This window comes from Triturus cristatus, chromosome 1_1, assembly GCF_964204655.1.
Source record: "Triturus cristatus chromosome 1_1, aTriCri1.1, whole genome shotgun sequence".
Taxonomy (NCBI): domain Eukaryota; kingdom Metazoa; phylum Chordata; class Amphibia; order Caudata; family Salamandridae; genus Triturus; species Triturus cristatus.
Window position 1 is genome coordinate 54,394,813 of NC_140579.1, and position 243,793 is coordinate 54,638,605.

Here is a 243,793-nt window from a genome sequence, read left to right on the forward strand (position 1 = left end):
CTCTGGCTCTAGAGCAGCTCTGCTGACCTGGTTCTCTGGCTCTAGAGCAGCTCTGCTGACCTGGTTCTCTGGCTCTAGAGCAGCTCTGCTGGCCTGGTTCTCTAGCTCTAAAGCAGCTCTGCTGAACTGGTTCTCTCCCTCTAAAGAGCTCTGCTGACCTGGTTCTTTGGCTCTAAAGCAGTTCTGCTGACCTGGTTCTCTGCCTCTAGAGCAGGTCTGCTGGCCTGGTTTCTCTGGCTCTAAAGTAGCTCTGCTGACCTGGTTTCTCTGGCTCTAGAGCAGCTCTGCTGACCTGGTTTCTCTGGCTCTACAGCAGGTCTGCTGACCTGGTCATCTGGCTCTAGAGCAGCTCTGCTGACCTAGTTCTTAAGCTACAGAGCAGCTCTGCTGATCTGGTTCTATGGCTCTAAAGCAGCTCTGCCGACCTGGTTCTCTGGCTCTAAAGCAGCTCTGCTGATCTGGTTCTCTGGCTCTAAAGCAGCTCTGCTTTCTGGTTCTCTGGCTCGGATGACCTGGTTCTCTCCCTCTGGAGCAGCTCTACTGACCTGGTTTCTCTGGCTCTACAGAGGCTCTGCTGACCTGGTTCTCTGGCTCTAGAGCAGCTCTGCTGACCTGGTTCTATGGCTCTAAAGCAGCTCTGCTGACCTGGTTCTATGGCTCTAAAGCAGCTCTGCTGACCTGGTTCTCTGGCTCTAAAGCAGCTCTGCTGACCTAGTTCTCTGGCTCTAAAGCAGCTCTGCTGGCCTAGTTCTCTGGCTCTAAAGCAGCTCTGCTGACCTTGTTCTCTCCCTCTAAAGCAGCTCTGTTGCCCTGGTTTCTCTGGCTCTACAGCAGCTCTGCTGACCTGGTTCTCTGGCTCTAGAGCAGCTCTGCTGACCTGGTTCTCTGGCTCTAGAGCAGCTCTGCTGACCTGGTCCCTTGGCTCTAAAGCAGCTCTGCTGACTGGTCCCTTGGCTCTAAAGCAGACCTGCTGACCTGGTTCTCTCCCTCTAAAGCAGCTCTGCTGACCTGGTTCTCTCCCTCTAAAGCAGCTATGCTGACCTGGTTCTCTTGCTCTAAAGCAGCTCTACTGACCTGGTTTCTCTGGCTCTACAGCAGCTCTGCTGACCTGGTTCTCTGGCTCTAAAGCAGCTCTGCTGACCTGGTTCTCTGGCTCTAGAGCAGCTCTGCTGACCTGGTTCTCTGGCTCTAGAGCAGCTCTGCTGACCTGGTTCTCTGGCTCTAGAGCAGCTCTGCTGGCCTGGTTCTCTGGCTCTAAAGCAGCTCTGCTGAACTGGTTCTCTCCCTCTAAAGAGCTCTGCTGACCTGGTTCTTTGGCTCTAAAGCAGTTCTGCTGACCTGGTTCTCTGCCTCTAGAGCAGATCTGCTGGCCTGGTTTCTCTGGCTCTAAAGCAGCTCTGCTGACCTGGTTCTCTCGCTCTAAAGCAGCTCTGCTGACCTGGTTTCTCTGGCTCTAGAGCAGCTCTGCTGACCTGGTTTCTCTGGCTCTACTGCAGCTCTGCTGACCTGGTTCTCGGCCTCTAGAGCAGCTCTGCTGACCTGGTTCTCTGGCTCTAAAGCAGCTCTGCTGACCTGGTTCTAAGGCTCTAAAGCACCTCTGCTGACCTGGTTCTCTCCCTCTAAAGAGCTCTGCTGACCTGGTTCTCTCCCTCTAAAGCAGCTCTGCTGACCTGTTTCTCTCCCTCTAAAGCAGCTCTGCTGACCTGGTTCTCTCCCTCTAAAGAGCTCTGCTGACCTGGTTCTTTGGCTCTAAAGCAGTTCTGCTGACCTGGTTCTCTCGCTCTAAAGCAGCTCTACTGACCTGGTTTTCTCGCTCCAAAGCAGCTCTGCTGACCTGGTTCTCTCGCTCTAAAGCAGCTCTGCTGACCTGGTTTCTCTGGCTCTAGAGCAGCTCTGCTGACCTGGTTTCTCTGGCTCTACAGCAGCTCTGCTGACCTGGTTCTCGGCCTCTAGAGCAGCTTTGCTGACCCGGTTCTCTGGCTCTAAAGCAGCTCTGCTGACGTGGTTCTATGGCTCTAGAGCAACTCTGCTGATCTGGTTCTATGGCTCTAAAGCAGCTCTGCTGACCTGGTTCTATGGCTCTAGAGCAGCTCTGCTGACCTGGTTCTCTGGCTCTAAAGCAGTTCTGCTGACCTGGTTTTCTCCCTCTAAAGCAGCTCTGCTCACCTGGTTTCTCTGGCTCTACAGCATCTCTGCTGACCTGGTTCTCGGCCTCTAGAGCAGCTCTGCTGACCTGGGTCTCTGGCTCTAGAGCAGCTTTGCTGACCTGGGTCTCTGGCTCTTGAGCAGCTCTGCTGACCTGCTTCTTAGGCTCTAGAGCAGCTCTGCTGACCTGCTTCTCAGGCTCTACAACGGCTCTGCTGACCTGACCTAATCACATTTTTTTTTAATAGAGTGTAGGCCGAGCTCAGTGCTGTTCATTTTGAGCATCCCCCACCGGGTTACTTGTAGTCAGCAGGCATTTGCTTTTGTCTGCTGGCTGAAAAAGGGCAGCAGCTGTGCTTCCGTGAACAGTCTAAATTCTTCTGGAATGTCTTAATTGACCCCAGCCAAAATAGTCCACAGCTCCCTTTACCGAGCTTGATGCAGTAAGTTTGACTTTTCCGTTAGTGAGTGCTGGTACAAGTCTGATAGCTCTTCTCCAGGAATGACCAGCGTTGGGTGTGCAAGGTGACCAGGGAACACAGTTCCCTCTACTTGGGAGTAAGCAGAGTGTAGTCATACTCGCCGCACTGCCAGTAGAAATCCACAAGCATGGAGGTGCCCCCTCGCATATCCAGAATATATAACATCACTCCAATTAGCATTTGTGTCCATCGGATGTGTTTTTTCCTCTGAAACAGAAGGAATACAGTGTTGGTTTCCGTACAATCAGTGGTTGCCCTTTCCCTTCTAATAAAGTGAATCCTCTCACCTCGGCGTTTCATATTTTCTTAAATGGGGTGGTCATACTTTCATTTGACACTCCCCCATTCGACCTATTACCCTTTCTATCCTGGAGCTGGATAGCCCTGGATAGGAATTCCATGCAGGGAGACCATTTGTTCTTTAGGAAGACCATCCCGCTTACACTAAGAGCCACTCTTGGTCCACAGATGTGCGCTGGAGCAGATGGGTTTGTTGACAGAGTTGGGGTTTTTTGTCACTCCCCAAAAAACTTTTCTCCAGGAAATCTCAAGGCCAGGTGGTATCGTCCCTTATTTGGCCCTTTCTACGCACCCAGTCTAGCACAGTTTGGGTATCAATGGGTTCAGTTAGGGTGTATAGCGGTGTTGGGTTGGGATTATATTGGGTTATGTTTACCACTACACTGTGTGGTTCTACTTTGTTGGGTTGGACCTTGTCCCTTATCCTACATAGGTAGAGGTGTACAATGCATTTTGCTCTATCAGGGCGACTTCTTGGGACAGGTAAAGTGTCTGCGCCTACTGCATGTGGGATTAAAAGACATAACAAGATCTGGCTGATGCCTAGGAGCAGACTGTGGTCATGTGCTGGTACCATGTATTATGGAAAGGGGCACTGGGTGATGTTGGAGTTGGTCGGTGTAATTCTAAGTAACATGTGAGATCCCCACACTGATGCTGTAGTTCCTCTTTAGTAAACTCCTTTGACTCGCCAGTTCCTCAGTAGTACTCAACTGGGGGACTACCTATAGAAAGCAGATTGTACACAACCAAAGATAGATAGCTTTTGCTGCAACACTGCAGTTCTAGGGGTGGGTCCCCTGGGAGCCATCTGTGGTACTCAGATGGCGGAGTTCCTTCTGACCAGTTCGTAGTTTGTCAGTTCTAGGGTGATAATTCCATGGAAGGACTCGACAGCACGCTGGAACGGCTCACTTGTTCCCTCCTCCTCCAGGGCCGTGGGTGTTGAACAGACCCTCGCTGAGGGCCTGTGTATTCTTCCATTTGCACAAGTTCAACATTGTTCTTTTCTCCTTGGGTCCTGGAGGTTGATGAAAAGTCGGCATTGGTGCACTGCGATGTCTCTTACCAACTACCGGTTGTGAATAAGAACTTTGTTGTCTGTTAATTCAATTCAGTTATACACTCCGTAAAAGTTCTGGGGAACCTGTATTTTACCACAGGGGGCATCAATATACTATCTAGTAAGGTATCAGAAGGTGACCCCTATTGGATGGGTCTTTTAGGTGTTAGGGGAGTTAGGGTGGTTTATATAACATTAATTGGACAGATCTTAGTTTTATAAGCGATGAGCCCACCTTCCAATCCATTAGGGTGTTTTCAGACCTTTTTCTGACATTTTGGCTCTGGGTGGTCAAGTCAGTGTTCCGTATGCTGTGAAGTGGTACCAAGAGCTCAGCGAGGGACGGGACTGTGGCTTTAGCAGGTTTTTATGGCGTCACAATTTTTTTCCCTTCCAAAAACACGTTGTGCAGGTACAAGATCACAGTTGTCGTGCTGCCCCCCTCCTGAGACCACCCTCTTGCTCGCTACATGTGCACAAACATGTGGGAAGCGGGGTGTGTTGTTGTTTGGTGTTGCTGCTGCTTGCAACATGCCACAGAAACATGTTTTTATGTTTGTGCATCTGTCGTGGTGCAATACGCGGCCTTTCCTTGTGGCGTCAGTGACCTGGCTTTAGCTGCTCTCGGCCATTCCTTTTTTTCTGAAATCTTCCTTTTGGGCAATTTTGTTTTGGGTGTTCCCTTGGGGCGCATAGTTCATGGTTTCCCTTGCCTCGTGGGGAGAGGGCCAGCAGCTGTGAACCCCTTTCCTCCGTACCGCTCGTCTTTGGCTTGACTAGGCCAATCCTACCCCATATTTCGGGCTAGGCAGACTCCTCTAAACATGGACCATGCTGCCAGATGGCCGACCCTCAGTGGCGTATCTTATCCCCTATACCGCACCCAGGATCAGAAGTCAGGGCCTGCTGTTTCGCCTTGATCGTGCCTACAATGTTGGAACAATGCGAATAGCATACGCTTTGAATAGAGGTGAGCCTGGAGGGAGTGCACCTGGTGCCCTGTTTTCCATCTGGAGCAGGGATAGACTTTGGAAGCCCACTTTCCTTGCACACCCTTCTCCCTCAGACCACACTCCACCTTCTAATAGTGCCTCCGGAGTGCCCGATGACCCTAGCTTTTGGCTGGGGCCGCTTGAACTTCTTAGATTAGATAGTTGTCACTACCTTATGAAATTGGTACCCATCTTGTCGATCACCGGAAGGATGAACGGTCGAGCGGACCCCAACTGGAGTCTCAAACTAGTCATCACGCGGAGGCCTCTTATCTGATTGACTTGTGTGTGGTTGTGGGTCTCAACATACTTCTGGCATGGTAACAAGAATACGCCCCATTTGACTTTAGCTGCGGGACCTGGGTGTCTATTTTTTCTGGGTGTCTATTTTTTTTAAGCAGTTTTCTAGATGCTGTGGTCAGTGAACTCCGCCTTGGGGAGGGGCATTAAACCAAATCCTGTCACGTAGGGTTTTGAGGTGGCTAGCCATAATTTTCTAACATCTGCTGCTCTTGGTATGCCATTAGCCAGTATGCCCCCAACCAGATGGTCTAACATACAGTAATAATAGCACTTTGGGGAGAACCCCGAGACCTGCGTACCACCCTTAGCTTTAAAAGTATAATTGAGGACTTTTTGTTCCCCACTTGCTCCCCCACCCTGTGTGTAGAATTTGTAGTTTTTTTTATTTTATATGTGACCCACCGGCCCCAGCTGCCCTCATTTAAAGAAAGTGCGGACGCACTTCTCAACATTTGGCGTTTGTGTAAATACGGCTGGGCGCTCTTATTTTTAACTTTACAAATTCACCTCACTTGTGCCAGCCACACTGTTTCAGGGCAGCGATGCGTGCGCTTCATATTACACTGAAAACATTGTGAAACAAGGGAATATGTGCTGGTATATTTTAATAGGGATCAAACCCCAAGTCCACAGAACCAACAGTTGTTAGGGGGACCCACACTCCTATCAATTATTCCAGTCACTTCTGACACTGTAGCTTGAGGACTGTTTTATAAAGACATACACAATGTGTCTCACCGGGGTCCAGGGAGCTTCAAACTGACATTTTGACTTTTCCTAAACTTTTTTTTGCTTTCCTCTCGGCCTACAGAAACATATCAAACCCGTACCTGATAGACAAAGAGCGTTACTGCTCAAAATATACATCTCCTCCTCAAGCGATCACAAATTCAAAATACCTTCCGTTTTAAAATACACACTTTCATATCAAAAGTTAAAATGCCTTATTTTTCATTTGAATAAGAAATCATACAACCCAATTTCATACTATATATATCCACTCAACTTAAAACCACCATAATTACATTCAATAAGGATCAAAAAAATTAGTGGACTTATCTGTGTCTGAGCAGCAACAAAAGAGGAAGATGGCTGACTGTTCTGGCAATATATGCATGTTCTGCGTTCTAGAGCTTTGTATGTTCTAAATTCTTTTTTTTTTTTTTTTTTTTTTTTTGAAACCGTTTATTGCAATCTCAAATATATACAGGTATGGGCCTACAACCTTCCGGCCGGCCGCTAAAGTGACAGAAGCAAATGACATACATACAATGAGGCACTTGGCTTTGCAGAGACGATAAAGCAGGAGGTATCAACAACGTGGGCCACATGACTCTGAGCCCACAATACGGTTTCGTTTTATACAACACAACAACATAAAACCACACCCGCAAGGCAACCCGCGATCGAAAATGACGACACGTGCTCCTCAAGTGGGGGACCCCAACCATCCAAAGAAATCCAAAGAGGGGAAGGGAAACAGATCCGGGACTGGGAGAACAATGTGCCCGGGGCTGAGGGAGGGGGTCAACTAGGGGGATGGAGCTGGTGAAGCGGGAGGCAACAACGGCGGCTCGCAAATACCCCTGCGGTAGGCGTTCCAGGGGCCCCATATCTTCACCCATGCCCCAGGCTTACCCCGCGCCACATACACCACCTTTTCTCGGAACATGCACCAATCCATGTGTTCTTTCCAGGCCGACACCGCCGGGGGCCTCTGGGATCCCCACAGTTGAGCAATGTCACGTTTAGCTATCATATATCCCAGAGTCACCCATCGCGTCTGCGGAACCGAGTAATCGGTCGGTTCCCACACATTCAGCAAGCATCTCCTCGCTTCAGGCAACAGCGCGACATGCGTAACCGCTCGCAGGACCTCATGCACACCACGCCAGAATCGCTCCACCCTCGGACATTCCCACAGAATGTGCAAAAAAGTCGCCAAAGCACCACACCCACGCTTACACAATCCATCCTCGGCATAGCCCATACGCAGAAGCCTTGGCCCCGTCATATACACCCGGTGGAGTATCTTAAGCTGGACGAAGCGAAGGCGAGCCGGGATGGCCACCTCCTTCGGAGAGGCCACCGCGGAAATCCAGTCCTCGTCGTCCAACTCCAGCCCATCGGCAACCCAAGCCTCGCGGAGGCCAGTCAGTAAGCCCGAGCGGTCATTTATCAATTTCTTGTAAATGAGGGAGATCGTGCTGTCCGGAACGTGGCCATCTAGCACTCTATCCTCCAGGGGGGAGGACTCCGGGATGGAGGCCACGTCTGGGAAGACGGAACCCAGTGCGTGACGGACCTGCAGGTAGCGAAAGTATTCACTGCCCTGCAGCTGAAACTCCGCCTGCAGCGTCTCAAATGTTTTGAATCCTCCCCTCGTCCAGAGATCTCCCACTGTACTGATGCCTATCATGTCCCACCTCTCGAAGCCCTTCGAGGTCCACAAAGAGCCCAGCCTCTCCGACGCATACAACGGTGACGCCCGGGTCAAACGGTCCTTCCATCCCATAGCTGCATTAGCCGCGTGCCATACTCGCACCATGACACGCGTGGGTCCCGTCAAGCGGGAATCGGGCACGCTAGTGTAGAGCGCTCGATTGTAGTCGCCACCGGGCAGGAGCATTTTGTCCATTTCAAATGCCGGGTTTAGGGCGGGCCCATAGAAGCCGTGATTAATTGCAGCTAACTGGGAGGCCCAGTAATACCGCTTAATATCCGGGAGGGCAATCCCTCCGTATGTTCTAAATTCTTATGTTTATTGCTGCTGTGTTTGAGGAGCAATAAAGGCGATATGCATAATATTAGCCTCCGTGCCTTAAATAAAATCATGATTTTCTACCCATTAAAACTGTGGAAAATCTGCATTTTGACAGCAGTAAGACAAACTGCGTGTCAGCAGGTCACATGCACAGGCATTGGCTACTGTCCTCCGTGGGGAGTGGGGGAAGGCTGGTTTACTCCATGCGTAAGGGGGTGGGGGGCTGGTTTACTCCGTGCGTAGGGGGGTGGGGAGCTGGTTTGTTCCACACGTGGGGGAGGGGACTGTGTTGTGTCTCCATGGGGGAACCCCTGGGCCTCATGGACTCCAGGCAGGCACGCGCACACTCTTCAATTACTTTATTAAATCTTTCCACCATCCCATTGGCCTCTGGGTGATAAAGAACACTTGGTGAGGAGTCTGAAGAAATTTTCAAACAACCCCTAACAGTCAACAAATGTTTGATAGAGTTTATTTCCCGATAGTTGAGGGTGTCTTTGGCACTCTGGCCAATTTCCCATATAGATTTCTCAGTGGCTCCAAATACAAGTTCAAAAGCGTAGGAGCAAATCTTATACCCCTATGCACACCACAAGTGACTGGGGTTGGGTTGGAAGGTTTGTGCCCATCCTGACCAGATGTTTGCAGTTGGTGAGGAAAGAGGTCAACTAACTGACAACCGCTCCACCGTAGCATATGTGGGTCTCCAGACACTGGCAAAGCAAACATTGGTCAGTGGAATCCATGGGGAAAATACATTGAGATGAAAAAGGTGACAGACACTGTCCAATATTCTGAGTTGTGGCATCGTGGATTGTAAAGGTTGAAGCTTCTGTGCTGCATCCCTTGCAAAAACAGATTGTAGGTGATAGTTGGTATTATGTGATGTTAGTTGATCTTCCACATCTTTTTAGGTCTTGCCTACGCAGCACGCATGCGCCGCATAGGAGGGCCTTTAGCCGTCGCTCTGCTCATTTTCAAGCACACACTGGTGCTTGTGGCGGCATCCACCTTCTGGGAGGGAGCAAGCAGGGGCGTGCCACAAGCAGGAGTGCAGTGCTTGAAAAAGAGCAGATTGCATGCACGCACCACTCCCGGGCTCACCTCCTGCTCCCCCTCTCTCTCACGCGCAATCCTTGTTTTGTCATCTTGCAGATAACTGATCTCCCTGATTTCCCGATTTAACTTTATTACTGACAGCACTATTTAATCAATTTCCTTTGGGGAAATTAAAAGTGAAAGCCCTTAATTTTCTAACAGTAAAAATATTTGGAATACATTTCATTTGTATGTGTCTTATTAAATAGCATCTGATATTTCACTCATACTGTGGAAGTTTTGTTGAAGCAAATGTCCTGTATCACCATTCTGTATGAATCCTAACGGCAAATGTGCTAGCTATTTGAACACCATGTCCACCACCACCACCACGTCCACCAACACCACCACGTCCACCACCACCACATCCACCACCATTATGTCCACCACCATCATGTCCACCACCATCATGTCCACCACCACCACGTCTGACACGTCTACCACCACCACATCTTCTACCACCACCACGTCCACCACCACCACGTCCATGTCCACCACCACCACGTCCATGTCCACCATCCCCATGTCCATGCCCACCACCACCACATCCATGTCCACCACCATGTTCACCACCACCACCACGTCCACCACTACCACGTCCATGTCCATCACCACCACCCTGTTCACCACCACCACCACCATGTCCACCACCACCACGTCCACCACCACCACGTCCACCACCACGTCCACAACCACATCCACCACCACCACGTCCACCACCACGTCTACCACCACCACCACATCCTCCACCACCACAACCACTTCCACCACCACCACATCCACTCCTACCATGTCCACCACCACCACATCCTCCACCACCAACACCACATCCACCACCACCACCACATCCACCACCACCATGTCCACCACCACCACCACCAGGTCCACCACCACCAGGTCCACCACGCCAAGTCCGCCACTGCCACATCTGCCACTACCACGTCCACCACCACCATGTCCACCATGTCCACTAACACATCCACCATGTCCACAACCACATCCACCACCACCATGTCCATCACCATGTCCTCCACCACCACCAGCATGTCCACCACATCCACCACCACATCCACCACCACATCCACCACCACCACATCCACCACCAACACGTCTCCCACCACCACATCCACCACCACCACCACCATGTCCACCACCACCACATCCATGATCACCACGTCCACCACCATCATGTCCACCACCACCACATCCACAACCACCACCATGTCCACGACCATGTCCACCGCCACGTCCACCACCACCACATCCACCATCAGCACCACCATGTCCACCAGCACGTCCATGTCCACAACCACCACCACGTCCACCATCACCACGTCCACCACCATGTCCACCACCACCACATCCACCACCATGTCCACAACCACCACCACACATCCACATCCACCACCACCACCACGTCCACCACCACCATTTCCACAGCCACATCCACCACCACATCCACCACCACCACATCCACCACCATGTCCACCACGTCCACCACCATGTCCTCCACCAACACGTCAACCACCACCACATCCACCACCAGCACATCCACCACCACCACCGCCATGTCCACCACCACATCCTCCACTACGTCCACCACCAACACCACATCCTCCACCACCAACACCACATCCACCACCACCACCACATCCACCACCACCATGTCCACCACCACCACCACCAGGTCCACCACCACCAGGTCCACCACCGCCAAGTCCGCCACTGCCACATCTGCCACTACCACGTCCACCACCACCATGTCCACCATGTCCACTAACACATCCACCATGTCCACAACCACATCCACCACCACCATGTCCATCACAGGGTCCTCCACCACCACCAGCATGTCCACCACATCCACCACCACGTCCACCACCACATCCACCACCACCACATCCACCACCAACACGTCTCCCACCACCACATCCACCACCACCACCACCATGTCCACCACCACCACATCCATGATCACCACGTCCACCACCATCATGTCCACCACCACCACATCCACAACCACCACCATGTCCACGACCATGTCCACCGCCACGTCCACCACCACCACATCCACCATCAGCACCACCATGTCCACCAGCACGTCCATGTCCACAACCACCACCACGTCCACCATCACCACGTCCACCACCATGTCCACCACCACCACATCCACCACCATGTCCACAACCACCACCACACATCCACAACCACCACCACATCCACAACCACAACCACCACCACATCCACAACCACCACCACCATGTCCACCACCATCATGACCACCACCATGTCCACCACCACGTCCACCACCACCATGTCCACAACCACATCCAGCACCACCAGGTCCACCACCACCAGGTCCACCACCACACCCACCACCATGTCCACCACTCCCACAATGTCCTCCACCACCACATCCATTACCACCACCACCACGTCCACCACCACCACGTACACCACCACCACCATGTCCACCACCATGTCCACCACCACCATGTCCACAGCCACATCCACCACCACCATGCCCACCACCATGTCCACCACGAACACCATGTCCTCCACCACCACATCTATCACCACCACGTCCTCCACCACCACCATGTCCTCCAACACATCCACAGCCACCACGTCCACCACGAACACCATGTCCACCACCACCACCACATCCACCACATCCACCATCACATCCCCCACCATGTCCACCACCACCACATCCACCACCACCACGTCCACCACCACCACATCCACCACGTCCACCACCTCCACATCCACCACCACCACATCCATCACAACGTCCACCACCACCATGTCCACCACCACCATGTCCACCACCACTACCACGTCCACCACGTCCACAACCACCACCACGTCCACCACCACCATGTCCACCACCACCACGTCCTCCACCACCACCATGTCCACCACCATGTCCACCACCACGTCCACCACCACCATTTCCACAGCCACATCCACCACCACATCCACCACCACGTCCACCACCACATCCACCAGTACCATGTCTGCCACTACCATGTCCACCACCACCATGTCCGCCACTACCACATCCACCACCACCACATCCACCACCACATTCACCACCACCACATCCACCACCAGCACATCCACCACCACCACATCCGACACCACATCGTCCACCAACACCACAACCATGTCCACCACCACATTCACAACCACCACCATGTCCACCACCACCACGTCCACCACCACATCCATTACCATATCCACCACCAACACGTCTCCCACCACCACATCCACCACCACCACCACCACGTCCTCCACCACCACCACATCCTCCACCCCCACCACGACATCCACCACGTCGTCCACCACCACATCCACCACCATGTTCACCACCATGTCCACCACCACCATGTCCACCACCACCATGTCCACCACCACCAGGTCCACCACCACCAGTTCGGCCACTACCACATCTGCCACTACCACGTCCACCACCACCACGTCCACCACCACCTCCACTACCATGTTCAACACTAGCACGTCCACCACCACAACGTCTACCAACACCACATCCTCCACCACCACATCCACCACCACCACATCCACCACCACCACAATGTCCAGCACATCCACCACCACCACGTCCACCACCACCACAATGTCCAGCACCACAACGTCCACCAACACAACATCCACCACCACAACATCCACCACATCCACCACCACCACGTCCACCACCACATCTACCACCACCACCTCCTCCTCAAGCGATCACAAATTCAAAATACCTTCCGTTTTAAAATACACACTTTCATATCAGAAGTTAAAATGCCTTATTTTTCATTTGAATAAGAAATCATACAACCCAATTTCATACTATATATATCCACTCAACTTAAAACCACCATAATTACATTCAATAAGGATCAAAAAAATTAGTGGACTTATCTGTGTCTGAGCAGCAACAAAAGAGGAAGATGGCTGACTGTTCTGGCAATATATGCATGTTCTGCGTTCTAGTGCTTTGTATTGTTCTAAATTCTTATGTTTGTTGCTGCTGTGTTTGAGGAGCAATAAAGGCGATATGCATAATATTAGCCTCCGTGCCTTAAATAAAATCATGATTTTCTACCCATTAAAACTGTGGAAAATCTGCATTTTGACAGCAGTAAGACAAACTGCGTGTCAGCAGGTCACATGCACAGGCATTGGCTACTGTCCTCCGTGGGGAGTGGGGGGAGGCTGGTTTACTCCATGCGTAAGGGGGTGGGGGGCTGGTTTACTCCGTGCGTAGGGGGGTGGGGAGCTGGTTTGTTCTACACGTGGGGGAGGGGACTGTGTTGTGTCTCCATGGGGGAACCCCTGGGCCTCATGGAGTCCAGGCAGGCACGTGCACACTCTTTAATTACTTTATTAAATCTTTCCACCATCCCATTGGCCTCTGGGTGATAAAGAGCACTTGGTGAGGAGTCTGAAGAAATTTTCAAACAACCCCTAACAGTCAACAAATGTTTGATAGAGTTTATTTCCCGATAGTTGAGGGTGTCTTTGGCACTCTGGCCATTTTCCCATATAGATTTCTCAGTGGCTCCAAATACAAGTTCAAAAGCGTAGGAGCAAATCTTATACCCCTATGCACACCACAAGTGACTGGGGTTGGGTTGGAAGGTTTGTTCCCATCCTGACCAGATGTTTGCAGTTGGTGAGGAAAGAGGTCAACTAACTGACAACCGCTCCACCGTAGCATATGTGGGTCTCCAGACACTGGCAAAGCAAACATTGGTCAGTGGAATCCATGGGGAAAATACATTGAGATGAAAAAGGTGACAGACACTGTCCAATATTCTGAGTAGTGGCATCGTGGATTGTAAAGGTTGAAGCTTCTGTGCTGCATCCCTTGCAAAAACAGATTGTAGGTGATAGTTGGTATTATGTGATGTTAGTTGATCTTCCACATCTTTTTAGGTCTTGCCTACGCAGCACGCATGCGCCGCATAGGAGGGCCTTTAGCCGTCGCTCTGCTCATTTTCAAGCACACACTGGTGCTTGTGGCGGCATCCACCTTGCGGGAGGGAGCAAGCAGGGGCGTGCCACAAGCAGGAGTGCAGTGCTTGAAAAAGAGCAGATTGCACGCACGCACCACTCCCGGGCTCACCTCCTGCTCCCCCTCTCTCTCACGCGCAATCCTTGTTTTGTCATCTTGCAGATAACTGATCTCCCTGATTTCCCGATTTAACTTTATTACTGACAGCACTATTTAATCAATTTCCTTTGGGGAAATTAAAAGTGAAAGCCCTTAATTTTCAAACAGTAAAAATATTTGGAATACATTTCATTTGTATGTGTCTTATTAAATAGCATCTGATATTTCACTCATACTGTGGAAGTTTTGTTGAAGCAAATGTCCTGTATCACCATTCTGTATGAATCCTAACGGCAAATGTGCTAGCTATTTGAACACCATGTCCACCACACCACCACGTCCACCAACACCACCACGTCCACCACCACCACATCCACCATCATTATGTCCACCACCATCATGTCCACCATCATCATGTCCACCACCACCACGTCTGAAACGTCTACCACCACCACATCTTCTACCACCACCACGTCCACCACCACCACGTCCATGTCCACCACCACCACGTCCATGTCCACCATCCCCATGTCCATGTCCACCACCACCACATCCATGTCCACCACCATGTTCACCACCACCACCACGTCCACCACTACCACGTCCATGTCCATCACCACCACCCTGTTCACCACCACCATGTCCACCACCACCATGTCCACCATCACGTCCACAACCACATCCACCCCCACCACATCCACTCCTACCATGTCCACCACCACCACATCCTCCACCACCATGTCCACAACCACCACCACCACCACCATGTCCACCATCACATCCACCACGTCCACCACCAAGTTCACCATCATCACATCCACCACATCCACCACCACCACGTCCTCCACCACCACCACCATGTCCACCACCACCACATCCACAACCACCACCACGTCCACCACCACCATGTCCACCACCACCACCACCACGTCCACCACCACATCCACCACCACGTCCACAACCACGACCATGTCCACCACCACGTCCACCACCACCACGTCCTCCACCATCACCACGTCCACCACCACCACATCCACAACCACCATCACGTCCACCACAATGTCTACCATGTCCACCACCACCAAGTCAACCACCACCACGTCCACAACTATGTCCACCACCATCCTGTCCACCACCACCACGTCCACAACCACAACCACGTCCACCACCATGTCGACACCCACCACCACCACATCCACCACCATGTCCGCAGCCACCACCACCACGTCCACACCCACATCCACCATGTCCAAAACCACATCCACCACCACCAAGTCCACCAATACCACCACGTCCACCACCACCACATAAACCACCACGCCCATCACCACATCCACCACCACCACCATTTCCTCCACCACCACCATGTCCTCCACTACCACATCCACCACCACCACCAGCACGTCCTCCACCACCACCACCACGTCCTCCACCACCACCACATCGTCCACCACCACATCCACCACCATGTCCACCACCATGTCCACCACGTCCACCATCACCACATCCACCAGCACCACCACGTCCACCACCACCACCACCACCATTTCCACAGCCACATCCACCACCACCACATCCACCACCATGTCCACCACGTCCACCACCATGTCCTCCACCAACACGTCAACCACCACCACATCCACCACCAGCACATCCACCACCACCACCGCCACGTCCACCACCACATCCTCCACTACGTCCACCACCACCACATCCTCCACCACCAACACCACATCCACCACCACCACCACATCCACCACCACCATGTCCACCACCACCACCACCAGGTCCACCACCACCAGGTCCACCACCGCCAAGTCCGCCACTGCCACATATGCCACTACCACGTCCACCACCACCATGTCCACCACATCCACTAACACATCCACCATGTCCACAACCACATCCACCAACACCATGTCCACCACCATGTCCTCCACCACCACCAGCATGTCCACCACATCCACCACCACGTCCACCACCACATCCACCACCACCACATCCACCACCAACACGTCTCCCACCACCACATCCACCACCACCACCACCATGTCCACCACCACCACATCCATTATCACCACGTCCACCACCATCATGTCCACCACCACCACATCCACAACCACCACCATGTCCACGACCATGTCCACCGCCACGTCCACCACCACCACATCCACCATCAGCACCACCATGTCCACCAGCACGTCCATGTCCACAACCACCACCACGTCCACCATCACCACGTCCACCACCATGTCCACCACCACCACATCCACCACCATGTCCACAACCACCACCACACATCCACAACCACCACCACATCCACAACCACCACCACCATGTCCACCACCATCATGACCACCACCATGTCCACCACCACGTCCACCACCACCATGTCCACAACCACATCCACCACCACCAGGTCCACCACCACCAGGTCCACCACCACTCCCACCACCATGTCCACCACGCCCACCATGTCCTCCACCACCACATCCATTACCACCACCACCACGTCCACCACCACCACGTACACCACCACCACCATGTCCACCACCATGTCCACCACCACCATGTCCACAGCCACATCCACCACCACCATGCCCACCACCATGTCCACCACGAACACCATGTCCTCCACCACCACATCTATCACCACCACGTCCTCCACCACCACCATGTCCTCCAACACATCCACAGCCACCACGTCCACCACGAACACCATGTCCACCACCACCACCACATCCACCACATCCACCATCACATCCCCCACCATGTCCACCACCACCACATCCACCACCACCACGTCCACCACCACCACATCCACCACGTCCACCACCTCCACATCCACCACAACCACGTCCATCACAAAGTCCACCACCACCATGTCCACCACCACCATGTCCACCACCACTACCATGTCCACCACCACCACGTCCACAACCACCACCACATCCACCACCACCACGTCCACCACCACCACCTCCTCCACCACCACCATGTCCACCACCATGTCCACCACCATGTCCACCACCACCATTTCCACAGCCACATCTACCACCACATCCACCACCACGTCCACCACCACATCCACCAGTACCATGTCTGCCACTACCATGTCCACCACCACCATGTCCGCCACTACCACATCCACCACCACCTCATCCACCATCACATTCACCACCACCACATCCACCACCAGCACATCCACCACCACCACATCCAACACCACATCATCCACCAACACCACAACCATGTCCACCACCACATTCACAACCACCACCACGTCCACCACCACCACGTACACCACCACCACCATGTCCACCACCATATCCACCACCACAATGTCCACAGCCACATCCACCACCACCATGCCCACCACCATGTCTACCACGAACACCATGTCCTCCACCACCACATCTATCACCACCACGTCCTCCATCACCACCATGTCCTCCAACACATCCACAGCCACCACGTCCACCACGAACACCATGTCCACCACCACCACCAAATCCACCACATCCACCATCACATCCCCCACCATGTCCACCACCACCACATCCACCACCACCACGTCCACCACCACCACATCCACCACGTCCACTACCTCCACATCCACCACCACCACGTCCATCACAACGTCCACCACCACCATGTCCACCACCACCATGTCCACCACCACTACCACGTCCACCACCACCACGTCCACAACCACCACCACGTCCACCACCACCACGTCCACCACCACCACATCCTCCACCACCACCATGTCCACCACCATGTCCACCACCACGTCCACCACCACCATTTCCACAGCCACATCCACCACCACATCCACCACCACGTCCACCACCACATCCACCAGTACCATGTCTGCCACTACCATGTCCACCACCACCATGTCCGCCACTACCACATCCACCACCACCACATCCACCACCACATTCACCACCACCACATCCACCACCAGCACATCCACCACCACCACATCCGACACCACATCGTCCACCAACACCACAACCATGTCCACCACCACATTCACAACCACCACCATGTCCACCACCACCACGTCCACAGCCACATCCACCACCACGTCCACAACCACATCCACCACCACGTCCTCCACCACCACCAGCACGTCCACCACCACAATGTCCACCACATCCACCACCACGTCCACCACCACATCCATTACCATATCCACCACCAACACGTCTCCCACCACCACATCCACCACCACCACCACCACGTCCTCCACCACCACCACATCCTCCACCCCCACCACGATGTCCACCACGTCGTCCACCACCACATCCACCACCATGTTCACCACCATGTCCACCACCACCATGTCCATCACCACCATGTCCACCACCACCAGGTCCACCACCACCAGTTCGGCCACTACCACATCTGCCACTACCACGTCCACCACCACCACGTCCACCACCACCTCCACTACCATGTTCAACACTAGCACGTCCACCACCACCACGTCCACCAACACCACGTCCTCCACCACCACATCCACCACCACCACATCCACCACCACCACAATGTCCAGCACATCCACCACCACCACGTCCACCACCACCACAAAGTCCAGCACCACAACGTCCACCAACACAACATCCACCACCACAACATCCACCACATCCACCACCACCACGTCCACCACCACGTCTACCACCACCACCTCCACCACCACCTCCACTACCATGTCCGCCACTACCACATCCACAACCACGTCCACCAAGTCCACCAACACCACGTCCACCAACACCACGTCCACCAACTCCATGTCCACCACCATGTCCACCACCACCATATCCAACACCACCACCACGTCCACCACATCCACCACCACCACGTCCACCACCACCACGTCCTCCACCACCTCATCCACCACCACCACGTCCACAACCACGTCCACAACCACCACGTCCACCACCACCACGTCCACCACCACCTCCACTACCATGTTCGCCACTAGCACATCCACCACCACCACATCCACCACCACCACATCCACCACCACATCCACCACCACATCCACCACCACCACGTCCTCCACCACCACCACATCCACCACCACCATGTCCATGTCCACAGCCACATCCCCCACCACGTCCACAACCACATCCTCCACAACCACATCCACCACAACCACGTCTACCACCAACAGGTCCACCACCACCACGTCGTCCACCACCATGTCCACCACCACGACCATGTCCACCACCATGTCCACCACCACCACATCCACCACCAACACGTCCTCCACCACCACGTCCCCCACCACCATGTCCACCACTACCACGTCCACCATCACCACGTCCACCACCACATCCACAACCACCACCACGTCCTCCACTACCATGTCTGCTACTACCATGTCCACCACCACCACGTCCACCACCACCACGTCCACCACCACCACGTCCACCACCACCACGTCCACCACCACCACGTCCATCACCACCACGTCCATCACAACCACGTCCTCCACCACTATGTCCTCTACCACCACGTCCACCACCACCACGTCCTCCACCTCCACTACCACCACCTCCACTACCATGTCCGCCACTACCATGTCCGCCACTACCACATCCGCCACCACCACATCCACCACCATGTCCACCACCACCACGTCCACCACCACCATGTCCACCAACACCACGTCCACCAACACCACGTCCACCTCCACATCCAACACCACCACCACGTCCACCACCACATCCACCATGTCCACAGCCACAACCACCACATCCACAACCACATCCACCACCACCACTTCCTCCGCCACCTCATCCACCACCACCACGTCCACCACCATGTACACCACCACCACGTCCAACACCATGTCCACAGCAACATCGACCACCACGTCCACAACCACATCCACCATGTCCACCAACACCACCATGTCCACAACCACCACCACATCCACCACCACCATGTCCACCACCACCACGTCCACCACCACCTCCACTACCATGTCCGCCACTAGCACATCCACCACCACCATGTCCACCACCACCACGTCCTCCACCACCACGTCCTCCATCACCACGTCTTCCACCACCACCACGTCCTCCACCAGCACGTCCACCACCACGTCCACCACCACCACAATGTCCAGCACATGCACCACCACGTCCACCACCAGCACGTCCTCCACCACCAGCACGTCCTCCACCACCACCACGTCCTCCACCACCACCACAGCCACCACCACAGCCACCACCACCACCACCTCCACTGTCTCATCCACCACCATGTCCACAGCCACATTCACCACCACATCCACCACCACCACATCCTCCACCACCACCACGTCCTCCACCACCACAGCCACATCCACCACCACATCCACCACCACCAGCACATCCACCACCATGACCACCACCACCACATCCACCACAACCACGTCCACCACCACCACGTCCACCACTACCACCATGTCCACCACCACAACGTCCACCACATCCACCACCATGTCCACCACCAGTACCACATCCACCAGCACCACATCCACCACCACGTCTGCCGCCACTACCACATCCGCCACCACTGCCATGTCCGCCGCCAATACCACGTCCACCATGTCTATCACCACCACGTCCACCACCACCACGTCCACCACGTCGGCCATCACCACCTCCATGTCCACCACCACCACAACCATGTCTATCACCACCACGTCCACCACCACCACATCCACCACCATGTCTACCACCCCGTCCACCACCACATCCACCACCACCACGTCCACCACCACATCCACCATGCCCACAGCCATATCCAGCACCATGTCCACATCCACCACCACCAAGTCCTCCACCACCACGTCGTCCACCACATCGTCCACCACATCCACCACCACTTCCAACACCACCACCACAACGTCCACCACCACCACATCCTCCATCTCCACCACATCCTCCACCACCACATCCACCACCACATCCACCACCACCACGTCCACCACCACGTCATCCACCATCATGTCCACCATGACCATGTCCACCACGTCCAAGTCATCCACGATCACCACGTCCACCACCACATCCACCACCACCACCAGCACGTCGTCCACCACCACATCGACCACCACCATCATGTCCACCATCACCAGTTCCACCACCACGTCCTCCACCACCACATCCTCCACCACCACTTCCACCCCCACGTCCACAACCACCACCACCACTACCACCACCACTACCACTACTTCCACCACCACCACGTCCACCATCACGTACACCACTATGTCCACTACCACATCCACCACCACACCCATCACCATCACCATGTCCACCACACCACGTCCACCATGTCCACAGCCACATCCACCAAGTCCACAGCCACCACCACCACCACATCCACAACAACATCCACCACCACACATCCACCACATCCACCACCACCACGTCTACCACCGCCATGTCCACCACCACCACCATGTCCACCACCACCACCTCCACGTCCACCACCACCACGTCCACCACCACCACCATGTCCACCACCACCACATCCACCATGTCCACAGCCACATCCACCACCACGTCCACAAACACATCCACCACCACCAAGTCCACCACCACGTCCACCACCACCTTGTCCACCACTACCACGCCCACCACCACCACGTCTACCACCACCATGTCCACCACCACCTCATCCACCACGTCCACCACCACGTCCACCACCATGTCCACAGCAACATTGACCACCACATCCACAACCGCATCCACCACCAACACGTCCATCACCACCACGTCCAACACCACCACGTCGTCCACCACGACCATGTCCTCCACCACCACGTCCACCACCACCACCACCACGTCCACCACCACCACGTCCACAACCACCACTTCCACCACCACCACGTCCACCACCACCATGTCCACCACCACCACGTCCACCACCACCTCCACTACCATGTTCGCCACTAGCACGTCCACCACCACCACGTCCACCACCACATCCACCACCATATCCTCTACCACCACGTCCTCCACCACAATGTCCACCACCACGTCCATCACCACCATGTCCTCCACCACCACGTCCACCACCACCAGCACGTCCACCACGCCCACCACCACCACATCCACCACATTTCTTCCGATTGGATTAGTTAACTAAAACCACTGTATCATTAAATCAGAAGATGAAAGTGTAAGAGGATCCTTTCGGTCAGGGGTGAAGCAAACAGCCATCGTAGTCCGTGCCCGTGCCTTCTTCCTGCATCACCATCACACTTTCATCTTCTGATTTAATGATACGGTGGTTTTAGTTAACCAATCCAATCGGAAGAAATATACCGTACTTTGAGGATTATTGTGTTCTACAATTCAGCTCTTCAATAAGAATTCCACTTTTTAGTTGAGGATTTACGCGGTATTATTTTCCTGGATGATCTTTATATCCAGTGACTTCCATTATACCTCAAAACCAACTTTCCGAGGTGTAAGCCCTGATGAAGTCACATCACACTACCACAATTTACGTCTTCAACCACTATCGACTGCACGTTGTAAGTGGGTACTTTTCAGTTTAGAATTAACACATTAAATTAGAAAATACAGTTTTCAGAGTGCATTGATCTGCCCGCTATAAAGCGAAAACTGCCTACCGATGTTTCTACCCATTTATTTAGTCATCTTATAAACGTATGAACATGACCTTGGATTTCGAGTCGGAGCACCGAACTGATCATTCGAAGTGAATTCTTGAAAGAGGTGGAAATCTATGTAACGAAAGATTTAAAGTAATCATACTTGCCAACATTTCAGAAGAGCCAAGTGGGAGATTTAAAAGAAAAAAAATCGGGAGAATGGGGCCTTGAATCGGGTTACTGTCATGTAGGGGCTTTGGAAGCGTGCTGCTGCAGGATCGGACATTTGAAACGCAACTGCACGTTTTTAGGTCTCGCCTGAGCCAGAGCTTTAGCACTGCTCTGGCGAGAGCTTTAGTAAATGGGGGATTTAGAAGTGCAAACTAGTGCTTTTCAGGCCTCCAAATACAGTGCAGGTGCGTCGGGCGCGCGCACCATTTGGCAGCCTGCCTGATCACTTTCGCGGGCGCTTTGATGTTCTCAGTGTGCCGCGCGGCCACTGAGAACATCAAAGCGCCCGCGAAAGTGATCACAATTTGCCACCCCCTCCCTTATCCCACTTCCTGCTTGTTATATTTACCATTCGTCATCACGAAGCCGTCATCATTCGTCTCACAAAATGTTGAAGTGTTTAGAGGCAATTAGTTTGTCCTTTCGGGTGTACAAGAAAAAGTATTAACTCGTATTGACCCAATACGAAGCTCTTGACTCCTCCCCTAAAGCTCCCCTAAATGTGCCATGATGACATTTGCATTCCACTGGCAATGGTTAAGGGTTTTATGTGTGCTGGATGTATACTTTCCCATATATTACTTTGCAGTAAAGCCCGCATGAGAGAAACATCCTGTCACACAGTGACATTGAGGGAACGAATCTCATGTTAGGCAGCGCCTTTACAGCGGTGGCGAACCCCTGGACCGAAGGAAACGGAGCCTAAACTGCTGCTTCCTTCGCATCGCCATCCTTGCATACAGGTGTGAGTGCTATACATTTGAGCATCAAAGATTATAAAATGTGGTTTATTCCTCATATTTATAGCTTACTCTAGTGTTTAGGATGTTCTCCCACTGACGTTCACTTCACACCTCACTTGACCCGCATACACCTCGTCTTGGCCTAGAAACCTGTCTTGTCATTGCCCTGAAGTCGGCCGTCTGTGACCTCGTCCGTGCCCCGGTGGCAGGTCATGTGACACGGCAGGGAGCGTGTGCGCGTAACAAGCTCAGTCACTTGCTGTAAGAGATCCTCCCTCTGCCAGTACAGGGCAGCGAGCCCCGGGCGGACAACTCCCAGCGTGACACAGCAGGCGTTGGGCCCTGCGCACGGTTTCATGCTGTTCAACCAGTCCCCCCGTTCCCCCGTCTCCCAGGAGCACTTACTGGCTTTTCAGTTCGCACAAGAGGGTTTGGCGAACCTTGTTCTCAGATGTATACTCTGTTTCACGCTTTCTGAGGCGCACAGCATGCTGCTTGTTCTGCAAGAGCCGAGCGCGCCTTCTGGTCTCAGGGCTTGGCAGCAAAGCAAACAAGCATTGGCATAGCCAATAGGTCTCGCCTTTGGGATCTTATAAGTGTTTAGCCATGCAATTAGTTGATGTTGTTGCACCAAGGATATTGTGCTGCATAGTAAATACTTATAAGGTCCCAAAAGCGAGACCTATTGGCTATGCCAATGCTTGTTTTCTTACCTTTCAGAAGCATGGAGCGCAATGGCAGGCAGAGAGAGGGTGATGCAAGTGTTGTGCACTGGCCTGCAGGTTGCTGGCACTCCATACACTCCATCCCTCTGTGTGGCAGCCAGGTCTGAGACCGCTTCCACACAGCCGCCCCCAGCACTTCACAGGTCTTCAAAAGACCATTCGCTTGTTAATGAGGCTTTGTTGGTTTATCACACCTTCCAGAGCCCCTGCATCGACACTCAGACTATTGCTAGAAGAATTTTACTCAATACCAAGCCCTGTCAGCTGAAACCCCGAGGAATCGTGTTTCTGCTTGCTTGCGGGAATCGGGAGGTGGGAGACTAGCCTTGAAATCGGTAGTCTCCCGCCTGAATCGGGAGGGTTGGCATGTCTGAGTAATGGGGACAAACGGATGAGCGCATGAGAAGTCCTATGTAACGAAGAGAGAATGGTAACCTACAATAAAAGAACCCTTCTGGAAGCAGAACTCTCTGATTGTAGTGTAATGCGGGCACTGCATGCAGGAGAGAGGTAAAAATGTTTCTTGGGAGAAACATCAGCTACGAAATGGGAGAAGCATCTCCACCCTCAACTGCCCTCCTCACCCAGTCTGGCAGCTACGGCCGCCGCCATTACGATGTGAAAATCCGCACAGTTCTAGCCCGTCGCAAAGTTGAAATAGAAACAGGACAAAGAAGGGACATTACTACAAATGTATGACCAAGGCAAAATGGCCGCCGGACATCGTGGTAACGAACGCCGTACAGGAGGGTGGAGTTAATGTGAATACAGAGATGAATGCGCAGTGCAGAATAAAAAACAAGCATTTGCAATGCAATAGGTCTCGCATTTACGCGAGGTTAACTATTGGCATTGTAAATGACAATGCCATTTATTTATGTTTACAAAAAAAGGCATTTTCATTTACAATGCCAATAGCTTAAACTTGCGTAAATGCGAGACCGATTGCATTGCAAATGCTTGTTTTCCAACTAATGGGTTTTGTAGAGTCGTTCACGCCACTTAAATTCCTCATTGCTTACGAATTAAAATACTTGAATCATGGATAAACATAAGATTGCAACTAACAATGTAGTCCCGTGGTGTTAAATGTTTTTCGATTTCGGGATTTATATATGGCGCTGTTTTTTTACAGAGATTTGTGAGCTGAAATGTATTTTTTACATTTGTTGAGCATCTGTCTGTCATGAAGTGGGTGCGCATTTCTTACAGACATTGTATGGCATGGAGCAATCTGGAGCTTAACTAAACCTACTAAATTGGAAAAGGTTTTTTTAAAATCATCATCCAAATCATTTTCATGGTCAAATATTAGCATATCGGGCAATTCAGGTAGTTATATGAGAACACACATTTCTTATTGATTAAATATGTCTTGCATTTGGAGTGTCTCCCTTTCCTTTGCGTTCTTACATCAGTAATGCTGTCTCGAAGGCAGACCAATTGGTGAAAACGTGACGCTCAATTTCCATTACATGTACACACTTTATTACCGAAGGAAGGTCAAGCTTGGCTTATCCCCATAGCATACATTCAACTGGAGGGCGGCACTGTAAAATAATTTGATGGATGTATATGTTACTGTATTATTAGCAATGAGCAAAATGAAATTTCACACGTGACCTCACATATACAGACTGATTTGAATATGAATGTCTTTGAATCAAGTTTGTTATGATGTGTAGAGGTGCGTTTTCTAATGTATATTAATCAGACCACATTTCTGTGCAAAATGCCATTATGACCAAGATGGAAGTCACTCTGTCCCTTACCTTGTGTTTCACCCTTCTCCCCACTCCCCCCGCCCCCCACGAGCATTCTCTCCCGGCAAGCTCCATGGCACACAGTGTATTGGGATATTTTAATTGTTATTCTTGTTCTGGTCACAGTGATTTTCCCCAGTTCGGATGTAATTTGCAACATGTTGCCTACTTTACCATTTTTCACTGAGAGCTATTCCTTCACATAACGTGCCATTGTCAATGTAACTTGTCCTGCTCGAACATCTCTCAATGATATTAGCATAGATGGTGTTGAATAATTGTTCATATGGTGGGTTCATGTTTAGGTGTTAAGGTAATATGATGTTTATTTTCTTGTCCTCACACCACCATGATTCTGAAAAAAAGTTCTCATTTTCTATGCAAAGATTGTGTATAAAAAATCCTCAGTTTTGGTGGTGAACCAAAGACATTACTAATCTAGTAGGGAGCTGAAGAAACGAAGAAACGCCACTGGATAATAACTGTAGATAAGTTTATTCCATAAGTATAAAGGCTCTTGATGTGCCCAGTGCTACTCCCAGTACAACTGCTCTCCGCTTACATTCTAGAATCACCATATGTAACCGGCACATGCAGTTGCTGGGAAATCACAATATTTAAAAGATACAATTCATTTAGATAGATATAACATATCTCCCTTCTATCAATACAGAAAAAATAACAATGCACATACCCTCTGCAATAATAATAACATTGACAATTCACATATGCACTTCCTAACTAATCACAAATATAAACCTTGAGAAATTTGGGTTTGACAATAGTGCGAGAAGATTGACGAGTCATAGTAGCATTTGGTACAATTCTGCTTGATATATCCTTATCACACTTAGAATCACCTTCTTTCTTGCAAATGGATTTAGAAGATTGACATCTTAACCACTCATTTTCCTCAGTGGAATTACATATGGAAACCTTCCTAGTATTCCACCAATTGCCATCCGCCAGTTTTACACAATTTCCTTTGACATGTACAATCTCCTTGGGACAAGACCACTTAGATGTGCCTTTTTTAGATCTGTCACCTATATAAACTCTAACCCACATTCCTGTCCTAAACAATCGAGGAACCTTGTGAATTTGAGAATTGTGTCTATGACCATAAGAATCTTGATGTTTCTTAACACGCACTCTGATATCATCATGATTTACCACACTCTTGCGCGCTCTCTTCATCCACGCTGGTACAGCTACTGTGCAAGGTATTCTACCTTTGAGAATGCTAAAAGGAGTCTCTTTGGTGACAGAATGGGGAGTGGTCCTATAACTCCATAACATGTTTCTCACCTGTTGTTTATAATTTAAACCACTTTTACTAGCCAATTGTATACTTTCCACCAGTACTCTATTAAACCTTTCCACAAGACCATTTCCCCTAGGATGATACAACGGAGTTCTGGTATGTTTAATTCCCCATGTATTCAAACATTTTTTAAATTCAGCTGAAATGAATTGCGAACCATTGTCTGAGATAATTTCAGCTGGACAACCTTCCCTTCTGAAAATATCCTCGCAAAATGCAATTATTATACTGGATTTTACCTCTTTTACAAACGTTACTTCAGGCCACTTTGAAAAATAGTCTATCATGACAATAGCGAACCTGTCACTGGTACCAAGAGTTTCAAATGGACCGCATATGTCAATGGCTAGTTTTTCCCACGGTGATTCAGGTAAAGGTATAGGATCAATTGTAGACTCTTGGGTAGTATGTGATTTGTCACTCAAGGCACAGGCAACACAATCACGTACAAATCTTTCTATTTGAGTATCCATACCTGGCCACCAGAAATCTTCCCTGATACGTCTTTTCAAAGCAGACATGCCACAGTGACCTTCGTGCATGAGACTTAACAGTCTACATCTTATACTTTGTGGAACCACAAGACGACAACCTCTCCTCACCAAATTCTTTACAATGGTAAATTCAGACCATATGAGTTTGAAAGGCTCTAAGCATTCCGGATGCAACTTCCACCCTTGAATGTCAGTAAGAGCTTCCAAGAGATTCTTAAGAGTGATATCATCCTTGGCCGCAGATATCCATTCCTCTTCAAATATTGCACTACACACATCATTAATGTCAGCTATCATCCACTCATCGTCCTCACTCACACTAATGTTCTCAATCGGCAATCTAGACAGGCAATCTGCATTTACATTTTTTACCCCAGGAACATATTTAACATCAAAAGAGTATTCTTGAAGTCGATAAAGCCACTTGGCAATTCTGGGAGTCGCTTTAGCTGATCCTCTTGTAGAGAAAAGACTCACTAGTGGTTTATGGTCAGTTCTCAACGTGAATATAATGCCCCACACATATATGTGAAAATATTGGACACCCCACCAGCAAGCAAGAGCTTCTTTTTCGACTGTTGAATAAGTATGTTCTGCACCCTTTAAAGTACGTGAAGCAAATGCTACCACTCTTTCTTTTCCTTCGTGTACTTGAATAAGGACAGCGCCCATACCATGATTGCTAGCATCTGTGGATATGATAGTCATGTCATTAGGATTAAATGGTTTTAAACAAACCGCTTTAGCAATGGTCTTCTTAATGCTCTCAAATGTTGTTTGGCACTCATTCGACCAATTAAATTTTGTTCCCTTCTTCATCAGGTTTCTTAGGATTTGAATTTTGTCAGAAAAATGACTAACAAATTTAGAGTAGTACTCCTAAAAAGGACCTTAACTGATCTTTGTCTGTAGGAGATGGTGCCTTTTCTATGGCATCTATTAAGCTCATTTTAGGCTTAATCCCTTCTTTTGTTAAGGTGTGCCCCAAATATTCCACTTCAGGCATACAAAATTTGCATTTCTCAAGACCTATCGTAAGCCCCACATTGTTCAGTTTGCTCAAAACTGATTCTAGTATGACATCATGTTGAGCACCATCACTGCCCCAAACCAATACATCATCTTGAAATACTAATGTGTTCTTAAGCCCCGCTAAAATCTTTTGCATTACCCTTTGAAAGACTGCAGATGCCGAAGCAAGACCAAAAGGCATCCGTATAAACTGAAATGCACCTTTAGGCGTAATGAAGGAAGTGAGATGCCTGCTTCCTTCATCTAACAGTATTTGGTGGTATGCACTTGATAAGTCTAATGTGGTGAAATGCGTACCACCCTCGATGCTGGCCAACATTTCATTTATTTTAGGGAGCGGATGACGATCAACCCATATGCCCTCGTTCAAGTCCCTCAAATCAATGCACATTCTGATCTTGCCATTAGGTTTCTTGGCCAAAACTACCGGACTCAACCATTCCGATGCCTCTATCGGTTCGATTATGCCATCCTTACATAATCTTTGTAATTCATCTTTCAATTTCTGTCTCAAAACCATTGGCACGTTCCTCACTTTGTGTACTTTGGGTACAGCACTGTCTTTTAAGATGATCCGATGTTTAAATTTTTTAAGACATCCTAAAGATTCTTTAAATAGATCCGGAAACTTGGTAACCCATTTGTTGTTGGAAGAAATAATGTTCAATACTTGATCGGGATGATTAGGATTTAGAATGATACCTAACGCTCGTTTTTCTTTCCATCCCAAAAGAGATTTTCCTTTTTCCACAATGTATAATTTGGGTAATGTTTTCTCGTTTTTGAAACTGATCTCAGTTGACACATAACCAATGACAGGAAGTTTATTACCACAATAACCCTCTGGTATGACATCAGTGGGTATCAAATCTTTTGAATGGAAACCTATTTTTTCCCAAATAGATTTATCAATTATGGAAAAAGGAGAACATGAATCCGCCCACATATGTACCTCTGACTCATTAATTTTCACTATACACTTGGGAGGACGATAAGAGTCCTTGGATCCTTCGCAATTGCAGACTTGTGAAGAATCAATCATTAACAATTCTATATCGTCATTTCCACTCTCACTTGAGACTTCATCTTCTTTCACAAAATTAATAACTTTCTTGTTCATTTGAAAATTAGGTCCTTTGCACAGTCTAGAATAATGCCCAATTTTCTTGCATCTATAACATCTGCTCCTAATGGCTGGGCAATGTGTGGCATCAGTGGTGTGCTTGGGGCTACCACATCTAAAACAGTATTTTGACTTGGATCTGATTTGATCTAACTTTCTCTCATCAAGCTTTGTCTGAACTTGTTTATTGTAATGTTTGTTAGGATTGTTGATACTGTGGATGGATTCATCTTGTACATCTTTGCTCGTTGAACTTTCATTTAATTCTTTCACATACTTAGATGTGTTCTCCATTCTCTTTGCAGTAGAAATTGACTTCTCTAATGAAGGATTCTTCATACCAAGCACTTTTTCTTGAATCTTGAGATTCTATAATCTATTGATCATTTGATCCCAAATGAGTTCCTCTCTCAGATCTTTAAAATTGCAATTTACAGCAAGTTTACATAAGTTGGACACATATTGTTCAATGGATTCTGTTTGCTTTTGAGCTCGGGAAAAGAATTTGTGTCGCTCTACTACTATGCTGATTTTCCTTCCAAAATTTTCTTCCAGGGCTTTCAGCGCTATTTCGTAGACATCAATATCATTATTATCACCACTGTCACCAGTTTGGTCTGCTGTCGCATTAATTTCATCCATTTCGGGTAATGTCTTTAACACATTCCTTCCTTCTTGGCCAAGTGAGTGTTTTAGAATGGACAATTTCCTTTTTGACACGTATACATCCCCCCCTATGGCCTCTAAGTACGTTTCAAAAGCTTCCTTCCACTCCTCCCATGGGATGTCTGGTTGTCCTGGCTTTTGTAAAAATGGTGAAGCAGCATTAATTGTTGATTGAGAAGACATTGTGAAATTATAAAGTTTCAAATTCAGATGAAATACTGTTAGGTCCACAGGGGCGTGTATATACAGCTGGTTTGTTTTTATTAGTTGCAGAATGGATGAGAAAAAAAAATAACAAAACTGTATAAAATGATGTTTAGTAGCCTTTTTTTTTTTTTAGTGTATGGACACTAATATCGATGTCACTACGAACAATTTCTTGTTAAAATAAGCCGAAACTGCATTTTACAGTCATCGCGCTGTGTAATCGCATCCCAATCCAAGATGGATGCCTGCGCGCTGTAGCACGTCACCCGCACGATGTGCGTGCCTCGTAGTAGCGCTAACAGTCCGTGAATGCATTACAGAAGCTTGAGCAGACGTCGCGTGCCACCTCCCTCTAGCGCGAGGATTCCAGTTCACGGTAAGGCTTTTTATGCCAAATATAACGTAAAAAAAAAATCACAGACCTTGAGGTGCCCACACCGAAGATCGGCAAAACTCGGAAATGTGAATTTTTGAATTCAAGAGCCTTACGTTCCTTTCTTCTTTAACATCGTGGATGTAGAACGTGGGTAAAAGTTCAGTATTTATGGGAAAATGTCCCACGGCGCTTTCCAATAAGATCCCAAGATCGTCGCCACTGAAGAAACGAAGAAACGCCACTGGATAATAACTGTAGATACGTTTATTCCATAAGTATAAAGGCTCTTGATGTGCCCAGTGCTGCTCCCAGTACAACTGCTCTCCACTTACATTCTAGAATCACCATATGTAACCGGCACATGCAGTTGCTGGGAAATCACAATATTTAAAAGATACAATTCATTTAGATAGATATAACAGGAGCCTGCCCAATTCTTTCCTGATTTTGCTGCCCATCGAGACTTATAATAATTTATGATTTTTGCATACTCTTTATAACTCTGCATTTGCGGCCTAGTTATACTAACTTAAAAACATGTACGTAAGCACTATTTTCTAATTAATAAAAACACTTTATTAGGCGCATTCTAATGTTGTGCATGATAGCTATATATATATACACACACACACACACACACACACACACGTCTGTAGTCTTTTCTGTTAAATTTGTTCTAGTAGTCCATTTCCAGATCGACCTCCTTTTAGTTAGGCCTTATTAAGTCTCTTCTCTGGATGTCTTTTCTATCATATAGAACCTCATCCCATGCCCAGGCTATTCCTAGCTTGCTCACTCCTTTTTAGGTCGAGCTAGGTAGCACATGCGCTGTCTCTTCGAGACGTGCTGTAATGACTCAGTGGGCTTCAAGTGAGGTTATTTTCTTACAATTGGCTGCTTGCATTGTCACTCGTAAATTCAGCAGTCTGATTTGTTAAAGGCATCCATTGTCATTTTACTGTTGCTACTCCCAGAGAGCAGCGAGTAATTACAATCTCACTACACAAGTGAGGTTTATAGCTCTGTTTTTAGACCTTCTTTTTTTGTTCTTTCGTTCAACAACATATTGAAACGATACTTTGTGTTGGCTGACATTGAAACTGTAGTTTTTTGGTTCAACATTCATTTATTTTTTATTGTAATGTTTAGTTTCCGCCGGTAAAACTATTTTAACGTTCTTCGTCTGTTTTCCTGTAATGTTTTGTTTTCGGTCCGCATTTTCAGTAATGTTTTGTTGCTAGTATTTTTTTTCTAATGTTTTGATTCCGTTCATGCCATTTACAGGAGATGTCTACAGAGAGGATGTGGCATAATGGAAACATCTATGTACTTTGGTGCTGGGGAGCAAGGTTTGAGTGTTAACGTAACATCCAGTAATTGTGGTACGAGACGAGACATGAAACTGTTTGTTGCATTTATTGTAAGGACATGATTTATAGCCTTCAACATTTAAAATGTCACTGTTGCAGTTGCAAAATTGACTTAATGTTATTACTATTAGCTGTGGGCAATATGGCCTCCTATATTTAAAAAAAGCCTTGTGTAATCTCACGAGTGGTCCTATACAGCGCTTACATACCTTTGCGTTGTGTTTTCGCTACATAAAAATAATCTGGTCTCACAGCCTGGTACTGCCAACTAAACAACTGAAGAATAAGCTTCACTTTTTTCCGTCACCTGATTAGACTGCAAATGTGGCAAAATCGCATACTTCTCTTCTGCTGAACAGTAAAAAAAAAAAAAAGTATAACTGCTGCTTCAATTAAACGCACCAATATTATGTGCTGCATTTTCTTACACTGGATTGTATTAATTATTTATCATTTATTAACTCTAAGTGTCTCAACCAATGTGCGCCTAATAACAAAAAAGCCTCTCTCTCACAATCGATTGCACCATTCACTACGGGGCCATGCTGGTATTTTAAACAAGCATTTACAATGCAATAGATCTCGCATTTACGCAAGTTTGAGCTATTGACATTGCAAATGACGATGCCTTTTATTTTTGTTTTCGTTTTTTAAACATAAATAAAAGGCATTGTCATTTACAATGCCAATAGCTTAAACTCGCATAAATGAGAGACCTATTGCATTGCAAATGTTTGTATTACGATACTTCAGTTGTATATAATGTTTTCTAGGTCATATATAAAGTGACAAATGGTTATAACACTTTTTTAATTATTACTTATAACTTTTAAACATGCTGCGCAACATTCACAATGCTCTGCAACACATATTAATAACGTTAACAAAGCCAATAGCTCTCTCTGAACACGAGACCTATTGGCTGTGCCAGTGCTTGTTTATTATTATTTCCAGTGCACGGAGTGTCGTTTGTTTTATTTATTGGTTCTTCCATTTATATGCCGCTACTCCAGCTGGTGGTGTCAAATGTCACAAGTCAAAATACAGTGAGAGCTCCCACACAGCCTGCCCTGTGTGTGTATATTTAGTCGCCCAAGATGGCATGTGTTTGATCAGACACTGCCCCAGTGGCTAGTGTGAGGCGGCTTGTGGTCTACTTTCCCGCGTAGATTTGACACATATTATTTACCCCTGAAAGGCCCCGTTTCGTGTGCCGCTGTGGGAGAGGAAGGCCTGTTTGACAGCACAAAGGAAATCCACCTTGGGTGAGTGTTTTGTGCACGTGTGTGAGTTTGTGTCAAACTGTGCATGCGTGTTTGCATCTGTGCGTGTTTCTGCGCGTGGCTGTGCATGTGCCTCTGTGTTTGCGCTAAGGGTATATACATGTTTTTGGGTGTATGCGTGCATGTGTGTTTGTGTGCTGAGCGTATGTGTGTATGCCTGGCTGTGCTTGTGCCTGTGTCTTCATGTGCTTGGTTGTCATCAGCTCCTTCTTATGCACCTTTTCCTGTAACCTCTCTACGTTATTGATGTTCGAGACAGGGGGTCAGCTAATAACCTCATGCAAAAACATAGAACTACGAAGATAACCCGGGGGTGTGGCTGTGACGTCATGGGATTCTAACCACCGAGTTGAAAACGGGATCTTGACCACCCGCAGCGCCACTCTTTGATGCAGTGCGAGTTCAGCTGCTTGCAGAATCCGTGCATTTAAAGAGGCTGCTGAGCGGTGCTGTACGAGGGCCACCGTCCTTTCCCGAGGGCCAAGCAGAGAGGGGATTCTGGCTCTGGAACAAAGGCTTGGTGCATCGAAGCCGCCTCCTCAGGGATAGGAAGCGCTAGATACAAATACAATTTCTTGCAAGCGCCTACTTAGATAAGATGTCTTCTAGCAGCTCTCTGGAGCAATATTCAAATGGGAAGGGGTTTTGGCATTATTAACTAAGCATATTTACTTGGGGGGTGTGGCGTAACAGTCAGAGCTGCTGACTTCGGCACGGCGTCTGCTCAACATCCTGCTCAATATCCAGTGTCACACACACTCACTACAGACACTTGAATATTCACTGTGAGCAGGCACTCACAACGGGATCTTTGATGGTCTTTGTGTGATTTCACATTCATTAAGTATTTACAGATGCTCAGCTTGTCAATAGACACTCACTGCATGCCCTTGTATGTTGAGTGTGAACAAACACTCGTATGTGCTCCTAGATGATCTGCGTGAACACAGTCACTACACACTCGTGGGTGTGCAGGGTGTGAGTTCACGTTCCGGCTCAGAAGGCTCTCGGGTGATAGTGTGACCTCATGCTAGTGGAAACACAGATTTTTAATGTATGAGCGCACACTCTGAGGACAATGGGATATTAATGCGTGTGAACACACTCTTTACAACAGTAAATATATTAGTGTTTGTGCATCCAGCAATGACTCCGGGGGGATGTATGTATGCAGTGCTCACCCACAGAGGATTTCGGGATGTTTTGTGTAAGAGCATGCACACATGACCGCCAAAGAGAAGTTCAGTTGTGAAAACCATGATTCAGGGCAATGGGAGGATGCACACATGAAGGGCATTGGGCCGCTGACTGTGTTAGTACACACTCTCTGTGGTACCAGGAAGCGTGGAGACTCCGCAGTCGGGCTGTAGGGACTGGAATTGGAGTCCAAGCTGTAGCCGTCGCTACACCCGCAGTCCGCTTCCCCGAGCGGGGGGCGTGGCCCTCCGCAGCACACGCTCAGCTGCAACATGGCGCTCCTCTTCGCTCCTCCAAGAAGGCAGCTGCTGTTCAACATGGCGGCGTCGGTTTGTGGCGGTGTGGTGGCGGGTGTCGACCGCGGGCACTGAGCAGATCGCCATGATGCATGACGTATTTGCTTGTGCTTTTCCCTGCCGAGCCACTTGGACGGCCTCGCCTGTTAATGGGTTGCTTGTCTTTATGGGGCCATGTGTTTGGCCCCATAAAGATAAGAAACCTTTTACGACGAACGCAAAGCAGGCCAGGCCGTCCAAATGGGACGGCTCAGAGAGCCAAGCAAATACGTCACCAACACCTCTTTTCCAATGGCTGGCCACCGTTTAGCATAAATGGTGACGCCAGCCAATGGAAAAGAGGGGCGTGGCTTAATGCCCCTTACAGAAATACCCACATCTCATTAAATCTCGCCAGCGAGACTGCGCATGCGCGCAGCCTACGCAGGCGAGACCTAAAAAGACAACCGCTTGCTCACCTATGTAATGCTTTCAAACCACCCGCCTGGGGCACCATAACGTACGCATAATGTCAATTCTGCTCTATTTCATTACAATAACCCTGCACAAAAATGCAATAGGTCTCGCCTGGTGTACAGTTACAGCAATTGGGGTTGCTAATCTACTTGGAAAATTTCCAAATTTCCAATGGAAATAGACCCTGTCCTTTTACAAGCGTTGCTTGTGCTCAGTTAGCTAAAGTAAGAATTAATCTGCCTCTCTTTACTGTGTTGTATCTGCTTGCGGCCAGGTCAGACTTTTACTTTGGTATAGGACTGCAATCAGCGAGCGTGCTTCTTCCTGAAGAAGATAAAATGAGTACCACTTAGTTGGAAACAATAAGTACCTGTTAATAAAAAGAAAACAATTCTTCAAGGCACTTTACCTTTAAACATGTTAACCTAAAGCACATGTGCCACGATTGCTAAAAAGTAAAGAAATAGATTTAGTTGCAATTTCTTTACTTTTGCAGCAATCACGGCAACCACGTTTTAGCTTAACATGTTCAAAGGTAAAGTGTGGGTGCCGTGATAAATACTTACAAAACGCAGTTGAACATTTGTTCCTAGTCTCCAATTTAAACACGTTTACAAACTATTCAAAGTTTTCACACGTTTACAGACTTCTTAGCGCACCATTATCTTTTCTTCTGAAAAGAAGGTGCCAACGCATTTCAAACATATTCTAGTGAAGAGGTACCAAATGCTACATCCACACTGAAAAAGATCTTAACTACAAGGGCCTGTTTCCGTTTAGTACAGTATTGCTGTTTCCTTTCACAGTACATTGTGAAACCATTGACAACTGCTGTGCCACTCCAGACTTACTGGCACTGTGCTTTCAATACAAGGTGCTTGCTTTAGGCAGACATCGCAGATTTTTAAAACAAAATCAGCACTGTGCTTGAACGCAAAACGTGAAAATTAAAAATGCACTAACTCTAAAACTATTTATTCGTGTTACACCTTTAGACAAATATCACCTGCACGATAACATTTTTACTATATACAGTAATACTATCTGTCATATTTACTTAAAGGCCATGGTTTCTTATTTCCACCATTCAAACCCTTACAAGCATAGCCACGGCCTCACGTTCACACAGACATTTATATATGGAGATGTCTACCAATACACACTCGAGAAGATGTGGCATAACAGAAACATCTATGTACTTTGGTGCTGGGGAGCAAGGTTTGAGTCTTGACGTTAATGTAACATCCAGTAATTGTGGTACGAGACGAGACACTCTTTGTCGCATTTATTGTAACGGCATGATTTATAGCCGTCAACATTTAAAATGTCACTGTTGCGGTTGCAAAATTGACTTAATGCTATCACTATTAGCTGTAGGCAATATAGCCTTACGGCAGCATCGACACACTTTTCAGCTTCATGGCAGTTGGGGGATTTTAAATAAAAAGTACACTTTATTTTTTCATTAACTGTTTTTTACACATATACATTAACATTTACAACACCGAAGCTCTAAACCTAACAATTGCGGAACCTAATGCATTTCCAATGCTTGTTTTGTTAGGTGCTTTGTAAACAATGCCTTTTAAGTTCAGATTGTCAGCATAAACCTTTTTTCAATATGGTTCTTTGCACATACTGCATTTTTAATGCATGTTCTGCATACTCTGCCTTTTCAGTCAGGTTTCTGCACACACTGTCGTAGTGCCTTTACAGCCACTTATATTCATATTTTGACATTTTGTGTCAAGTGCGTCACACATAACCATTTACTTCATGTATCGGTCAGTGGGATTTAACCAGTTAGGACTGTAGAAGAGATTCTGCCATGCTATGCACAACAGGCAAGGCAGGAGCCAGGACAAAGTGAAGTACTGACCTGGACTTACAAGAGGGAAGTCTATGCATTACTGAGTTTTACGTCAGGTTTTTTGCACATTGCCTTTCGAGTCTGAGTTTTAGTGCATACCACGTCCCAGTTTCTTTGCACTGTACGTGTTCAACAAACCGGATAGCCGTGCTTAAGGGTTAATAATTGGCTCTACGCCTATGCAAAAAGCATGGACATTCTTAACTAAAACAGCTTACAATATATGTCATCATTAGCCAGCCTTTCAAGAGAAACCTGTTCATCGACTGGATAAATGCCTCAACCTCAAATACCCATCAACATTGACAAGCCCCTGAAGCATGATCTGCATTCTACTTTAACTGTGTAATTCTCACAGGGCAAGTTAAGGTAGAAAGCATAAGAGAGGATACGGAAGCTATATGTAAAATGAATCCACGCTGCATGACGTTTCACATACATAGTGAAAAGCTCAAGCAGACAGACAATTGTAGGTCGGTTCTATGAATTTGCAGAACATTGCTCCACCCTATGAAATCAAGTCAGGGAATCGTGGAATTGGAAACGGAGCTTCATTCTATCCAAAGAGTAAGGAAGGGAATATATCAAATATATTACAGATCCCAATCACAAATAAGAAAAGAAAATTAACAAATGGAAAGAGAAGAAAGAACCGGCATTCCCCCAGATATTCTGTTTACATCAATAATCCGAGACGGACTGCTTTTGGAACCTTCCGACTGCTTTTCCATACTGCCCAGTCACGACACACCTTTTCATCTCCCCAACATCCTTCTCTCATGCTATCATTCATTCCTTGCCTGAGCTCATTCCTAAATGAGCATCATCACCTGTACACGTGGCGGAGCTTCACCTTAGTCAACTATTTCCTCAATTTCCAACATAACAGCTTGAGATCACTATATCTTCAATTGTATCCCTTTTTTCCCTCAAACATACTTTCAAGCTCTGCCTCCATATTCCAAATCCTTACTACATCCAGTCAACCAAACTCGACGCTACACAGTACAGCGCTGCTCCTACGGCACACATTCACATTATTCTGTTTCCAAACAAAAGTCCTGCCCCTTTCGTTTTTTTTGTAAGGTCAGGGTAAGCTCAATTACACATTCAGAGCAAACCATCTGCCCAACAAAAACCTACAGGACTTGGGAAGCCCTTATTACCATTCTACACCACTGCCGCTCCCCATATATTCTTAAGACACCCCATCCACAAAGTTGCAATAATGTTGGCTCAGCATAGTACATCTTGTGTTGCTAGAAATAGGTGTTTCAAGCTATATATATTGTCCAAACAAGTATTTTACAGGAGCGAGATAAGGGATGGCACTACGGAAAGGTACAAAAAGTTATTTCTTGCAAATTGCTTAGTGCAAGGGCTATTTTTTCACTTGCATTAAGGAATTTGTATTAAAATACGTTTTGCACCGTTCTAGGGTAAATTTCCCTATGTTGCTTCTTTGAAATATTTGCTTGGAAAATTAAATGCCTGGCTCACCCGGGAGGGGCAACTGCAGGTAAAGAATACTGCGTACTGTGATTCCAATTACCACTATTGCACAGTGATGTATATAAATACATACACTCACACAAATACGTTAATTTACTGTTAACTCATCTAGTCAAACTATATATTACAGGTACACATTATACTTCTGAAACAGTAACCAATGAAATATTAAGGCAGTCCAATGTTGACAGTGTCAGGAAAGTGTGCTGTTCATTGCATGAATCCGACATGTGTTTTGCCCCTTTCTTATCAAGGTTTCAAATATTGAAATCCGGCGCTCCAATTAGTTTAAAGTATTGCACGGTGCAAATTAACCAAAATGGATAAAAAAATGATAGAGAGATATTGATGGTCATTAAACCAGTTTTAGCAAATACACTTTGGTGAGAAGACATAAATGAAACATCCTGTGCAATAAAAAAGTAATACCAAGTGCACGTAAGTGAAGCCACTCAATACATTGCAACTTCGTGACAAAAAGGATATAAAAAACAAATAGAAAATAATACTGCGGGAATGGGGTACCATGTGTCAAGACCGAGGAAAAGGACCAAGGAAAGGTGAGGTATCATGAAGACAATAAGGAAAGGGGTACCGCGGATACCTAACGATGTGTGACGAAGTGTGGGCCTCACAGCAAAACCATACGTTTCCTGCACACAGCGTTCACCTCTGAAAAGCACCAAGGCGGCACAGTGGAAGATGGGTTGTACACATCTCAGTGGCTCTAGATCTACAGATGCAGATGGGTGAAGGTTCTTCTGCACAGGGAAGACCCTGTGGATGAGTACTCATACACCCAAGTTTCAGGTGAACATGGTCGTCTTAGTGTTCTGTACAAAGAACAAACGTCTTTTCATGGTGTTGTGTAGTAACTTGCATATCTCTATAAGATGAGATAGAATTGGAATAGAGCTGTGTCATAAGAATGTGGGGAGAAACGGTGTGCAGAGAATGTTATGATGCATTCTCCAGCTGGGCTTGACAGAGACCTGCATGCATTTGTACCAAGCTTCAGAATAAACCTACAATTAAAGTTCCTGCATTAAGTGTGATTACTACACTTAATTTGGCGACGAGGATGGGATGGTACTAAAGATGTTTGCATAAAGGTTGGACAAAGTGTCAGGGTTAAAAGTGGAAAGAAAGTGGGTAAGTTACAAGCTAGTTTCTCTGATCCAAGGATTGTCACTAAAGTAATGCGTAACACGGTTGAACTGGATGATGGTAGTGTACATCACATGAGTCGTATTTCCATTTCATATGATTCTATTGTTAGAAGGAAGACGAGTTTTATGGAAGAAAAAAAATGAGTTTTAGTGGATGGATATTGTTCCTTCTGTTGAAAAGGGAGGAGATGTGACTAAGAAGCCTAATTTGTCTGAGTCTGGTTTCCTCTCTGGAGTTCAGGATCCCAGTTGTCATTTGTTGGATAGTCCACTGGTCATACCAAATGCTGACGGCAGAGTGAGTTGTGGTGTTCTTCAGGAGAAGTGTAGTAATGGAGGTGAGCTGGGGATGGATCCTGATGGGAGTGAATCTGATAATCCTGTGATTGCTGGGGAATCTGGTTTGAGTGAATCTGATAATCCTGTGATTGCTGGGGATGGATCCTGATGGGAGTGAATCTGATAATCCTGTGATTACTGGGGAATCTGGTTTGAGTGAATCTGATAATCCTGTGATTACTGGGGAATCTGGTTTGAGTGAATCTGATAATCCTGTGATTGCTGGGGAATCTGGTTTGAGTGAATCTGATAATCCTGTGATTGCTGGGGAATCTGGTTTGAGTGAATCTGATAATCCTGTGATTACTGGGGAATCTGGTTTGAGTGAATCTGATAATCCTGTGATTACTGGGGAATCTGGTTTGAGTGAATCTGATAATCCTGTGATTGCTGGGGAATCTGGTTTACAGAATGGAATCGTGACCAAGGAGAACAGTGTGCAAAACAAATCCAACAAATTCGGAAGACGTATAATAACTCCAAAAAGATTTGAGGAATATGTTGGCTTTTGAAGTTGTTTTAATTTTTATTTTTAGAGTCGTTTGTATTAAGGAGGGAGATGTGTAGTAACTTGCATATCTCTTTAAGATGAGATAGAATTGGAATAGAGCTGTGTCATAAGAATGTGGGGAGATACGGTGTGCAGAGAATGTTATGATGCATTCTCCAGCTGGGCTTGACAAGAGACCTGCATGCATTTGTACCAAGCTTCAGAATAAACCTATAATTAAAGTTCCTGCATTAAGTGAGATTACTACATGTAGGCTTAGTAAAATGACTTTACTCTTATACGTCAGACTCCCTTTGACACACATACTTGAAAAGGGGACGGATTCTCCTTGCTAGACTAGTGAAGGGAATCATTTTATTTTACGCAAATGCTGGCTGCTTTTATCAAAATGTGGGAGGCTCACAGACTGCGCCACCACCCTTCAACATAGATAATTGCTCTGGAGTAGATCAAGGGTTTCATAGTTGGCATTTTCTAATCACACGTGCCATCCAGTCATTATGGAGAAGGAAAACAGGAGTATGAGTGAGTTAGCTTCCATGGCCGCTTTCCTTGCGAGCAGTTTTCAAGAGAGGAAACAATCCTGGAACTTTTAACCCCTACGAAATGGGAGAAGCACCTCCACCCTCAACTGCCCTCCTCACCCAGTCTTGCAGCTACGGCCGCCGCCATTACGATGTGAAAATCCGCACAGTTCTAGCCCGTCCCAAAGTTGAAATAGAAACAGTACAAAGAAGGGACATTACTACAAATGTATGACCAATGCAAAATGGCCGCCGGCCATCGTGGTAACGAACGCCGTACAGGAGGGTGGAATTAATGTGAATACAGAGATGAATGCGCAGTGAAGAATAAAAAAAAACACAAATTAACAAATCAGTGGAAATTTTGCAAGACTGAATAAATATAGCATAGACCTAATTATGCACGAATCGAAGCATTTACTTATACAAATTCAGTTTTTATATTTTAAATATGTAAATATTTTACATTTTAGTTGCATACTTTAGAATATTTTCCGGTTCTATGGGCAATTAAGAAAAGTTGTTTTCGTTGCTGTTGAGCTTTAAGGAGAACAGCGCCTTAAATATGGCCACTTATTTTCATTCGCAACCCTAAGGCTTCTGAATTGGTTCTAAAACTTCCTTGCAAATAGCCAGAGCTTTAAATTGGCAGGTACTCTCCGGTACTCAGTTGTTAAGGCTAGTCCCTCTCATTGTTTTTTACAATTATACATATAACTTCTTTTACCATAAGGTGAATAACTAAGCTAACAAAAAAGGGCCACTGCCCATTCTGCAGAACCAGGCAAACAAAGATGTGGGATCTCAGCCATGCTGCATAACCAGGCTAAGAAAAAGCAGGGCCCTGGTCGAAGGTGCATAACATACAATATACCAGTGCTTAGCTGCATAGAACAAATTTAATTCATGCTACATACTCCAGATGTGGATCACTAATCTGTGCCAGACACACATTTATAAGGGGTCACTGGTCCGTGCTTCATACTCTAGCTTCACCCACAGAACTAGCCTATGTTACACAGTAACGTTTAGGGGGGCAAAAGACCAATAAATAGTGCCACTTTTTTGGTTTGCGTTCAGTGAAGGGGCTAGTGGAGTTACAGAAGGACAGCATCACAATACAAAGGTTTACTTTTTGCTTTTATACACACTTTTTCCAATATAAAAATAATTATTTGGGCCACCGCCCTGACTTGCCTCTCCTCTCGTGCCATTTAAAGGTAAGGTAATTTTTTTCCTTTCGCTTTATAAACATAATTAACCGTGCGCTGCCACAGCAAATGTCAGTTTTAACTCTGCAACAGCTGAAATGCATGTTTTAATGGTTGCACTGATTAGGTTTACCTATGTGTGCTTGTAAACGGCATGGTCTCTGGACAAGGCCTCTCCCAGAAGCCAGGGTGGGCGTGGCATGCTGTGTGGCATGCTGTGTGGCGTATCAATCATACCCATCCGTTGCAGCTTGCTGACTGCTGTGGAGGGAAGAAAGGGCTCGGAAAGAAGGAGGCTGTGTCTGCGCTACTGCTGCATTACTTTATTACACACGGATTGGCAAATGCCGTCCAAACAAGAAGCATGGCATCGTCAAGAGGGCAGAAAGCAACAAAAATTAACCTAAGCAATGATGGGGAAAAGATGACTGCTGCAGGGGCTGTGTGCGCTCGTATGGTGGGGGGAGGGCTTTGTAATGCAAAGCAGAAGGGGAATCAAAACGGGCAGAAGCAGCGACTGGGAAAAGTATCGATAAAGATTCATACAAAAGTTCTTACACAAAGGCTATAAGGAAGGCTAGCCTAGTACACTGGTGCTCCTGAGTTTTCAAAGGAAGTGAGGCATTGGCTGTGGGAACAAGACAGGAGGCGGCAAAGAAGTTCAACGCTGGAATAAACCAATTGTAGGCAGGAATAAAGCGGTTGTATTGATTACAGAAGGTCTTGCTTGCAGCAACGCTTGCGCGCTGCCAAAGCTCAACCTAAAAATTCATATTTATTAACCATACGAAATAAAAACAAACACTTTAGAAAAACATATACAAATGATTTACATTACGTAGAAATATATTGCAGGATTTTTCAAAACCATCACAGATAACCATTGTGTCGATTTTGCTGGGGTTTGTCACAGCAGTTAAGTAGATGAAGTAAGCAAAAGGGGAGATGAATGGTAAGGGTATGTGAAGCACAGAAAGGAAGAAAGGGAGAAGAGGCGAGGCTGAAGAAGACTGGTTGTATTAAATAGGACTACAGGCAGAAGAGTCAGAGCTGAGCAGAAGGGGAGAGAAGCGTTGAAGGGGGGGGGGGAGAAGGGAGGCTGAAGAGGAGTGAAGGAGAGGCTAAGAAAGAAGAATGCTGGCAAGAAACAACTGAGTGGAAGTGAAAGAGCAAGGGGAATGAGGAAGACGTACCCGGTGAAGAGGAATAAGGTACAAGAGGCAAAATGAAGGACATTGTAGGGTTAGGAAGGACTAACTTGTGAAGTTAAGTAAAAACTTACCTTTTTATTTTTAAAGAGTTTCATATAGCGCAAACTCGACCCGAAGATTTCAGGTATCAGAGCGCTTTACATGAGCACCAGTTTCGTTACAGATGGACACATTCATTTTTGTTAGGCGCAAGTAGATTAAGAGATTTGCCCAGAATCACAGGATGTTGAACGTCGTTGCCGAGACTCTAACCCAGTTCTCAAACTTCGAGGTCGACCGCTCTAGCCGTAAGGCTACATCCTCTCACCTCTTGTTAGGAGTACTGAGAGATATTCATGCCCCCTAACACACATTACCACTGATGCACCGGAAGTGCTTGGCCTCAGGGATCTCTCATATTAAGGGTCAGTATGGCGGCTGCCCCTCCCAGGCCTCCTTTTCCTGCCTCAATGTACTCTGTGGCATCCACCGTACAGGTGTCAGGGAAGTGTTTTCCATTTCTCCATCTATCCAGATGTATCTGAACAATTTATCTTTTACAGCCATTCGGAGGGACGCAGGGGGTTGGACCCTGGGTAGTGCTCCTGTTCTGTCCTAACTATATGGGCTATTCCATTGTTATTTCCCTGGGTGGCTGGTGTGGTGATTAGGGTGCAATTGGAGTTTCACTATCTTGCCTAATCTAAACAGCTTTGTGGTCAATGCGATCTCTACTTACCCCACTATTGTACTATATTACCGCGCAATAATACTAGAAGTTTCAGTATCTTAGAATAGTTGCTTATCTTTTGCACACCGATGTCATACCTAGTTCACTTGCGCCTTTAATTACTGTCAATGTACTAGAAATCGCACTTCTGTCCAGAGCCTGTTCTTGCCCTTTGCACTCTGAACCGTTTATACACAACCCTGCTCCACCCTTATATTTGGATCGACCTACCCACTCACTTGTTGAACCTGCTACTTGAGGAACACTTGTCCTTCCCGTTTAAATCACATCCTCTAGGTCAAATCTATGTTCATTTATATACCTAGCAGGCTGTCTACATTTATTCAATTATTTGCTTTTAATGCCTAACTCGTGGTAATGCACAAGATCCTTAAAACTACTTATCTTCCAGGTTCTAGGAGATTCCTCTGTCAGTCGCTTGTCGTTTTCTTTTAACCTCTGAGGTTTATTTCGACCAATGTTGCCTTGTGCAATTGTTGCTTTACTCTATCTTCATACATACTTCAGTGTTTTTTTACTTGTACTCTTCTTGTGACCCAGTCCTTTATACCACGCACAAGTCATACTTGTATAATCAATGGTGCTTCACACAAATCGCCATTTTCTTTCTACGTACGTATTTACTTCTTGATGTCTGTATGCCTGCTCTAGTTTTGGCACTCCAGGCTACATTTGAGGTTCTACTCTGCTTATATATCATTCAAACTGCTAAACGGTATCTGCTATGTCACGTTTACTAGTAAAGGCACAAGTGCCTCATTGTTATTCATTTGCTTTGCAATCCTCTGGAATTCTAAGATTTTGCACACTCACCAATCTTATGCACCACTGCTCATCCTAGACACCACAGTACTGAAATCCTGTTTCTCAAACACAGTATTGTAAATAATATCTCCAGTGAACACAGGGTTGACTTCTGCTTGGTGTTTTCCGATTAACCATAGTTTTAGACCTGGCATCATTGGCATGAGTCTCTCCTCCATTTTTGTTTCTGTTTGCCTCCTCTGTTTACGATGTTTTTGCTGGAATATTGCTTTGGGCACTGTGCCACTGCTGATCAGTGCCACAGTGCAAGTGCTCCCTATGTTAAATTGTTACATTGATTGGTGTTACCATGATTGGCTAGGTTGACTTACTGTTCAGAGTAGACCCTAGTCTAGTGCACTGCGTGTGCCAAGGGCATGTAAGTTAACTGCTGCTGGTGGGCTTGCAGCACTGGTTGTGCCACCCACAGAAGCAGCTTGTAAAATGTGTCTCAGGCCTGCCATCGCAGAGCCTGTGTGCAGTCCCTGACAGCCATGTCGACTTGGCAAGGAAACCTACTTGCCAGTCTCTCAAACCTTCACTTTGCCACATTTCAGACACCTCTATTGTAGGCCCTAGGGCTGGGTGCATTGTTGGTAAAAGGTAGGTCATGCCCTGATGTGTGTGGCATGACCTAATAGTGAATTACAGCCATTTTCGTTTTTCACTATTGAAGGGCTACCTGCCCCCCATAGGCCAGAATGGGCAGACGGATTATTAACTCCATTATAATCTATCTGACTCAGGGAGCATGGTAGCAGGTCGAGTTTAGTATCCCTGAACTCAGAATTTAATAACACACCCTTTAGGATGGATGGTTTTTAAATTCTGTGTTTGAAAATAGCCCTTTTAGAAAGTGGCTATTTTCTTGTCCAACTATCCACCGGTCTCTGCTGGTTTGGTGTGTGTGTCAGGGGCTGGGTGGCTCCAGAGGTCTGAATGAGTCAGTGTGGGGTGAATGGGGCGTTTACACATAGAGTGAGGGAAGAGTAGCCTGCCCTGCCTGACACAATACTGGCTCCGCCTCCTGCTGGGCGACTGATAGCCCTGCTCCTGCCAGTGACAATACTGGCTCCGCCTCCTGCTGGGCGGCTGAGGACTCTGCCCTGCTCAGTGAATAGGCCCGGTGCCTCTGCCTGGCAACACCCACAACAAACCTCGGATGGGGGGGAATTTCCCTGCTTGGACAAAGGGAACAAAGCAGAAAAGGGGTATAAGAGAAGGACCCCTGAACCAAGAACTCAGATCACTTCTGACAAGGAAACCTCTACCAAGGACAAGAAGCCTGCTGATCTAAGGACTTGCCTCCCCCTCCTGCCAGTGTGCTGTTTGCTGGGGGGAACCTGAAGCTGCTTCTTTATTTTTGCCAAGGAACAAGGAGAGAGGAACTTGGTGTGTACTCTCAAAAGCTTGCTAGAAAATCTCCAAGGGCTGGAAGAGTGCCAGCCTCCTGTTGAAGTCACGGGGCCAAAGGACTTCACCCTCTACTGAAATTGCTGGTTGCTGGAAAGTGTCATTTCCAGTGCACAGGGGAAATCTGCAGTCTCGACGCCACCGACGCCGCCGAATCCAGCTCGACATCGTGAGTAACGGCTCCAGTGTTCCGAGTCTTCGACGCCGGCCGCCGGGCCCGATCGACGCCAGTAGCGACGCCAGGAGTAGTGAGTATCGGCTCCAGCTCCAAGTGACCCCGTCTTGACGCCGGTATCGACGCCAGTGAGTAGTGAGTTCGGCTCCAGCTCCAAGCGACCCCGTCTCGACGCCGCTGCTGATCGCATCGACTCGACGCCCTTCTCGACGCCGTGCCAAGCGACCCCGTCTCGACGCCGCTGCTGATCTCATCGACTCGACACCCTTCTCGACGCCATGAGCGCTGCTCCGGCCCGATACCTCTCGATGCCGCTGCGGATCGACCCGAATCCGAGACACGATCGACGCCGACCTCGACGCCGACATCTCGACGCCGTGGATCATCGTTTTCTTCATTTCCAAAGGTACTGTGTTTGTGGGTTCTGTTGCAACTCCAGGCTCGACGTAGCGCTCCTCGCGGTCGACGGCGAACCTTGGGAATATCGTAAACTCGACGTTGTGTGACTCCTGTGGGGGTCACATTGTTGCCAAGAACTGTGTTTTCAGAAGAATACTTACTTTTGTTGCTAAAGAACTATTTCCTAAGAAGAACCTTTACTTGAACTATTGTTTTTCCTTCCAAAGAGTATTTATTAAGATTGTGGTATATTTTTGTCGTTATATGGTCTTGTGCTAAGCCTTATATAAAAATACTATTTTTTATAATAACTCCTGTGTTGTGTCCATTCGTAGTGTATTCACTTTATTACTGTATGTGGTCATAAATGCTTAACACAATGCCTCTGAGATAAGCCTGTCTGCTCTGCCAAGCTACCAAAGGGGGCGAGCTGGGGTTATCTGAGTGTGTAACCCTTGCCCTGACTAGGGAGCGCAAACTCGACCCAAGATTTCAGGTATCAGAGCACTTTACATGAGCACCAGTTTCGTTACAGATGAACCCATTCATTTTTGTTAGGCGCAAGGAGATTAAGAGATTTGCCCAGAATCACAGGATGTTGAACGTCGTTGCCGAGACTCTAACCCAGTTCTCAAACTTCGAGGTCGACCGCTCTAGCCGTAAGGCTACATCCTCTCACGTCTTGTTAGGAGTACTGAGAGTTATTCATGCCCCCTAACACACATGCCACTGGTGCACCGGAAGTGCTTGGCCTCAGGGATCTCTCATATTAAGGGTCAGTATGGCGGCTGCCCCTCCCAGGCCTCCTTTTCCTGCCTCAATGTGCTCTGTGGCACCCACCGTACAGGTGTCAGGGAAGTGTTTTCCATTTCTCCATCTATCCAGATGTATCTGAACAATTTATCTTTTACAGCCATTCGGAGGGACGCAGGGGGTTGGACCCTGGGTAGTGCTCCTGTTCTGTCCTAACTATATGGGCTATTCCATTGTTATTTCCCTAGGTGGCTGGTATGGTGATTAGGGTGCGATTGCAGTTTCACTATCTTGCCTAATCTATTCTAAGCAGCTTTGTGCTCAATGCGATCTCTACTTACCCCACTATTGTACTATATTACCGCGCAATAATACTCGAAGTTTCAGTATCTTAGAATAGTTGCTTATCTTTTGCACACCGATGTCATACCTATGTCACTTGCGCCTTTAATTACTGTCAATGTACTAGAAATCGCACTTCTGTCCAGAGCCTGTTTTTGCCCTTTGCACTCTGAACCGTTTATACACAACCCTGCTCCACCCTTATATTTGGATCGACCTACCCACTCACTTGTTGAACCTGCTACTTGAGGTCCTTCCCGTTTAAATCACATCCTCTAGGTCAAATCTATGTTCATTTATATACCTAGCAGGCTGTCTACATTTATTCAATTATTTGCTTTTAATGCCTAACTCGTGGTAATGCACAAGATCCTTAAAACTACTTATCTTCCAGGTTCTAGGAGATTCCTCTGTCAGTCGCTTGTCGTTTTCTTTTAACCTCTGAGGTTTATTTCGACCAATGTTGCCTTGTGCAATTGTTGCTTTACTCTATCTTCATACATACTTCAGTGTTTTTTTACTTGTACTCTTCTTGTGACCCAGTCCTTTATACCACGCACAAGTCATACTTGTATAATCAATGGTGCTTCACACAAATCGCCATTTTCTTTCTACGTACGTATTTACTTCTTGATGTCTGTATGCCTGCTCTAGTTTTGGCACTCCAGGCTACATTTTAGGTTCTACTCTGCTTATATATCATTCAAACTGCTAAACGGTATCTGCTATGTCACGTTTACTAGTAAAGGCACAAGTGCCTCATTGTTATTCATTTGCTTTGCAATCCTCTGGAATTCTAAGATTTTGCACACTCACCAATCTTATGCACCACTGCTCATCCTAGACACCACAGTACTGAAATCCTGTTTCTCAAACACAGTATTGTAAATAATATCTCCAGTGAACACAGGGTTGACTTCTGCTTGGTGTTTTCCGATTAACCATAGTTTTAGACCTGGCATCATTGGCATGAGTCTCTCCTCCATTTTTGTTTCTGTTTGCCTCCTCTGTTTACGATGTTTTTGCTGGAATATTGCTTTGGGCACTGTGCCACTGCTGATCAGTGCCACAGTGCAAGTGCTCCCTATGTTAAATTGTTACATTGATTGGTGTTACCATGATTGGCTAGGTTGACTTACTGTTCAGAGTAGACCCTAGTCTAGTGCACTGCGTGTGCCAAGGGCATGTAAGTTAACTGCTGCTGGTGGGCTTGCAGCACTGGTTGTGCCACCCACAGAAGCAGCTTGTAAAATGTGTCTCAGGCCTGCCATCGCAGAGCCTGTGTGCAGTCCCTGACTGCCATGTCGACTTGGCAAGGAAACCTACTTGCCAGTCTCTCAAACCTTCACTTTGCCACATTTCAGACACCTCTATTGTAGGCCCTAGGGCTGGGTGCATTGTTGGTAAAAGGTAGGTCATGCCCTGATGTGTGTGGCATGACCTAATAGTGAATTACAGCCATTTTCGTTTTTCACTATTGAAGGGCTACCTGCCCCCCATAGGCCAGAATGGGCAGACGGATTATTAACTCCATTATAATCTATCTGACTCAGGGAGCATGGTAGCAGGTCGAGTTTAGTATCCCTGAACTCAGAATTTAATAACACACCCTTTAGGATGGATGGTTTTTAAATTCTGTGTTTGAAAATAGCCCTTTTAGAAAGTGGCTATTTTCTTGTCCAACTATCCACCGGTCTCTGCTGGTTTGGTGTGTGTGTCAGGGGCTGGGTGGCTCCAGAGGTCTGAATGAGTCAGTGTGGGGTGAATGGGGCGTTTACACATAGAGTGAGGGAAGAGTAGCCTGCCCTGCCTGACACAATACTGGCTCCGCCTCCTGCTGGGCGACTGATAGCCCTGCTCCTGCCAGTGACAATACTGGCTCCGCCTCCTGCTGGGCGGCTGAGGACTCTGCCCTGCTCAGTGAATAGGCCCGGTGCCTCTGCCTGGCAACACCCACAACAAACCTCGGATGGGGGGAATTTCCCTGCTTGGACAAAGGGAACAAAGCAGAAAAGGGGTATAAGAGAAGGACCCCTGAACCAAGAACTCAGATCACTTCTGACAAGGAAACCTCTACCAAGGACAAGAAGCCTGCTGATCTAAGGACTTGCCTCCCCCTCCTGCCAGTGTGCTGTTTGCTGGGGGGAACCTGAAGCTGCTTCTTTATTTTTGCCAAGGAACAAGGAGAGAGGAACTTGGTGTGTACTCTCAAAAGCTTGCTAGAAAATCTCCAAGGGCTGGAAGAGTGCCAGCCTCCTGTTGAAGTCACAGGGCCAAAGGACTTCACCCTCTACTGAAATTGCTGGTTGCTGGAAAGTGTCATTTCCAGTGCACAGGGGAAATCTGCAGTCTCGACGCCACCGACGCCGCCGAATCCAGCTCGACATCGTGAGTAACGGCTCCAGTGTTCCGAGTCTTCGACGCCGGCCGCCGGGCCCGATCGACGCCAGTAGCGACGCCAGGAGTAGTGAGTATCGGCTCCAGCTCCAAGTGACCCCGTCTTGACGCCGGTATCGACGCCAGTGAGTAGTGAGTTCGGCTCCAGCTCCAAGCGACCCCGTCTCGACGCCGCTGCTGATCGCATCGACTCGACGCCCTTCTCGACGCCGTGCCAAGCGACCCCGTCTCGACGCCGCTGCTGATCTCATCGACTCGACACCCTTCTCGACGCCATGAGCGCTGCTCCGGCCCGATACCTCTCGATGCCGCTGCGGATCGACCCGAATCCGAGACACGATCGACGCCGACCTCGACGCCGACATCTCGACGCCGTGGATCATCGTTTTCTTCATTTCCAAAGGTACTGTGTTTGTGGGTTCTGTTGCAACTCCAGGCTCGACGTAGCGCTCCTCGCGGTCGACGGCGAACCTTGGGAATATCGTAAACTCGACGTTGTGTGACTCCTGTGGGGGTCACATTGTTGCCAAGAACTGTGTTTTCAGAAGAATACTTACTTTTGTTGCTAAAGAACTATTTCCTAAGAAGAACCTTTACTTGAACTATTGTTTTTCCTTCCAAAGAGTATTTATTAAGATTGTGGTATATTTTTGTCGTTATATGGTCTTGTGCTAAGCCTTATATAAAAATACTATTTTTTATAATAACTCCTGTGTTGTGTCCATTCGTAGTGTATTCACTTTATTACTGTATGTGGTCATAAATGCTTAACACAATGCCTCTGAGATAAGCCTGTCTGCTCTGCCAAGCTACCAAAGGGGGCGAGCTGGGGTTATCTGAGTGTGTAACCCTTGCCCTGACTAGGGAGCGCAAACTCGACCCAAGATTTCAGGTATCAGAGCACTTTACATGAGCACCAGTTTCGTTACAGATGAACCCATTCATTTTTGTTAGGCGCAAGGAGATTAAGAGATTTGCCCAGAATCACAGGATGTTGAACGTCGTTGCCGAGACTCTAACCCAGTTCTCAAACTTCGAGGTCGACCGCTCTAGCCGTAAGGCTACATCCTCTCACGTCTTGTTAGGAGTACTGAGAGTTATTCATGCCCCCTAACACACATGCCACTGGTGCACCGGAAGTGCTTGGCCTCAGGGATCTCTCATATTAAGGGTCAGTATGGCGGCTGCCCCTCCCAGGCCTCCTTTTCCTGCCTCAATGTGCTCTGTGGCACCCACCGTACAGGTGTCAGGGAAGTGTTTTCCATTTCTCCATCTATCCAGATGTATCTGAACAATTTATCTTTTACAGCCATTCGGAGGGACGCAGGGGGTTGGACCCTGGGTAGTGCTCCTGTTCTGTCCTAACTATATGGGCTATTCCATTGTTATTTCCCTAGGTGGCTGGTATGGTGATTAGGGTGCGATTGCAGTTTCACTATCTTGCCTAATCTATTCTAAGCAGCTTTGTGCTCAATGCGATCTCTACTTACCCCACTATTGTACTATATTACCGCGCAATAATACTCGAAGTTTCAGTATCTTAGAATAGTTGCTTATCTTTTGCACACCGATGTCATACCTATGTCACTTGCGCCTTTAATTACTGTCAATGTACTAGAAATCGCACTTCTGTCCAGAGCCTGTTTTTGCCCTTTGCACTCTGAACCGTTTATACACAACCCTGCTCCACCCTTATATTTGGATCGACCTACCCACTCACTTGTTGAACCTGCTACTTGAGGTCCTTCCCGTTTAAATCACATCCTCTAGGTCAAATCTATGTTCATTTATATACCTAGCAGGCTGTCTACATTTATTCAATTATTTGCTTTTAATGCCTAACTCGTGGTAATGCACAAGATCCTTAAAACTACTTATCTTCCAGGTTCTAGGAGATTCCTCTGTCAGTCGCTTGTCGTTTTCTTTTAACCTCTGAGGTTTATTTCGACCAATGTTGCCTTGTGCAATTGTTGCTTTACTCTATCTTCATACATACTTCAGTGTTTTTTTACTTGTACTCTTCTTGTGACCCAGTCCTTTATACCACGCACAAGTCATACTTGTATAATCAATGGTGCTTCACACAAATCGCCATTTTCTTTCTACGTACGTATTTACTTCTTGATGTCTGTATGCCTGCTCTAGTTTTGGCACTCCAGGCTACATTTTAGGTTCTACTCTGCTTATATATCATCCAAACTGCTAAACGGTATCTGCTATGTCACGTTTACTAGTAAAGGCACAAGTGCCTCATTGTTATTCATTTGCTTTGCAATCCTCTGGAATTCTAAGATTTTGCACACTCACCAATCTTATGCACCACTGCTCATCCTAGACACCACGGTACTGAAATCCAGTTTCTCAAACACAGTATTGTAAATAATATCTCCAGTGAACACAGGGTTGACTTCTGCTTGGTGTTTTCCGATTAACCATAGGCACAGTGCTCTGAAACACTGTTGAGTGAAGTTTGAGCTTTATAAAACAAAAGGCAACCTTGTAGAGTCGATATAGATGTAGATCAATATTGTGCGGGCCGTGTATAATCGAGGCACCCTGTAAAATGATCACCACATGGGATTTAAAGCTGTTGTGTTTAAAGGACCATATCCATGGAGGTCATTCACCAAAATGACAGGAGTGGCAGAAGTGGCATCATGCAGCTGATGGCGTCACACGGTTTGCCACATCAGCAGCTTCCTATACGTTGCAGAGAGAGAACGTGAAAGACAATGTAGTAAAACTGCAGAAAGCAGCTCTCATGTCCCTTCTCACTTTCTATTCCTGCCACTGACCCCTGAGACCAGTGATAGCAAAAATGCTGTCACGGGTAGCAAAGGCGTGCTACCCTCAGCCACCCTCCTATTGACATTCATAAGGTTACCTTACGCACACGAAGCTACCTCTAAGAGTGTAGATATCACCACCTCTACAAGCAGGGCAGACCTGCCTCCCGAAGATGCAATGATGAAAGTCAGCACACCCATGCACTGGATCCAGTGTCATGAACTCTGCCGGGTGGCAGTGGCGCTGGAAGCCAGTGTTCCTTGAGCACACTTCGCAAGTAAAAACTTAGCGCTCCAGGAAAGAACGCAGAAAACATCCGGATCCTACTGAGAATTCGCTTTTGAGCGGTCTTCAAGTTCACAAGCTCAGTGGGCCCCCATCCAAGATGTCTGGCATTAAGTTGGTGTGGCAGCTTTTGATGCAGCAGCCCCCAGTTTCCAGTAACTCAGCAATCTAAGTAACATTGGCAAGGGGTAGAGAGACGCTGGACCTGTTTGCTTGGAGAGCCAGCAGTGCGTTTGCTCTTTAATGCAGTGCACACACATATTTTAGCTGTGCAAAATAAATATTATCCTTTGCGTACAATTCTCAATTTATCATTGCCGTCTCCCAGTTGCCCAAACGAAAGAATCACACAAAACAGTGCACCATTGTTCAGCTTTCTAACCTCGTGGAACTCTGTGCCCAGGGGGAAAATATTGGGAATAGTTACACAATCATAGTAAACACGGTCTAAAGTTAGTGCCACTGAGGCACCAGAAGATGCCATGGTAGGGTATAGAATCATTTTTACTCTCTTATAACGTTCATGAATGGCAATGATTCTGACAATGCACAGGAATACACAGGTAGACAGTTTTTTCCCTAAAGTTTTTTTATGATATATAATACTCAGTGGCTGAGCAGTGAGGCGGACACACACATTCACTGCCACCCATTCACTTACAAGAGCACACGAACCCACAGTCCTCCATCTACACGCAATCACTCAAACACATCCATTCTCAAGTGCACAAACATACACCCACCATTCACAAGCAAAAATACGTGCACATACCCCTTCACAGCTTGCACTCACGCACAGATAGGCATTTATTTATACATAAACACATACATGCAAAATTCAACAAGCACTGGCAGACAATAGGTCTCGCCTTTGGGACCTTATAAGTGTTTAGCCATGCAACAGTTGATGTTGTTGCACCAAGGATATTGTGCTGCATAACTAAATACTTATAAGATCCCAAAAGTGAGACCTATTGGCTATGCCAATGCTTGTTTTTTTAGTCGTGTGCTACAAAAAGAAAACATCCAGCACGCTCTCCTCTTACATGGGTACTCAGCAGGACTGTCACAAATTCTCTCACTTTGAAGTCAGAAAACAAAAAATAAACACTGAGCTCCTTGGAAGAGAGAGACAGACATCTGACCTCTGTCTTTGAATGCACAACAGCATGTGTGACAAGATAAGAACAAGATTTTAAGACCTGTTTACAGAAAGCAAACCTGTGGAAGAATACAGTAAACAAGATTTGGGCAACAGGCGGGGCAAACTCAAGCTGGACAGACTAATGCAAATAAAGCCAGCAAATAGGAAGACAGAAAATGTGAGTTACAAACCACAAAGCCAATGGTAAGCAACAGGCAAATGCATTTCTAGGCCATTTTTCTGGATCTCTGAGATTTCTTTAGCAAACCAGACAGCTGTGCTCTCTGGTAGGCTTCAACTTAAAAGGGAGCTTAAATAAGTAGATTAAATAAAAATAAAAAAAATAGAAAGGAAGACTATGAAACATGGTAGAAATAACAAAATTGTGATGAAAAGATGGTGAAACAAAAGAAATTGAGAGGGAAGAGTCTCAATAAGTATAAGATGAAAAGAGAATAAAGGTTCGAGAGAGGTACAAATGTGACAGCTGACAAACCAACTGTTGGAAAAAAGCAGGCTTGGGAGGGCAAACGTTGAGTTAAGAACGTTGTAAGGAGCCATTGATGTTCATGCATTTTCTGAAGTTCTGTGTCTAATAATCAAAATAATACCAGTCTTCATTGACAATGCATTATGAGGGGGAATTAACGTAGTTTCTGGCTACAGTAGTTAATACAAGCTTTAGTAACGTACTATATCTGCCAACAATTCTACCATCGACCCTGGGCACTTGTTAAAAAGAAAGCGATAGCATGTCTAACGATTTGATATTGCACAAAATAAGTCTGAAGACTTTGCATGGAAGCCAAAGTACACCATCAGATTTCGGTGCAGAAATAAACTCCCGTTTTCTGACAAGAGTGCAAGATAATACTAACGTGCATGCTACAGTGTATTGTCCGGTAAAAATGAAAGCAACACAAATCCTGACCTTAGAACTGCTGTTGATGCCTCGTTAAGCATGGGATTATGTACAACGCTCAAAGGTTAAAGGGCATATTAGATAGATCACTACTGAGCTATATATCACCGTCACCAATCTGTACACATTAAAAGCAGATTATTTTTTACCCGAGCACATGGTTGCAACAGCGAGCATGATTCTTGCATACAATCTTCAGAGACAATTGACCAAGTCCAATTCTAGCAAAAAATACACAATAGCAATCCCTCAATAAAAGGCAGATAAATGCGCTCCACATGTCATCACTATAGATCCCATAAATATTTCTCAAGACAGCCAGATAGTTATCCTTAAAAAATATAGCTGCATACTACGGGTGGGGCAGAGATTATAAATGAGCAGGAGGGTACAGGTTACAGTCAGCCTGGTGCTTGACGTCACAGAGGGCAAGCAAGGGCTCGTGAAAGCCAAGATGAAAGCATTTCATTGCAAAAAGGACAGATGAGCACTGGTCACGACACTCCGATAGCGACATGGAATACCACACTTCAGACAAGTGACAGACCTTAGGCTCAACTAAATACTGGGTAAGAGTACGCAGAACATACAGTTAGGTAAAATAACCCCCAATTATAAATGCCATCCAGTGGAGGACAGGTGGTGGCAGCGAGTAGGCTCGGCCACGCATGCGTTGTCCGAAAGACTTGGTCTCACCGAAGGCTTCGAAACAGGGACTCAGGCCGAAAGCCACAAGTCTGGCTGAGATCAGAAACAAGGCAGGGCGAGTCGAGTACATGAGCTTCAGGGCCAGGTCCCCAGTCTACCGGTCCCGAACACAAGCCCGCATTATTACCCGAGGACCCTGGTCACTCACCTCTGGGGTGATGCTTTTGCCCGTTAGGGTCTTCAAGAAGATCTGCATGCGGCGGCTCCACCTCCTCCCAACCTAATTGTGCTTATTTCCAAAGGCATGCTCAGAGTCAGGCCACAATTAAACGAGGAAGAAGACGGCTGCAGAATTTAATAATATTTTAAAAGCGATGCAATTCCAGAACCAAAAATAACCACTACCGCCTCAATTGTTACGGATGCCTGCCATTTCTGAGTACAATCCGATCCCACTATTTCGCTGACCACGTTTTTACCTTAAAGCAATTCGAAAACAGGGGCTGAATGCTCATCTTCGAGTTGTTAGATGCTGAATAATGCGTCTCAGAATGGCAAAGAAGAGCAATAATTCTCCTTTTTTCGTGTATATCTTCGATTTTATGGCAAGGCCCGGAGGCCAATATTATGCATGGTTCCTTTATTACTACTCAAACAGCAGCAACATCACATGGAATTAGAATACAAATAAACACTCTAGAACACTGAACATGCTTATATCCCCAGAACAGGCAGCCATCTTCCTCTTTTGTTGCTGCTCCAACAACAAGATAAGTACATTTACATGAACTGTATCATGAAAGATTATAGAGGTTGTATGTTAATTAGGAAGTAATATTAATTTAAATTTAAATTTTAAAAAGCATAAATAGTTGTGAGCAAAGCTTAGAGAGGGCTATTTATTAAAAAACGGTGTGTTTTGATCTAGGGACATCTGGGATAATTTAGCGTGAATGGATGGTTGAAAAGAGAGTTACAGGAGGTATTTATTCTGTAAATGAGGATGTTTAAACGCGGAGAAGCGGAGAGCAGTCTTCGCGCAAAGAGATTTACCGGTATTTAGAGGCAGAGGTCGTTAGGTGTGCGAGAGCAGTAGGGCAGCACACGAGGAGAGATGAGGGGCGTGTTGCTTTGTGCGCGTCAGCGCGTGCTGATTTACAGCGCCCGAGCGGATTGAATGTTACGCTCGAGCGCGTTTGTTATTTGTTGAAAATAAGATTAGAGAAATGGATTAGATGAGTCGCCGTACAAGCGCAACGTACGGCGGCCATTTTGTAAGCTTGGGAGAGTGCACATTAGTTAATATAGGAAAACGGACGTCCATATTTAGGGAAGTCGGTGAAGTAAGGAGATGTCAGTCAGAGTTTGATCGTTTTTTCACACACGAAAGGTCGAGTTTTGGTCAGGGAGGTTTGGCATTGAGTTGAGAGGTGTTGTTTTTTTGGGAAGTACTGAGTGAGGTAAGATTTGGAGGTTGTTTAGGAAAAAAAAATAGGAGAATATTTTTTTGATTGGAGAAAGATTATTTGGAGAATATAAATTTAAAATGGAGAATATAGAAGGAAATTTGGAAGACGATGAAATCCTATATGGAAAAAATGTTTGATGGTTTAACAGCATCAATTGATAGGAAAATAGAGGATACTTTTGAGAAAAGCTTAAGAAAAAGAGACAATAGGCAGAAAAGTGGTGAGGAGGAGAATTATTGTACGACTGAAGATGTTGATGTGGTGGCAGGAAAGTCTGGTGTAGGTGGAAAAAGGAAGGAGAAAAGAAAGAATGTGGAGAAAGGTAAAAAATGAATGGGTGATGAACGTAAGGTTCAGAAAGAAAAGGCTATAAAGGCCAAAATTAGCGCTATGAAGGCGCAAAAGAGGAAGCACAGTGCAGTATCCTGTGACTCCAGTTCATCCTCAGGTGATGTGGAACTGACATGTAGTTCTAGCCTGGAGGATTCAGATGTTGAAGAGATCCCTATAAAGAAAAGGAAATATGATGATAAGGAGATAAAAATGGAAATAGGGGATTTTGTAGATCCTCAAGGAGAGGATATGTTTGATCCGCTATTGATTCAGCACCCATTATCACCACAGTGGACTCCGGCTGATCATGTAGCCAAATATATAAGATTTTGGATTAGAAGAGAAATACCTAAAGAGGTAAGAACGAGGCTACGTTCGGAGTGTCCAAGGCCTAGTTTCAATAGTAAGGTGGCATACACACCTGAATTAGATCAGAAGATGATGGCTTTTATAAATAAAGGTGGTAGGGATCCAAGAAGAGGTCTTGACAAAGGTTTAAAGGGTTGTCAGGACAGGCTATTGGACGTCTTGGGCCCACTGACTAAAGTCTTTGATATGTGTGAGGAAGCTCATAGCAGTAATACTGGTGTGGATGTAATTGAGATGCGCCAGCGGCTGCAAAGGGCAATTTGTTTACTCTGAAATGCGAATGCAGCTTTGTGCATAGAAAGAAGAAAGAGTATTCTTTTTAAAATTGACCCAAAGCTTGCAGAATTGGCTGGCAAGGAGTTGGGTGAAGGAAGCGAAGGCCTACTTTTCGGAGATGACTTCGTTAAGGACATGGCCAGATATGTAGGCACATTCAATAGCTTACAAAAGGTTCAAAAAGACATTAGGAAGGTTTTTGGATCGGCCGGGCGAACGCGGGGTCGGTTTCCCGGCCGAGGACAAGGCTTCACCAGAAGCAATTTTGGAAGAGGTTCAAGACCCTATGGAGCAAGTTTTGGAGGAGGATATGTGTTCTCGAGATCAGATCAGGGAAGTTTCTTTCCACAAACGCAAAGAGGAAGAGCAAGGGGCTCGCGTGCTGAGAGGAGGCCTAGAGGAGTTTCAGGTAAGACCTCTAGCAGACCAGTCCGTTACTCGAATAAAATTGGGCGGCAGACTAGCCTAATTTGTTTCACGTTGGGAGGAAACTACTCAAGATCCTTGGGTGTTGGAAACTATAGCTGGTTACAGGATAGATTTTGTCAGTACACCAGTTCAGGAGAGAGTACCGAAAATCTTAAGATTCACAAGAGAGATGGAATTGCTTGTGACAGAGGAGGTGTTAGCATTGGAGGAGAAAGTGGCAATAGAGCCAGCAAGAGAAGTTCAAGGCTGTTTCATAAGCAATTTGTTTTTGGTAGAGAAATAAGAAAAAAGGTATGAGACCGGTAATAAATTTGAAGGAGCTAAACGATTGGGTTGGTTACAATCATTTCAAGATGGAAGGGATACACATGTTGAGAGACTTGTTGAGGAAAGGAGATTGGATGACGAGGTTAGATTTAAAGGATGCTTATCTAACAATTCCGATGTGTCAGGAGCAAAGAGACCTTTTGCAATTCAGGTGGAAAGGGAGAAGATGGACATTCAAGAGTCTTCTGTTCGAGCTAACATCGGCTCCATGGTGCTTTACCAAGGTGATGAGACCTGTTGTAGCCTGGTTGAGATCAGGAGGGATTCGTCTGATTGTGTATCTGGACGATATTCTGATTATGGCAGAGGAGAGGATTCTGGTGAAGGAACAAACAGAATTCGCTGTGAAAGTCATAGAGGACCTGGGTTTTGTAGTGAACAAGGAGAAGTCTTGTGTGGTTCCACAATAGGAAATGAAATTTTTAGGTTTTCAGATACTGACATTGGAATGTGTATTGACGTTGCCGATGGAGAAGGTAAGGAGAATCAGGAAGGAAGTGAGGAGAGTCAGGAATGCGGAGTGGATAACTCTGAGACAATTGGCTCGTTTGCTGGGTCTTCTGTCATCATCGATTCAGGCAATTTTCCCAACACCTCTTCATGATCGTGCTTTACAGAGATTGAAGGCATATCATTTAAGGAAGGATGCGAGATATTCACAGAAAGTGAGAATGAATCAGGAAACTCAGGAAGAGTTGGATTGGTGGATGATGAGTTTGGATGCTTGGAACGGAAGGGCAATTTTTGGAGAAATGCCAGAAATAGAGATAAAGTCGGATGCGAGCATGCACGGATGGGGTGCAAGGTGTGGAATGATTGCAACGGGGGGACAATGGTCAAAGAAAGAGGGAAAGATGCACATAAATTGTTTGGAACTCCTGGCGGGATCCTTTGCGATAAAGAGTTTTGTGAAGGATCGAGTGAAGTGTTGTGTACTTTTGAAAATGGACAATTTGTCAGCAGTTCGGTATGTGAACAAGATGGGAGGTGCTCGGTCAAGAGGGTTGGCGGAGCTAGCCAAGGAGTTTTGGGAGTTTTGCTTGGAAAGGGAGATAAAGGTTCAAGCTCAGTATATACCAGGGCTGAACAACGTAGAAGCGGATTGGTATTCAAGATACCTGAGGGATGTAAGCAATTGGAGATTGAAGAGAGAGGTTTTTCTGAGTTTGGAGAGGTTGTGGGGTCCGTTGAATGTGGATCTTTTTGCAGACAGGTTGAATGCTCAGTTGAAAGATTTCTACAGTTGGAGTCCGGATCCAGAGGCGAAAGGGGTAGATCAGTGGCGGATGGTGACATTTGAAAGTGGTGAGCGTAAAATTATTGTCATACTACACCGTAGTGAGCGAGCGTAGCGAGCGAGCCCGAACAAACTAAGGAGGGCTTTAGAAAAAAGAGTGGCCAAATGGTGCATTTTCAAGCAAATTTGAGAAAGCAGGAAGGTTAATAAAGCAATTGTGAAAGTGCAGTTATTACATTAATAAAGAGATGTCATATAACATAGGTAGCTTATTCAGTATAGGCAGCTGCTTATTTAGTATAACCACAGATCTTCATAACAGACTTTGAGATACAATGCATTTCTGAGTACCTCACAGATGTTTTTTATTTAACAAACAACTAAACATCTAAACATCATGTGCATTTTGTGATCTGCATCAGGTACATGTTCTTTGCAGCAGGCACATTAACCTTCTGCACTACCTTTCCATGATTCAAAACTTCCACAGGCAAAACTCTGATCTCTCTCTAGGAAAAACATTAACCATCAGCGTTATCATGACATTTTTATTGTTTCTGTGAATAAAATCAATCTAGCCACTTTGCAAACACTCTGACTTGCTTTATTTCGTTTTTTTTTTTCATAGTTTGAACCTTTTATTCCCAAAGCGCACTGTGAAAACAAAAATGTTGACCTCCCCCTTACTACTACAAGGAGACTGAGGCCTGTTGCTATATAACAGCGTCGTAGACACAGCTCTCTTTCATAAATGAGCTCTTTAAACTAATCACAACCAAAATAAAATCAAATCAACCTCTTACTTCCCACTGACACCACCCTGTTAAGTAACGTTCATACCGGGTTAACTATATCTTCCGATTGGAATACTTCTGAAGTGCCACATATAACCCCAGCTAATGACCTCTTTGAGAAGCTTAGAGTCCAAATTCAAGCTTCAAAAGGTCCAAAGGTTCTGAAATGCACTTCCATACATTTAGACATTTTCCTCCCTAATTAATATCCCATCGCCCCAGTCTGCGAGTCAGAGTGCTGTGAGCGCAACCGTGGCAGAGCTGCCGCTGATTGGTGTAACACTGTACAGCAAAGCACAGACTGCTGGCAATTCCTGTATACATCAATAGTGCGCAGTATAGTGCAGTGCAGCAAAGCAAGTAAAACACCACAAGGTATAGTGTAGCAAAGCACAGCACAGTCCAGCAAGCCTCAGAACTGTGGAGCAAACATAAGTGCACAACGTTACCGCTCCATACAGTACAGAAAACTATAGCATACAACAGTGCAATACAGTGCAACATAGCACACGACAAAAGCACAAATCCGGACATCCAATTCAATACGGGAAACCCCTTGGCACTCGATTAGAGCAGTGAACATCAAAGCAGAATATAACATAACACAACAATACACAGCACATTAAAGTACAGCACTGTACACAATGCAATGCAAAACAGCAGCGCTTAATAGAGCACATCCTTATTGAACCCTTCCACAATATGTAAATGTGTTTAGGCCTAATGCCCCGTATGTTCATGATTGGTGGCATTGGTGTTGCTTTCTCTATATATGTGAATGTATGGGAACTATGTCTCATGTGCATAGATTATGTGTCTGTGCTGCAGCATATGTATTGGCTATCCCGTTGGTTTTCAGGACTGGCTTGACAGTGCAGCTGTCTGAAAGACCTATTGTTACCAATTCTTTAAAATGCTCAGTGAGTGTACTTTGCCTCTATTCGTAGGAGTGTTACTCTTTCATGTCGTTCTGTTGGCTGTTGTGTGTATCACTCAGACTCCTGTGGACTACCTAACAATGTAATGCGTGACAGATTAATTTACATCTGTACATGAAACTTAATCATCACATAATACATTATTTGCGTTGTATACAGAAAATAGTTATTTTTCTTTTGTTTTTTTCCGCTGTATCATGTTTTTCAAGTTTTGGTCAGGATTCCTCGGTATGTTTTTCCTGTCTGTTTTTCCCTTTGTTCGCCTGTAGCGTTCAAGTTACCTGTGCTTGCATTTTATTTTCCTATTGTTTTCTCAGTATCAATGTTTACATTGCTTTCTCCGTCTGCCTCCTCTGCATTGGTCGTCTCTATCTATGTTTTCAGGTAACAAAGCTGTGCCAAAGGCGATAGGATTAGCTTTAAAGAGCATTGTATCCATATTTTGCACATTAAATTCAGAGCTATTAGCTTTGTCAGTGCTCGATTAATTTATCGTTACCTTCTGCATTAAAGAGAAGTAAACTCAAAATGAATACCCCTTTTTAATAAGAACTACCAGGTACCCCCTTCTAAACCTTCTGACATGTTCAGAAGAAGCAATATATTTTTCACAACTCCGAAGCTTCCCTTGGTAGATGACAGCGAAAGTGTGTATGGTTGCTTTTTTACATTAGGTGAGGGGAATGAAATATCAAATAAAGCCTGCGTGGTACGGGGCAAATGCCAGTCTCCACAGTTCAGCTGATTTCGTTCAAATTGTACACAATTTGCACAAATTACATTTGAGAAAAATTAATTGGTGCTTTTTGCTAAATCAATCGTTTTTTTATCCATATTGCCATTTTCCTGACATGATAATCTGACTTTAAAAACAAGATGATAAATGTGGTAACAATGAGCGCTAATATGAATTCTAACAACTCTTTATAGATATGGATTCTCCTACGGTGAACGTGCTTTTGAAGTTCCGCCCTCGTCTTGATATTTGTACGAGTATTAACTGCAAACAATGCCTGGTTGAAAGAGGCAGGGGCGACAGTGCAAACTATAGCTCGGCACTTTGTCTGAATCGCATTTCTGAGCCGGCTGGCAGGAGCCTCGTGTCATGTAGTGTCTTCCGCTTATGAAAGCCATGGCAGATGAACAATATGTGACGCAGAGTGTGTGTTCAGCTAGTGTTGCATCTGGACAAACAGCACTGAAACAGTTTCACAGTGTGAAAGATGATGCCTGCAAGTATAACATTTTATTGTAGGAGGGAGCTTACCTTTAAGCCAGCTTGAATGCTTTAGCAGAGCTCTTTAATTCGGCCCAGGAATGTGGTAATTCGGTTTCAAGTGCCCTCTAAGTGCCCCTACCTCCGTGCCCTTCACGAGAGCTGTGTTGGGCAGGGTGCAGTGTCTTTGATGAAAGCACTGCCTGGTTATTCGCACCGGGGCTTCTAAACTCCCAAGTGTGTGATTTGGGGACTAAAAGAGGCCTTAATCACCAATTTATGTGTACAGCGGACCGACGTCACAGGTGGTTTGGCGAGAGAAAAGTTAGAATACCGTTACTTTGGGGGCTGAGCTTGGCAGGGCCTCCCTCCAAGAGCCTGGGTTTCGGGTCAGGAATGTGAAAACTCTTGACTCCCCAGACTTCGCACGCCGTGTGACCTTGTCCTGTCGTCCTGAGCGAAGTATGGAATTACGTCAGGTGCCAGCAAAAATCCAGGTGGCATACGCACATACCCTCCCAAACTACACCAAACATGTGCACTGGGGCAGAAAACTACAAGCAAACCACTGGGAGGATGGGAGGGGGTTGTCATTTTAACAACTAGGCTGGAATAAAAGCGAATCTATTAGCATTTCAAGACTGGTTTTTTTTTTTAATATGTTCCGGTTGCTTGGCTACACTTACGCTGTTGGTATTCTGCTCTGATTTAAAAGTATGCCTCGTGCTGAATATGTATAGTAGGTATGAAAATGTATCAAGGGGGCACATTTGACTGAAGTCATTGTAGGAATAAGGTGACCTAGTGCTCTGAACCTGGACTGTAATATTGAGTGTATGCATGCTGACATGCTGAAGGGTACTGTGCCCCAGGCTTACTTGTTTACCAAGATATTTGAAGTTTCTCATAGAAATCCGTATGCTTTAAAATGTTCCTAATGTACACCCCCTTAGGTCCTGAAAGCGACTTTATACTTTTTTCATTTCAAGAAAATATGAACCATACGAGCATATTCTGTAGTCTGTGACAAAAAGCAGTGGCGTAGTATGAGTCCCAGGGGCCCTAATGGAGGCACAGTAAATGGGCCCTTCTATGCCACCATCGGGTAGGAGAGACCGCAGCAATCAGCGAGAAGTGGGACCTTCAAACCCCTGGGCCCCGGTGCCACTGCACCTGATTTACCAATAAGAGCTGCGCCCTTGACTTGCGTGTGTTTCCATCACAATGTCACACAAATCATGATCAATATTCGTTGTCCTTGAAGTACAGGAAGCGAGCGCCGGAAATCGGATTGGCCAGCTCAGAATATGCACATTGAGGTACACCTACTTCGAGCCGAGGCTGCCTTTGTGAACCGAAGCTTGGCCACCCCTGACCTTTTTGTTTTTTACTACACTTTTGCACCCCGCAGCTCAACTCGGCAAAACCTGGACCTTGCACACTTGCATGTGTTTACTGGTTGTACTGCAGGCGCCACGTGCCAGCCTGCTTCAGGATGTTAAAGTTGAAAGTGTCACACGGGAAGGACGCGTGATTACGGAAAGAGGGTCGCATAAGCATAATATTAATACACACACAGTTGCTAAAGTCCAAGTTAGTTCATAGTATCGGATTGTACTCTAGTGTTTTTAATAACCTACCCAATAACCAGAAAGTACAAATCAAGGATGCATTCCTCCAGGGGTGAACCAGCCCTCATAAACCATGGCACCAGCCCCACACACCCTCAACAAGTGAAGATCATCCGTCCAAGGCTCAGTTGCGGCCGGCATGACTCGGGGGTACGCGCGGGGAGGGGGGGGGAGTATTTAATGAAATAAAATAAAAACAAACTTACCAGGATAAGGCATCTCCTCCGCCGGTCCCGCGTCGCATCACGTCTCCGAGTCCTCTCCTGACAAGTGGCAAATCAGAAAACTGGATGCGACTGGGGGCGGCTACTCGGCGATATCCTGCCATTTGACAGGGCATGGGGCAACTCTACGTCACCGCCCGAGCAGGATCGTATCTACAGACTCCTGCACTACACTAGGCATGCGCAGCATACCTAATGTAATGTCAGTGGAGTGGGGCGGGGTGCAGAAATAAAAAGCGCTCTGCCCGCAGATGCGCAGAAGGAGTCCACTTCTGGACTTCTGCTGCTCTGCCTGCGTGTGTGCGCTGTACGTTCATTGTTGAATGACTCATGCGCAATTGAGGCTTTGAAGCAGCTGCCAGCACAGGCCAGAAATGTAAACAGACGAATTGCGTCTGCCGTCTGCTTACATTTCTTGCTCCTGTGAGCAGTTTTTCTTGTTGATTTGCCAACTGGGGCGCTGCCCCGATGCCCCTATGGACCAGCCGCCACTGGGGTAGATGCATTTCTACAGATATGGAAGGAGGGAAGGAATTATGCGTTTCCTCCGTTTTCAATGATCCAGAGAGTCCTGAACAAGGTCAGGAGGGAGCAAGCGGAGTTAATACTGATAACCCCCTTTTGGAGAGCTCAGGTGTGGTTTCCGGACATAATGAATCTTCTGTTGGAGGATCCAGTAGTCTTGCCAAATATAAGGGAAATTCTACAAGATGTTCAAGGGAACGTTCACGAAATGGTGGTGTCAGGGCAGTTGCGGTTAATAGCTTGGTTGATTTCAGGAGAGTGTGGCAGATGCATGGATTATCAAAGAGAGCGGAGGATATTGTGTCTAAATCCTGGTCAAGAGATACTTCAAGGTCATATGGTTCAGCATGGAGAAAATGGAATGATTGGTGTATTAAGAGGGGTTTGGATCCCATATCGGCACCTGTGGTAGAGGTTGCAGATTATTTGTCAGAGCAATTTGAAGAGGGTTTGGCGTATAGTACAGTAAATTCAAGTAGGTCGGCGATTTCGGCAGGTCATGCTTTGGTTGATGGAGTTCCTGTTGGTCAGCATGCTTTGATTAAAAGATTAGTTAAAAGTGTGCGTATTGTGCATCCACCAAGGGTAAAGTAGTCATCACTTTGGGATGTTTCAGTGGTATTAAAGGAGTTGGAAAGTTGGGGAGCAAATTCTGGTTTAGATCTGAAACTTTTATCATGGAAATTAGCTATGCTTTTATGTCTAGTTTCTTGTAGGAGGGTTTCTGATGTAGGAGCATTGAAGGTGAATTCAAGGTTTTTTCAGCCAGGAGGGGTTTGTTTTGAAATTAGGAAAAGAACAAATACTATGTCTAAGACAATTTTTATCCTCTTTTTGAGGGGGATAGAATGTTGTGTGTGGTAAGTTGTTTAAAGGAGTATGAAAAAAGAACCTTGGGTTTGAGATCAGGAAATTGTACACAATTACTAATTTCATATGTAAGACCATATAAGGCTGTTTCAACACCCACTTTAGCAAGGTGGATAAGGGGAGTAATGATTAAGGCCGGTGTGGATATTAGTGTTTTTGGAGCTCATTCGGTTAGAGGAGCTATGGCAAGTAAGGCCTTCATGAGAGGGTTTAGTTTGAATGATATTATGAGATCGGCTGATTGGTCTAATGATAATACTTTTAGAAAGTTTTACTTTAAGCCTGTGGAAAATGTGTTGGATTCGGTTTTATAAGAACTTTGAACATGCAGATTATTGGCCTCCGGGCCTTGCCATAAAATGCAGATTTTCCACAGTTTTAATGTATAGAAAATCATGATTTTATTAAAGGCACGGAGGCTAATATTATCCCTCCGCTGTGCCCTCCCATGATTGTTAATAAATTTGTTTGTTTTATAGGTTGACAAAGAAGAAGAGATTTGGCATTGAGGACGGAAGAATTTGGAAAAAGAAGGAGTATGTTTATAAAGGACTTGGTTTTTCGCAGCTACAAAGAGGAAGATGGCTGCCTGTTCGGGGATATAAGCATGTTCAGTGTTCTAGAGTGTTTATTCGTATTCTAATTCCATGTGATGTTGCTGCTGTTTGAGTAGTAATAAAGCAACTATGCATAATATTAGCCTCCGTGCCTTTAATAAAATCATGATTTTCTATACATTAAAACTGTGGAAAATCTGCATTTAACTCGAACTAGAGCAACCCTTCCCGTGCCCCATTTCAATTGGCGTCCTATGCGCCTCCTCGTCTCGAACTGTAAGTACATGGTGCCAGGTCTACATCTGGTGCTATCTGATTGTGGTTTTACTGGCACTACCTCTACTCTGCACTTTGGGTGTTAACGCGTCTCTTCTAATTCACATTGTGTAGTCGTGATGGGTGCCAATATGTCATCCTTGTCATCGGTTACCGCTCTCCAGGATTCTCCGAGTCATGGACAGCTCCACAGCGTGTGTATCAGGTCCGCGTCTATGGTATAGCATCATGGGCGGTTGAAAACTTTATTAATTTAAGCCGGGGTAAGATATGCTTTTTGTGTTATGTAGTATTGTATTAATTGACAGCGTATGTTCCATGGTACACTAATAGGACCTTCTAATACAGTGGTCCACTCAGCATCTGTGAAGGGACGGCAAAGATCCCTCTAGCTCTGCCGCGAGGATGATAGTGCTGCTGCTGTTTGGCGCCTGAGGGATGCGGCAAACTATTTTGTGAGGTGGCGGCCTTGCCCTATGACATGCAGGTATTGTATCGTTAAGTGTATTGGGGGTTCCTGGGTACAGTTTCGCGCCTCGTGTTATGTATAGGCACCGGCGGTAGCAATGGTATGCTGTGTGGAGCAGCAGCGGGGTTGGCGCCTTCTCCTTGTTGCACGGGTGAAACAGAGTGAGGAGGGCTCGAAAGGACCAGAGCGGGAAGATGGCTGCTGTGTCAGGCAGTGAGAGCCACCTGGCCACCCATTGCAGTTGCGCAGCAAGATAATACTCTTCTAGATTGGGTAGTGCCAGTCCTCCTTGATTTGTCGATAGGTAGAGTTTCCGAAGAGCCACTCAGTGACGGGAGCCTCGTGTGCCCACATGGGAGTATTTCAAACAGTTATGAAAAAACATAAGTATTTGACATTATGACTTTTGAACCTGGCCCTGTGGCCATAAACCTTTCAAATTCATCTCGTTCTCTGTTTGCGGGCAATTGATGATGAGGGTGCATCACTGTCATACAGCTTCTGGAGTCCATAACTTTGCCATAAGAGTGCGGTCTTCATTGGATTCAGCAAAAATAAAGAAAATAAAAAATATTAGTTCTTGCTGAATGCATCCACAAGTGATGATATATATATATCACTTTCACCACCGTATCCTTGGACTTCCCTTTCGCAGGAAAGAACGGCGAGCAAACCCAAATTCAGTGCTCAGTCAGTGTCTTTATTAAAAGCCTTCAATCCACCATGACCACCATGACGCGTTACGGCCTACCACGGCCTTGATCACATGACGCGCTATCGGAGTCTCATTACCAGTGCTTAGTGCCTGCACACGTGCTTTCTACTTCCTAATGGACAGAGAAGAAATTCGTATCTTGACCATTTGTATGAATGCAAATCAGCAATACAATAATAGATCAAATCGTAAAATCATCTCATCACAATAAATATTTAAAAGAAACAATTCTATGTAAAATATATAAAAATGTTAAAATATTCAATTAGAAAATGACACATGACATTAAAATGGAGGTTCTTACCTATGATCTGATAATATCTGTATAATACAGCGTGGGTCCCCACCTGCCTATTCCCATGTACTTCATATATATATAGGTATATATTTTTTAACAGCCTTTATATTGGTTTATTCCGAGTAGGCAGTATCTTTTTGTGGGCCCACATCATCCTGGAGAAGAGTGAAAGGAACCGCCAATCTCTCATCACGGTGTTCTGCTTATCCCCCTGGGCACAGACTGCCGCCATTACCCCAGCGGTGCCCCAGGACCCATGGAGGCCAAGAAGTGACCATGAACCTCCCAATGCCGTGTTATGCTCCACTAACCCATCAGCCCTCTAGCGCTCTTTGCACTTGTTTTTCTCCTCATGGTCATTGTCTTCCAAATGGATGCAAGAATTCCCATAGGTTAATGTAGGCTAGAGTCCATCCCCACTATTCAAACAATCCGCAATTACTGGATCTGGGTGTTCTTTTCCGCGTGTGAGCACTGCCTGCTGGATGTCCCGGCTCCTCTCTTATTCCTGGTGGTGGCTGTTGGAGGGATAAGGGCTTTTTCTCCCCCCTTCCTTTTGCTTTTTCCTCTCTCTGGCCCACTGGCCTCCTCCCCAGTTCCCAGATCATCGCAAAACCCCTCAACGTTGGCTGCGTCCACAGTGTGGATCGTGTCAGTATCTATTGCTCCTGTCTGCTCCAGAGATTCAGGTTCATAGGGGCATATTATCAAGGGCAATATCGCCATATTTGCGGCCCTTTTTGCCGAAAAAGCAGCGATATTTTAATCGCGCAATTAACAAGCCTGCGCTAACAGGTGTTAGCGCAGGATTACAGGCGTTAGCTGTTGTTTCTTTTCCACTTTACATGTCAGCGATATATATCGCTAATGACATGCAAAGTAGGCGTTCCTGACTAACACGTCATGGAAACACTCGCAGACACAACTTCGCTCTATTATCAACGCGGCCCCAGAACCATGAAGCGATTAAAAAAGCTGTGCTAACCGCGGTTATCGCCGGTACTTAATGTCTGCAAAAATCCTGACTTGCCTATCTGTATCATGGGAGGTGGATTGTACGGCTAAGTCCACATCTCCCTATCAATAAGGATTCCCCTATCGCTGCAGGTTTATCGCTGGATTCCCAGCGATAATCCTGCATTTCGCCTCTATCCCCGGATTTTTAATCGCCTTGGAGAAATGCTTTGATAATAATGCGATATCTCAGCGGTTAATTCCAGCGATAGTCGGCGTTGGCCAAAATCGCGCAAAGCGGGAAATGCAATATTTATCGCGTTTCCTTGATAATATGCCCCATAGTGTCTCTACCTTCCTTGATGCTGTCCATTCTTGTCTCTTCTCTGCGCTCGGAGCAACCACAAAAGGAAGTGTTCATGTGAGGGAGGATTCCAGATGGCTGACTACCCAGCAGGCTGTGGGGCTTTTCCATCTGTGCCTGACCCTTGTGTTCCCATATTTTACTGATGCTGTCTTGCATCTTAAGGTAGAACCTTCTTCTTAAATCGAAATCCTAGTTGTTAAAAGCCGATGCTTCGCTGTGGCACATCACTTATCTGGCAGGTTCTGGTACTGCAAAGGTTGTTGGATTTGATTCCATAAGGTTGTGTTTGTCAAGACCACAGACTTGTAAAGTTAAATGCTGCAGAGGCAACTAGGCAACCTCTTGGTCACTTCTGAGATACAGAAATAGAGTAAATAGAAAGATTCAAAAGGCAAATGTATCGTGTTCATACAAAAAAAACCATTTAACACCAAAAAGGTGGTTAAAAAACACAATGGATAACGAGCTCTGGCAAACCAATAGTTCTCACCTTTTGGGTCCAATTGGATTTGCCAATGGTTTTATCATTCCTAATGCTGTGCCGCATGACGAAATAATAAAACAAAAACAAAAAATCCTTTTGACACTGCCTGCTGCATCATTCTATATGCACATGCACCACGCATGAATGCACGCCCACAAAATGGCGCATTAAATAAAACATTCGTTATTTCTTTTCTGAAAGCAGGTGGTGGGAAACAAGATGGGTGGTCTCTGGTGGAGGCTAGGTTTTTAAAGTGGGTGGAGGAAACAACACAAGGTGGAAGCAAGATGGAGACACGTGTGTGGGACCAAAGCGACGTGGATGAGGGGTGGAAGCAAAGCGATGTCGTGAGTGGGGGGGGCGGAGAGATGGGTGAACTGATTCCTTAGGTGAAGGGGGAAGATAGAGAGATAAGCATCAAGCTGGCTTTGGTGGGTCTTGTTCTCCAGGAAGGATGCTGAACCAAACCACTGACTCTGATGCTGACATGCTCACGAGGTTGGTAGTCGAGCAATCATCAGCCAATGACGCAGAGGATGGTGGGGGTAAGTACTGCGAGTAGAGCACAGTTGAAAAGATGTCTTCAGTTCTTCTTGAATGCTCAGGGGGCAGTTTCATTTCATCATCATGACCAGACCTCTGAAACAAACAGAGAAGGTTGGAGGTTGAAAGCCAGGCTTCCATGATGAAGGTAAAATCACGTGATCTATGACCCACAATACACCACAGGAAGTGACTTCACCTAACCTTTTACTCAATGGCATCGTCCTTCACAATGGGTTAATATGAAGGGGGTCTTGTTCTATATTTTGAATAAACAATGTAGAAAACTGGTCTCCGATTAGCAGTATAAACATTGACGGATGTATTGTGAGCATATGATTGTTGTATACATTGTGGTTTGTGGGTGCAATGTATATATCTAGGCAAAATACAGCAGAAAATAGCTAACTGCAAACATTTGAATCTAAAGGATGGTTACTACAGATCAGAAAAAGTCCTGATCTAATGCAAGATTTTGAAGATGAGGAGGACAGGTAGAGTTTGGCGGGCAGAAGATTCCAGAAAGCAGGAACCGAGCCGGTAAATCGGAATGAGACGATGGATGGGGGTGGGACCTGCTTCAATATTTCAACCTCACCGCAGACCAGGTTTGTTAGACCTGTCAGCCCTTTGGGTGGTCCCTCCTCATCATTATTTATTTTGTCCCACTTCTGCCTCAAACCCTGTTATAAGTTTTCCTTTTTGGGAACCACCAGACTTGTTAGTGTTGATGCAGGGTCAGGGAGCCATTTTCCCTACCCCTGGAACTTCTGTCTGAGGGCCTGAGACACAAAATGGTGGCCACCCATTGTCACCTGTGACATAACCAGAACTCACTGGAGGTTTCTAGAACCTTCTGGAACATTCTAGAATCCTGGGATAGTGGGAGGCAGTTTTAGAATGTTGGGAGGCCATCTTAGAGAGGCAGTTGGCATCTGACTGGAGAGGAGAGAGGACACAGAGATAGAAGGAGGTCGGAGTAAGGCAGCAGGGGTGGAAACCAGTGCTTGGAGTAGGGTCCAGAAACCCACCCTTGATGCTAGTCCCTACTGACCAAGCCCAGCCTAAAGCCCTGTGTGGGACCAAGACCAGAAGAACCATCTTAAGGACCTGAACATTTGGAACAGGCCTTAAAGAGGAAAAAACAGCAAGCTCCTGACCTGTTCAGCGGTGTCCTCCTGGAGTCCTGACGTCGAGAAGCCTGGAGACCTGGGGCCTGAGGTAGAGAAGCGGCGCTGATAGAAAGCAGACGTCGTACCCGGAGCCGACAGAGGTCGAGAGAGAGCGCCGGCGGAGGTCGTGGAGAGGCACCGGAGGTCGAGTAGGAAGTCACCTGAGGTCGTGGTGAGGGCGCCGACGGAGGTCGTGGAGAGGCACCGGAGGTCGAGGTGAGGCGTCGACGGGGGAGTGAAGTCCGCCCTCCGGAGTCGTCGGAAACTGAGGTGAAGCGCGCTGGAGGTCGGGAGTGGAGATCGCACTCCGGAGACACCCGGAAGCGGGGAGACCGTGTCCCTGCAACGCCGGAAGGCGACATCGAGCCGAGGCCGCCCAGCGACATCGATCCGGAGCCGCCTCACAGCGTCGACACGGCGCCAAGCGGAGCCGATAGTGGCGACATCGAACCGAGGCCGCCCAGCGACATCGATCCGGAGCTGCCTCACGGCGTCGACACGGCGCCGAGCAGAGCCGATAGTCGTGGAAGGGACAGTAAGTGGTAGAGGGGGCGTCTAAGGCCCCGTGGAGCCCTAAAAGACCATTCTAGGGGCTAGAGGGGTGTTAGAACCAGCCTGGGAGTGCCAGGGGTGAACTGAGACTGGTGCAGTGACATCTGTGAGGGGCTGTGTAGTTTGGAGGGCCAGATCATTAGGTTTTCCTCATTCTGTCTCAGCTTAAGCCCCAGCCTTGACCAATCTAGGTGGGACACCCCCATGCCACCCAAATGACCACAAGCTGGGTATGGGCAAAGTAAGACCAAGTGACCTCATGAAAGTGATCTGATCTGTAATTGTCATTGATTGCTTTACCTTAATTATTGAAGGTGCTTTATTTATTGTCTTCCACTAATTTATTCTTGCACTGTATTTATTGTCTGACTGTATTTATTTGCCATCTATATTTATTGCACCTCTATTTATTCTTTGCTTAATGATGACCTGAACCTATTTGTTGAAATTCCGAAGTAGCATTGTTTATTTGACCTGCTCTTTTGAAGGAAAATCCTATAGTATTGTATTTATGATGTGAAGCCTGCAACTAAGAGAAAATAAGATAAAGACATATATATTTTCTTCTTTCTTCCATAATTTTTACGGTGTAGAGTCGTTTTTGGAACGGATGAACGCATGGTTATTGTGAGGGTGTGACGTACGCTTAACACGGTGCCTGACCCCCAACCGCTCGAGCCAAGCTACCATTGTGCTGGGAACCTGGTGACCGCTAACCCGGTTGCCCGGTTTCCAACAAGGTTCAATCCGGCTCAGCAGCAGATGCCAGTTCCAATGATGCGATGTCCAGACCTCCCCTCAAGCGGCAGAGATAGCAGTGAAGCTCCAGGGCGCTTCTGTCGACACTGCAGCAGGCTGAGCACAGTGACAAGACTCGAGGTCACCATGAGGAAGAGGTGAGTCAAAGCAAGATGGACGGAGAGAAGAATTGGTCTGATACGAGTCTGCCAGTATGCTATACGGGAGGCAGAGAGGTGCGTGTGTGTGTGTGTGTGCGCGCGCTCGTGTGTGTGTGCGCGCATGTGCATGTGTGTGCACGCATGTGCATGTGTGTGCACATGCGCGCGTGTGTTTGTGTGTGTGTGATGTTTGTGTGTGTGCGCGTGTGTGTGCATGTGTGTGTGGTCGTGTGTGTGGTGTGTGCGTGCATGTGCTCATGCATGGGCATGTGTGCGTGTGTGTGTGTGTCACAAATACTTTACACATTGCTTCTCTTGATAAGCCTGACTGCTCTGCACCACACTACCAGAGGGTGAGCACAGGTCATCTCAGTGGTGTGTCTAGTTTACCCTTACTCGAGTTTTGGGTCTATTTTGTTTCCGTCATTTACAAGCTGAAGAACCCAAGAGTCTGAAATGTTTGACTCCCAGAATCTGTGAAAGCTCTGGATCCTCCCCCGACTCTGCCAGAATAGTCAGGATCCGGAGGCTGCTGGAGGTGCAGGAGGCATAGCTGGCTGCTGGAGGTGCTGGGGGCATAGCTGGCTGCTGGAGGGGCTGGGGCATGCCTGGCTGCTGGAGGTGCTGGAGGCATAGCTGGCTGCCGGAGGTGTTGGGGGCAAAGCTGGCTGCTGGAGGGGCTGGGGGCATAGCTGGTTGCTGGAGGTGCTGGGGGCATACCTGGCTGCTGGAGGTGCCAGAGGCATAGTTGGGTGCTGGAAGTGCTGGGGGCATAGCTGGCTGCCGGAGGTGCTGCGGGCATACCTGCCTGCTGGAGGTGCTGGAGGCATAGCTGGCTGCTGGAGAAGCTGGAGGCATAGCTGGATGCTGGAGGTGCTGGGGGCATAGCTGGCTGCTGGACGTGCTGCGGGCATAGCTGGCTGCTGGAGGAGCTGTGGGCATAGCTGGCTGCTGGTGGCATAGCTGGCTGCTGGAGGGGCTGGGGCATAGCTGGCTGCTGGAGGTGCCGGAGGCATAGCTGTCTGCTGGAGGTGCTGGGGACATAGCAGGCTGCTGCAGGTGCCGGAGGCATAGCTGGCTGCTGGAGGGGCTGGAGGCATAGCAGGCTGCTGCAGGTGCCGGAGGCATAGCTGTCTGCTGGAGGTGCTGGGGACATAGCAGGCTGCTGCAGGTGCCAGAGGCATAGCTGGCTGCTGGAGGTGCCGGAGGCATAGCTGGCTGATGGAGGTGCTTGAGGCATAGCTGGCTGCTGGAGGTGCTGGGGGCATAGCTGGCTGCTGGAGGTGCTGGGGGTATAGATGGCTGCTGGAGGTGCTGGGGGCATAGCTGACTGCTGGAGGTGCTAGAGGCATAGCTGGCTGCTGGATGTGCTGGGGGCATAGATGGCTGCTGGAGGTGCTGGGGGCATAGTTGGCTGCTGGAGGTGCCGGGGGCATTGCTGGCTGCTGGAGGTGCTGGGGGCATAGCTGACTGCTGGAGGTGCTGGAGGCATAGCTGGCTGCTGGAGGTGCTTAGGGCATAGCTGGCTGCTAGAGGTGCCGGAGGCATAGCTGGCTGCTGGAGGTGCTGGGGGTATAGCTGGCTGCTGGAGGTGCCGGGGGCATTGCTGGCTGCGGGAGATGCTGGAGGCATAGCTGGCTGCGGAAGGTGCCGTAGGCATAGCTGGCTGCTGGAGGTGCTTGAGGCATAGCTGGCTGCTGGAGATGCTGGGGGCATAGCTGACTGCTGGAGATGCTGGAGGCATAGCTGGCTGCTGGAGGTGCTGGGGGCATAGCTGGCTGCTGGAGGTGCTGGGGCATAGCTGGCAGCTGGAGATGGTGGAGGCATATCTGGCTGCTGGAGGTGGCGGAGGCATAGCTGGCTGCTGGAGGTGCTGGAGGTGCCGGAGGCATAGCTGGCTGCAGGAGGTGCTGGAGGCATAGCTGGCTGCTGGAGGTGCAGGAGGCATAGTTGGTTGCTGGAGGTGCCGGAGGCATAGCTGGCTGCTGTCATGATCTTTCACCAAAGGGGCCTCATCCCCTGCCACATAAGGGCTGAATGGAACCTCTTGAAGAGGACACCTGACAAAGGATCGAAATCCATTCCCTCTCGAAGGTGGGCGCACTGGAGTTAGTCGTCTCCGATCCTTGGTGGGTTCTTTGACTAATTCCTCTAGATGTGAACTCTGCGGAGGAAGCCACAATGCAGAAAAAGGCAACTAAAGGAGGCCTGTCTGCTCCCTAAAAGAGAAGCAAGGTTAACATTCACAATCACATTCAACAATGGGACAGACAATTCTTATCTTATCGGTGGAATCCATATTCCAAAACATATAGAAAACAAGCATTGGCAAAGCCAATAGATCTCTGCAATCAGAGACCTTTAGGGGTTGGCAATGTAAATGCATCTGTGTGCGGCTCTTGGTTGTTTCTAGTGATATACACAAATGCATTAACATAGCCAATGTCTGGGGCTGCTACTGAGCCCAATGGTGTGGCGGGCTTAGTCATAATGAAAGAAAAATGACTGCTTTTAGCCCCCCCACCCCTCTTTTTATGAGGAAACTGATGAATAATATCAGCAGAAGGCGATGGAGAGCTCTTGGGTCAAGGGCTGGCAAGTGTGCAACAGGGATGTACTCAGGGAAAGAAAAATTATAAATCAGAGAAGTAACAAAGAGAGAAATAGAGGAGGGGCAGAGAGAGAGAGAGAGAGAGAGACAGAAAGGAACAAAACGTGTAGAGGTGAGAAAAAGAAAAACAGGGAAGTAAGAAAAAAGAAAAGGCAGAAGAGGGCAGAAGGTAGGAAGGAAACTCTCTGGGCCCTTGGATTGGGTCAACATCAGCACATTAGTGGGACTTTTTTGGATTAGTACCCTTCAGAACTACCCGGAAAATATGTTGGTTGTGGAAACTGTTTTACAACATTCTGCTGTAAAATGTACTGTTTGGCCCTTCAAAAAAATTCTTAGGAGCAAAGCAGCCTTTCGGCACCAACACCAACAGTTGTGTGATAAGAGTGAAAGGTGTTTTATTTTCCTGACTTCTCCCTTCCCTGCTAATATATCTGACTCGCACCACTCTGTGTCAGAGGGTGGGTAACTATTCCTTTAAAACTTTTATAACAAAATGATGTCAGTTCAGCTTTGAGGCTGTTTAAAAGAAAGGACATCTCTGCAGTGGGGACGTTTGTATCTGCGCATTCATTACAGCTCCAGGGAAACATTATCTGGGCAGTGCCCATCACTTGATTTAGATCATGAGTCATTAAACGAAAAGAATAGTTTCCCGTCCTCGCGTCCAGAGGGGAGATTCACAAATTCACACTCAGATTAGTTTCCCTTTGGGGACCCCAAACAGCAGGTGTCTAAATTCTAATGCGGAAACCTTTGAAGTGACACCTGTACATGGTCACCTCAGAGGGTGTGTTACTCCAGATGTGGTACCCGGGTGACTCAGCCTTGTGTGGGGAGGAAAACAGGTCCTATTGTACAATTAATCACCCAGCACTCGTCCTGTGGGATGTCACCAGAAATCCACCTCACCTCCTCCAGAGAGTTGAGACGGGCCTCTTCATGATACCTGAAGCGTAATGGATGTTTATACCACTTCTGCACCCCTCAAACATTCGATGCACGCGCTGTGCAGGCAAAACCTAAACAGCCCATTAACAATATCGGTGAAACCTAATGCTTTTACAAATGCTTGTTTCACTGGCTTCTCGAGTGGTTATTTGAAAAAATAAATGTAGACATTCTTTTACGAACCTGTGACGACATTGAGCCCTTTCTGTGGAAGTCGTTTAGGAGATGATGTGGCGTAATGGCCAGAGCGGCCGACTTTGATGCTGGGGAACTAAGTTGGAGTCTGGCTGGAGGTTCTGGGCAACTCACTTAATCTCCCCATGCCTACCATAAATGAATGTGTCCGTCTGTACTGCGAATGGTGCTCATTTAAAGCGCTCGGATACCTTCTGGTCGAGTTCACGCGATATAAAACTGCAACAAAAAAAAAATAATGCCTGATTACTAAGGGGCAAATTTACAAGCCCCCTGCGCCACCAGTACGTCACTTTTTGTGACGTACTGGTAGCGCTGGGGAGGGTGCTCCATATTTACAAGGGCAGAAAAAGCCACCCTGCGTGACTTTTCCTCTCCTTGTAAATATGGCCCGTTCACACGCAGCACTTTGCGTTGAAGGGGCATTCCAAGGGTGTTGCTGTGGGTGTTCCTACGCAACCCTTCCTGCACAAAAAGAATCTCCCCACGACGCAGGCATCCTAGCACCATATTGCATGGGTGGGGTGCCTGCGCCGGCGCTTGGCAGCTGTTTGTGCACCAGCGCAGGGGAGAGCACAGGAATGCGACATATTCTTGTAAATATGTTGCATTCCTGTGCTCTGAAAGTGCCACAGCGTGGTGCAGCCAAAGGGCTTGCGGTGCCACAATGCAGCACTTTCTTGTAGATCTGCCCCTAAGTTTTTACTCGGGTTCTAACCCGCAGGTAGCCCTTTCGGTAGGAAGTCTGAATGTGTCAAAACTCGTTACTTTCAGTGCGAAAGTGTAAGAAGCAAACCCACTCATTGGCAAAGAGCCGCCACCAATCAGAAACGTTTTATCTCCGAACAAAGTTATTGTCCTCAATGGCAGGTCCTCCTACCTCCTCCTCGTACAAGGTATCATCCTCCTCATAATGCACCCACGTATCCATAGTGGAACCACACTTGTAGCGGTACTTGCTCATAAGGCAAGAGCAAAGAGGAATCCAAGGGGGGAGCCAACCCACAGCACAGCAGCACCGGTACCTAGCTCCTCAGCCAACAGCTGTAGAATAATTATTTCAGCCCACAGGGCGTAGTGGAGCCAAGAGCAAATATTAAATATATAAGGAGGTGTGCTCCCTCCAGGCCCAGGTCGTTCTTCCAGCCAGCCAGGCGTCAGCAGTGCTCTTTCGGTAAAACTACAGCTCAAATGCTGAAAACGAAACTAATTGAGTCGTTTCGATGTGCGTAGCCCAAATCCTACTAAATCCTACTAGATTGGGCTACGCACGTGGAAACGCTAACGAAACTAAACTATCCGGCTCCTGGCGTCAGCGGCATACGAGGGAAGCCCAGCGCCCATAATCCACACAAGTGTTGAACCCGCCGAAGGCGGGACGGTACCGGGTGCTGAAAAGGACACAGCGCCGCGCGCTAATGGGGCATGCGAAGCGGCCGAGCGCCGCGTTTGATCAATTTCACTTGGCAAGGTACGCTCTCGCGCCTCGGTCCGCTCGCCGCCCACAGAGACTCCGATCGTACCGCGCTACACCGCGGAGATCACCAAGCGCCGTAGCGCGATTCAGGCACATGAAAGTTAGTAGGCAAATGAAGGCGCTCTCGCCGTTAAGGAACAGTAACACAGCCTAAGCGGCTGACCCCAAACATTAGCTATCGCTAGCAAGTCACATATCACACCTCAATGTTAGCATACACAATCAATCTTAATGTCATAAAATCGGAGCTTTCGACTTAACTGTCTGCGTGAGCAGCAAAGAAAGAGGACTAGTTCCGGTATGGCTGGCTCTTATGGGGCCCTGCAGGAAGTGATGTGACATATGCATCATGAGAAAAGTGTTGTTTTTTCATGTAACAAAAGTTTTCATTGGCTGCTGTGGGTAGCAATAAATAGAAAGAGAAGCATAATACGAAGCCTCCGGTCCTGTAATAGAATCCGGACCGGTGAGGAAACCGCATAACTGGGCAATTCGTAAATCCACGACATTCTGCACTAACAGGACTTGCGGACCAGAGAGGAAACTCCCCGCCGTGTGAACTCATTGGACCAACAAAACTTCCAATAGCAAGCCTCCTATCATCCGTACTTCCTGAAACGCCTGCGATGTTGACCAAAGATTGGACAAGCCCCTTACGCTGCCGGTGCGTCACGGGACAAAAATACCATTGGTGTGAGCTCAGCTTCCTGTGACTCTGGGTAAATCACTTGTTCCCCCCTTCCCCCCCTGCCTACCAAAAAGGACGGTGTCCTTCTGTGACGTAACAGGTGCCTGTGTAAAGCGCTCTGATGCCTTGGGGTCGAGTTCGCGCTATATAAAACTGCAAAAATGAAGGAACCGTTCATAGCCAGAAAGTAAACTGCCAAACTCTTCTGCTCATTGGACCAGGGCAACGTCCAATGTCTGTCCTCGATATCTTTCATCTCACATTGAACACAGCCATGGAGAGGACCGGAGAGGAGACCGATGCACACTCGTTCTCATTGGTTGGCTGTCCTCTATTCATTATTCATGGATTCACTGTAATGTTCGCAGGGATCAAGCACTGGGGCGATAACTTCCGGTATTATTTCTTCCGGAGCGAACGTTACGTTTCCAACTCCCTGTCAGTCACAAGAAATGAGCTCTCCCATTCGCTGACCCTGCAGACCCGGAAGCGATGCAGAATCACACACGGATATTCTGAAGATGACCTGCGGGTGGCAGGTAAAGTGTGGAGTTTGAGACTGGATCTGGCAGGATGCCGACGCTTTTCAGTTTTAGCCAAATATTTGTTATCCCACGATGGGATTTCTTATTGTCAACAAAGGTAATACTTAAAAATAATAATTGAAGGACAGTCTCGTTTTATGGGACATAATATATGAAACTACTGGAATTGTTTATGTGTACGTGCTCAGTAACCTTTGGGAATCTGTTTTCGTAGGAGAGCGGTGGTTTTTGTAGGCTATTGTTCCTTCTCCGCCTCAAAGAATGCAGCTCCCTATCATTCGTTGGTTCTTTTCTGCACCTTTGCAGACTAGACTGAAGGAATTAACAAGCATTGGCATACCATAGCCAATAGGTCTCGCCTTTGGGACCTTATAAGTGTTTAGCCATGCAACAGTTGATGTTGTTGCACCAAGGATATTGTGCTGGATAACTAAACACTTATAAGGTCCCAAATGCGAGACCTATTGGCTATGTCAATGCTTTTTTTTACTTCATACAAACATTTGGCCTACGTGTTAGTCCATTTGTCTCAAATTCTGTTTTGTACTTCCTGGTAGCCTGGTATTGGAAGCTCTGCTTTCCCCACCCATATGCAGATATTCTGCACTGAAAAGCCAACAAAAAGAATGAGGGAAATATGTGCCTCTGAGACTGGCCAATCTTGAGGTCCTATACTTGAACCAATCAGTTGGACTTTTAACCAAGCACACTTTGCATGCGTGGGCATCTATCTGCTAATTGCAAGGTAACTAACAAAAAAAAATCTCAAATCTTATAATGCAAGTCTTCTGACTAAGGACCAACACTGACTGGCGTCTCATAGGTGACATGGTCTATGAGCATTGTGTTTGTTCGGTTTTGTAATGCTGATGGAAATCGTATGTTGCATATACATGAAAGTGGTTTATAAACTGACACTTTAAAAATCATCACAAGCTCTTACACAGACATGACCCGCCAAAATAATTTTAGTGTGGGTAAAAGTATCGCATTAGTGGTACCTAAACACATGAGTGAAGTAAGTTATTCACTACTGTGTAAACAAACACTACCAGCATGCAGAAAACAACAAAACGTCAAAGAAATGATAGTATAAAAACGTTGTAAAAGTAGTTCACTGTGGCGCCTCATTTTGGCATTCTACAACATTTACCTATTCCGTACTTCTCCAGACTCCCTTACACAGCTTGAAGGTCAACATGGGTTGTATTAAGCAAAGTAAAAGAGCAGAAAGAGTTGGCTGCATTTTCATGGTTTCTTAAAAACAGACCTGTGGACATTGAGTTTAGTTCTTTATAAACATTACCTGCTTTGAAACAAGCTGTGGGCCCCTGAACTAGTACAAGGTTTATGCCTGTTACGCAAGTGTGGTTCATTTATTATGATCAATAGAGACACTGAAGGCCTTGTTTCTCCCCAGCTGAAGAAAAACACACCTTTCCTACAAATATGGCATAGCTCTTCTGGCATTTGGGTGCAGACAGGAAACCTCGAAAGGAGAGAGTGGGAGTGAGAGAGCGGAAGGGTGAAGGGGCGGGTGAGGAGCCAGGGAAGGGAGATAGATTGGAGAGGTAAAAAACAGTGACAAATAAAATAAAAAGACTGGAAAGATAGATGAGAAACTGTAGAGAGGCATATTAAAGTATGCTACAGCGCGTTTTTAAAATACCATGGATGCTGCACAACCCATGAGCGAAAAGGTGAAGGTAGATGGGATAATAATGCAGTCCCGTGATGCTGAAATGCACACTGACAGCATGTAGGGCCCTGATACAATGGGGGAGTTGGCTCTTCAGCTATTCTAGGTGGTAATGCTCACGTGGGGGAGGAGGGAAAAGTGTCGCATTTCGTCAACTTTCTGCTGCTTTTTGCAGGGGTTGTCGCACGGTTTTTCCTCCTACTAAAATTAAGTGGAGTGTACTGGGGCGAACAGCATTTCGTGAGAATTACAAAATATCTTGCTCGGTGCTTTGGGCATGCGCTGGTCGGTGTGTAGGTGCGGTGCTGGGTTTCTGCAGAGGAGTGATGCGCTGCTGAATTGAGTGGTGGGGGAGAGAGTTGGGATTGGGAGGGCTGGGGGAGCAGTAGCCTCGCACGCCTCTCAGGTCAGCTGCCCAGGCAATTAAAAAAAAAAAATCTAGAATCCCACATGTTAAAATCAAACTTGGCAAGTGCATGCACTGCCTAAGCTCACTTGGGACGAACAGCATTTCGTGAGAATTACAAAATATCTTGCTCGGGTATTTGTAAAACGGAGGCCCGCTCCAGGGGCACTTATTGTAATGCGGCCCCTGGTCCTTACTCCGCTGGCACGAGCCGGTATATCTCTAGTTTTTATTCACTGTTTCCCGTTACTCGCAGCTTGAGGAGGCTGCGAAGCTTTGAACCTGAGCCCAATACCAGGCTGCCAGTGCTGCCCTGAAGGCGATGTATTCTAAGGTTGTCACAAGTAAAGCTCGTTGGCTGTACAGTCACTGCGAGGGGGCATCCCATCATGGGCAGTTATTCATTGCTGAGCACTTTGTTTTCTGAGGCTGTACATTGAATTTTTGCTGCGGTGTGGGGTGACAGCTTTGAGCAACACCCATCTGTCTGATGCCCAAGTGACCCCACCAGTGCTCGGGACTCACATGAATCATTCCAAGCAGAGCCTTTGCTGTCTCCTGCCCTGTGCACTGGGCGCCACGTTGTTTATGGAGCGAGCAGTGTGACAGGCTGTGAAAGACTGTTTCTTCGATGTACTTGAGCGTGCGTGTGAGCCCTGCGCATTGATGGTGGCCTGGCCCCTGTCAGAAGAGCTACATACCCGCGGTACCTCTGCACGCCGGGGGCTGGTTTAAGATCTCTGTGCAGGCATGCGCCTGTTCCTGGCAGAGAGAGCGTCAGGGGTCAGGCAAGAAATGGCGCAGGACGGCTGAATACCAAAGACAACAAGCATTGGCCGCGCGGCAGTAAAAGTAATGCCGCGCGCCCGTAAAAGCGAAAGTCATTGCGATCGCTCTAAAAGCCAAAGTGATCGCGATGACGCACTAAAGCACGAGTTTTCAAAGTGCTGCTGAAGGCTAGCCGTTCGCGTGTGAACGCAAGCGCTAGGCCAGCCAGCAGCACTTTGAAAACTCACCTCCAAAATGTCTCTCCGAGCCAGCGCATGTGCTGGGCTCAGCGAGACCTAAAAACGTGCCTGCAAAGTGTATGCAAAAGCGAGCCGCTCCAGTGATTGAATCCGATTTGCATGAGCACGGATTCCATGGAGTTTCTGCTTTTGTACCGTACGAACACGTTGATGAACTGATTTGGAGTATTGTTTTTCAGTCCGTTGAATTCAAATCTGAAAAGACGCCCCGTGCTTCATTTGAGCGAGTGAAAAAACAAAATCCTGTGCATGTTTACATGCACCAACTGTTCTGCAATCCTCGAAACCTTGCAAAGAAAATGATGCAATTTCATTTTTTTTCGATGCATGATTCTCTAAGCCTAAAAAAACAACTCTGTTGGTACTACCGCTGCAGAACAAACTGTTGCAAACAGCATACATTGCAACATTTTAGAAGAGGAAGGTGGTAGAACTTGTATTGCAGTCTGCATAGGGTCATTGGCATGTATGGGACTTGCAAGTGTGCTGCTGCCGGATTGGATGTGAGAAATGCAAATATATGTTTTTTCCTTACCTGTCAAGACCACTGAGAAAGCGCTATGGCAGGCAGAGAGAGCGTGACAAGAATGTGGTGCACTTGCCTGCAAGAGCATGTTACTGTCCGTGTATAATCTGAGTTTTTCAAGACCAGTGCCTGCCGTCAGAAGCTCGCAGAGGAATCGGGTTTTTGCATGCAGGAATCGGGAGGCGGGAGACTAGACTTAAAATTGTTAGTCTCCCACCTGATTTGGGAGGGTTGGCATGAATGAAACCAATCAAGTTCTTCTGAAGCCATGCAGCATATGTAGTACTGTAACCAGAGGAGGTAACTCTGTGGGGGCCACAAGACCTCTTTGTAAATTAATTGAGGCCATTGAGGTATCTGCCAGGATCATTTATCCACAACCTAGGCGCTACCATTATAAACCTCTGATGAAGGAACTTTACTGGCTTCTAGTGGAGCAGCAATCCATGTTCAAAATAGGTTGTATCATTAGGTCTCGCCTAGGCAGCATGCATGTGCTGTCTCTCCGAGACTTCAAGTAATCTGAATCGGGGTGAAACTCCCGGGTAATTTCTCCTGCCGCTTGCCATTTGTTAACTGTGGCAATGCTCTTCTTAGCAGGCTTATGGTTGGCTGTGGATGCAATAAGTCACTTCAGTTTTTTCCAGAAGCAGCACCGCCTAACCACAGTTTTTGTCTGCTTTTGTGTTTTAATTGTGTCCGAGGGGAACTTTTATTTAGGATTTTTGCAGCCCAGCATGCTCACTTACATGCTTTGATGTGTATAGCGCGAGCACGGCGCCCGCTTCCATTTAAGTTGATTGGCTTTTGGTTTCACATCTGTTTAGTAGCACAGGCACGCTTTCATGTCAGTTTAGTGCTTGTTTTTCTTGTAAGTAGTTTTGTTGTACTTAAGAATCTTAACTTATGTGTGACCGACTGCTCTTAATATAAGTTACGAGATTTTGAGCTATTGACATTTTGCTCCTACAAATGTACAGTCAGAGCTCCATAACAAGACGAGCTCCAGAGGGAAAAGCAACAATGCCTTGCTGCGAATGATTTCCTGTTTGTTTTCTCCCCAACTCAGTCTTTCCATGGTGTTGTTTAGAGGTGCCGACTGCTTCCAGCACTCACTGGGACCATCACACAAATTAAAGCCCTACTCACAAGCGTTTGCCACGCCCACTACGAGGATCTGACCTTGCCCCTGATATGCACACATAAGTCTGCTTGCACAATCGCGGTTAGCCTTGAACATTGGAGAACAATGAACTATTCTTATATGGCATCCATGTTTCTGCATTGCTAATCAGCTGCAGTGTTCCTGGTTGTAATGCCAAGGTTTACTGCTGATGGTGCGGGCGGACTGGTATTACTGCCCCTTCTGGAAACGTCTGTGGCACCTCCGGTTGATCTGTGGGTTGATAGGTAAGCTCAATCTTTCAAAATCAGCTGCAGGCATGTGTAGCAGTCTGGTAGCCTAAATGTCATTTATCCTTGATACAATTGGCCCGGCATGTGGTCGGGTTAGCTCCTAGCATGATAACAACGAATCCTGCTAAGATAATAATTTTTACCATAATGTGCTTGTGTTTTAACTCACTGTGATGTTATTGGCAGAAAGAATAGTCCAGGAGATCCGTAAATAATGCCCCTGCATACCATGGTCACTACTGCATGACGGCAGAAGATTCTAGTTCAGAATATATGAGTAGTAGGCAGCCCTCTCTTTCAAAATGTAAGAATGCCACCTCTGGAGTGAACCACACGCTGCACCGCTCCACACGCAGGCCAATCAGTCCAATAGACCTGCAGGGGTTTTACTCCTCGGCTTCACTGTTTCACTTCAAATATAATCATATAGTGGGGTTGTGCTGGGTGTGACCTGCTTCCACCAACCATCTGAAGGCACTTGAAGTGGAGACATGTTTATTGTCGGTGGATGTGGTCAGAGTAACAAGACCACACTGAACACACTGCAGACCAACAGTCACAGCATACTGGACACACCGTTGAAGAAGAGACACAGCAAGAGACTTAGATACATATTAAGTTGGGAAATATAGTGTTCCGGTCACATGGACTAATCTGGCGGCCTTACCCATCCTTACTACAGACACACCCCTCTCTCACTTTTCTTCATTATGTCCCTCCTTTAACACCCATTTTGAACCAATGTTACAATTTTGACAACTTTCTGTTAAAACAAAACCCACACACACGTCGGGAAGCTTAAAGTCCAACTTGTGTATAATACAAAACATCAAAGAAGTACAGTAAAAGATAAAAGATAATTAGCAACCATATTCAGCTTAACAGGAAGCTGGAAACGAGAATAAAACAACCACCATAGTTGATTAAATTGTTTCTACATTCAGGATTATGTATGAAGTTACTAAACACTACTTTTACATAGGAAGACAAAACATGTTTCCGACAATTTGTTGTCCGGCTGCTCTCCTGAACCCCCTTCAGTACCTCCTTTGACGTGGCTCTCACTGATCTCCCCATGTAATGACACCTGATCTTGAAAGCCTTATGGTGCCCTTAGTAGAGTCAGGAAATAGCCTCCAAAGCTATTCATTGTTCTGTACTATAAGCGCTCCAGATTCACCTCCAAATAATATGAACTCTATACCTTCCATTCCACTCCCATGTATATTTTTCCAAGCCTATTTGATAAATGCTTTTTGTCCGGTGGCCATGCCGTACTCTAAAATGACTTGAGGGAATTTGGGATTATCTTTCTTACCTTTTTAGGTCGAGGGACCGTCCGGTCTGCCGAAGGCAGAACCGGAAGTCCGGAGATTTAATGATTCTTAGAGTGGCCATTTAGCCCGCCTCTCTTTTTGCTTCTCCTCCATTGGCTGGCTTCCTAAACGGAGGGCAGCTATTTGAGGAGAGAGCCGTCCCTCCAAATAGGCTCCGTCTTTTTCAGATTCAGGGGCGTGTTCCGTGCTCTTCTTTCCACTTTTTAGCCACGCCCTTTTTTAGGCGTGTTTTTCTCTCCTCCAGCCAATGGCAAGAGGAGAGAAAAGAAAAACACGCACCCGAATCTGAAACCGCCGCTGCGTTTCTCCGCGGCATTTCTGCTTCGCCTCGGAGAAAGGCAGTGGTGTGCTTGTCCTCTCCCCCTGCTCTCTGCTCCCTTGGTTTGAAGGTGCTAATGAAGCCGTGCGGTGTTGCCTTTATTGCAGTTTCCCCACTTCTTTCGAGTGCGGTCGAGTTGTGGGTGCCACGCTCTCTGCAGTCCTGCTACATGTATCGCCGTTTCCAGCCCTGCTTTCAGTGCCCACAACAAGGCGTGATTGCTTGTTTCCGCGCAAGGCCGCGCACTCTCGTCTAGATTGTGTCAGAATGCACTGAAGCATGTAGGTCTCAAAACGAATGCGTACATCCCTATACCCTGGCCCTACAATAGACATTAGGATAATTATAAAGAAGTTGTTAAAACGATCCTGTTTCCGAAGCTAGACAATAGTTGTAAAGTCCGAACATTAAATAAAGCGCTAAAATCAGAGGATGCCCTGTTCTATATAGTGCTACTAATTCTCGGTGTCATTCAGTTGCAGACGAGCTTCCACATACCTGCCTACCTCTGTCAATCCGGCTTCTACGCCAGTAGAGCGGAGGAGCGTGCCTTGTGACAGCGCTTGTCACACGGCAGCCACATGGCGCAGTGTAAGTATTAGCAGCCCGGCTCGCGCAAACGGCGCAGAAGCTCCGGTCAGACACCGCTTCTGCTCCCGTGCAGGGCGAGGCTTTCACCACCCTCATCAGAATGAGCACGTGGCTCTCACAAAAAGCCCTGCTCCCTAGTTAGAATACATACCACTGGGGAAAGCGCATGATTATGGTAATCCGCAGGATCGACTCTCCGTACTCCCGGGCTAATGGTTAGTTGGCAGATGCCAAGAAACTGACAGATCACTTGAGGTCCACGTGCGCGCTTTTCTAACACTGGGAGCGCGCGTGCTTAAACACTTACAATGTGTAGCTGTTTAAAAGAGGTCCATCGGCAGTTCTACATTGGGCATGATTCATGAAAAATGGCTAGAACACAAGGGGTGTTGGGGGGGCACCCTCCCGTCTGTACACTCCGGGGGTCTACCTCCTACATTGTGCACTCCTCTCCGATATGCCACCGAAATCAAAGATGTGCAAATTATTCATAAATGCAATAATGGGGACACAACGTGTTACATTGAACATACTACTGAAATTCCTATTACCTATACCGTATTCCCATTAAAATATCCCAAACAATCTGCTTCTTCTGCATTTTGTGTGCCTGACGCATTGATTTGATGTTGTTACCCTGCACTGTTTCGCAACTTCACCCGTGCAATGCAACGAACTATAGGAATTGTTTGTTTGAAAGTGATGCCATGCGTGGATAGTTGGCCGGGGCAGCTGCCCTGGAGTGGCACACCGGCCGGGGAATGGCGAATGGCTCACCGTGTTTACTCTCTCTTCCCAGGCTTAGTTCCATCATGGAGGATGTCGGGCCTCAGAGGGGCACGTGGACTGGCGATGCTAAGGCGGTGCAGCAGTGCCTGACGGACATGTCTATTTCTCTAGCCAGCTCTGTATGTGTAAGTCAGTGGCTCTGTATGTGGATGTCTGTAGCTCTGAATATTTGTGTGGATAGCTCTCTATCTGTGTCTGGCTGACTCTGTATGTGTGGCTCTGTATGTATGTCTGGGGGATACACTTTGTATGTGTGTGGCTCTGTGTGGGTGGTTCTGTATGTGTGTGGGGTTGGCTCTCTCACTACGTCACTCTCTCTCCCTAACTCTCTCTCTCACTATCTCTCACTACCTCACTATCTCTCACTATACTACACTCTCTCTCACTAACTCTTTACCTCACTCTCTAACTCACTACTCAACTCTCTCTTTCTCACAGCAACACAATATCACTACCACAGTAACTATCTCTCACTATAACACACTACTTAAAAACTTCACTCTCTCTCTATCTCACTGCCTCACTCTCTATCACTACATCACTATCTATTTCTATCTCACTCTCACTACCTAACTATATCACAACACACTCTCAAAACTTCACTACATCACTCTCTCACTACCTCACAACGTCACTCTCTCTTTCTAACTCACTAATTCACACTCTCTATCTCACTACCTCACTCTCTCTCTCTCTCAAATACACTAAGTCACTTACACTCACTCTTTCACTACCTCACTCTATCTCACTACTTCACTACATCACTCTCTGTTTCTATCTTAATACCTCACAACATCCCTCAGTACCTCACTCTCTCTTTCACTACCTCAGTCTTTCTCTATCTCACAACATCACTCACTGTTTCTATCTCACTACGTCAGAAAATACCTCTCACATTTACTAACTCACTCTTTCACTACCTCACTCTCTATCTACCTCACTCTCTCTCACTACATAACTCTCTATACATCACTACTCCCCTCTATATCACTACCTCACTATCTCACTACTTCTCTCTCTAAAAAGATCACTACCTCACTACATCGCTCACTCTCTATCTCTCTACCTCACTCTTTCTATCTCACTAACTCACATTCACTGTCTCTTTCACTACCTCTCTCTATCTCACTACATCACAACACCACTCTGCTTACATCTCACTACCTCACAACATCCCTCTCCCTCACTACATCACTGTTTCACTACCTCACTCTCTCTCACAACATAACTCTCTCTACCTCACTACTCCACTCTATCTCACTACCTCACTATCTCACAAATTCTCTCTCTCAAAACATCACTACCTCACTCTCTAGCTCACAACCTCACAACTTCACTCTCTCTCACTACCTCAATCACTCTCTATCTCACTACCTCACTCTTTCTATCTCACTAACTCACTTCCACTCTCTCTTTCACTACCTCTCTCTCTATCTCACTACATCACAACATCACTCTATGCTTATATATCACTACCTCACAACATCCCTCTCCCTCACTACCTCACTCTTTCACTACCTCACTCTCTCTATCTCACTACCTCACTCTCTATCTACCTCACTCTCTATCTCACTACCTCACTCTCGCTCACTACCTCACTCTCTATTTCAATACCCCACTCTCTCTCTCTCTCTCACTATCTCTCTGCTAATGCAATAGGTATCACATATGCAAAAAAAGATAATGCCAATAGAAATGACAATGCCATTTATTTAGGGATAAGAAAATAATGAGCAATACCAATAGCTCTACCTATAATATTGCCGAGACCATTGCATTGTAAATGCTTGTTGCAAATGCAGTGCAGTAATTGAATAAGTATCTAGAGGCAAAAGCTGATCCCAACATGTGCAAATGCTAATTACTTATGAACCACAAGCGCCCACAAGGAGCTGAACATGGTGAATTGGCATTTTGATTTAAATTGAAAAATATCCATACCTGACATGGCCGAGTGAATTATTCAGAGGAACCAGAAGGAAGATTTGTATGTTGTAAACCAAATGTTTTGGTAGTGACATCGTTGGACATTTGGGATGTTAGTCCTGCGAGAATGAGTGAGGGCAGAAAAGGGCCTGCCTTCACATAAGGCAGGTAACGTGGATTCTTATGGGTTAACTTATTAAGAAAGTATTAATGGGTTAGATTGTGATAATTTGTTAAGTACAGAGTGTGGGTTTACGCACCTCTTGCAAGTATTCAAAACGCATAAATAAAGGCATTGTTATTTACAATGCCAATAGCTCAAACTCTTGCAAATGCGAGACCTATTGCATTGCAAATGCTTGTTTTTAAACAGGCCCCAAATACCTATCCTCTAGGATTCACAGATCCTCCCTGAAGCGCACTCTCAGATCTGCGCAAATGAATCTATTTGTGGTCCCTAGATTCAGACGTAAACGGACAGGAGGTTCACGTTTTTCCATACAAGGACCCCAATTTTGCACTTCATTGCCCATTCCCATCAGACAAGAAACAGACTACATGTGTTTCAGAAAAAAGCTGAAAGCATGGCTCTTCACCCATGCATATAGCTAGACACAGACCCTTATCACTGGTGGCCTCCTAACCCAGCACCAAGAGACCTGTTGGTGTACGTGCGCTTTATAAATCTCCCTTATCATAACCTCAAACTGCTCCTAAAATCACTCTGTCTAGCAATTGTATCACTGCACACATCTGTATATTCGTGTATAGTATGAGATTGATTTAAGGTGTGATAAGTGTGTTTTATGAACTCCCTATACTTACTAATCAAACAACTGAACTGTAGGAAAGTGGATTATTGTATAGTAAATAATAATTCCTATTTGTAAAGTACGAACATATCACCCATGTGGGTTTCAAGGCTCTGGGGGCCATTGGGGAGATTAAGTGACCTATTGCCCAGGCTCACATGATGCTGAGCTGTCGCTGGGCATCGAACCGTGAGCCCCGCACTCCGGAGTCAGCCAGTCTGGCTGCTCTGCTACACCTCTGTGGTCAGGCTGGTTAGATTTCACTATGCAATACTCTCTCAAAACCCAAAATAGGTTCTTTGGATTCCCACTAATAAATCCCTAGCTCAGTACTGGTAGTGTGGCACAGAGCAGTTAGGCTTTACTAAAGAAACCGGTGTTAAGCATTTCAGAGTACCAACATGGACGATAAATAATTGACATGACTAAAAATAAATTCTACACCAATTTATAAACATAAAGTAGATATTTATATAAATTTAGACCTAAACAAACACAATCTGGTCAGTATAACTGGAGTTATGTAGTTTAGAATGAAAAATAATTCAGTACTGCAAAACTTTAACATGGTGGTCAGTGGAGATAAACACTAGTGACAAACAGTCACTTACCGGTCGAGTCTAGTGGAAACCACTAGGGGGTAAGGTGATGTGTGTCCCAGGACCAGGCCACTACATTCATTTCGATTTTACCTGGTTCGGAGGGCCCAGGTGCAAAGTTGTTCTGGCTGTCCCTGGTGATGAAGCAGGTGCCACGGGGGTACTGGTATTACCGCTTAGGCGGTGCGGGGGACAAACGGATGCAAACGCTCAACAGGGCCACTGAGGTGGCGGTTTGAAGATGCTGCAGGGTTCCCTCAAGACATAGCATACAACAAAGTTAGCGGTAGGAGGACTGGCCACCAACAGGCCTTAGGAGCGGCATGCTCCACATGGAATTATTTTGGCATCCTGTAGTCTGGGGGAAAACGATAGCCTCCTGTTACTTGCTGGAGGTTAGGACTACGTTTTCCACAACTCACTGGAAGATTTACTTTTCGACGGGACTGATGGCCAGTGATTTATTGGTTCTGGGCACGTTTTGTAGCTGCAAGGGACTAGTGCTTCTAGTCCAGGGGTGTTCTGAGTTTACTTTGGCTCCAGAGGGGTTCCTGTTGCTTGAGTAACCGAGCTCTCTTGCAGTACTAATTGAGCTGTTGTGCAGTTACAGAGTGGTTGCCACAGGTGAGGGTATCGCGCCTTTGCTTTCTGCAGGTCCTGAAGTAGCAGACTCGTCTCTTTGTCCTTGGTTGCAAGTCGAATCGGATCTGAGGTTCTGGTGCCACGGGTGCCCCTTAAATCCTATAGTTAAGGGTATTAGAGGTGTGGGTGCAAGTAGCCGATGGGCTACTATCCCCAGCAGCTAAACCGCCCCTGAAGTGACCACATCTGGAGCAGGTGTACTACCTTTTCTACACAGAACCACTATTCTGCCTCTTTTAAAAATTGCAGAAATGTTCCTTGGCTGTACAGACCAGGTAGCCCACCTTAGGGGCATGGCTAGCCTTCTTGGGTTGTACAGCTCCTGACTACCTAATTTGTCTTCTTGTCAGGAGGCAAATGTACCTCTTGGTCAGGGGGTTGGCTGTTCCCTCCTGGGAAGCAGCCTGAATGAATATCTGAGGCAGTGTAAGTCTTGATGTGTCACTTCACTAGCCATCCTGTCAGGTATAGAGGTGTCACCTCCTTCCCAGACAGGCCTTAGTTTCTGACTCTTGGGAGTGTTCACACCTTCTGGCAGGGGGTTAGATTCCTGTCTTGGCCGCAGCAGCTGTAGGCTGGCAGCCAGGGTACAGAAAAGGCTGGGGCAACCACATAGGCAACTTCTAAAGTAGCCACCTGGGTGCATGTCCTATAAAATCCGACTTTAGAAAATGTTGGGTTTGAGACAAGTTGTCTGATACCAAACGATATATATTTCAGTGAGACCATAATGGCGTTGGCAGCCTATTTTATGCTATGCCCCCTGAACACTTTTATAGTAGCCCTTAATAGAAAGATGCAACTATAGGAACATGTAAGCTTGCACTTATATGTCCAGACATTTAATATAATGAACCCTGCCTTTTTGGCTCTAGAGGCCTACCATAGGGGTGACTGACATATATTAAAAATAGTGTTGTGACCATGCTACTCATTTTGACAGAGAAGCTGAGTTGGAGCAGTTTGCATAGCTTCTGCAATCTGCAATGGCAGGACTGCTGTCATCTGTTAACTTGGGCCACACAGGGTGGCACAGCCAGTGCTTCAGGCCCTGGTGACCCCTTTAATTCTAAATGCCCTGGGTACCACTGGTACTACTTACCAGAGACTTTTAAGGGGGCTAGATTCCTTGCCAATTGGAGTTACCACTTCACATACATCACTTTTAGGGAGACAGCACTGGCAATCGGGCCTGGTTAGGATGCTCCAGTGCACTTTTAAAACCATAACCATCAGCATTGGAGAAAAAAGTTTGGGGACACTTTCATGCATGAATACAAAGCACTGACCTCTGGCGCTAAGTGGAAGAGAGAAGGCTGTAACTCTAAAGTCTCTGCATTGTTTAGTGTGAGACTAGGGATCATGGGTCCTAATCCCGGCATCCCCACTTAATCAAATTATGTAATCCAGGTCTTACTGCTGTATTTCACTGCACATTTTTCTGTTAACTATCCAGTTTGAGAGCTCATTGAAGTAATTCCATACAAGATCTATCCTATACAGAACCTTACTTATATATTTAATAGAAAATCATCTTCCTTCTCATCTAGGACCAATATAGGCTATAGAATTAGACAACATAAACGGACACATTTTGTTAAACTCATGGCAAGGTTGCTAGTGCATGGGGGAATTCTTGACTTGCATATATTTACATATATTTACATACATTTACATATATTTACATACAGTAAATATCACTGAATTGAGTGACAATCGGGTACTTAATTTAGAAAAAATGTTGAAAAGTGCATTTCATTTTACAGTGTCTCACAGTTTTTTGTACCATTTCTTACCTGATTTACATCTATTGATGGCTCGACTCATGCTTTGGCTCTTGGAACCAAACCAGGCACTTGGCTGTCTGTGCTCCCCCCAGACATTTTGGGCCATATGTAGGGAGCATCACATTTACCGATTCATAAATACCGAATTTTACCGATTCGGTATTTATGAATCGGTAAATGTGATGTAGGTAATCATTCGGTAAATTTTACCGAATCGGAAAAATTCGGTAATTATGAATCGGTATTTACCGATTCGGTAATGAGGCATACCTTCCCATTGATTCCTATGGGCCTCCAGGCCCATAGGAATCAATGGGAAGGTATGCCTCATTACCGATTCGGTAAATACCGATTCGGTAATGGGGGGAGCATATTCAAGGGTGGCAGGGTGTCACATTGACACCCTGTTGCACCCCTGAATCTTGCATGTGTGCACATGTGGCGCACATACATGCCCTAAGGGCATGTATGTCTGCCACATGGCACTCTTAAATCTGCAAAATATTACTTTTTGCAAGGTATTCGTTATTTATCACCAACCTGTATTTGGTGGTAAATAACGAATTTCTATTACTAATTGTCACTCTTTAAAGTGCTCCCTACATCTGATTTCAGGATTCGGTATTCACCGAATCGGTATTTTACCGATTTCTTAATTTCCGATTCGGTAAATACCGAATCCAGAAATCAGCCCCCTACATCGCAAAAGCCTAAATACCGGTCGGTAACGGGATATTTACCGAATTTCGGCCGTTACCGACCGGTATTTGGCTTCCTACATGAGGCCCTTTGTGTCTCCTACGGCCTTGGTAACAATGCCTTAAAAATAACCTTTAAGAACTTTCTGCTGCTCCATCTGAGTAACAGCACCCAAGGAAACATGTTCTTGGCCCTGTCTCACATAGCTTGATCTCAGCTAGTGACAACACTCTCAGCCCAGCTGTTGGTGAAAAGCCTGAGTTGTCTTTGTCCTCACTGGAGACAGCCCCCCTTACCTCCAGTCAGCCCCTTAATGTGTCTTTCTGATAGAAGTCCTTTGTGAGCGATCAGGACAGGTCTTTATGACTTCTAAATCTGCATGCAGTCAGTGAGTTCTCACCCTGTTCCAAGACCTCTGCAGCTCAAGGCCATTCCAAACAGCAATGTCACTTGTGATCTTCAATTCCAGGTTTGCCTTTCTCTGTAGAGGTGGTGGTCTTTAAAATCAATAATTACCTGATTCTATGAGAATGCTAATGGTGCATAACCTGAGAAGTGTATCCCGGCAAATGGAATGAATAAATGGGTGGATGAACTACAATTACATAAAATACTATATGGAGACCCATTTTAGGGGCTGAAGTGATGCTGTTGTGGCTAAGAAGAACTAAAAACGGGCCCTAGTTAAGAAGAGTGTGTTTGAGTCGCTTTCCGAATTTCAGGTGCTCAAGTTCCTGTTGAAAACTAATGATTCGAACATTATACGTGTTGTACATATGAGTTTTATTTGAGTGGCGTGAACCTTGCCAGAAGGCAGCGGAGTGCTTGCTGTACAGGGCTAAGGGCAGCATTACAGTCCACAAACAAACGGAGTCGTAGCTGGGCGTGGTTATTGCATTGTGATGTGGCGCTCTTCAAACCGGTGTATCTTTTTCTAAAGGGGTGCAAGGTTGGACCTGTCTTGATGGGGAGAGAGGCATTGTTCCGGACACTGGTGCGCATTCTAGGATTGGGGCTCTTTACTTGCAAACTGTGAGTAACGTTTATGGTTGGACCAAAGTATGATGTTACCAAACTACAATTCCTAGTCCTTGTTGCCCCTTTCGGCAGTCATTCTATCAGATTAAAACACCAAAACTATTCCTCCTTATGCTGCAATATTTTTTTTATTTATTTACTTATTTAGGAGTTTTTATAAAGTGTTTTATGTTGTTTCGTTACTTAAAAGAACTGAATGTGGAATGTTTTCACAGCAGGCAAAGAATAAATTCTGTGTAACAGGAAATCGTAGGCTGTACTAATGTGATGTCTCAGTGAGTAGACAAGGTGGACTGAGAGGTAGAATTGGAGTGCCCTCACAATCCCAGCCCGAATCGTTGGACCTTTAGCAGCGCCTGAAGACACAATCGCCAAATGTAGACAGTACCTGGACCATACTGTACACATACCTACAGCAGCTGTGGAAATGAGCCTTTTTAGGGGCTCACCGGTGCAGGGGTCACCCTTATCTTGTCCACGGGTCCTTAGACCAACAAAATAGAGATAACACGGAAGCTGAAATATCAAATAACAAGTTTATCAGTCACACATGAGTGGGTCTACATCAATATAGCACCCTCGGGCACTGTAGGAGGTAGTACATGGAATGCAGAAACCATGGGTCTTTTATACCCACTTTGTAGCTAAGTAAGCATGGAGACTCAAATAGAAGGTACAGGCGCACACAGGGATAGCTATTGACCAACATGGTCAGACAAACATTACTTAGTCAGCAGAGTGGGAGGAGAAACGGAACTGCATACATCAGTTGAAATAACCTGACAGTTACATTCTAAAGCAGGTGCATTCCAGCAGCTACAGGCCTTTCTGACCACACACATTGCTCTGGCACGGTACTGAAGGAGTTAACTACAATTGATGACTCAAGCAGAATAGAAAAGCAAGCAACAGTGAAGACGGAAGAGTCACATGGCTAACAAAATGGATGCGACAACCAGGATGGCTTCAGCTCATGCTAACTGCAATTTCTGTCGATTCCCACACCGCTACACAGAGAACCTCCTCTGCATCCAGTGGTACACTTCAAATTTGGCAGAAATTGTGTCACCCTAATAAAGGGCTAGCAAGAATGGGCAGCAACGTGATAAAAGCGTTGGCAAGACTCTGATTGTGAACTGGGCTTGGGAAAGTAGTGGTGGAAAAACTACACAGATTAGGGCAGCCAGCACCCTTTCTCATACCAGTGTGTGCCGAGAAGAGACAGCCCCATGATACGTGTTGGGTAAATATGCTGGAAAGCAAACTGAACAGGGGAGAGTTGGACAGAGATAAACATGGCAAAGTTTTGACCATTGTATGCTCAAGGCAGGAGTCTGTGTCGAGTCAAGGCAATGTCCTCCTTTCAGACTTTGTGTATTTAGGCATTGAGTGGGTGTAGGGTTTCTCCCCAGCCAATTGGTCGGTACTGTGTATGGGAACTCTTTCTGTCTGTTGAGGGCAGATAGGAATTATCCCATGTATTTGTGTTCAGAACAGGTTGCCAGAATGGCGAAAAATTCTTCCCAACATAAAACCCAGGCAGTAAAGAATTAAACTCTGGATGGGCTCAAACCAGTGCATAGTGTCAGAGTGGAATTCAGCCTCATATTTTAATATTTGTCCTGAGAGGAGGGGCTACAGTCAAGTCTCGGAGGTAGAGGCACCCCAGATACAGGCTTTGGAAAAAAGTTAGGCCCAATTCTTTTCTTTGTGGCTGGGTCGGAGTGGCCTACGGGGCTGTCTGGCAGTGCCAGAAGGGCTGGTCTGACAGTGCAGGAAATGAGGGGGATCTTGCCAGACCCTTTGAATTATGCTGAATTTGTCCTGGTGTAATTTGCAAACACTGGGACATATTCAGCAGCGTCCGTACTGTCTGCTTTCTATTTGGGGCAGCAATGTGCATTTTCAATTCAAGCTAGACCCAAGAAAAAAGGCCATCAGCCCTCCTGTTAGAGTATTATCCTGGCTGGGAACTATCTGGAGATGCATTATTTCGCTATGCTACTTTATGATTCAAAATTGTGACTGATCTCTCCAGCAAATGCACTAACCACAGGAGTTATTTTACCAATATTTTTATCCCCAGATATTTGTTGGGTACACAAATATATATGCAGCATGTCTTACCACATACGCATTATTTAAATGCAGCCTTTTTAACCAATTGAGCCGGAACAGATTTAATGTCTCCTTTGTTTGTGTTAGCTGCTTTGCAGCAGAGCTAAAAAAAAAAACAGTAAAAGCTGACTGTCTGGCTCTGCTTTTTATGACTCCGCCCTGGTTACTCTACCCCATTTCCATACCTTTACCCCCAATTTATGGCTTCCCCAAATTACATTTTTTTGCAATGTCAGCAATAAAGTGTGAGGGGGCAATTTCTGGGCCTGGTGTATGGTCTTTGTGGGCCATCATCTAATTCCTTACTATTACTACAAACATTGCCCATATGAAGCACATATGTATGCAGTCTCAGTTACCTTCCAAAACACCTATAGATCGTATGCAAGTGCCAAACTGCCCTGATGTGCAAATGTGGGCACGTTTTTTTTTTTTAGCTGCATGGAGAGCATGAAGGTACTGTTACATGCTAACGCTGCGGTATACAGACGCCAAGCAGACAGTAGAATGTGTGCAGGCACCTTGTGTACAATTATACAGGTATAGTACAAAGTGCTGCGTTCACTCTGTAGGCTTACAGCCCGCCACCTGGCTTTTTTATTTGTTCCTTCCATTGTCTTTTACAAATGCGTAGTTGCTAATAGTGAATCCTTCTTTGTCCCACCTTTGTGTTTAGTTTCCTCCCGCAGGGCAACTCCAAAGCACAAGTATCTTTATACTTTGGTTGCTTAAGTGTTTTTTTCTGTGGGACTATTTTTAGGTTGAGCTTACAGCGCTTGCGCTGTGGTGATCTGTGGTATGTACTTGTGGGGTTTGACTCCTCCCACGCCTTTGTATTGGCCTTTGTGTGTGTCCTGTAAAACTTGGAGCCTGCAAATGACTACTGGTGGGTGCATGTCCCACCTTTTCTGGGAAGTTAACTCCCATGGAGTACTGCCGTGGAAGTGAGCAGCCACGCGCACGCAGCCACGCGCACTCAGCCACGCGCACGCAGTCCCTGCATGCAGTTCTGACCTGGGAGGATGCCGTCCATGACTGCTTGTTCTCGTTGTGATTCCCAATCGCAACACAAACGCGTTGTAGAAAACCCCATGTTGCGTATTTGTGGATATAGTGTGTAAAATAGCACCCAGCACGGTCCCTTAAGACTTGAACGGTGTTTCCCAGACTTTTTAAGATGAAGGCTGCAGTACATGGAGGGGGAGGGACTCAGTGCCGTTGTTTCCTGTGGGGCCGTTCCTGCTAAGAGCCGATAGGGTTTATTTATTGTAGCTAATGGACGCCCACCCTCGGGCCCCAGGGGGAGGAGCGCCCTTTTCTGCCGGTGTTCTGAGAGTGGTTGCCGGTCCCACCCTGCTCAGTTCCTCAGGATGCCAATCCTTCCCACGCCAGGAATTAACTCTCACAGATTCAGGCATGGAGGTGCCGCAGCTCGAAGCAACAAACCCTATCCGTGGTGAGCCCCGTAACATCATGCAGTGGCCCAGGCCAACCTATGGCAATATTGGGGAGAATACATCCCTGCTTGAAGTAGGTCAGTGGCCTAGCTTGTGTATATCGGCGTACACTCTCGGTCTCTCACTCTGAATCCTCACGCTTTCCTCCAGTGAATACCTCTGTCTCAACATGTCAAGTAACCACCTCCCGGTATGTAAACTACATACATTCTATCACCTCCAGTGGGGGACAATCTCTCCTTCATCGAGAAATTAATGGAAATCATTTCCGGTAATGTCTATTCCGTAGTGTCCCAAATCTTCCTTGGTGATTTCAACCTTCACTGGTCTAACCCCAATGACAAAGCAGTCAATGCCTTAAATCTTTCCTAGATGATCACAAGCTGATTCAATACTGTGACCGGCCAACGCATAATAAAGGAGAAATCCTGGATCTCATCCTCTCCAGTGGAAACACCATCTCTCTGGATAACATCTCCCCTTGTGATTGGTCCGACCATCACATCATCCTCTTTTATATTAACTGGGATGTGTCCTGAAGAAGGTTCAACCGAAGAAGCTGAAGATATGAAAAAGGGACCTTAGACATATCAATACAGCTGAACTAGCAACCCAATGTAAATCTGCCCTTTCCTCCCATGCTGACATGTCAGTGGGTTAATTTACTCACAGACTTTTACAACTCTACTATCACGGATTCCATTGCACCACTCCAACAAAAAAAAGCCTTAACAAAAATCTCCAAACCATGGTTCAATGACAACCTAAATTCTGAACGATGCAACCTAAGGGCAATTGAACGATCTTGGAGATCCAAACCATCCTCGGATCAGTTTAAAGTCCTTAGAACGGTAAGGAGCTCCTATAACAAACAAATCAAGCGCGCCAAGGCCGACTACATCAGGTCACAATTCAACCAAGCCTCTAATCGCCCCAGTAACTGTTTGAAATTGTTAAACCGCAATCAGTTGATGCACCCATTCGCTCTGGCCCAGAATTCAGCCCACCCTCATGCGACGCTCTGGCTGCTTTCTTTACTGAGAAATCAAGACTTCTCAATATCGAACTGGAATCGAAGTAGGCTTCTTTGCCATCCCATTGGTTTGCGCACCCTCCTTCCCTCTCAGAACAGCTCGAACCAGCTAGTCTGAGCACTAAGAACAATGCCTCATAGGGCACCTTTACTCCTTTCAGCGAAAGAGACATTAACAAGATTCTTCAGAGTATCCACCCATTTAATCATTTTAGCGACCCCCACCCTCTGTCTTCAAAGAAATCAAGGAAGTCATCCCCCCCTTTGGCAAAGATTATCAATGCTTCACTGTCTCAAGGTACAATCCCTGATTGCCTAAAAGCAGCTCAGGCTTCACCTATTCTAAAAAGAACTAATGCTGATAGTGCTGACCTTAACAACTTCTGCCCTATCTCCATCATCCCTAATCTGGCCAAACTCCTTGAAAAAAGCATCCAATCACAACTTTGCCCTCACATTGAGAATTTCCAACTACTAGACCAACACCAATCTGGCTTTCGGAGTGGTCACAGCACTGAATCGGCTCTCACTCACGTTATCGATGACATTTAAAAAATGCTCGACCACAATGAATATTGCCTCCTAATCCTCCTTGAACTTTCCTCTGCATTTGATACTGTAAATCATGTAAACCTCTTATCTATTTTGGAGCACAGGATGGGCCTCTCTGGTCTGGTGTTGCAATGGTTCACGTCCTTCCACCATCACAGATCCCAAAGAATAGAGGTGGACCACTCTCTTTCTCAGCCCACGCCAGTATCCATGGGGGCCCAACAACTTTGCCAGGGCCGGTTTTGGTTCCCAGTCCGGCCCTGGCTGCCAAAGGTCCCCTCACTTTCAATCTCTTGTCCCACTGGGTTCTCACTTTGATGCCATCCCTCCCAGACCCTATTTTCATTGGCTTGGGTGTTTGTCCTTTGTAAATTCTGTCTTCTGATTCATTATGAGGCTCGTTAGTCCCTCCTTAGTAGGGCCATCTTGTAATTTGTATCCTCCCATGGCTACTGGCCCCTTTACTTGGTTGTTACACAGTAAGTGTTCTTTTTATTTATTGAGTTTTCCCTACGTTAGGCATCAGGACGTGCTTTGCTTACATTCAGTGGGCCACACCCACTTTCACAGCCACTGGGACAATGGCGGCCGTTTGTTTGCAATGCCATAGGTCTCATATTTAGATGCGAGACCTATAGCATTGCAAATATTTTTTTTGCTGGGTTTCCAGTCACAAAATGGTTAGCAGAAAGAATTTCCCAATTCCACACAGAGAATGAGGGGTTTGGAATTGAGTTTCCTTAGTGATGCGAGCAGAGCGCGTCCTGATGATATGTTACTACAGCTGAGGCCGGGAAGGTCCAACTGCAGCTGGGGCCTGCTGTGCATCGGATAGGATGTGAAATGCTCTGCCCGACATGATGTGCTGTGAGAAGATGGAGCTAGTTGCTGCAGTGGAAGCGATTGTTCTGCCCGTCATGTGTCTAGCTTGGGGGAGGGGGCAATTGGTGCCCAGAAGTTCAGTGTAAAAGCACAAAAATAATTGTGTTCTGTGGCCTATAAACTGGGAAGTTGATGTTTGTGAAGTTATGCAAGTGGAAATGCTGCATTTTTATGGGTGTTCTTAAATTGTGCATGTACGCATAGAAGTGTACTTTCAAGGCAGCGGGGATTTGAATTTAAGGTGAAACTGGAAGTCAGGAAAGAGTGGACAAGAGGGTTGCAGTGCACCACTGAGTAATACAGTTCAGGTCATCCAGGGGAGTGGTGGAGTGGTTGTCGTGTACCACTGGAGTAATGGAGGGGTTAGCATTTACGAAGGGGTTTATGGGGGATTACTGTGCATCAAAGGAGTAACTGGAGGGTTGGAGGTCCTCTCGCGAAGTAATGGAGGGCAAGGGAGTAACTGGAGAGGGTTTGGTGCCCCAGCGGAGTGGGGGAGGGGCTGGGGTGTGCATGGAAGCCTTTGGAAATTTGCACCAGGAGAGTGATGGAGTAATTAGAATGCACCGGGACTGAGTGCGATGGTCATTTATGATGCCCTAGTGGAGTGATGAATTTTTAGGTGATGGGAGAGACCAAGTACACCAGTAAAGTGATGGTAGGAGGAGGTGTTGCAACAGGAGGCAGGAGAAAGGTGATGGAGATGTTGCTGTGCGCCGAGTGAGATTGGCCGCTCCCATGCAGACCGAACAGGTCTGCCAGCTGGCACTCTGCACAGCCTGCGGATTTCTGTGAGCTCCCTGAAAGACGTCGGGGTGGAGGTGAGAGAGGGTTGGCAGTGCCAGTGCTTGAGGCAGCAGCTGTTGCTTTACGGCTTCATGGAAGAAGAGCGTCTTATTTCTACCTGAACAAGTTTTGAAGGGCTGGAGTTAACCTTTCTTTACGTACTTTTAACAACCTCTCGAAGATTTAAATAATGTTCCCTCATACTAATGCTTGCAGCCCTAAGAATCTCTATTCCGGCCTTTTGGTGTGTAACAATGTTGCCCTGTTTCCTACCACAGTTTTTCCTGCTTACACTGCTGTAAATAACCAGTGTTACTGTTATCACAATTTTATTTCATTATCACCCTTTGAAGGGCTCAATTTCTTTGTGCCATTAAACTTGTAACCTGACGTATCTTAACGGTAACAGGGGTGTGAAATGTAATAAAATATCTCCTTGTCCTTGGGGCCGGTTGCTTCATAACTTCACTTGTCCTGTAACAAAGTTCACTTGTCTCTTTGGTGCCGTGTAATGCGGCGACAAATGATGGCAGCAATCTCATTATACATTAGACCTCTAAAATAGCCTCTCCGATTATGGCACGGCTCCTTCCGTAGTAGGGTGTGAATACTAGCAATTCCCTTATGTTGCTGTGTTTCTGTAGATCTACATACTGGGGCTGAAGGTAGAGGTAAGCAATAGTTCCAGGGTTGGAATGCCCTTTTGAGTCTGTGCAAACCTACTAACTTGCATGTTTTAAGGGTTTTCACCAACTCTCTGTTTTCCCATACTGAGAGAGGTTGGAAATTTACTCCTGACCATGGCAGACATAAAACTTCTTCCAGGGTTGGGAAAAAAAGTGGTTGGACGGAAAGTGAACTTGCAAACAGTCAGATTTTCGCTTGAGCAAATCTACACCTGGATATTTGCTCATGCTGAAATGCAGTTCACAAATCTTTTTTAGGAGTACTATTTCTTGGCCTACTTGTGTAAAGTCGAGTGAATTCACACAAGTCGTATATCTGCACTTAATGCAAGGACATGGGTGCACTTTTGAGACTTCATTTAGTAATCGGGCCCCTAAATAGGTCTAGCGTTAACCATGACTTTTATGTGTTTATTAAAATTCTCTGTCTATGTGCTAGCTTCACTTTGAGTGACAGCATTCTGTTCTTTTACAAGGAGCGTATTGACAGTCGTTTTGTTCAGTGCCAAGAACACTGTGGCAATGTGTGCTTTTGAGACCAAATTTTGTTTTTGCTTTTGCCAATGTTTGTTAAAATGGTGAGGGGCCTGGCAGCTCACACACCAATACGGTTTTACAGAAACCATGCCAAAACAAGTCGCACCTTGACAAAAGTAAAAGGCTGACCAACAATTTCAGACCTACTGGCTTTACCAATGCTTGTTTATTTTTATGTTTCCCATCATATTATTAAAACTGGTTACCCTGATTTTTCCATTATAAATATTTTGGGCAATGCTAGCATACATTAACACATTTTACTTAATGATGCTGCAAAGAAATGGTACTTAACATTTTACTGTAGTTTAGCGAAATGTTTTTGCATTTTTTTGTGAACATTTTATTTTGAAACCAAAGAATCATCAATTTTGCTTTCAATCTTCTGCAAATATTTGCATCTAATCAGAGAGAATTCTGGGAACGGTATACATAGCCTCATATTGCTAAACATTGAAAACTTGTGTACACATTTTTATACTGGAACCACTGATAGTAGTGCAGTCTGAGCTTAAAACATTTACTTAAAGCGCTCACCCTAATGATAAAGGCTTGGCATTAATGAACCATAAATACATGTTTGAACAGCATTAACACCGGGACACAAATATGACCTTAACTGCAGTGCCGTTCCCTGATCCATAATGTGGTACTGCAAACTAGCAGCCAAAGGGTTTGTGCTGTACGGGGTTGGGCCTACACATGAAAACGTGTTGCCCTTGACCCCAAACAATATGTGTATACAAAAGGCTATTGAAAAGGGTATTTCATGTGCCGGAAGGGTGGTGAGGATTCTAGGTCAGAGTAACACCTCCCTATATAATCAATAACACTGTGAATTTACTCCAACTGACCAAGGACTGGTCAATATCAACACACGTAGATGGAATATTGTGAGGAAGCTATTGAGGGAAAATATTAACTTCACCACTAGGTGAGTAAGGAAGCAATTCCTTTTGGTTTAGGTACCCTCACACACCCTAGTGGTGTCATGCTTCATCATCGGGTCACCCCGATGCCTAGAAGTCGGGGTGGGCTCAACCACAGTGTTGGGAGCTCTTTGAAGATATTGTAGACCAGGGGGGCTAGAAAATTAAAAAACCTCAGACAGATCCCCAGTATCCCTTTATTATCGGGTCTGTCTGGGATACTAAAATTATTTAAATTAGGGTCTCAATAGGATTGTTATGGTCCTATGACCCTAGTGCCAACATGTTTCAGTCCGTATGTGGCCGTAAAGGTCCAGGACTTTCGAATGACACCCGTTTCTCAGGGGATCGTAAGGCTATTGGGGGTAGCTCTGTAGTCAAACCTTCGTCAAGAGTCCTGCCCCGTCTGTCCACCTACTTGGTCTCGATCCCCGGCGTTTCGAGAAACGGATGTCATTCGAAATTTGGATGGGATACGAAGCATGACAGATTAATTAATCAGTCGCTCAAACAAGGAGCAGCTACTCTGCCCTTGCTACGAAAAACAGGTTAGGGAATTCCTTCCTCTGTTACCCAGGGTGGCCTTCTGTTTGCCCTGAAGAAAGTCCTGGACCTTTACGGCCACATACGGACTGAAACATGTTGGCACTAGGGTCATAGGACCATAACAATCCTATAGAGACCCTAATTTAAATAATTTTAGTATCCCAGACAGACCCGATAATAAAGGGATACTGGGGATCTGTCTGAGGTTTTTTAATTTTCTAGCCCCCATGGTCTACAATATCTTCAAAGAGCTCCCAACACTGTGGTTGAGCCCACCCCGACTTCTAGGCATCGGGGTGACCCGATGATGAAGCATGACACCACTAGGGTGTGTGAGGGTACCTAAACCAAAAGGAATTGCTTCCTTACTCACCTAGTGGTGAAGTTAATATTTTCCCTCAATAGCTTCCTCACAATATTCCATCTACGTGTGTTGATATTGACCAGTCCTTGGTCAGTTGGAGTAAATTCAGTGTTATTCCCAAACAATATGTACCAGGCATTGGGCTATAGGATTTCCACATCCCTGCAGTAAGGACTAAAACCATCCTGCACCATTTGCAATGCACTTGGTCTCGCATTTGCAATATTTAACCCCATCGCTGCTAGGCCTCCCATCCCCCCGCCCCCTTGCTAAGCCTTTTTTAGCTATTTGGGGTAGTTCTTGCTTAACCGAGGGAGAGGCAGACAGGGCTACAGACGGAATTGGCAAGGGAATCCCCATACACAATGGTGGAACCCGGCTCCGTGGCATTTTCCGAATGTCCCATTCCACCCACAAATGATGCCTTTCAACCCGCCTCCGTAGATGTTTCAACAACAGCCTTTTTTAGGGCAAGGTCGAGGCAGAAACCGAGGCAGAAGGAGAGGACAACAGGGCCAAACACGAGTACACTGGAGTCTGCCGCCATCTCCACGCAGTCTGCGCAGCATGACGAAGGGGCCTCAAACGGCAGGTCCCAGCAGCAGTTGATTGTCAATCTGAGTTCACATCTTTTGACCCCTGCTGAAACGGATGTTCTTAACAAGGGGTTGGGTTTTGTACCTACAAACCCAGGTGATCCATTCATGATCCAGTGTGAACTAGCCAAATTCTTTCGTAAGATCAGATTACGTTTTTTCTTTCAAGATAAAACCGTTGAGAATGCTACCCCAATGGATCAGATTACAGATAGTGGGTTACGTAATAAATCCACCTTTGTACCTCCCGCGAGTTCGGTACCCCCACTTGTACTGGCATTCGAAACAGCGGTTTCCCTTGAGGTTTCGAAATTAGACATGGGCTCTAACAACTACTATCATAATCTCTCTAACACTGACAAAAAGGCTATTGAATCCTTGTCCAAAAATCCGGCTATTATCATCAAGCCGGCCGATAAAGGCGGTGCTATTGTTATACTTATCACCTCAGACTACCGTGAAGAGTGCCTGCGGCAACTCATTAACGAGAGCTTTTACAAACTGTTGAGTTCCGATCCTACGGTGAGACTCCAAAAAGAGATTTGTGAACTGGTGTCCGAAGCAAAATTGGAAGGATGGATCTCTAGTCTTGAGGCTGACTACTTGGTGACGATTTACACTGTGACTCCTTATTTCTACACATTGCCTAAAGTGCATAAGGAGCAACGTCCTCCTCCTGGTAGACCCATCATTTCGGGCATCGGATCACTTTTAGAACCCTTGTCATCTTTTGTAGATGTGTTCTTGAGACCATTGGTAAAAACGATGCCCACGTTCATTCAGGATACCAAGGACGTCTTGAACATATTACCTGGTATTGATTTCAACGTTGAGACTGACTATTTGGTCAGTTTCGATGTGGAATCATTGTACACATGCATTCCCCAGGTTGATACACTTGAAGCGATTAGATCGCTATTGGACAACATCGTTGAGCCACTGAGTTCACCTGTTCCTTTCATAATGGAGTGTGCCAGGCTGGCCATGACGGAAAATTTTTTCAACTTTGAAGACCGGTTTTTCCTTCAGATCTCCGGTACTTCAATGGGCAGTGTTTTTGCCCCCAGCCTGGCCAATCTCTATGTTCATCTCTTCGAGCAGAATTACGTGCTCACGTCAACCAATCCCTTTCTTGGATCCATCAAAGTATGGAAATGTTACATCGATGACGTTTTGGTCATATGGAGAGGAGACGATGTCTCTCTTTCGGCTTTTCACCATTGGCCCAATGACCAAAATGTCTTCCTCAACTTCACTGTTGAATTTAGCAAACTGGGTTTGGCTTTTTTGGACCTGTGGATCTTTCCTACAGAGGGAGGCCTTGGTAGTGAATTATATACTAAACCCATGGCAAGAAACTCTTTGTTGAAATTTGACAGTTTCCATCCTAAGGGACTAAGGACTGGTCTGCCTTTTGGCCAGTTCCTTCGGTTGAGAAGGAACTGTTCTACCACCGAAGCTTTTACGAAACATGCCAATGTTCTCTTGCAGAACCTGAAGCTTAGAAACTATCCATCGAAGCTGATCAAACAGTCTTATAAACGAGCAGCCAATAACAATCGGGATGCCCTTTTAGAAGTTGCTGTTCCCAAAGCACAACATGAGAGATTGACTTTTGTGAACACCTTCAGTACGTTTTCCAATCGAATTCAGAAGATCTTGCGGAAACATTGGCGTATTTTGAATACTGGCCAATTAAAATTGGCTTTTCCGCTTTTTTCGTACAAAAGGGGGACAATTTGCGTGATGCCATGGTCCATACCAGACCTCGTAGCGTACCACCAACTGTTGCTAACCCCTTATGGGATCTTCCACCGGTTAGGGGACACTTCCCGTGTGGTGGGTGCGTGGTTTGTGCGCAGACAGCACACACTACTGAGATTAACATTGGTCTTGCCAAACCGTGGAAACCATTGCGTCACACTAATTGCAATAGTGAGAAGTTAGTGTACCTAAGCACTTGTCCCTGTCAGAAACAATATGTGGGGATGACCATGAGAAAAGTGAAACAACGCATCATGGAACATAAGAGCACCATTCGATGCAAAAAGGCATCAACGAGACTGACTAACCATTTCTTGGAGTGTAATCACAGTCCTAATCAGATGTCTTGGACGGTACTTGAACAACCATTTATTCCTGCACACGTTTCTGATGTGTCTAAATTTCTTTTCAATAAAGAACAACGTTGGGTGTTTAAGTTACAAAGTGACTGTTTTGGTCTAAATGATTCCATACCATGGTCCCATCTGTAGATGTTTATCGTGAGTGGGTTGTATTTTAGTGACTGTATCTGTATATTGTGATTTTTCATCAGCACTCAAACAGCCTACAGGCAAGTGGTAGTTTTTTCACTAGATAGTCTAGTGGATGGTGTGCATGGTCTGCTGTTATTTGCTTTCATGTCAAACATCATGCAGAATACCACTATGCTTACCTACACACTAGTGATCCAGTTGGGTTTGTTCGGTTATTTTGCGTTTTGTTGTCCGATCAGCCTAGGATGCCTTTAGAAGTGACCAATACTGTTGTGTTGGTCCCTTTCCATCTGTGTGGCATGACTGTGGTAGATTGTTTCTCTGGAACTCATTGTTGTTCTCTTGTAAGTTCTCAGGCTTTATATGATCTGGCCGGAGGTTTTTGAGACTGGGTAACTACATTTCCCAGACTTCCCTTGCCTGCTGTGACGTCATCAATAGGGCTCTGCACTTTGCCACTGACGCGCCACGTCATTACGCTATGTTGTGCGTCTGGGCGTTGTTGGTGTTATTTTACCCCGTGTTCGGCCGTTTACTGGTTGCCGCCGCCAGCATCCAGGAAGAAGGTTCGGGGTAACGACGGAGAGGTGAGATTCTCCGTGTCGATGCACCTTCTGCATTGTGCCGTCTTGTTCGTAACACTGTTTTTCCCAGTCACTGCCCGTATTTTTTAATTGCGGTGGTTGGGTTGTTATGAATCTTCGTTTACAATCTTCGGAGATTTGTTGTAATTACTGACGTGTGCTACTGTTGCTGCATTATCGGCAGCGATGTACCTTTCTCGAGTTCATCGGCGGCTGCCTTTACTCGTATATAGAGGGTTTCCCTTTTTCTATCTACTGCCCGTTTTTTGCTGGTAGTGTTGTTAGCCCTTGAGGCTGTTTCTTGACACTAGAGTCGCGCACTTTTGAACACCAGTGAAGTGCGAGCTACTCTTGAAGTATCTATGAAGGGTATTTGCTATTATCATGCAAAAAATTATGAATAAAAATAACATGCGGGTATTTTGGTCTTTGAGGTGATCTCCTCATTTACGATCGCCCGTTTTGATTTCAATGTTGACAGTTTAAGAAAATCCGTGTGCTCCGCTGTTTCGGGCACTATTGTTAATTATTCTAATTTTGTATATATAAAGTGTACCTGCTTTTGGGATTTAGTGAGGATTCACTCGGCCCTATGGTTGAGTCATCCCACGGTCCCTCTTTGAATACATTTGTTTCCCTGCCTGTTGAATGTCTTTGCGATTCAGTTGAGGGAGCGACAGGCTTCGGTGCCTGCTGCACCTCTGATGCACACATGTTTCATCATACTAGACCATGTTTTTAATTGTTTCCTTCACAGAGCGTTGCCTCACGCTCTGAGTTGCTACCAGGAGCGGCAGGCTTAGTCCCGATTTCATTCCGGGTAAGATTCATATTGGGTTATTTGATATCTTCGATTTGCAGTGTCTATAAACCTGTATGAAGTACATTTCCTGGTTATTAATTATATATATATTTTTTCATGTTTTATTACATTGATACTGGCACTTACCTTCTTGACCGGTAGGAGTTCAAATTTTTGCAATCGATCCTGTGGTACAAGGTTGGTTGTATCGTTTCATGTTTCTACTTTTAGACACGATGTCACGCCAGTGCTCACTTTTGCACTAGCTTGCAGTTGCAGTAGTTTTGGTTATTTGGTCCTGAAGAAAGCCTTGATCACAATTTTATGATCTGTTATGGCTGAAACATGTAGACCTTTTTTTGGTTTATTGTAAGCGCGCTCGTTAATTTGATCAGACCGCGCAACTACTCTGTTTTTAACATTGGCACAGGCACACTCCTAATTAAACTCTTTCTGTTCCTGTAGTCCATTTTATATCACTTAGTTTCACACTGCACTTTAGGGCCTCACCCAACTTCGGCTAGCCTCATTGATCTTTAGGAGATCTCATTTCATTAGCGAAGTTTAAAACATCCGCGAGCTCCTCCCTTAGATACACCTTGGGAGTGGCAGCTCCTTAGCCAAACCAGGTTTGGTTAAGAGGAGATCCCATATGATGAAGCATGCCACCACGGTGGGTGATGGGATTACGTCCTCTTTATGAGGACTTTAATACTAGGTTCTAGTGTTAGCTTCATTCAGGCTTTTGTTAGGTTCACTGCAGACAGGTGGATTTTGTTTTTCTTTTTGTTTGGTTTTCTATACCCCTGGACTTCTGTGTATTCATATTGTTAGTAGGGGCACTTAGTCCGGGCTGGTAGTGTGTTCCCTCAGACCCTATTGCTTACTCGTTTTTTTTTAACATGCAGATAATTCACCAGTCTATTTCTCTTGACTTTCGCAGGATACTGAGTTATAGCTTGTGTACTTCTCAAGTATATTGTCAGTCGAGTTTTTATGGAATTGCAGGTTTGGGTTGGTCTTTCAAAGTTTCAAGGTATTGTCAATTCTATTTCAGAACCTTCATAGTTGTTCTTTGTTCTTCAGCCATAGGCAGTTCCTGAGACAATAGGATCGCTCCTTGGCTTTGTTCTGATTGCTGCCTCAGTTAAATAATCTGCTTTTGACAGTATTGTTACAAATGGCATAGCTTGTATGTTAAGAGTGTTTCACACTTTCTCATTAGAACTTAGAGAAAGACAATATAGAGGCATTTCATTTAAATGTTGGAGGTTTCAAATCAAAATATGCTAGATTTCTGGGTGGTAGGGCAAAGTGGTAGATGGTGGGCCATGCCGCCGGGGGAGCCCCCCTCCATGTGCTTTGCAGGGGGGCCCTCTCAAGTTTTGTTACGCCACTGCTCTATACATGTCCTTCCACTCACTGTCCCCGTTTCTATCCTCAGACTGTGTGCTGATGCTTGCTGGCCGTACCCCCGCGCCTGCCCCCGGGCCCCGGCTCTGAGAGGACGATGAGTAAGCCGCTGGGGTCCTACCCTAGTGAGCTGGAGCAAAGCCTGCCCGCCATCGCATCCATCAACACCTCCTACGCCCAGAGCCAGCTCTACTCCCCGCACTATTTCCTGACTCCCGAGAAGAAGAAGCCAATCTCGGATGTCAGACGGACTTTCTGCCTCTTTGTGACCTTTGACCTTCTGTTCGTTTCCCTCCTGTGGATTATTGAGTTAAACGTAAGTACCCCCCCCCACCCTCCAACACAACCGTATCCATTTGTGGTTTTTTTAATTGAGCTATTTATTTAGATGTCGTTTGTAATTAGTTTGTGAGGGGCTGGAAGTGAGTAAGTGAATAACGGCCGTCCACCACGAATGACTGAATAAATGACTTCTGCATCGGAGAGGTCTGTTCACTGAATTGCCTCATGGGACTTAGATGGCAGTCGTGGATGCTTGTCGTGGATGCTTGGGCGTGAGGAGGGTTTGAGTTTTCCTCCAGCAAAGGTGGGTTCATTTGCCACATGTCACACAATTGCCTCTCTGCAGCATGCTTTAGAGATGCAGCAAGATTTGGGTGGGAAGAGCTAAGGGCGCACCCAGGGGATATGATGTTTTGTTATAAGGGTGTTTCCATACATTCATTTTCAGACCATGCTCTGAAGGCACACAGGCCCGGACTAGAACCAGCTATTCATTTTTGCAGTTCAGTGATTGGGTCAATGGGTCATCTTCTGTCATCAACCTTCGGGGATTGTGGGGCGGTTTGATATTTTAGCAGATCAAGGAAGTACGTTTGATTTGTTGACTGAAGTTATCATTGTATTCTGTTTTAATTATATAGCTCTCACTACCCCATACGCGTCATCGAAATGCTTTTTCGGCGAGTAGCACTCTACTCCGGAGCCCATAAAGGATTAGTGGTGAATCAGTATAGTGAAATAAATGAATTTGAGAGGTGGACATGTTAGTCTATTGTTTGGAATGAAAAGGATAGTGGAGGGATGTTTTGGAGCTCAGAGCAGGAAAAGGAGGCTTGGGATGAGTAAAAGGGAGATGGATGGGGAATAGTCGGAGGGAAGGGTTTTTAGAAATGCTTGTTTTCGGGGATCGGAGAAGTATGATATGATACAAGGAGGGGTAGAGTATGAAAGAGTCTAGAATGGGTTATTTTGGGGCTCATAGCAGTGGTATGGGGTTTGAGATCAACGAGAGAGTGGAGTTAGAGGATATATTGATAGAGGTATATTGTGAGAAATATGATCATGATTTTTCTATTCGACAACCCATCTTTTACCTAGGACCAAAAAGAAGCCTTGCAGAAGGCCTTCATTCATTTGTTGTTGCATATCACACGGTCAGTGTGGTGGTCATCCTTTTGGGGCCTTAAATGTCTGACCTATTCATCCGTACATGCACTCCCTCATTCTTACATACATGCACTCGCTCTTCTAGCTTGTATTTGACTCGCTTTCACATTCACCCTCCCGCAGTCCCACCCACACTGGCTTCAGTGAAGATGCACTTTCACCTGTAGAGTAGCTGCTGCCTCTCTTACTTACTCTTTGTGAGCGTGCCCCATTCCTAAGTTTTAAAGTTGGTCTTGAAGATGTGGTGAAAATAGAGGAAGCTTTTTCTTTTTTCTGCCGTTTTATATAGCGTGAACTCGACCCTAAGGTATTGGAGCACTTTACATGAGCACCAGTTACATTACACAAGGACACATTCATCTTTGGTAGGGATAGGGATCTTAAGTGACTGGCCCACAATCACAGGATGTTGAGCTCACTCTGTGACTCGAACCTGGTTCCCCAGTTCCATAGTTCACTGCTCTGGCTGTTACGACACATCCAAATTGTGGTGTTGAGGGTGAAGTAAGGTTAACGATGGGAGGTTTGAGAGATGCTTATTGCTAACTTGAGTCTGGGTTGCTGGAATCTTTTCCGGGCGCCTGGGTGGCATCCTGCTCTCCCCTAGAATGCTGTTATAATGCTGCCTTCTCTGATGGCCATGTAAGGATGGCAGCACAACTGGATGTTTGGGTCACAGCCGGACTGGTAACCTAATCTGGCCCTGGCACCCACCTCGTCCTCCCCTGGGGAGTGGGGGTGCGGGTGAGCTGTTGCCAGGGCTGGTTTTGGCTGCTTTTGTTACAGGGGGGGCCGATATTACAGCTATGCTGCGACCCCTGCCCCGTGTAACAAAAAAACTGATCCCCACGGGTCCAAAACCAGCCCCCATCTTGGCAGCTTACCGGGGAATTGCTCTTGATGTTCCTTGGTGTCTGTTCCACACCCTCTCAATATCCAAAGGGGTTTACTAATGACCAGAGAAATGCAAGGTTACAGGTTCAGCATAGTTATGAGTACATATAGAAACTTATTGACGAGGAAGTTCAATTGTACAGTTGGCTTTTGTTGTACAGTGAAGATTAAATAGGGGTCTGTAGGCTTATCTAGTCTGCCAAGAGTCCCCACCTGCTGCCAAACTGCCACCACCTCTCATCATACCATGCATGCTGCTCCAAAACCACTAGTGGTGGATTAGAGGCTCGACAGGAGGCAAGGGAATGACCTACCCGGTCACTGTCTGTCCTTTCACCCCTTATGCTTTCTGCGTATTATATCATCCAAAGTCGGGGCGGGGGTGGTATCTGTCTCTGGTATTCAGGTGCTTAAGTCTGAATTTGACAAGTAATTCGGCATAACTGCTCAAAAAGTACAGTATGACAAGCGAACATGGTGGGTGTGGTGGAAGAGGTCTTTGCTGGGGTGTTATTCTAAAAAGTAAACCTTATTCTTGGGAACATTTAGTTTAAAATATGTTTAGTACATTTTACGTTTTGTGTAAAACTTCAGGGAGACAATTTGAATATATTATGTTTCTTGAACTATTTACTGTACTTGTCTTGTTAGAATTGATGGCAATCTTTAGTCAGCAAGGTGCAAAAGGAAGCTTTATTGGGCCATATAATGTAATCCTCGATTCGGTCACTATTCACCCCAGTAGGGCCAATTCTAAGGTATCTTGATTATGGCACTTGCGGGGAGTCTAAAAATCTATTGTATGATCGATAAAAATCCAAGAATTGTCTAATCCTTATTCATTAAAGTTGTGTGGACGGTAATTCTTTTTATTAGATCTAGTCGGGCAACTGTGAAGTAGGCCGCAATGCTCCAGAGTTTGCAAAACACTTGTTTACTGTAGAAATATTGATGTACTTTCATGATTGGTCGACTATAACTAACGAATAAATGACATTCAAACAATGTTATTGAAGTCCAGTGGTACGATTTGGTGATTCTTTTTTTTTTTTTCCCCTTGACCACACATTCCTTGACCACACATGGAATTTTAGAGGGGATTCCCAAATATTACAATTCCATAACAAAATGAATGAATTGGATCACAACCACAAATATTTTCCTTTCACCGTAAACTAATGTTGCACTTTTGTGCATGGAATGTTCTCGTAATCTGCATTCTTTTTTAGCTGCTATCCCTCCGCAGGGACGTGAAGAGGCCATCTCTCATCCAGTCTGACTTGCCTCGCGTACTGCTGTTCCCACATTGAGACATGTCTAAAAGTGCACCTCTGTGTTGACCTGTCTTACTAAGACCTCCTGAGGGCTCTTCCAAAGCTCCTTCCTTCTGACCTTTAACATTCACTGCTCTTCTAGTAATATGATGCACCGCTATCTGCCACCTTTCCCTATTCTAATGACCCACAACTAGCTTTGATTAGTGACCTATTATCATCAGAAGAGGAAAGCTATTGGCATAATGTATCCAAGTAGTGGACTATGCAGCAGAACATAGCTGGACCCACCGAAACTTCAAAGCACCATTTAGGAATATCATGAAAACAGAGGGATGGTCCCAGTCCAGTGACATAAGGGTGCTGCCAGTCAAGATTGCGGTACATTAGCATAGCTTCTTCATCACATTTGGAGTACTATTGGTGCGTTACCTTTTTATGTAAGTAGCTGTTTCAACCTCATGGATGGATGGATCTTGCTTGCAATTTGTCCTTCCTCTCCTACGCTCACCTCTTACTCCCTGCCTGGGTCATTTTGGGCCTGTGTGCCCCTCGCTTTCTACTTGTCATACGCCCTCTTTACCCTCTGCCTCTTTCTGTAACAACCTGCTGTCCCACCACCAAGGCCTAGGTCCTGTTCTTCTTCTTGCCCCCCAGTCTGTCCCGTTCTGTAACAGTCTGCAATCCCACCACCTAAGCCAGTTTCCTGTTCTACTTCCTCCCTCACCAGTTTGTCCCTTTCTGCAACAATCCGCTGTTCCACCACCGAACCCTGTGTCCTGTTCTACTTCCTACGTTCAGCCTCTGTCTCTTTCTGCAACAATCTGCTGTTTCACCACCGAACCCTATGTCCTGTTCTGCTTCTTGCCCTCCACTGTCTGTCCTTTTCTCAAAAAATCCACTGTCCCACCTCCAAAACCCCTGTGCATCTTGCATTCAGCTTCTAACCATTTCTGCAGCATTGTGCTCTCCCACCACTGAAGCCTTTGTCCTGTTCTGCTTCTTGCCTTCCAGTCTGACCCTTTCTGCAGCAATCCATTCTCCCATCACCACAGCCTGTGTCCTTTTCTGCCTCTTGCCTTTTCCGCAACAATCTGCTGTCTCACCGCCGAGGTTGGTGCCTTGTTCTGCTTCTTGCCTTCAGCCCTCTGTCCCTTCCTGTGGTCCCACCGCCGAATTTGGTGCCCTGTTCTGCCTCTTGCCTTCAGCCGTCTGTCTCTTTCTGCTCTTTGGTGGGTGCCTTTGAAGTAGAGAGGATCAGATATAGTACAGGAATGGATAGAGTTTGTAAATGTATTCATATTTATTTATTTATAAAGTTTTATATAGCGCAAACAAGATCCCAATGGATATCAGAGCGCTTTACAATGAAACTAGAACTGGAAGGATAATAATGTAACAACAACAAGTTAAAAACACAAATGATCATAAGGTGCACGAAAATTCAAATAGAAGTTATGTTAAACAAGGTACAGTGTAACAACAGAGGGACACAGTATGACACACAAAAATAAAAATGTAGTAGTAAATGTTGAAACAATGGAAGAAGGAACAAGGACAACGGGCCAAGGGGCTAGCCCAATTATTGAAGGAGTTTATTCATCAGGAATCTTTTGACTTCCAGTTTGAACACCGTTGTTCTGGAGATTCTGCGTATTTCTGGAGGAAGAGAGTTCCATATCTTTGGAGCCGCGCCAGAAAAGGCTCTGTGACAGGTTCTCTTTTTGTTAAGGATAGGTGGTTTCAAGAGTAAGGTAGTGGCGCTTCTGGAGGCTCTTGCACCACAAGATAGTTCAAGTTTTTGTGCCAGGTACCTGGGCGTCTTGAAGTGGTTAGCTTTGTGCGTCATAGTGGCAATTTTTTGCTGGATTTGTGCTTCATAGGGGAGCCAATTTAGAGTTTTTAGGACTGGCGATATGCGTTCATTGCGTTTGGAGCCTGTAACCAGTCTAGCAGCAGCATTCAGTGAAGCCCTTAGCGGAGCCAGGGTGTATTTGGGTAGGCCACAGAGGGTGGCACTACCGTAATCTAGCCTCGGTAGGACAAGCGCTTGAACCACCTGCTTGAAATCCTTAAGAGGGAGGAAAGGTTTGATGTTTCTGAGTGTTCTTATCAAGTGGTTTGCTCCTTTACATGTATTGCTGATATGATTTTTCATATTCAGGTTCTTGTCCATAGTGACTCCTAGAGATTTGGCTGAGTTTACGATGAGCGGAGTGCAGTTGAAAGCAGTGAGGTGGCTCAGCCACGGGTCAAATTGGGGGTGTAATTCTGAGGGGAGACGAGCAAGAATTCTGTTTTTGAGGTGTTGAGCAGGAGATGGTTCTCAGTTAACCAGTTTTGAGTATACATTAGGATGGTGTTAAGTGATATGAGGTTTTCCGGGGATGAGATTTTCAAGTAGAGTTGCGTGTCGTCGGCATACATGTGGAAATGAATATCCATGGAGTTCAGTACGTTAGCTAATGGTTCCAAGAAAAGGTTGAAGAGGATAGGAGATAACGCAGATCCTTGGGGGACCCCCATGAGAACAGGCGAAGGCCTGGAGAGAGAGTGATTTGCCTTGACTCTTTGCGATCTGTGATGGAGGAAGGACGAGAACCATTGTAGCACGTGATCACCATAACCCATCCTGTTTTGCAGGATGGCTAAGAGGTTGTCATGATTGACCGTGTCAAAAGCAGAGGAAAGGTCAAGGAGGATCAGGAGCTAGGATTCGTTTTGATCGAGAATCTTTAGAATGTCATCCAATACATGAATGAGGGCCGATTCAGTGCTGTGCCCCGTCCGAAAGCCGGATTGATGTTGGTCTAAGAGCTGGTAGTTCTCAATGTGAGCACAGAGTTGGGACTGAATGCATTTTTCAAGGAGTTTCGCAAGGGTGGGGATGTTGGAGATAGTTCGGAAATTATTGAGGTCTGTCCTATCAGCGTTAGGTTTTTTTAGTATAGGGGATACTTGAGCTGCTTTTAGGCAATCCGGGATTGTGCCTTGTGAAAGAGACGCATTTACAATCCTTGTCCGGGTAGGGATGAGTGCATTCTTGATTTCCTTGAAAATGGATGGGGGTAACGGGTCACTGAAGTGGTTGGAAGGGTTGATATTCAGGAGAATCTTTTTGATGTCTTGTTCACTGAGTGGGGTAAAGGTGTCCCAGGCAGCATTGTACTTAGGGATCAGGGGGGTAGAGTTGAGCTTTTCAGAGAGGTCAGGTGGAGAGGCTGCCCTGGAGGAGAGGAGTACATCCTTCTTAGCAGCGAGGTCAGAGGATATAAGTTTTGATTTCTCAATGAAGAAAGAAGCAAGATCGTCGCAGGAGGGTGGACTGCTTCCAGGTTCCGATAGGTTTGGACCTACAATTGATTGCTGTTTGACCAATTCGAAAAGTTTCTTGGGCCGGTTTGCCGCTTGATCTAATTGGTGTCTGAAATAGTTAGACTTGGCGTTCCTGATTTGTTTGTAGTAAAGGCTCCTAGCGTCTCTTAGGAGTTTAAGTTGGTGCGAGGAGGGATTTGATCTCCAGGAGCGTTCAACTGCCCTAAGGTTGCGACGTTCCGTGTTTAGGTTATCATTATACCACGGTTTGGATATTTTTGTTAAGGCATTTGTATGTTTGAGTGGAGCAATGTCATTCATGTTGGAGATGGTCACATTGTAGGAGTCAGTGAGTAACTGCACCTCAGTCAGGTCCACTTGAGAGGAGAGGGCAGATGTACAGTGGGCGGCTAGCTCAACAGGGTTTACTAGTCTGAGGTCCCTTTTCCATATCTTTGATTTCGTTGGTTGGGCTTCCACACCTGTACCTCCTTGTTGATAAAAAAAAAGGATGCAGTGGTGGTCTGACCAGTCACATGGGGTAATAGAGTCCAAGGTGACGGTCTGCCCTTTCGAAATAATGAGGTCAAGAATTGTATGTATGTAGGGTCAGCGGCCACACGTGCAGGATTATTGCATCTGTGTTTGGTAACAATCGTCCCATCAGTTTTCTGGCCGTTGTTTTGGCTGCCCCTGCTTTGGTAGCTACTGTTAGCCCTCTTTCTCTGGTTTGTGCCGCTTTACATGTGCTGTGGCCGGGTGAAGCCGGGAGGTATTCCAAGTGTGGTACCGGGCAAGACAGTGTGCAAGTGAGGCAATGGAGTACAACTGTGCTGAGTTCCATCTCACCTTACCAACACAAATCGCACCATAGCACCAACAGATACAGCCAGGGCTTTAAGTGGCTGGGCTAAAAAGCAGGTGCTGAGGCTCTACGTTTTTGCCCTCAGGGTGAAAAATAAATCTTAACTCTGCAGCAGTACCACCCATCACTGCCTTTGAGGTAACCTTAAAGAGACTCGTTTTAGTTCTTTCGGTGTCCTCATTAGAGAACTGAAGCATGTTCAATATTGTATACAACGAAGCCATAGTTATTGCTATTTATTTTATACAACTAACAACCATTGGCAAAGCCTATATCCGTGACGTCTTGTATGTGTAATGTTACTTGTATGATATATCTGCATACAATGGCAGAAGCAGCAAAATACCAGTCGGACGCCAGACTGTGCTAAGCAGGGATTTTTAGCTTGCGTATCTTTAAACCACGCCCTTAATTACATCGGCCATGCACGTTTGAGATACCCCCCCCCCCCCTCCCGGCACTAGGCATGGGCAGCTGTCCAGGGCCCGCGCCTGCTCCCAGCCATGAGGCCTTGCACCTTTAAAGACTCCAGAGTTTCGAGGCCCATGGGGCCCCCTAAGAGTTTTCATTTTTTCTTTTATTTATCAATCTCCCCTGCTGGGGGCCGTGGTCTGGCCACGAAGGAAGATGGCCGCCTGAATGTGAGGCTCCACTGCGAGGGGGACCCTTGACGGAGGCGGCGCACTTTACACCTCAGCTAGGATCACCCCTGTGACGGCTATGCCTTCCTACAGCAGCGCTTTTAAGAAGTGCAGGTACAGCACCTGCCCATTTAAAGCACTCGTTCCGGTGAGGCCTGCTTTCTAGGACGAAGTGAGGTGTTACCCAGGGTAGCCAGTGTGCAGGAAGATCTTCTAATACGGGGAATCTTTCTAGAAAGATTACCCTTTACAGGGAGGACCATAGCAGAGCTGTGCAGAGTTCATGTAGCTGGCAAGGACACACTTCATGCCATAGTCCCTTTGTGTGAAGTTTCTGTGTGTTGTTTTGAAGGCTCCTGCAACACAATGCTCTTGTGCCTTGGGTGGAAGATCCCTCATGGCACAGTACTCGGGCTCTGGATATTGTGTTGTGTTGAAAGCCCTCGTTCCAGTGCCCTGTTAGTGTGTTATACCCATGTCTGCATCCTCATGAGACTGGACAGAGGAGACACAGCAAACCTCCTTTCCTCCTGGACCTCACTGCAGCATTTAACATGGTTTCCTACCCCATGCAACACTACAGGATATCTGAATTCAAAGATGCGTCCGCATTTTAGGTCTTGCCTAGCGATGCAGCGAAGCTGCTCGCTAGCGAGATCTATTGTTGCCAACTTGACTTTGGAAGGGGGACAGGAGATGTGCACTTTCTCAGACCGGCGATGTGCACGCTCACGGCGTGTGTATCAGCCTGCTCCAGGACAGCACATGGGCACGCGCATGGCGTGTCTTTCAGCTTGCGCCTGGAGCTTGCCCCGGGCAGCAGATGAGCATGGCAGGCGTCTCTAAACTTTCAAGCGCTCCCACCCACCGCGCGCTCACCTGGACAGCCCCATCGGCCTGAGTTGGACACGCACAGCTTCTCTTAACTTTCGAGCGCTCCCGCCGCGCGCTCGGCTGTACTGCCCCATCGGCCTGAGTTGGCGGCGGTTCGGCACTTTGTGCACGGCTAAGGAGAGGCGCTGTTTCTCACTCCGGAGGGACTCCGCTCGCGCCCTGTCTCTGCCGACATCCTCCCAATGCGCTCGAGGCTGAAGGCGGGAGGCTTCTGCAGTCCCTGTGTACTTACGAGGCGAAGGAACAAGGTGCACAAAAAGAGGTAGGGTTTGTTTCAAATAAAGCATAATTATAACATCACTGTAAACGATTGGCCCAATGATGACAGCGCAGGAAATCGAATAAGTGCTGTTGCTCATTAGTTGACTCGATTCCAAACGTGTATGGCGTTTTTTTTTACTGAGGAGATGTGCACGCGTACAGACACGCGATGTGCACAACTCCTGTCCCCCTTCCATCGTTGCAAGCCTCACGCAGTTTCACTTTGGTAATGTGCACGCATGCTCAGTTCGGGATGTCCTCAAGCCCCGGTGAGTGACGCGCTTTCACTTGTTTGTCTTGCATCCGCTAATCTGGTGTGAGAGCGCTTGTAAAGCAACACCTATGTTTTAGTGTATTCCAATACCCCAAGGGAGCCCACAGTAAGTGGCACTGCTCCAGCCCTAAACTGGCCTATCCACATTGCAAAGGGCCGGCCTGGCCCGACTAACACTGCCCCAGAGGGATCGGCTTCACATGTGATTAACCAGCCTCCAGTTCGTTCCACCTATCCGAGGCATCATATTTCACTGACCTTGGCCCAGCCCTACCCCTCTTTTTAAGTGAGATAAAAAACGGGAGTCGCTCATAGAGGTGTGACCGCTGTAATAAAGGGCGTGGCTTAAAACACAAGCTAAAAATGTGTGCTTAGCATAGGGTGCCGCCCGAATGTTATTTTGCTGCTTCTGTCCATTCATCCAGATATATTACACAACAAATAACATTACACCTACAACAAGCCCGGACTATTGGCTTAACGTTGCTTTCCACCCGCTGCTTTTCTGTCCGTCACTTTCCCCCTGTTGCTGCTTCACGTTTTTTTAAAATTCCGTTACAAGCGCACAGCTTTTTGTTTTATTAACATTGCTTTTCACCCGTTTTTTTAAATTCCTTTACGAGCGCTGCGTAGGTCATGCCGCCTTCCTGAACAGCAATGGTAAACTCCCTTGTTTTCAAAACGGCCACTCGCAGACACACTCTTCATGTACAACAGGATTCGTGGGGTTATTTTGTTTTATGGCTGGAAAAGATAGCGTTTAGGTTTTTTAAAAAAAAAATTGGTGTTTAAATAATTATTCGCTTGGAAAACGGATTTAGACTTCATTGTCATTGCAATTTTTGCCATGCTTCAAAAAACATTCGTATGCTCCGATTGAGTGTGTACTCAGAAGTACCCCATGGCACAATTAGGCACTGACTTAAGTGATTCCCGATCATCGTGCACTAAGTAGTCGTCCCCTGGCCAAAGCAGGCGCCTACTTCTGTACTAAGAGTGAAGGTATGGTTGGCGGACAACTCTCAAACACGTGAACAGGGGTGACGGAAAATTTACGTCTTATCTTACCAGATTAATCATGCAAAATCTCATATTTTACAAACACTCTCTCGCTTCCATCTCGCTCTGGCTCACAAACACACTCTACACATAGGCGAGCGCTTCCTCCTACTGCCACATACCTTCCTGCGTATCTCACCAGGTCGCTCCTCTCCAATCCCCAGCTGTCCTTGCACCCCCTCCTGTGTCAGCCAGCCCTGCGCTCTGCTGACCCCCACCATATTCTTCCAGGACTACAGACTTCGTTTCCTACCCTCGCCAGGATGAAGGCATCGCAGCAGAACCTTTCAGCCCCTGACGCCCCCTCCATACAGCTACTCCCCCCCCCCGTATTCCTTACCGCTACGCCATACATCGTGCAATGCCTTGCAGCGTGTCTCCAGAGCTCACGGGGTGCTCAGTGTACCTCTGCCCAGGTGGCCGCTCAAGGACGCTTCGGCCTCTGATTCAGACTCGGAGCCTCAGCGCGGATAGACGGCGTGTCTTCTCTGGCGATCTTCATCTTGCGCCGGGACAGCCGATGTGCACGCTCATGGCGTCTCTTGCGCTCCCACCGCGCGTTCAGTTTCGTTCCTGCCCTCCAGCAACTTCCAGACATCAATTAAAATGTCAAGAGAAGCCCCGTCATTAATCTGCTTCCTAGAAACAGACCGGAGGTTTCTGTAGTGGAAAGTTTGATTCATCCTAAGGCAGCGCAGAGGGTTAAACTGCCTGCTGCTAAGAAAGTGTCCCACTAGTTTTTCTATCCTTTGACGTGCGATTTACCTATTTTGTTTAAAAATGTTTCTCCCCATTAGCGAAAAGTACTGAGGGTAGTCTTATGGGTAAGCTCCTTTTCTCACAGAAAATCAGAGAGCCCAGGGCGCGTTGGACACACAAGAGCACTGGAAGAAACAAGGACGTTACACAGGACACCGTTGACTCTTCTCACTTTCAAAGAACCAAATGCATCTCATATTTATTTATTCCCACAGAACCAGCGTAAAGCAGTTCTTTATTGCACACCTTCACCTCTGCAGGGTGGGCTGTGCTTTTAGCAGTCTGCAAGGCTTCTGAAGCATTGGTGCAAGAAAAAATGAAAGCAGTTCAGGCAATATGAAAGATTTGTTGATGTAAAACGGCATTGTTCTAGGGCTGGAAGGAACGGACTCTGTTCGTCTTCAAGTGCCACCGTCACTGCTTTGTCATTAGCTAACCAAGTCTGCCAAGGGAAACCCAGATGTCTGCCTTGCGATTGTTTACAGCATACCAAGTGAGTTTCCATATTGACTACAGCCCCAACCCCTGTCTTGCCTTACACTATAAACACAGAGGATGCAAGCATCAAGGACTGCCAAAAGTGCGCCTCACACATTTTTACATGCAGGGTAAATTCCAGGTCAACCTGTGGAATCACAACTAACAAGCATTTGCAATGCAATAGGTCTCGCATTTGCGAGATTTTGAGCTATTGGCATTGTAAATGACAACGCCTTTTATTTATGTGTTTTGAAAACTTGCAAACGGTGTGTAAATACGCACTTTGTACTTATAGAAGCAAGGCTGGCAGTAAGAGGTGCAGTTACTGCCAGCCTTGCTTCTCGTAAGCAAGGACTATAAGCACCGCTTGCACGTTTTCAAAACACATAATTAAAAGCATTGTGGGATACCTTACTGACTCTCTTTCTGTAAAGTCCATGCAGTCTCCCATTGTTTGGGCTCTTCACCTTCATGGTACATGTATGTATGTGTAGTTTAAACTATTTAAACCAGTGTTTCCTAAACTGTAGGTCGTAAGCCACTAGTGATTTTTGGTGAGTCGTAAAAGTCCAAGCTATAAATTAAGATGCCTTTAAACTCTGAAGTGCGGCAAATGTGACAAGTTAAATACAAAGGCAGTAGTCAAATGTCATGCTGTATCTTCTGACAAATTGCTGCTTATGCTTTTAGTTTGCGCCATTCTTGAAAAATCGTTTGAAAAAAAAAAAAAAGGGGCTTGGAGCCCGCCCATTACTTACCTTTACTTACCATTAGTTGGATCCCACGTCACTCTTGTTTCCTTTCTTACTGTTGGTCAACTTCTCCTCTTGCCTCCAGCTTCCTGCTTGGCTTCACGTCTTCGACCTTGCTGTGGTACTTGGACCAAGTACTGCTTCCGGCAGCCTGTGTCCTTCCATTGGTCGAGCACTTTTAACAAACATATTTTTTTTAACTTTTCAGCTTCTACATGCAGTTGGTTGCTTGCCCGTCCCTACCACCACCGCACTTCTTTTGCTGCATGCCCCTTTCCGTTCATGCTGACCTGTCCCTCCCACCACCTCATTCCAGTCGTAGCATGCCCCTTTCTCACATTTTTGTTAGTCGTAGCTTGTTTTATATAGCACAAAGTCGACTTGAAGCGCTTTACATGTGCGCCGGTTACATTACACAAGGACATATTCGTTTTAACAGGCACATGGAGATTAAGTTATTTGCTCAGAATTATAGGATGTTGTGCCGGCACCGAGGCTCAAACCTGGTTCTCCAGCTCCCAAGTCAGCAGCCCTGGCCACAACGCCACAGCCTCTCTATGTTCGGTGTTCCAGATTTCTGTTATGTATAGTTTTAATAGTAAACTCTATGTCTCTGCAAATTTAGTGGCCTTTCAATAGAAGATGTGCTGCCTGTTAATGAGGGCACTGGCAGACGATGCTTTAGTTACATCAAAAAACCACCTGCCTTATGTCCATTAAAGCTAGGTGGGCCGCAAAAGTTTGTTGTTCTAAAAAGTGGAAGTGGTTCTAAAAAGTTTGTGAAGCTCTTAACTAGACAGTGGTTAAGTGACGCACTACTGTGCGGTAGACTTGCCCCTACCACATCTTTTTTTTTTTCTCTCAAGCTTTCCATAACCATGGTTTATTTTTGTCTATGTTGCTTCTGCGTTGTGTGGATTCTGCACATACTTGCATTTGTTCCAAGCTATATAGATGGGTGCCTATAAATAGGTTTGAATTCTTATCTGTGTTGCTGTTTGACTGAATTGATATGTTAGTCTACATGTTTGTGTGAATATATGGATGTCTGCATTTGCATTGTTTGTGTATGTGAATATGTGTGTCCTTTGTTAATCTGTGTATTGATAGTAACAAATTGTTCTGTGGATTGGTATAACTAGTGGCGCACACTTAAATTGTCAGAAAGTGATGTGGTTTGATCTGAGCACTACTACACTCCTCTAAACGGAAAGGTGGCCACCAAACCACCTTAGTGAACTGTACAAGCTCAATACATTGAAAAAAACGCCTTTGAGCACACCGAATCAAAGAGTCCACTGCAATTATATCAACAATCTGTCCTTTAATATAATCTTCATGTTTCCAGTTTTCACCCTTTGAGCCAAGTCTTTGAACTTTTAGCTAACTTCATCCGGGCTTAATATTAACGATTAACTGTAATGCTACCATTGAAGATGGAATTCTTCATGTGCAAAATGCTATATTTCATATCCCAATAGCACCGGAGAGTACTCCTGATATTGTTACAACATCCTTATATTGGTAGCATTACAGTTAGTTGTTTATATTAAGCCCTGATGAAGGCGTGGGTGATATGCCATCTCGACGAAACATGTGTTGTCAAAAAGGTCTACGACTTTGCTCAAAGTGTGGAAATTGCGGGCATGAAGATTGTATCAAAGGATGGGTTGTTGATCTAATTGCAGTTGACTCTTTAATTCTGTGTGTTCAACTGTGTTTTTTCTGTGTATCTATACTGGTTATCTCTGTGAATGTTTTATATCCAAATCTATTGTGTGGTTGAAGGTATGTAGAAACCCTTCATCAGAGAAGTGTGTGTCTGGGGATCTATGGGATTACCACAAGCCTACAGACCGAAACAGCGTACTAGCTTTTTCAAGCTTCCATCCATGAAGTCTTATCAGGAACCTGCCTTTATCCCAGTTCATCAGGATTCGTAGAATTTGTTCTGACACTGAGAACAGTTCCACTGAATTACTTGAAACTTCTAAACGGTTTTCAGCAAGGGGTTACCCCCAGGAAGTTCTTACGAATTGTTTATCGAAAGCTATGGCTAAACCTCATCAGGATCTCCTAACACAACAACCACGCATTCCTCAACAACGACTGGTATTTGTGACTAAATTTTCAACCATTTCTCCCGACATAAGGAACATCATTAATTCCCGTTGGGAACTTCTACAACAAGAGGAGGATTTTCATGACCTGTTTCAACATAAACCCTTGTTTGCGTATACTAGAGGAAGAAATTTACGCACTCTCTTGAATTCCCCGGTCATCACTAAGGAACCAACTGTATACCATGGGACGAGAAGATGCTTATCTTGTATTCATTGCAACAATGTAATCACAGGGAACATGTTAACCCATCCTTTATCTGGCATGAAGATACAGCTCAAACATACCAGCGACTGCAACACAGCTAACGTCATTTATTGCATTAAATGTCCTTGCGGAAAAGCATACGTAGGGAAAACCGAACGAAAAATTAAAACTCGCATAACTGAACATAAATCCAGAATCAGACACAAGAACACTACCTCAAGCCTTGCAACTCATTGGACCGAGGCCAAACATACGATTTCACAACTGCGGTTCCAAATTATTGAGACAATAAACGTTCGACCAGGTTTAGATGTTACCAACATGCTGTTACGTAAAGAAATCTACTGGATCCAAAAACTACATACTCTGACCCCATCCGGTCTTAATGATCGTCTGGATATGTCATGTTTCTTATAATAAGTCTTTCTAAAGTAAACCTCAGGATTCCCTCAACACTCAATCTCTTCTTCCCATATCATCTATATCTTCTTTCAATTACACACCTGCGTTTGGATGCAATAGTCCTGGACAGTCCTCTGATCTCATTACTCACTCTCCATTTATCACACTACACTTTTAGGTTTTTGACATTTATTATCTGTACCTCAACTATCACTTTCTGGTTGCGGAGCCTTCTTTCTTCCCATGGAGTTTGGTCTATATATATTTTTTACACCAGCTATCTTTTTTCTTCTTTACAGTACCGTATGCCTTTGAGGGCAGTTAGTTGTCCCGTTCCCTTTTGTATTCCTTACTTACCGTATTGTATAGATTGACCTTGAAGCCCGACATCGGGTTCGTTTTTGACATTTCTCCCCCCGTTTTTTAGTAGTTTATTATCCATCTTCACTTATCCCCCATCGTGTTTCTTATGAGGTAGCTTCATGATTTTATCCCTATTTCATGTGCACTAGTAGCATTAGACCTTTACTATTACATCATGGCGGGACTCTCGCCTGTCCTGTTTCTATCTTTAATATGGTCCACATAGAACGTCACCCACTGGAGCCGTCCTCCCTTTTTAGTCTTTATCTAGCGGCTTTCTGCAGTCTCGCGAGTATTCCCTCCAGGTACCGGTCCTCACCTGATCCAACGGTTCGCGCTCTTCTTCTCTGACATCCATGTAAGTTTCTCTCAATGTTTTTTCCGCATAGCTTCGTTTGTTTTCAAGGCTGTTTTTCGTTTGTTTCATGAGACTGCCCCATCATTCTTATCCATATATTTTTACGTTTTTTAGCACAACACCACTTTGTTTCACCACGCGATCAGCGGTGGGTAAGTGGAAAGCCACGTTCCCTCATATCTTATCATTTCGTTTACCCAGCCTTTTTTCCACAATTTGCACCGTTGTTTCTCCCGCAGAATTATATCGGCTGGTATTTACGATTTTGCCCGCAATCTTCCCTTCAATGCGTTTCTTTTTGGTACATTAGTCGAGGTGAGTCCACCTCGCCATACATACCTTTGAATCACCTTTTCCTCCTCTCATATTTTCCAGTAGAGTACAAATCATCACTTTCTTGATTATCACCACGGTGTATGACTTTTTCTGGTGGCGTGGTTCTTGCTGCCTCCATTTCAGCACAGCAAATTGTTGTATTCACACACTGCAAAAACTGGGTCTTGTCTCACCATTGATGTAGTGTGGCTAATAGTTTGTTGAATCATTTGCACTGGGTACAACCAGTATGTGTTTGATTATTAGTAATGTCAATCATTATTGTGTTTTTGTTTTTAGATTTCCCCTGACGAAGGGACGTGTCGGTCCTGAAATGCATTGGGCTCATCTTTATTCTCTCGTGTACTAAACTGTGTTAACCAAAAATGTACCTTGTTTGTTTATTGACATATGTTTATCAGCATCAGGATACACTACAAGTGAGGTATTCTGTAACAAAATGAATTGTATGTATGTGTGTGAAAATGATTTACATATATGAATCAATATATGTTCACTGAATTCAATTGATCTGTTTGATTACTTTGCATCTGATAAGGTGATTAATAATCAAGGGTCATAGTTACCCCTAGCACTGTGCGCAGTGGTGACTACCGCATGGTTAGTTTCTTTTTCTTTCAGACATTATGCTCGATTGACAGCGAGCATACCACTGCAGCACCTTAGTCACAAGTGATAAAATCAATTTTCTATCTTGAACAAATAGGAGTGCGCTGCCTCCCCGTTTTTTTATCTGATTGCACTGTCTCAGCAGCAGCACCCATCCAATCAACATGTCTTTTGATACTATTACTAATATCACAGACAATAGAGCTAACACTAGAGCTTATACTTCTGATGAAGCAACTGAAATTTATGCCCTTATTCTAGAAGTCAAAACTACTGACACTCATGGTGGAACCATTACTCAACAACTACGTCAACGTGAATTCATAACCAGGAGACAGCTTAACCAAAAATTGCACGCGTCAACTCTTGTTCAATATCACAAAGCCAAGAGGATCCCCAGAGGTTTACGTCTAGCTATAAAACCAATGTCATTTCGATTTAATCTCAATACAAGCTTTATGGATAAGTGGTACGCTATCCTTAACAAATGCGCCTTAGACCTCATACTGTTGATCATAGAGGAATTATCTAAAACCATCAAAGATCTTGAGGACGAAATATACTCTCTTAAAAGCGAGCTACAGATGCGTATGGAGTCTGATTCTTGGAAATTGCAACTAGAAGTACTTAACTAGAAACTCGAAGTATGAAAGAGAATTGCAAGAAGGCAAATTACGCAAGTATAGGCGGGACACGATTGATTATAAACTGAATGAGGTTTATACTTGGGCCGACATATACACCCGAAAGCGGTTTGACACTAAGAAAACGCCAATATCTTCTGATGAGAGTCTAGTCTCAGACAAAGATACAACCGTTAGCCGCACACCAGCATCAGCCATAATTCTCTCTCAACAAGCTGGACCTTCTACCTCATCTGTCGCTACGGCATCAGGCACATCAACTTCTCCTCCTACTCCTTTTTTAGCTCAAGCTATGGATCATGGGCGTCCTCTGGCCCATCTAGATCAATCCAAGCAAGTACAACACGAAAAACACGCAGAGGGAAAGGAAGCAGGCGGAAAGTCTCTACGCAGTGGGAAAACAGTAATCTAGTGATCAACATTTCCTCCTATACACTCAACGAGCATGAAACAACCCTCCTTGGACGGAGATTGTCATTTGTACCTACATCCCACACCACCTCTCTCCAAACACAGGGTGAATTCTTTAAATTCATGCGTACCATCAGACTGAAAAAAACTTTCACCAATGTTGTAGTTTCAGACCATCAAGAAACTGAACAGACTCAGTTGCGATTTAAACCAAAAAGCACATTTATGCCTCCAACTTCGCATAAGACATTGGATACTTTTGAGACTCTAGTCAACAAAGATCTTGAAAAACTCAATTATCGACCAAAAAACTACAGCAATGTCTCTAAATACGATCGCAATATTATTCAAAATCTTGCCAACAATCCATCGATTACTTTGCAACCTGCTGACAAAGGAGGGGCCAAAGTGGTTATGGATACTGAGTATTATCATCTTAAAGTATCATCACATGTTTCGGACACTAACACTTATATGTTACTTCCTTTTGATCTCACTGCCCAACTTCAAGATATGCTTAATAATCTCCTTAAGGTGGCATGCGACAACGAATGGATCAATGACGCTACACACCTTTACCTAACGACTACTAACCCACGGAGGCCTCAATTGTATATGATCCCTAAAATACACAAGGACCCTAATGACCCACCATTTCGTTCAATTGTGTCCGGATGTGGCTCCATTTTTGATCCCGCTGGGAAATTCTTGGACTACTTTTTACAACAGTTCGTCCAGAAGTGGTGTACATACTTAAAGGACACGACACATTTTCTACAGATTTTACAACAAGTTGTGATTGATCCTCAAAGTTCCATTTATTTATGTACAATTGATGTAACAGCACTCTACACCTCAATACCGCACACAGCAGGTCTCGATGCGGTCGAATGGGCGCTTCTCCAAATGGAGGATATAGGCATTGAGAAAATTTTCATTCTTCAACTCCTCAAATTTTGTCTACATAACAGTTACTTTGAATATCAACACAAATTCTTTGCACAACTCACAGGAATATCAATGGGATTTTCCGGAGCACCAGCATATGCCAATATCTTCATGTCGCAATTCGAGCAGGATAACATCATTGCCAATCCCACTTGGTGGTCTCGAATCATTCTTTACTATCGCTACATTGACGACATCTTCCTCATTTGGAACGACTCCGAGCTATCTTTTACCACAATGATTGAGTCTTTGAACAGCATAAATCCACACATCCAACTCACATACCAAATTCATAAAGACACCATACATTACCTTGATGTGCAAGTTGTGAAAACATCATCCAATCATTTTCAAACTACCGTTTACCACAAGCCTACAGACCAAAACAGCGTACTAGCTTTTTCAAGCTTCCATCCACGAAGTCTTATCAGGAACCTGCCTTTATCCCAGTTCATCAGGATTCGTAGAATTTGTTCTGACACTGAGAACAGTTCCACTGAATTACTTGAAACTTCTAAACGGTTTTCAGCAAGGGGTTACCCCCAGGAAGTTCTTACGAATTGTTTATCAAAAGCTATGGCTAAACCTCGTCAGGATCTCCTAACACAACAACCACGCATTCCTCAACAACGACTGGTATTTGTGACTAAATTTTCAACCATTTCTCCCGACATAAGGAACATCATTAATTCCCGTTGGGAACTTCTACAACAAGAGGAGGATTTTCATGACCTGTTTCAACATAAACCCCTGTTTGCGTATACTAGAGGAAGAAATTTACGCACTCTCTTGAATTCCCCGGTCATCACTAAGGAACCAACTTTATACCATGGGACGAGAAGATGCTTATCTTGTATTCATTGCAACAATGTAATCACAGGGTACATGTTAACCCATCCTTTATCTGGCATGAAGATACAGCTCAAACATACCAGCGACTGCAACACAGCTAACGTCATTTATTGCATTAAATGTCCTTGCGGAAAAGCATACGTAGGGAAAACCGAACGAAAAATTAAAACTCGCATAACTGAACATAAATCCAGAATCAGACACAAGAACACTACCTCAAGCCTTGCAACTCATTGGACCGAGGCCAAACATACGATTTCACAACTGCGGTTCCAAATTATTGAGACAATAAACGTTCGACCAGGTTTAGATGTTACCAACATGCTGTTACGTAAAGAAATCTACTGGATCCAAAAACGACATACTCTGACCCCATCTGGTCTTAATGATCGTCTGGATATGTCATGTTTCTTATAATAAGTCTTTCTAAAGTAAACCTCAGGATTCCCTCAACACTCAATCTCTTCTTCCCATATCATCTATATCTTCTTTCAATTACACACCTGCGTTTGGATGCAATAGTCCTGGACAGTCCTCTGATCTCATTACTCACTCTCCATTTATCACACTACACTTTTAGGTTTTTGACATTTATTATCTGTACCTCAACTATCACTTTCTGGTTGCGAAGCCTTCTTTCTTCCCATGGAGTTTGGTCTATATATATTTTTTACACCAGCTATCTTTTTTCTTCTTTACAGTACCGTATGCCTTTGAGGGCAGTTAGTTGTCCCGTTCCCTTTTGTATTCCTTACTTACCGTATTGTATAGATTGACCTTGAAGCCCGACATCGGGTTCGTTTTTGACATTTCTCCCCCCGTTTTTTAGTAGTTTATTATCCATCTTCACTTATCCCCCATCGTGTTTCTTATGAGGAAGCTTCATGATTTTATCCCTATTACATGTGCACTTGTCCTTAGTAGCATTAGACCTTTACTATTACATCATGGCGGGACTCTCGCCTGTCCTGTTTCTATCTTTAATATGGTCCACATAGGACGTCACCCACTGGAGCCGTCCTCCCTTTTTAGTCTTTATCTAGCGGCTTTCTGCAGTCTCGCGAGTATTCCCTCCAGGTACTGGTCCTCACCTGATCCAACGGTTCGCGCTCTTCTTCTCTGACATCCATGTAAGTTTCTCTCAATGTTTTTTCCGCATAGCTTCGTTTGTTTTCAAGGCTGTTTTTCGTTTGTTTCATGAGACTGCCCCATCATTCTTATCCATATATTTTTACGTTTTTTAGCACAACACTACTTTTGTTTCACCACGCGATCAGCGGTGGGTAAGTGGGAAGCCACGTTCCCTCGTATCTTATCATTTCGTTTACCCAGCCTTTTTTCTACAATTTGCACCGTTGTTTCTCCCGCAGAATTATATTGGCTGGTATTTACGATTTTGCCCGCAATCTTCCCTTCAATGCGTTTCTTTTTGGTACATTAGTCGAGGTGAGTCCACCTCGCCATACATACCTTTGAATCACCTTTTCCTCCTCTCATATTTTCCAGTAGAGTACAAATCATCACTTTCTTGATTATCACCACGGTGTATGACTTTTTCTGGTGGCGTGGTTCTTGCTGCCTCCATTTCAGCACAGCAAATTGTTGTATTCACACACTGCAAAAACTGGGTCTTGTCTCACCACTGATGTAGTGTGGCTAATAGTTTGTTGAATCATTTGTAATGGGTTTCATTGGGTACAACCAGTATGTGTTTGATTATTAGTAATGTCAATCATTATTGTGTTTTTGTTTTTAGATTTCCCCTGACGAAGGGACGTGTCGGTCCCGAAATGCATTGGGCTCATCTTTATTCTCTCGTGTACTAAACTGTGTTAACCAAAAATGTACCTTGTTTGTTTATTGACATATGTTTATCAGCATCAGGATACACTACAAGCGATGTATTCTGTAACAAAATGAATTATATGTATATGTGTGAAAATGATTTACATATATGAATCAATAAATGTTCATTGAATTCAATTGATCTGTTTGATTAATTTGCATCTGATAAGGTGATTAATAATCAAGGGTCATAGTTACCCCTAGCACTGTGCGCAGTGGCGACTACCGCATGGTTAGTTTCTTTTTCTTTCAGACATTATGCTCGATTGACAGCAAGCATACCACTCCAGCACCTTAGTCACAAGTGATAAAATCAATTTTCTATCTTGAACAAATAGGAGTGCGCTGCCTCCCCGTTATTTGTCTGGGGATCAGGCATAATTTCATGTGAGGTGCGTGACACCACGTGACCACAGAAAAATTACTTGAGTGAACATAGAACTTTGAACACAGTTCACCTAGGTACGTGAACTATCAATATGACTATGCACAAAAGCATTGGCCATTTGTCTCTTTTTAATACATCCATGTTGGTTTATACTGTTATTACAGATTCTATTTTTAGCGTCGCCCCAGCGAAAATAGTAAGTGCCCTGACCACACCGTGTCACTCATCTTATCACGATGAGGTGTAGGGTGCATGACCACTTATGACTGTAAGACGCTCTCAAATCATTTTGACAATTCTTTTGATTCAGACGTGCATCTTTTGAGACGTTTCCCATTTCTTTATTTATTTCAGATTACCCCTGATGAAGGGATCCAGAGTCCCGAAATGCATTGGGTTTTGTTGTTTTGTTTGGGCAAAGTGTGTAATGTTTATATTTTGCAATGGTCTACTTCGTTTTTGTAAGCATCACATATGCTGAAAAATACATGAAGTTTGAAATGCTGTAATGTGAAAATCATCACAGTGTAATTTTTTATTAATATTGCATAATTTTGTGTACCATACACCAATTTGTAGTGCACGTTGGAGACCTAGTCGCCTGATAGTCGAAAGGCCATCGCTGCCTCAAGCTCAACAAAGGGCAGTGTCTGCAGTGTGTGCTTGGTCTGTAGCTTGACAGTGCATATTGATAGTTGATTGGTTGTGATCCAGAAGTAGTGAGTGTGTGTACAGACAGGTCAGCAGTGGTGAATATGTGTGCAGTTGCAGTGAGTCAGTGGCGGCTGCTTTAACAGCAAAGTGGTGTGCCAAAGCAAACGCCGGGGGTTGGGGGGCAGTAGGTGGTTGGAAGGGGAAATAATAACATTTAAACACTTACCTGCCGCTGCAGCGGCCACCTTGGTGCTCCTCTCCTGACCTTGGGCACACTGCACAGACTCCTATGGGCGAATCACAGCGCTGCTGTCATGCTGGTTATACAAGCATGAGAGCAGCGCCATAATTGGCCTGATCGGGGTGACCTGACGCTTGCTCAGGCACAGGGAGCCTGTGCTATTTCTCCATTCGGCTGTGCATCACAGCTGGGTTGGAGAAATGTAAGTGCGCATGTCGGTTTGGCCGTCCTAAGAAAGCCGGCCAAACCGGCATGCGCACTTACAGTGCAAAACTCTCCTCCCTGCAGCTGAGTGACGCTCTGTCAGGATGGTTCTGCCCCTGCCCTAAGGCTGGCAATTAACTCAGTAAGAAAAATAAAATGATAATAAACTGGTTTTATTATCATTCAATTTTTTAGTAGGTGACGTCTCTCCGCCATAACTGAGGTGCTGCCCCTGGTGAGTGTGTTGGGCTGTTCTCAGTCGCATTGTGTTCAGAGCTGCAGTTGGGGCTGTGATACTGCATCAGCATGTAAGAGACCAACGCAGGGTGGAGGGGCCTGGACACCGGCTGGCGGTTTCCTTGGGAGCTTCAGGTTCTGAGAGGTTTCGCTTCTGAAAGTGTGGTAGGAGATGTAAAGAAGCCACTGCTATGCGAAATGCCCAGACCCTTTCGATCTCAAGTGTGGAGTGGTGTAGGTTTGAGAGATGGCAATGGTAGGACTTGGCGCGCCAGAAGATATAGGCTGCCTCAGACATGGCAAATAGTTACGGCAGGCCTCCCTATCCATTTGTTGGAGCAGCATGGGACATAGCAGAGTCCCTCAAACCACTTGCATACCCATCCATGCTTCACTACCTTATGGCCTACAACCTTATGGAAAAGGAAGGAGTGCAGTGGGTGCTAGCTGTGAGGATGTGAATCCTCCTATCCCTCTAGTGAAGGTAGATAAGCAGTTATGTCCCCTACAGGGGAAGAATATAAGAAGGGAGATCATTCCAGAGAGGTTGTGGAGCCCCTGGGGCTGGACTGAGTGTTGCAGTGTATCTCAAGGCAACATTATGAGTGACCATTGTGACGGATGGCCCTTTGGGACTAGCCGTGTTAGGTCTCATACTTCTACATATCATGGTTTTCCTGTAGTTGGCGAGGTGGCCTCTTCGGATAACTCTTGATCGAGCACAATGGCTATAATAAATATTCAACCATGGCACCCAGTCAACACTACTGGGATCTGCCCCCTTGGGTAGACACCTTAGTGTACATTTGGTTATTTGGGATGGACTTAGTATTCTTTTCCATTTAGCTTTCGATGGAAGACAATTTAAAAGAATTGTACATCTTTTAAATGGTCCTACTTATGTCTAATGTATTTAAAACCAAGAAGAGAACTGTGCCTTTAGTTGGGGCTTTAAAAGGGTTTTGTTAAGTGATATCCTATATATAGGTTGATTATCTTAGTATTTACAAATGCCAGTGACGATCATAGGTCTCTCTCAAAGGGGTTTCATGTACGATACTCAGGTGTTAGTGCCTTGAAACACTTGTTGACTGTGCTCAGGTTTCTCATGGCAAGCTTAATCTTGTAGTCTTCATACAGTTTCACCTCTGATTTCCACAGCCCTTATGACCCATTATTGTTGTTGTTTCTCATCCTCAGACCAGTGATGGGATCAAGGAGAATCTGAGGAAGGAGATTTTGGAGTATACGTTTTCAAGCTCGTTCTTCGATATATTTGTAAGTGCGACCTGTTTTAAGGTCTGAGTTTAATCAAGACCTTTTAATTTTACTACCATTATACAGATAATATACTAACTTATGGGGCCTTCAGCCAGCCCTCTTCATCCTTTGGTCGTGTGTAGTGGGTGGAATAAATGTGCATGACTCCACAATATACATTATGGGGCAATGTGTGGGCCACTTCAGCCATCAAGTGCCGGCACGCTGCCCTTTCGCAGATTCACAAGGAGCACGTCCACACAAACATTCAATCAATTAAGTGCCAAGGACTGCTATTGCACTGTGTGCTGTGACATCCAAAAAAGATTTTGCTTTTAGCCAATATTTTCTTTATTTTGTTAATTTTTTATTTGAGAGCCCAGCAGTTTTCCCAATAAGGTTTTTTAATTTTTTTTTATTTAAAAAACAGGACAATGCAACAGTAGCATTGACAAAGCAAACAGACTGGCGACAATGCCTGTCCCATTGACTTTGCCAGTGTTTGCTTCCTCATTCCTTAATTGTAGTAATATGCAACAGCAATCAAAATCTACAGGATTTATTTCCCAAAAGCGGAAGAAAAGAATGCAACATGCAGAACCCATGATTAAAACAATGTATATTCCGATATCTTTTCTACGTGTTCACTACATACAATTTGTTTCACTGTGTTCCTGTTTTTCAACTGAGTTTAGAAGCAGAATACTCCCTCACCTCTCTGCATTGCTCCGTTTTTAATACTTAATTCCTACTTACTTTTCCTGCCTCACTTTTGATCAGCCATCGGTTTCTGACCTTTCCCCATTATTTTTCTCAATTCCCCTCACTTCCTGTTTAGCGTTGCAGGAGAAATAGAAAACAGACTACTGCAACCTATGCCCCATTCAAGTGTTCAGGTTTTCTGTTTTCTGTTTTTTTGCATAAACAACATTATTTTTAACTTCTAACGGTTCATTTTTGAAAACTTTGTGTTTACATTTTTTATATTTGTCTTTGCATTTATCTTTGCTTTGCCTCGTCCGGTGCCTTGAAGCTGTTTGTGCTAAATAAAGGAAGTAAACTAATCTGACCTGTGGATCCTTCCAGGTGTGCGTTAATGTCCCCTTTTTAGGTCTTAGCTGTCGAAAGCAGCGCATGCGCTGCTCGCGGCATTCGAGAGCTTCTTGAAATCAATGCATATTCTGAAGCTCTCGGTGGCGGAGTTGAAGACCCGCCCATCGTTTTAATTGGTTAGGGTCATCTTACCTGCAAAACGCTGGCTTCTGATTGTAAAGGAGGCTTCTTAGTCCCTCCTTGTTGCTGCCATGTCTCCTTTTGGCCACGCCTCCCGGCATTGGATCGTTTACTGGCGGCGTGACACTCCATTATTTGTCCCCACGCACTTTTTTCTTCTCACTTGGCTTAAAATCGCCAGTGAATGTTTGCAGGACGCGATTTGTTCCAACAGGTAAGTTTCATGCTGACTTCTCCATGGGTGGGGATTTGTTCCATTACTTTTTGACTCTCGCGTGTTTATTTTCGCATCGCGCTTTCACTTAAAGTGAAAGCGCGAAGCAAAATATACACGCGGCTGCGTTTGCATACAGTTTGTTAGTAGGATTCTGGGTTCTGAACAGAGGTCGCCCTGTGCCCTCTCAGTCTTTGAGCGGCTCTCCCGACACACCCGCAAAGCTCTAGGCGTTGCATGTTTGTTTTTGTTTTTATTATATATGTTTAGCCGGGTGTATGTATTGTGATTGTCTGGTAGCTGATGGCCTTCCGCGGCGCTGCGAGGGAACTGGGGGACATATGAGTGGTGGCGTGGCTGGATCCGCATCTTATGGTTTCGCTATTGCATTAACTTGTGTTTGAGCGCCCTCTAGTGTGCCTTTTGCACTCCTTTTTACTTGAACGTGATCCTGGACCACACTTTCTGAACGAAAAAGCCATAAACTAGAAATTCAAATGTTGTTGTTGTTTCAGCAAAGTAAATTAGTTAAACCACTCTTATTACCTCTCAATCACACGCTCCATGTCATGATACATAACAGGACTACTCCATTCCCCATCACCAAAACCTAATGGAAATGTATGTCACCATCCACAAAATGGCATTGCCTTGATGAACAGCCCTTCCGCCCAATTGCAAAGAATGAAAACTGTGTGGAAGGCAATAGCTGAGCGGGGTTATACCATAGTCCGCTCTCTCAGTGCATCATTTTTGTTAGTTGTTAGTTTGTTAGTTTTTGTTTTGTTTTTAAAGAATGGAACAGGTCGTCCAGACAGCAAACGCTGTTTGTAGTCAGACTTCATAAAAAAGCACACGTGTCTGCAGGTTCTTGATTTTGCAGATGATGATGGCTTTTGATGGATATTTTTGCTCCTCTCCAGATTATCCGTAGCCTGTTCACATGGAAACCATAGCACCTGCTAATACTTAGTGGTGCAGGAATAATTCTCCTAGGGTAGGGTGCAGTGTTGTGACTCTGTGTTTGGCAATCGGTCAAGTTGGTGATAAAGCTTTATCTGTGTCTTTAAATTTAAAGCAATAACTCGCTTGCAGTAGGGACGTCAACAAAATATGCGCACAGTAGCCCCGTTTAAGCGCGTGATCATGTTTCAGGTCTTATGAAAGTGGAACGACCCTTCCCCTTGACGTGCTGAAAACTTGTCCGTTCTAGAAAGCAGGTTCGCCCACTTAGAAAAAACACATTCCTAAGCATGTTCACAGGGTTTGCAAAGCAATGTGTTCCGCATACCACAAGTCACGTAATGCAATGCCTGCTCTCTCTAGGCTTTTTTAACTGTAGAACAATCTCTGTTTCGGAATACCTGTTGACAAACAGTCCTGTCAGTTGACTCTTAAAGTACAAACAGTTTGGGGCCGGGGTGGAATGTGGCTTGGTTGTTCAGCTGTCACTTGCGGAATCAGGAAGCCCGCCTCCCGCACCGGACCAAATGGTCAAATGAAATCGTATTGTTTTCTGTAATGCAATTTGCACAATGACACTTTCCCAAAAGACGAACACGTTTTCTTTTATCCACGTAATATTTTGTTCTTCGTATAAATTAGAGCAGTCAATACCCTGGATGAACTGACTGATAAGGTCTGGGAGATTCACTGACAGGCCATTGCATCTGAAAGAGCAGACCCAGCAAGCCAGGAACTGACTGCTCAATCCATGTGGGTATTTTTGGCATTGGCCTGTCTTTTTAGGTCTCGGCTGGCGAAAGCAGCACGCATGCGCTGCTCTCGTCATACGCCTCCACCTCTCAATGTGGAGCCGTCAGTGTAGAGACCGAGCAGGAGTTCCAACATTCTCTGGGAAAGATGTCATCATCACCTGAAGTCCCAAATCCGCCAGGTCAAAGAGTGGAGCCCAGTGAGATCACAGGGACTTAAGTGTGAGTATGCCACGCGAGTGATAGTGCACTTTACAGATACATATAACATAACATGTCAGTGCTTCATTTGTAAACAAGCATTGAAAATGCAATAGGTCTTGCCTTTTATTAAGTTAAAGCCATTTGTTTTGCTAATAATATTGTATAGCAAAGCAAATGGCTTTAACTTAAAGGAGAGACCTATTGCATTTTCAATGCTTGTTTTAGTTTGAGGATGCACCATTTAGACATTCGTTCAGAAGTGTCCATGGCCTATGAAGAGCAGTAGAGAAGATGGTCTGGCTTCAATCATGATGTTTTTTTGAGAAACCTTTACTACATTGAATTTACCCCTTCTCAAAAGACCCTGCAGGCGATAGGCCAAGGCACTTTATTTTTGACAGCAGTGAGGACACCACTGAGCACAGGGCGAGATCCTGTTGCACTGGACTGCGAGGGTCCTCATTCAAGAAGATCCCGTGCGCCCCCCCAACCATTGGTAGCATGAGACCTTTTATCCTTGACTGCACTATTTTACCCTGGAGAACACCACGACTGACAGCGTGGGATGCCTTGAATACGTTCACTTTTTATTTTATCGTCATCAGTCTCGTACATGCGACCTTGTCTATTTATAGTACAGTTTCGATATATACGAGAGTTCCTCTCAGTCTTATCAGGGTCCCGTTTCAGTCACCTTGTCTATTTTCAGTACGTTTTCATATATACGCGCGAACTTTTTTCCCGCCGTTAACAGTCTCTTCTGTTGGTCTTTGAACCAACAGCTCGTCAGGTTTTCTCTACCTTTTGGTTTCCGAATTGGTCCGACCATACTGAACCTTGTTGGTAAGATTCTTCACTAGATCGTTCCAGTTAGCTTCGCGTTTATATTGTTTTAGAGATGACATCACCATGGTTTTCTTTTCAGATCGGACTTCACGTTTTGAAGAGCGTTTTTTCTGTTGAACGTTAAGGTAACGGCTTCAGCAAGCGTCTCTTCTTTCACGTTTCTTTTTTTTTTCACACAACTTCATTTAAACACTTTATGGTGCTGGTCACTCATGGTTATTATCCGCTCACTCAGCTTACTTATTTAATTGAGTTTCAGCATGTTATTATTATACCTGCAATTTGATCGTGTATTTGCTAACTGACGTTTAGACATCATTGTCATGTTCATTTAGAATACATACATTGTTGATTTATTTTCTTACTAGATACCCAGCCCCCGACGAAGAGCCAGTAGGCTCGAAATGCATTGGGCATTTAGAAAAGTTATTTTTTGAAAATTTTGGATTGTACAAAGAAAAAGATGGAGATTCAAGTAACATTTTGGCAATGAATAAATTGCAACAATCATGGATATGTTGATTTGACATTGTTTTCATTTATTCACTACTTGTTTGGATGGAGCCAGTTTAAATACATATTAGCCTGTTTACTATCCCGAAAAAAATGTTGTTCAAGGTTTTCACCTGAATGCAAATGTGCGTGGAGACTAGGGCCCCACAGGTCCTATAATTGGAGTGTTGCATGCCTTGAATACCCCACAGCTGTCACGGTGAGATCCAGTCATCTTTGATTACATGGAACTCCACATTAGCGGATATCCACCACAGCCTACAGGCTGAGGCACATTCATCATGACTCCAGTGAATGTTCTTTCTTGGAGGAAATTCTCCATTTACCCCTGTCAATAAAAGAAGGAAATTGGGCAAAACAGAAAACTGGAGCCCAGCCCCCAAGACTGTGCAGGAATGTTTGGGCTAATTTGATCTCTAAGCTATGTAGTGAGACTGTTAAAGTAAAAGATAACGCAAAATGAAATCAGTTGTTCTTGGAAAACCAGAAAGTGCAAAAAACTATAAGGTTGTGCGATTCTGGCCCTCTATTGGTTCTGGGACACAATTTTAAATCTGCACCACACTGCCTTTGAGTTAAAATGCTCCATCTAATCTCCATTGCACCAACTCCTCTCCACCTCTAATCCACACACCTTGTTTATCTTCTCTAGGTTCTTGCCTTTTTTCGATTCTCAGGCTTGCTGCTGGGGTACGCGGTATTTCGTCTTCAACACTGGTGGGTGATAGCGGTAAGTAGTACTGTAACTTTTGCCCTATATGGAGGTACACACTGTGATAGACATGCCCGTTGGTTGAAGCGGTGATGCCTGGATTGAGTAGAGGACATGGGACTAGTGAGTTTGCGCTGGTTCTGTCTGTAGCTACATGGTTTAGCAGCAGCCAATGCAGGAGGCAGGGACTTGGAATGAGGTAGGGCCACACTCCCAACCAAATTAGAGCTTCAATAAATCAGGTTTATAAAGCATGGCTAGTCACCCGATAGGGTATCCAGGAGCGTGCAGGCCCCGGAGACTTATTCGACCAGCCAGATCTTGAGGGCCATTAGGAATTCCAGAAGTGATGTGATGGTCCAGAAGTGTGTCGGGTGTGTGGTGTGAGACTATGTTTAGAGGAGCAGCAGCAGATGCTACTCGGAGGAAGGTGAGGCTTGCTGTTTGGAAGGCCGCAAGGACAGCGATGCTAGGAATGTGAGAGAACTGTTGGTATTTGGAAGGCAGTATGACAACTGCCGCTTCGGGGAGGTGGGTTATTTCCATTTTCAAGTGGAAGGTGAAAGTTGGCCCTTAGAAGTGGGGAACTGCAGCAGCCAGTGCTTTGAGGTGACTGCAATATGCAGCCAGTGCAGGCTTCTTAAAGTGGGTATACAGGTGCTTAGAAGGAGAGGTAATGGACAGCTGGTCCTTTAAAGGTGACGGGCAATTCATGTGTTTGTTTCTTGTGTGGCATTACATAAACCCAATGCTTCATTGGGCTTCATTTAGCAAATAATGTCTGCATTTTCTCATTTGCCCACTTCTGATGGGCAACCCCTAGCAGGTCAAAGAGAAATGCATGCTCTCCATGAATTGTTGGAAATGAAACAGACGGCTCTTTTTTCCATTTTAATACGTAGAATGTTTCGCCACTTTTTCTATCGGTAAATACCCACATCTCTATAATTGGAAGTGAGCAAATTCCCTTAAAGCTGCTGCAGATTTTGAGCATTTCTGCACTCGTCACTATACATATGTTGTATTTGCTCCAAAAATCAACAAACTGTGATGTTATTAAAACAGCCCTTTGGATGCTGCGTGGAGCTGTGGCAGGAGTCTGCTAGTCCCCGGATGGGATCCGGTGAATCGCAGGCAGGTCACTTCATTGGTTTTTCCCAAGGGGGTATTGAGGTGGGGGGACCTCTGAAGTATACCCGGTGTTGTGAACTGTGCACCACTCACCGTTCCCTTTGCTCTTTTCTCAGATCACCACACTGGTGTCCTGTGCCTTTCTGATCGCAAAGGTCATTCTGTCTGAGGTGAGTTAGCTGTTCCCAGCTCTGGCCGCTTGTGCTCAGGTTCAAGTTTCACACATTGACAGTTTATGGTTTCTAGTTGGACTAGTCTGGGTTGAAAGAACTAATGTATATTAGTGAGATTTCTGTGGAAGAGTTGACTTTAAAATCTTCCTGTTATCAAAACTATCATATGACCTTAGGCACACGCTAAAAGTTCACAAGATAATAAAATATATAGTCGTAAACATTCATGTCTTTTTTGATGGTTTATTTTCGGCCAGTTGGCCAACAGGTGTCTCATCGCCTTAGGGTATATCCCTACGACTTCATGAGGGCTGTTGAGCTAAACAGTTATTTAAAGCCTTTCCTCTACTTCCGGTTGACAATCCGACCCGGAGTAACCTGTTTTGTTCACAGTTCCAACCAATATCACGTATTTTTAGGTCTCGCCTAGCGTTGTAGCGTGCACGCGCTGCTCGCTCTGTGAGGCTTCTTGTAATCGGGATTTTTGGGAAGTTGAGTTTAAGCCCCGCCCATCATTCTGATTGGGTTGAGTCAGCTTTTATGCTAAACGCTGGCTTCCCATTGAAAAGGAGGCTTTTGGTTACCGGCCTGTCTCCTTCTCGAACGGCCCATCCAGACAGGATCGTTTGCTTCATATTAGAAGGGATAGCAGGCAAGCTCAGCGGAATAGGCAATGTAGAAATACACCGACTAGCAGTCACCTAACAACCGTTGCTGATAAATTGATTGGTCTCGTTTAGATTAGCAATAGGCATTGGCATAGCCACTAGTCTGGTATTGGCCACCAGCCTTTTGGTTTTGTCATTGCTTACTTTGTGATCATTATTGCTAAACGTTATTGTTGTTGAACCTCCCATACCCTCATCAATCAATCACAAAAGAAAAAAAGCTTACGGACAAAATATTTTTGCAGTCTGAAAAAATAAACATTACTATGATGGCTCCAAGCACTGGAGGAAATTACCTTGTGTGCGGGTGTGCTCCTTGTGAAAGCGCAGACTGCTGTCACTCACAGTGAAATTAGCCAGTGGTGGAAGTGGGCTGACCCATTGCCCTCGGCTGTATGCTGTAGTGGGAGGAAAAAAGTGACAAACACCAAGAGACCAATGGAAGAAGAGGACTGCCCGAAAGCCCCTATAATAAGTAATTATATTATACATATTATTTTAATAAAATCCAAAGGTGTTCTCTAACTCTTGAACCATTTGTTCAGTGCACACTGCAATGTTTTTATGTAGCGTTCACGACTAAATATTTGGTGTTAGGTAGCGCTATAGGTAACTAGTGCTACTGTTGCCCAGCTCATTTTTACTCAATTTAATGAGGTTTAAAGATTGAAAGGCAGAGTCCACTCCTCTGGGCTTTAAACCGGTGACCTGCAGGCTGCACAGTTATCAAAGCAGCAAGTGCAGAAATTAGTGGAGGTATCATTTAACCAAGCATGTCTGCCCACAAGAATCGGTCTGTATTAATCTGTAGTGCTCTAACTTATAGTTGTTGCTAATGAGAAGCAAGGCTGGCAGTAACTGCGCCTCTTTTATTGCCAGCCTTGCTGTTCATAAGCAAGGACTATAAGCTCAAAGTGCGTGTTTAGGCACTGCTTGCAGGTTTTCAAAACACATAAATTAAAGACCTTGTCCTTTACAATGGCAATAGCTCAAATTCTCGAAATGCGAGACCTATTGCATTGCAAATGCTTGTTTTACAACACCGCCAGTAGGCGCTCTTCGAAATTGGGAATGCCCTCCCGTGGTAGTATTCCAAAATTCGCCTGAGCATGTGTGCTTCAGTATTTGCGACAATCGTAGGGATACCCTAAGAAGACAAACGTGTGTTAGCTAAAAAAGAAGGCTAAAAGAAGAGGCCAATTGGCCGAAAATAAAACATCAAAAAAGACATCCATGTTTACCACTATATATTGTATGATCTTGAGAACTTTTTACGTGTGCCTAAGGTCATATGATTTGTTTGTCAATCCTTGGATGGGGGAGTTGGGTGAATCCCCCCCACCCCCATGAGCACCGCGGTTGAGAGACCTGACCAGTTTAGATTGTGTGTGGCTTTCGAGTGAGCTCCAAGGTCCTATGAAGTCACCCATTTCTGATGATCACTGTTATCAGAAGCTCTTTAGAGCCTCTCCGTGCAGTACCTCCTGCACCACACTGCCTATGAGGTCCAATGTTCCATCTAATCTCCACTGCAGTATCTCTTCTCCAACTCTGGTGCACACCTTTTTTCTTAAATATATAAACTATTCCTGTACCAAATCCCCTCCGTGGCACATACTGCCCTCTATCTTCTCCCTTCTTTTGTGTGCCTCATTGCCTCCGAGGCATACATTTCTTCATTCTCTTCCTCTCTAGTAGCTTTTCCTATACTATGCAGCTTTCGTCACTCACAGCCCCACTTGCTTCTCTGATCTGGTAGGCGCATCCAGTCCTGCCACCGTCGAGGGGCGCGCTCGGTTAGTCTCCATGGCATTGCTTCTCTCTATGCTCCAAGTTCTCCGAGGAACATTCCTCTCCTCTACCGCAATAACTCAATGGATTGCACCACTTCTCCCTGCACTACACTTCTCCCTATGCTACACTTCTGAAAGAATTGTCTGGGACTCTCCCCAATCTCAGTGCCCAATCACTGACTGCCAGGAGTCCCTGAAACTGACGCGGATTGTTAAATGCATGTGATGCTTTTGCGCCATTCCTCATATCACACTGTGACCTTCATACATTTCTATAGAGGGACCTTAACTGAAGAATATATGAGCTGAAATTAATATCAGCATGGCAGTTGCTACCTTGATCTTATGCCAGAGCTGCGCTGTACTACCAAATTACAACCCTGAAGAAAAATACTCCCATTGAAAAGTCACAGCAAATGACTTTCCAGCAGTACCCCATGACCATTACAAATACGACACTTGTTTGCAAACTGGAGAAAACAAATCTGGTCCATTTAAAACTATATATTAATTATAGCAATGTATCTTAAATTTTATTTTGATGCAACCAAGAGGAGAAAAAACGCACACAATTTCCTTACACATGAATCATGTTGATTTGCGCATGCGATCTGCCGTATCAATACTAAAACAAGGTTAAAATGTCACAAATATGAAAACTCCAAATTCCAACCAATTTTGTTGCTCGCCTGTTTACTCTATATAGTCTGAAAAGGATACTATAACCAGACCAGCAATGGGGCATGAGTCACATGGCCCATGCAAACCGCGTCCCTTTTTACACATGCTCTTTTGTTTTACGCATGCTGTTTGACGAACAGAGCGATAGCTCTTTTATAGGATAGAGCACACTGCCAATTGTGCCACATCTTGGTGCTTCCAATAAAACTTATTAAAAAAGAATTGCCCAAAATAGCATTCTTTGGCCTGGTGAGAATTCAAAGAGAAACATGTGTTTTGACATTATCAACTTTTCCACTGGAGCATTTCTTCTCAGCATGCTGCTCTTCTCACATGCATGTGAATGGACACATCTCTCCATGTGGGATTCGTACAGTGAAAGGGGTGCAGCCCTTATTCATTCAAGTGAAGCAGGGACAAAGTCTTTTGTCACTTGTACAGCAAAGTCTTTAAGCATAGGACTAGCACTGCTATCCATGCCAAGCGGTAAAATGACAAAAGCCTTTTATCACTATGATAGGAAAGCAGACCTTTGAGATGAGCACATTTAGAGTGTCGCAGGGGTGCAGCCATTATTCATTCAAGTGAAGCAGGAACAAAGTCTTTTGTCACTTGTACAGCAAAGTCTTTAAGCATAGGACTTGCACTGCTGTCCATGCCAAGCGGTAAAATGACAAAAGCCTTTTATCACTATGACAGGAAAGCAGACCTTTGAGATGAGCACATTTAGAGTGTCGCAGGGGTGCAGCCATTATTCATTCAAGTGAAGCAGGGACAAAGTCTTTTGTCACTTGTACAGCAAAGTCTTTAAGCATAGGACTAGCACTGCTGTCCATGCCAAGCGGTAAAATGACAAAAGCCTTTTATCACTATGACAGGAAAGCCGACCTTTGAGATGAGCACATTTAGAGTGTCGCAGGGGTGCAGCCATTATTCATTCAAGTGAAGCAGGGACAAAGTCTTTTGTCACTTGTACAGCAAAGTCTTTAAGCATAGGACTAGCACTGCTGTCCATGCCAAGCGGTAAAATGACAAAAGCCTTTTATCGCTATGACAGGAAAGCAGGCCTTTGAGATGAGCACATTTAGAGTGTCGCTGGTGTTGAGGGTGCTCTATACTGGAGCTGCTTTCCATCCAAACTTGAGATCTACCCAGAATTCTTTGCTTCTTTTTTGCATAGTTTATGCGTCACTCTAAGCCTGAAAGGGTATTGTTTTGACTTGCATATATGTATATATGCATCTATATATGTGTGCATATATGTGTATGTGTGCGCATACGTGTACAAATGAGAAATTTATCAAATTATCTTTGATCAGCCATGCCACTCTAAATTATATCAAAAGCAGAAGTGTCTCTACCAGTGAGTGTTCTTTTTAAGAGTACAGTTTAGTTTTGTAATTGATCAATTGATCTTTTTTTGTGTTTATGTATGACATGTGACCTCATTTGGGTAGGTTATTGCAGTTTATTATTGTTTTTTGCGTATGAGTATGTGTGTCTATGTGATCACGTGTGCGCTTGGTGTGTGTGTGTGTATATATGTATATATATGCGTGGTGTGTGTGTGCGCGCATATGTAATTTTACAAACGTTTTTTTAATGTAAAAGTAACTTCACTGACTTGGTCATATAAATGTTCCTTGTGCGCACATTAAAATCCTTTCCAGTGTGCATTCACAAAAATAATTCACAAACTAGCTTCAGTTGCACCACTTGACACACTTTTCAATTAAAGATTTTTTCCAGGAGGGAGACTTCCAAGAACCACTTTCTTGGTTAGGTTGGCAAGGTGCTCCATGACGAGGAGATTAAGGGTGTCACAGTTGTCTGATTTAAAAAAAATAAATAAATAAAAATGGTACCCACACCCGAGCTGCACGCCCCATCTTGTTTTCTACTGAAATAATTCAGCTTTCCATTGACCCCTCTGTGACACTTCTTATATTTTTCTTTCTTTAGATCTTGTCTACAGACAGCTTTTAGGAAGACTTATTTTTTACAATTCCTGGAATAAGCTTTGACCAGCCCCTGGTTTATGACTGGATAAAGTTAATATCTGTCTCAGTTCGATGCTACTCATTGCTTTATCTCTATTCTTGTTGCGCCCCTGGGGCATCGCGTCTTTACCATTGTTATTACTAGACGATTTGTATCTTTAAATTGTTGACATCATGGAAATAATGCATTTTTGTTTTCCCCGTCCACCCTCTACCCCACGCGCCCCACCATTCTATTCTATTCTTGTGGTCGTGTATAGTGCACGGCTACCCGGAGGCCTCCCATATCATCCTTTCTCAGTGAGGGCTGCACTACTTTTTTTTTTTTTTCTTCATTTCTCAGCACTTCATCCGGTACTATGTTATGTTGTTATGTTATTTTTACGTCTAACGCGCACAGATACTACAGGAGTGTCCCGGCACAAGCCTTGAAAGAGTGAGGGGACACAGAATTAAGGAAATAAGTGCGTCTTCAGCTTTTTTTTTAAGAGACTGAAGTCCCGAGTACAACGGAGCGCAAGGGGCAAATCATTCCAGCCTAAAGCGGCCTTGACAGCCAGAAAGCTACCGCCCGTCCTTTGCAAGAGAAAGCGTGGGACTTGAGCCAGAAATATGGGAGGAGGAGCGCAGGTATCTTGCAGGGGTGTTAAAGGAGAATCGTTTCTGCAAATAGATTGGCCCTGTAGCATACAGAGTGCGATGGGCGATGACTAAGACCTTGAAGCTAGCCCTCTCTGTAACAGGCAGCCAGTGCAGAGTGCGAAGATGTCTTACGCTACACCTGGCCGAGATGTTCAGGAGAAGCCTGGCAGCCGCATTCTGCCCCACTTGCAGTTTGTGAAGTATATCACTCGGGACGCCAACATATAGGGTGTTGGCGTAGTCCAACCGAGAAAGAATTAGGGCTTGTATGACTGTCTCCTTGGAAGCCTGAGGAAGGAGAGGAAGGAACTTCCTAAGAGTTTTTAAAAGTCCAAAACAGGTCCCTGCCAATTACTTAATCTGGGTCACGAACAGGAGGTTCTCCTCGAACCAAACCCCCAGGTTCTTGACAGGTTGCCCTGAGGAGGCAGGATGAACAGAGCCGGACGGCCAGATTGATTCTCTAAAGCTAAACTTTCCAAATAAGAGGATTTCAGATTTTTCCTCATTACATTTCAATTCGGCTGCCGCCAACCATCTAAAAACTGCAGACAGGCAATGTTTGGCGGCAGAGATGGAGGACTCGTTTTTCACTCCAAGGGAACAAGAGCTGGGTGTCATCGGCGTAAGCGATTACCTTTCGCGTCTAAGTCCTCAGCCAGTTGAACCAGAGGGGTAACGTAAATATTAAAAAGAAGAGGGCTCAACGAAGATCCCTGTGGAACCCCTGTGGTCACTCGTTTTGGTGAGGAGGAGAATGGTGGAAGCCACAGGGAGGTCTGTACTCCCTTTTCCCTTCACTTCTCAGTACTTCATCCGGTATTGTGCCACCAGTGAGGTCTGTACTCCCTTTTTCTTAATTTCTCAGTACTTCATCCGGCACTGTGCCACCAGTGAGGCCTGCACTCCCTTTCTCTGCAGAGTAATACATTGCATGGTTCCTGGAGAATGTGCCGTACACCTCCTTCACTTGACACTAAAGTGTGCAGTGCCATACTACTTCATGCAGTCTACTCTGCCTTTCTCTGCGTTACCATGTAGTCTCTGAGAGCTACATTTAGCTTCTCTGCAAAGTGACGCTTCCAGTACTGCACCACCTCTGATGTGGGCAGTTTTTCTCTGCACAATGACCCTCCCATACGATGCTGGTCTGAGATCTACAGTTCGGTTCTCTGCACAGTAGCTCTCCCCGTACAGGGCCTACTGTTGTAGCTGCAGCTCCTTTCTCTGCACAGTAGCTCTCCCTGTACACGGCCTGCTGTGAGAGCTACACCTCATTTCTCTGCACAGTAGCTCTCCCCGTACAGTGCCTGCTGCGAGATCTACAGCTCCTTTCTCTGCACAGTGGCTCTCCCTGTACACGGCCTGCTGTGAGAGCTACAGCTCCTTTCCCTGCACCGCAGCTCTACATGTGCTGCACCACCTGTGAGATCTAAAGCTCAATTCTCTGCACATTAGCTCTCCCTTTACAGTGCCACAGCTCCTTTCTCTGCACAGTAGCTCTCCCTGTACAGTGCCTGCTGTGAGATCTACAGCCCCTTTCTCTGCACAGTAGCTCTACCTGTACTACACCACCTGTGAGATCTACAGCTCCATTCTCTGCACAGTTGCTCTCCCTATAAACGGCCTGCTGTGAGAGCTACAGCCCCTTTCTCTGCACAGTTGCTCTCCCTGTACTGCACCACCTTTGAGATCTACAGCTCCTTTCTCTGCACAGTAGCTCTCCCTGTACTGCACCACCTGTGAGATCTACAGCTTTTTTCTCTGCATAGTAGCTATCCCTGTACTGCACCACCTGTGAAATCTACAGCTTTTTTCTCTGCACAGTAGCTCACCCTGTACTGCACCACCTATGAGATCTACAGCTCCTTTCTCTGCACAGTAGCTCTCCCTGTACTGCACCACATGTGAGATCTACAGCTCCTTTCTCTGCACAGTAGCTTTCTCTGTACAGTGCCTGTCGTGAGATCTACAGCTCCTTTCTCTGCACATGAGCTCTCCCTGTACAGTGCCTGCTGTGAGAGCTACAGCCCCTTTCTCTGCACAGTAGCTCTCCCTGTACTGCACCACCTGTGAGATCAACAGCTTCTTCCTCTGCACAGTAGCTCTCCCTGTACTGCACCACCTGTGAGATCTACAGCTTTTTTCTCTGCACAGTAGCTCTCCCTGTACTGCACCACCTATGAGATCTACAGCTCCTTTCTCTCCACGGTAACTCTCCCTGTACAGTGCCTGCTGTGAGAGATACAGACCCTTTCTCTGCACAGTAGCTCTCCCTGTACTGCACAACCTGTGAGATCTACAGCTCCTTTCTCTGCACAGTAGCTCTCCCTGTACTGCACCACCTGTGAGATCTACAGCTTTTTTCTCTGCACAGTAGCTCTCCCTGTACTGCACCACCTATGAGATCTACAGCTCCTTTCTCTCCACAGTAGCTCTCCCTGTACAGTGCCTGCTGTGAGAGCTACAGCCCCTTTCTCTGCACAATAGCTCTCCCTGTACTGCACCACCTGTGAGATCTACAGCCCCTTTCTCTGCACAGTAACTCTCCCTGTACATGGCCTGCTGTGAGATCTACAGCTCCTTTCTCTGCACACCAGCTCTCCATGTACTGCACCACCTTTGAGATCTACAGCTCCTTTCTCTGCACAGTAGCTCTCCCTGTACTGCACCACCTGTGAGATCTACAGATTTTTTCTCTGCACAGTAGCTCTCCCTGTACTGCACCACCTGTGAGATCTACAGCTCCTTTCTCTGCATAGTAGCTCTCCCTGTACTGCACCACCTGTGAGATCTACAGATTTTTTCTCTGCACAGTAACTCTCCCTGTACTGCACCACCTGTGAGATCTACAGATTTGTCTCTGCACAGTAGCTCTCCCTGTATTGCACCAACTGTGAGATCTACAGCTCCATTCTCTGCACAGTAGCTCTCCCTGTACTGCACCACCTGTGAGATCTACAGCTCCTTTCTCTGCACAGTAGCTCTCCCTGTACTGCACCACCTGTGAGATCTACAGCTCCTTTCTCTGCACAGTAGCTTTCTCTGTACAATGCCTGTCGTGAGAGCTACAGCTCCTTTCTCTGCACATTAGCTCTCCCTGTACAGTGTCTGCTGTGAGAGCTACAGCCCCTTTCTCTGCACAGTAGCTCTCCCTGTACTGCACCACCTGTGAGATCTACAGCTTCTTCCTCCGCACAGTAGCTCTCCCTGTACTACACCACCTGTGAGATCTACAACTCCTTTCTCTGCACAGTAGCTTTCTATGTACAGTGCCTGTCGTGAGATCTACAGCTCCTTTCTCTGTACATTAGCTCTCCCTGTACAGTGCCTGCTGTGAGAGCTACAGCCCCTTTCTCTGCACAGAGGTTCTCTCTGTACTGCACCACCTGTGAGATCTACAGCTCCTTTCTCTGCACAGTAGCTTTCTATGTACAGTGCCTGTCGTGAGATCTACAGCTCCATTCTCTGCACCGTTGCTCTCCCTGTACTGCACCACCTGTGAGATCTACAGCTCCTTTATCTGTACAGTAGCTTTCTCTGTACTGCACCACCTGTGAGATCTACAGCTTCTTTCTCTGCACAGTATCTCTCCCTGTACTGCACCACCTGTGAGATCTACAGCTCCTTTCTCTGCACAGTTGCTCTCCCTGTACTGCACCACCTGTGAGATCTACAGCCCCTTTCTCTGCACAGTAGCTCTGCCTGTACTACACCACCTGTGAGATCTACAGCTCCTTTCTCTGCACAGTTGCTCTCCCTGTACTGCACCACCTGTGAGATCTACAGCCCTTTTCTCTGCACAGTAGCTCTACCTGTACTGCACCACCTGTGAGATCTACAGCTCCTTTCTCTGCATAGTAGCTTTCTATGTACAGTGCCTGTCGTGAGATCTACAGCTCCTTTCTCTGTACATTAGCTCTCCCTGTACAATGCCTGCTGTGAGAGCTACAGCCCTTTTCTCTGCACAGTAGCTCTCCCTGTACTGCACCACCTGTGAGATCTACAGCTCCTTTCTCTGCATAGTAGCTCTCCCTGTACAGTGCCTGCCGTGAGATCTACAGCTCCTTTCTCTGTGCAGTAACATTTCTGGTACTGTACTGAACCTGATATCTGCAGTTCTTTTCTTCGCACAGTGATGCACCTGCGAGTGCCAGACCCCTTCACAGCAACTCTCGCAGCAGCACCCTTCCCCCAAAGCACACATGACCATTGTTTTCTCTCCTCATCAGACTGGGAATTTCCCTTCTGACCTCCGATTTCATTTCCTTCTTTCTGCGACTTTATGAGGATCTAATGCAGCATTATACTTTCATATCCCAAACCCCCAGTCTACTTTAAAATATCCGTTCTTTGTTCTTGTCTGCGTCCCGCAGGCCTCCAGAGCGTCCTCATCTTGTGCAGGTCCCCTGTGCCTTGAGGGTCATGTGTGAGGTCACCTCTGCTGACACCAGGGCCTTCAACAGCTGTAGCCTTGTGGTGCTGCAATCAAGTGACAGCTCCCCTGTGGATTGTAAACAGGAGCTGCCCCGAGCATTGTGAGTGAGGGCAGTGCAGTGCTTCTAGGGTGAGGAGCTGTCCTATGCATTACAAGTGAGGGCTGTGCAGTGCTTCTAGGGGTGAGGAGCTGCCCGAGCATTGTGAGTGAGGGCTGTGCAGTGCTTCTAGGGTCAGGAGCTGTCCTATGCATTACAAGTGAGGGCTGTGCAGTGCTTCTAGGGGTGAGGAGCTGCCCCGAGCATTGTGAGTGAGGGCAGTGCAGTGCTTCTAGGGTCAGGAGCTGTCCTATGCATTACAAGTGAGGGCTGTGCAGTGCTTCTAGGGTGAGGAGCTGTCCTATGCATTACAAGTGAGGGCTGTGCAGTGCTTCTAGGGGGTCAGGAGCTGCCCGAGCATTGTGAGTGAGGGCAGTGCAGTGCTTCTAGGTGCAGGAGCTGTCCTATGCATTACAAGTGAGGGCTGTGCAGTGCTTCTAGGGTGAGGAGCTGTCCTATGCATTACAAGTGAGGGCTGTGTGGTGCTTCTGGGGGGTCAGGAGCTGCCCGAGCATTGTGAGTGAGGGCAGTGCAGTGCTTCTAGGGTCAGGAGCTGTCCTATGCATTACAAGTGAGGGCTGTGCGGTGCTTCTAGGGGTGAGGAGCTGCCCGAGCATTGTGAGTGAGGGCAGTGCAGTGCTTCTAGGGTGAGGAGCTGTCCTATGCATTACAAGTGAGGGCTGTGCAGTGCTTCTAGGTGCAGGAGCTGTCCTATGCATTACAAGTGAGGGCTGTGCAGTGCTTCTAGGGTGAGGAGCTGTCCTATGCATTACAAGTGAGGGCTGTGTGGTGCTTCTGGGGGGTCAGGAGCTGCCCGAGCATTGTGAGTGAGGGCAGTGCAGTGCTTCTAGGGTCAGGAGCTGTCCTATGCATTACAAGTGAGGGCTGTGCGGTGCTTCTAGGGGTGAGGAGCTGCCCGAGCATTGTGAGTGAGGGCAGTGCAGTGCTTCTAGGGTCAGGAGCTGTCCTATGCATTACAAGTGAGGGCTGTGCAGTGCTTCTAGGGGTGAGGAGCTGCCCGAGCATTGTGAGTGAGGGCTGTGCAGTGCTTCTAGGGTCAGGAGCTGTCCTATGCATTACAAGTGAGGGCTGTGCAGTGCTTCTAGGGTCAGGAGCTGCCCGAGCATTGTGAGTGAGGGCTGTGCAGTGCTTCTAGGGTCAGGAGCTGTCCTATGCATTACAAGTGAGGGCTGTGCAGTGCTTCTAGGGGTGAGGAGCTGCCCGAGCATTGTGAGTGAGGGCAGTGCAGTGCTTCTAGGGTCAGGAGCTGTCCTATGCATTACAAGTGAGGGCTGTGCAGTGCTTCTAGGGTCAGGAGCTGTCCTATGCATTATAAGTGAGGGCTGTGCAGTGCTTCTAGTGGTGAGCAGCTGCCCGAGCATTGTGAGTGAGGGCTGTGCAGTGCTTCTAGGGTCAGGAGGTGTCCTATGCATTACAAGTGAGGGCTGTGCGGTGATTCTAGGGTCAGGAGCTCCCTCATGCATTGTGAGTGAGGGCTGTGCAGTGCTTCTAGGGTCAGGAGCTGTCCTATGCATTATAAGTGAGGGCTGTGCAGTGCTTCTAGGGGTGAGCAGCTGCCCGAGCATTGTGAGTGAGGGCTGTGCAGTGCTTCTAGGGTCAGGAGCTGTCCTATGCATTACAAGTGAGGGCTGTGCGGTGCTTCTAGGGTTGAGGAGCTGCCCGAGCATTGTGAGTGAGGGCTGTGCAGTGCTTCTAGGGGTGAGGAGCTGTCCTATGCATTACAAGTGAGGGCTGTGCGGTGATTCTAGGGTCAGGAGCTACCTCATGCATTGTGAGTGAGGGCTGCGCAGTGCTTCTAGGGTGAGGAGCTGTCCTATGCATTACAAGTGAGGGCTATGCGGTGCTTCTGGGGGGTGAGGATCTCCCTCATGCATTTTGAGTGAGGGCTGCGCAGTGATTCTAGGGTCAGGAGCCACCCTGTGCATTGTGAGTGAGGGCTGTGCGGTGCTTTTTGGGGTCAGGAGCGATCTGGTGCATTGCAAGTGAGTGCTGTGTAGTGCTTCTAGGGGGCAAGGGCTGCCCCGTTCATTGTGAGTGAAGACTGTGTAGTGCTTCTGCGAGTCAGAATCTGCCTTGTGTATTGTGAGTGAGGACTGTGCAGTGCTTCTGGGGGTCAGGAACTCCCCTGTGCATTGCGCGTGATGGCTGTGCAGCGCTTCTACGGTCATGAGCTGCCTCGTGCATTGCGAGAGAGGTCTTCTAGGGGGCAAGGGCTGTCCTATGCATTAAAAGTGAGCGCCCCGTACATTGATAAAGGGCTGTTCTGTAGTGGGTCAGGGGATACCCTATGCATTGTGACAGCGGTGCACAACTCCATGGTGCAGGAGCTGGCCCGTGCATTGTGAGTGAGGGCTGTGCAGTGCTTCTAGGTGTCAGGAGCTGCCCGTGCATTGTGAGGGCAGTGCAGTGCTTCTAGGGTGAGGAGCTGTCCTATGCATTACAAGTGAGGGCTGTGCGGTGCTTCTAGGGGTGAGGAGCTGCCCTGTGCATTGCTAGTGACGGCTGTGCAGGGCTTCTAGGGGTCAGGAGCTGCCCCATGCATTGTGAATGGGCTGTTCTGTAGGGGTTCAGGAGAAACCTTATGCATTGTGATAGCGATGCACAACTTCCTATTGCAGGAGCTGGCCCGTGCATTGTGAATGAGGGCTGTGAAGTGCTTCTAGGGGTCAGGAGCAGCCCCCTGCATTGCGAGGACTGTGCAGTGCTTCTAGGGCAGAGGTCTTCAAACTTTTTTACTCTGAGCCCCCCCCCTAAGCAAAATGTTTTGAGGTCGGGCCCCCCTCCAAAACTTTATGGCAAGGATTGGGGGAGCGGAAGGGACATGGCTGCGTGCAGGGAGAGGAGCTTATGAGATGATTTCAGGAATACGTTTTCTATAGCTTAAGAACCGCACCAAGTATGAGACTTATAAAACAGCAAATGCATCAAACAAAAACAGATATCCTAAACTGCTCCTCATAATTGGGGTGTTGTGAGCCCCTCACACTCTTTGACCCCAATGCAACTATACCTGCTGCACTAATGATAACTGCAGTCCTGAGTAGCAGGATATCTCCTCTGCCTCTTTTACCTCTTCCTCTCCATGATGGATCATCACCTCTGTCCTAATGCTTGAAAGGACAATAAGCGCTGATGCCCCTTTTTTAAAGGTAGACAGTCATAATTGTGATGCAGTGGGCCCCCAAATCCCTGGGCCCCAGTACTGCTACATCTGCTCATTTATGATAACCAGCAGTGGCCACTTTCACACTTGGCAGCAGTACCAACTTCACTAATGAATGTCCCTTTAAAAAAAAAAAAAACCACTTATTGTCCCCTTCTTTGGGGTATCTCTCTGAAGAAGTGGTCTCTGGCCATTTGTAAACATAACAAGCATTTACAATGCAACGGTCTCGGCATTGTTAAAGTTACAGCTATTGGCATTGCTCATGACATTATTTTGGTTTATGTTTTTAAAACATTTAAAGACTTTTTCACATCTAACGTGGGCGATGGAGGCTTATGACTTATCAACAGGGAATCCATGCACCGTCTCCAGCAAAATGTATTGTCCAAACGAGTGGTCTGTATTTGAGATTTCAGGTCAAGGGGCTAGTATGATTAGTGCAGGAGTTCCAGTGTGACAGGAACCTTGGGGTGTCAGGGCCCCACTGCACCCCAATTATGGCTTTCTTTTACTTCCCAAGCAGTGTCCCCAGTTTCCTTCCTTGCTTTTGGGTTCACCGCATCCTTGTTACTGCTGATGGGAGGCGGGGGGGAGGGGGGGCAGGTTTAGGACTAACTATATATTTGTATAATCGTAAACGTCATGAACTCATAAGAAAGGTGGACAGCTGCAGGTCATGCAACTGTGGGTGTGTTAAGAGCAGCCCGTGAATAGCCTTTTGGATTGGTCCTGCAGCTATCTGCACTTCAGAGTGTTTCCAAAGGGCAAGTAAATAAATGCAACAAAATACAGTTTTCAGAGGCTTGACATATTTGACATATTTAACGAAAAAAAAAACACAGCTGGAAACGTGCTGCATCGTGCCACTGCCAATTCTATGGGATGCTGGAGTTGTTTTCCCCCTTTCGAGTACAACATACCAATGAACATGAACACTTTGAAAAAGAAAAGAATTCTTGCCGTCTGAAGTTATACATGTCAAGCCTTCCAATGATAAGCAACAAACTTTCGGTCACGGATGAAGGGACCTATTATCATTGAAATTAGCTACGTTAAGACGGTCCTTAAAATATGCTGTTAAAAAGGTCACTGGTAAACTGTGTACGTTTAATAGAAAACGTGATCCACACGAGGTTGGAATTCATTCGTTTTCCTCCTGAAGCGTATCTCTAAAGCAAACCAGGTAGCACACTGAATTCCCGCACCATGAGCCGCAAAATCTACCTCCTGTGGGTTGATGATTAATGAGCTGTGCTGTAGGTGTGAGGAAACAGTTGAAATGTGCTGTCAAAGGGGATTTTATCATAGAAGAAGGCAAAGGGGATAATGCGTACGCTGTCCCAGCATGTTTCGCAACACCCTAGTGTAGCGCTCCGCAGCACCCCAACAGCACGACTCACCAGTGGGAATACCCAGCTCCTTGGAACCGCGGCCGAAGCCCTTCACCACCTCCCCCTTACAGAAATAGGGTAAAGTGTTCATGGTGACAGCTCCGAGGACGTCCGGGAAGTGCACACACTGTCACAGCACAGAGCGAACCGGCGAATGGGTATGGAGAGTCGCTATCCGATAGTGACAGGCGGAGGTGGTGTGACGTCGCATCGTGCGTAGATCATTCACAACCACAGGCTGAAGGGCAACCGTTCTCAAGACTAGAAGAAAGACTAGACTGTCAACTTTATTGTTACTTCTCCGACAGCGGCCATCTTGCATTACCAATTTCCTTCTTCCGCTAGGCATCGGAAGATCCGTACACGACATTGTTGGAGTCGAGTGACGACATGTTTTCCCTTCGCGACGTACTCCACACGATGCTGTGGGAATCCCCTTGGTTAATCCACTCTGACTGATCATATGTCGGGGCAGGACAATTCTATGGTAGAACCGGCGGGGAATATTATGCTTAAACTTTCTTCTGCTTTATTAAACTACAGCCCCGTCACCGAGTAAATATACTTTAATTCATTTAAAATTGTACAAGTACCGAGGCTCGAAGAGTGGCTTGGGAGCTGGAAATGTGGCAGACTGCGGTGCCCTGAGCTGAGCCTTGCTGCCTTTCTCCGAGGTGAAGCAGAAATGCCTAGGAGAAAGGCAGCGGCGTTTTCGGACTCGGGGCGTGTTTTCGGCTTCGGGGGCGTTTAAACACGCCCTGGGAAAAGCAACGAAAAAACACGCCCCCGAATCTGAAAAGGACGGGGCTTGTTTTGCGAGACAAGCCTCTTCTCCAATGGCTGGCCAGCATTTAAGAGGCCAGCCAATGGAGAAGAGGAGAGAAGAGGGGCGGGTTCAAGCCCCTCTTCTCCAAGTCATTATGTCTCGCGAGCGAGACTGCGCAAGCGCAGCCTTCGCTAGCCGAGACCTAAAAATGAGTCCGTATACAGTGCTCCCTATTCTGGGCGTTCTCTTTGTCAATATCTATGAATCGCGCTCCTTTCCTCTTTCTCCTGGACCATTACTGTGAGCCCCAAGGATCAAGAGGATTAGGGCTCTGCATCTGAATGCAACCCTGCTGACCTACCTACCACCCCATGGACTCAACTTTCACAAAAAAAAACTGCCCCTGCATGGTTAATACGGACTTTGAGATGCCTCTGCCTGAAATCGAAGTGTGTGGTGGTAGTGCAGAAAGTTAAAAAAAAGAAACCAGCCTTCTTACCAGTCATTGATTGATTGAGTCACTTAAAGCTAGGGCCACTGGAATTATGAGTTTCTGCAGCAGCAGCGTTTTCCACATAATTATCAGTTTACTGCATTTGCTACATAATCTGCACATTTCAACCAAAAAAACTTAATTCTAGCTCAAACGAAACAAAAGTTACTTAAAGCATGACAAAGTTTTCGGAGCAGTGGAAAGCCTTTTGCAAAGATTGACTGGTAATCTTGTAGTTACTTACTGCTGTATTTGGGTGTTAAACTGGTACTAATGAGGTGAAATAGTTCCCCTGACAGCGTTACCGTGAGTTAAAATGATAAAAAATGAAGTAATGCTAACCATAAAATGTGGCACATTGTGCCGCATAATTTACCTTTTCTTGCTGTATAATTTAGTCAAACGTGCCGCATAATGTTGTCCTCTTCTGCTGAATAATTCCAGTGGATCTGCTTAAAGCTTTATGGTGGCAAAGATCTATTCTTTTTAAGATGTAATGTAAAGGAGTTATCAGCTGGAATCTGGAATAGTGGAGACACGTACAAAAATGTCTGCATTAGATCCAGTTTGATTACTTCTTACTAAAAAGTATATTTTGTAAGAACTTGTTTTATCTCAATCACTGCATCATTTTGCAGCAGACTAGCTTAGCGTATGTGAATACTGATTTAAAATAATGACTTACATATTCACAGTGCTTTCTGCCACAGGCTGGGACCTCACAGCACTATAAACAGGGCCATTGGAATTATGCGGAACGGAGAAGGCCAAATTATGCAGCATGGTTGACTAAATTCTGCAGCAAGCAAAGGTGAATTATGCTGCTTTTTTGTGATAGCATTACTGTGCTATTTTTACACTTGTTGACATTGTCCTGGCCTTTATTGCCCCTCATACGTACCACACTAACACCCACATATAGAAATAAGCAACAGAAAGGTGACCAGTTAACCTTTAGAAAGGGCCTTCCACTGCATTTTTTTATCTGCAAATTATGCAGCAGACAATGGATTATGTGGCAAATGCAGGAAAACCATAACTATGTGCTTTGAGTGCAGGGTAAGCGTGAAAGTGAAGGGTGAGAATGAGGAGTGAGTTGTCTAAATGCAGGGTGAATTCCCAGACACTTGAAGTTAATCAGCATGTTATTGACGGGGCGAAGGAAATAAAAATGTGCTGATCCTGCAACAAACTTCCAGTCTTATGATTAGGGTTGCCAGCTCATTATTTTGATGTGCCAGACAGTACAAAAATAAACAGTACCTAAAGCCCTATTTTCAGCACTTATCTGTGCATACATCAAAAAGCAAATATAAAGCACTTTTAAATGTGTTCTAGGGCTGCCTGAATGATTCATGACTGAAAATAAAAGGAACAGACAAAGTCACATGACAAATGAATACATACGTTTTTATTTAAATCCCTATTTAGTGTCAAAGCAAGGTCTTTGCAGGCTCTTTAAACCTACATGGCTGGCATTTTTTCTATTGGCAACCCTACTTTATATTCATTTTCATGAAATGCATTCTCATACTACAGCAGTAAATGTAAAATGCAATGTAAAAATAGGCAGAGTGGGGGCCCAGGGGGTACTGGAAACAGAAAAAAAAACTAAGCCTCGGTAACCAGTTTCCAAAGGTATGTAAATGTGCCAATGGTCTTTAAAGACCTGTGAAAAACTCAGGCGTGCTGGAGTCTTAATAAGACTTCAGACACTGCCCAGTGAGCCCCCATCAGCACACCCAGTGAACTCTGGCCCCACAGCACTTGAGGGCTTCAGAGTAAATGAAGACCGCCTGGAAATACAGCAAATAAACATCGCTGCACTTCAGGCCTCTTCATTTACATGTGCTTGTAGAGGCCTTTGCGCCCCCATGGGAACCCATCCATGCCCCCCCAGGGGGGGCGCGCCCCACAGTTTGAAGACCTGTGTTCTAGGGTCAGGAGCTCTCCCGTGCATTGTGAGAGAGGGCTGTGCAGTGCTTCTAGGTGTCAGGAGCTGCCAGTGTATTGTGAGGGCTGTGCAGTGCTTCTAGGGTCAGGAGCTGTCCTATGCTTCACAAGTGAGGGCTGTGCAGTGCTTCTAGGGGTGAGGGGCTGCCCTGTGCATTGTGAGTGAGAACAACGCAGGATGCCGTAACCCTGGACATCTGAGGTTTCAGGGAAAGATTTTTATCAATAATGAAACTCATGTTTAGGTCTCGCCTGAGCCAGCGCTTGCGCTGCTCTGGCGAGACATTTAGTAACTGGGTTTTAAAAGTGCTACCCACAGGCTTTTGCCGGCCACCAGCTTGCTGTTACGCGCACAAGCGTGTGCGACGTGCACAGCTGCCATCTGGCTTTCTGTAATGGCTCATTAAGCTTTACAGCGCACGCGTGAATCCCATCTCCTACCCCCTCCCTTCTCCCACTCCCTCCTCGTCAGCGTCTCTTATTACAAGCTTCCCGCGTCGCGCGGCAAATGCTTGTTTTTATTTCCCGTGCTTTCCCCTCTGCCTCTGTCCGATCACTTTCGCGGCTTGGTTTTCTTTTGCTTTCAGCACTCAGCCTCTCTCCCTTGTTTTATTAATCTTCATGATAAATAATGTTTCTCTGCCACTGACCCGTACGTCAGCCCTGCCGCGCTTCAACTCCCTGCCCCTCCCTCACCACAGAGCGCGTCTTTTATTTAACTTTCAGCCCGGCTGCGCTTCAATTCCCGCCCCTTCCTCACCACAGAGCGCGTCTTTTATTTAACTTTCAGCCCATGCCACAGTGAGGAGCTACAGAATACCGATGGACAGACCTTACTATTGGCTCGGTGTATTTGTGCTGCTAAGAAGCACCTGCATATTGACATTCCTAAGGAAAAGTCCTGCTTGTTGTCTGGGTCCCACAGATCATACCGTCATTTATTTTCCGATCCGTAAGACTGGTGTTTTTTTATGTCATGTTTACTTTAGGACAGCCCACGCCATTTTTAATACGATTCTAAGCGTGAATGGACCTCTCAGCCACATCAATAAAACGGGGATGTTTTTCATTAAAAAAAAATTTAAAAATCAGCACGCACCCGCTTCTTGAGCACCTCGCTTCATGTTAACAATGCTTCTTTATTTTGTAGCAGTTTGTCGAAACGCCACACCTCCCTCAGAGTGCACACCGCCCCTGCAGCAGGACTCCGTCTCACTCCTTCGTTCCCCGCTTCTGCGCTTCATGTTTTGGACAGGAGGATTCTAACAATACATGTTTATGTTAGCAAACCGCACTAAAATAAGCAAGCATTGATCGCGTGGTGCTGTCTAAAACGTGAAGTGCGGTATACTCCAACACCGCGCTTCACGTTTTGTTCCCTGAGACCCGCTTCATGTTCTGGACATCAGGGTGCTAACAATGCATGTTTATTTTAGCGAACCGCATTAAAATAAGCAAGCATTGATAGCGCTGTGCTGTCTAAAACATGAAGTGCGGTATACTCCAACACCGCACTTCATGTTTTGGGCACCGTGGTGCTAACAATGCTTGTTTAGCCTAGTCCTCCTCACTGCTTTCAATACGTAGGTAGGGACAACATTAGTGAAGGTAAAATAATACATTTATGTTTATTTTTTTAGTGTTTCCGCATTTAGGCAACTTTGACCCCTTACAAACGAAGAGTGAGAGAAATATTACAATCGGCAACTGCACAACCTCCATAGAAAGGTGGAGCCGTCTCATTCGATTAAAATGAAATCGCCATTCGAATCGATAGTTTAAGTTGCATGACTAGAGTTTTGATGGTAGCACTTAATTTGCCAGAGTTTTGGTTGCTGCTTAAATTAACGCAAATTGCTGCATTATCTTGCCAGATTTTTCTAAACGCTCCCGTCTTCGACAGTTACATCTATTTAAGATAGTGTGCACAGTAGAGTACCCCGTCTCCCAAACCATAAAAAGGTTGTTTATTACTTACAAAAATAATAAATGTAAAGGGGCTTGGTTTGAGGTTCTTACAAAATCCTTCAGTAAACGCTTGACTCTTCCAGCACCTCGGGCTGGAGACCAGAAACCACAGTCTGACAGAGTGCCCCGTCTACCAACCCATAAGAAAAACAACACAGGTTGTATTGGAGGTTTTTAGCAAAGCCTTCAGTCAAGGCTTGAATCCTTCAGCACCTGGGGTTCCAGTCCAGATCAGAGACCAACGCAGTACGCGCCGGGCTATTTTCTTCCATCATGGAGCCTCTAGGTCCTCCCTAAAATCATATGCTTTGTCCCTGCAGTTGTAAGACTGAGCAAGTCATCCTCTGAACACTAGGCACAAAGTATTTGGTGTGTTGAGTCGCAGTGTCTTTCCAGTTGACTAGTTTGGTGGTGCAGCACCAGAGACCCCAGAGTGGGGCCGGCCAGAATCCCCGCATCCTTTTAATTCTGTCTGCATCCATGATGATGGGGCGCAGTAAAAGGGAGAGAAAGAGCAGTGTCATTTCAAAGGGGTCAAGGTTGCCACCCTTGTACTGAATTATTCCACAAATACCCCCAACCACCGCTCTTTGTATTATAAATACGTTATGTGCAATTTAAAATCCACCCCTACTGTCCCCTTTGTCGCAATTCAAGAGGACACAAACCCTAACCCGCACTAGGTGGCATGCTTCATCTGCGGGTCGCTCCTCGTCTGGGCACAGCCAAGGCTCTTTGCCCTGCCAGAGTAGTTCTGATGTTTTTATTGCGCATGTATATACATTGTTTTACATTTATAATCTGTAGGGTCAGGCTGTTGAAACACTGTTGTGGTGGTTAGTGTGACTTTGGGTTTTTTCAGCCCTCACACTTTCCAAGGTAAGAATCGATTCTAGCTCGGATTGCTTTCGGCATTGCTATATTTGATCTACGGCGACATGTTTCTAGCTCTATAGCTGCCTGTTTAGTTGGAAGCATTGGGCATGACTATATCCTCCCTGTACTAACTACTTCTCTTGGAAGAGTGTAAACTAAAGGAAGAGGTTCCCAGCACCTGCCCTTGTGCTCTTCACTGTCTGCTACATTGGAATGTCCCACGTGCAGCTGAGGCGAATGGATCCCTCAGTAGGAGAGAGTCTTGTGTCCATTCTCCTGGCACCATTGGACACAAATGCACAAATAATGCACCTAGGCTGCAGAGTTGGCACCAGTCACTTTTTGTTTTTATAGAAGTTGTGCTGAGATCCAACCGAGCTCTTGAGTGAAGGCAGGTAAGTGAATGAATATGTTGTCCTGCTCTCAACATTGTTGCTGAGGCAACATTTTCGTCATAACAGATCGCCAATCCAAGTGACGCATCTCATGTCTTGTGTAACTTCCTCCATTGCAGCTTCTCTCAAAAGGGGCATTCGGCTACCTCCTTCCCATCGTGTCCTTCGTCATCGCTTGGTTGGAAACCTGGTTCCTTGATTTCAAAGTCTTATCTCAGGAAGCCGCGGAGGAGAGATGTGAGTTGGCTGGTGGGCTGGGAGCGCTGTGTGTTTTGTTTCCTGGATTCATGCCATCCTTGCCGATAAGTATGGGCCAGTATAACTGAAGCCAGCTGGCTCAACTAACATGACACTACTGCCATTGAGGAGATGAGGAGGCATGACACTACTGCCATTGGGGAGACATGACACTACTGCCACTGGGGAGATGAGGAGGCATGACACTACTGCCACTGGGGAGATGAGGAGGCATGACACTACTGCCATTGGGGAGAGGAGGAGGCATGACACTACTGCCATTGGGGAGACATGACACTACTGCCACTGGGAAGATGAGGAGGCATGGCACTACTGCCATTGGGGAGATGAGGAGGCATGACACTACTGCCATTGGGGAGACATGACACCACTGCCATTGGGGAGACATGACATCACTGCCATTGGGGAGGCATGACACTACTGCCATTGGGGAGATGAGGAGGCATGACACTACTGCCATTGGGGAGATATGACACTACTGCCATTGGGGAGATGAGGAGGCATGACAGTACTGCCATTGGGGAGGCATGCCACTACTGCCATTGGGGAGGCATGACACTACTGCCATTGGGGAGACATGACACTACTGCCATTGGGGAGGCATGACACTACTGCCATTGGGGAGGCATGACACTACTACCATTGGGGAGGCATGACACTACTGCCATTGGGGAGGCATGACACTACTGCCATTGGGGAGACATGACACTACTGCCATTGGGGAGGCATGACACTACTGCCATTGGGGACGCATGACACTACTGCCATTGGGGAGGCATGACACTACTGCCATTGGGGAGACATGACACTACTGCCATTGGGGAGACATGACACTACTGCCATTGGGGAGGCATGACACTACTGCCATTGGGGAGACATGACACAACTGCCATTGGGGAGACATGCCACTACTGCCATTGGGGAGGCCTGACACTACTGCCTTTGGGGGAGACGGGGAGACATGACATTGCTGCCATTGGGGAGACGAGGAGACATGGCATTACTACCATTGGGGGTATGGGGAGACATTACAAGACTGCCATGGGGGAGAATGAGGTGACCTACACCACTGCCATTGGGGAGACATGCCACTACTGCCATTGGGGACACGTGCCACTACTGCCATTGGGGAGGCATGACACTACTGCCATTGGGGAGACATGAGACCACTGACATTGGGGAGGCATGACACCACTGCCATTGGGGAGGCATGACACTACTGCCATTGAGGAGGCATGACACCACTGCCATTGGGGAGGCATGACACCACTGCCATTGGGGAGGCATGACACCACTGCCATTGGGGAGGCATGACACCACTGCCATTGGGGAGGCATGACACCACTGCCATTGGGGAGGCATGACACCACTGCCATTGAGGAGGCATGACACCACTGCCATTGGGGAGGCATGACACCACTGCCATTGGGGAAGCATGACACTACTGCCATTGGAAAGATGGGGAGGCATGACACTACTGCCATTGGGGAGGCATGACACTACTGCCATTGGGGAGATGAGGAGGCATGACACTACTGCCATTGGGGAGACATGACACTACTGCCATTGGGGAGGCATGACACTACTGCCATTGGGGAGGCATGACACTACTGCCATTGGGGAGATGAGGAGGCATGACACTACTGCCATTGGGGAGACATGGCACTACTGCTATTGGGGAGGCATGACACTACTGCCTTTTGGGGAGATGGGGAGGCATGACACTACTGCCATTGGGGAGATGGGGAGACATGACACTGCTGGCTTTGGGAAAGATGGGGTGACATGCCACTACTGCCATTGGGGAGGCATGACACTACTGCCATTGGGGAGATGGAGATGCATGGCACTACTGCCATTTGGGAGATGGGGAGGCATGACACCACTGCCATTGGAACGGCATGACACCACTGCCATTGGGGAGGCATGACACTACTGCCATTGGCGAGATGGTGAGGCTTAATCTGGCCCCTGTGTAGCCAAAGTATATTAATATCAGAGGTCTAGGAGATGGGGGTGCACGGATTTGAAGTACTATTTCAGAGGCTGCTACACATTAGCCGAAAAAGCGCTTCAACACTCCATCCCGGGTAACAAGCGCTATATAAATAAAAACCTTTTTTTCTCCTCTCCTATCCCTACGCTATCCTTCTGAAATCCAAATAACTGAGTAACCTATCCACCACTCAAATTACTTTCATATTTCACTATACTAATTCAAAATTAATCCTTTATGGGCTCCGGAGTAGCGTGCTACTCTCCGAAAAGCGCTTTGCCACCTTGTCAGGGGTAGTGAGCGCTATATAAATGCAATTACAATACAATACAATACATTCGCTTGAAAACTATCCTTTACCACCCAATCAGGCCCTTTGAGGAGCCATAATTGGGCTTCAGAGCACTTCACCCCAGACAAGAGGAGGCCTGCACCTTTAGCATCTGCCCTCGTGCCCCAGCCTCCCTGTACACACACCGGCTGCTCCTGGAAGACGTTACGGGGATGGCCGTGGACCTGTGATGCTGCATCTGCTGTATTAAAAATGTCTCTTGTTTACCCTTTCAGGGAAGGTTATTTTCAGAAGTGTATTTTTTAAGTACATTTTTATTGAATTTCTTTACTTATGTGAGATGCTTGCAAGTTCTATCCTGGATTACTGGGGCAGTGGTGTCTGGGCTCCTTGCTGGCAAAGGATGATGGGAGTTGGGTTTCTAGGAGGAGTAATTTCACCAAACTTCAACTTTCATCGTGTAATGACCATTAAAGATAGAGGCGGGAGCGTCATTAATTCTGTGCACGTGCGCCCTTTCTTTTTGTTAATTGTTGTTGGTTGCAGGGTATCTGGCGACACAGTCTGCGGCCAATCATCGGCCCCTGCTTTACCCTCGCGCCATCTCAGATGGACAGTTCTACTCTCCCCCGGAGTCCTTTGCAGGTGAGAAGGGGATCCCTCTAGAAACTTAAACGAATGTGGAGCAGCTGATGTGTGACTGCACTACTGGGATCTACTGTGGCGGTCTCGTGCACCCAAACCCGGGCAAGAAGATCTCATTGGATCCTCTGTGATGCGTCCTTGCCCTGGAGTTGGAAATGCCATGTATGATCGTAGACTTTCCCATTGTGCTAGTGAAAACCTATCCCTTTCGGGTTGTGCGGAATTGTTCAAGTGATCTTGCCTCCCTTTCCATCAGACCATGTTGCACCAGCTATGAATTATTACCAGAGGTCTCTACTCCAGTGTTCCAGTTTTTTAAAAAAAACACCCCTTGTGTGAGAAAATGTCCTCTAGCACAAGAGAACTTCAGAGGTCTGTATCTTTTGGTATACTGGCCGGTATCTGTCTTGTGACCTGTGTCTCTGCCTTTTTTAGGATCTGACAATGAGTCTGATGATGGCGGGACAGGGGGACAAGCAGTCACAGCTCAGGTAAAGTGTTGGGTTTGCTCATGGTTGAAGGAACAGATAATCTGGCGGAATCTCCAGTATTTTAGGAGAAGAAACTGCCCTGCTGGCTGAAAAGATGCAATGTTGAGAGTAGTAAAACCATATTCAAAGCGTAGAGGAGTGTTCGTTTCTTCCACTCTTACTTCTCCTTCGGCTTTCCAAGCAGTCTTAGCCAGGTGGGCCTCTCTTCTCCTCTCTACCACTAGCTCGGGTCTAGCAAGCTGGGCTTCCAAGCAGAATGCGATCGCAAAGAGGTAAGTGATGGGTTCCAACTATTTTTACCTCGTGCTAACATTTCTGAAGAACCCCGTATCAAAAAAGTTATCTTTGCAGTGGTGTTTGTGGAAGAAATGTGTCAGCAGGTGTATTTGCATTTACTTTAGACCTGTATATGTGTGATGTGTGAGCGGTGACTTAAATCAATTTATGATTTACAAAATATCCACTTTATTTTTTCACGAGTATTTCCTTTCTAGCACGTATTCTGACTTGAATTTGGTAGGAAAAAGGTCCAGATAAAATAGTTAGGATTAATTATTGTCTTAGACAGTGGAACTAGTGAATAAAGGAGACTTCTCAGTCTAGAGAACAGTCAGGTGAAAAAAGAATTCCACTTGATTTGAATATCAACCAGTTATGCAGCTTGTCTAGCCAAATGATTGACATTGGATCCCAGATCACCTTTATTTAGGACATTTAGAGGTAACTGGTATGTTGCTTTGTAAGGGACACTAGTTTGAGTAATGCCTTAGGGCCATAGCCATGTCAGGAAGCTTCCAGCATCTGTTTTTCAAATTCTGCCCCTGGGTCATGGCAAGATGCGCACACATGTGGCCATACTCAGGCGGAGTCTATGAACGAGCTCTGGGTGGAAATGCAAAGTCAAACCCAACAGGCCGATCCCGCTCTGCAGTCCGAGAGTTTCTTGAGAAGAGTCCTGGAATGCGCTGATTGCCTCAGTAAACTTTAATGTACATATTTTAAGCAGTAGAACTGTTGCGTATCAGCAAACACAAGCTGTGTTAAACTGACCGATTGTTTACAAATATCTCATTTGTACATGTTTTTATACACAAGTTTAAAAAAAAAAAATTTTGTCTGACAATTGTTTTTACTCTTTGTAGATATTATCTATTGTAATGGTTTAATTAACTAAACAATAAAGCTTACAATTACATAGCCATGTTCCTTCTGGTATCCATAAAACGTTTGTACTTCACCTGCAGTCATCTAGAAGTGTAGGTTGTAGGAATCTAAAATGGGAAATATGAAACCAAAGAAAACAGAGGGGTGTTCAAAGTTCCCCGGTTTGTCACTTCCAGGATATGTCATATATGGTGCCGGGCAGCATTGCATGCTCTGCCTGGCTTTGTGAAGCGGGTCTCTGTCCCAACCAACCCCAAGAATAACCAACCCCTGTGTTTCAGGAACGAGGGTATGTGCAGCAAGGCAAGGAGTCCTTGGAAGTGGTCGAGCAGATCCTGGCACAAGAGGCCAGCTGGAGATTCGAGAAAAGCAGCGTGAGTGAATACCGATGGGGATCTGTGGCAGAATGTGTATGATCAGAGCATGTATTTTCTTGGGAAGGGCAGCCCTTTTGATGAAATCTCTTAGAGTCCTTTTCTTGCTGCATTTCCCCTCTTTCCTCCAGCAAGTTGTAGAATTGTCAAGTCCCCTTTCTACATTACACATCTGCAGGTGCCTTGTATCTGCAACTGGAGGAGTATTTAAGAGTAATTCGCTTTTTCTTTTAGATATTTTGTTTAAACAATCCTGCTTGTAAATTCATTGTAGAATTGTGGTCCACCAATCCAGTTCCAGGAGATGGGCTTTAATCCATCCAGGTGCAGAGCCTGTTCCTGAATGCAGTCAATAAATATAGGTTCAAGGCGCAGTCGCCATTAGGATTTATTTCTGATGAGCCACTAATACAAACAGAATAGGATACGGGGGACAAAATTACACCCGAGTCCCTTGGCGATCAGTCATAACACCGAGTGGCACACAAGTTTCCAGGAGTTCAGGGGGCCGGTCTCTCCTACCACCTCGAAATCCCTAGAACCAACTTAGACCACTATTTGAAAATGTGCAAACTTGTATGGAAATAGAATTGGTATTTAGCAGCTTCGTTGGCATGTCTGCCCCAGTCTACAGGTCTGAACCATCGATGAACCATGAATGGTTTGTAAGGAAGAGGGTATACACGTGGGGCAGTGCAGAGGGGACAAAAGCTGAAATGTAGTAGACCCACTCCACAGATATAGTGGGATTTTAGAGGTATTATCTACTAGGCATAGATGTTCCTTGCGTTTAACAAACTCCTTATTGGAGGAAGAGACTCCAGAAGGAGCAAGGGTGAAGAAAGACCAGGCAATTAGTTGCGGAGACAAACTAGACTTCTGGACTGTGCCGGTGTTTCTCCTAGACCATAACAAACTGTTACTCCTAATCACATGAAGAATAAGGCAGTTAGCCCCCAAAGGAGACCAGCAGACGTTTACCACCACCCAGCATATAGTGCAAATGCTCCACGCCCTGCGTTGTATCAGAGATGTGTAAGTGTAAACACAAATACGTTCATTCTTTCCCGGATGTTTGCCCTTGCCTGCCTGTTAAATCGGCCACGAGTGGCTCATCCTCCCGCTTAGCTGAACCGGTCAGTGAGTGCTTATCTTTATGTATGACTGAAGTGGCCCACCTTTTTTCATTCCTGAAGTGGCCCACCTTTTTTCATTCCTGAAGTGGCCCACCTTTTTTCATTTCTGAAGTGGCCCACCTTTTTTCATTTCTGAAGTGGCCCACCTTTTTTCATTTCTGAAGTGGCCCACCTTTTTTCATTTCTGAAGTGGCCCACCTTTTTTCATTCCTGAAGTGGCCCACCTTTTTTCATTCCTGAAGTGGCCCACCTTTTTTCATTCCTGAAGTGGCCCACCTTGAAGTGGCCCACCTTTTTTCATTCCTGAAGTGGCCCACATTTTTTCCTTCCTGAAGTGGCCCACCTTGAAGTGGCCCACCTTTTTTCATTCCTGAAGTGGCCCACCTTTTTTCACTCCTGAAGTGGCCCACCTTTTTTCACGGCTGACGTGGCCCACCTTCTTTCACGGCTGACATGGCCCACCTTCTTTCACGGCTGACGTGGCCCACTTTCTTTCACGGCTGACGTGGCCCACCTTCTTTCACGGCTGACGTGGCCCACCGGATGCTCCTCCTCCTACCTGTCTGATGTTGCGCTGCACTGGGCTCAAACAGGAAGCGTTTGTGAAACCAGAGTCAGTTTTGATCTTCCGCACCTACATTTCCTTATAGTGCAGTCTCCTTTAATATGTTCTGTGTGTTTTTTCGTTATACAGGAAGTGGGAGATGTTGTGTACACCATCGAAACACCGTTCTATGGCAAGTCCTTCATCTTGAAGGTAAGGATACCTACTTAATACACTCCTCTTCCCACAGAACACCGGCTTACTTTTCTACTCCATGTCGCACCTACCTGGGTATTCTCTTTCCTTAACCAGCTGAGGCCTTAACTACTGCTTATCTCCATGGCTAACCTACACCCTTTCACAGTGCAGATGAACATATGAGCTCCTACAGTTCACGCAGCGTTCATATGCAGGTGCATTCTTTCTTTCATAAATGACCCCATCCCAAGATCCATCTGGACATTTCTTAACTCGTTCATCATGCAGATGTACAATATTACGTCCTCTATCATCGCCTCCCAAAATACAACCGGCCAGTTCCTATTTCCTTCAGAAAGCCCATCGGTCCCTGGTCTCTAGCCACCATCAATCCTTGTGTATCCTGCCTTTTGAGCCCAGTAAACTCGAAAGGCCCCAAGTGTGCTGCATTAATGTAGTTTTGGAGTTCTGCGTGGATTTCTGGTGCTAACTAAGGTTTGAGTGCGTAGCATTGACGCAAGCACGCTAGCCTTTCTCTGTAAAGGTAGACTGCACAAGGCAAAATGTTAAAACATCTTACTTGACCTCAGATTGAGTCTTCCGTTGGGGGTTGTTATAGTTAGCTTGTATATAATCAGGTGTATCTATTTCTGTACTACAAAATGTTTTAAAAAACGTGTTTTCTTAGTGAACAAAAACATATAAAATAATATGTATTGATAAACAACAGATGAAAACTAATAAGAACTAAAAAGAAAATGAATTTTTAGAAAAAAACAGAACATGTATATGTGTATTTAAATGTCAAAATAATGTCTAGTTAAATTTGGATTTCAACCCATACGAGATTTAATGCCCGATAAAGAAATATAGGTCTTAGGGGAGCTGTTTTTGTTTCAGTTGCTTTGTTTTCCCCTCTTTCTCCCTGACCTCACTTACCTCTCAGAGTGGGTCCCTTTATGTACAATTTCTTCTGTTTAAACCACAAGTGACCTAATCGCTTGGCTCTAATACCTGTAGTGCACTTTATTCTTGTAAGGCGGGCTGCGGCCCCTCTACCTAGGCAATGCAGGGTTGACAGCGGTGGCATCGTTGATGGAGTTGAGCACATACCTTTATATCTGTGTTCTTGAGGGGAGTTAGGAGCAGGTCCGCTGGCATCTCCTCCATAAAGTCTTTCATTCCCCTATACATGGATTCTTAGTCTCCCTCATGACTGGTAGATGTGTGTTTGTCTACGAATGGACTTGTGACAGAACATTGGAGTCCATGTATGTGTCTGTGCTGCACAAAATGGTGATCTCCATTGTCCCCGGCTGGTTGTTGCCCTTTTAGACATGCCAGCTTTCAAATACTAGTCTTTCTCCTTTGCCAAAACCAGATCAGCCCGTTTAGTGGGAAGAGTTAGCCGGCCACTGCTTTTTCAGTGTAGTAGAGATTCCCATGACAAGGCAAAACATGAAATTTCCCCTTTCCTCTCTGTGACCACATCCTTTTGTGAAATGGTTGCCCTGAACAGCCAATGTCAGGAGAGATCACAGACTTGGAGTAAAACAAAAACTAGTCTCTAATGGCTGTAAGCAAACTCCCCCAGGCATTGGGTAACATCTGAACATTCATCTGAACATTCAAAAAAGACAGCATATCAAACACTTTAAATACATACAGCTCATACATGTCCTACGATCAAGAATTGATTGTGGAGAGCAAAACTCTAGACACCTCTTTAGTCTATAGAAAGCGACTGAATAATACCCAGAGGGATTTAGCGAACCCTAAAACTGCACTGAGAAGCTGACAAAATGTTCTGCTTGGGTTTTCGGATCAGATAGAACCCGCTCATCAGAGCCTCACTAACCCAGCCAGAACGTTACCCCCTCCCTAGAACCTATTTACAATAGTGCAACCACATATATCTACCACCTAAGGACAGGGAATTCCTACTATACATACCAAGACCTCTTATAATCGGCGGCCTCGCGATCCCATACGGATCCAGACCTCTCTGCCCATACGACAGTATCACAAGTGGCGGCCTCGCGATTCCACACGAATCCAGACCTCTCTGCCCATACGACAGTATCACAAGTGGCGGCCTCGCGATTCCACACGAATCCAGACGTCTCTACCCAGACGGCAGTCTCAGCACAAGTGGCGGCCTCGCGATCCCACACGAATCCAGACCTCTCTACCCAAACGGCAGTCTCAGCACAATCGGCGGCCTCGCGATCCCCTACGAATCCAGACCTCTCTGCCCATACGACAGTATCACAAGTGGCGGCCTCGCGATCCCACACGAATCCAGACCTCTCTACCCAGACGGCAGTCTCAGCACAATCGGCGGCCTCGCGATCCCCTACGAATCCAGACCTCTCTACCCAGACGGCAGTCTCAGCACAAGTGGCGGCCTCGCGATTCCATACGAATCCAGACCTCTCTGCCCATACGACAGTATCACAAGTGGCGGCCTCGCGATTCCATACGAATTCAGACCTCTCTACCCAGACGGCAGTCTCAGCACAATCGGCGGCCTCGCGATCCCCTACGAATCCAGACCTCTCTGCCCATACGACAGTATCACAAGTGGCGGCCTCGCGATCCCACACAAATCCAGACCTCTCTACCCAGACGGCAGTCTCAGCACAAGTGGCGGCCTCGCGATCCCCTACGAATCCAGACCTCTCTGCCCATACGACAGTATCACAAGTGGCGGCCTAGCGATCCTATACGAATCCAGACCTCTCTACCTAGACGTCAGTCTCATACGACAGTTCATCCTATGATCACCATAACATACAAAAAGGGAATCAGTCTCACTATTCATCAGATCACACAAGGATTGCCAGTTCAAGCATAGCCTGTTCTCAGGTTCGAGGGGCTCCTCTTTCCCTTATTCAGTTACCACTTACCTGATCAGGGTTAACATCTGTTCATGTAGCCGCAGCTGACTAGAAGAATAGGCTACCCTCTCATACAAGAACACGCAGCACATGTTGGTTCACTACAAACTGGGTACTTTATTACTCATTACATACACAATCACATAACATTACGATATAACACATAACCTGCAAAGAAAAGTGAAAGATTAAGTTGTACACTCTAATAAGAAAGGGTCGACATCACCTTAGTAGTATGTAGCCTGCACTCAGTGGTCATCTAGGTTCCCTTCTCGTCTGTGCCTCGGCTCGCCTGGAATCACCCTTCTCCGAGTCACTGGGACCTCTTCCTTATCGGCTACTCTCTCCTCTCTGGCTATTCTGCTAGGAGAGGATCTGTCTCTCGGTTCTTCTCCGCCTTCAAGATGGCGTCTGTCTTCCCTGGAATAAGTAGTAGCTTTACTGCTAACGGCTAGATGCCGCCTACGGACTGAACATGTAACTGCATCAGACTTTCACTAATATAGAGGTGCGTTTCCTCATGGAAAATTCCGGCCTGTAACCTGCCGCCCACCAAATTCTTGTACCTCCCCGTACCAAGGACACGTTCCCAGCCGGCCGGCCTGATGTAGTGTCTTCGGCATGAAGAAAAATACAATCCTTCGATAAGGGCCGGCCTGAACCGGTTCTCTCCAAGCGAATAACACCTCATAACTAAAACATTACATTTGACCTAGAAGCATCCCAAGCTGCCGGAGCAGAAAGAAAGATGGAGTCTCTCCCGTTTGAGGCCTACCAGGCCTGAATTCAGCACGGCTCCATGAAATACCCTCACTACAGGACAGGTTATCCCTAATACTAACGAATCTATCCCCTAGGCTATGTGTGCGAGCCCTGATCTATGGGGAAGAGCACAGAATCATGTCGAAGTGCCTAGTAAATAGGCTCCATTCACTACTCTAACCCTTAGACTTGAATGATAAGAGACTGAAGTCACATTCCATCATTGTGCCTCACAAGAAGGCCGGGAAAAATCGAGCAGAACACAAAGGTACACCTGAGCGGGAGGCCGGGGAAGAGGCACTCGAGCACTCCAGGGAGGTCTCGTTGAGATTGTGGTTGAACTTGGTGCAACTTAGTCCTTTCCAGAATACACACGAGGGCTCAGATCTTTCCTAGAACGGTTGGAGACGCTTACCTGAGGGAATGCGCTGAACAAGGAATCTTCATACAATATGGTAGTGAATAGTAATAGCAGAGTTCTGGTTTGGTGCCTTAAATAGCTGCCACCCAGGGAGTACCACTAGGCCTGGAGACAGCATCTGTACATTTACGAATATGGGATGATCAGACCTTGAATAGATACCAGAGATTGATTGTGATCGTGAACTTCATCGTAGCAAAGGGGACATAGTATATTGATGAACTGGTGCGTTGCAGCAGCAAAAAAAAAGTTTATGCTGGCATGGGCTGCCCTAAAGATATTTAAAAATGTATGAGGCATGGGATGAAACTCAATGGGCTGATCTACTGTGAGGATGGAAGTAAGAGTAAACCAACCAGAACATTAGGTAGAGCAGCCTACGGGGAACATACAATATTGCCCTACAACCAAATGAGCTGGCTCATCAGTCCTACACCTGCCAATGTGTCTGTAAACGTTTTCTAATTCTGTGGAAACTCATTAATGATGAAGCACTGTAAAGCCCTGCGAGAATTATCTAAGTGTTCGAGGCATGTGGGATGCTGAATTCATATCTGTGCATATCTGTGCATAGATCGCCGCCTAGCGTTGGGTCCGGATGTTTGCACGTTGTTGTCCTGGAAGAGTCTTCGAAGTATCCTGAGATAGGTGACTCCTCCCCTGGACCACAGTGCGCATGGGCATCCTCTCCATCCTCAGATTGTTTTTTTCCGCCATTGGGTTCGGATGTGCTTATCTTGACTTAAGTTAGGAAAATTTAGTTTTCAGGCCAAAAGGCCTTTAGTTTTCGTCGGTACTGTTCCCGATCGGTATCGACAGTTTACTGGCTAGTTTAGCGACTTTAACAACTTTTTCGGATCCATTATATCCGACCATCGACCCTACATCTACGATGGAATCGAGGACCCCATTCAAGCGGTGTCCTGTTTGCCACGCGAAATATCCACATATCGACGTCCACCCGGTGTGCAACAAATGCCTCTCACCGGATCACGACGAATCGAAATGTATGGCCTGTGCCCGATTCAGATCCAAGAAGACTCTCCGGAATCGACGAGCCGCGAGACTTGAAGCGCAGCAAGCGGCACCGGCCCCGACCAACATCTTCAGCACCGAGGACGAAGATGTTGAAAGCGTGGAAAACATACCCTCCAGCCCCGCTTCCGAACACGGTTCCAGATCGGAAGATGTAGATGAAGAGCTTTTTCACAGGGAAGAAGCCGACGATGAGGTAGGAGACTACGATGAGGCCTTAGGGGCCGAAGAAGGTAGCTCTGGTGACGAGCAGGGCCTACCCGTCCAAACGGAGGATATCCCAGTGCGTCAGTCTACGGCTCCGGTCGAGAGATCGCCTTCGGGCCTTACCCAAGACCAATCCCGCAGTTCTTCGGCCCCGCCCTCTGGCCCGGCCTCGGACATCCAGCGAGAGCAATTATTACCCAAAAAGACTGGTTTCCCTTCCACGAAACCGAAACCAATCGTCGCACTGGTTCAACAGAAACCGAAAGGGAAACTGACACTGGTCGGCTCGAGGACCACCACACCTTCGACGCCAGCCAAACCCGTCGGCTCCGACCGCACCAAAAGGGACTTCGGTGCCGAACTCGCTGCAGCCGATGTCGGCGCCGACCCAAAGAGAAAGGCCATCGGTACCGCCAAAGCGCCTCGGCCCCCGGCACCGAAACAATCGGCACCGACCACCAAGGTTAAAATGGCCGCTGCATCGCAATCCACCTCGAAAGCAGCAACTACGGTCCAATCATCGACGCCGTCGACAGCTACTACCTCTCCTCGACTCGATGACCCTGTGGCTCCAAAGAAGTCCACACCTACCTCTACGGAACCACTCGGCGCCAAAGAACCGTCGGCGTTCCAGGTGCGACAAGTTGCAGCGTCCTTGCAACGCATCAGAGAAAAGGCAGCCCTCCAGGCCACGTCGGGCTCCGAGCCGAAAAAAGCTCAAAAGGCACCTTCGGCACCAACCAACATCACCTTTGGTTTGCCGCCATCCACGGAGCCGAAACTATTCGAGATCAGAACACGTGTCACCCAGACAAGGTCCCCATCTACTGAACACTCTCCTACTGGGACATCACCGTCCCCCTTCATCGACGCCGACACCGGCAGGCTCATGCTCCGAAAGCGGAAGATCACTTCCGAGCAGGCTTTGGACTCTTACAGGATCCCGCTAAAGCAAAAACTGCCGGCGGAATCGGAACCAGTTCTTTATGAACGCCTCCACACCTCTTACCCAGATCCACAGTCCTTCTCTCCGACGCACTCCGACACGGATGCAGTAGAGGACTACATGGGTGACGACACCACCTACCCCATGGATATGGACCCTGAAGGCCAGCAGGACCCTGATCAAGTTTGGGATGACCCTGTAGACCCAGGTGCCGCTCTGGATACACAGGACACGCAGCTTTATGGCGCAAAAACGTCTCCCACAGAGGACACTGCTGCATTCAACGCCCTCATTGAACGTGCCGCAGCCAATCATGGAGTGCAACTCCACTCAGACACAATCGAGGACGATTTCTTGGTGGACACTTTCGCATCCTCAGAGAGGACTGTAAAGACTCTGCCCATGTTGAAAGGTGTCCTCAAGCCAGCAAAGGACATTTTCAAAGAAACCACCAGGGCACGGGTAATAAACCCCAGGATCGAGAAAAAATACAAGCCCGCACCTGGGGACCCTACGTACATTAGAGGCCAGTTACCTCTGGACTCCATCGTAGTTGCTAATGCTCGCAAACGGGCACACTCGCAGACAACTGGTGATGCTCCTCCCCCGGACAAAGAGTCCAAGGTTCTAGAGACCTCCGGCAAAAGGATTGCAGCCCAGGCGGCAAACATATGGCGCATTGCCAATACACAGGTGCTCCTAGCTCGCTACGATCGCTCACACTATGACACGTTAGAGACCCTACTCCAACATCTACCAGACGAGTACAAAGAGGCAGCGGAGCTCCTCATCAGGGAGGGACAACTTCTCACAAACGCATCCATTAAGTGTGCACTGGATGCCGCCGACACAGCTGCGAGAGCAATAAACACCAGCGTCATGCTACGACGACACGCCTGGTTACGAATCTCCGGATTCAAACCTGAGGTTCAAAATAACATCCTCAATCAGCCTGTCAACCCCGACTACTTATTCGGACCAGAGGTTGACACCACCCTAGAAAAGATTAAAAAAGACACAGACACTGCAAAGTCAATGGGGGCTCTGCAAACGCAGACATTTCGTAGTGGCTCCTTTCGTCGCCCCGGAAATAGAGGAGCGGGTAGAGGACAAGGGTCACAGCAAACCTACAATAAAGGGGGCACACAAAGTACCTATGATAAAAACACACGAGGTGGATATCGTGGCTCCAGCACAAAGGGCAGAGGACGCGGTTACGGCAATACCAGGTCCTCCCCCAAAAACAAACAGTGACGCCCTCTCCCTTCCCCCCGACCATATAACACCTGTCGGGGGAAGACTCCAGCGGTTCCTGTCCACGTGGAATACCATCACCACGGACAGGTGGGTCAAAGATGTTATCCAACACGGTTACTGCCTCGAATTAACCTCCACTCCACCCACAATACCGCAAAAGCACCGTCCTATGTCCTCAGAGCACTTAGCATTATTACAGCAGGAAGTGCTAAGTATGCTGCAAAAAGGCGCAATAGAGGTTGTGCCCGTCCACCAGCAGGGGACAGGGGTGTACTCTCTGTACTTCTTAATACCAAAAAAGGACGGGTCACTCAGACCTATACTAGACCTGAGACCCCTCAACCACTACATTCTCTCAGAGCATTTCCACATGCTCACCCTACAGCAGGTTCTCCCGCTGCTCAGACAGGGAGACTTCCTAGCCACGCTAGACCTCAAAGATGTGTATTTCCACATACCCATACACCCGTCACACAGAAAATATCTCAGGTTCACTATTCAGGGGCAGCACTACCAATTCAAAGTCCTTCCCTTCGGCGTGACAACAGCACCCAGAGTTTTCACAAAGTGCCTAGCTACTGTGGCTGCACATCTACGGAGGCAACACATTCACGTCTACCCTTACCTGGACGACTGGCTTGTTCAGGCAAAGTCAGCCCAGCAATGTGCCAGCCACATGTCCCGCACCATTCACCTTCTTCACAGTCTGGGATTCTCACTAAATTACCCAAAATCACATCTCCAACCCGCACACGTCCAACAGTACCTAGGTGCGACCATAGACACACTGGCAGCCACAGCTCAGCCAAATTTAGTGAGGATCAACGGCATGCAAATGCTGATCTCAAAGTTCAAACCCCAACACTCCCTTCCTGCGCGAGTGTTCATGCAGTTGATAGGCATGATGGCCTCCTGCATTTTCATAGTCCCGCACGCGAGACTACATATGCGCCCGCTTCAGGAGTGCTTGGCACGTCAATGGAATCAGGCTCACGGGCAATTACAAGAACTAGTGTTGGTGAGCGGTCGGGCATACAGCTCTCTGCATTGGTGGAATCCACAAAACCTTTGCAAGGGCCGACCGTTCCACGAGCCTGTTCCACAAATAATACTGACAGCGGACGCGTCTCTCCAGGGATGGGGAGCTCATGTACTCAATTACACAGTGCAGGGACTATGGACAATACAACAAAAGAAGATGCACATCAACGTTCTGGAACTGATGGCAATCTTCCTAGCCATGAAGGCATTCAAAGTACACTTGTGCAACAAAGTCGTGTTGATCCGGACGGACAACATGACTGCCATGTACTACATACAGAAGCAGGGAGGAACGCACTCTCCACAGTTGTCTCATCTGGCTCAGAGCATGTGGAAGTGGGCCATTCAGAGGAACATATTCCTCATGGCGGAACACCTCCCGGGCAAGGACAACCAGATGGCGGATCTGCTCAGCAGACACAGCCACCAGATGCACGAGTGGGAGCTACACCCGTCAGTACTCCAACCGTACTTCCAACAGTGGGGTCATCCAGAGATAGACCTATTCGCCACAAGCGAAAACGCAAAATGCCAAAGCTTTGCCGCCAGGTTCCCACATCCACAGTCGCAGGGCAATGCGATATGGATGAACTGGTCCGGCAGATTTGCGTACGCTTTTCCCCCAGCGCCGTTGATACCGCTGGTGGCACGCAAACTGCGACAACACTCACTGACACTCATCCTGGTTGCTCCAACATGGGCACGCCAGCCATGGTACACCACCTTTCTGGAACTTTCCGTGGTGCCGCATCAAAGGCTGCGGATCAAACCCGCACATTTGACGCAGAACCATGGAGAAATTCAGCACCCAGATCCGCAACAGCTGAACCTGGCGATCTGGCTCCTGAAGTCCTAGAGTTTGGCTACCTAAACCTGCCACCTGACTGTATGGAGATCATTAAGGAAGCTAGGAGACCCACTACCAGAGCTTGCTATGCAGCCAAATGGAAGAGGTTTGTCATTTATTGCAATAACAATGACATTAACCCGCTAAACGCATCCATTCAAAACATAATCTGTTACCTCTTACACCTATACCGATGCAATCTGGCATACACCTCAATCCGTATCCATTTAACCGCAATAGCAGCCTATCTCCAAAACAGGCAGCACCTCTCTTTATTCAGAGTGCCTGCCATCAAAGCCTTCTTGGAGGGACTTAAACGAGTAATTCCCCCAAGACACCCACCAGCACCAGTGTGGAACCTCAACTTGGTCCTCACCCGACTGATGGGTCCACCCTTCGAACCTCTCCACTCATGTGAGATTCAATTCCTCACCTGGAAAGTGGCTTTCCTAGTAGCAATCACTTCGTTGAGAAGAGTTAGTGAACTCCAGGCACTAACCATTCAAGAGCCATTCATACAGGTTCACGCAAACAGGGTTGTACTACGTACCAACCCCAAATTCATGCCTAAAGTAATATCGCAGTTCCACATGAATCAAACGATTGAACTGCCTGTTTTCTTTCAGAATCCACAAAATGTCGCTGAAAGAATGCTCCATACACTAGACGTCAAAAGAGCCCTCATGTACTATATAGACAGAACCAAAAGCTTTAGGAAGACAAAACAACTTTTCGTTGCCTTTTCCCCACAACACAAAGGAAACGCCATCTCCAAAGCAGGTATAGCCAGATGGATCGGTAATGTATTCAAATTTGCTATCAAAAGACTAAACGCACATTAACGATTCCCCCACGAGCCCACTCAACACGTAAGTTAGGGGCCTCCATGGCTTTCCTGGGAAACATTCCTTTACATGATATATGTAGAGCAGCCACATGGTCCACTATACATACATTTACCAAACACTATTGTGTAGATGTACACTCAAAACAGCAGGCAGCTGTAGGACAGGCTGTTCTCAAAACTCTTTTTCAGACCGCTGCAGCTGGCACTGGTAGCCGCCGCTAATGGGAGGTACTGCTATGTATTCTATGCACAGATATGAATTCAGCAGCCCACATGCCTCGAACTGAATATGCTACTTACCAGTATGCATCTGTTCTTGGCATGTAGGGCTGCTGACATTCATATCGCCCACCCTCCTCCCCGGCGCCTGTAGCAGCTGCAGCTCTCAGAATTACTGTATAGCATGGTCATCACTTTCTGTATCTACTCCATCACTGCCACAATGGCGAAAAACAATCTGAGGATGGAGAGGATGCCCATGCGCACTGTAGTCCAGGGGAGGAGTCACCTATCTCAGGATACTTCGAAGACTCTTCCAGGACAACAACGTGCAAACATCCGGACCCAACAGTAGGCGGCGATCTATGCACAGATATGCACAGATATGAATGTCAGAAGCCCTACATGCCAAGAACAGATGCATACTGGTAAGTAGCATATTCAATTCAATATGTTACTTGTAAAAAAAGAAAAACATTTTAAACAGACAAAACAAAAATATTAATGAAATATGATATAACATAAGGCAGCCTCACTGATTGGTATGGTTTACTCTCCAGAGAAAGGGTAAGTACTAGCTTCTTAGTTTGTTGTCACTGCTTGTTTGCTACTATCTTTGAAACAACTTAAATCAGGGAAGATTGCCGAAGAGAGTTGTTGAAGGGTCTGTGGAGATAGGAAGACCAGCCTGCCTATGACAAGGAGTTGGACTGTCCCTGCCAGTATGAGTACCCGGATTCGCAGAGGGTCGCCAGGGACCAGGCAACTGAGAAGGCCTGCGTAGAGGACATCTTGATGTACTCCGACTGCCCCAGAGCCACAAGGAATCTTGAGCCAGCTACCCAGGGACAAACACGATTGCCTCTTAATTGAGGAAGTCGCTTGATGGCCCTCACAATTGGGAAGAGCCTGCATGGTCCCAGACCATTCTTTGAACCGACCTCAGTTTCCTGGCCTGGGGTTCCATGTTAGCTGGAGGAGGTTGTCTGGATTCTGGAACCATTGTAAATTACTTAATAGCTTCTCTGATTTGAGAGATCACGAGTCAAAACCGCAGCTAAGAACCATTGGTTCTTGCTGGCCTCTTCGTTATCTGATATGGATGTTACAGCACTTTGGTGCTCCTACCACCAAACAATCTTCACCACGACTAGCTGCAGCTCAAGATAAATTCCCATACTTCTAAAACAGCCATCCGAGGGACTCCTAGTGTTTAGCTGCATGCAAGCCAGCCACTGTCCCCAGCTTAGAGTTCAGTGCTTGACTTGCTCCCCTTTGATGGGCATGGTGCGGCACCAGCCACTGTCCCCAGCTTAGAGTTCAGTGCTTGACTTGCTCCCCTTCGATGGGCATGGTGCGCCACCAGCCACTGTCCCCAGCTTAGAGTTCAGTGCTTGGCTTGCTCCCCTTCGATGGGCATGGTGCGGCATCAGCCACTGTCCCCAGCTTAGAGTTCAGTGCTTGACTTGCTCCCCTTCGATGGGCATGGTGCGCCACCAGCCACTGTCCCCAGCTTAGAGTTCAGTGCTTGACTTGCTCCCCTTCGATGGGCATGGTGCGGCATCAGCCACTGTCCCCAGCTTAGAGTTCAGTGCTTGACTTGCTCCCCTTCGATGGGCATGGTGCGGCATCAGCCACTGTCCCCAGCTTAGAGTTCAGTGCTTGACTTGCTCCCCTTCTATGGGCATGGTGTGCCACCAGCCACTGTCCCCAGCTTAGAGTTCAGTGCTTGACTTGCTCCCCTTCGATGGGCATGGTGCGCCACCAGCCACTGTCCCCAGCTTAGAGTTCAGTGCTTGACTTGCTCCCCTTCGATGGGCATGGTGCGCCACCAGCCACTGTCCCCAGCTTAGAGTTCAGTGCTTGACTTGCTCCCCTTCGATGGGCATGGTGCGCCACTTCACTGGACACTACGCAAAGTCCTTGAAGAATCTAGAAATCCTTTGTGAAGGGTGGGCAATTGTTTGTTTGGCCTTAGGAGCGTGGAGGATGCACAGCTTGCATCCCTTAAATAGCTTTAACTTGATTCCAAGTCCTTGAATATTGATAAAAGACATATTGATTACCAATAGTGTAACACTTTATCTTTCCATCTGGATGTTCCCTCTCGGTGACTTTGCTAAAGAAGCCAGCGCTGCTGAACTAACCTTAGAAAAGGTGAAGCGCTTGTCATCACTTACATTCGTCTGCAGGGCTCAGTGTTAAACTGTTTTGGGCACCGGCACTTAAAGGTTTGTGCTTGTTCTCTAGGCCAGAATGTGGTAGGCACTTCAGGTTTTCATTGTGTTCTATTTTTAAGCTTCTTTGATGTACTAACATGCATTAAACTCCTTTTTCTTCATAAAAGTTAAGAACTGACCAGACCTTAACATTATTAATGGTTGTCTGTGGTGTAAGACTGTTTCTGAGTGTTTGATCTGACACCACCTTATGAAATAAGTCTTGAATGCAGTCCTTTGAGAGTCAAGTGCTGAAAAGGAGCATTTGGTTATCCAGATGTGCACAGATGTTGTGGCATAAGAACACCACTGATAAAGAACATTCATTTCTACAATTAATTCCCTATTGCCTCCAACTGGCATTGAACCCCAAGAAAAGTCTTACGCTTCTCTCCTGCTCTTGTCCATTCATGACCATACATTCTCAAAGCTCTCACCCACTTGAGTCAGTTTTCCTCCTTTATTCTGTCTCCCATTCATGATTCTCTTGTTTGTGGTGACTATTTCATTCAAGTCTTCCTCCTCGCCCATTTTTTACTCCCCTCTCTGCAGGTTGATTTCTGTTCATGACTCTCTCCAAGTGTGCCTCTTCTTTCCCCCCCCATGTGTGCCTCTTCCTTTCCCCCATGTATGCCTCTTCTTTTCCCCCATGTGTGCCTCTTCCTTTCCCCCATGTATGCCTCTTCCTTTCCCCCATGTATGCCACTTCCTTTCACCATGTATGCCTCTTGCCTGTCCCAGCTCTGCCCTATGCATGCCACTTTCCCCCAAGTCTCTAGCCCACTCATGCATCTGTTACTTCTCAAACTCTCACTAATTGCTCTCTTCCTCCACAGGTTCTCTCTTATGCATGCTTGTTCTCCCTTTAAGCTTTTTACCACTTGAAACCTAGGCTCTCTCAAATTCATGACTGTATTTCTTCCCAGGCTTTCATGCAGTGTACTGCTGAAGTGATCTACCAAGAGGTTATCCTACAGCCAGAGAAAATTACCCTGTGGAATAAAACCGTCTCTCTATGTCAGGTGTGTAACCCAGGAGTCAGTGCATCACTTCCTTTGTCTATTCCCATTGTGCATACCCTTCAACCCTGTCATCCTACCTGCCCCCGTAGAAATGGGGAAGAAAGGAAGACAATGTTGTACAACTTGCAGAAGGCCCCTAAAATTTCAGTTTCTAGTTGTGTCAGAATACAGTGCGACCAGGGAGAGAATTTGGCTACAGAAGACATATTGACATTAAAACTTGTGCCTTTTTCCAGTTTCATATTCAGCTTTGTATTGTCACTGTTCCACGTGGTCACTGATATAGTCAGTCCTCTGAACCTGGTAATCCCAGACCCATCCTTGATTCCAGCATGCACCGTACACCTACGGTTCAATTACAGTGAATACATCATATTTCTAGGACACACTGCTGCCTCATCTTGGTGTGCCTGGCGCTGATGATCCAAGCATGGGCGAGACCCAAAGAGCAGAATAATGATCCATGTAAGTACAGGCCGAAGGCCCAGTCATGATCCATAGAAATGTAGAAGAACAGGGGCACAACCATGGTTCTCTTAGGTACCGAAGACCTCATTTAATCTCTGCAAGTACAGGAGCCCAAAGACCCAGCCATGATCCTTTCAGGTATATGGGATCCCTAGACTATGCCTTACTCCCTGCAGGTACATGAGACCCAGCACTGATTCATAATCTTTGCAAGTACAGGAGACCCAGGACCCAACCATAACCACTGCAAGTACAGGAGACCCAACCATAAACACTGCAAGTACAGGAGACCGGGGACCCAACCATAACCACTGCAAGTACAGGAGACCCGGGACCCAACCATAACCACTGCAAGTACAGGAGACACGAGGCCCAACTATAACCACTGCAAGTACAGGAGACCCAGGACCCAATCCTAACCACTGCAAGTACAGGAGACTCAGGCCCAACCATAACCACTGCAAGTACAGGAGACCCAGGACCCAACCACTGCAAGTACAGGAGACTCGGGGCCCAACCATAACCATTGCAAGTACAGGAGACCCAGGACCCAACCATAACCACTGCAAGCACAGGAGACCCAGGACTCAATCCTAACCACTGCAAGTACAGGAGACCCAGGATCCAACCATAACCACTGCAAGTACAGGAGACTCGGTGCCCAACCATAACCTCTGCAAGTAAAACCCGGGGCCCAACCATAACCACTGCAAGTACAGGAGACCCAGGACTCAATCCTAACCACTGCAAGTACAGGAGACCCAGTACCCAACCATAACCACTGCAAGTACAGGAGACCCAGGACCCAACCATAACCACTGCAAGTACAGGAGACCCAGGACCCAACCATAACCACTGCAAGTACAGGAGACTCTGGGTCCAACCATAACCACTGCAAGTACAGGAGACCCAGGACCCAACCATAACCACTGCAAACACAGGAGACCCAGGACTCAATCCTAACCACTGCAAGTACAGGAGACCAAGGATCCAACCATAACCACTGCAAGTACAGGAGACTCGGGGCCCAACCAAAACCATTGCAAGTCCAGGAGACCCGGTGCGCAACCATAACCTCTGCAAGTACAACCCGGGGCCCAACCATAACCACTGCAACTACAGGACACCCGGGGCCCAACCATAACCACTGCAACTACAGGACACCCGGGGCCCAACCATAACCACTGCAAGTACAGGAGACCCGTGGCCCAACCATAACCACTGCAAGTACAGGAGACCCGGGGCCCAACCATAACCACTGCAACTACAGGACACCCGGGGCCCAACCATAACCACTGCAAGTACAGGAGACACGGGCCCAACCATAACCACTGTAACTACAGGAGACCTGTGGCCCAACCATAACCACGGCAAGTACAGAAGACCCAACCATGGTCCTTGCAATTGCAGGAGATCCAGGGCCCTATCATGACTCCTGCAAGTATAAGAGACCCCTGGTCCAAGCATGATCCTGCAAGGATAGGAGTCCCAGGGACAACCATGATCCTTGCCTGTATGGGACACCCTGGCTTAACCAGTCTGCCTCGTGCAGACACGCTCTGCAGTTCCAGGTAACCCAGGCAATTCTCCGATTGTGCCCTATCAGACATAGGCAATACAGAGCCTAAGTGCCTATTCCTCTAATGCGTACTCTATAGAGCTATAACTGACATAAGGTAATACAAATGGCCATTGGAATTGATGCCGCAACCGATTTTACCCTCGTAAATAATAGGTCCAGGGAAAGTCTCTTAGTAAAGAGATGGAGGTGGAGGATATGTCGGGCCCACGCAGCACTGCGCTCTTTTGAGCCGGCAATCCTCACACTTATGGTTAACACTTTATATTTGCTATTGGCTTCTCCCAGCACACACAAATGTTATTGTTTTTTTTCCCTTCTTGAAGCATTTATCAAATGGTGGAATGCAAAATGGCGATTGCTCACTTTGTTGTATTTACGAAATCTATCGCATTGCATGTGTACTAGTGTGAGTTTTGAATTGTAAATGGTACTGGCTTTTATTATTGTTATTTTTTTTAATCAAGTTAATCTAATGCATTAAAAATGTTAATACCCCAGAACGTGGAGCCGTCCTCAAGTGACGGGAAGGAAGCCTTGGTGGTTCCTGGAGGATTGTGGCTGCCGCCTCCTTTCATTGGCTGATCTTGTTATGCCTCAATCAGGGAGAGGCGGCAACAAAGGTTGTTCTAAAAAATGATCTGGACCCCGTTTATGACCAGAGAACCCTTAATCTGATATCCCTCCCCAATGAGGTTGAGCCACCAAGTTAGTTTCATGTTAACATGGTGGGGCAAACTGGCCGATGATGAAGTATGCCACCAATAGTGGGAGTGGCCTTTCAGTCCAAATCTATCTCCTTATTTTATTTCAGCCTTTTCTAATACATAGTTTTGTTATTCCAGAAATGAGTTCAGGAATATAGGCCTCGCCATAGCTGGGGTGTTATGTTGAAGGCTCCTGGTTTTCACTGATTTTTACATATAAATACAGACGGGAAACTCTTTTCCCTTTGTCTGTATTTATAAATAGAAACGGTAAGAAACTGATTCATAATCATGTACTGGGCAGCCAGGCTCCAGCCCAGGTTTGCCACTTCCCTCGGTCCGATTTAGATCTGTGGACGCTCGTTTCGTTTTCAAAACTTTATTCGATTCAAAGCAAAGGAATCATAAAAGTCAAACAGTTTCATTTACAAACATTATTTCAGAATCAATTTTAAAGAGCATTCTTACAATTATAACACTAAACTGTTAGAGTTCATTAGCTAAAAAATAATCACAAATAAAACCCCAAAGCTATTACTTCCAATCAATTAAATGATTTAATTGGTTCTTCATGCCAGGGCATACATTAAAATGCCGATTAAAACAGATAAAAAAATCAGAAAATCACGATGCAATAATATACAATATAGTTAAACAAAAGTCGGCTTCATGGTGCCAGATTTAGCCGTAACGTTTCCTAATCAGAAGTGACACCCTTATAAAATTTAGCATTGCACAGCAAACACCAGGTGAAGATAGAGATAGTAAATAATCATAGCCCTCTTCATAATGGCATGGTTGCTTTTCTTTAAGGATCGGCTTAATGAACCTGATTCTCGGGTCCTTATATAGAGGACAGAAAAGAACAATATGCATCGTGCTTTGGGTATCTTTGTCATTACAAGGACAGGGGGGCAGTCTCTCACACCAACCCCCCTGTTTAGGGAACGCAAAGAGAAAATGCAGGGTGTGTAACCTAAACCTTGTCAGGTAGAATCGCCATTGCACATGGTTTGTAAAGGATAAATAAAACTGGTGCAACAAAGTAGCCTTAGGAGCATAAGGGCTAACCAGGGAGTTCACAAACGGTGATTTCCAATAGGTTGTTTTAATTACAGCTTTGATATTTCCCTGTATGTTTTCGGGGTTGTCAAAAATATCACCCAGGCCTAACTTATGAAACATTTCATCAACATATGATAGCCAGGGGATCTGTTTCATGTTTGCCAATCTTAAACAATCCCGGACGATATCTCTGGTAAGCTGTAAGTCCTTTGATTGCCATATTTTGCCCCATAACAATAAAGGAGAAAGGCGAATGGTGTCACTCACATAACTTAGACCTATTTCATTGTGAACAAATCTGTTTGAGGAGCCTGATGGAGTAGCCAATACACGCTTTAAAAATGTATTCTCCATAATCTGTAGTGAGTCAGGGCTTTCGATCCCCCAAACTCCTGCCCCATAAGTAGCCACCGACAAGCATTTAGCTTTATACAAAGTTTTTAAATGTATGACAGGTTTTTGTCCTAGTTTGCCACAGAAACGGAACAAACTCTCTATAGAGCGACTAGCACTTTGGACTCGGGTCTGCATTAGAGGGGCCCAACTTAGTTTGTTGTTAAAAAGGTTACCCAAATAATTAAAGTTTTCAACCTTTTCAATAGTAGAGTTGTTAACTACAAACTTTCTAGTTTTTGTGCCCTTTGGGCCACAGACCATGGCAAAAGATTTGGCAAAGTTTACCTTAAGGTCTAGGTCCAACATGAATTTGTGGAAGGCATCAAGACAGTGCTGCATACTGTTTCCTGTGAGTGTCATAAGTACCGTGTCGTCGGCGTAAGAGAGCATTGGAATGCTCCTGCCGTTGACCTTTGGAAAGTCATGACAGTTATCCAACAGGTATTTTTCCAGGCCATTGGTGTACACAAGAAATAGAAAAGGGGCTAAGATGCATCCTTGTCGAACGCCCTCAGTTGAGAGGATAGACTTAGTTTTCTCTCCCCCTGGCCCAAACCTTATGGCTACGGTGGTTGATTCATGAAGTCTACGGAGCAAGGTGACCAAGGGTTCCTCGAAGCCCATGACCTCCATCATTTGCCACAGCTTGCTCCGACACACAGTGTCGAATGCACTTGAAAGGTCCATGAAGGCAAGGTGAATGGAGGATTTCCTTGCCTTCATGTATTTGCCTATGATCAGGGCCAGGTTCAGGCACTGTTCGACAGTACCTTTACCTTTCCTGAACCCATATTGGGTGTCCACAATGAAGCCCACCGAATCTGCCCAAGTTTCCAATCTAGCTAAAATGACCCTACCCAATATCTTACACGATGCATCAATTAATGAGATTGGGCGATAGCATCGGGGGTCTGATCTATCGCCCTTCTTAAAAATTGGCACCACTACTGCCTCCTTCCATGATGCCGGAATACGGCTAATAACGACTGCTCTAAAAACATTTAATAACAAGGGGGCCCAAACCTTAATATTATGTTTAAAAAAGTCCAAAGGCACTAGATCAGGGCCAGGTGCTTTTAATGGTGTGCCTTTCGACAGAGCATCTTCCACTTCCTGTAAAGTGAACGATGCACTCAGGGACAAGGAAGACTGAGAGACCACCAAATCCCTAATGTCTCCTAGTGATGGTTCATTGGGTAAAGTGCCATGTGGATTAAAAATCTTCCCAAAGTGTGATTCCCATGTTTCACATGCAATCTGCATCACAATGTTATCCTTGCCATTACCTGTAAAAAGGGGGCGATTAACAACTTCCCAAAAGAGCCTGCTGTCCTTCAATTCCGAGGCCTTCTCTAAATCTTCCCAAGCTTGGTTTTTTAAGTCCAGCTTCCTTGTTCTTATGGCTTCTTTATATGCCAGTCTAGATGCTCTAACCGCTTCTATGTCCCTGGGTTTTTGTTTTAATGCTGCTTTCAGAGATCTGTGTGTTGCCGAACATGCAGCATCAAACCATCTAGGACCAAGCATTTTGCTTTTACCATTCGGTTTTGTGAGACGTTCGGCTACATACCCACATAAAGATTCAAAATTCCCTATAACCTTTTCAGGTGTGGTTGTTGTTGTTAAGCATGCCTCGTACTCAGAGCTAAATCTATTTAGGATCTCAGCCTCAAGACCTACCGCGTCTATTTTACCCCATTTAAGTGTAATACCTTTGTTCCTACTATACTTTACAGGTTGCTCCCAAACAGAATGTTTAGGTTTGACGGGACAAAGCAAGGATAAGTTTAGGGGATTGTGGTCACTAGCAGCATTAGCAATTACTTCCAACTTGTCAACATGATGGAGGTGTCCACTAGAGACAATTACAAAATCAATAAAACTCATCATACCTCTACTGCCCTGAAACGTCGGTATTGGAGCAGAATTAGATCTGTGGACGCACTCTGCCTGCCGCCAACCCCCTGCTGACCTTTCCTAATCCGTGTCTTTCACCTAATCCTTGTCGGATTCGTGTGTCAGTGTGGGCATAACAGCCCCCCTCAGCCAATGTAAGTGAAAGGGAGGGTGCACATCTATAAGGCGGAGCGACGGAGGGGGGTGGCCTTTTGTAGTGTAAACCTCGCTTTAAGTGGAGAGGTGAGCCTGAGTCACACTTCTCTGCGCCACCTTGAAACTCAGGTTTTGGGCTCTATATCTGGTGCGGGGGTCGTGGTTTAATTCCTTACTGGTGTGAAGGGAGAAATGACAGCTGGATGGGGCTAGTGCAGAGCCCCTCCACCTGCCGAATGCTGTGTCCCTCTGTTTATATGATGTTTAAACTTCTGACGTTTCAGAAGCATAAGCGCGCCTTCATTCTAAACCACCAGGGTATCAGAGTGCGCTATTTCGAGATTGAGGTTTTTAGGTGCAGGGGGTGGGAGGCGACGCAGGGTTTCTAAGGGGAAGTCCACTAAATATCCAGAATGGGGTGCGAGATCGGCCTGTACTCCTGGCATGCAGTGGGTGGCGAACAATTACTGCTGGTTGCTTTTCTCCGAGTGGGATAGGAAACGTATAACTTTTTACAGACACCGATGGTCTATTTTGTCTTTGTTGTTTTGGAACGTTGCACGTTGTAGCTATTACATGACGTCATTCTCAGTGTTGTACTGAAGCTTGTTTTAAAACCGAAGTATAGGAGCTGCTAGGAAGCACACAACAGTGGATCACAACTTGTCCTATGTCATCGATCCTGCTTTGTTTAGCAATAATTACACACGTCATGAAACGTGCAACACGACTGGCGTCGGGCTGCAGAGGGAAACAGCTGATCTGGTCCTCACGAGCACTCTGGCTCTAGAGCTTGAACATGGGCTTGTACTACAATGGCAAAGTGTTCAGAGGAATGTAATAAGTAACCCTAATTTGGCATATGTAGATACGTTTATAAATCTATAACAACCGAGTGCAAGAGTGCATTGGCTATTTAAATAAATGTGAAAAAATACTAGCTGCAGCCTCTTCTTTTGCTTGCTATAAAATAAATGTGTAAAAATACACATAAAATGAACAAAAAATAAATATGGATAAATACAGACGGAAATGTTAAAAAAATAAATACCATAAAACCGGGAGCCCTAGTTATGTTTCATGTGTCGAGGATGTACGGCAAGCAGGCCTCTGGCTCCCTTATTGGGATTTATTTTATTTTGATAAGTCATTGCCACAGGTTCCCCATATCCCCCAAACTCCAGACAATGCTGTAATATGCCTAATAAAAAAAAGATGGATGGAATTCAAAACCCAGAGCTTATGGCTACATGGATAAAACAAGGTCCCTGCCAATCGCATCGTGCCCTTTGTTGAGTGACAGCAGAACTCTGAGACCGAACCCTCAGACATGTCGAGTGCCTGTGAACACACTCCGCGCTTGGACCATTGGATCACACTTGATCTGCTCATTGGGCAGACAGACGGCTGCCAAGGAGTTCTGCAGCTCTCGAATCTTTTTTCTAAAAGGATTTGCGGGACCCGGATATGATTGAAGCTAGACTTGCAGCCTCCTTCCTGCTGCTCAGCAACTTATTGGACAGGTCAGTGCATATTCTATTAATGAGAAATGAGCCAAAACCATAGCCCTTGCTAGTAGATCCCAGTTTTTAACACTGAGCCACAAACACAGAGGTATCTGTTTATCAGAGTTTGGCGTCAGACCGCACAGATCTTCACTTACGGATGTCCGCTCACATGTCAACGCTATTTCCCAGGTGTTGCTTTTAGAGGGGAGATTCTTTTCTGGGTGAATCTTCAGTTCCGCCAAATAGCTCCCTACAGCTGTTGCTGAAAAGGAATCTACACCAGACAGACAGCATCATGTGCTGAGAGAAAGGCCCTCTGGTATGAGCCAAGAGGTGATTGATTTCAACCAGCCACCTGCAGAAGGGAACAGACCCAGGGTCTATTGTAAACAATAGGTCCTATAGATAGCAGCACTATGAGCCCAATCTAAAAATGGTCATGGTCGCTGAATCACACCCCTGAGCATCTCTTCCTTGCCAAGGAAGCCTCAGTTGAATGAAGTGTGTGCCATATGGCCGTACCCAGGGGTGAGGGGTAACGTTTCTCATTTTAGGGAGCTACCTCCTTATGACTGATGTGATCGTGCAGGGCACAGCGGAGCCGGGCAGCTTACAGCTGTGCCCACCCAGCCCATGGAATCGAGCTGCACATGTCTGAGCTGGGGACAGGCGGCTCACAGCAGAGAACATGTAGCAGCAGACTGATCATTTACTATAGCAGGGCAGCACACAAGAAACACCAACCTAGCATTCGATAAGTGATGCCAACTTGTTAAATGGCCTACAACTTAACACAATATTTATGTATTTAAGGGTGGGCCGCTGTGGTGTGTGATAGGATGTTCTAAAGTAGTTTCAACGCAGTTTACTCTGGCAGTGCGTACTGCTAACCGGGGTCAAATCCACCGGCTGCAAGACCAACGTTTTTGACTTCACGCAGATAGTTATTTGTGTATCGAGTACAGACCTACACGGGTCCCAGCATCCTAAATGTAACCTTTGTTTTGTTTTCTTAATGCAGGTCCTTCAAAGAGTGGATGATAATACACTGGTGACCTATGACGTGGCTTCAGGGGTTGCAGGAGGTGTCGTCTCTCCCAGGCATGTATCTAAATATACTACCAGGCTTGTGTCTTCTTGTGCACGTATGTCAATACAATGCAGAATGTCTTTGTACCATGGTCTCTCAATGCTGGAGGTGTTTTGACACAAGTCCCGTAATAGGTTTCTGTGCCATCTGAGTGGCGTGTCTTCAACAATTCCATTCAAGTGGGTTACCAGATTGGCACTGGACAATCTAGTATTCCCAAAGTATTCATTTACTCCTCCTCCTCCTATACCTTTATTATTGATGAATATACAGCTCTCCAGGTTCATCTTCATTGCGTTGAACACACTGAGTACAGGTCATTATTTGTATTCTTTACCAGAAGCATCAATGCGGGGCGCAGCAACCTGTCTGTTATCCGCTGTAGAGGGGCATAATCATTCAAGCGACTCAGTTGAATAGCCAGGTCTTGAGAGCTCGCCAGAAGTCCAGTAAGTGGGTGGAGGTCCGGAGCTGCAAAGGGAGGTCCTTCAATGTTTTTGCTGCGAGGTAGGTTGAGCGTCCTCCACTGTTGCTTTGGTGGCTACAGGCAGTGTGGGCGAGTGAGAGGGAGGCAGAGCGTAGTTGTCTGGTAGAGTGGTGGAAGTTCAAGCGAGGGTTGATGTAGGCTTGTCCTTGATTGTGCAATCTTTTGTAGACTTGGATCATCAGCTTGAATTGGCATCTCTTCTGCATGCGGAGCCTGTAGAATTTTCTACGGTGGGGGGTCATGTGGGTCCATTTGTGGAGGTCAAGGATGAGTCTTGCAGCGGAGTTCTGTATGGTCTGGAGTACCTGCACAAGGTGTTTGGTGTTCCTAGCGTACAGTGCGTTGCCATAGTCTAATCAGGTGGTGATTAGGGCCCGGGTGTCCGTATGCCTGGTGTTCAGGGGGAGCCATTTGAAGACTTTTCAAAACATGTGAAGTGTGTGAAAGCAGGGGGTAACAACTTTGTTGATCTGGGACTTCATGACCAGTTTGCTCTCCAGGATTATATGGAGGTTTCTGGCGTGGTCGGTCGGTTTGGGTGATGGTCCTAGTTCTGAGGGCCACCAGGAGTCATTCCAAGGGTTGGTGTTGCCGAAGATCATCATTTCCATTTTGTCCATCTACAACTGGCGTGATGCTTACAGATTCTGATGTGAGTTCGGAGGCTGGATATCAGCGAGATCTGCCACATCCATTTAATGGGTTTTATACTGTTAAAACCTAAGCAGGCTGCAAGTTTGTTCTAACTCTGTAAGTCTTGTATTTCTTGACGGTGTCTAGGCTTGCCCAATCTTTTTTGTCTAAGCATATATACGATTCACCAACAATTTGTCATTGGTGCTCACTTGAAGAAGACCGCATTCAAAGATGGCAGTGTCCAATACTGTGTTTAAAATGTCTCCTCAGGATCACCCCTTCATCGTAATCCAAAATCTCCCTGTTCATTTAGCAGTTGACACAGCAGCCGTCTCCCTTTTCCCAATTTTTAACGAGGTTGAAATGTGACAGAATCAAGAAAAGACAATGATCCAGAATACTTCTCTTTCCCGAAGACTAATTATGTCTTGTTTATCCGGTTATAACCTTGAAAACATACTTGTTCAGCATTGACTACATTGAAGAACGGCTTCCTTCTGAGACCATGTGTCTTCTGGACTTCAGCAGCCAAGGAATCTGCGTTGCAGCAGCTAGAGATCAACAGAGACCTGACGGGCAGAGCTGTGAATGGCTGACTACACTCAGGGACGCCTGGCTCAAGATATACACATTAAGGCCTAAGGCATGAAGGTGCTTTTTGATAGCCAGACCTTTATATGCACCTCCGACTGATGAAGTTCTTGAAGTGTGGAATGGCTATTAACTCCTGAATCCCAGAGTACATTCGCTGCAAGCTAGCAAAAGTCGGTTGATCAACATTCACACGCGTTTTTATGATCTCAGCAATACAGCCTTCACAAAGCTCTGTACTTAGCCTCCACTGGCACAAACGGCATCGACAACAGACTCCACCCAGCTCTACGGGGCCGCACACTGCCATGGGCGAATTACTCATTGTTTGTGTCCGTCCGAGAAATAATCTACTAAAGTAAGATCCTTCGTTCCCTTTTTCAGGGAAAACTTATTCTAGATCTCCGACATCCTAGCCATTTCTGAACTGACCCGAAGAGAGATCGCTTCATTCTGTGTGTCCGCCGACTGTTAACTATACAAGTGGGTGATTCACCTTTCGTGCAGAGTTTCGTCTTGAGGGTTAAAGCAGTGTTTAAGCGGAGAGCCTGAGCTGGGGTGTCTTCTAGTAGATCCGTTTGTGACAAAGGACAGTCATCAAGATTTTTCCTTCTCTTGTACGGAAACAGGAGAGAATTCCATACGAGGGTTGTCTTTAACTGAATTATTGGGTGAGGTGAATTCCATTATGCCTTTCATTATATTCCTTTGGTTCACGAGTATTTTAAAGTCAACGCATCAGACAACTTGGACATGGTCCTCATAGCTTCATTCAGCTGCAACTGCAAGAATCATGGGAGGCTGTACGATGATTGCGGAATTTTTATCTGCATGCTACTCAGTTAGCCCACATAACCACTCGCCGTGAAACCGTCCTTAGGACTAGGGGTGGGCGGAATTTGCGAAATCCACTTTCGCAAATTATCGCGAAAATGTTAAAAATTATCGCAAACACGCGGAAATATCGCGAAGATGCGGAAGTTTTTTTCCCGCATGTTCGCGAGATTTTCTCCATAGTTGCGGCTCGCCAACTTACCCATGTGGTTGCTCGCGGGCGCAGCCATCTTGTTTTCAGTTGTCTCGCGGTGCATGATCGCGAGAAGAAAGACGTGATCGCGCGACGCATGATGTCACTGCGGGCGCGAACTGTCGTGAGACAGCGCAAATGGCTAAAAACAATACAACATCTCGTGGAGAACGCGACCGGATCAAGAAAACTTGTCGGCGAACGCAGGGATTCAGGAAAGGCGATCGCGCGCGTGTGCAAATGTATTATTTTACAGCACGAGCAAGAAACAAATTATCGCCAAGCTGCGGAATGCAGAAATTTTGACATTTTCGCGCTCTCCGCGGAACGCGAAAACGTCAAATTATCGCAATTTCCGCAAACGGAACGAAATTTTCGCCCAGGCCTACTTAGGACAAATCTATTTCTTGTATTAAACATCAAATAAATCCAGTCTGCAGCTTTAATCATCTTGTACTTTGGAACAAGCAGGTTAGTCTGCCCATACATTTAAGGTATTTGCAAACAGAGGTGGATGTCAGGTTACAAAACTACTAAACTTTACATTTTAACCCAATTTTGCACTGTATTATGGCATCAGAAGGCGTTGATTGGCTCTGGAAAGCTCTCATGTGAGATCAGGTCTCATAGGTAGGCTTGCAGGGGTGGAAGAACAGCAGCTGATGAACACTGTGGCAAGTACCCTACAGATGGGCATAGAGATTCAAAGACATGGGGAGAGGCCTGATTACGGTTGGGCGTGAGGGGCCGGCGCAAGTCGATGGTGCTTTGGAGAGAGACTACTATGGGGAGGCTTGAGAGTTTAAGAGAAACTGGCTGTTTCACTGAAATGAAATGTTGAAGGTGGTTTCTGTCGCTTAGATAGTTTAATTGATGGGGTTCTTCATGGCTCATCTCTGTGCATACCCTGTTTAATCTATATCTTGCCTTCTTTGACAATTTCAAGTGTAGATGTTGTCCAATGCTACGCTAATGATAGACACCCTTGTGTGTGCTGTGTTCTTGGACCCCCCACACCAGATATAGATCATGCGCATTTACTTGCAGGCGTTCAGCCCTCCATAACCGTTATCTTCAACTTAGCAACTCCAAATAGGATGCTTCTATTTGCCCACAAAGGCAGACCTCAAGCAGCCATACCAACTCAGAAAATCTTTGGTATGGACTTGCAGCCTACAAATAGAGTTCAAAAGCTGAGCTTCTCTTACGCCAGAGGTCAGCTCGGTAGCAGCGTACTGCTAGTTTCAGTTTATGAAATGACATGCAAGCTTTCTGCTTCTTTCTGGGGAAAGAAACACAGGCTTTAGTTGACTGTGTAGCAATAAATCCCTCTTTGGACTCCTGCACTTCCCCCTATTGCACAATACCTAAAGCTTTGCCAAGTCCTCCAATTCAGAGCTGTATCTGGCTTACATACAAAGGTTCGCATAATTGATACAGAAAAGTAAATATCTTTTCACAGTCCTGATTACCCGTCGGTTCTTGGAGTGGATTTCCTGTTCAGCAGACAATTGTCTGGGAAGACGCTTCTGCTGGACAGGAAGCTCTTCTCTACACTGACCATTTTCAGGAAAAACTTCAGAGTAATATGGTTTGGCTAGACAGTGCTTCCAACCAGCGCCAAGAGACCTAGCAAGTAGTGTCCACATCATAAGTGCAGTCAGTCCTTTAGCTTCGCCCTCTACTTTGTTGAACTAATTGATTTCCTGCACCCTGCTCTGGTCATTTAGTCTATGCTGCTTTTCCTTATTTAGGGATTTTGTGAATGTTCGCCGGATTGAGAGACGAAAGGATCGCTATATTTCCTCAGGGATGTCTGTCTCTCATGCAGCCAGGCCTCCACATCCCAAATACGTGCGGTAAGCATTTTTCTCAATCTTGTGGGTGGGATATTTCTTCAGAATTTGAACTGTGTGTGGGCACATGCAAGTGTACACACAACCACTGGATGTTTTCATGTAGCTTCTTACCATTGTGCATGTTCATTTATGTCCTCTTTCTGTCAGTGGAGAAAACGGTCCTGGTGCTTTTGTGGTCTTGAAGTCTTCCCAGAATCCAACAGTGTGTACAGTCATCTGGGTCCTCAACACTGACCTCAAGGTAATTTGGATAGTTCATGCCCTTCATTAACCTCCTACACCGTGGGGTGTCACCCCTGCTCTGGCTTTTACTCTTTCCCCCTCACCCAGAATCTAGCTCCTGCTTCTGCAGCCGCCACTCGCCTCCATGCTCCTCTTCCGCCTTCATTCCCCTCGCATGTCCCCCACCATCTCTATTCGACTGTCTGTTCAGGCTTCCATCACCACTACCTTCTCCAGCCTCTACCTGGGACTACATCTTTCATCATCCTCTGCCAACCTGCAGTCTCCATGTTCTGCCTCCACTCCCCTGGCCCCATCCACTTTCACCCTTCTCCATCCTCCACTGATCTCCTGCACATTCTATGGCAAGGTGTCCACATTGCTCATGCTCCTTCTTCATCCCCCACTTAGTTCTGCACCCCACTACAATATTATTGCTGTTATCTGGCACTGCTCATGACGCATCCACCCTGTACATCAGTGCAGCTTGACTCCCTCCTTGTCTCAATGCTGAATTTGCCTGGTACGTTGACTTAGCCCTCTCTAGTCTTTGCTGCAGTTAGCTGGTGCAAGACTCCTATTCAATGTCATCACGAGCTGTGCATGAGTTTGACCAGGTCAACTAATACCACTCTTCTGCAACCCACTGTTTACTTCTAAATACTCTGCGTGGAGAGGGAACTGACATGCATGTCTGTGCTCCCTGATCACAGTGGAAGATCAGATTCCCAGAGTTAAAGTTGATAATCTAATTCACTCCCATATGAGGATCACAATACAGAATATCTGTTTCTGTCTAGAGAGCGCATCGGCTGTCCGTCCTTTTGCTCCCAGTGACACAAGTGTGGTGGATGCAAATAACAATGCCCAGTTAAGTTTATTGCAGCAGCATTCTTGAGGGTCATCCTAACGCTTTAAGGGGGCACACAAGTAGACTGCTAAGAGGTTTGAGCAAAAGATAAAACAGCGCTCCAGAGGACTTCACTGGTGGAGTGAAGCTGAGGATTTTGTTCAGGGTTACATGTCTTTCTTTGAAAGCTCTCACTGAAAGTGTTGGGATTGGGTGTTAAGCAAAGCTAAGCTTTGTGCCCCCAATAGGTTTGTGCATTGGCTGTCTTCCTTCTAAATGTTCCAGCAGGAAAGTTGTAGGTTGCACGAACCTTATTCCATTATATAACAAACATGTTACAAAAATTACCTAGGAGCTTTCCCTGCTTCCTTAGCTGCCGCTGATTCACTGCAGGCAGCTACCAATATTGAATGTTGTGTGCCCAATACTGAAACTCCTTATAGGTAGAGCAGGATGCGAAGTAACCGGCACACCAGTGTGCACCAGTATATCAAATCGATGAAAGCAGTGTACTGGATGTCAATGAAGAACGAGATTGGGAGTGAAGTATTGGTGACGTTTGTGCTGTGGAATGTCTGAAACAAACATGGTGATGGATGGATGAATGGAGGGCTTGAATTAATTTCCACCACCGGTGGTTGCTCGGTGCCGTATTGCAGCCTCTACGCCACTCAAGGTAGGCCTACGGTGGCATGTGGAATGCTTGTAGAAAACAGTGCAAATCCCAGTAATCAGAAGAGAGCATTTGTTGGACCTTGTGTTATTTTTCAACTAGACAAACTCACAAGTGAATGGAGGCCTTGGTGAAGCCAATGGGGTTGTACAAAACTCACAAGTGAATGGAGGCCTTGGTGAAGCCAGTGGAGTTGTACACCTTGAATAGATGTAGCACACCTAAAAAAAGCAAAACAGTACTGACGAGACAGAAAAGGTGATGCTATCATTATAGATATATGGTTTTTAGGTCTTGCCTAGCGTAGCTGCGCACTTGCGCAGCTCGCTCGGCGAGATTTATTGCTAATGAGTACTTTCAGAGAAGGGCTTTAAGTCCCGCCCCTTATTTCCATTGGCTGGCGTCACCGTTTATGGTAAACGGTGGCCTGCCATTGGAAATTAGGGTTTTTGGTGGACCCCCTTTGGCCTCCGGGCGGACTCGGTGGCCTGCTTTGCGTCTGTCGCAAAGCAGTTTCTTATCTTTATGGGGCCATGTGTTACAAACACATGGCCCCATAAAGATAAGAGATCAATGCTTGTTCTTTCTGTACACTATGTTGTGAAGTCTTTGGGCGCTCTAGAAGTGTTTTGTTGTAGTGTAAAGCAGAAGGCACCGCTTTGTCAGTTCATCAATAATCGGCCCCCCTTGCTTCTTCAGAAACCAACCTGGGACTGAGATGAAACAGACGAGATGAAATATAAGTTTCTTGGTTTGTAGTGCTGAAAAGTCAAGGTTTGCTTTACGAAAGGCGAGTGGCGCCGTGCATTTCCGCCATGTTGGTGTTGCAGAGGTATCCGGGGTTAGATGCGATGCCTCTGTTAAACCCCTCTTAAGCGGGCTCTGCGTTGTGGCTTGGAAGTGTACATATAAAACCCAGTCTGGAGGGAAGAGTGCACACTGCTGCGCGGTGGGTCTTTGGCCGATTCATCCAATCAAACTTAAGGTTTTATGCAAGGTGGCATTTCTATTGATTATTTTAGGGAAAACCCGGCCCTTTGAAATGTTACTTCGGCCGGTGCAGAAGTCAGATCCGATCTTCTGTGTTGGCGGTGGTACTGTGAGTGGGGGGCCCATGCTAATAACCCACCTGAAACATATCTGCACTTGAAACTTTCTAGCGATACCTCCCCTCCACCTCAAAGTTACGGACACGCATGTTTTCAAAGGACGCCACTAAAATAGCAGCGGGGAAATATATACATACATTTCAACACTGTGATCTAGAAAAGCCGATTTTGAAAAGGGGGTATAGCAGTAAAATACACAATTAAGTAACCTGTTTGTCTCTGCCACAAAAATGTAATGTGATGCGTGCATTGAATATGGTCAGCTTGCCTTTATAAAAGTCATGTTTGAAACTTGTACTTTATTTGCTGTGGAAAATAAAACAGGGCATTTAACGGGCACTTTATTGTACAAAACAAAGCTTTCATTATCGAAGGTATTTTAAAGGCACAAGTTCCACGGGGACGGACTGAGGTGTGTGTGTGTCTGTCTGTCTGTCATCCATCTATCCATCCATCCATCCATCCATCCATCCATCCATCCTTGGTACTAGTCGATCTCTACACCGGGCAGAGTCAATTGTCAAATTAGTTAATAAGTAATGATGCTATTCTCTTTAGCAATGAATTCCACAAAGGTACTCACTCCCCTGTACAATTCTGCGTAATTTGGAGGGTTTAAGTTTGCGGCCAAGTGCCGGGCTCCACCGCGCCCGCAAGCCTTTAAAAACAAAACCAACTTGAAACGGAACATAAGACGGCGTCATAGTGAAACACTTGACGGGAGCCGAGGGGCCCACAGTGCAAAACTTGTGCTACACATAGAGAAGGTCTGTTTATACAGTGTGTATAGGTATGTGCACGCGATATCTGATAAGTGTGAGTATGTGCACATGGTCACACGGGTGCGCACGCTACGGATTTGTAGAATATACAACTAGAAGCAGACATTGCAAAGTACAAAGTGTCATTCCACGGCAACGTTTTTATAGCGAGAGCTACTGCTAAGGACACAATTAGAGTAAAACTTCAAGGAATAAAGAAAGGATGGACGAAATCTACTCATTTGTTCAAGATTTTACTTTTACAATTGTAACAAACATTACCAACATTTGACTTAATTAACATTTTTGACAATCAATCAATTCTTGTAGACTTCTCGAACAACGCAGGTGAATCTAGACAGTGCTTGGAAGCTGTTTCTAAAAACAAATGTATCAGTTGATGTGAAACAAAAATCTTATTTCCACAAGGACATTTCTAGTTTAATTAATAAAAACCTTCTGTTCGTCTTTTCTCGTCGGATAAACTAAAAAGGGCCGGGTTCGTGGAATGAACCAGGTAGTGTCATGCTCCTGTGTCCAAACAAACCCCAACAAGATAAAAAAACCTCGTTCATGACCAGTTGTTCCTTACACCAGGTCAAAGGCTGAAAACTGCAAAAGGGACCACGCAGGCCGCCATTTTGTTTGGAATCGTTTAAATGGAAAGGTTAAGGTGGGAAACCAGAAACGAAACATCAAATCAGTCCTAATTCCTGCATTACAGTGATACCTGACGTATGAGAAACAATCTACCCAGAGAGCTCTTCGGCATAATGAGAAGTCTGGAGATTCAGACTAGGCTCAAGGGCAGTTCATAATGTGAATAATAAACTGGAATGTATGGGTTCTTTGCATTTTATTTCTATCCAGCACAATCAACTCCTTACACGACGACATCCTGTTAAATAACTGCACAGGTTGTGCAAAATTTAAATGTTTTCACACGGAGAGGGGAGACACGACTTACCCCCTTGGTAATGCACATTTGCATACAGTCTCCTCGTGGGATTGGACATGCATGTGTTTTATGTCACAGATTAACACACCCAAGGTCATCGCTTGATGAAAGCAGCTAATTTCATGCCAAACCGGCGACATTAGAGGTAGAGACGTCACAGGAATAAATAGCTCGCTTTGAGGGTGCCTTTTTGGAGCTGCTTAATCGCCGATTCCAATTCCAAGGTGGAAATAGACCCCAGCCAGGTGCATCGAAATACATAACGGAACGAGGGCCCGTTCTGCCGCCTCGTGGCTTTTACGCCTTGATTATTAGTTCCGATATCTTGAGCGGGAGCACATCGCCGAGTTCAGAGAGCTCGCATTCGGTGCATAAACCCCGAAGTGAGCCTTCTTACCTCGGCCTCAAAGTCACCATTCCCCATAGTACGGGCCACGCAGCCCCTATGGCGGCCGCGCCGAGCCACCCCGACTGCTACCGAGCCACCCCGAGATGCACCCATGGACCCTTCACCTGCCAAGCCTGCAAGTTCACCTGCCTCCGGACCTGCACTGCACCCGCCAAACCCAGCACCAGCAACAACCACCTCAAGTGTATCCTGCTCAACACCCGCTCCGTCCACAGGCACGCCGTCGAACTCTGGAACCTCCTGGACACAACTTCACCAGACGTCGCCTTCCTCACAGAGACCTGGATGAACGCCTCCTCAGCCCCCGAAATCGCCATAGCCATCCCGGACGGCTACAAGATCACACGGAGGGACCGCGTCAACCAAACCGGAGGAGGCATCGCCATCGTCCACAAAAACACCCTCCGCATCACGACTAACTCCGACAACAGCCTCACCGACGCCGAACACCTCCACTTCCAGATACACACCGACCCCAAGACCACCCTCAGAGGCACCCTCATCTACAGACCCCCGGGACCACGCACACAATTCAGCGAAGCAATCGCAGACTTCGTCAGCACGCACGCACTCACCTCATCGGACTACATCCTCCTTGGAGACCTCAACTTCCACTTGGAAAACGACAAGGACCACAACACCGCCGCCCTGCTGGACAACCTCGCCAACCTCGGACTCAAGCAACTGGTCAACACACCCACCCACTACGCCGGCCACACGCTTGACCCCATCTTCTCCTCCAGCAAGCACATCTCCTTCAGCCACTCCACCGGACTACACTGGACAGACCACAGCTGCGTCCACTTTACCTTCAGGAGAACAACGATCCACCACCACCCGCAACAGACCACCCGCAGAAGCTGGAGCAAGATCACCTCCGACCAGCTCACCACCGCCCTCAGCCGGAACCCACCCACCAACACAACGGACCCCAACGAAGCAGCCCGCAACCTCACACAGTGGCTCACCAGCTGCGCCGATGACCTCGCACCACTGAGGAATCCTCCCAGCTGACCCGGCAGCAGGAGAACCCAGTGGTTCACCGACGACCTCAAGAACTCCAAGAAAACCTGCCGCACCCTCGAGAAAACCTGGCGCCACAACCCGACAGCAGACAACATGACAGCCCTCAAGGACGCCACCCGCAAACACCACCAGCTGATCTGCACGACCAAAAGGACGTCATTCAAAGAACGGCTGGACAACAACTCCCTCAACAGCAAGGAACTCTTCAGCGTCGTTAAAGAGCTCTCCAACCCCAGCGCCTGCAACAACAACATCACACCCTCGCAAAACCTCTGCGACTCACTCACCACTTTTTTCCACCAGAAGATCGCAGACATACACAACAGCTTCGGCGCCCAGACCACACACCCAACCACTGAAGCAACGCCCCCCACTACCACCATCGGCACCTGGACCCCCGTCAGCACCGAAGACACCACCAGCTTGATGAACACCATCCACTCCGGATCCCCTACCGACCCCTGCCCACACCACATCTTCAACAAAGCCGACTCCAGCATCGCACCCCATCTCTGGGACGTCATCAACAGCTCCTTCGCTTCCGCCACCTTCCCGGAGAGCTGGAAACACGCCGAGATCAGCGCCCTCCTGAAGAAACCGACCGCGGACCCCACGGACCTCAAGAACTTCCGTCCCATCTCGCTCCTCCCCTTTCCTGCCAAAGTCATCGAGAAGACCGTCATCAAACAACTCTCCGCCTTCCTCGAGACGAACAGCTACCTCGACCCCTCACAGTCCGGCTTCCGAGAAAACCACAGCGCCGAGACCGCCTTCATCGCTGCCACCGACGACATCAGGTCCATGCTCGACAACGGGGAAACAGCGGCCCTCATCCCCCTGGACCTCTCGGCAGCCTTCGACACGGTATCGCATCGCACACTGATACAGCGACTCAGCAACTCCGGCATCCAAGGAGCGGCCCTAGAGTGGATCATCTCGTTCCTCACCGGAAGAACCCAGAGAGTCCGCCTCCCACCGTTCTGTTCCGAGGCCACCAAAGTCATCTGCGGCGTCCCACAAGGCTCCTCACTCAGCCCCACCCTCTTCAACATCTACATGAGCCCTCTCGCGGCCATCGCATGTCAACACAACCTCAACATCATCTCCTACGCCGACGACACCCAGCTGATCCTCTCCCTCACCAACGACCCCGCCTCCACCAGATCCAGCCTCCAGGAGGGCATGAAAGACGTCGCGAAATGTATGAAGCTCAGCCGTCTGAAACTGAACTCAGACAAGACGGAAGTCCTCATCCTGGGACCATCCCCCTCCGCCTGGGACGACTCCTGGTGGCCCCCGGCACTGGGCACCGCACCCAAGCCTACGGACCACGCACGCAACCTGGGCGTCATCCTGGACTCCTCCCTCACGATGACCAAGCAAGTCAACGCCGTCTCATCAACTTGCTTCAACACCCTGCGCATGCTCCGTAAGATCTTCCGATGGATCCCCACCGAAACCAGGAAGACAGTCACCCAGGCCCTCGTCACCAGCCGCCTGGACTACGGGAACACCCTCTACGCCGGAACCACCGCCAAACTTCAGAAAAGACTCCAACGCATACAGAACGCGTCAGCATGTCTCATCCTGGACGTCCCCCGCCACAGCCACATCTCCGCCCATCTGAGAGACCTGCACTGGCTCCCCGTCAACAAGAGGATCACGTTCAGACTCCTCACCCACGCACACAAGGCCCTCCACGACATGGGCCCGAAGTACCTCAACAGCCGCCTCACGTTCCACACACCCACCCGCCACCTCCGCTCCGCCAGCCTCGCCCTCGCCTCCGTTCCACGCATTCGCAAGACCACCGCCGGGGGAAGGTCCTTCTCCTACCTGGCGTGTAAACAAGAGGACAAGGGCACCCAAAGTAATAAGACAGGGACCTTGGGAAGTCAAGTATTACAGGAAACAGTGGTCCCTGAAAACGAAAATGTTTTACGCATATAATAAATATAGCCAAGGTTGGTACTATATTATGGCCAGTGTCCAGCCGGACATGGCAACTTTAATAAGTAGGAATAATTAACAACAATCCAAAAAATTTAAGTAGAGTCGTAGTGGGACACAAGCCTGTATCCTGAGACTTACATATCAAGAGGACATACAATTGTGACACACATTCAGGCAATTACAATGATGTTTCCGTTTGAGAAAATGATAAGTAGTGAAACATCTTGATACAGATCTTGCCACCTTCACAATGTATTATATACAAAATTTCTGCATGTGTAAGGCAGGCAACAAAGTCGACGACGTTTCGATCCTTCTCTAAGGGATTTAGGATCATCATCAGGACTAATCAATTAAATTGCCCATATTTGAATGCCTGAAATTACATAAAGGAATGTGGCAAACAACGACAACATACAATAATGGGTGGGGAAAGGGAAAGAAAATAACAACATAATAGTTACTACGTTTTAGGAAATAAATTCAAAATATATAAAACACCAATCGAACAACATTGAAGTCAGATCAGGGGCGGATTGCATGTGAACTCATAGTAATAATGGCGTTACGATCGTGAACCAAACAGGGAGGTGGTATTGAAAGACACGGGAAATTATGGGGAGAGAAATCTCAGGCAAGGAGTGGTGAACGTGCCCTCGAGATGAAGATGTGCCGGAATAAGCGGGGTGGAACGGAAGAGCGCCGTGTAATCTCAAGGCATTCCGTGAATCAAGGCGGGAGGTGACGTGGTGCGAATCCGGTGAAAAGACATAGGGAGCGAAGTGCCATGTCATGCCATATAAGGCAGGGCGCCACGTCTTGGCCAGGTAGCGGTATTCCAATTTAGACGAGAACGTGTTAAGAAGAGAGAAGGGCGCAGAGTGATCTCATGCCGTGATTTGTGACGAGAGGTAACGAGGTATAGATACGGAGAAGCAAATCGCGGAGCGGCAAGGAATTACCTGGTAGTGCCTGTTATGGCAACTGAGTTAACGCCGCGTCTTGGCCTGGTAGCCGTTGTAAAAGTTCAACTGGGCGTGTGAAGGTGCAGTGCCTGCGAACGGAAGAACTAAATGAGGAATTGGCGGGAAAAAGATAATGAAACGGGCGCTTTAAATGGGAGGAAGTGAGCTTACCTTAAAATTTCAAGGTCCGGAGAATGGGCATGGTGGGGAGATATCTGGTGAGTAAATATGTCAAAATTAGGGGAAGGGACCGGAGCGAGATAAAGTGCCAAGCATATTGGCAGCCTGTGAATATTCTTACCTCCATGCAATGAAGGAGACGAAATCCGATTTGGAGGACAGCGCGATCGGTCAATGCCGGGTGAATTGTGAGATGGAAGTGAACCGACGGCATATTCATGGTAGTACTGGTCATGTGGTCAATCACGTGGGTGGTCATGTGATCAGAAGGAGTGCACTGTGAGTGAATCGGAGGGAGGGGGTGTATCTGGGTGCCATATTGGGTGAGTGAGAGATACAAAGGGGAGGTGGGCAATGGAATAAAACATTACGTTACATTGAACAAAGTAAATATAAAATAAATAAAATAAACATTAAATAAGTACTTTCACAATGGTATGCATTGAATTGTAAGAGATGCAGATTATGTATAGTAATGTCATTAATCCAAAAAATGGTTCGTAGGGACCGCGGTAAACACCATTAGGAGTGAAAAAGAGTTCAGCATGTTAATGTTTGGGGGTTCAACTCCTCTAGATGTTTTGGCAAAGGAGGGGTCCAAGAAGTTCATGGCAAAGAGAGATAAGAAAAGTTCAAAGTAGGGAGGTCCAGTCCTCGAGGCGGTTCAACCCTCTGTGTATACTTCCAGTTTTTAGAATCCATTTTAATTCCTCTTTGTTCATTAGTTGGGAGAGATCTGCGCCTCTTGGTGGTATTTTCACAACAGAAACCACTGTCCAACGTATATCGTCCTTAGTGTGGCCTGCGGTTTCGAAATGTTCTACCAACGGTGCATTAGGGGTTTTGCATCTTAGTCTACTTCTGTGTTGGCAGATTCTTATCCGGATTTTTTGCGTGGTTTGACCTATGTAAATCATATCACAGGGACAAAAAATGGCATAGATGACATTGCAGGTATTACAGTTACTGAAGTGATTGTGAAGTTTACGTATGTTCCCAAATATAAACTCTTTACAGTCTGTTGTAAAACCGCAGACAGAGCAATTTCCACATCTGTTGTGACCAATCACCGATGTTAAGGACCAATGGTCATGAAGTGTACCCGTGTTTGTAGTACTGGGGAGTGCTGCTCTAACCAAGTGGTCTTTGATATTCTTGCTTTTCTTAAAAGCAGAGAGGGGTCTCTCAATGTTGAGTATTCCTGCGTTGACCACATTCCAGTGTTTTAGAATACTTTTGCGTAGTTTATTGGAAGAGAGGGAGAAAGTGGTTACGCATACTATGCGGTTCTCAATTTTCTTGGATTTAGGTTCCAAGAGGACTTCCCTAGGGCAGTACCATGCTCTCTTAAGGGCACTGCGGATCAGTTTTTTGGGGTAGCCTCTAGAGGTCAGTTTGCTGCTCAGTGTCTTAGCTTCCCTAAAGTAGTCCTCTTTGAGGGTGCAATTCCGTCTAATACGTAAGTATTGAGAATAGGAAAGAGAGTCTCTTAAGGCCCTGGGATGATTACTGCTATACTTCAGCAGAGTATTGCGCTCAGTTGGTTTCCTGAAAAGGCTGGTGATCAGATGTCCATCTTTGTGTGTTATATTTAAGTCAAGGAATGGTATGGAAATTTTGTTATGTGTGAGTGTGAATTTTAGACCACCACAATTATTGTTGAGCCAGTGGAGGAAATTTTCAAGCATAATTTGGGTATCATGCCAAATCAGGAAGATGTCACCTATGTAGCGTTTCCACAGTGACATTACAGAAAAGAAAGGGTTCTGTTCAACCAGTATATGGTTTGTCTCAAGTGCATTCATGTATAGAATGGCTAGGTTCGGTGCAAAAACTGCCCCCATGGATGTGCCCTTGGTTTGTTGGTAATAATGACCGTCAAATAAAAAGAAATTTCTGGTCAGGCAGACCTCGAGGAGTTGCAAAATAAAAATGGTCGGGACTGCGTGCGGTCTAATGCGTGTATCTAAGGTTGCTTCAATGATGAGAAGTGCGTTTCGTTGAGGGATGTTAGATACACGCATTAGACCGCACGCAGTCCCGACCATTTTTATTTTGCAACTCCTCGAGGTCTGCCTGACCAGAAATTTCTTTTTATTTGACGGTCATTATTACCAACAAACCAAGGGCACATCCATGGGGGCAGTTTTTGCACCGAACCTAGCCATTCTATACATGAATGCACTTGAGACAAACCATATACTGGTTGAACAGAACCCTTTCTTTTCTGTAATGTCACTGTGGAAACGCTACATAGGTGACATCTTCCTGATTTGGCATGATACCCAAATTATGCTTGAAAATTTCCTCCACTGGCTCAACAATAATTGTGGTGGTCTAAAATTCACACTCACACATAACAAAATTTCCATACCATTCCTTGACTTAAATATAACACACAAAGATGGACATCTGATCACCAGCCTTTTCAGGAAACCAACTGAGCGCAATACTCTGCTGAAGTATAGCAGTAATCATCCCAGGGCCTTAAGAGACTCTCTTCCCTATTCTCAATACTTGCGTATTAGACGGAATTGCACCCTCAAAGAGGACTACTTTAGGGAAGCTAAGACACTGAGCAGCAAACTGACCTCTAGAGGCTACCCCAAAAAACTGATCCGCAGTGCCCTTAAGAGAGCATGGTACTGCCCTAGGGAAGTCCTCTTGGAACCTAAATCCAAGAAAATTGAGAACCGCATAGTATGCGTAACCACTTTCTCCCTCTCTTCCAATAAACTACGCAAAAGTATTCTAAAACACTGGAATGTGGTCAACGCAGGAATACTCAACATTGAGAGACCCCTCTTTGCTTTTAAGAAAAGCAAGAATATCAAAGACCACTTGGTTAGAGCAGCACTCCCCAGTACTACAAACACGGGTACACTTCATGACCATTGGTCCTTACCATCGGTGATTGGTCACAACAGATGTGGAAATTGCTCTGTCTGCGGTTTTACAACAGACTGTAAAGAGTTTATATTTGGGAACATACGTAAACTTCACAATCACTTCAGTAACTGTAATACCTGCAATGTCATCTATGCCATTTTTTGTCCCTGTGATATGATTTACATAGGTCAAACCACGCAAAAAATCCGGATAAGAATCTGCCAACACAGAAGTAGACTAAGATGCAAAACCCCTAATGCACCGTTGGTAGAACATTTCGAAACCGCAGGCCACACTGAGGACGATATACGTTGGACAGTGGTTTCTGTTGTGAAAATACCACCAAGAGGCGCAGATCTCTCCCAACTAATGAACAAAGAGGAATTAAAATGGATTCTAAAAACTGGAAGTATACACAGAGGGTTGAATCGCCTCGAGGACTGGACCTCCCTACTTTGAACTTTTCTTATCTCTCTTTGCCATGAACTTCTTGGACTCCTCCTTTGCCAAAACATCTAGAGGAGTTGAACCCCCAAACATTAACATGCTGAACTCTTTTTCACTCCTAATGGTGTTTACCGCGGTCCCTACGAACCATTTTTTGGATTAATGGCATTACTATACATAATCTGCATCTCTTACAATTCAATGCATACCATTGTGAAAGTACTTATTTAATGTTTATTTTATTTATTTTATATTTACTTTGTTCAATGTAACGTAATGTTTTATTCCATTGCCCACCTCCCCTTTGTATCTCTCACTCACCCAATATGGCGCCCAGATACACCCCCTCCCTCCGATTCACTCACAGTGCACTCCTTCTGATCACATGACCACCCACGTGATTGACCACATGACCAGTACTACCATGAATATGCCGTCGGTTCACTTCCATCTCACAATTCACCCGGCATTGACCGATCGCGCTGTCCTCCAAATCGGATTTCGTCTCCTTCATTGCATGGAGGTAAGAATATTCACAGGCTGCCAATATGCTTGGCACTTTATCTCGCTCCGGTCCCTTCCCCTAATTTTGACATATTTACTCACCAGATATCTCCCCACCGTGCCCATTCTCCGGACCTTGAAATTTTAAGGTAAGCTCACTTCCTCCCATTTAAAGCGCCCGTTTCATTATCTTTTTCCCGCCAATTCCTCATTTAGTGCTTCCGTTCGCAGGCACTGCACCTTCACACGCCCAGTTGAACTTTTACCACGGCTACCAGGCCAAGACGCGGCATTAACTCAGTTGCCATAACAGGCACTACCAGGTAATTCCTTGCCGCCCCGCGATTTGCTTCTCCGTATCTATACCTCGTTACCTCTCGTCACAAATCACGGCATGAGATCACTCTGCGCCCTTCTCTCTTCTTAACACGTTCTCGTCTAAATTGGAATACCGCTACCTGGCCAAGACGTGGCGCCCTGCCTTATATGGCATGACATGGCACTTCGCTCCCTATGCCTTTTCACCGGATTCGCACCACGTCACCTCCCGCCTTGATTCACGGAATGCCTTGAGATTACACGGCGCTCTTCCGTTCCACCCCGCTTATTCCGGCACATCTTCATCTCGAGGGCACGTTCACCACTCCTTGCCTGAGATTTCTCTCCCCATAATTTCCCGTGTCTTTCAATACCACCTCCCTGTTTGGTTCACGATCGTAACGCCATTATTACTATGAGTTCACATGCAATCCGCCCCTGATCTGACTTCAATGTTGTTCGATTGGTGTTTTATATATTTTGAATTTATTTCCTAAAACGTAATAACTATTATGTTGTTATTTTCTTTCCCTTTCCCCACCCATTATTGTATGTTGTCGTTGTTTGCCACATTCCTTTATGTAATTTCAGGCATTCAAATATGGGCAATTTAATTGATTAGTCCTGATGATGATCCTAAATCCCTTAGAGAAGGATCGAAACGTCGTCGACTTTGTTGCCTGCCTTACACATGCAGAAATTTTGTATATAATACATTGTGAAGGTGGCAAGATCTGTATCAAGATGTTTCACTACTTATCATTTTCTCAAACGGAAACATCATTGTAATTGCCTGAATGTGTGTCACAATTGTATGTCCTCTTGATATGTAAGTCTCAGGATACAGGCTTGTGTCCCACTACGACTCTACTTACATTTTTTGGATTGTTGTTAATTATTCCTACTTATTAAAGTTGCCATGTCCGGCTGGACACTGGCCATAATATAGTACCAACCTTGGTTATTATATGCGTAAAACATTTTCGTTTTCAGGGACCACTGTTTCCTGTAATACTTCTCCTACCTGGCGGCCAAAACGTGGAACTCCCTCCCAACCCACCTACGGCTGACCCAGAACCATCTCTCCTTCAGGAAACAACTCAAGACCTCGCTGTTCGAGCAGTAGCGACCCCCCCCCCCTCCCCAGCACCTTGAGACCCTTGCGGGTGAGTAGCGCGCAATACAAATTCGCTGATTGATTGATTGATTCATCTGCACGGAAACGTCCGACAGAGTTACACAGCGTCACTCAGGGGCTGTACACTCTACTGGCCGCTGAGAATGTCAGTTCGGTTTCACAGTGCGGTTCTTTCGGTCTTGTTAGCTAATAACTGCACACGTGGAGCGCAGTTTATTATCAGTGCAGCTCACCGCGTCAGGGTCAGATCTGGAGTGGGTGTTGCAGTCAGGACTCGGCTTCCCAGAGCACGCCTAGCATTGTTTGCCTGTCGCCTGCCAATGAATGCACACTTTCTTTTTAGGTCTCGCGTGGCGTTGCAGCGCAAAGCGCTGCTAGCGTCGGCGAGATTTATTGTGAATGAGGATTTTCAGAAAAGGGCTTTAAGCCCCGCCCCTCATTTCCATTGGCTGGCGTCACCGTTTATGCTAAACGGTGGCCTGCCATTGAGGGTTTTTGGATGACGTCCTTTCGCCTCTGAGCCGGACTGGGTCGCCTGCTTTGCAACTGTTGCAAAGCACTTTCTTATCTTTATGGGGCCATGTGTTTCTAATTGGAAACACATGGCCTCATAAATACAAGAGATCCCCATGCTCCGGCTGCAGCGTGGTTCTCCTTCATTTTTGGTACCGCGCTTGTTACTTGTGCAATGGCGATAGCTTGTTTTATTGGCTGGCTTGCCTTAGAAACTAAACACGAGCTTATTGGTTGGGAAAATACTTTACAGTACCTCATTGGCTCTATGAGCTCGGAAAGTGCACGTGCCCCCGTGGCGCTGTCTTGAGCAGCTGCACATCTCGCCGTCTGTCAGTAGGCGACTCTAGTAACGATAGCACAGATCTAAGGATTTTTCAATGGGAGAGTAACTCCACTCCATTTCAATGAGCCGGTGCAGGCGGAAGTTTCCCATTGCATGGTTGCACGGGATTGGTGGTAGCATGTCAACTGTTCCCTAAGGCGGGCTGAAGTCTGAGCATCGACTCCACCCCGCAGCAGGTTCCTTGGTGCGTTCTGCTGGGAAGAGCCACCCGGTCTGTACTTGTGTTATGAGTGCGTCACTTCCTGCGGTCCCCTTCTGACTATCCCTCTCTCCTGCTGCTCCGGAGCACCGCGGCTTTCAGCCCGGGCCTAGGCCCCACCCTCTGCCACGTTTGTAGAGAATCCCTTCTTTGCGCAGGGCTCAGGCTGATCTCCGTGGTTCCTGCTTGGATGACAAATCTGGCTCACCCGCAACTCTCACCTCGGGCCTGCACCTCCGCCCGGGGGCCATAAGATTGAGGTGAGTGCTGTTTTACCTGTAGAGGGCCACTGTAGTTGCCCATCGCTTCACAAAGGCAGGGCTGGACTCCGCATCGACTGCTTGCTGTTCCTGTTGTGCTCCCTAGTTGCGCACCCCCCTCCACCTGTCTACTTCGCCCGGTTGCTCTTGTACTTTCTTCCCACCAATTCTTTGGTTCTGCGTTTTTGTGTTGCTGTTGCCCTTTGACAGATCTGCTCCGTAGGGGTTGTGATTGGACTGCCTCTTGTCCAACTGCTTCTGTGTGCTAGCTCCTCACTGATTTCTTCGCCTCCTGTGGTAGGGCTATGCGGATGCTAAGGCCCTCACACACTGCCCTGGTGTGTTGCTGAGATGCTAAAGACTTCGTGCACACTGCTCTGCAGTGGTGGTGCTGGGCTTTATTAGTGCTCATGGAGGCTAATCTGGTCTGGGTCTCTACATCAACCCATCCCTGGAGGAGGGAAAATGGGTTGGACTTTAGACCGTTCCAGACCCACCTTCCATCTGAGGTAACAGCATGTGGACTCACTCTGCCCCCACTACTCCGCAGGTGCGGTCCTGGGCTCCACACCCACCATTGTGTGGACATGTTATTGAACTCTAATCTGCACTCTACACAGCCAAGTATGCTAGCTATCAGGTAGTTTCCGATTAAACTCCTCGACTGCCTTATTAAAATGTGTGTGTAGCCAGGTCGCTCTCATGACGTGTATATATCATGCGCACGAGCCACAAATGTCAATGGACATGTCTTGCTAATGTTTGCGCAGTCAAAGGGTTTATGCTTATTCAGTGGACTGGGGGTCATGAGTGATGCATCGTTTAATACAGCCCATTGACGAATACACTGATAAAGATGGGCCATTGACACCCATGCTTTTGAAAATGGTTTAATTTGTGAACGCTCTCATGCTTTCTCCAACTAAAATGTATATCTTGAAGAAAAAAAAACTTAAGTAAATACTTGTATGTCGGGGGAGTTTATATTGTGGGGAATACCGACCCATATTTCCTAGGTCTGTGCTTTTTCATTAAATAAAGCTTAAGTTCCAATTGCAGCATTTAAAGCACTAATATACTTTTGGAAGACCTTGAAGCCCCCCCCTTTAGATATTGTAAACGGCGTGCACAGAATTTGAAACACTTGCTTTGTGCTACACAATTAAAAGCTCTGTTATTCAAATACTGTCTGGTATTTCGTGCAATCAGTGTCAGACGAATGATCTGTTCACCTGTCCTAAACAAGTATTAAAAATGCAATAGGTCTCGCCTTTTATTAAGTTAAAGCCATTTGCTTTGCTATATAATACCATTAGCAAAGCAAATGGCTTTAACTTAATCAAAGGCGAGACCTGTTGCATTTTCAATGTTTGTTTTTTATGTAGCCTGACAGCTATGTACAGCATTTCTTCTCAAAATGCTCTCCTAAAGTCGTCAAACAAATAAAAATAGGTTGTTTGGCTTGCCCAACTGCATACCCATCTGAATGTTCACATTGCTCCCTCTGCTTTGTTCCAGTCTGTTTTGCTGTGTTTGTCCCAGCTGTATGCTTTAGCAAATGTTTTTGTGGTCCCATAGCTGCCTACAGTAATTGCTGTTGTGACTGTATTTGAGTCTGGTCATTTCTCTACTGCTGATCAACATATTTCATTCTCTTATAGGGCCGCCTGCCCAAATATCTCATCAGTCAAAGCCTTGCAGCGACCATGTTCGAGTTCATCTTTCACCTTCGCAAGCGTGTCTTGGAGGTTACCAACAATGGTGTGCCTTAATGACGGTTCTAGACGAGAGACCTTACGTTCCTGTATCCCTGCATCCATACCTTGCTGCTCGTCTTCCTTCATCAGTCTCCTACCTGCTCAAGGCCTCCTTGTCGGGACTCCTCTGTCGTGCTCTGGAAGAGCTTGACAGTACATCCAGAAAGCAGCTACTGTTGCGAAAATGACCAGGATTCAGAGTGCTTGAATTGGTGATGGGTGCAGTCCTTGCAGCTTTTGGGATGTGGCAAACATTTAGGAGCAGACATGAAGCTTTCTGGCATTCCTGGGGACCGAAGTCTCAACGCATTTAATGCCTGGTGCAGGAGTTCCTAACGTGTTCCTTTGAAAGACACTAACTGTGCACCTCTGAAAGAGCCTTTGCATTCCCCAAAGCATCCGTCTCAGTCCACACCTCTCCGTCCACAGGGTGTCATACACTAGCATGTGTAGTTTCTCTGCTGCTCTTACGCTTGAGAGAGACCCTCTGTCCAAAGCCTGCGGTTCAGTATGTATGAAGGTGCTCTTCCTTCTCGCCTTGACTTTTGGTGTTTCAGGAATGGCTGGTTGTTTCTTAGGGTTTTTTTTGTATCGGGGTATGCTAGCCTTGGTTTTGAGAATAACCCCACTTGCTCATAAGAGTGGAGCCCTAAGGGGCTGTGATGATGCTGTGATTAACACAGGGTCTACACCAGGTTGTTCCTTTCCATGCAGCAGTTGAGAGGTCTTTGAAGAGGTTTGTTCCAGGGCTGCAGTAATCTGAACACAATCTTCTGCTGTGGCATGACCATGTAATCCCATCCCTTATATGTTTGTACTGAAATGGCCCCTCCCTTGCTAGTACTGCAATTATTGTGGAGGCTTCCTACAGGTACAGAACAAGGCCCAGGATTATGAACACTTTGAATTGTGGTGAACAGTCAGTATGGCTATTGAACATGTAAATGTGATTATTGAGTCACCATTGAGCCAGATCTGTTTAAATCAGAAAAAGGTGACTAGTTACGATGATCATTGGCTGCAGACTGTCATCTAATGGCTCTGGGGTGCAGAGTTCAAGCTGGGTGGATCTCTGGCCACAGACCAGTCACCCCATCAGTGGCTCCACACCTTCATGAGAAACTGTCCTAGCATCCTGGATGAAAGGACCAGTAAGTGCAATGGGAACTCAGTTTTGCAAAGACCTGTTTTGACTTATTTATTGGTCTGGAATGCCTCTTGTTGGTTTAAGATCACACACACTTGCCAGTGTGTGCTGCCCTTCTTCCTGCCCCGGCTACCTTTTGTGTTTATTTTCCCTCACTCTGCATACCTCCCCAAAGTGGCTGCAACTGGCAGTGCCGGTGCTGTTCCTTTTTCCATCATGCACCCTAGTGTGTGGGAGGCGGGCCTAAGCGAGGTCTTCTGCCATTTGTTAGGATCACCATGTTCCTCTACTTGTAGGGAGACCTCCAGTGAAGGTCCACTCGGCGAGTGGCTTTAGCGCTTGTACTGCATTTGTCTATTATCACTGTTTTCTGTTCATGTGGTTCTGTGACTGATCATCGCAGCCACTGCTAATGGACTTTGTGGGCCTTAAAAGAAATGTATGATATACGAGAGAGGCGGGGGGAGCAGGAGGGCATGTTGAATAAGGCTTTTCTGTCTCTAGAAGGGGTAGGGTGTTGATACAGGGTTGAGAATGCCTTACACAAAGCCACAGTATTAACCACCTTCAACCTTAGTCACAAACTGGAAGAGGGTGAAGGGGATCACTTCATTAAGCCTGGATTGTTTTCTTTTAATTTGTGATTTAGGATCCCAGCTGCCCCTTGGGTTTCTGTCCTACTGGGGTCATGAGATGTGGAATGCAAGGCATATGTGCCGCAACCATCTTTTCTCTGTTTTTGATTGTGTATGATGTCTTATCCTCTAATGTGAATTGGAGCATCCTTGAGGGCTCAGAGAATATTGATGGAAGCAAGGTTTATTTTACTGTGCTGTGCCCCAGACCATCCTGCAGATGATGATTGAGAGACAGCAGGCACAGCGTTCTTTTAACGAGGTTCACAGGACTGCGCTTTTGGGGTTTGACTGACTCTTTCAATCTGAAACAATGTACTCCCAGAAACCTGTGGGAGCTTTGTTTGGTCACCCAAGTTTACAAGCTTAATGTTGTCAACAATCGCACCCGGATTTAACATATCACCTTTGACATTGTTTTAACTTAAACCTTTCAATTTTTTAACACATATTTGGATTAACCGGACTTTTTGGGGATTCAAATGTCTTTTACTTTGATGTTTTTGCACTTTTATTTTTGCACTCATTTACCATCCAGCTCTTGACGCCATCCTTTGGATTTCGTTAAAAATCCTTTGATCATTGATAATTCATCATCTTCCTTTGAAACTTTGTGCCCATATCGAAGATATATTAAAAAACCTTTACAAAAACGAGAATTTTGCATTTGTTTTTTTAATACTAACTCAGAGCACACCTTTGCCCATTCAGTCTGCTTATTTTCCTACTGTACTGCAGGCTCTCCTTGTTCTCAGTTTACACCTCTCTTCCCCCACTGTGTCATTCATGTCTTTGTGCTATCTTCTTCCCGACACCTGAACGGAGGCAGATGGATCCTGCCAAAGATTCTCTTAGATGTGCCGGTGATCCTCTAAAGCTGGGATCGGCCTGTCTACTAACAGAACCACTGGTTATAAAGTGTTAAAATGAAAACATAACACGACTGACAGCTTTCAAATCCAACTAGTCTTTAATGCTAAATAGAAAGCATCCAATCAAAACAGCAAGGACAGTTGTCCTTTTAACCTACCAAGGTTCTCCCTAGAAAATGATCAGTTCGAGCACAGAGCTAAAAAACATGTCCAATTGATCTAGTATATATATCCAATGTCTCTGCCTACAAGTCAAAACAATAAGATCACTTGACAGAAACTTGTTCTGATAGTGCAGGTGTTAGGATCTTCCCCTCAAGGAAGTCCAAGGAAGCCTTGAAGGTAAGAATACTGGAAAATGTACAACATGTAACATTAGAGCTCCCCAGCCTGCTAAGGCCTGCAATCACTATAATGGGAAGCTTCAAGCAAATAGGACATAATGTTTATACTTGATTTACAGTTCATACATTTATGATTACATATATGGTTCTCTTCTGTTCGAGGCATATGAGCTGCAGATTACACACTTTTGCATAGATCGCCATCTGGTGTTGGGCCCGGATGTTTGCAGTTTGTTTTTCCTCTTGGAAGTCTTTGGAAGTCACGAGGTCGGTGACTCCTCCCTTGGTTTGTATTGCGCATGGGCTTCGGCTCCATCCTCAGATTGTTTTTTTCCGCCATCGGGCTTGGATGTAATACTTCGCGCTCCGTTTCCGAACATTTCCAGTTCGACAATCGAAGCGGAATCCTCGCTCATCGCGGTATTGTTCAGATCCTGATCTCCTCAATCACCTTCTCTTCGACACATCTTCGATTCCAGTAGAACAAGTCCCCGCCAGTCAACAAAATTTAGGAGTCTACGCCCTATATTTTCTGATACCAAAAAGAGACGAGACTCTACGACCTATCTTAGATCTCCGGCCTCTAAACACATACATACATTCGGACCATTTTCAAATGGTAACACTTCAGCAGGTACTTCCGCTCCCCTCCCAGAACAACTTTCTCACCACACTGGACTTGAAAGACGCATACTTTCACATTCCGGTACACCATGCTCACAGAATGTACCTCAGATTTGTAGTGGACGGGCAACACTACCAGTTCAAGGTGCTCCCATTCGGGGTCACAACAGCACCAAGGGTATTCACCAAGTGCCTAGCGGTAGTGGCGGCACACCTCAGAAGACAGCACATTCACGTCTTCCCATATTTGGACGACTGGCTAATAAAAGCCGCGTCCTACAACCAATGTGTACATCACACTGGCACTACAATCCAACTACTTCACCAGCTAGGTTTCACAGTGAACCACCAAAAGTCCCAGCTAATACCATCCCACACAAAGCAATACCTCGGTGCCACCATAGACACCTCAAAAGCCATAGCCTACCCCAATTCTGCCAGGATTGCAAGCATTCAGGCTTTGCGTCAAAGATTCATACCTCAACACTCTCTCCCAGCAAGAGTGTTTATGCAACTAATAGGGATGATGGCCTCTTGCATTTTCATAGTGACTCATGCAAGACTCCAGATGCGTCCACTCCAAGAGTGCTTAGCGCGCCAATGGAACCAGGCCCAGGGGCAACTGACGTATCTGGTGTTGGTAGACGGTCGTACCCATCGCTCTCTGCAGTGGTGGAACACCACAAATCTTTCCAGAGGTCGACCGTTCCTGGACCCGGTTCCACAAATAATCCTAACAACAGACGCATCGCTCTCCGGCTGGGGAGCTCATCTACTACACCTCACAGTGCAGGGCACATGGACGCCGCAACAAAAGTTACTCCACATCAACCATCTGGAGTTACTGGCAATCTTTCTAGCCCTAAAATCCTTTCAGACACAGATTTTAGGCAAGGCCGTCCTTATTTGCACAGACAACATGACGGCCATGTACTACATTCAAAAACAAGGCGGCACACACTCTCCACAGCTCTCTCAACTAGCACAGAGCATATGGAGATGGGCAATTCCACACAAAATCTTTCTCCTAGCCCAACATGTACCAGGAGTCCAAAACACCATGGCAGATCTGCTCAGCAGACAAACGCAGCAGATCCACGTGTGGGAACTTCACCCGCAGGTTCTTCACCCGTTCTTTCAGATGTGGGGGCATCCACACATAGACCTCTTCGCCACCCACGAAAACAAAAAATGCCCAAGCTTCGCCGCCAGATACTCACACCCATTGTCCAAAGGCAATGCGATATGGATGAACTGGTCAGGCGAATTTGCGTACGCCTTTCCACCTCTCCCACTAATTCCATTAGTGGTGCGAAAGCTACAACAGCACTCCCTCACACTGATTCTAGTAGCTCCAACATGGGCCAGACAACCGTGGTACACCACGCTGCTGGTACTCTCGGTAGTGCCACACCAAAGGTTGCACCTCTCACCATGCCTCCTAACCCAGAACCATGGAGAGATCAGACACCCGGACCCAGCTCAGCTCAACCTGGCGATCTGGCTCCTGATATCCTAGAATTCGGATACCTTAACCTTCCCCCTGACTGTATGAACGTCATCAGAGAAGCTAGACGCCTTACCACTAGAGCCTACTACGCTGCAAAGAGGAAAAGATTTGTTGTTTATTGCCATATCAACACAATCAACCCTCTAGACGTATCTATACAGCACATCATATGCTAGTTACTCCATTTACAAAGGTGTAACCTAGCATATACATCCATTCGGCTACACCTTGCAGCAATTGCCGCTTACCTACAAAACAGACAGCACCTATCACTTTTCAGAGTGCCTGCCATTAAGCCTTCATGGAAGGCCTCAAACGAATAATTCCCCCCAGAGTACCACCCTCACCTGTGTGGAACTTAAATATAGTTCTCACAAGGCTAATGGGACCGCCTTTCGAACCTTTGCATAAATGTGAACTGCAATTTGTCACATGGAAAGCAGCTTTCCTTTTAGCCATCACTTCCCTTAGAAGGGTCAGTGAGATACAAGCACTTACTATACAAGAACCTTTTCTCCAAATGCACCCGAACAAGGTTGTCCTCCGTACCAACCCCAAATTCCTACCCAAAGTCAATTCCCCCTTTTATCTAAACCAATCGGGAGAATTACCGTTTGTTTTCTCGCAACCTCAAACTGTTGCAGAAAGGGCTCTACACACACTGGATGTTAAAAGGGCCTTACTTTACTATATCCAGAGAACACAACCTTTCAGAAAGACAAAACAACTGTTTGTCTCTTTCTCTCCACCACATAAAGGCAACCCCATCTCTAAATCAGGGATAGCTAGGTGGATTGTAAAATGCATACAGATTTGCTACCACAAGGCAAAACGCACGCTATCTGTTCCCCCTAAAGCCCACTCTACACGAAGGATAGGGAACATCCCATTAGATGATATCTGCAAAGCAGCTACATGGTCAACACCGCACACTTTCACTAAACATTACTGTGTAGATGTGCAAACCAAGCAACAAACTAGTGTGGGCCATTCTGTACTAAAAACACTTTTTCAAACCACTGCAACAGATACCGGTGATCGCCGCTAGGGTTGGGAACTGCTATATAGTCTATGCAAAAGTGTGTAATCTGCAGCTCATATGCCTCGAACGGAATATGCTACTTACCAGTATGCATCTGTTCTTGGCATGTAGAGCTGCAGATCTACACACGCCCACCCGCCTCCCCGGCTACCTGTATCTGTTCCAGTCTATCTTATTTAGATACAACACACATGGGTTTCTTCACTATTATTACTACGCTCCATCTTTCCCTGTTGGCGAAAAACAATCTGAGGATGGAGCCGAAGCCCATGCGCAATACGAACCAAGGGAGGAGTCACCGACCTCGTGACTTCCAAAGACTTTCCAAGAGGAAAAACAAACTGCAAACATCCGGGCCCAACACCAGATGGTGATCTATGCAAAAGTGTGTAGATCTGCAGCTCTACATGCCAAGAACAGATGCATACTGGTAAGTAGCATATTCCTTTCATTTATAAAGAGTATGTAAACCAAATACAAACCAATATTAAGTTTGTTTCACAAGAACACATGTACAGATATGTAGATGTATTGCTATTTATACCCGTTAGTAGGGTGAGACCTTCCAAAGGGCAAACTTGCGCAAATGATCCTCCTCCTGGATTTACCACTATGTCTACCTCCTGTAAATGTATATTGTTGCTAGGTTTCTTTGTGTAGAACTTAGATAGAAGAGTAGTTGAAGACACGTCATTGCTGCTCCCAGCAAGCACCTTTCTGTGTAATTCTACTAGTGACATGTATGTGTTTCCAACCCAGTGGCATTCTGTACACAGGATACCTTACACTGTGCATTTGTGGAAGAAAGACCACTTCTCAAATTGGGAGGACATGATCATTGATAATCCGGTCTTTGCCTTGGGTTTAATAGCGTTCCTTTTCTTGCCCTCCCAACAATTCTGGCACCTACGCTAAGATGCGCAGTAGAGTACTGGATTGTGTTTTGAATTTGCACTGCACTATATCTAAAGTACTCGTAGCCTTCCTCCACAACGGTCACCTAGATGCAGAACATCGTTATTGAATCCTTTCATTTGTACCATATTTGATATCTCCACCTCAGTTTAAAGCTTGTCAGGCGTGATTGCACCTGATATTATTAGTAAATAGGAAGAACTGAAAATTTACAAAAGAGCATGTAGTCCAACCTGAAAATCACCAATTGACACCTTAACTAGCGACAGTATATCAGTGGCCAGAAAACAGCTCTGCCTACCCTCAGTTAATTTAGCTGGATTTGTCTAGGTAATGGTGATAGTAATGAATATGTGATTGTTCCACTGTATGTGCTTTAGCCGAGTGCTCCAGGGACTAAACAGCCCTACCAAAACATACTCTTTTGGCCCCGACTTGCTGACTTGACCACATTTCTTCACAAAAAGAGCTGGCATGGGTAATTTCCACTTATGTCTTAATTTTGGGAGTATGAATAATAATAGTAATATTAATTATTACAAAACCTTTAATTGTAGTCTTCAAATTCCAGAACTTTCTATTACGATGCCCTCAAGTTTCTGAAAGTGCAGACACTAGTAGCCAAGAAAACTCCCAACATAAAAGTGTACATTGTTTTCATCAGTATTGAAGATCATCATTTACTGTCATTAATTGTAAGATTAGATATTCATGGCAGCTAGGTTCCCTAAACAAGATCCACTGGGAGCCTATAATCTTGTTCGATTTGAGGGCAGAAATGAGTAAAAGGCTAGGTTTAAGATCCGGTTGGATTAGTTTGCGTATAAGATGGGCAATCTGCCAATTAAGTGCACTAGCAACATTTCGGCGTTTATGCAAAGTCGGTGTTCAGGAACTGGCTGTGTGTGTTTTGATCATTTTTTGGGATGCCATTCTGATCTACTGAAAGGGAGTGTAGAAACCTAAACAGCTTATCTATGAAGTGATTCAAAATCAGCGACAATGTGATCTATGCGGCATATTTGCATTTGCGTTTTATGTAGAACAGCATGAATCCGGATGCTTTTTCACTTTGTCGCCAGGGATAATTCTGAAGAAAAATAAGAAAAGATTGAAAAAAGCTAAACCTTGTTAAAGAAGTATGGTGTCTAGTATGATGGGCGGATCGCCACCGCCCGCATGGTGGTGGCGATCCGCCAAAATATCATCCCCCGCCCGCCTCCCATTTCCCCCTGCCATATTATGATGGTGGGGGTACCGCGGTGGACAGGAAGACCGTCTGCCGCTTTTCCGACGAGTCGACCGGGCGGAAAAGGGTTGAATATGGTGGCGGTGTCTGCTAGACACTGCCATCCATATTACGATGTCAGCGGGAAGCAGCCAACACCGCCAAAGAAAGGCATGCCGATTCCTCTGTTGGGAGACTCGTTGCGGGCCCCCAGGATGTTGGGGGGGAATATGGGGGCTACCTATGGTACCCCCCCTGCATTTGCATGGACGACGTGGCAGGCACCACATGGTGCCTGCCACGTTGTGCATGCAAATGCACAAATGCCTTTTTTGTATTGCAACGGGTGCTGCATCCTAATTGCACATGCGGAACCGCCGCACACATAGCGGGCGGTCCCATTTCTCGGGGCGATGGCGGGCGGACTCATCGTAATATTCACGGGGTCTCATCATAGGCACCTACAGGGAATTTAAGGCAGAAATTGGAACCTGGGAGGATGAACATAATCTACCCTCAGTGGACTACAGTGATGGTAGAAACCTCTGGGTAATACTATAACAACATGCAGCATGCAAGGTGTGACTGAAGTTAATCACCTCGGTGTGGGTAAAAATAAGTAATACTCACAGGTACAGTGACCTTCTGGCAGTGGTAACGAAAGTGAAAGCATACCTACTCAGAAATGCACTTTTGCTTCATGTATCAATAGTGGGAATGGAGTATGTTCTTACCCGTATCACTCTAAAGAGCAGTCAGGAAATCTGCAGCCATGTGCTTTGAAGACCTGGGTCTCGCGTTGCCAAGGTAACAATAACTATGGAGCAACGAGGACCCAGAATCTGAAGGTTAAAGCCTGTACCGGGGCACGAAACAGCAGACGCAGGGACAAGGGAGCACCAACGGGTGCTACAGATGCGGCAGCGACAGGCATGCCGCCAACGACAAAGGGTGCCCAGCGTTCCGGGCCAAATGCACGTACTGCGGGCTGGTGGGGCATTATGAGAGAGTATGCCGAAGGAAGACGTCAAGGCAGCAGGTGAAGTACGTGGCGCAGGAGATGACCAAGGAGGAAGAGCAAGAAGGGCAGGAGGACGACGAAGAGATCCTGATGATAGATGACCAGATCTTGGGGATCGACGGCGCGGTCGACAAGAAACCGAGGTGCGCCATGACCATAGGGGGCGTAGGAGTCACCATGGTCGCAGACTCAGGTTCCCCCTACACGATCATAAAGAGGAAGATATGGGAGGAGGACTTTGCACCTGTCACAACACACCGACTGCGCCCCGCGGACATCCACCCGGTGACATTCACAGGGGAACCCATACCCATGGTAGGGTATTGCCCTCTAACGTTCGAGTTCCAGGGCAGGACGTGTGAAGGAAAACTGTACGTGGCGGAAAAGGGGCCATCAGTGTTGGGATGGAAGGATCAAGGGAAGCTGAAAATAAAGCTGAACCCAGGAGGCCGCATACAAGTGCTCATGATGGAGGACGACCCCAAGGTGGGAGCAAGGCAGTGGAAGGAAGAGTTCCCCGAAGTCTTCAGAGACGACATAGGGAGGCTAACAAAATTCACGCACAAAATAAATCTCAAAGAAGGAGCCCGACCAGTGTCCCACAAAGTGCGAAACATCCCGTTCCGCACCAGGGAGGCAGTACAAGAGGAACTGCAGAGGTTGGAGGACAACGGGATCATCGAGGCCATCGATAATGCGGAATGGTTGGCCCCCTTAGTCGTGGCGCAGAAGCCGAACGGGAAGGTGAGACTATGTGTGGACCTCAGGGAACTCAACAAGAACATTGTAGTGGACAAGTTCCCCCTTCCCCGCATCAATGAGATGTTAGCTAAGACCAAGGGCGCCAAGTGGTTCTCCACTGTGGACTTAACATCTGCGTATCACCAGATCGCACTCCACAAATCGTGCAACCACCTCACATCATTCATTACACCTTTCGGGTGCTACAAATTCCTACGGATGCCGTTCGGGCTCGCCTCGGCAGCGGCGGTCTTCCAAAAATTGATGTACCGTCTGTTCAACAAGATGGAAGGTATTCAGTTCTTCCAGGACGATATCTTGGTGATGGGCGCCTCCACGGAAGAACATGACCGGAGGCTAGCGGGTGTCTTGACAGTACTGGAACAAAATGGGCTTACGGCCCAGTGGGACAAGTGCAAGTTCGGACTGGGGAAAGTCACGTACCTGGGGCACGAAATCAGTCAGGAAGGCATAAAACCCAAGGCATCCAACGTAGCTGCCATCAGAGATGCACCCACGCCCACTAGCAAGGAGGAGGTACGGACATTCTTAGGGATGGCTGAGTTCTACAGCAAGGTCGTATCCCACTTTGCATCAAAGACACACCACCTGAGGTCGATCCTGAAGGAGAAAACGGCGTTCTCATGGAAGGAGGAACAAGAGAGAGAGTTCGAGGAGGTGAAGAGAGAAATCTGTGGCGCCATACCCATCCAAGGGTTTGACCCAACGGCTCCCACGACCCTGACCACGGACGCTAGCGACCGAGGCCTTGGAGCAGTGCTCACTCAACAGTCGGCACGAGGAGTGACAGCGACAATCAGTTTCGCGTCCCGCACGCTGGCCGACAATGAACGCAAATTCAGCGTGATTGAAAAAGAAATGCTGGCTGTCGTGTGGGCAGTGGAAAGATTCCGGCAGTTCCTGTGGGGAGGACGGTTCCTCTTACGAACAGACCACAAACCCCTGATTAAAGTGCTCACGTCCAACGGCCACGAGCACGCTACCCCAAGAATTGCGAAGATGACACTGCGACTCCTCGACTACGTGTACGACGTAGAGTACATCCCAGGCACCAAGAACCGCGTGGCGGACTACCTGAGCAGGGCGGCGGCAAAGGAACCGGCAGAGGCGCAAGACGCAGAGAATTGGGCCGAGTACGCAGTGGCGTTCATGAGCGATCACGAAAGAGCAATCAGCAAGCAGGAATGGGAAGAAGAGTATGGGTCCGATGAGAAGGTGAAGGCGGTCAAAACGTATGTGACGCAGGGGTGGCCGGAGAAGAGGTTGCTTGGAGAAGAACTAAAACAGTACTGGGAAGTCAGGGAAGAACTGTCGCTGGGGGACAACCCGTGTTTTCTGTTCCGAGGCAACAAGGTAGTACCCCCGATAGCGCTGAGGCCTAGAGTGGTAGCCCTTGCCCACGAAGGACATTTGGGCATCGTGAAAACGAAGGGAAGAGTGAAGGAGGACTATTGGTGGCCGGGGTTGGACCTCGCAGTGGAAAGACACGTCAGAACGTGTGAGCAATGCAACAATGCAGACAAGACACAGAAAGTGCTGCGCCCACCGCTCGGACGCTTCGACTTCCCGGAAAACCCGTGGGAAGAGATTTCCATAGATGTTCTAGGTCCCATACAAGACGCCAGTGGCAACCAGAAGTACCTCACCGTGGTTGTGGACAGGTACTCGAAGTGGCCAGAAGTCCATGTGGATGAAAACGCGGAGACAGATACCATCCTGGGGTTCCTCACGGAGGTGTTCATCAGAGAAGGGATCCCCAAGGGAATCCTCAGTGACAACGGCCCACAGTTCACATCCACAAAGTGGGAGGCCTTCATGGACAGGAACGGGATAACTGTCAGGCGCACGCCGGTCTACCACCCTGCTGGGAACGGAGCAGTGGAGAGATTCAACAGGGTGATAATGGGGTCAGTGCAAGCGGCAATCGGTCAGGGAGCAAGCTGGGAGAAGGAACTCAAGCGCATGCTATGGGCGTACCGGATAACTCCCTCGTCCACAGGCTACAGCCCATTCCACATTCTGAGAGGAAGAGAACCGTTCACCCGAGACAATGTAGCCTGGAAGAGGCTCACGGTGCAGAGTCATTGGTCGCCGGCAGTGGTGCGCAGAAACTTGGAGAAAGCACAAGCCGTATACACGAACTACTACGATGCAAGGCACAACACCAAGGAAGCCGCCTTGGAGAGAGGAGAGTGGGTGAGGGTGAAACTGCCAACACCGGGAAGGAAAGGGGACAGCAAATTCACGCCCCCCTTCCAAGTGGTGGAACCCTATTCCACATCAGCCTTACTAAGTGACGGGAAGATTTGGGCACAAGATCGGATGGCAAGATGCACCAGGAACAATGAGACTGAGCGGAACTTGGATCTGGACGGCGAGGCAGGAGCTGGGGCCACACCGGCGGGGAAAGGCGAAAGTAGGAGACCAGAGGGAGAAGCAGGAAGCGTTCCCAAGGGACCCTGGAGTCCAAGAGGAGGGGAAGTCGAGACTCCGGGACTGGGTGACCGAGGGACTGAGTTAGGTGGGGTTGAGCCCCAAGAAGCGTGTGGGGCAGCGGATCCGAGTGGGGGGGGCAATACCCCGACCGCAGGCGCAGGAAGCAGGAGGACGCGCTGCGGAAGAAGAAGAATGCTCCCACGAAGGTTCGAGGAGTTCAGCCTAGACCACAAGTAAGACTGTTCTATTGTTAGGGGGGACAGTGACTGTTGTGTTGTAAAGGAGGGAGATGTGGTGTTGCGGTCTAGTCGACGGCACGCTAGGCGTGACGTCACCGGACTTCCGGCGGCGGCCATCTTAGGGTCGCATTAGCGCGCCGATTCGAATAGCGGACGGAGCTCCGTGCCGGCGCTCCTGCTAGAGTTGTGTATCTCGTGAATAAACCCCTCAACCCTTGCCAACTGTCCTGGTCATCTGTGGGGGGCAATTATACAGGAGGAAAGGGGCAACATTACAGAGACCTTCACGCAACAGAGAGGTGGAGATACAGTCACTGTCCAGCCAACATGGCTCTGGGATGCGCGCGCATCTTTGGCGAAAACGAGGCCCGAAAGGCATCTGCTTTTCAGACATGATACCTTGTTCTGATGGGAATAAGACTAGAAACGCAGAAGCGTTTCACTGCTTCTTAGGATGTGCTTGGAGCCAAATTGTATAATGAAGAAACCTCCATCCAGAGGCATTGATAACGTGATTTGGGGCAATTAAAATATAGAAACTAAAACTAAGGTATACTCTAGTGATGTTGACTTATTAGATGTCTCAATGAGCTACTTCAAAGCACATAACACTTGTCAAGCCCAGAGGGCATATCAAAACAAACTATTTGTGCATACTTATTCTATAATTCAGCTAGAGGTAAGTGTAGCCACTAGGGTTAGTGTTACTTGATCATAATAAACAGAACTACAGAGCAGCTATAAAAATCTTATCAGGCAGAAACTAACAGAGCACAAATACAATATTATGAGGAGAAGATTACAGTGGCAGCCAACGCTCCTAGGGAAATTTTCCCAATAACGATAAATCTTACAAAGCGCTCACCAGCTGAGTTACCTGCAGAATCCTCTCAGCAACGTTGCACGGAACTCGCAGAGTTTTTTAAGAAAAAAATTCTAGATATTTACAATACTTTTCCTAATGCCTCCAGCCTTAATAACCTGGACCAGGAGGTAGAAATTCCGGGGGGTAGTTTCCCACGGCTAGAAGATATACCTGCTTTGGATTTAGCTACATTATTCCAACTGTTTCCCAAAGTTAAATCCGGTTCCCCCCTGGACGTAGCCCCCCATTGACATGCTGCGCAAGGTGGGGGATGTCATTTTACCTGTGCTACTGGAAGTATTTAAATTCTTCTCTGGCAACTGACCAAGTGCCCAGATCGTGGAAACACGCTATGATAAGAGAAACTTAAAAAAAACAGCCTTAATCCTGATTTATGGGGCAACTATCGTCCGGTCTCGCTCCTCCCCATGACCAGTAAAATCTTAGAGAAACATGTAAATAGAACTCTCTCTAAGTACTTAGGAGCTCACTCGATTCTGCACTTCCCAGGCAGGTTTTCGACCAAATCATGGAACAGAAACGACCCTGTTAACAGTAGTGGAGGAAATAGTGGAAAGGTCTCGACCAGGGAGGCACGGTGCAATCGTCCTGCTTGACCGGAGCTCCACATTCGATACGGTCAATTACAGCATCCTTTTCGACAGATTAAAATGATCAGAGTATCAGGAAAACTTCTCACCTGGATCAAATGCTTTCTGAAAGATAGGTTATACCAGGTATTCGAGGGCAACCACACCTCAAGAAGGGTGCCACTTACATGTGGAGTTCCACAGGGCTCCTCCCTGAGCCCCACCCTATTTAATATATATCTAAGGCGCCTTGCTGAGTTAGTCCTGCCATATGGAATCCATATTATAACCTATGCAGATGCTGTCCAACTAGTGGTGGCACTAAGCCACCCAAAGAAGGTGCCAGCTAATCTAGAATCTTGCTTGGGAACGGTGGCCACGTGGATGGACCAGTCGCGTCTCAAGCTCAACGGAGACAAAACGGAGCTAATGATCCTGGGCAACTGCTCCATTTCTATGGCCGGTTTGAGTTGGCCAAAGTGTCTTGGCCCATCTCCACAACCCAAAGAAAAGATTAAAAGTCTGGCTGGATAGGTCGCTCAAATTTGACCAAGCAGTACAATTATCAGCCTCATGTTACGGAATCATTAGACCGATGCGAACAACTCTTCTACTTCTCCCTGAATCTGCACGTAGGATTATGGTTCAGGCACTGGTGTTATCCCGGCTGGACTATGGAAATTCCCTCTACCTGGGTACTCCAGAGTCCACAGCAAGGAAACTACAAGTGGTGCAGAATTGTGCAGCCAGGTTGCTGCGCAACATCCCTAAAGCACACTCGGCCAAGCCGGCGTTAAAAGAGCTACACTGGATACCAATGAAGGAACGCATAATGTTCAAATCATTATGCATAGCACACAAAACACTTTGGGGTATGGACCCTAAAATCACCCTCTCAGTTATAGCTTTTCACCGCCCCTTGGGAAGCTTGCATCCAGCTAATTTGTTCCTGGGGACAGTACCCAAAATCAAAAGAGCACAGTCTGGAGGCTGAATGTTCACCTGTAACGCTGCAAAACTATGGAATATGTTCCCCATCGTTCTCCGTTCAACGATCCACCATCTCTTGTTTCGGAAACAACTAAACATGGCTTTTCCAGAAGTGACCTTGAACTGTACCCGACCGCTTGCTGTCGTAAGCGCTGGGATGCCTAAGGGTAGCCATGCGCTCTATCAAATGTTAATTAATAATAATCTGTGGCAGATCAGAGAAAATATAGGTAATCTTAGGAACAGAAAAACAAATGTCTAATGAAGTGAACTATGAATGTTTTGTTGAATATCTGAACATAACTATAATAATGTCAAGTTCACCTACAATAGAGGCCATGGCTGCATACCATTTCTAGACCTGTTGATTAAACACAATGACAAACACGTTCCATCTCTGTACTGAAAGCCCACAGGAAGGAACTGTTAGAGTAGTTTATCTCTACGTGCGGAAGCATAAAGCCTTTTCTCCAATACCCCAACCGCACTGGACCCTCCTACTATTAGAGTATCCTGATCTTCGTTTATCTCTAAATCTTCGATGTACCTTTTTTTAGACGATAGGAGGGGTGAATTCCCATCTACTCTCCACAAACTTTTTTTACTTACTCAAATAGTTGCACAGTTCAATGAAATAACAGAAACAAATAAAATTACAAACCAGATTTAGTTACATTATTGTATTAAAGATCCAAAATCAATCATTATTAATAATCTTTTCAATAATTCAGTTAATAATACAATTCCTTTAATCAAAGCCCTCAGCATTTATGCAAGGAAATCAGAATCAAAACACAGAGGTACACAATCCGACTGCCATTGGGTAGAAGGATAATTCTCCAGGTCTAACAAGAAAGAGCTACACTAATCCAAGGATAGAAGAATAAAGTCTCTATGGGAATTGTCCATTAACTAAAGAGAGAATCTATCTCAAGATTAGTTCTGGTTCAGGAGGGCAAAAGCCCAGTCTGTCTGCTACTGAATGTAGCATAGACCCATAAATCCAAAATGAATTCGAAAAATCCTCCAAAGTCAGTCCGCATCGAAAAGCAAAGTGCATCTCTCAAAGAGTAAGGAGAAACTGGGAATGTGTTGCCACTCACAAAGGAAAATTTTAATTGAGTGTGTTGCCCCTCCTTCGGTGTTCCATCTTATATACGATTTCTTACAAATGCTTGCGTCAGGTGGTGTCACACCACCATTGAAAGACATCACCAGTCCAGGATGTAGAATTAGCTCATTTAGAAAGTAGAAACATCAACTAATAATCTCATGTATTTCATGAGAACGGAAAAGTATGAGTTCATATCAAATTCTGAAAAGAAACATTATTGTATCATACATGCTATGGTTAGCATAACTTTCAGGGTGTCCATATTCTCATGAGAACCGAATCACATCATGTCCATTGGAATGTTCACTCTAAGTATGGAAAAAATAAAAATTTCTAATCTCAGTAGACCATCGTTTAGCTCAGAACAAGTTTAAATTAGTCCCTCCAACATGAAGCATTGTTCGATTTCAGAATCATATTATCATTTCAATTAAAGTCATCTTAAAATCAAATTAATTCCATAAATCAATGTTAATTCTCATATCTTGATAACTACACATTATTATTTGTACTTGGGTATACTCCATTACGGCAACATTTTATTGTAATCAATCAATCAATCAATCATGGAATTTATATCGCGCACTACTCACCCGGAAGGGTCTCAAGGCGCTTGGGGGAGGGGGTCTGCTACTGCTCGAACAGCCAGGTCTTGAGCTGTTTCCTGAAGGCGAGGTGGTCCTGGGTCAGCCGCAGGTGGACGGGCAGGGAGTTCCATGTCTTAACCGCCAGGTAGGAGAAGGATCTTCCTCCGGCGGTGGCTCTCTGGATGCGAGGGACGACGGCGAGGGCGAGGTTCGCGGATCGTAGCTGTCGGGTGGGCGTGTAGAAGGTCAGGCGGTCGTTGAGGTACCTTGGGCCCAGGTCGTGGAGGGATTTGTGTGCGTGGGTGAGGAGTCTGAACGTGATCCTCTTGTTGACAGGTAGCCAGTGCAGGTCTCTCAGGTGGCTCGAGATGTGGCTGCGTCGGGGGGCGTCCAGGATGAGACGGGCGGAGGCGTTCTGGATACGCTGAAGTCTTTTCTGAAGCTTGGCTGTTGTACCGGCGTAGAGGGTGTTTCCGTAGTCTAGTCTGCTGGTGACGAGGGCCTGGGTGACAGTCTTCCTGGTCTCGGTCGGGATCCATCTGAAGATCTTGCGGAGCATGCGGAGGTTGTGGAAGCAAGATGAGGAGACGGCGTTGACTTGTCTGTTCATCGATAGGGAGGAGTCCAGGATGACGCCCAAGTTGCGTGCGTGGTCCGTTGGCTTGGGTGCGGTGCCCAGGGCCGGGGGCCACCAGGAGTCGTCCCATGCGGAGGGCGACGGTCCCAGGATGAGGACTTCTGTCTTGTCCGTGTTCAACTTCAGGTGGCTGATGTTCATCCATTCGGCGACATCTTTCATCCCTTCGTGTAGGTCGGCTTTGGCGGTGTCGGGGTCTCTGGTGAGGGAGAGAATCAGCTGGGTGTCATCGGCGTAGGAAATGATGTTGAGGTTGTGTTGGCGTGCGATGGCAGCGAGGGGTTTCATGTAGATGTTGAAGAGAGTGGGGCTGAGCGATGATCCTTGCGGGACGCCGCAGATGACTTCGGTGGCCTCAGAGCGGAACGGAGGGAGGCGTACTCTCTGTGTTCTGCCGGAGAGGTATGAGATGATCCATTCCAGAGCAATCCCCTGGATGCCGGTGTCGTTGAGGCGTTGGACTAGGGTGCGGTGGCAGACAGTGTCAAATGCTGCGGAGAGGTCAAGGAGGATGAGTGCCGCTGTTTCACCTTTGTCGAGCAGGGCTCGGATGTCGTCGGTGGCTGCGATGAGGGCGGTCTCGGTGCTGTGGTTGGCTCTGAATCCGGATTGCGATGGGTCGAGGGATCCGTTCGTCTCGAGGAAGGCGGCCAGCTGCTTGTTGACGACCTTCTCGATGACTTTGGCAGGGAATGGAAGGAGCGAGATAGGGCGGAAGTTCTTGAGGTCGGTCGGGTCCGCAGTTGGTTTCTTCAGTAGTGCGCTGAGCTCGGCGTGCTTCCAGCTCTCCGGGAAGGTGGCTGTGTCGAAGGAGGCGTTGATGATGTCTCGGAGGTGGGGTGCGATGGTAGAGGCAGCCTTGTTGAAGACATGGTGGGGGCATGGGTCGGTCGGAGATCCGGAGTGGATGGTGTTCATCATGCGTGTCGTGTCTTCGGGGGTCACTTTGGTCCATGTCTGGAGGATAGCGGCGGGGTGCGTAGGTTCGGTCGATGGGTGCGGGGGTGGAGCGCCGAAACTGTTGTGGATGTCGGCGATCTTGCGGTGGAAGTACGAGGCGAGGGAGTCGCAGAGGTCCTGCGAGGGAGTGATGTCGTTGTTGCCGGTGCTGGGGTTGGAGAACTCCTTGACGATGTTGAAGAGCTCCTTGCTGTCATGGGCGTTCTTGTCCAGTCGTTCCTTCAAAGATTTCTTCTTGGTGGTGCGGATGAGCTGGTGATGTCTGCGGGTGGCGAGTTTGAGGGCGGTCATGTTGTCGGTGGTCTTGTCGAGGAGCCAGGCCTTCTCGAGGGTGCGGCAGGCCTTCTTGGAGTCCTTGAGTTCGTCGGTGAACCAGGGGGCCTTCTTGCTTTTGGGCCTGGTGAGTGGGTTCTTCAGTGGGGCGAGGTCGTTGGCACAGGAGGTCAGCCATTGCGTGAGGTCGAGGGCTGCTGTGTTAGGGTCCGTTGTCCTGACCGGTGGATTCTGGCTGAGGGAGGTGGTGAGCTGGTCGACGGTGATCTTGCTCCAGTTTCTGTGGGGAACCTGCTTCGGGTGGTGGTGGACCGTGTTCTTCTTGAAGCTGAAGTGGACGCAGCTGTGGTCAGTCCAGTGGAGTCCGGTGCAGTGGCTGAAGGTGACGTGCTTGCTGGATGAGAAGAGGGGGTCGAGCGTGTGGCCGGCGTAGTGGGTGGGGGTGTTGACCAGTTGCTGGAGTCCGAGGTTGTCGAGGTTGTCCAGCAGGGTGGTCGTGTTGCGGTCGTTGTTGTTCTCCAGGTGGAAGTTGAGGTCCCCGAGGAGGATGTAGTCGGTAGAGGGGAGGGCGTGAGGGCTGATGAAGTCCGTGATGTCTTCGCAGAACTGTGCGCGTGGTCCCGGGGGTCTGTAGATGAGGGTGCCTCTGAGGGTAGTCTTGGGGTCGGTGTGGATCTGGAAGTGCAGGTATTCGGCGGTGTTGAATGCGTCGGTGGAGTCAGTCGAGATGCGAATGGTGCTTTTGTGAGCGATGGCGATGCCCCCTCCGGTCTGGTTGTTGCGATCCCTCCTGATGATCTTGTAGCCGTCCGGGATGGCTATGGCGATGTCGGGGGCTGAGGAGTCGTTCATCCAGGTTTCCGGTAGGAAGGCGACGTCTGGAGATGCGGTGTCGAGGAGGTTCCAAAGTTCCACGGCGTGTCTGTGGATGGAGCGGGTGTTGATCAGGATGCACTTGAGGTGGTTGCTGTTGTCCGTCTTGGTGGGTGTGGTGCTTGTTCGGAGGCAGGAGAAGTTGCAGGATCGGCAGACGAAGGGTCCATGGGTGCGTCGCGGGGACGCTCGGTAGCATCCGGGGGCTCGGGCGGTTTTGAGTGCGATGAGCGTAGCGAAGTCGTAGGTTCTGCGGGGGGGCTGGCGGGCGCGGGGGCCAGGGGGCCTGGTGCTGGGCGCGTTCCAGGCGCGGACGGGCGCAGACGGGCTTACCTTTGGCGCACCTTCGGCGCTCCCGCTGCGCGCGTCCGCTGCGCGGTCGCTGGGGGGGCGTCATAAGTAAGGAGCCGGGACGGAGGGTCCGCTGGGAGGCGGGAGGCTGGGTGGCCAATGGGCAGGGAGGAGAGGCGGGACTGCGGGGTCAGCGGCGGGAAACCAGGAAGGCGAGTGACCGGGGCAGCGGCGGCGGAGAGGAGGCGAGGAGAGTGGCCAGCAGCAGCAGGAGGAGAGCGGCGTGAAGCAGAGGTCAGCGCTGGTGAGGAGGGAGCGGCGTGAGCAGGATCGGCACCAGCAGGTAGGCGACAGGCAGCAGCAGTGCGAGGGGAGCGACCGTCTGTGTGGGGCACAGGGGTCACACTGACCAGCCCGCCGCGGTCACCTTAAGTAAGGAGCCGGGAGGGAGGGTCCGCTGGGAGGCGGGAGGCTGGGTGGCCAATAGGCAGGGAGGAGAGGCGGGACTGCGGGGTCAGCGGCAGGAAACCAGGAAGGCGAGTGACCGGGGCAGCGGCGGCGGAGAGGAGGTGAGGAGAGTGGCCAGCAGCAGCAGGAGGAGAGCGGCGTGAAGCAGAGGTCAGCTCTGGTGAGGAGGGAGCGGCGTGAGCGGGATCGGCACCAGCAGGTAGGCGACAGGCAGCAGCAGTGCGAGGGGAGCGACCGTCTGTGTGGGGCACAGGGGTCACACTGACCAGCCCGCCGCGGTCACCTTAAGTAAGGAGCCGGGAGGGAGGGTCCGCTGGGAGGCGGGAGGCTGGGTGGCCAATGGGCAGGGAGTAGAGGCAGGACTGCGGGGTCAGCGGCGGGAAACCAGGAAGGCGAGTGACCGGGGCAGCGGCGGCGGAGAGGAGGCGAGGAGAGTGGCCAGCAGCAGCAGGAGGAGAGCGGCGTGAAGCAGAGGTCAGCGCTGGTAAGGAGGGAGCGGCGTGAGCGGGATCGGCACCAGCAGGTAGGCGACAGGCAGCAGCAGTGCGAGGGGAGCGACCGTCTGTGTGGGGCACAGGGGTCACCATTGTACCATAAAATCTTCTCGTGAAGCACCATGGGGCGGAGGAAAGGCCGAAGGGCAGAGTGAAAAACTCAAAGGCCTGTTGGCGCCAGAGGAACTGGAGGAAACGCCTGTATGGAGGAAACACTGGAACGCACAGGTAGGCGTCCTTCAGGTCTATACAAACCATCCAGTCGGCGGGCCAGAGAACATCTTGAAGTGGCGATACCCTAGACACTCATTGAATTGGCGTACGTTTATAACTGGCCGTTGTGCTTTGTCAATCAAGAATATGTTGCTGATAAAGCCGTGAGGATATGGTGTGATTGGGCAAATAGCCCCTGTGGCCAGAAGTGCGGTGACCTCTGCATCCACCAGCGCAGCTTCCTGGGCCGATAACTGGAGGGGTCTTGGGCGCACTGCTTGAATGGGGGAACCAAGGAACTCTATTTAAAACCCCTGGATGGGCTGTAGGACCCATGCATTGGTTAGGATCTGTTTCCAAACTTGGATAAAATTTGCTAGACGGCCCCCTACTTTTAGAAAGAGAGCAGGATGAACACTCACCGGAACTGGCAGTGTGGTCAAAGCCTCTGGATCCGTGTCCTCTGAAGCACCTTCCCCCGGTTGGGTTAAAGTTGCTAAAGCGGGACTGGTCCTGATAATGTTCCCATCTGCAGCCTTGCCCTCTAGGTACTTATTGTGAGGATTGACCGGGTTAGTGGCCCCTGCCGCAACCGCCCCTCTCTCCCCCTCCTCCCCCCCCCCCCACCCCCCGAAAACCCAAGTGGGGAAAACTCTTTTAATGGAGGTCTCACCAGAATTGGCAGCCTGGTCCAAACGCGTGAACTTATTCACAAACCTTCCCAATTCTTTGACAAAGGGTTCCCCGGAGAGTCCCCCTTGAACCACAGTGCTCAGTCTGATCACCCAGCTTTGGGTCCATCGTTATGAGCAAGGAGCAGCAGTGCTCCATGGACCGCACACAGTTCGCAATGCCTAGAAAGATGACTGCTCGCTGCGCCCATCCAGGCAGGACCTACGGGGAAATCAAAGCATCTAAAACTTTGGCATTTTCCACCATGTTGAAGATCTTGGTGAGAGGGCCAAGAATGTCAAGCAGCTTATTCTGGCATGTTCGCCAAGATCTATCAATCCCCTTCTTGAGGTCCTTCATAAACTTGGCCAAGAAGCTCCGGGGTAAGATCCACCTTTCCATCTAAAGAGGGTCAAGGACACTCAGCCCTGAGGCGCTTATGCGCCTCTTTGCCCATGGGGCCCTAATTCTTGCTGCTATGTACTTGTCAACCATGTGGAGGGCGCCCACTCAGAGGAGCGAGGATGCAGTGTCTTCTTAGGCTCAAGCAAGTCGGTGGGGTCATCAGGTGCAGTGGGGGTATCATGCCCTGAGATTGGGGTTTGGTGGGGAGGGGCGCATGGGCCTTGAGGGGCCCTCAACATCATCCGAGTTCCCATGCCCATCATAAAGGGGATCAGGAGAGGCCTGTGGGGGGTGGGGGAGGGGGAGTACCTGGGTCAGTTGAATCCAAATTGGGTATAGGAGGTCGGTGCTGCGCCAAGAAAGCCTCTCTAAGAAGCTCATACGCGTCCTAATTCACCCCTGCCTCGCAAGGCCATGTAACTGGGATCAAGTCTGGGTCCTGTGACTGTAGGGGAGGAGGAGGGGGGACCGGGACCTGGAGAAGTATTGGCAGGCATCAGCTTTGCGCTATCTTTTGGGACAAGTGTTGCTCCATTGGCGCCATGGCTTCCTCCACAGCCCGATAGAGCCATATACTGCCTGATAAAACTAGTCATCCCAAGGAACAGCACATAGGGGGTCTCTCTCTCCCAGCATATCTTCTGTCCTCTCCATGGCAAGCCAGTGGGAGCATACGAGCAAGTAAAGAGCAGTAGCTACTTCAGAGGACCCACATATCCCTCAGAGAGTGCTATCTCAGTGCCTTATGGTGGGTAAAGGCAGGGCAGAAGCGCTACAGATTTTGTTTTGGGGCTGGGCGCCAGCAGCAGTTGGGGATGGGCAATGCCTCACGATCAGGTGAGTCACAGCCAAGGGAGAGACCCTCTGGTGCTACAATCTTAGTGGGGATCCCTGCCTGGTAGCATGTGCCTTGAAAAAAGTCCTTCACAGCCTAAAAGTTAATATTGACACTACTGGGTGATTGACAAACATGCACACTACAGACCTTTGATGGGTGGAATGGAAAAATTCAGGTCGCAGCCTGTACAGACCCTGATGCGCGGGGCGTCACTCTCCAGGTGGGTAAGGCTCAGAGGCAGCAACACAGGGAAAACGGTTGCGACTTGGAACCAGTTTCTGAGGAGATTCTGAAGTCTCGCGCCCTGACCATAGAGTTGCGCTGCTGCACACAGACCCTCCCCCCCCCCCCCCCCCCAGCGGGTGGAAGACCACCCCACAGAGCGAGCCGCACCAGATGAAAATCACCGACGAGAAGGAGCACTTGGAGGTCCCTCTGCGGGCACTGTTACACACACTCGAACCCAATGCAAGCAATATTTAACAACAAAATGCAAAGCCAACAAATTAAGGCCTTGTCACAAAAGCAATAGGAAAGAGGAGACTTAGCTTGGCTGTGAACAGCAAAGAAAGAGGCTGTGAGGTCACAGGAGGATGGGCTTCATAGGAGTACTGGCTTGTGATTGGATACCGACTGACTGTCTCTGCATTGTTGTCTCTTGATGATTTTCACTAAATTCCCTGTGGGTCATGGGAATTGTAGTTGTGTTCAAATATAATGAAATGGCTGCTGTTAAAATAAACCAAGAAAGTTTTTACATAATCCCCACCTCCAGTCCTGCCATAGAATCACCATCACATTTAACCATACATACTAGTCCACATGGGACACCAGTCTTCTTGCTTGCTCCCACACATACCAGGTACATGCAGCTCCACAGTCTACCAACCATATACACTCTAAGGAAGACTGTCACTAGTGGGAAAATAGATTCTATACAGAGGGTGGGAGGCAGTACATGTTGAGGGGGGGAAAATGTAATCAAGATGTCACCCTCTCTACACTTTGGGTGCCCCTGATAACGGATAGGGCCGAAGTGCTACTATCATATGTCACATAAACATAGACCTTCAACAGTGAGCTTGGATATTCTAAAGTCCAGTGCGAAACAAACAAAAGGCATGCCAAAGCAAATGAACAGGATATGGTGGTACGTATTTTCCACCATATGCTAAAACTTTGGATATGATTTATTGTTTGACAAGCAGCCCACTGTCAATGAGAGGTGGAGGGCAGTATGTCCACCGCCCTGATGGACTGCTGCCCACCCTACCTAGAGATCATGGCAAGACCAACAGTGATCTCCTATGAAGGCACTACAAGTTTGTTCCTCAGCCTCTGTCTTTCGGGTGGCTGCACACATTTTTTTTTGCTTTTCAAAGAAAAAACTGACAAAGCAGGAGTTAAGTATTGAAAAACAAAAAAAGAATCGCCCTTCTCCCTTTCAGGAGTTTTCTTCCAGAGTGCATAGGTAATTGTTCTATTTTTTTTTTTGTCTGTTTGAGACTGCCAGGTTTTTTCTGGTGGAGATGAAAAGAAAACAATTCATCAGATTGTCAATCAATCAAGGGTTTATAAAGCGTAACTACTCACCCGGAAGGGTCTCAAGGCCCTGCAGGGGAGGTGGGGCGCAGTTCCTGGGAGTTCACGGAGATTCATCGAAGAGCTAGGTCTTCAGGCCCTTCAGGAACTTGGAGAGTGATGGTGTCTGTCGGAGGTGGAGAGGGAGGGTGCTCTAAGCCTTGGCCGGAAGGAGAAGAAGTGTCCTCCTGTTCCGGTGTTCTTGATGCGTGCTACAGTCGCAAGAGAGAGCTGGGCTGAGCAGATGGATCTTTGGGGAGCATGGAACGAGAGGTGGTGGTTCATGTAGGCAGGTCCGGGTATTGTGGAGTGCTTTGTGAGCGTGGCTACGTGGGAGAAGCTTGAAGGTGATTCTCTTCTTGACGTGGAGCCAGTGTAGCATCCGTAGGTGTTGGCTGATGTGGCAGTGGGGTGAGGACTAGTTTGGCGGTGGCGTTCCAGATGTTGTGGAGTTTGCGGGTGAGGTTCTGCTGCTGATGAGGGCACGGGTGACGGTTTTCCTGTGTTCGAGGGGAATCCAGTTGATGGGCTTGCGGAGGGTGTGGTAGCAGGTAGAGGTGACAGCGTGGTCTTTGGGGGATGGAGGCTTCCCGAGGGCAGGGGGCCACTAGGTGTAGTTCAAGGCGTTGGGGTGTGGGCCCATGCGCATGATACAATTTTGAGTCTGTGATCTGACGATGGATACGAGCGGGGTCATGTAGACGTTGAACAGGGTGGGGCTGATGAAGGATCCTTGGGGGGACTCTGCAGGTGGTCGGTGTGGGTTCCGAGAGGAAAGGTGGAAGTCTGACCCGCTGCATACAGCCGGACAGGAAAGAGCAGATCCAGTCGAGGGCTTTGTTCTGGATTCCTGCGTCGTGGAGTTTGCGGACTAGGGTGCGGTGTGAGACTGTGTCAAAGGTAGTGGAGAGGTCCAGGAGGATGAGGGCCACGGTCTCTCCTCTGTCGAGGACGGAGAGGATGTCGTCTGTCACGGCGAGGAGGGCAGTTTCGGTGCTGTGATTTCTCCCGAAGCCTGATTGGGAGGAGTCGAGGATGTTTTTTTCTATGAAGGAGGCAAGTTGACTGTTGACTGCTATTTCAATGACTTTCGCAAGAGATCGGTTTGAAGTTCTTGAGGTGGGTGGGGTCCGCCGAGCGTTTTTAAAGGAGGGGTTGATTTTGGTGTGTTTCCAGTCAACCGGGAAGGAGCGGTTAATGATTCGTCGGAGCTCGGGGTGATGATGTCTGTGGCTCTGTGGTAGATGTGGTGGGGGCGGGGATCCATGGGGGCCCCAGAGTGGGTTGACTTCTTAGTCTTCATGGTGTCTTCAATGCTGAGGGCGGTCTAGCTGTCAAGTGTGGGCTGCGTGGTGTGGGGAATGGTGGGTGAGGGTTCCACGTGTAGGTTGTTGTCGTAGATGGTTTTGATTTTCCTTGATGCTTGCTCAGCAACAA

The 243,793-nt window shown here is 46.8% G+C and overlaps 1 protein-coding gene across 26 annotated transcripts; it reads left to right on the plus strand.

The window, feature by feature from the left end:
• The first annotated feature begins 81,580 nt into the window (after window positions 1–81,580).
• Window positions 81,581–220,165, plus strand: LOC146869369 (stAR-related lipid transfer protein 3-like). Of its 26 annotated transcripts, none has more exons than XM_085653461.1 (17): window positions 81,581–81,718; window positions 89,846–89,960; window positions 97,241–97,332; window positions 112,913–113,197; window positions 137,819–137,896; window positions 143,256–143,333; window positions 144,563–144,616; window positions 166,087–166,204; window positions 169,060–169,158; window positions 169,594–169,649; window positions 171,095–171,187; window positions 173,018–173,080; window positions 186,693–186,788; window positions 195,585–195,664; window positions 200,149–200,253; window positions 200,401–200,494; window positions 217,635–220,165. In XM_085653461.1, exons 4-17 carry the CDS (start codon window positions 112,979–112,981, stop codon window positions 217,743–217,745), a joined length of 1,344 nt encoding a protein of 447 aa, XP_085509587.1. In that variant the 5' UTR covers window positions 81,581–81,718; window positions 89,846–89,960; window positions 97,241–97,332; window positions 112,913–112,978; the 3' UTR covers window positions 217,746–220,165. The 26 variants fall into 26 exon arrangements, with proteins under 26 accessions (XP_085509587.1, XP_085509918.1, XP_085510666.1 ...); XM_085653792.1 differs by having other exon boundaries at window positions 89,846–89,954; XM_085653376.1 differs by having other exon boundaries at window positions 81,659–81,821.
• Window positions 220,166–243,793: the final 23,628 nt, after the last annotated feature.

Excerpts from the sequence above, each read along its gene's own strand:
- LOC146869369 (XM_085653461.1), top strand. The coding sequence starts at position 112,979 with ATGAGTAAGCCGCTGGGGTCCTACCCTAGTGAGCTGGAGCAAAGCCTG. Across the intron at positions 166,205-169,059 it reads GGAAGCCGCGGAGGAGAGAT|GGTATCTGGCGACACAGTCT; the intron begins GTGAGTTGGCTG and ends TGTTGGTTGCAG. Across the intron at positions 171,188-173,017 it reads GGAGATTCGAGAAAAGCAGC|GAAGTGGGAGATGTTGTGTA; the intron begins GTGAGTGAATAC and ends TTCGTTATACAG.